The sequence below is a fragment of the Taudactylus pleione genome, unplaced genomic scaffold (genome assembly GCF_031769625.1).
Source record: "Taudactylus pleione unplaced genomic scaffold, aTauple2 ptg000093l, whole genome shotgun sequence".
Taxonomy (NCBI): Eukaryota; Metazoa; Chordata; class Amphibia; order Anura; family Myobatrachidae; genus Taudactylus; species Taudactylus pleione.
In genome coordinates this window covers 37,039,122-37,275,239 of record NW_028284495.1, presented here as the reverse complement: position 1 = coordinate 37,275,239, position 236,118 = coordinate 37,039,122, and the positions used below count along the sequence as shown (strand labels likewise).

Genomic DNA, 236,118 nt, shown 5'->3' with positions numbered 1-236,118 from the left:
TACAAATCCGATTCGGGACCACAGTGCGGAGTTTGGTGCGTCACTGAGGCAAGTGCCAGGGCCAGTAGGAAATGTAAATCCAGGCCTTGCACACGCTTCTTCCTGTGTCCTGTGTCCGGCACACTACTCTACATCATCATTAAAGGACTCAGCCAGCACAACAGTATTATATCACCTTATAAAATGTCGCAGCCACATATAGCATCTTTGTTTGTCACAGGACTTGCACATTACAACACAGAGCTGCTCAGAGCACCAAGCATTAATCATTGACTCACTACATTTTATATTTCCATTCCATAATATGAGTAATAACATCCCAATGGAAACCGCTTACTACACAAAGAGTTGTATTAGCAGAGTAGATCTGAGTATATCTCTACTGACTATAACAAAATATTTAGTTACAGTCAGTAATCGATACCACTTGTCCTCATATCAACTAAAAAAATGTACCTTCAACTTCACAATGACCTTGACCATTTATAGATGTCTTGCGTCCTCCTGTTAAGTGTAAAAGGCCCTGAGTTGCTCCTAAGCAGCATAAGATTTCCCAGGAATCACAACATTTGGAAAGGTTTTGCTTAATCTTTTGTGGTACAGACGTTATAGGATACGTTATAGGATACTTTGGAACATGTTCTGGCTTATAACATAGGAGCAGTCACTGCTTGGCAGCTGTAAAAGCGACACTAACACTCTCCTGCATCACAGCTGCTGAATTTGGAATGTACAAATGAAATCGCCACCAATGTTCTGATACAATTAAGTGCTTATAAGCTCATTTTACTCTCATCATTGGGACACATAATGGTCTTTGAGGAGAAGTGCATAGCGTCTATCAAGGTCCTTTCATATGGGATACAGTGAGTGTGATTACCAACACAGGAACAACTAGCAATCAATTTGTATTTGTTACTCTAAAGACCAATCAAAGCTTCATTCTAACTGGTTGCTACAGGTTACTGCACATACACTTTTTGGGGCTGATTCTGAGTCACAGGCATAGTGGCTGTTGTTGCAGACAGCTACTGGAGCCTGATTTAATACCTTATGCTAATGTGAGAATCTGTAGTACTAATCCTGTGTTCCTGCGTCTGCTAGTGGAAACCTGCACTGTCCACTGGTTTTACGCCAGGTACTGCAACTGTCATCATTAGTATTGGCACACACTAGCCCCATGCTAGGTGCAAGAGATCCATCAGAAACAGGCTTCCCTTCTCCATATGCACGACTCATATGGAGCTCCCATGAAACTCCCACAATTCAGTGTGGTTCCGTGTGCTCCCATTGTCAGTCCAAAACACCCAAATTCACAGAGACAGATCTTTAGGTGTCAAAGAGACCAGCCTCGGCTAAACATCTAAGGAGGGACCCAGAGACACCACGTAGTGGAAGGTCCCGCTTTGGTCCAGATCTATCAAGATCTGGGGCTAGTGTTTTATTAAAGCCTCCCACCCCTCAATAGTAAAAGAGTCCATCGATTGTTTCTCTATTCCCTATTTTGTAGATCCTAATTCTTGTCCCAAAGAAGTTCAAGTTCCCTATACATATAATCCATGTCCTGTGTAATTTCCCATAGTCGTCTAGAGATTACAATAGGGATACCACAGCAGTAGTACGCTGAGAGATTGTAGCGATATTCGTCTAGAAGTCATTGGACACTTGCTAAAAATCAGCACTGAGTGACTGCCGCAATTTCCCACGGCTTACATGTCATTTTTGCTTGCAATAGAATCCCCAGATGGAAAAAGATTTAGCTCCAGGGGGAGGCTGGAGGAGGTGCTGACACAGGGCCGGTATCAGAATCGGAGAGATGTTGCAAAATTCTTTTTGAGTTTCTTTTTTTACCTTTAGAAGAGTTCTTGTGCATAAAAGGTGTACAAAAACTGTAAAGTACAGGCAGGAGAAAACAAAAACTGGCTCGGTGGAGCTGTAGTGAATTTGGAGGAGATATATCAAACCTTTGAGAGAGATAAAACACCAACCAATCAGCTTCCGTTATTTTTTAAACACAGCCTTTAAAATGGCAGATAGAAACTGATTGGTTGGTACTTTATCTCATTCCAAGGTTTAATACATCTCCCCCTTTATTCCATGATACGCAGTGCAAGGGTAACTGAGAGATATAGTACAGAGACAGTGGTGTGACCCCTGATCTATTGGTAGAGCAGCACAAAATCAACCTTTGGCAAATGACTGTAGCAGGAGATAGAAAGATGGTATTTCAAATGGCCACTGGGAGGCCACAGAGTGCAGTTAGTGAATGTTAGTGTATGTACATTATATATATGTTCCATAGACAAAAAACCTTACGGTTTCACATGTCCCATTAAGGCTTCTTAGACATGATCTGAAATGTCACAAAACCTATTGATTGCTGCCACTCAAACTTCAAAAAGCATTGAAATTACGATCACTAAGGCTAACACCTTAATGGACGTGTTCCTTGCATAATACAAATATGGTATGCCCTGACACCATGTGGTTAACTGCAGATTCAGCACTCTCACAGAGTGAGATTGCTGTCACTCACAAAATGGTGGAGCTGCTAATTCACAGAATTGTGTGCTCATTGGAATACACACATGCAGTCTATGCAACTGAGGTCTGAGCAGTTATGTGGCACACACATCTCATTCAGTGCCCAAAATCTTCCCATTCAGTCACCACAATAATCCCACTGGGTTCCAACATCCTTCTCACTCAATGCATCCATCTCATTATACACATTCAGCTCCCTAATTGCTAAAACTATCATACTCTGTCTATGCATGTACACTATCTTCTCCTCCATGCTGCTATAACTTCCCCAATCCCTATAGCTGTGTGTTCTCCCAACTGTGCTAGTCTGCATGTCCTCATCCACATCCACAATGTATGTTTCCACGGTATGCAGTCAGGAAGCCGACGATTGAAATGCTGACCGCCGGCTTCCCAACTGTGCAATCCCGACAGGGGACTAATGATAGGTGTCAAAATCCTGATGCCTATAATTATCCCTACACCGGGAGCGAAACGCCTGGCATGCTGAACGAAGGTAAGCCGGACGGCGGTCGCGGATAGAGGGGGTGGTTAGTTTAGGGGCTCCCAGGGGGGACTTAGGGTTAGGCTAGGGGTAGTTCTACTGCAAAAGACAATATTATATTTTTTCACACCACGTTACACTATCAACCCGGCACCCACCGCCCCAGGGGTGCCGCAGATAGCCCCGGGCTATCAACCTAGGCCTGGAGTGCACTGGAGAGGGGGATCCCTTTATTGGGGGGGTCCCCAACTCCCCAGCCTGGGCTGATTAGTGGTCAGAGTTGATGCTTCAGCTACAAAAAGTCCAGTGCTGGTTCTGGAAAATACAGAGGAACATTTTCTCCCCAGTATTTCCAGGACCGGCTCAGAGCCCAGTGCTGGTTGCGCTGAATACGGGGGACCCCTACGTCGTTTGTCCCCCGTATTCTGGCAACCAGGACTGGTTCTGATTACCCTGGTGCTGGTTGTGCTTAATACGGGGGACCCCTACATCTTTTGTCCACCGTAATTTGCACAACCAGCAGAGGTCACTAAAAGCCCTGTGCTGGTTTATTTTCTTTTGGGGTGGAGGGGGGCATGCTGTTTTTATTTGTTTTGTTTTGTACACGTAAAATTTTTTTTGCACACTGATGCAGGCTTCATGAGCCTGCATCTGCCGCTGATGCCGGCTACCTCCCTCCCCCGGGTCCTATTGCCCGCCGCACGCCCCGCCTAGGTCGCTAACGGCCGTACCGCCGCCTGCTTTCTCCCCCGTGTCTCAGCTGCCACTAATGACCGCTACCTCCCCCCAAGCCCGGCAACAGCAAATGCCGGCTTCCTTCCCCCCGGTCCCGGCCTGCAGAGGACAGTCATCTTGCTGAACCCAAGTGAAGCCACAGTGAATACACCTGCTGAAGGCACCTACTTAGGCTGCGCAAGGAATTGAATCTTCCTATCTCTATAATAGCGCAATTGTGAGGTTATAGTTTAAAGACTGTAACTTTCTGAATTACCTGAACCCCAAAAGACCCTACCCTGGAACAATAGCTACATAATAAAACAAACCCCAAATCTGAATTTGCACCCTACCCTGAGTTATGCCTTCCCAAAAATCCCCAATAGAGAACAGCAGAAAAGTAGTCCTAACTGAAATTTGGCACGCAGTACAGAACGACAGTTCTACCCGCCCATGCCAAATTCCAGCTTGGTACCTCCTATAGCTTTTGAGGTGTAGCCTCTTAAACACCATGCATCCCCCTCCAGAATTCTATATGGAGATTTCCGTTTTTTTCGATTCAGCCTATATAAATTAAAAAAATAATAATATATATATACATATATATATCTTATATATAAAATACTTTGGTTTGTTTGCTTGTTTCTGTCTGTCCAGTTATGCATTCGGACATCCCTGCACTGATTGAGATGAAACCAATGCGAGGTGGTCCAGTAGGATCCTAGCCAGGTTTTAGGGGGGTAAGGGTCCCGGCCTGGTGTACGCTGGGCAGAACTTTGACCCGGGGAGCCTGTTCTGGGTCTTCCACTGGATGGATTTGGATGACATCACATAATTTGGATTAAAACTTCAAAAAGTAGTAACATTGGATCCCAGAAGACATAGGGGGTTGAGATCCCAATGGAACCTCCCGTTGGTGTATGCTGGGCAAACATATGGGGTTGAGGACCCGATGGATCCTCCCGTTGGTGTATGCTGGGCAGAACTTTTATCCGGGGAGCTTGTTATGGGTCTTCCGCTGGATGGATTTGGACGACATCATATAATTTGGACAAAAACTGCACACAGTAGTAACATTGGATCCCAGAAGATATACTAGGGGTTTGAGGTCCTTGTCGGAACTTCTGTTGGGTTACGCTGGACAGAACTTTGACCTGGGGACGCTGGGCAGAACTTTGACCCGGGGAGCCTGTTCTGGGCCGTCCACTGGATGGATTTGGATGAAAACTACACAGAGGTGTGGTAATATGGGCAGGACACAATGTGGACAACAAATAGATAATACATGGTGGATGAGAGAACCAATTATGTGCAGAGACACAACCCAAATATGCAGCATATGCTACATACACTAAAATGACGTAAGAGTCAAATCATAAGAAAATAAAAAATAAAGAGTGAACAATTCAACACAGAAACATGAGCTGTGAAAAGGCAGGATAGGAAGCAAATGTCCCCATGTATACAATACATGAAAAAGCCGATGGATGGTAAGTGATGCTCATAAAATCATGCTGCCAACCACACATATGTGTGTGTACATGGTTAAATATGTGGGACACATCAATGTTAGATGTATAAATATATACACGCACATCAGTATACATGCTAAACAACAGGCAGCAATAGAGACATCAGGAAACCTTATTAGACAAAACTAAAGTTCAATGTAACTACTGCTGGAAACCAACATCTGTGCAATACGAAAATACAAAGCTATTAAAGATAACTTATCAAAAAATAAATGGAAAGTAAGACAAACATGGGAAAATGTGGGGAAACAGCGGAATGGAAATATGGATGTATTTTCTCAAAATATAACCATGGATGTTGCCATCTTACAGTACCAGGTATTCCGAGGAGGTCTCCCATCCAAGTACTAACCTGGCCTACACTGCTTAGCTTCAAAGATCAGACGGTATAAGGCGTGTCCAGTGTAGAATGACTGTAATCCAGGCATGTATTATCCAGAATATAGGTAAAGCCCTTAGGGCCTGATGAGACAAAGAACATCCACCAGGAATGGGAACGGAAGGGTGGAATAACAAAGGGAAAATGAAGAAACAATATGGGAAAGAAAAAAACAAGAGCATAACACATAGGATAATAATATGATATCCTGTGAAGCGATAGAAGGGTAAAATATACCCAGTGTGTGTTATTGATGTCCAGCTGTTCCAACAAGAAACAACTCGCACTTTAGTAAAAACATGAGAAAGACAGTTGCTCATTGAGTCCAAATGGGGAAACAGTAGTCATCTTGTGGATCCAAAAAGTTTCCAATTGGAGAAGTCTCTTCTCTCTATCCCCCCCTCTCTTGTTTGGAGGGTTATGGTCAATAATTTTATAGACCAAGGTAGATAAAGAGTGGCGTAGGGTCTTGAAATGACGTGCCACAGGTTGGTCCACATCCTTTGCTTCCAACGATTGTCTTATTGCAGTACGGTGTTGGGCCATTCGAATGCGTGCTGTGCAAGTGGTTTTGCCTATGTAGACAAGTCCACAGGGGCAACGAATCATGTAGATGATGTATTTTGTGGTACAGGACAGGACATGTTTGATTGGTATCCGTTTGAGGTCCCACAACTAACATCGTTGTGGACCAACCAGTCCTTTAAATTTCTTCCACGCTTGTAGCCAATCATAATTTTGGAGTTAATTAAGGGTTTTATAGTATTGTCCGACTGAAACGTTGGACGCTGATCCTTTGGAGTCGTGAGTCTCATTTATTTCAAGTCCTGTGAGTGCCACTGTTCTTCTTTGTATATTTGGTTCATGTACCATTAAAGGGCACCCAGGCAGGTACTGATTATACCGTGGAGTGCCGGCGTTATCTCTATATATTTCCTCCCTAAATGGTATGGTTATCCATTCCTGTGGATTGCAAGGCACCCCGTATTTTAGATTCTTCTGTGATACCCATCAGAACATCTCTATTATTTTTTTATTTTTTCTTCATTTTTTTCTCTGTTTCACCCTATTGGTGCGGACATTTCACTGACTATTTGGTGTTTATTTTTCTTTTTGTTGTTTATTTGTTTTTTTACATCAGCTGTTTAAAGATTCAGGAGGTTGCATCTCTTTCCAATTTTGTCACATTTTTTATTTCTCTTTTTTTCCCCCTCCTTTTTCTTTTTTCGCCACATTTGATTAGTTTACCATCATTATTATTTAACAATATTTTCTCCAACTTTGGGAGATTATTTGTTTACAACACATACTTCCATCCACATTCCAGTTCCTGGCTATGTCTCAAAACAGTAAGGGTAATGCCAGTACCCCATCAGATGGTAGTGGTTTTTTACATCTACAGCTACCTATAGGTGATATATTAAGCTTCAGTGAATCAGAAGCAGAAAGCCGCTACTTTAAAGAAACATTCCTTGAAACAGTTGGGACATCTTCCTCGGATGAATTATTCATCCAATTACTTAGACTTAAGAAAAAAGAGATTGATTATCACCTACATGGTGTGACACTCTCTGATTATCACACAGAAAGAAAAATTCCTAGAGGCTTTAGGATTAGGAACATTCCCACCATCGGCAGAAACAGTGTTGATTTCTGCCGAAGGTGGGTAGCTGTTCTCAACAAATGCTCCCTGGACCTTATTTTGTTAGTTATAGAGGAATCTGCTAGAGAACTTAACAACATTCGAGAAAAAATTAAAACATTTGAAACTACACACAAAAACAGTCTTTCCAAAGAAAACGCAGACAATTGGGTGGACAAACTCAACACCCAGATAGAGGAGTACAAGAGGGATCTCATACATTACAAAAAAGAAAAATTGGCCAAGGTAAACACTGATTACCAGGAACAGAGGGTTTACTCGTGGGCTACAGGGAGAACACTTAATCCCAGATTTCAAAGAAACCGCTACAGAAGTTCGAGACATTCATTAGACACAGACGGTTCCAGTGGTGCCAATTCATCACAAAGTGATCAGGATTTTCAGTCCACTTCACAACCCATTACACAACGTCCCCCTTTAGGGGTAGCCACTAGCCACACGAGCCCGCAAAGGAAGCGGCCTCACACTAGGCGCGGAAAACAGTACATGCGGGAAAAGAGTGTACAAAAAGAAGACGTAGTAGTGAATTTATCATCTAAAACACTCAGCATGGCTGAATCTAAATTACTGCAGAGGGGTCTTTCATTTACCCCCACTTGTACCTTTAATAGCTTCCAATGGAAGAGAGATCTGTGGAGATTCAATAGGAGTCTTAAATTGAAGGAATATTTCAGTAATTCGTCTGATATATCTCCCAATATACCCCCAGTCCCATTTAAAAAGGCCTCCACTTTTGAACCACCTTCCAACAATGCATCCATCAAAAGTTTCATTAGAATCTTAGACCCAGAGGTGACTACACACTTTAAAAGACCTAGGCCCTCATTCAGAGCCGTACGCTCTGAGCAGAGCGCACGCTCTGAATGAGGGCCGCCCTCCATGAAAATGGAGCGTCCTCCTGGACGCTCGTATAGCTGTGGGTCACCACCCACAGGCTATACGAGCGTGCAGTTTGATGGCCGCGATGGTCGTGACCATCGCGACCATCGAAACTGCGAGCCGGAGCCTGCGGTTGAGGTTTTCAACCGCAAGCTCCGGAGTGATTTTGGCTCTATCAGAGCCAAAATCACTCCCACTGACATCACTAGTGATGTCAGTGGGCCGGCTTCTGACGGGAGGCGTTCCCGTGGGAACGCCCCCGTCAGGGAGGCACGCCCCCGGCACGCCTACCAAAGGGGGCGTGCTGTCAATCAACATCGACAGCACGCCTCCTTTGATCAGACACAACGAGCGAAGGACTTTCCTTCGCTTGTCGCGTCTGGCGCATGCGCACGACAGAGCTCCCTCCGTCGTGCGCATGCTCAGTGCAGAACATCGACCCACTTGCGAGCGGACAGCCGCTCGCGAGTGGGTCTGAATCAGGCCCCTAGTCCATTAAATCACAATATTTCAAAGGACGAATTTACAGCTTTGAAAGCCCTCAGCAATGACTCAATTGTTATTCGCCCAGCAGACAAAGGTGGTTCAATAGTCATTCAGGACACAGAACAATACATGAATGAAATTTTTTGACAACTCAGTGATACCAACACATATTCCTTTCTTAGTCAGGACCTGGTTTCTACATTTAAGAAAGAATTGGACGATAGCTTGTCTGAAGCCTTGCACCATGGCTACATTACTTCTAACACCTTGCAATACCTGACAGTTGACAAACCCATGGCCCCACTACTTTACACAGTACCCAAAATACATAAATCTCTAACTGCACCCCCGGGACGTCCTATCATTTCCGCCAGGGAAGGGCTGTACAGTAGAACCTCCAAATTTCTTGATTTTTACATACAACCATTGATTTCACAAGAACCCACCTTTTTGCTACATTCCAATTCCCTATTAGTTAAATTACATTCTTTACGCAACCTCCCACCAAATCTGATTATGTGTACGATTGACATTAATTCATTGTACATCAGCATACCTCATAAAGAAGGTTGTGAATACATGGAATCTTTTTTGAAATCACGACCGGACTACCAGGGACCAAATGTGGATTTCTATATATGCCTTTTGCAACAAACTTCACGGAATAACTATTTTTTATTCGACAACAAGTTCTTTCTTCAAAAGAAAGGATGCGCGATGGGATCTCATGTTGCACCATCTTTCGCGAATGTTTACATGTTCTCGGTAGAAAAGGAACTCTTTTTGAACAATCCGGAATTTAATCAACATCTTATATTTTTCATTCGTTACATTGACAACATTTTGGTACTTTGGTCGGGGACAGAGGAGGAATTTATCAATGCAATGTTGAGAATCAACTCCATGCATAATTACATCACCTTTACTCATGAACAAAGTTCAAATCAAGTACACTATTTGGACATAAATATTCATTGGTCTGGTACGAAGTTCAGCACCACAGTATATCACAAACCAACTGACAGCAATACTCTACTGCACGCACAGAGCCACCATCCTGTTTCATTAAAAAGGAGCCTGCCGTACTCCCAGTTCTTACGAGCCATTAGGATTACCAGTGACCCTGATCTGGCAATAATTGAAATTGACAATATGATTGGCAAATTTTTACAACGAGGATACAGACAAAGGGATCTTCTTCGGGCAAAACAGAGAGCATTAGCATCTACTCAACAAGTCACTAGTCCAACTGACAACACATCCAGGAACACCAATACTATGGTATTTGTTAATCAACACAACGTGGCCAGTAAATTCATTAACAGTACCTCTAAACGCTTATGGCCAATTGTCAATACGGACAATACTATAAAACCCTTAATTAACTCCAAAATTATGATTGGCTACAAGCGTGGAAGAAATTTAAAGGACTGGTTGGTCCACAACGATGTTAGTTGTGGGACCTCAAACACTGAACATTTCTTAACCAAAAACAGGATGTTACCGTTGTACTGGCTGTACCACTTGTGACTACTTGGAAACAGGTCCGGATGTTGTGCATCCACACTCTGGAAAACGGATACCAATCAAACATGTCCTGTCCTGTACCACAAAATACATCATCTACATGATTCGTTCCCCCTGTGGACTTGTCTACATAGGCAAAACCACCTGCACAGCATGCATTCGAATGGCCCAGCACCGTACTGCGATAAGACAATCGTTGGAAGGAAAGGATGTGGACCAACCTGTGGCACGTCATTTCAAGACCCTACGCCACTCTTTATCTACCTTGGTCTATAAAATTATTGACCATATCCCTCCAAACAAGAGAGAGGGGATAGAGAGAAGAGACTTCTCCAATTGGAAACTTTTTGGATCCACAAGATGAATACTGTTTCCCCATTTGGACTCAATGAGCAACTGTCTTTCTCATGTTTTTACTAAAGTGCGAGTTATTTCTTGTTGGAACAGCTGGACATCAATAACACACACTGGGTATATTTTACCCTTCTATCGCTTCACAGGATATCATATTATTATCCTATGTGTTATGCTCTTGTTTTTTTCTTTCCCATATTGTTTCTTCATTTTCCCTTTGTTATTCCACCCTTCCGTTCCCATTCCTGGTGGATGTTCTTTGTCTCATCAGGCCCTAAGGGCTTTACCTATATTCTGGATAATACATGCCTGGATTACAGTCATTCTACACTGGACACGCCTTATACCGTCTGATCTTTGAAGCTAAGCAGTGTAGGCCAGGTTAGTACTTGGATGGGAGACCTCCTCGGAATACCTGGTACTGTAAGATGGCAACATCCATGGTTATATTTTGAGAAAATACATCCATATTTCCATTCCGCTGTTTCCCCACATTTTCCCATGTTTGTCTTACTTTCCATTTATTTTTTGATAAGTTACCTTTAATAGCTTTGTATTTTCGTATTGCACAGATGTTGGTTTCCAGCAGTAGTTACATTGACCTTTAGTTTGGTCTAATAAGGTTTCCTGATGTCTCTATTGCTGCCTCTTGTTTAGCATGTATACTGATGTGCGTGTATATATTTATACATCTAACATTGATGTGTCCCACATATTTAACCATGTACACACACATATGTGTGGTTGGCAGCATGATTTTATGAGCATCACTTACCATCCATCGGCTTTTTCATGTATTGTATACATGGGGAAATTTGCTTCCTATCCTGCCTTTTCACAGCTCATGTTTCTGTATTGAATTGTTCACTCTTTATTTTTTATTTTCTTATGATTTGACTCTTACGTCATTTTAGTGTATGTAGCATATGCTGCATATTTGGGTTGTGTCTCTGCACATAATTGGTTCTCTCATCCACCATGTATTATCTATTTGTTGTCCACATTGTGTCCTGCCCATATTCCCTGCACGGCACCTCCGTGTATTTCGTAATATTTATTTTATAGCATCTGTTAGTACCAGTCTTTACTTTCATTATTAATATTTATACGCAGCATGACTATTATTATATTGCATTTATCTACTGCTTGGACATATATTTTCTTTGTCCCACACAGCGCTCGGATGTTACTGGGTTGCCATGGCAATCCACAGAGACATCCAACGCTTGTGTGAGCCGCGTCATGACACGTGACCACCCATTAGAGCCGGGTTGCCTCAGCAACCAGCATGCGGCACCTGGAGCTCCAGACAGCCGCGCCATCACGGCGGCGCCGGTCCCGCCTCTATGACGTTGGTCAACAGGCAGGCGGCAGGGTAATCAGGCATGGACATTATGGGATGTCACTGGGTATTTAGGTAAGATGTGTTGTTGTTCACTGTTGTTCTTGATAAAAGTCACACCGACTGAAACGTTGGACGCTGATCCTTTGAAGTCGTGAGTCTCATTTATTTCAAGTCCTGTGAGTGCCGCTGTTCTTCTTTGTATATTTGGTTCATTTACCATTAGAGGGCACCCAGGCAGGTACTGATTATACCGTGGAGTGCCGGCGTTATCTCTCTCTCTCTCTCTATATATAATACTAGCGACCCACCCTGGATTTGCACAGGAGCAATTTTTAATTTACAGCGATAGTCTTTTTGAAGCGTGGTCTTATAAGATTGCTTTGTAGTGTTTCCTCCTGACATCACCACGCAAAGATTTACTTTTGATGTGACACGCAAAAGGGCGACGTAAAGTTGTCCAAGAGAAAAACAGTCTACACTTAGGTTAACTTATGTTAAGTGTCTGTCCCTGTGCTTTACTTATTGTCATGCCAAAGCAGACTCTTACCGGGAATCGGACTCGATTGAAATGAAAGAATCGTTTGTCACATAAATGATATACTAAAGGTAAGAAAAAGGAAAAACTTACATTTTGTATCAGTAAACAGAGCTTACATCAGTTTTTGTGGAGTAACCGGATAATACGTATCAATCTCTACATGGTATAAAATAAAGTCCATCGTTTTAGGCAGCGTAAGTCAAGAAAGCGCTCGGACGTCTGTTTTTTCATGGACTAGCTTCACTAAAATCATCACTACTCTTCTCCCTTTTGTAATACATTAAGGTTTCATACACCTAAACCTTCCTCGACAAATGATCTATAGATTAGTGAAAACTGCACCAAAATCCATCTAGTGGTTCTCGAGATTAGCCCGATCAAAAAATACAGAACAAGTAAAAGCATGTGCTCTCCACAATTTTCATTTATTTCTGTTAAATTCAATAAAACGTTTTGTGTGAGCTCAATTCAAGGTACTTTCATGTATTCATCCTGCACTTAGCCAGAAACACCTGACCCTCCTAGTCCCTCCCAGCAGAGGATGCTAATTTATGCCCCGTCTCTAATCCCCTGCAGACACCTCCTCGACAAATTAGCACAGGTGCAAACATATGAGCAGGAAGTCAGGAAGGGAGGAATTCAATTCAACGTGATGTTGAATAGCCATGGGAGGGAGCTCCAGCAGCTATTCAATACACCTTGCTGTTTGGGCGCGCCAATGATTTCTTCTTGCACCCTCCTGGGAATGCTAGGAGAAATTCGACCGAAGTGCTGGGCGCGCAGTTTTTCTGCTTAGCACGGCGCTAACAGCTGTGTGCCAGGCACTTTGGTCGGAGAATGCTGGTTAACGCGCCTTAACACCCTTGTTAAGGCGCGATAACCAGCATTCTCCGACCACACAGCGCACTGATTTGAATAGCTCCGGGGAGCTCGCTCCTGGCGCTATTCAATTTGTGTTGAATTGAATCGCCCCCAGAATGACAAACGACACACTGCTGATTGTCTGTACAGGGGCATATATTTTATACCCAAAACTTGGTAAATATCATAATTTTATTCTAAATTAGAAATGTAGGTACAACAGGAGGATACACATACTACAGGGTGGGTGCCATATCTCTTTAAGATGCAGTATTCAGAAGACAACGATTCAATACAGGACACAAATGGATGTTTAAAAAAATTCAGGCTTTTAGAAGATGTTAGCAGGATTTGCATACATTAAATCTGCGACAAACTGCATTTAATCGGATGAGACACAGAAAATAAGATTTCAGAATCCGCAAACAATGGAAAGTGTTTTATGTAAATGAATTGAAGTAATGCCATTATACTAACAGGCTTATTCGTGTTAGTGATCCGACAAAGATCTGACTGCACTCAGAAACAGTGTAACAGACGAATATGAAAATATTCATTATTCTAAAAATGTCACCTACAAGGACAAAGTGATTAAGTGAATTTCTACATGCAAATTAATAACTTTTTACTCTAATTCCATAAAAAAAGACATAAGGCTATAGCAGTTACATTATAAAGTCATACAGTGTGCATCCTCAGCATATTACATAAGGTTACTTCCCTTATTTCATTAGCCCAGCCTGAATGTGGGAAACACATCACAGGTACCAAGTCCGCGGTAACTCTCCTTACAGAAGAAAAAAAAAATTAAATTTTTGTACGATTTGTGATGCATGAAATGAATGTCGTCCCTATGTGCCCTTATATAAACTCATGACTTAATTGGGTGTACAAAATGTCGACATTCAGAATGTTAACATGGTCTGAACTTGCACATAGACATGTTGACATGTGAAGTGTTGACTTTCACAATGTCGACACTGACACAATGTCAACATTGTGAATGGCAACAACCGTCATACCATATTTCATGCATTTAACCCTACCCTAACCGCATCTCCAGGGTAGGGTTAAATGCATGAAATATGGTATGACAACAACCGTCATACCATATTTCATGCATTTAACCCTACCCTGGAGCTGCCCTCCATTGGATATCTCCAGCTGAGGACAATAAGAAACATCAAGCTGGATAGGTCATTCATCAAATAACCTGAAAGCTAAATATATACTGTGTTAGGAGCAGCCAGTTACCTTAGTCTAAGTGCTGTTTAAAGGACATACTATTTGCCATCCTGATTGAGGATTAAAGTTTAGGCTGGAAGTTCCTACATTTTGAATTAAACACCCCTGAAGAAGTAATTGTTGACAAAACACGTTGGCTGACTTGTTTCTGTTACCAAAAAGAGGGCTCAACGAGCTGTCAATGAGCTCACCCCATTAAGGGGTGAAAGCGCGTTAGTAACAACATCTAACCCACAATGGCCACGATATATGTGTGATGTAAGGTTTTTATTCAGTTTTACATTTATTTGTTTTAAATAAAACCAAATGTTAACAAAACAGACAGAAACTGATTGATTGTCATTGGGTGTACTCTGGTTGAGGGTTTCATTGAAAAAACTGAAAGTGGATCCCTTCTTCATCTTCATCCCTTTAAAAGGACATTAAAACAGAAAATATCAAGGGAAAATTTGAACCTGCATAATTGGAGTTTGGCGCTCGCCAAGATCACCATTCTGTAAAACCCTTCTGGTCCATAGTGGCAAGAGACCACACTTGGGGAAGCAGCCTCTACTAAAAAGAATTATTAACGGATCGTACTGTATGTTTTTTATATTTGCATTTTAAGATAAATTGGTTGATGTAGCGCAATATAGGTATTGTATATATAAATATATATATATATATATAAAATCGTCAAAAAAATCCCCTTTTTTCTCAGATCGTGGCTAATTGGATACCCCTCATGGTTCCCTAACAGTCCAGGTTTTAAGGATATCCATGCTTGAGCACAGGTAACTTAATTAGTGCCTCATTTACTTTGATATAACTATCTGTGCTCAGCCATTGATATCCTTAAAACCTGAACTGTTAGGTTGCCTTGAGGATCGTGTTTGGGAACCTTTGCCATATGCCAATTGGCTGGGATAGTGTCTAAAAGTAAAAGGGAAGGAGTGGATGTATTAGAGAGAGGGATTAGAAAGGGTAGACCAGACCAGGTAGCGATCTTAGAAGGCCAACAGATCATTAGGCACAGTTCTAAATTGTCTGAGCAAATGACATAATATATTGTCAATGTGGCTATGACCAAGGAGGGCGAAAATAAACATGCACTGAATCATGTGTTCCTATTTCCTAAAGGACACCCATTGTTGTAAACATAATTTAAGTAAAGTACCTAAGCTTTCTTTCCCCAGCCACAACTGGCATATCTCTATCTGGGAACCCTGCAGTTTCAGAGATACTCATTTATTTATTTATTTATTACCAGTTATTTATATAGCGCACACATATTCTGCAGCGCTTTACAAAGAATATTTGGCCACTCACATCAGTCCCTGCCCTAGCAGAACTTACAATCTATATTCCCTATCACATGCGCACACACATACACACTAGGGTTAATTTTTGTTGGTGGGCCAATTAACTTACCAGTATATTTTTGGGAGAGTGGGAGGAAACCGGAGTACCGGGAGGAAACCCACGCAAGCACAGGGAGAATATACAAACTTCACACAGTTAGGGCCGTGGTGGGAATTGAATCCACAAACTCAGGGTCTCATTCAGACCCGCTCGCAAGCGCAGGACGCTCGCAAGCGGGTCGATGGTATCCAAATGCGCATGCGCACGACGGAGGCTGCTCTGTCGTGCGCATGAGCGAGACCCGCCGAGTGACGGGGAAGCCGTCGCTCGGGGTCTCGCACCAAAGGGGGCGTGCTGTCGATGGTGAGTGACAGCACGCCCAGTTTGGTGGGCGTGCCGAGGCGTGGCTGCCCAGACGGAGGCGTTCCCATGGGAACGCCTACCGTCTGGGTCCGGCCCCACTGACATCACTAGTGATGTCAGTGGAAGTGATTTTGGCTCTGATAGAGCCAAAATCACTCCAGGGCTTGCGGCAGCGAGACCCTACCGCAGGGTCTCGTCGCAAGCCCGATAGTCGTGATGGTCTTGACCATCGCGACCATCATCATGGACGCTCGCATAAGGAGGACGCACCAAAAAAAACGCCCTGATTCAGAGCGGGCGCTCGTTCAGAGCGTCTGGCTCTGAATCAGGCCCTCAGTGCTGTGAGGCAGTAATACTAACCATTATACCTTCTGTGCTGCTATTCCTCCCATCGTATGTCGGAACGGGTCATTTCCCTACAGACTGACCCATCGTATGTCGGAACGGGTCATTTCCATACAGGCTGACCCATCATATTTCGGGACGGGTCATTTCCCTACAGGCTGACCCATCATATGTCGAAACGGGTCATTTCCCTACAGGCTGACCCATCATATGTCGAAACGGGTCATTTCCCTAAAGGCTAACACTTATAAATGGATCCGCTGCTCACTGCAAATGCAGCAACAATGCTGCGTGGAGTCCTTTGGGGAAGGGGGTTAATTTCGAATCTAAAGTTCAAATGGAGGTATTCTTTAATAAATGGTACCTGTAATAAAATCTGCACGATGTAGCGGCCTGCAAGTTCTACCTATGTATGTACAGAAAATGTAAAATAATGAGACTGGAAACCACAAATTACATTTAGTTTAAGTGCTTGTACAGCTGACAAAAACATTTGTTGCCTAAACAGTAATCATGACTGCAGCTTGCTAGCCCAGCTATTAAGGTCCGGAGAAAAGATATTACACTGTGGATTATCAGGGTGACCCCATGTGTACATCTAATAATGAGCTCCCATAGTATCATCGTTCTTTCTCTCTGCCACTTGGCTGGTGACCCGCGCTATGAGAGCAGCTGCACTGCCAATTCTAGAAGCAGCCTCACATGCTGACATCACCTCGGTTATTCGGATCGCAGACAGTGAAGCCAATAATAGTCTCATTTACTGGTATTAGATGATTCTTGACCAGGGCAGTAATGTCAAGTAGCATTGTAACATTGACTCAAATTAACCATTTAAAAGTCAGTTAGCAAAGTTCAACTCTAAGGACGCTGCTGATCAGTTATCATTGGCATATATGTTACATTATTTACAGTTCTGTCAAAACAATGAGCTTTATTTTACCAATGTTATCAAACTACAAATATTTATAGCAATAACCAGGCTAAACAACCAGTAAATAGTAACTCTGCTGATTGAGTCTTGAACTTCATTATTTATAGATGCTTATTAACTTGATTATTTATGAATCCAAAAACATACTGGTAGGTTAATTGGCTTCTGACAAAAGTGTGTGTTATTGAATGTAGACTGTAAGCTCCAATGGTGCAGGGTCTGAAATGACCAATTCAATATTCTCTGTATGATCATTCCTACATAAATAAGCAAATAATAATATTTAGTTTGTAATCTTATTCTGTTAACTAAAAATGGTAAATGTACCCAAACTGTGAATGTTAAGGCTTCAAACCAAGCGTTCATTTCAGGATAAGTATTATGCCACAAGGCAGAGTGATTTCATATAGGCCAGAGAAGTCAAGTGGGGTGGTCTAGGACTCTTGAAATTTGGGAGTCTATTCCAGGAGAGTAGTAAGTATGGTCTAATAGTTTATAGTTGTGGTTACATTACCACATATCATGCAGAAGTTTGACAAAATTGGTCATTTTTGAACCCCTGCTGAGGACAGTTGTTACCATCCCCTTCTGCACCTGGGAGCAAAGCATTTGCTGAGTTACAATAGGACAGTCGTGATAACAGGGTACATTTTAAAGCAATGATAATAAAGTGTCCTCTCTGCATTTTAATGCTCAAGCACAGGGTCTGATTTAGAGGTGGACACAGTCCAGGTTGGTGCTGCGTCTATGGCTGCTGTGGATCTGAGAACATATACAAATGCTGCAGGTGCCGTCTTCTGTAATGAGATGCCCAATGCCAACTTCTAAGATCTGCTGCATGTGTCCAAAGACGCATCGATTGTACTAGCGGCAATCCGAGCCCTATGGTTCCTCAGAATGCCAAAGACAAGACAAGCTGCCCAGAGCAGGGGCTCTGCGTCTAAAGATGCCGTCGCTGGCTTCGGCAACCCCGACAAAACGCCGGCGACATGACTGTATTTTATATGCACCTCCATGTCACCTCTCCCAAAAATCTGTCAATCAAACTGCGTCTGAAGCCACCAGTGTCTTAAAACCATGGCGACACATGACCAGTGTGACTCTGTCGCATGCACAGACCACAAATCATCAGCCAGTTGTGACCGAATCTAAACTGCATCCACCTCTGAATCAGGCCCAGAGTCTGTAAGGATGGCTAAAGACTGCATACTGCATACCCTGGACGAGTCTGAGGTGCGATGCCCTCTTCACTCATTACATGTACCGGCTGGGTCAGGCTTTAGGCAGACAGCACCTCTCATAAAAGTACTTTATGGACAGTTCAGCTGTCTGCAAATTTGTTGATACATAATAACCATGGAGGTTAGGGAGAAGGAAACCAACAAGCACTCTGCTGTAAATAAATGGTAGCAAAAGTCTTCTTATGCATATACACATCTGCTAGAAAATAGCATTGCCACACACACCATACATCAGTGGTCCCTATATAAGAGAATCGGTATGAAATACTGATGGACGGGATGCTGGCTGTCAGTACACTGACAGGGGCATCCCGATGGTTCAAATCCTGACAGGGGAACGGTGATTACTGTTCCCCTGTCCTATTTACCTCCTAACCCTAACCATCCTTTCCTGCACCCTTATACTAACCCTCCCTACCCCGCACCCTAACCCTCCACCCTTAGTGCCTAACCCTAACCTCCCCCCAGTGGTGTCTGAACCTAACCCTGCCCTGTCTAGAGCCTAACACTAACCTTCCCCCTCCCGCAGCCTAACCCTAAGTCCCCCTGGGGCACCTAAACCTATCCCCTTTGTTGATACTTACCTTTCTCCATATGCTGGGATCCCGGTTTCAGCATCCCCAGTCAAGTCGGGATTCCATTGCGGTGTTCTTTCGGCAATCGGTATTTCGGTATTCCAGCACCGGGGTTCCGGCAGACGGCATCCCGGTTGTCAGGATCCTAACCGCATCCCTAAGTAAGTATTATGAGCAGAAGCATGTAGATAATTTCTTATATGTCCCTGTAGGGAAACCATCCATTCAGAACAGCTGGTTTCTAGCACATACAGTATATAACCAAATAACAGCCATATACCCAGAGTGAATATATCTGATTCAACTTAGTAGTTCTAATCAGGGCCAAATATGTAACAATTGCTTCTACAGTGTAATGGACCCACAAAGAGAATATTTTTCGGCTGGCTGAAAACCAGCAGTGCAGACACTGGAAAAGCAATAGACACAGAGGATGAAGGACACAGTTCTCCGGCAGCCAATGCTTGTGGTGATCTGGCAGTGGAACATCTTGTAAATACAGTAGAGGGCCTTCTACAGATCAGGATGGGGCAGGTTTGTTTTAGTGGGGTGAAAATTATTTCTTGCCCTGAATTCTATTTCTTAGAGCTTAGGGCCTGATTCAGATCTGTTTGATAAGAAGCGTTCACACGCAGACTGCCGATGTATGCATCGTGCGAGCGTATGATTCGAGCGAGTGGGTCTGAATCAGGTCCTTAGTGTGCAATTATAGCGTACAAAACTGAACTAGGACTTATATCTAATAATAAGAATCCATAAACCGTGACTAACCAAACAGACAGAAAGTCACATCCAGATAACACCATTAAGATGTGATCGCTGAGGCCAGTGATGTTTAACTTGGCAAAAGAGACACTTGCATCATCAAATAAACGCACACTGTACATCTGCTGTATGCGCTGTCACATCCAGTTATGCAGTTAAGATCTATTGGTATGTTTTTATCTGCCTAAGATACTAGATTTGAGGAAGGCACCTATTTATTTGTGTGCACGGTCCAGGAGATAGAATTGAACAAAACAAGCGTAAATATTTCTTTAAACTTTAAATATTTTAATTTTCATGTCAGCACAGCCTGGTACACACCTCTGAACATACTCCATTACATTTCATTATGCCTTGGCTTTTCTATGAAACTTCACAGAGATTCGTACATACATAGCTGGTGGACAGTCATTTAAAAATTAATTTTCTGTGTCATCAGTGCAAGAAAAACTAAACAGTAAAATTACAGTACATAAATTCACAACAATATTACAGTCAAGTTCGGATTCATTCTTGTAGAGGATGGTACGTTACAGTACAGTGTAGAAATTATGTACATGCACTAAAGTGCCAATATCATCTACTGATATGTCTTTATTTGCATACAGTCACCGTGATAAGACATTTTTTTACAGTATTTCCTCACGTTAATAAAATACATTTCAATTCAGCTAACTGAATGGATTTTTTCTTTCACTACAGCTTCAGATAATATGAAGCATTTATCATCCTATGCATGTTGTAGCACTGATTGTACAAAAAATAACAGAAGACTAAACAGATGGGTATTGCAAAAAAACAAAAAAACTAAAGATACAAGTAAAACAAAAGTATACAAAAAACTGGAAAGACAGTCAGTACTGAGAGTAAGAGCATTCATTTTCTTACGTTGTGGTTTTGTCATGACATTTTTGTTCTCAGCAAATAAGCAAGGATGATGGAACGTAGACATCATCATCTCATACAGGCACATTAGATGTCCCATAATAGAAACACAACAACATGTTTCACAGATCAAACATTCAGAAATTGCACATCCCTCCTGACAGAGACTGAGAGCTATGGACCTGGAATTACACACACTGTATGATTGGTAATTCATGCAAGATGGCATCAGTCTTCCCTTCCCTCTGCTCATGTGTCCTAGTTTTCCTGCTCCTCATTCAGATTACCAATAGATGGGGCCTGGGAGACAGTTGGGGAATGTGTAGCCCATCTGGAAGGCAATCGTCGATTCGCTGGTCTCTCTGGTCTGGAGAAGCTAGACTCTAAGGACGGAGCTAGCGTGGAACAAGGCAGTTCCTTTACAACAAAAGAGAGAATAGAGGAAGATATCATTTTAGAGTGATACATCCCTGGTATGCATTTCCACATACAGTAACCTTAATATTGGTGCAAGCTAGATACAAAAATAGTAAAAGAAAAATATAAAACTACAGCACGACAAATAGTTTATTACACTAATAAAGTCAAATTTGCAAAGTTCTTTCTGGAATAAAATAAAATGTTTACAAATTCAACGAAAACGACAGCAAATTCTAGTGCTGCTATTAAAGGGCCGTTAATGCAGTGTGGAATCTCTATCGTGCATGAGGGCTATTCAATTAATTACATGGGTTATTAGGGGGAAAATATCCATGTATTAATTGTGACTGCTATTAATCCATTTTAACAACACCTAGGGCCAAATGTAATAGGGTGACAGTTTAGAAAATTTGAGAGTTTAGCAGACTAGACGATCTTTACTGAGATTTGACATAATAAATATAATTATTATAATAACTAACTCAATTTCAATTACTGTGATTTTGGTAACCACAAGATGTCAGAAGTGCTCGGAATGTGGGCATCACCATTATTGCTGATATTTTATGAAATCATAACATGTCACAAACTAACAAACAACTACAGCATAACTCCTACTATCTAATTAGGTCACTCTAGGAGAATTATGTACCAAGCTAACAATACATTTTGAGACATTGCAGCATTTGATTCATCCTATAGCTAAAAAAAAAGTGTCAGTAAGAGACAGTTTAGATTCCCCCCCCAAAAAATAAGAAAGAATAAGAGAGATTGATGGATAACCTACATTGATGACAAGATTCAAGAACAAAACAGTAACAAGAGGTAACAGACAGACAGACAGAGCACAACAAACACACACATATTTGGATTTATGCAGTAAGAGGAGGGTGAAGACAAACATTGTTATGATGTTAGTTTTACAGAATACAAAGACCGTAAGAAGACGGGAGTCTAGCACAGCTGCGCGAGTTGTTTGACTGAAATATGTTATTGAAAATAATCCTTATCAGTAATGAAAGAACATGTAACATGATGTTATTGTGATCAGAAATAGATGATTGCTAATTAACTACTAAATACAAACATTTTAAACAAGATGCCTGTAAAGTAAACATATGACAGCAACAGCTTATATACTATATTCGTCAATAGCGTTCAATATAACATGACCGATGTCAGTGAATCCATACGTTACATATGTTGTGCTGCCACATGCACGTAGTACAAGCAAAAATGCAAAGAACATTAATGATATCCTAGTAATGTAACTATGGTTGTTCAATATGCGTCTGCTTGCAATATGTTCATTTTCTCTCAAATGGAAATGCGTGCATATCCCAACCGTAAAGCATATGCTACTAGCTCCTATACCACATAATTAGTACTGGGGTTATATGCTATACATTAATATGCACTCAAAGCGGTTTATTTACTAGTGTAACATGGCTAGTAAAAGTATTGCCCTTTTAAATTTAGGGCGTAAACACGAATGGAAGTGCTGAGTCTTAGAAATTGACCCTTAGTAAATAAATCTCAAAGCAGGGATTAATCTACCATAAAGATCTATGATGAATGTTATGACTTACTATATATTATGCAGTAAACCCACAAATGTTCTAGTGTCATATTTCTTATGAGCTACATAGAGCTCAACTGTAATCACTCAGATCTAGATGTTACCGATTTAAAATTATTATAAAAACACATAATTTACAGTAATTTGTATAACCTATGTTTTAAAAAGTTATATTTCAGTTGTGTAGGCTTATGCTTTAATCTGCTAGTATCGCTGTTAATATCACTTGAACATGCAAACATTGAGTATAAATAGAAAACACTCTATACTCTATAACAGAAAAAATAGCAAAACTTGTAGATTAATTAAAAAAAAAGAAAAAAGATGAGATATAGCTTTCAAGTGGATTTGACTTGACAACTTCTCACTGGAAAACAAAATATGCATCAGAATCTATTTAGTAGGATGTCGATTTCATGCCATTTTCATTTATGTGAGGGTTAGAGCCATTAAAAATTTTAAAAATGATCCTTGAGTATCTTTTCTAGGAATTCATAATGGTAAAGTCAGAATAATCTTGAAGAGTTTATTTACCTCAAAATCATGTTTAACATGCCCGTCCTACCCTGACTAGTTCTCTCTCCACCTTGGTTGTTATGAAGATATAACTGCCTGCATTCTGTACAGTAGAGAATAGCTGTGGGTATAACGGCACCATCTAGTCTGGATCTCACGCTTGCACTCAAACTGCTCCTAACTAACCTGACCTACAGCCACTTTAGACTAATAATGGTTTCTCAGTAATGGTGTCGGACCCGCCCCACAGTACTGGTCAGTAGGAGTGGGATGCAGACGCTTACCTTACTGGCGCCAGAATACTGACGCTGGTCAGAATCCCGGCGCCAGCATCCGACTGCTGGGATGCCGAAGGAAAGTAGCGAGGTGGGGGGGAGGGTTAGGCACAAAGGGGGAGGGTTAGGTTTAGGGTGCAGGGAGGGGGAGGTTAGGTTTAGGCACTAGGTGGTGAGGTTAGGTACAGGCACCAGGGAGGGTGGGTTAGGGTAGGGAGAGGGTTAGAATACCGACCACCAAGTGTCGTTATGTTAACCCTGTCGGGATCCAGGCGTCGGGATTCTGACCGCCTGGATCCCGTCTGTTGGTATTACATACTGATTCCGTGGGTAGCATATAGCGACTTAAGCTGTCCATACACTGCATGATAGTGCAGGGAACAGGGCAGGAACGACTACTCAATAGACATAGCGCATGTTTACACTACACCATGGGTGGCCAACCTGCGGCTCTCGAGCAGCATGCAGCTCTTTTGTTTCTAAGATGCGGCTCCCCCCACTGGAACTGGGTACGCTGGTCTCTGAATCGATCAGAGACTAAAGAAGCCTCTGATCGCTTCAGAGGCCAGCATTCCCAGTGATGCATTGCACGGGTGACGTCATAACGTGAGGAGCCTGCCCTGCGCGCCTGCTGGATCTAGTTAGCCCCAGGCAGAGGCAGCGACTGTGTCAGCGGGAGACAGAGCCAGCATGGTCAGGTAAGTACTGGACTGGGGGCACTGCTTAAGCGGCACTACATTAGGGTGCCCAAATACAGGGGGCACTACTTTAGGGGACACAAATACAGGGGGCACTAATTTAGGGGGCACAAATACAGGAGGCACTGCATAAGGGCCAAATTTACAGGGGGCACAAATACAGGGGACACTGCAAAAGGGGCAAAACTACAGGGGGCACTACATAATGGGCACAAATACAGGGGGCACTGCATAAGGGGCACAAATACAGGAGGCACTGCATAAGGGGCACAAATACAGGGGGCACTGCATAAGGGGCACAAATACAGGGGGCACTGCATAAGGGGTGCAAATAGAGGGCGCGCTGCATAAGGGGCACAAATACAGGCGGCACTGCATAAGGGGCACAAATACAGGGGGCACTGCATAAGGGGCACAAATAGATCATGCTTCTGCAAATGACATACCAAAGGCGGGTGCACAAAAATGGGGCGTGGCCTTGTGACAGCTAGGCCATGCCCCATATTTTGCACGTGCTGTCGGCGCACGCTTCCTGTAGGGTCTTTAACTTAGCTACAGGTATTTTTTGGCTCTTTGCCTCTGACTGGTTGGCCACCCCTGCACTACACAATGTATAGAGGTGATCTCCATTTACGGCCTGAAGTTGGCTTAAAGATGGTGTAAGCGTGTAAGGGGTGTGGCATGTACAGGTGCTAGACAAGGGATGTGTAACTCCGCCCAGGGACATAAAATACTACCCCCAATAGCCCTGCCAGGACATCAACCACTGCCGCTACCACCTGTATATAGAACACCAGCAAAACTGTGAGTTTAGCTTAATCCTACCTTTGTTGGGAACTTGGGACACAGAGGAATATTTTAGGCATATTCTACAGGGCTCCATATCCTAGAACTGTATGTTGCTATTTTTATGCCACTTCCATCTCTCATATGTAGCAAGTGAGTGTGGCTTAGCCAGACCTACAAGCAGTTTTTATAGGCTATACTGTACGTAGTGTATATTTTTTATGTATTTGTTTCAGGCTGAAATTTTCTCTGTTGCTGTTGATGTTAGGAAATTACAATGACAGTGGTCTTTTTTCCTATGAAATCCCTACAAAGAAAAAGATTAGATAAAATAAAACATCTTTTAGAAGTAATTAAAAAAAGCTCTATGTATTTAGTGTGTTTCATATAAAGTGCATGTCATTAAGACCAATAGGTTCCATCCACATACCTGTTTGCATGTTTTTAATAGCCTTCGCTCTTATGCTGGGTACGCATTAGGCGATATATAGTTCGTACAGCCGGTGAGCTATATATCGTTTAGTCCATCTGGCAGTGTGTACACACAATATACCTGTGAAAGACATCTTTCATAGATATACAGAATTAGCTTTGCTGCACAGCAGATGCGATATATTTAAAATATATATGTGTCACATCTGCTCATGTGTACACTTGACTAACAACCCATATGCTGGCCACAGGAACCAGTGATAACGACATCACATCGAGCGGCCGATTATTAGGTGTGTATATTGGTCGGCGGGATGGCTGATCTAGCGATTTGTCGTTCAATTGTGTATTCCACATTTGTCTGTTACTGAGATTAACTCAATTCTTCTCCTCGCATTATAACACTGCCCTAATCACATACAACCCTTGCCTAAATTACCCAATCACAAGACTAGACTGCCTTCCACAGGATCAGCGTAACGTTCCAATTGTCTAATTGGTTACAGATAATTTTCACTTTGCCTACAGGATATAATGATAAGAAAAAGTGCTCAGAATTAATGAGATGTGGAGATAAATAGTATAGCAGTTCTAGTAAACACATTCGGAAAATAATTCCAAATTTCTCCACTTTTATAGAATCCCAACTTATTGGACCCGCCGTTTGTGGAGTTGAGGTGTCACGCCTCTCGTTCCCTACATTTACCCCAACTGAATATTGCCGTGGTCCCCATCTCTATGTCCTGATATCACAATGAGGATGTTGGGAAGTGTGTAATTTTTCACACAAATGCACTTTCTGTATATGACACTAGTTTATGTACCCCACCTTTTTCTATGTATTCTTCTTCCAGTTTATCTCTGAAGTAAAACAACAACAATTAGGGGCCTATTTATCATCAATATTTGCGGAATATACCGCCGAAAACAACCGTTTTGGGGAATGCCCATATATATTATGTATCACCCCAGGGCCGGCTCCAGGGATCTGAGCACCCTGTGCCGGCCCGGTACATAGCATCCTGTAATCGCGCAGGGGCATGGCCTCATTTCCATAGGCCACGCCCCCTGCGTGACGTTATTTGGAGGCGTGCCCACACGTCTCCAAATAACGTCAGGCTGGGGGTAAAGCCCAGCCCCCTGCCGTCAGTGAATAGATGCCACACTCCGGGGGTCCGGCACCGCCGCACAGCTGCGGTGGTGGGGTCTCCAACCTCCCAATTTGACCACCCATGGGCCACTTCGGCCCACGGGTGGAACAGCGGAACAGTACTGTCCGCTGAAATTGGGATGTTGGGGGGGTGCGCCCTCTATGGGTGGCACCCCTGTGCGACCACACTGGTCAAACACCCCTAGAGCTGGCCCTGTATCACCCATATGTATGAAAAAGAGATATCTGCTGTTGTCCCTCTATTTCCGACAGCAGCCGGAGCCCCCGGGGGGCTGCAAAGCTGTCATATTTACCAAGTTTGCCCTAACCTCTCATCTCGCTGCCTAACCCTAATATCAACATTTCTGGGGATGTCGACATGTTGCCTGTTGATATTGTGGTGTCAATATTATGATTATCGACATAGTAAAATGTCGACCTTATCACTGCATTCCAGAATAAATAGATCCCTGATGGAAAAATTCAGAACTCTGACAAACTAGTTACAGTCTGTCACTCATTAATACTGAAGTGCTAATTGGAATCATTTTGAGCACTTATGCCAATGATAACTCCAAATTTGTTTGAAAAGTGAAATCAGCATAGTAGCCACAGATAATGAAATTACAATTGTGATATATGTATTATGGTCCTGGATGCAAGCGAGATGCTTTAACCATGATTTTTGGAGCCAAACAAATGAAAGGAATGGAAAGAGAGAAGAAAACAGGAGGTATAAAACAAATGAATGATAATAAATTATACAAAGCCCAGCAGTAAGCAAAAAGTAAACAGATAAACACAAATCCATGTATTAGAAAATCAGAATACTGCACACCAGAATCATGAACGCAATGAACTGATTCTAAGGAATTGTGGCTAGAAATAATTGCACAGATGTTCCTACAACATCTACAAATGACGTCACACTTGTAAATATAAGTGGGGTTTTTGTTTGTAATACTGTAAAACAGTGGTCAGGGAACAGGGGTAAATTACCCCACATGGGGTAAAAATTAAACTCCTGAGGGTAATGGACGAACAGCCGGGCATGCATATGAATCATTCTGTAATATAGAATGATTCATATCCATGCCTGGCTGTGCCGCGGGGAGGCTCTAAGAAGGACGCCCGCTGAGATGTTATTACCAGCGGGCGGGCGGCTCCTTCACTGCAGCGCCGCATTAGCCGGAGGCAGGAGTTCTCTTCTGAACTCCAGCTTCCGCCTCTCTCCATGCCCACTATGGGAGAGACGTCATGACATCTCTCCCATAGTTCCGAGGAGGAGCCGGGCGGACAGGACGGCGACGGATGCAGGAGCGGGGATTAAGGTAAGTGTTTTTTTTGTACAAGTGGCACTACAGGGGCATTATATGGGGGTACTACTACAGGAGCATTATATGGGGGCACTACTATATGATTTCCTTCCTTTCAAATCAAGGGGGTAACATTGGCGTATCTAAATCTATTTTGGGGTAAAAGGTAAAAAAGTTCCCTGACTCCTGCTGTAAAACTTTTCAGGCTGTCCTGCATCTATTCTACTAAAGACCATGAAAGTTTCCCTGCACTTGTAAGATGTCCCTAGAAATATCAGTTGGCCAGTTTGTATCTATATTTAAACTGTAGTGACTTATAAAGTAATAGCTTGGTGTACACGGAGAACGCCAAACTCAGTCAGGGATTACTTTGTTCAATGGCTACATATCAATCTGTATCCACATCCATTTATCTTTTGGCTCTCTTTCAAAACTGTAATCAAAAGTTCTGCAGTAAGACAAAAGTGGAAACAAAGAGTAAAAGGAAACTTACAGCTGTGTAGCAGGCATAGTTACAGTCCCCAGGGGGCAGTTAGTAAGACAGTTTGGTTCTAGACAGAATAGACAGAAAAAAAGCAAATAGATTGAAAAAGAAATCAAAGCAATAATCAGCATTAGTTGTTTTTCCAAGAGATGGACATTTCCATGTTTCTAGAATAACGGTTTGCAAGCAGAAGTTACCAAGAATAGAAATATAAAGTGTTAGTACATGACATACAGTACACAGGGAGCCAATCATACATTGTGGGAAACCGGCGGTCAAGTTTGCTTTATGTTTTATACATGAGTCTTCTAGAGGGATTAACAAAATAAACCCACCAGTAATTCAGCTCTTACCGACTCATCACTTATATCTAGGGGATTGTCTTTAAGAGACCACCTAATCTAAAATGTTATGCTTTTGCACAATGTGTGCTGCTGTCTTGCTAGATAAACTGCTAGATGTAAACTGTTCTCCTTCACTACAAGAAGTGTAAGCACTGTAACTAAAGGGGATGGATGGTCTATAATGTTACAAGCTCAGCCATCAGAAACATGACAAAAGGAGCAGAGGTCAAACAGTTTTATGTACAATAAGTAACTAGTACAGCAGTTATGATTGCTTGCTTCCTATCCAGCACGAAAGATAATCAAAACTTGCTCACTTGTGGAATGCATCATTCTTTAAGTCACGGTTATTTCTACAGTATTACTATAATTATTAGTAACAATTGGAGGTGTTTATTAATGTATTTTTAATTTCTTTGAGAACAATATCCATTTCAAATACATTTTTACTGATATACACACCATAATGAAGACAACCATGAGGTAGGCTCTCATGCTTTGGACCCCAATCCCTGTGGCACCTACACAGAACTTATTCTTTTTCTATAAGCTTAACATTATGTAGAATTCTGAATTTTGGAGAGACACATCATTGCAGCTGATTGGGCGCCATGGTTTGTTCAATCAGTTACATAACACATTCTGGGCGGGATGTACTAATAGGAAAATGCGTCCAAAAATCCCAAAACGTCAATTTTGCAGCATTTTCCATATGTACCAAGCTCCAGAATGTAATACTGTACATTCCAGAGCTTCGTCCCGGTGGGCATCACCATCTTTAGATTAGGTTTGTGTTCCTGTACTCTTTAACCCAATAGTTTGACAGGCAATATCTCTGGACTGAGATTCTGCTGAATTAGTTCGAATGGCATTCCTAACAGAGTTAGCAACTTCTTTCATGTCGTCACTCATGTTTCTTGACAACGCTATATTAGGTTAAATGACCTCTAGTATGTAATCAGGATATAACATTTGTCATAATTAAAAAAAACTTCAACTCCAGCATACTCAAAGATGGATTCATAAAAACTTGTTGTAGTACAAAAGATAAATGTATGGGAATGTCCTTACCTCAATAGATCCTTGTTCAATTTTTAACAGTTCCGAAGCAGTGTGGTCTCTATAATCTCTAGTTGGACTGTTTGGCATTTGACTTTGTTCTTCTAAGAATTTCTTGCTGTGAATTCTGGCAGTAGTTTCTGTCAGTGAATAACTTGGTGGAGTAGAGAGGTCTTGCCTGCTGGAGCTAATATCAGCATACTGATCCCTTTGAAGCTCTATAATTATGCGAACAGGACTTGGAGATCTTCCCCTATCATCCATGTAGAGCTCCGGCATTGTCCCAAATTCTGGCCGGGGTTCTGCTGACCGAGATCTACTACTTGGTCTTGACATTTTTTGCAAATGGTCACAATTTACTGGACTATGATCAATAATATTAAATAGACTTGAAAGACCATCATTGATTGTAGTGTGAACAGGGCTCTCTCTAGTTGTTGTTGATCGAGCCCATGCAGACTCATTAAATCCTTTCTGGGGAGTACCTGATGTGACTCGATTAGTTGACTGATCTGCCTTAGGAAGAATCTTCTTCTGCAGTTTTGGAGAACCATATTTAGGAGAACAACAACTACGCTCAAACTTTGCTTGTACCTTTTCAATAGCTGGAGCTACCTGCCTGTTCCTCAGACTGCGTGAAGGTGATGATATAGGCGTAGAACCTCCCTTTGGAGTCAGACACTTGTGTGGACTGCTGGTGATGCTTCGTAAAGCCTCAGTTTGCAAGCCAATACTAATGGTTTGAGTGGTTTGTGTTCCTGTACTCTTTAACCCATTAGTTTGACAGGCAATATCTCTGGACTGAGATTCTGCTGAATTTGTTCGAATGGCATTCCTAACAGAGTTAGCAACTTCCTTCATGTCGTCACTCATGTTTCTTGACAACGCTATATTGTGCAGAGAAGAAGCAAAGCTGACGGTAGTGCAAACAGGTCTGTCCATTGGGTGTAGACCACTTTCTAGAAAGTCTTTGTTGTGTTTATTGAGATCACATGGCCATCTCTTAAACACCTCTGTGGCACCATTTTTTGCTTCAGAAATATTTCCTTTGGCTTTGGTCGCAGAAAATAGTAAATCTGGGTCTACATGTTTCTTCTCTTCATTGCTATTAGTGGCAGGCTTATCAATCCTATGGACCACAGGAGGACTTTTGTAGACCATAACCCCCATTCTTTCTGCTACATTGTGACTTTGGGCGGACTGATTTACACAGTGTTCAGGGTTGGTCAGTGTGTTTGTTGTCATAGTAACACTAGTGGTAAGGAACCATGAAGAAGACTGGAATGTTTCAGAGGCTGGTTCCGATTCAACTTTCCCATTTCCTGCTCTTTCCCCACTTATCCTCACAATATTATCACCCTGGACCCCATTACTGTAATCCCAGTTCTTGTTAAACTCTTCAATATACTTCAGATCATCAGGAGACAAGGGGGGAGTTAATTCATCCTTGTCGCCAGAAAGATCTAAATTCTTTTCAGGAAGGAAAGGAGAGCTCTCCATTAATCGATGAAATTCAGACATGGAGGAAACAGACATGACCCTATAAAACAAAGGGCATGTAGTCATTCAGAAATGTGGCTCCACTCCTGAAACAGCTCAGCTATACAGAACAGACAAACATGCGTGACTACTGTGAAAGCATGCACAGCACAAAACAGGAGGGTGCAGGTAATGTAGTCCTGTAGACTTTTATTTTGAAATCACATTTGTTCATTACGAGAAGTTATAGTAGAAATACTTACCTCTGCAATCCTCCTTTTTGTATATCTTCCTGCAATAATAAGCAAGATGGTTATAGCATTATTTAGCATTGATAAAAACAAAAGTTATTACAATTTTTTGTTTATTTTCTGTATCAAGGCAGCAGAGTCCATTGTGGTACACCTTTTGCCAGAAATCCTGTATCATTTCATAAAGATTTTGTATAAAATAGTTATTTGCAATGATGATCCTTGTAAGTCTGTTTTGCAGAAACTGGCTATTTTCCACAGCGCTGTAGGAAACTATGATCACGACGGCTGCTGACATAAACAGTTGGTTGGTTATACACAGACAGACAAATGGAGTTTGCTAGTACAAGGGCTGGATTTACCATTGGTCACAGAATGCTTACCCTGAACTACATGTTTGTCAAACTTTTTCTTTTATCATTAAAGACAAATGAACTGAGGGAATGAAGAATATCAGCTGAGTTTATAGGAGGGATAGTGGGAATATACTCTTCTCTGTGACAGGACTTCTTCACTATAATGTGTTTAGGACAAACCGGTGTAACAAGTGGATGGTGCGGGGCTTAAGGCCCAATGTCTGTTTGCCTACCGGTTCCTGTGATGTAAATCTGGCCCTGGCAAGTGCAATAGGTAGTTTCTTGCCTTGTAAACAACACATACAAAGGGATAGCACAGCCATGCGTGTAAGTGTTTGTGAGTAACAGTGTATCCCCGGCCACAGGCGGATGAGAATAATGATTTTGGATTGATAGCATGCTGACAATGAAATCGGAGACAAAACACCTGAAGAAATCTGCAACATGATGGTACTATCTAGTTTATTTGAAAACACAGAAAATTACTTTCGATAAGAACAAAATGAAAGAGTATAAAGTACAAAGCTTTATGGAATGTCAACAGAAATGTACACGCAGGAAGGCACCACAGGTCAGGGGTTATTTCACACATAATTAATTTGTCTGAGATGTATCACAGCATCGTGAGGTCCCTGCATGTGTTATGTGCAATCCCTTTTGCTGTATCTTGAGCCTCAGAATTCTACATACTGTGGTCAAAAATACAGCAGCAAGAGAAAAGGCGCATTACCTCAGTAGAGAACTTATCGCGCTCCAGTTGGCGGGGCTGGGGTAACTCAGCCTCATTGGTGGAATCCAGAGAAAGTGCGTCAAGAAAGAGGTTCTCAGAGCCAGAACAGCGGTCAGTCCCCTTCAGCTTAGGCAGTAACTGGTCTTCAAAATGCATTTCATCCGAGTCAGAGAATGACCTGGCTCCATGTGGCTGTGACACATGCACAGGAGTAATGGCTGAATACTGAATGGCACTGCCATCACCTTGGTCAGCAAGGAAGATTTCTGCTCTCCTGGGTGCTTGTTCTCTTTGGAGCTGGAATGGTAAGATACGTATACTCACATGATTGTGTAGATATACATTGTTTTGTGAAATACCTTAACAACAACAGTTACAGATACTAAACAGTGCCAAAATGCAATAATGATGCAAATGAAGCAATTACTACCCTACAGGTAATAATTTAATGGAGCCACTGTGAGGCAAGGAGCTAAATAAAGCACAATGCGAACACACACTAATGTTCTTTTTCTATCTGTCTTTAATTTATCATTTATTACGAGCTATGAACTCACATTCTAATTGAACTCAATTAACGTAAAAATGCAAATTGTGCCCCATAAAATAGACATTTTACATAGTGTACAGAGCAGGTACATGAAGATGTCAGACGATGGGAAAGCGGCACCCTAAGCTGGCCATACACCAGACCAACTTTCCTCCAACCATCCAACTAGTTGGTTGGTTGGAATGAAAATCCGATAATGCATGGGAACAAATGATAATCAGCCATTTGCTCCCAAACCCCGGAAATACGAAAAAGGTTGTATTAAAAATCTGAACAACAGCTTTCGTCTGTTTTCCGGTGTCTGGGAGCAAATTGCTGATTGTCAGTTACTCCCATACATTACCGGATTTTTATTCCAACCAACCAACTATTTGGATGGTTGGAGGAAAGCTGGTCTGGTGTATGGCCAGCTTAATACGTACAAGAGATAGGCAATTCACTGTTATTCACGCCTCAGCTTCTATTGTAGCAAGTCTTTAGCACTCCATAAGGGATTTTGACTTTGAAGGCCAAAAAGGAAACAAAAAGAGGACCTCCCACCTTCCCAGCATTTAGGGCAATTTTTCTTGCAGTTCTCATCCCCCGGGCCTAGAGTTTTCAGCCGTATGCTGCTCAGGATAGGTCTGGTTGACATTATGGCAGCAGGCCAGACTGACAGAGCCTAGCAGTTGCTTCTTAATAGGGACCTTATGTTGTTCCATCTCCCCAATTTTGATGCTTCGAGTCTAGGCTAAGAACGCTATGATGGTAGAACTTTGGTGGGCGGAGGGGGTGAGAAACACATGGATACTGCACCATTTGTAGAGTAGCTGCAGAAGATACGGGTCATGATAGGTGTATCTGGTTCTGTCCTCAGTTCTTTATAGGCAGCAAATTACGCAAAACTACCTTACCATACTTCCCCCATGCTAACCCAACATTTCCTTCTCTTGCACCGCCTCTCTAAGCGCTGACAGTGGGAGATGCACTCATTCTACATAGGCACTTACAGTGTACGTATATCTCAACGGCTTAGACGTCTCTGCACAATGGGAAACCCAGTAACACCATTTGAAAGATTTGCTCCATTTCTGTGGATTAGTTCTTACATTTAAGTCATATCTATATTTGGATTTATATGACTGATCTGATAATGTAGTGGTAAAACATTATAGGGAAATCTAATAAAGGTTTTTAATTCAATAAAAATCAGTAGAAAATCTCCCCCCCCCAAAAAATGTAGGATCATAGTCCCAACTCTGTAGTCTGATTTTTTTTAAATCTTGGAGCTTTTACTATTCACTTTAATTGCCCACTCAACTAAATAGTGTTTCCAGTATGTGCACTACATGTATAAATCCCAATAAAATTAATGGGTCCCTTGAAATTCTAGGAAAAACCTCACAAGGCTGGTGTTATTTAAAATAAATAAATAAATAAATAAATAAAAAAAATGGGCAGCACCCCCTCTCCAAATTCTCAATTTGTCCTAATGTTAGTGTGAGAAGCAATTCGGTGTAAACTTGCACTACAGCAATGTGTCGCTCCTCCACACCAACTGCCTGAATACTAGTTACATTGTCAAGCAGCCGGCAGCTAATTTGAATTAGTGTTCATGTGATTGCTTCTCAGGCATGTGACTGTGGGGGCTTGTCTTCTGTGCAGCACAATCATTTACTGCCATTTCAATGCAGGCAGCTGTATTCCTCACTGCCCATGATAAGTATTAGTTCTGTTTTTCCTGGCTTTTTGACCTTTGCTTGGACTCTGACCAATCCTTACCAGGGCCGGCTCTAGGGGTGTTCAACCAGTGCGGTCGCACAGGGGCGCCACCACTCCCCAGCATCCCGATTTCAGCGGGACAGTACTGTCCCACTGTTCCACCCGCGAGCCGAAGTGGCCCGTGGGTGGTCAAATCGGGAGGCTGGGGACCCCCACTGCCACAACTGTGCGGCGGTGCCGGACCCCCGGAGAGTGAATGGATGCCGCGCGCATCAACCATTCACTGACGGGAGAGGCTGGTGGAAGCCCAGCCAGTGACGGAGTGCTGGGCATTACCCCCAGCCTGACGTTATTTGGAGGCGTGCCATATGGGCACGCCTCTAAATAACGTCACATAGTGGGCGTGGCCTATGGTAACTACCGTAGGCCACACCCCCAAATTCGGTCCCGCGCAGCGATGTTAGGGCGCCATCTCGAGGGCCGGCACAGGGTGCTCCGAACCCTGGAGCCGGCCCTGATCCTTACAAAGCTGCCTTACCAGATCTCTGCTTGTTTGAAGCCTGCCCTAACCTCATCTAGATATGTCCCTTTGTTGTACAGCTTTTTCTGCTGTTGATCACTATGTAGTTAGAAAACATGGTGGTGGGAGTCGTATGAAGAAGACTGCATATGATCTAACTGTCTTCTGAAGAGAGTTCTTTCAGTTCCAAAGAAGGATACATTGTAGTTCATAAAATGAAGTTGAAACAGTGTAATAGACTATTAAGTATATGGCTGTTTAACGCAGTTTACCTGCTCTATTTTTCTCATAAATTCCTTTCTTTGCTTTTCCCATTCACATCTTTCCCCATCAAGCCGATCCAACAGCTCCGCTCTATCCCGCGCCCAGTTCTTGTCGTTCTGCTGTTCCTGTCTACGCAGATCCATCACTAACTTGTGGCTCTCAGCAAGCAGCTTCTTGTGCTCCTCTCGCTCACGATCAAAGGATGACTTCATCTCAATGGGACTCATGTCTCCAGGCACTCTTGGCCGCCTCACTTCATACTGTATGAAGAAAAAGAAAAAGTTGGATTACAAAAGTGCAAGCTCACAATAAACCAGATTCTAAATACCCTCTACACATGTATTGTGCATCAGACTTATGGGAATAAATGTAGTATCCTTCAATTTGCAGGTATCGGCGGGTTCCCGGCGAGTTTGGCCTGTGTTCTAAGGTAGCAATCATTAAAAGGCAAAATGTAATCACCAAACATACAATTTGCAAAAATAAAATAACACTTGACACTTATAAATAAAAGTAGCACTAACATGACATTTCTTACTGACATGGGTGATCCAAGGTGAAATAAGCAGTATTTCCAGAATAAAGGAGAAGCTCAAATGAATGAAGTACTCACTTGGCATTACCTATTTATTGGAATGGTAAATGCAACATGAAGGGATATAGACAGAGGACATTGGACCTGATTCATCACGGATCGCAACTGCAACAGCGTACACAGATCGTTCGATGGTGCATACTGCGCATGTTTATGCACCGCAGTGCACGTACGTGAGTTAGCATTGCGATCGCTCTGCGATCACCTATGCAGATACAAAGCCATCGCAGACCAAGGGACGGGACGTCAATTTGGGGTTGGTGACGTGGGAGTGGTTGCAGAAACACAGACGTGCCTGTCTGTGTGAACGCCAATACATGGGCATGCATAAATTAGCCACTGCGACAGCAAACGCAGCCTGAGTACTCACTGCATACGACGAGGTTAGCAATTTCTGAGTAAGGTCAGACCTGTTATAATTGTGTGTGAGGGGCGGATGTTACTCGATGTACCTGATATATACGTAGGACTGCAAGGTATTACGGATGTACAAAAGCGCTAGTGGGCTTCTCTATGCTAGCTGTGCAACGCTTTGCGATTGCATTCATTAGCATATTTTCACAGCAGTACTCGCAGCTTTGATCTCAATAGCGATCCGTAATGAATCAGGCCCATTAATCTCTATGTGAATCATACTGTCAGTGCACACTAGAGACCCTTTCCAAGATGTAAAACTCCCCCTGGATACAGCAAAATCAGCCTTGGAGAAGAAATGCATCTTAATTTGCACAAGTATTCAGCCACACTATAGCTGCATACACACGTAAAGATTTTCTGTCCAACCATCCAACTAATTGATTGGTTGGAATGAAAATCTTGTAACGTATGGGAGTACCTGATGATCAGCAATTTGCTCCTAAATCCCAGAAAACAGATGAAAATGGTCGTCAGACAAGTTTGTTAAATGTTTGATCTAAACAATTTTTTCTAACAACAGTTTTTGTCCATTTTCCAGCGTTTGGGAACAAATTGCTGATTGTCATTTGCTTTCATACCTTACCAGATTTTCATTCCAACCAATTAACTAGTTGGATGGTTGGACAGAAAATCTTTACGTGTGTATGCAGCTTTAGGCTTGGCACAGGATAGCGGCGTTTGAGTAAGCAGAAGTTTGTACATGTTAATGGGAGGTGTTGGGTGTTATTAGCAAAGTACAGAATATATGCACTAGAGCACTTAGCACAAACCAGATATTCTTTTGTGGAGTTGGATTACTGGAATGAGATAAAGGGGAGAAGATGGATTTTAGGAGTGTTCCTTGCTTTGTGGAGATTCTTGACTTTTAACAGGAACTATTCTGCGGCTCCAAGTTGCATTTTGGTGGAGAAGCGCCTTTGTAGGTTTACTATGTACAATGTAATAATAAGATTAATACACATAAAAGTGCCACGTGACAACAACATTCCCAATGACACCTTACTCTTATGATTAATGCAAGCCAGGGCCGGCTCTAGGGGTGTTCGACCAGTGCGGTCGCACAGGGGTGCCACCCATAGAGGGCGCACCCCTCCCCAACATCCTGATTTCAGCAGGACAGTACTGTCCCGCTGTTCCACCCGTGGACCGAAGTGGCCCGCGGGTGGTCAAATCGGAAGGTTGGGGACAGCCACCGCTGCAGCTGTGCGGCGGTGCCAGACCCCCGGAGTGTGAATGGATGCAGCGCGGGGAAACCCAGCCAGTGATGGAGGGCTGGGCTTTACCCCCAGCCTGACATTATTTGGAGACGAGCCCCCAATTTCCCCAATTTCTTTGCCACTCGCAATTACAGGGCGCATCATGACGGGCCAGCACAAGGTGCTCAGACCCCTGGAGCCGGCCCTGATGTAAACCATACTGTACATGAGGCTAAACCAAGCAATATTTAAAAAAAAAAAATGGAACTGTTCAAATTAATAACAGGGATGGATATAAAATGTTGGAGGACGGAATTTTGATGTGAAATGTACTCTTTTGCACGGGGCACCTCTAAAACTGGTTTACCTACATCTAAACACCTAAGTGCTCTTCCTGGGGCTGACTCTGAATGGAACGCTGCTGCGACTGCTTTAGCTTGTTTTGGTGTAGTGGTATCTGCGACTATATGCAAATACCACTACAAGCCCTTCCCCTGGTGTACAAGTGTACATCTGTCTGTGCAAGGACTGGGACGCCTACTTTGAGCATCTTCACACGCTGTAATAGTGCTTGGTGCATCTTTAGACGTAAACATTGGTCAGATCATTGAAACTTGCACCAGCCCCAGACCAGGTACAGATGGCCTCCAGTGTGAGTGATGAAGCACCTGAAATTGCAACCAGTTCGGCGGCACGCCCGCAACACTCCCATAACTTGGACCATCTTCGTGGGTCTGAATAGCCACCTCCGAGTCACTGCCCAGGAATGCCCAGCACATTTCCATCCTCTGTACTTACTCATCGTGGGACACATGCGCTGTACAAGTATTTAGGGATTTTCACGCATGCGCTGTAGCAAAGAGATCACTCAGCTCTGTGAACATCGGGGAGATCACCTAAACACAATGAAGGCAAAACAAAGGCATTGTGCAGTGTGCAAGCAGGAGGCTTAGTAAGTCAGGCACACTGACACACTGACATTTGGCAAGTGCAGTCTGCACCTGAACACAATTGGGCTGATGCCGAGTTGGCATATGCCAGTTTGCGAAGGGTATCGTGTAGAAATTCACACTACACATGCTCAGAAAAGGAATGCACATAAGTGCAGCCATGCAAGGTGGTATGCAATTTAGGCACATCAACCCTTATGACTGAAAAGGCAAAAACGGGGTGGGAAGTGGCGTTCTCACACAGAGAAAAGTTGAGCGAGAGTATGTTCACACAGCTGTAGTCCCTGCTGACCAGCAAATGAGCCAAAATACTCCTGTCAGAATATATTTTGCATCTAGAAAAGGGCAGGTGCAAGTACATGAGAATGAGTTGTAGTAAATCAGACACTAAGGGGTATACAGGGTCGGCTCCAGGGTTCTGTGCACCCTGCGCCGGCTCTTGAGAGAGCGCCCTAAGCTCGCACGCGACCGTATTTGGGGGCATGGCCTAATTACCATAGGTCACCCCCCCTGTGTGATGTTATTTGGAGGCGTGCCCACACGGCACGCCTCCAAATAACGTCAGGCTGGGGGTAAAGCCCAGCACTCCGTCATTGGCTGGGCTTCCCCCAGCCCTCTCCCATCAGTGAATGGTTACTGCGTGCATGCGCGCAGCATCCATTCACTCTCCGGGGGTCCGGCAAAGCCGCACAGCTGCGGCGGTGGGGGGTCCCCAGCCTCCCGATTTGACCACCCGCGGGCCACTTCGGCCCGTGGATGGAACAGTGGGACAGGACTGTGCCGCTGAAATCGGGATGCTGGGGAGGGGTGCCGCCCTCTACGGCCCTGGGGGTATAGTTACTAAAGTGTGGGTTTTTAGAAATGCAGATGTTACCCATAGCAACCAATCAGATTCTAGCTATTATCTTCTAGAATGTACTAGATAGATAAGTAGAATCTGATTGGTTGCTATGGGCAACATTTCCATTTCTAAAAACCAGCACTTTAGTATATACCCCTAATTTCCGTGCACGTTTCCTTTGAGTAATATACACTAATGTTACTTCCAGCTTTGCATCAGTCCCAGTTTGTGCTGCTTTTGGTGCAGTCACCGCCTAAAAGACCGGTCAGCGTGTGCTGACAGTGTGCTTCCATACAGATCAATAACCTAGAAGTCTCATCCATGCATGCTGGTTCATTATGTGCTGTACGCAGCTGCACACTATCACATGAGAAACAGAAGGTGATTATGTATCTCGGGGGGATAGGGAAAATGTGACATTAGGCAGTATGCTGAAGGGACTTTTTTTTTTACTTTTGCAGATATGTACATATTCAGTCTGAGACCAAACGTTTGAAAATTGTTATATAAGGGGCTGAAAATGTGGGATGTGGGAGTGCTCCAATGTATACACATATATATTCTAAATATGCTGCATCTCCACAAAATTATGAGTCATAAATGAATCCCTATGGTATATGATTGCAAATGCTATTGTAGACTGGCAGTCACCTCTGATATAACCAAGATTATAGCGTGGCAGAAACTTGGACATGAAATATTGATCATCTAATGTTTCCCCACAAACAAATCCTTGGAAGATATTCGTTGGAGAAGACTGCACATTTGTCTTACGGAACTGCAGCTCTCTGAGCCCTGTAGCTGCAGCACTATACTCATAAAACAGGGTAAGCTCACCCTGACAGCATAATGTAACCCTTCAGGAAGTTTTATCCCTCAGATACAGAGCAACATTATGATCTCTGATGTCTGTCAGTACACTGCACAAAGATATGAATGGAATTTGAGATATATCTTATTGTCTGTGGGGATCACGTCTATTCATAAGATGTTTAACTAAGCAGGTAAAAATAGCTTATTTCCACATATATGCAGATCCGTCCATATCTGCATATGCCTGTGCCTATGCATCGAGAGCATATGTGCCTAGTTTACCACAAGTCTACATATCTTTTAATATAAATACATCTATCATTTTTTAAAGCATACAACTTACATTCTTACATTAACCCTGACATAATACTTATAACTACAAGGCATAAAAAACTACTGTTCAGCACAGCCAGATTTTTAAATCATTTTTTAATCTATATATCTCTGGGTAAAAACCATGAGGTACGCGCTCTTTTTTCCTAATGAAGACTTACGCTTTTGAATACAGAACAATAAAGATTTTATAGTATAAATAGAATCTCCCTGAATCAGGGGCCATCCCTGAGAAAGTACCCTGCTGGGTATGAAACGCGTTGGTCAGCTTACTGAGACCAGGAGATCAATGGCAAAAAGTGAGTGACGTCGTCAGCGGCCACCCGCGAGCAGACGCACCACCGCTATAACACAGACATACCATCTTGGAACAGACCACCTCCTAAGAGGAACAAGGTAGAGAAAGCTTTACGGCAAGCCAGCGCGTCCATCTCTAAGCACCTGCTCACATCCGCACAGCACTGCAGAAATCCCGGCTATCTTACAAATACAAAGAACACAGCATAAGAGAAAAAAATCAAAATAAATTAATGCAAAACCACAGAATATGAAGATAAAGGAAAACCATCTAATAGCAGAGTTAAGAACAGAAAATGACTGAAGTGTAACTGTGGGATTAATTTTGGGGGAAAACAAATAAAAAATAGGATAGAGGGGAAAAAGGAAGGGAATGGGGATGACGTGGCTAGAACCATCAAAGAGAAAGAGGGGGAGAGAGAGAGAAGGAGAAAAAGAGAGGGAGAGAGAGAGAAGGAGGGAAAATTTAGTGAATGGGGAACGAGCATTAAATAAAGACAACCAGGGGCCCCAGTCTTGTCAAAATACTTAGCGGAGTGTTTATGAATACTGGTCAGAAATTCCATGCGCTGGACCAGCCAAACCCTATTAATGATTGATTGAAGGGTGGTGGGGGGGGAGCTACTTCCAGTGAGGTGGCCGCTGAAATAATATGTCTGAATAGTTGATGATAGATGACAGTAGGGATGGCCAGGGTTAAGAGAAAAAATGTATGATCCAAAGGGATTGAGAGTTGAAGAATTGAAGAAATCAAATTCCTAATATCTGTTCAGAAACCAGTAAGCTTTGGGCAGCTCCAGCAGATGTGGAGAAACGTGCCCTCCGACGTGCAGCCACGCCAACATCTATCGGATGCGTCGGAGAGCATCCTTTTCAATCAGGACGGGACTAGGTACCATCTATAAAGGATTTGTATACATTCTCTTTTATCCTCACGCAGATTGAGATCTAATCTCAGCCCAGTCATCACGATCAAGAGATTCGCCCAGGTCCTGTTCCCAGGCCAACTCATGCGGGTCACGTGTGAGCATCGAGGCTAAGATCCTATTTTGTTTAAACTTAGGATACAATGGATAATAATCACAGAAGTGAAATTACACAATATTGCAAAATCCAAAGATTCAAATATGAAAAATAAAGTTATAACATGTGATAATTGAAAAACAACATTGGGAAGGGAAAGCAGTGGGAGGAAAAGAGGAAGGGGATCACCACTGACAGTCCAACAGCAGTAGAAGGTGAGGAGGGTGTCAGAGGAGTAGCCACAGTATGTGATATTTTTCCATATGAGTGATAAATTAGACATAAGAAATGAGAGGGGAAACAGGTGTGCCTCTGAATGTTTCCAAAATGTAGCTACTGTATAAGAAATTTGGCCGCAGCTAAGATGTGAGAAGCTTATTTGTCAGAATGATTGTCAACCTCATCAATGGGTTAGCATAGTAGGAAGAACCAAGGGTCTTTGGTGACATGACATGATAGTAGATAACAGGAGATATTGGATACAATCCCAGAAAGGAGGAAACAACTGGACAAGACCACCAGATATGGAGGAATGTACCAAAATTGGCCAAATCCTCAACAACAAGTAGGAGTAGCAGAATTCTACAATTTTGCCAGTTTGCCACTAGTGTAATACCATCTATAGTACACTTTAGAGGCATTTTCCTTGATTATGGTCGATATGTCCTGAATTGTTTCCCAATAGTTCTCCTCCAGGGGTGGTCTGAGATCCCTCTCTCATTCCTCATCATGGCTAGTTGTGGGCCTAGTGCGGAGCATAGGAAAATATCATAGAGGTTGGAGATTATACCCTACCACAAGGGGTAGGAGATTCACAGATTTTCAAATTGAGAGAGTATAATGTGAGAGTCGGGTTTTGAGAGAGACCGGAGGAAATATTGTAACTGTCGGAAATCAAAGTATTTGGGACGAAGAAAAGGGAATCTATGCTTCAGGGCATCAAAGGTCAGCTAGGATCCCCCATCCAAAAGATCCATAAATTGTTTTATGTTGGCTAAAAATCCAAGGGGAAGAGTACTGTATGTAGGCGAAAGACGTGTGGGTGAAAGACGTGGTGGAAAATCGGGATTGCCACATGGTGGATTGAGTGTAGAGGGAAACAAAAGATGGGATTTTCATGTCTCAGATTTTTGCAGAATATTTTAAAGTCAGAAGAGTACTTCTAGGGAGTCCCAAGAAAATAGAGATACAGGAGAGCCTGATACATTAAGGGGTGAATCTACTTAAGTGAGAGTTTTTAGAAGTAGAGATGTTGTCCATAGCAACCAATCAGATTCTAGCTATTATCTTCTAGCAAGTGTTAGTTAAATGTTAAGTAAAATCTGATTGGTTGCAATGGGCAACATCTCCATTTCTAAAAACCTGCACTTTAGTAAATATACCCCTAAGCCTCAATGTCCAGTCACAACAAAGTGTGGGACAGAGCAAAGGAGGCCACAATCTGGCTGATGTGGGCTGCCCAATAATGTGATTTAATGTTAGGGAATCTGCTACCTCCGCCTCTATGAGCTTTTTCAATAGGGATAACCTTATTGGGGGATGTAGATCCTATTTTAATGAACACATTATTTTTGATTATAGCCTTTTTAAAGCTTTCAATTTGTCATCTGAGGTAATGTAAAAAGATGTGTAATATAATGCATAGACTGATCTCTACCATCTCTGGGCACATGTAAAAATCTGGTCACTATGTTGGGGCAGGGAGATGTCTCTGCAGCCAGGAAAACCCTTTAAGTGCTAAATCTCCACCCCCTGAAGCTCAGTTAAATATCATGTTCAAACAGTCCAGCAGCACAAAATATGCTTTTATTATTATTATTATTATTACTATTATTATCCTTTATTTATATGGCGTCACAAGTGCCTTACAAGGTATATAGACAAATAAATGAACAAGCAACAAGTTACTTAAGCTGAGTACACACTAAACGATGTGTGTACCCAGGGATGCGACACACGATCCCCCTGCCGACAGGCCGACATATCAGGCGGTCCGTACACACTGGGCGATCCGGTGCCCGACATGCCGGCAACCGCCGCATAGCGCTGTATGGGATCGTCAGCCACATCGTCTGACTGGACTGCAAGTACAAAAGATCAGGCGATGCAGCTGAGGATCCCACGGGAGCGCGCAATGTACGATATGGTGCATACACACTGCACCATTTCTTCAATGATTTCTCGTTCCGATATGTCGGAATTGGACAAATTGTTAACAAAATCGTCTAGTGTGTAGGGTCCTTAACAATACAATACAATACAGGACAAGTGTTTATATACATTACTGCTTTATTAATCATTAGGGGTAAATTTACTAAAGTGAGTTTTTAGAAGTGAGCTTTATAAGAAACAGGGCGTAAGCAACCAGGTGTTAGGTGCCCGAGTGAGGTGTAGATGACAGTATAAGGAGTAGCACAAGAGAGTAGAGGAACCTGCTCGTGAGAGCTTACATTCTAAAGGGGCAGGGCAGACAAACAAGTGTGACACAGAGGGGTAGAGGGGTTTTGCAGTGAATAGTAAGGCACTTTCCTGCAAGTAACCTGCATTAGCTAGAAATGCTGTAATCCACCACCACTCAGAGATTTCCCTATCCTGACAGTCTCTTACTCATATACAGCTACAAAACAAGGCCATAGTGTGACAGTTTTGTAAATGACCTTTCCTGAAACATAATAACATATGTAAATAATAGCATCCAGAGAACGTTATGTGCCTTATATGTTTGTGACTGGCTATACAAAGAAAGATGGAGCCTATACAGAAAGTCCCAGACCATGGCTATGCAAACGCCAGTACAGTAGGCAGTACTTCACATCACTTTCAGTAATGTGTACAGAAACATACAAGACACTTGCTGTGCTAGGCAAATATATGCATATTGTGAACATGTCCACTGCCAAATGAGAGTATCTCTCAGGTGGTGGTCACACACTTGTTTCTGTTCATATTGTCATTTACATGAACTAATCCTGCCGCTGTTGATCAAGTATGCTGCGTATAAGGATCGACAAGTATCCTTATGTATTCAGTGTGTCCTGACTACAACACATGTAAAGCGCAATTAAAAAAACATAAGCCTCAGAAACTTTTCAATTGCCACAATTTTACTGAAAAGACAGGCAACAGGAGACAGAATCTAGTAGAAGAAAGAAAACAAAATAAAGCCACCCACTAACAGTGCAGGAGGCAACTTTGTGTACAGTACAGGACCAAAAGGCTAAACTCATGTGTACAGTACAGCATCAAAAGGCAGAAAGCACATGTACAGTACAGGATCAGAAAGCGGAAAACACTTGTACTGTACAGAATCTAAATCCTGAAACTACAGGTACATTACAGGAACAAAAGGCAGAAAGCACGTGTACAGTACAGGATCAGTAAGCGGAAAACACTTGTACTGTACAGAATCTAAATACTGAAACTACAGGTACATTACAGGAACAAAAGGCAGAAAGCACATGTACAGTACAGGATCAGAAAGTGGAAAACACTTGTACTGTACAGAATCTAAATCCTGAAACTACAGGTACATTACAGGAACAAAAGGCAGAAAGCACATGTACAGTACAGGATCAGAAAGTGGAAAACACTTGTACTGTACAGAATCTAAATCCTGAAACTACAGGTACATTACAGGAACAAAAGGCAGAAAGCACATGTACAGTACAGGATCAGTAAGCTGAAAACACTTGTACTGTACAGAATCTAAATCCTGAAACTACAGGTACATTACAGGAACAAAAGGCAGAAAGCACGTGTACAGTACAGGATCAGTAAGCGGAAAACACTTGTACTGTACAGAATCTAAATCCTGAAACTACAGGTACATTACAGGAACAAAAGGCAGAAAGCACATGTACATTACAGGATCAGAAAGCGGAAAACACTTGTACTGTACAGAATCTAAATCCTGAAACTACAGGTACATTACAGGAACATAAGGCAGAAATCATGTGCACAGTACTGGACCAAAAAGCTGAAACCAGAGGTACAGTATCAAAAGGCTAAAAAACGCTAAGCTGGCAGCCACACAACACAATAACAAATCCAGTAAGGATTGACAGCTTCTGAACTAATAAACAGGTAAAAATAGAAGGCTGAAAATCAAAGCCAAGGTTGTACTTATAAAGACCGGTCACTGTGAGTAGTACGTTATCAATGAGACGTATCAGAGTCTTATTGAGGTCATAGAAGAGCAATGTAATCTAACAGGTTAAAGCTACTGCTGATATATTAAGGTGGCAGTGTAGCATGTAAGTGTATGTTTCACCCTTACATAGAAACTTGTAGGCTTATCAATCACACGGCTCAGAAATGTTATAAGTACAGGGTGAGAAAATACTATAAGCATGAATGTATTGTAGGCTTAAGGCTAAACTCATGTGTACAGTACAGCACCAAAAGCACATGTACAGTACAGGATCAGAAAGCTGAAAGCACTTGTACTGTACAGAATCTAAATCCTGAAACTAAGGTTACATTACGGGAACAAAAGGCAGAAATCACATCTACAGTACAGGATCAGAAAGCTGAAAGCACTTGTACTGTACAGAATCTAAATCCTGAAACTACAGGTACATTACAGGAATAAAAGGCAGAAAGCACATGTACAGTACAGGGCCAGAAAGCTGAAAGCACTTGTACTGTACAGAATCTAAATCCTGAAACTACATGTACATTACAGGAACAAAAGGCAGAAAGCACGTGTACTGTACAGGATCAGAAAGCTGAAAGCACTTGTACTGTACAGAATCTAAATCCTGAAACTACAGGTACATTACAGGAACAAAAGGCAGAAATCACATCTACAGTACAGGATCAGAAAGCTGAAAGCACTTGTACTGTACAGAATCTAAATCCTGAAACTACAGGTACATTACAGGAACAAAAGGCAGAAAGCACATGTACAGTACAGGACCAGAAAGCTGAAAGCACTTGTACTGTACAGAATCTAAATCCTGAAACTACAGGTACATTACAGGAACAAAAGGCAGAAAGCACATGTGCACAGTACTGGACCAAAAAGCTGAAAGCAGAGGTACAGTATCAAAAGGCTAAAAAACGCTAAGCTGACAGCCACACAACACAATAACAAATCCAGTAAGGATTGACAGCTTCTGAACTAATAAACAGGTAAAAATAGAAGGCTGAAAATCAAAGCCAAGGGTGTACTTATAAAGACCGGTCACTGTGAGTAGTATGTTATCAATGAGCCGTATCAGAGTCTTATTGAGGTCATAGAAGAGCAATGTAATCTAACAGGTTAAAGCTACTGCTGGTCTATTAAGGTGGCAGTGTAGCATGTAAGTGTATGTTTCACCCTTACATAGAAACTTGTAGGCTTATCAATCACACGGCTCAGAAATGTTATACGTACAGGGTGAGAAAATACTATAAGCATGAATGCATTGTAGGCTTAAGTCGATGTTTAATAAGTACACAATTTGATAAAAATAAATTTACCTAATGATCTACCGACATGATATGGAAGAAAACTTGTGAAAATTGTTGAAAAATACCAACCGCCTCAATTAGGGACTGGCAGAATGGCGGCGTAACAGGAGAAAGGTATGAATAGAGACTTCACCTAAAGTCTGCTAATACTTTGCACTTATAACCATGCTGATTCCTATTGGTGGGGCTGCAGACAGATTTAGGGCCTGATTCAGAGCCGTTCGCTATTTGCGGTCGTTCGTTCAAAAACAAGGGGTGGCTATTCAAATGATCCGTTCGCAAATTGCAGTCTGTTCACACCTCTAAGTCTGAACGAGCGAGCAAAACATACGCTTGTTTATTTGTTAAAAACGCCCCCTGGCCGCTCGCACCATACGTCATGTCCGCTATTTATTAGATTAATCGAGTACATCGACCAGCGTATGAACTGCTCGCTATTCTTGTGGTTGGTTTTTGCTACCACAATTATGCGAACAGTTCTGGCTTAAAAAAAACCCAGTGACGTTGTCAATGACGCTGCTGTTTTAAATATGCACACCCATAAAACGCCCGTTTTGACCTTTAAGCACGCCTGCGTTCTGATTTCCACTCCCCGTTTTCAAGCACCTTCCCCTGTTACCACCCACATACACCTCATCCTGTCACTCAAATTATCAGGCATTCGCTATTTTGCGAGCACATGAATTTCGGCCGCACTGACTGGTTCGCGCATGCGTATAACGATCCGTACGCATGCGCAGATGTGCGAACATCGCTCGGAACGAGCGTACTGCCGCTAGCGAGTGGCTCTGAATGAGGGCCTTATTCTTTAATAACTAAATTGTTTCCAATTAGGAACACTTTAAACAGATCTAGAAATATGACACTAATCTTCATGACACATATATCCTCTTAAACTGAAGACATTGAACACTGCTTATGGTAAATGCAGGAACATGATCTCACACTACAACCAAACGCAATGTCTGTCTCTGGGAACACCCAGTTTTAGGTAGGATAGAAATTGATTTATAATCCTCACACCTCATAAGCGCCCAGCATCTGTGGGTCTGCATGAAATGATCTTGTTCCAGATATTACAGTCATACAGTTAATCTTTTTTCCAAATAAATGTCTAAAGCTGAGAAAATTAAGTGATCGCTAGACGGAATAACCACACTACTTGTAAAGAACTCTGACTAATAAAAACCACCTGCTACAGAGAAACCAGTCAGGACTTTCTGGACATTGGCATAATGAAATACCATGGCACAGTGGTTAGCATTGCTGCCTGACAGCACCGGAACCAAGTGTTTCATTACAAGAGATGTAGTTATTAGACCGGCGGTTGCGATGCCGCTGGTCTCAATCCAGACGCTGAAAGTCTGACACGGGACTTAAGATAGGCGTCGAAGTACCGATGCCTATCTTAATCCCGACGCCGGAACACAGAAGGACGCCAGTCCGAACGAGATAAGTCCGGGGCGGCCTTAGTGTTAGCCCGGGGGGGGGGGGGTGTTAGGTTTAGATAGCATAGCGGGGTTAGCGTTATTTTTTTTTTTGGGGGGGGGCTAGGCACCCCTAGGGGGGAGGGTTAGGCACCACTGAGGGGGGTTAGGTTTAGGCACTAACGGGCAGGGTTAGGGTGTGGGGAGGATTAGGGTTAGGCTACCAGAAGGGTGGGTTATGTTTAGGGAAGAAGGGGGGAGGGTAAGTATACTTACCGACCCCTGTCTGTGAGGTTCTGAATTTGTTGTGGACCCGGGGTGGTGATAGGAGCAGACACAGAAGCAGACTTAAATGAAAAAGTGGAGTTTTAAGTAAGTGACTTAGAAGACATGGGAATGGCAAATAAAAAGTCCAGGTATAGCATTAAAGTGCACTTGATAACTGTAGTGGGGTTAATGGGAAATGTCCAGATAGTGACAGGCAGGAACAGTCCAGTAAACAAATATGGTGAGCTGTAACAGAGTGCAGATATGTGTTGTAACAAATGCAGGAATGATGAGCTGTAACAAATGCAGGCTGTGGTAATGAAGTCCAGCTGGGAGTGAAGGGAGGCAAGGTGCAGGGAACGGCAGGTTCAAGTACTCAGGCAGGTAAAGGTATGTGGAGGGTGCAGGGTAAATTCAGCAGGTTGGAGCAGGCAAGGTTCTGGCTTAGTAGCGTAACAGACAGGCATGCAGGTAAGGCACAGGTACTCTCTCTCAGCCGCAGCTGAGATACATGTTGCACTGGCAAAGGAAGGAAGGCTCTGGACCTTCCTAAATACTCAATGCCGCGCTGTGACTGGCTGGAATGAGCACATGACCTACCAGAATTGGACAGCCGGAATCACATGGCCGCAGGCAAGTTGGCCGCGCTCATGCCAACGGAACGGAAACACCGCCAGACCTCACCAGGCCTAGTGACAATGTGCCCGCACAGAACCACGCGTAGCCAATGCCTCTCGCCAAACACAGCACCGCTGCCAGAGACCTCCCCACCATAACGACCTCACAGGTAATACCCGGTGACTACCATGCCGAGAAACCCTGGCCGTGACACTGTTGGGATACCAACCATTGGGATGTAGCTGTCGGTATTTTCGCAGGAGGCATCCTGACATTCGGCTTTACATACCGATTCCCATTACAACCAGACCCTATCTTTGTGGCGTTTGGGTGGTTTTTGTCTGGTTGTTCTGGGTTTCCTTCCACAGTCCAAAAACATTCTGGCAGATTAATTGGCTGCTAACATAAGTGTACAATATTGTGTGTCTGCGTGATAGGGAAATTAAACTTTACATTCATTGGGGCATGAAGTAATTTGAATTGAATATATTCTATGTACAGTGCTTCATAATATGTGGCTCTATAGAAATAATGTAACAGCCCCCAGGGCTCCATCTAGAATGGCACATGTAGAATGTACTGATGTACTATGGAACCAGGCATTATTACCTCATTATGGTAGCTCTTCATAAAAGTTACCCACCAAAGGCAGAACACACACTCAACAAGCCCCACAGTCAAATAGTCCACCCCTCTGGAGGCTCTACTGTGCTTTTCTGTGCATGTGTAATGAGGAATCGGTATGATTTACTGCCGGACCCCTGGCCGGCGGTTCAAATCCCGACAGCGGCTGCCCGAACAGGATAAAAATCCTGATCGTCCCCAGGTAAGAATTCACTAACCTATTCCCCCACCCTAACCCTAACCCTCCTTTAGGGTGCCTAACCCTAACCGTCCCCCCCAGTGCCTAACCCTAATCCCCACTCTAAGTGCCTAAACCTAACCCCCCCTTCCCTGCCGCAAAAACCTAAGTACTCCAGGGGGGTGCCTAACCCTAAATCCCCCACGGGAGCCCTATACCTAACCCTCCCCCCCAAGCAGCTGTCCGCAGCGGCGCCAGGCATCACTTCGATCGGGGCGCCGGTCTCCCGGCGTCGGTAAAATGACAGGTGTCTAGATGTAGACGCCGGTCATTTAACCCTCACCGGGATTAAGCAGTCGGGAAGCCGTCTGTCGGGATTAGGTCCGCCGGCTTCCCGACTGCATACCTATAATGAAGTTATGTGCTTCACTGTACATGCCCCAGCGCCCACACCTGCTCTGGAGAGCAGAGTGTGGGCTCCGTTAGGGTGACAAAGCCTCCGTCACCTCTGGGCCCTGTACCTGCTGCATACCCTGCAATAGCAGTACTTAACCAATATACAATGGTTCTTTGAATCAAAAGATAATCTCAATAAACAAATGAATACTCAAATCAAACAATGTAAACCAGCAAAATTTCATATGTAAAGTATGCACAGAAAAGAGATTGCTCACTTAGGATTGTTTAATCTGCCCACACATTTACCAGTACAATTGCATTAAAGACTTTACAGTACTGGGCGATCAAAAGTTTCACACTAGAATTAATGAAATAATTAAAACTTTATATTTCTGAACAATCTTTCAAATAAGGATTTTTGACTAAAATTATGGGTCAGATTTATCAACAAGTGATATTCTTGTTATAACTCGTTACTATCTTAAAAGGTGCTTTAACCAATAAGCTCCTAACTGTCATGTGTTTGAAAAATGACAATTAGGTGCTATTGATTGGAGCACTATTTAAGATTACTAACAAGTGAATATCACTTGTTAATAAATCTGGGTCTATGTACCCTGCATATAGCAATTAGGAGTAAGATTGCATGAAATACAGTATGGCACTGTTGTGTGTGTAGACAACTTTAAATGATAATCTTAATACTAAAAGGGCCAGCTCCTTAACTGTGTGATGTGATACAGTAACATGGCTTTTTTGGGGGGCATCCATCACCTGGTAAAATTAGCATTTAACACAGAGGAATACGTGTTCCTTTGAGGGCCAGTGACTGATAGTAGGTAGGCAGACGTGACTGGAAAGTTGAGTGTCAGCTATGAGGAGGACATGCTCTAGGTGTGAGGGATCACAGAGACTGTTCGCATGTTGGAAAGTCAGAATTGAATTAGTCATTTAACAATTAATTTAGTGAATCTTTCCCTTTAAAATGCAAAATATTGGGCTAATTCTCTTAAATCTATAACACTTGTCATAAAAGTGGAAATGAAGACACTACAGCCTGGTATACCAATGGCTCTCACCTCAGAATCCCCATAATCACAGGCTTCAGATTAGATTGTACCAGCTTTTTGAAAGGATTTATTTCCTAGTATGGTGCACGTTGGTTTGAAGCAGAGAAATGAGGTTAATCTCTACTGTAATCTCTATTTAATCTTTCCCTGTCTCAGTAATCTCTTCCCCGTGGGCACATTTGTGTGGGCACACACAGCCTTGTTCTTTAAATGCGTGTTTTATACTTCAAGTACTAACATGTCCTCATTCATAAATGTTTAAAATGTAGATGTTATACTTCATATGTAGCTTCCCATGACAAATATTTGTCAGTTTATCTAGTAGAAAGATTGATCTTGGTTATTATTAGCATGTATTTATATAGCTGCAACATACTCAGTAGCGTTTTATACAGGGAATAAACTGCAGACATTTTATTCTTTATTATTTCAAAGCATAATTTTCACTATTTAGTAGTTATTCCTTTCATTTTAAGACCACTAAACCTAAAATACATGTTGCCTTATAGAAATATTCAGAAAGTTATGTGTAAAAGTTCCCATTGTGTGACCTAACTAGACATGTTTCATAATGTAGGGCTAATGCAAAGGGAGACCTATGACAGTATACATTGTGCAATTCACCTAAAATATTCTGCACATGCCCAGAAAAGAATCTGACCATGTTATACCGGTTTTATACCTAAATTCCGGGTCCATCCCGGAGGTTGGAACAGGGTTCCAAACCAGTTCAGACCCGGAATTTAGCCGGCACAGACCCGTGATGTTCCCGAGTCGGTGCCGTTCACGCCGGAGCTGGGTCTGCATCTGGCGTGGAAGTGGACGCTTGGAGATGACGTCATCTCCAAGTGCCACTGAAGCTGGTATGCAGCGCGCTCCATGTCACTTGACCCAGGAATCCAACCCTGTCACCTTTTACATCAAGGAGCTACCCGGGCTAACCCTGCAATAACCCGGGTTTCAGCTCTGGTGTAAAAGGGGTATTAGTAAGTAGTAATAATGAGATTGTATATACTTTAATTATGGACAAGACCTTCAAACAGGTATTCAGGGTAGAGCACAGGTTCTCAAACTCGGTCCTCAAAACCCCAAACAGTGCATGTTTTCCATGAATATGTACCATGCATATGATTGGATGCCAGCTATGGTATGTATGTGAATAGTACACAGTGATAAATACATCTAACCCAGTTAATTTAGGCCAGATGTACAATAGTATTCCTTGGATAAACTGGAAAAAACCTTTGCAAGTGGTTAATTAATGAGAGCAGCTATTAAATTGTCATTTGTAGTTTTATTGTTGCTTGATATTTCATCATTTGTCACCTCTGTTGTTCATTATTTACATATGGATCAAGACACTAAAAGCAACAGGGATAGAAACATCTGCCACTCTCTTCCATAAAAAGGGGCTGAATTTTGGAGCCATTTTTTTCAGGTCTCCTCACAGAATCGTAAGTGAAATAATTAGCTCCACCTCTGAATCTTTTAAAATGTGTCAGTGAGTAATGAATACACCTGTGCACCTGCTGGGTAACCTGAAAATGTGACTTGTTTGGGGTCCTGAGGACAGATTTTGTGAACCACTGTCCTAGATTCATTATCTATCTTATAAACTAAGCACTTTACAGACTGTAAATACATTTTATGTGTACTTTATGTATCAGAAATGAGCAATTTTATTAAGTATTTATACACAGCTCCTATCACAGTATAGTCTATTATTGTTAATAATTATGTGATTGTTACTAGTAGCTAACAAATTTGTTTGTATTTTACACTTAATTTGCGCCTTATTACATTATTAGGAATAATAAAGGTAAGTAAAAGGTAATGCATCGGAGGCCCTTAGTTCCATGTGGCATAATATGAACTGGAGGTGCTTAGTCCTGTGTGCTACAATATGAATTGTGGGTATTACACTGATGTTTGATGCTGACTTTGATGTTACTTTAAAAAAAAAAGATTTATATTCTATTCTATAGTGTGGTTTCTCTGTAGTTTCAAACCCACTGCTTAGTAAATTTACCCCCAAATGTCTACTTTTGCCTATGATCATGAAGCTAACATTTTACACATTTTTGCCAAGGAGGGCCTGAGGCTTGTAATTCCATAGCAGCTATAGGTTTCCTAAGCCTGGTCTACAGTATACAGAGAAAAGACATTTGCAGGAGCAGTCACAGTGGACTGCTGAGTCTGGATTTTGTGAAGTACAAAACATGCAAGTTTAATACATTCAAGGTTTGTAAAGGCAAAATGCATGTGTGTTACTTCACACAAAATAAAGGAAGGTACAGATGCAACTATCTTTTATAGAAGAAGTATACACCAATAATCTGCATTTTGTCTGGTTCTCTAAGAGGGGGATAATGAACCAGCTGTAGACAGAAGTGAGCATGCAATGCATTTGTCTAGTAAAGGATGAAATGAAAAGTGATTTCAAGTTAGTTTAAGGTGACTAGGTCACTTCAAATTGCAGCCCACATTCTCCCCTGAGCACTAATGACTTAAATACCTGCTCTAGGCGGCATCTTAGTTCTGTTTCTTCCACCTCCCAAGCAGCTTTGTCATTTGCAAAACGCTGCTGGATCTCATGCCTGTCTGTGGATTCATCCCGCAGCTCTGATCGGAAGTCATCCAGTAAGCCGTAAAACGCAGCAAGGAGACGACGATTTTCACTTGCCTAAAAGAAGCATAAAACATGCTATCACTATACATCATAGAGTATTAACATAGTTATCAATCAGTACAGTAATAGTGCCGGATTTAAAATAAAACAGATTGTACAAGTGGATAAAGCTTTATATATTTTTTATATTACAAATCTAAATATAACCTAACAATGTATAGCAAAATATATATAGTATAGTGCATTGCTCCCGCCACCCAGACGCCGCTATTTGTCCTGACTTAGGCCCATATTCAATTTGAGGTCGAAAAGCCGTTTTTGCGTGTTTTTGGCGGTAACTTTTCGCCAATGACGTCATTTTCGCCTGTTTTGATTGTACTCCGTATTCAATTTGGAAGACTTTTCGCCTAGGCGGAAAGTCAATGCAATGTAATAGGCGGAAAAGTTTTGCCTATGAATAGCAGGCGGAAAAAAGTGCAGAATTGGGGTTTTGGGGTGCAACGTTGCGGGAACCCCCCTGCAGCCTTCAGACAGTCCCCGAAAGGTAAACTGTGTCAAAAATGTTTTTAAGAAGACTTAAGAACACCCAAAAAAATCACTTTGAATTTGGGGGTGAAAAAAAAAATGTTGGGGGACAAAGTTAAAAACTAGCAAACTTGACTCTGGCGGGGTCCCCAAGTATGCCCCAGGTATGTATTGCATTACAGGGGCTTGCGGAAGGTGGATTTTTCACAATTTTTTCAAGTTAACTTTAGCAACTTTAAAATATGCTGGCCCCCATTTTCAAGTACCCAAATTTGCTGGGATAAGTTATTATCAGCAAAAAAACCTCCTGAATACTATTCTGCACCACTTCTACAAAAACGCTATTTAGCAGCTACTGAGCCCGTTTAAAAACACCAAATACCTTCAGCAAGCCAAATCGGGGGGCACCATAGCTAACCCCCATGTCAGAGCATCTTTGGGGGGTGTTAGGCTGATTTCCCCAAATCTGACAGTACTTTCCGTTTGTTTAAGTTTCGCCGGGTCCCGTTTTCGCCTACTTTCAAATTGAATACGGCGATATGCGGGCATGCGCACGTTACTTTTCTGCATGCAAAACAGGCAAAGTAGGCGAAAAGTCCTGGGAGGCGAAAAAGTATTGCGGGTCGCTCAAATTGAATACGGCTCTTAATCACTAATACAGTGTAGGATACAAGATGCTGCAGATCAGTGAGGCACTCAGAAGAAATGCTGGAATCCTAACATGGCTACGCATTGGGTATCACATTATTGATAACAACAACTACAAATGACATCAGCACGTGACGGTTATACAACAGCAACTTAAATGGACAGTTTCCATTGATGTGTGTTATACTGAAATTACAGTAGTAGCCAAAATTGTGGAAACCTTTTGGAAAATGTGTGCTTTTAGGGTTTAATTGCGTATAACTGCATTATTTTTAAAGAAAATCATATGAAGGTGTATATCATTGGAAAGATAATTTTATACACAATATAATGCAGTTCACCGCAACAAATTATCTTTATTGCATAAACAGTTATAGCTATATAAAGATAGGGAGCTCATTTGTTGCTACTAGAATTGATAGTAAAACATCTTATTTATTTGTTTGATTATCTCTAAATTGGTCGCTGTTATTTATCCTTTTTTTACTTTAATTTCTTGAAGTAAGCTGTGTAATTTATTTAAATGACAAGCAAAGTAAAAAGAGTTGACTATTTTACGTGAAGAAGGTAAGCAAAGGAGGTATTTCGAGACTGTGGAATAAGTATCAACAGACTCGGTCGATTAAAACCAAACTGGTAAAGGTAGGAAAAGATCCACAACACCGTGCTGTGATAGAAGAATGAAAAAACTGCGCTTGAGTGACAGAAGAAAATCACCTTAGGCAATTCAAAATGATTTACGTGAATGTGGTGTAAACATCAGTGCCAGGACTGTTCCACGCAGACTTCAATAATTTAGATTAAACGCCAGAATTCCACGGAAAAAGACGTTTTTTCCTAGAATTTTTTCCTAGAATATCAATGTGCGGGTGGTTTCATTTGAGTTGTCTGTTAGGTATTTTTCAACCAAACCAAGGAATTAATTAACATGTTTAATCAACTTCAGTTTCAAACATGTCGCTCTGGCACAATGAATGGTTTCCTCAGATGACAAGGTATGATTGCACTCAATTTCAGCAATTATTAGTGGTGTAGCTAATTTATTTGAGAAATTATACGATCAGTTCACAATGGAATTAAGAGCAGCTTGCAACACAATGAAGTATAAGGAGATGTAAAATCCTAGGCACTGATGAAGAGTGAGCACTGCGTCCGAGTTGCTTTTGCTATATTAAAAATGGTTTTAAGCTTCATTGATCCCTAGTAACGAAAACATATTTTGGGATGTGTATGGGTCAGTATATGGGTGGAAATATGCTGTTCTTGAATTTGTTTTTATAAGTGCAAATTATGCTCCCAACTCTGCATTAGCACTTAGTTGACTCTTCTAGGAGCCTCTGTTACACGACTGTTACATAGTCTTTGCAACTCTGAAAATGCAGTGGCCATCATCCTCAAGGTAAGCCGTTCTGTATTACATATGCATTGAAGAAAAATAGATTTCCATTATCAGGACAATATTTAAGCAGACTTACAATTTGCTGTAGGACATACAGAAATAGTAGGCTTGATTACACTGCCAACCCAAGTTAATGACTTGAGTGAGCATGACTTTCTCAGATATATGCTAGCATGCATTGATCAGGGTGGTAGAATTAATTATTTTCCTAATGCACAACATGTGGTCAGTGGTCAAGCAGAGTCCTAGGGGCCATTCAATTAGCTGGTAAAAGTTCTGTTGGAACCACTCCGGCTAATACATTGTGGAGTATCCAGCTTGGAAAAGTTTGCTTGTTTTAACTCACACCCCATAAGGTATAAGTAAAAACCACAGAGATTTCTGTAACTGTACAGTAACATAAATAAATTGTTTGATTTCTTTTTATCTTGTTTCTATTTACAAATTTTGATACATCTTGAACCATAATGTATAACATTCCTGTATCATTGAAGTGGTTACTAATAACACAGATGAACTGTAAGTACTTATTACATACAGAGGGAGAGGTTCTCTGTATAAATGAAATGTGTTGAAGTGAATCAGTAAGCCATTTCCTTTTGAATCATCTGAACTTATTGACTTTCTACACTAAAATGCATCTGATTCAACATGATTTCCTAAATACTATTGTTGGGATTATCTGATTAGAGTATGACACAACCGGAATACACACTGTTTGAACAAGCCAACACAAACACATACTTTCCCATTATCATTCCTTATTTAATGATAAGCTGATGGTGACTATCATTAAAATGACAAGGGAGTTTTTATGTTAAATCCATTGTTATGGATAAACAGACAAATTATTTCAGAGCAATGCAAAACAAAATCTTATATAGCCCAGTTTAAATGAAATAATTTAAGAATAGATGCAATGACCTCATCAAAGTCTAAGGGAGTGTGGCAGAAGACTAATGCTGGGCACACAATGGCCAATATATATCGGTCGTTCAAATGAATGGCCAAAATATTTTGTGCCCGTCGGTCAGTGTGTACAGATGATATGTCTGAACGACCCCGTTCGCATGACATAACGCGTTGGCTGTGCAGCACAGCCGATGGAAGATATATCTGCAGATATATCTGCTCATCGTGCTGGGTGTATGGGCGGTCAACTGACTGCCCGTACACTTGCTGCAGAGGCCGGTGGAGTGGGGGTTGTGGCGTGACCCCCGCCCACTGGGACCCACGGCCAGTGATGATTGTTCAGTGTGTATGAACAACCATCATCTGCAGATATATCTTTCCAGTGGGTACACAGCCTTCCTAGCACAGTATACAATGCATTACGGTTAGACAGAATCAATCATTGCCATATAAAAGGTGAAAGAGATGTCAGAACGTTTTCCAGAAAAAATGTAGACTTGTTAAAAAAAATTTGGGACCAGAATGACCTAACTTGCTACAAGCTTGCTTTATTCTGCTCCATGCCACTTCATATCCATTGACATCATCTAAACCTGTCATTTTGGAAAAACACCCATGTATGAGAGCCTCCTTTAAAGGGCAGACTAGATAGGACAAGTGGCTCTTATCTGCTGTCAAATACTATGTTTCTATTTAAGTTATCATGCAAGTGTGTCTTTGTCTTTTAGAACACTATTAATTAAAATTTGTGGTGTAGCGTCTGAAAGTTAACTATCCTAATCGCTGTATATCGTGGCAATAAACAATGTTTTTTTAAGGGCTATTTACCAATGTGTGATTGAAAATGAGCACTGATAAAAGCCCATCCCAGCGATGAGTATTAGTTCACTTCCTGGTTCAGACCCCACCGCGCAACTGTTCATGTGCTCAGCAGTAAGGTTGCTATACAGGTTGTGGTCTGCTGCATCCCACTGGACAGGGATGGCAAACTCCCTCTCCGACTGGGCTGCTCCATTAAGGTAAGTGGACTAATGCCACCTGAAGCTGGTGTTAGCTAATGGAGGCAAGCTCAGAAATGCTAAGCTATTCAGAACTTGTAAAATAGCCTCGTAACGATTTCCTAATAGAAAACTCTGGGGACGGCTACAGCAAACCAGGAAAATAGAAAATATTTTGTGTGCCGCATATTTTAAAGAAAGGATTTGTTTGATGTATAGACACCTAAATGTTTCACTAATAACTATGGAAGCTATATATTTAATTTTGTTACTGTGTTAGTGTGCTATTAGTGCATACTTATCCCAACAACATCGCTTCAATGCAGTCTAGGAATTACATACATTTTGCAAATAGTATTTACATAAAACCCCTTCCCAAAACCAGAGTAGGACAATCCCATAGCATACGCACGTATAAGTGTACCCATATTTTTTTACATTTAGCACAATGGTGTGACTTTCAAGGACCAGTTCTATTGTGTCTGCTGGAGGTATAATTTGTTCAGTTCACCATATATATCTTGATTAGCTAAAGTTACAGTAGAGACAAGACTACCATCTTTAGTCATCAATTAGCAACAGCAGATAAAGCTCAGAGATGAGCATCTTTTTAGAAGTCTGCCAAATCCTAAGTACCATGATTATAGAGGTACGATGTGTTCATAAACTGGCTCTTCCTCCCATTATTCTATCAGTCTGGAGAGCACTGTGCAGTGTAAAATAAGTTTAAAAGTCCACAGCAAAAGCTGCTGTAATTGGCGAAACACGAAGTATAAGGCCCCTGGAGTGCTGAAAGAGTGTTGGGCTTTATTATATCTGAGAGGAGTGCATATATTTTAGTTTGGTGAAAAGCACGAAGGGAAAAATCATATAGAAAAGTAGATACTACAAGCAGGACTTTGCTTAAGAAAACCTCCAGACACTGAGGCAATTTACAAATCGGCTGAGCTATATACTCCAACTAACCCAAATGGTTTGCAAATAATGCGCACATGTAGAGTTGAACAAATGTCTGTATTTATTTGTATAAAAGAGAGAAAGAAATAAGGGCGCTTAATGGCATAACAATATAAAACTGATCAAATTCAGGTCTATATGACCAATGGCATTTGTGTACCTTATGTGCTTTGGCACCAATCTATACTAGCCAACAGAACTTTTCTCTCACACACAGTGGCGGGCTGGGCCGGGGGGTAGGGTGCCATGTGCCCCCCGGGCCGCAGCGTCATACGGGCCGCGGGCCGTCTGTGTCACTGTGACCAAGACTGCACCGTCCGGTCAGCGCTAAACAAGTGACAAACACACAGCCGCCGGCTCCGGCAGCTGTGTGTTTGTTGTGATCAGCAGCCAATGAGAGTCTGACAGACTCTCATCGGCTGCTGCTCCCACTGCCAGAGCCGGACATCTTCCGGCTCCCGCAGTGGGTAATGGGAGTGACTGACGCGTCACTCCCATAATGCAAAGAGGCGGACGGAGGAGTTGATCTCGGCGGCAGGACCAGGAGCATGAGCGGGTGTCAGGTAAGTGTTTTTTTTAAATATTATGTGTGTCTACTGCGTGGGGTCTGGCACTATAAGGAGGAGACCACTACTGGGGGCACTACAAAGGGGGGGATTACTACTACTGGAGGCACTACAAGGGGGGGACTACTACTGGGGGCACTACAAGGGGGGTACTACTACTGGGGGGGACTACTACTAGGGGCACTACAAGGGGACTACTACTAGGGGCATTGCATAGGGGGGAGGGGACTACTACTAGGGGCACTACATAGGGGGGAGGGGATTACCACTGGGGGCACTGCATCAAGGGACCAAAGCTGGGGGCTCTATATAAAGGGCAATAGTGGGGGTACTGCATAGGGGGAAGACTACAACTGGGGCCACTATTTAAGGGGCACTGCATAAGGGTTACCACTACTGGGGGCACTATATAACGGGCTTACTACTGGGGGCACAAGGGGCACTGCATAGGGGGGATCACTACTGGGGGCACTACTCGAGGCCTGCATAAGGGTGTCCTCTCCTGAGGGGGGGGGGGCGCCGTAGCACGCACGTTCTTTCGGGCACCCTGGCTACACGCTACTCCTCTGCCAGGGTCGCCTGCATGCATTTGCCCCCCAGGCTAAAAGTTGCCAGCCAGCCCCTGCCCACACATATCAGACGCTTAAATGCTGAAACCCTGACACATAAGCACTGCTTCACTCTGTGATCGCTACTAACAACATTAACAGAGCAAACTAGTGTATAAACATGTCTGCTGCAGTGCGTGGGGAGATGAAGAGGAAATGGGGCCCCTTCAAAATGGTGCTCTTTTATTCCTGGTTATGCCCCTGATCAATACAATGCGTTATATGTTACTATATTTTTGCATATTTTATATTTAAAAAGTTTATGCACAATGTTACATAGGTGCACTATATTTGACGCGGGGTGAACAACAGCTAATATACAGTACATACTCTGGGCAGATATGAATAACCAAATCTTATATAGTTTAATTTATGTTGCAGGCTGTTCCCCGTTCATTCAGAAGTGCAAATACTGGTGTGTTTATCATATACTGATACATTTATTAATACAGTACCTGCTTCTGATGCTGGAGTAACTCTGCTGTCTGTAGCTGGGGACTGAGGTCTCTGCTGTGCTCTGTGGTGGAATGTTGGGGATAATCTGTTAAGGCAAACACTCCATCATCGTCCTCCTCCCCGTCATCTGAGTCAGGATCACTTTCTCTGAAGTCAGGGTAAGCGGCAAAATCCGGAAGCACATTTAGTTGATCAATCTGCAAAAAGTTAATGTTATCTTTTAAAATGTCATATTATAAATTAAAACGCTACTCTCAGCAATTAGCATGAATCCACCAATAGTGTGTTTATTGGTGGATTCATATATACGGGTGAGGACTAGTGATGTTCTAGCACCTGTATAACATTCTAACATTCTATATAGGCCTATACATATTGGAATTATTATCTGTAATTCAGGATTTTGGTGTTTTTTGAATGAGAACTTTTTTGAGTACCATATTTAAAATCAGTTTAAGCACATTTTTAAATAAATTCCCCTACTCAGTAACTGTAGGAAGAAACAGTACTGATAGCTGAGGTTGCAGTTATTGTTATGGGGGGTGATAGGGCATGTAGTGCCCTCCCCCCATATATGGAAAAAGTGAGATTTTCCTAGCAAGTGATCACTTAAACTCTCCCCGCACCATTTTCATTCTTTTTTTTCACCACTGCACTTTTTCATTTTCACTTCACGATTGGACCCGGCAGCTTCCAGGGGTCCCCAACGGTTGTTAGGATCGTGGGGCACAAGTAAGTTAGTTTTTATTTTTCTATTGCCCCTCATTGTGAAGGATGAATGTAGCTCGCCCTCCCCAGTCATGTTATATCTCCGGAGGACGAGCCCCACACTTTGCAGCAAAGGGGTTAAATACAAATAGTAATGTTGTTAATAAAGTTAAGTGTCCAGCGACTCAACATAAATAATGATATTCAAGAGAAAGACTACCTGCAGTAGCTCATCGCCAACGTCTTCCTCCTCCACCCTCTTACACTGTCGCCAGTGTGCTAGTAGCCACTTTAACTTGACATAGAGCACAAAGACATTCTGCTTGAAGTTCCTCAGCTCCTGCTGTAGGAGGCACTTTTCCTGACCCCAGGTCTTCTCCTCCAATTTATTTTGTAAAGTGAGGCTCTGAACCTCCAAGTCCTTCCTCCGGATGTTTTTCAAATGTTCCTGTTCCAGCTGAGCGATATAAAACAAATGTCTCTATCAGTGAATCGCCAATACATTCAGCACATTTTCTTCAGTCTAACCCACATGAACAAACAAAAACATATAACAACTGTATATAATTGTATTTTACATGATAAACTCAGTATTAATATTTATTAACAGACTGTTTTACATAAATAACACTTCATTAAAATACTATACTGTGCATGAATTATGTACCATTATTTTATGTATTTACTACTAACATCGTCATGGCACATCTCCTGTTGTAAGCCCGGCGCAAATACTACTACTTTCTCCTAGCATCAACCTGGCACATTTACCAATGCTCTCTCCTGGCATCAACTTGGCACATATACTATGGTTCTTTCCTGGCATCAACTTGGCAATATAACATTGTACTCTTCTTGCATCAGCCTAGTGCATATACAGTACTACTGTTCTCTCCTGGCATCACCCTGGCGCATACACCACTATTCTCTCCTAGTATTAACCTGGTGCATATACAACTGTCCTCTATTGGCATCAACCTGGAGCATATACCACTGTCGTCTGTTGTAGTTTTTTTTGGCATAAACCTGGTGCATACACTACTTATCTCCTGGCATCAACTTAACACATATGACATTGTATTCTATTAGCATCAACCTAGTGCATACAACAGGGCTCTCATTTGATATCAACCTGGCACATACACCAATTGTTCTCTCCTAGTATTAACCTGGAGTATACACCAATTGTTCTCTGCTAGTATTAACCTGGAGCATAAACCACTGTTCTCTTCTATTATTAACCTGATGAATATACACTGTTCTCTCCTGGCACCAACCTGGAGCATATAGCATGGCTCTGTTCTGGCACCAATCTGGCGTATATACCACTCTACTGGCATAAAACTGGTGCAAAACTCTGCAACATGCATCCTTTTTTTCAGGCACATAATGTGTCCAACTGCACATAAGCCACTTTAGGGGCAATTCAATTCAGAGTGATGCAGAATAGCCCTGGGAAGGAGTTCCCGAAGCTATTCAATTGACCTCACTGTTAAGTCCGACTAGAACCACTTAAGTCAGAGAATGTTGGTTACCGCGCCTTAAGCTGGGAGTTTAGTCGCGGTAACCGACATTCTCCGACCAAAGTGCCGGCCGCGAGGCTGCTAGAGATGCGCTAAGCTGGAAAACAGCATCGCCGCCGGCACTTCCTGAGGTGAAAGCAGAAATCGGACTGAACAATGCGGTCAATTGAATAGCTCCGTGGACTCCTTTCTGGGCTATTCAACATTGCGCAGAACTGAATCGCCCCATTTGACTCTATGCATCAAGTTATTACATAACATTTGCTGCAACTAATTCCCTTCCATTTGTTGAAAATGTCTTTAGAAATTGAATTCAAGATTATTTCCCGTACTAGTTTAGGGGCACATTTAGAGCATTATTATAGGCAGAGTATTTCATGTGCCTAACAATAGCTGTTTTTCCTCATGTGAAACTTGTCAGAACAAGTGCAAGGAAAAATATTTATAATGGGATTGTGTGCAAGAAATATCAGAAGTCTAATAAACCGTTATACTGTCATGATATCTCAAACAGCAGAAAATTGTAGTGAAATATCTCTTACTGGTACAGTAAGGCTACATGACGTCTGGCATGAATATTGCCTAATGAACATGTATTACTAATGCAAACTAGGCACACGTAAATGCATGCATCCAACCAAATTGTTTATGCTTCTTGTTCCTTCAGAACATTTAACATGCATCAACCCAGCTGAAAACTTGCATTTATTTCAATGGGACTAGATTGTATACACTATCATTTACAAATCCATTGCCACTTGTGGTTTAGCTTATTGTTTGTTACGGTGCAGGTTTAAAAACCACAAAGTAAAAACATAATGATACATATTAAACAAACAGGTGCCCACAGCGGAGAAGAATACAGGGTATAATTTGTTCAACTAGGGCCATATTTATTAATTATTAGGTTCAACACCAGATATCACTGCTTATTGTGACAATGTGTTTCTTCTCTGCTTGAATGTGCATGCTCTCTTTGTTTCTTGCGCCTGCGCATTAAAAGATATTACAGGGTAAAAATGCGATATCAAGAGGAAGTAGTGATCACATCTCGATGTGCATGATACGGGGACCCAGCAGTGAGTGCCTGGCAGGCTTCGGTGAAGCCGGAAAGGCAGCGCTGGGGCCCCACTGACATCAATGTTAATTGACATCAATGGGGACCGCATCGTTCTCGCCATCTAAAAGATGGCGAGAGCGATGCTTTGATAAACAGCGGTAACCTTAAATTACCGTTGTTTGTTAAATCCAGAAAGGGTGGCATAGGCCCGTACTCAATTTGAGCCGAGCCGCGTTAACTTAATGCGGCCCGACTTAACGCTGGCTTCGCCTGTTTTTCAGGTGTTAAAGTATCGCGCGCTTGCCCGCGTATCCCCGTATTCAATTTGAAAGTAGGCGAAAACGGGACCTGGCGATACTTGGATCGGCGAAAACAAATGGGACTTTTTGGGAAATAATTGTAGGACCCCCCTAAAGATGTCCAGACCTCGGGGATCAATATGGGTACCCCCGTTTTTGCCTGCAGAAGAAAGTCAGGGTTTTTAAATATCCGCGGCTGGTATTTTTTTCCCCGACATTGAAGAAGTGATGCAGAAGAGCATTTAGCTTTTTTTTTTCGTTTTTAAAAGTGGTCCCATCAAATTTGGGGTACATGAAAATGGGAACTAGCATATTTTTAAGTCCCTAAAGGTAATTTTAAATATTCTGCAAAAATACACCTGTCGCTACTCTGCGCAACAAAAAAAAAACACCTGCCACATACTTGGGGACCCCACCAGTATTAATTTCGTTAGTTTGGCTTTTTGTTTGACATTTTTTTTTGTCACCCCCAAATTTATTTATTTTTTTTGGGGGTGTCCCGATTTTTTTTTTTTTAAATTTACATTTTTTTTGCAACATTTCTTTTTAAGGGGGCATTCCCAAAAGTACAGGCTAATTTTTATAAGCCTGCACCCCTAAACCCCAAACCTAAAATTTGCTTCACTTGCTATAGTTAATTAAAAAATTATCCCTGTTTTTTAGAAATGAACCTTGACCCCATTTACGAAAAAAAAACGGGAATTTTCGGGAAATATGCCTGGGACCCCCCCTAAAGATGTCCAGACATGGGGGATCACTATGGGTACCCCTGTTTTTGCCTGCAAAAGAAAGTCGGGTTTTTAAATAGCTTAGCCAGGTCTTTTTCCCTGCCGCGGCTATTAGAAAACCCGACTTCCTTCAGTAGTTAAAAATTGGGGTACCCATAGTGATCCCCCATGTCTACACATCTTTAGGGGGGTCCCTAGAATATTTCCCGAAAATTCCCGTTTTTTTTAACCTGTAAAAAAAATTAGTAAAAATTTGCAAAAAAAATGACATAAGGTCCCCCCCCAAAAGCCAAACCAGCCCCAGGCTTGCCAGCCAGTAGTGGTTTCTAAAAATACGGGGAACAAAATGTGTAGGGTTCCACCGTATTTTAGAAACCAACACCAGGCTGCAGGGACTAGTGCTGGTTTTAAATATAGGTGGCAAAAAAGACGTGGGGTACCCCCTATATTTAAGACCAGCACCAGACCCAACCGACTGGGGTGTAATGCCACAGCCCGGAGACCCAATCACCGGGGCTCCAGGTCCAAAGCCTTACACCCCAAGCCGGTGATCTCGAGGGAGTCGGGGACACCCCAAAAAAGGGTCCCCCTCTCCCGAGCACCGCAGGCTTACGCTGAAGCCTGGGGCTCATCCCCATACCCCTGGAGCGGTGGGTATGGGGATAATAGGGGGGGGCAAATAATGTAACACTATTGTACTTTACAGTGGAACTACAAGTGCCAGCATGCCTGCCATTTTGCACTTGTGGAACTACAAGTGCCAGCAGACATGCGGCACCTGTAATTTCACTGTAAAATAAATAGTTAAAAAAAGACAAAACACACACACCGTGACAGTATAACTTTATTACACACACCTACCCATTCACACATACTTACCTATACCAGATGAATCTGTCCCCTTCTCCACGTAGAATATCCCAAAAACATGGCCCTGCAAATAAAAAATCACACTCACCTATATCCTGGCGCTGGTCTCCGCAGTAATCCACGTACTTGGCAAAAAAGAAAAACGACTACACGATCCACGCAACAGCTATGAGTATGTGTGTTGCCACACATACTCATAGCTCCCGAATGCCAGCTGACGGCACATCCACGGAGCTGGCAGTCCCGAGAGCCAATCAGTGGCCGCGCTGACTGTAGAGCGGCCGCTGAATGGCTCCGGCTACCGACAGTTCCCACGTGGTGTGACTCGCCCACTTGACCCGGCGATCCAATACTCTCCCCTTTTACACCAAGGAGCTACCCGTGTTAACCCTGCAATAGCCCGGGTTTTAGCTCCGGTGTAAAAGGGGTATAACTGTGCTTGCTGTAGGTACAATTACCTTCCTAAAATAACTGAATTGTTATTCTATCTATAACGGATTGAATCTATATAAGTTCAATCTATTAAGTATGGATATATAATATCAATTATCACAGTATCATGATGTTATAGATAGTTGGAATTTCCAGAGCACGGAGAATTTATCAAATGTTAAATGGATCTATTTCCAATTAAATGAATCCTATTTAAACAAAATATCTCCTCTCATGAGATAATTGTTTTATTGATTCCAATAATATTTTTTCTTTTTAAAGGCTCTATTGGCCCAGACATTTAGTAACGGTATATTGGAAATACTATTCATATATCAGAGCCTCTTTCACAAGACTGGTCTCTGATCATCTGCATTAGATACATTATTTTAGGACAGGAGTCAGCATTGATATGACATTGTCCCTGTCTGACTATACAGCACTATAATGCCGCTAAACATTTAATGTGTTATACACACACATATATATTCGTACATTTATGACTGTCCACAGTAGATTACTGAGATCCGGACTCACTGTAATCAATCACAGTGTTATCCCCGTTTTACTGTTCAACGCTGTAGGTACACTAAGCAGCCACACATTCCCTGTGCTTAATACACAGCATGAAATAAATAGTATAAGGACAAGGGTCAGTACTGATATAACGCTGTCCCTGTCTCGCAATGCAGCGCTATGAATACGTTATGCCGCTGCACATTCTATGTATTGAGTATATATCACTATATTCATACATTTTCTGTCATCCGCAGTGCGTTACTGAAATCCGGATTCACAAAAATTAACACAATATATATTTGTGTATAGTCTTGAAACATCTTGTTTCTTTAAATATTTTGCTGTTCATTTCTGTGTATTATATGTTTATTGAATATGAATTCAAAGTTATGTTTTAACTTAATTTCGTGCGCCTGGTATAAGACAACCTCCTTTTCTCTATTTATTTTGAAGTACGTACTGTTGTTATCAGGCTGTACCCCCAACACGAATATAATATTATTATTTGGATATATTGTTAAATAATAGCATATGGGGTTCTTTATAAAATGTATGTATTTAAACCACAAACTAGTTCAGTAACCTTCCTTTTATTTTTTGTAAGTTTTCTTCACCACCCCAAGTTCTGTTCTGCACCATCTGCGACTTTTTATGGGGCGTAAAGCAAATTCCTGTGACATTAAAGTCTATCGTCTCTTGTACACTGTAAGTGGCTTTTTGCTGTATCTGCGATGCGTCTTAGATGAAAAATGGAAACAAAAATACGGCACACTACTGATCTCAGAGCGAGTTAGTCACGTCGGGTATCTCACCCCGTATAATGTATGCACAAACAGCAAGTGATGACACATCTGTCATTTGTTTGTACTATGATCCCCCAAAGTGCAGCTCTGAGTAATACATTGTTGCTGCATAAATGAAAGCTAATTATAATAATAATAATAATGTAAATTAATATGCAATATTCAATGTTAGCATTTGTATACCAGAAAACCAACAGTAATCTGATACTGCAAATTTCTTAAGGTAAGAGTAGCCAGTATGAACTTCAGCCACTGCCACGGTAAATACATAACTACAGATACGTACAGAAAGGTAAGCAGTCGTGTGTTTGTATCCAAAGAAGGGTAATATTAATAATGGGACACGTCAGTGATATTCCAATTTGCACAGCCTGTTCCACAGCCTGTGGAAGGGAGATTTTTATCTACTTCAAGTTTGCATCAGATATTAATGCTGAACTACCACCTAAAATATATTACTAAGGTGGGGGTTGCCCTCCCATTAGGTACCCAGCAGGGATGCTACATGCTGCAGTTCATCTCAGGACTCTACTGATTCTCTAGAACAAAATAGGCAAATCAATTAAACTAACCAAATTTAAACAGAGGCAAATGGGTGTGCAAGTAAGAGGACCAATCACAAACAGCAGTCTCCTGATTACAGATTGGGATTGGTCCTCCCACTCACATTAGGAGCACATTAGTAAAATATTATTACTAGATGGTTGTGCAGCTTTAACATATTTAATACAGGTCTTTTCAGGCAGGATTTTGTTCTAGTTTCTATCACTCTGACACTATGAATACAAAATGAAATGCCTGAGCATAGCTATACTAATACTGGACATTTGCAGCACTTTAAACATATACAATAATTTCCTATAAATAAAAAATGTATTTAAAAATAAATGGGTACTGTGTTTCAGACATAGTGGAAGGGACTGCTTCACTATCTACCTAATAAAACATGAACAGGAAAGTGGGCAGGGACTGCATTGGTCTTCTGGCATTATAACTGAACAGTTGGGGCTGTTACAGGTTTTTCTGTGTTCGTTAAGCTCTTGTTAAGCTGTTAAATAACATATGTACAGTATTATCAAGTGTCTAACTGGTCCCAAGTATATACAAGACATAAGGGAGCAATCCTGATGCACTGCAATTTAGTTTTATTATTATGACAGATTTACGTATCTATATATATCTAGAGTATGTGTTAAAAGATACATTTATAATTAGAGTCATTGTACATACAGCTTTGTAACATGTTTTGATTTTCCTATAAATTAAACATGAAACGACAGTAGATAAAAAGACAGAAGAAAGGGTGTAGTGACAGCCTGCAGCAGCTGATAAATATTTGATGACGAGCACAGATTTACTGTATCACAGCACAAAACTGGAGCTCAGCACAGACCTCCCAAATCTATCATGTGCTGTTGATCTGTGGCCATTTGCATAGGAATTAGCTTATCTCCAGATATATTAGTGCAGAACGTAACTATATAATTACTACTAATCTGCATTGCTACTGAAAGGTTCTCAATATCTGGTCTCCCTACTAAGCCATTTTCTATTCTGCTGCAGTGAAAGGCTTCAATTTTAATTGATAACTGTACACACAAAGGACCAGGGACAGTGCGGAGATTACAGATCCCGTCATTTTTACAGATAGGCGGTGTGTTGTATCCAGTGTAGTAGCGGCAATGTACATAAGACTTGATACAATAAGCACTGGACCACAGGTAATTTTTTGAGACCAGGTTTGCTGAGCACATTCCACCCAAAAGTTTCACTCTTCTCTAGAATTATCCTTTAAGAATACATTTAAATATATATTTGCTGCTGCACTAAGGTTTGATGGCTTAAGAATCCCACCGTGTACCATTGTGGCACCTTTATAGTAGTAAATAGCCCTTACTGAGAAAATTGTGAAGGCTAGCAAGGAAAACACTATGGGCCATATTCAATTTGGAGCGAAATGTCGGAATCAGCGATAATTTATCGTGGATGACGTCATTTTCTCCTATTTCAATTATCCCCGTATTCAATTTCAAAGACTTTTCGCAGGTTTGAAAACTCTTTAAAAAAAACGGGGATAACTTTTCACAACTGAAATAGGTGGCGAAAAAAAGTGCAGAATTGGGGTTTAGGGGAGCAGGCTTAAAAAAAAATAGCCTGCACCCCAAGGAATGTAATTTACCACTGAAATAGGTGTAAAAAAAAAGTTCTAAGTGCTATTCTTCACCCCTTCTTCATGGCCGCAAATATGCACCTGCAGCGGCTATTAGAAACCTCTAATTCCTACAGCAGGTAAAAATGGGGGTACCCATAGTGATCCCCCATGTCTAGACATCTTCAGGGGGGTTCCTGGAATATTTCCCGAAAATTCCTGTTTTTTGGCGATACTTACCTTTCCGCTGGCTCCCGTTTTCATTGATTTCTAATTGAATACAGGGATAAAGCGGGCACGTGCCCGATACTTTATCCCCGGAAAACCTGCTATGTGGAGCAAAAAATCCCAAATTGAATATGGCCCTATGTGATAAAGTAAGAAAATTTTATATAAGATACCACTACTGTAAGGCTATTTGATGAGTCTATGATAGAATGCTTTATTCAGCGTGAATCTAGTAGTGCAGCCAGTCAACCCGTCTTCAAGCTTCACACTTTGCTCAGGATTTATGTGAACAAAAAGGTTTGTTGGTGTTAAAAAACATTTGTCCAATGTCTAACACACCCGGCTTCCTCCTTTATCTTTAGCATTGCTATTGATGGCATGGGAGTCATTGTCCGCATACACATGCTGAATATTTATTACTGATCCACCATGGCAGCACTACAAGACAGCCACATTAAGAACTGATGCTTCCATGTGTTTCTTTGCTCTGTGGTAATATAATAAATTTCATACCTACAGTAATAACATAGAAGCAAACATGATCACATCCATTATGTAACCTAGGTTACCGCTTAGAGTACTTTGGGACTGATTCAGAGATGGACGCTAATGCGATTGCAGCTGCAATTACATACGCAATGCAGCAGAGAAAATATGCTAATGTTAGCAAAGATCACCTGAGCATAAAGACGCCACTGCTGCCTTTTTACCTGTGTGTGAGGACGCATACCTGCGCAAATATCGGTAACACTGAAGCACATTGGCGGCCAACTTATCTTTGCAGGAGGGCTGACGTGCTGCAGCCTTGGGTGCTTTTCTGACACGCAGAGCTGCGTATGCACTAGCAGTGGCTAATTTATGAACGCCCATGTAACGGCGTTAAACGGACAGGCACACCTGCATTTTTCTGACCACTTCCCGTTACCACACCCAAACACTGACAACCTGTCAGTCATTTTGTAATGGGATCCACTGTGTGTTCGCAATCGCAATGCGATCACTGCGCACATGCAGTGCAGCTTATACGCATGTGCAATGGCAAACAATCGCTCGTTCTGCCTGAAAATTGCATTAGTGTCCGTCTCTGAATTGGGCCCTGAGAGCACTGAGGGGGCTGCTTGTTTTTTTTGTTATTTTTTTTACTGAGGGGCTTGGAGTTGGCTAATCATATTATATGAGGAATTTCTATGACTACTGTAGGGATGGGGGAGAGGATTGTTGGTGAGAGTACCCGAACCAGTATCTTGCTAATGGTTCCACAGGGTCTTAATTAGGCACTGCTGAGTGCCTCCGCCTCCAGTCACTGTGAGGAGCTCAGCTATACCAGGTGTGTAATGCGGTGGCAGGGTGGGAAAAAACAGTGCTAACTGTGTCCCATGTATTTTGCATAATATATCCCTATGCTTGAAGGCTAAATTTAAAAAAATTATGTCATCCAATATAAGCCATGGAGTACTTAAAGTTTATACATCGCTTAAACTCAGTTGAGGCAGCAATTTGTGGACTGATACTGAAGTCTATGTATGGTATGCAGTCGGGAAGCCAGCGGACCTAATCCCGAGAGCCGGCTTCCCGACTGTCATATCCCGGCAAGGGTCTAAAGACAGGCGTCGATATGCTGATGCCTGTCATTAGACATACGCCGGGAGCCCGACGCACGGCATCCCGATCGAAGGGACGCTGGGTGCGGAAGCGTGGATAGCCGCGGGGGGGGGAGGTTTAGGGTTCCCGGGGGTGACTTAGGGTTAGGCACCCCCATGGAGGTTAGGTTTAGGCTAGGGGAAGGGGGTGGGTTAACGTTAGGCACCCCCGGGGGGGACTTATAGGCATCCCCCGGAGGACTTAGGTTTAGGCGGCGGGGAAGGGGGGGTTAGGTTTCGGCACTTAGAGGAGGGATTAGGGTTAGGCACCCCCCGGGAGGTTAGGTTTAGGCTAGGGGAAGGGGGTGGATTAGCGTTAGGCACACCCGGGGGGGACTTATAGGCACCCCCCGGGGGACTTAGGTTTAGGCGGCGGGGAAGGGGGGGTTAGGTTTAGGCACTTAAGAGGGAGGGATTAGGGTTAGGCACTGCGGGGGAAGGTTAGGGTTAGGCACTCCTAAGGGAGGGTTAGGTGGTAGAAATAGGTTAGTATATACTTACCTGGGGACGATCGGGATTTCCTCCTCTGCCGGGATGCCGCTGTCGGGATTCCAACCGACAGGCATGGGTCCGGCGGTAAATCATACCGATTCCCTATGTATTAACCATAAACTAGTGACATGACGTACACTGTAACTATTCACTTATATTATTGGTTACAGTACATGTAAAGTACAAGCTCTTACACTGTAAAGGTGCAACTGCTAAATGCCAGGATAAACAAAGGGTCATTTTCTGCTTATGTTTATGAGCATTACGTTTCTCTAGTGAGTACAATGCGGTTGGCAGGGACTAGAGAGGGACTAGAGAAGTACAATACCTGAATGAGTCTGTCTGTCACTTTGTCATGCTCTTCTTGGTGAAGTCTCCTTTCTTGTTCAAGAATAGCCTGTAGTTCACGTAAAGTTGAATTCTTTTCAGGTGACACATTACTGCTGAGCTGCTTAGTGGGAAAGAATAACACAATGTTACACATATTTTACCTTTACATGCAGGGAAAGGTCACAAAAAGTGTTTCTAGGTATATAACATGCAGAGCAAACATCCCACAGATCTCACATTATCGTAATGACAATTAGTTACTTATTGCATTTTATATCAAAATAATATATTTATAGTGCAGAAACATTGTATTATTACAATGTAAATAAAATAAATTAATTCCTAGACATCATATAATAACCAGTTAGTAGTTTTCATCTCTAACTATGCTTCTCTATGGGAGGGACATATTTCTGACACAGAGACCTGAAAACATAAGATTCCCGAATGTCGGATGCTGATGCTTCCTCTAATAAAGGATTGTTACAGTAAAGTTATAATGATATGAGGAAATTTAGATTATTAGCATGTTACTATAATGACTGATTGAAGATATTGCAAATGATATTGAAAATGTTCAAGTTTTAAGGTGATTATGGGAACCCAGTTATAATCTAAAGGAGAAATCAAGGTAACATTTTGTTTTTAAGCATAATAAGCTGGACACAAACTGTGTTAATTCAAAAGTCAGTTTGGAGATTTTATCCAGTTGACTGACCCTTTTACATTATGTGATGTACATATCCTAACAATCATTATTCAAATAAAAAGAAAATGTATAAAATCAGAAGCTGGACCTTTCAGATTGGACTGAGTGCTGTTAATGGGAAATCAGGTTGGACAATGCTTCACACTGACACATACAAAGTTTAGAGACCCAGATCAGGCAGTTAGTGAAAGGTCATAGGGGTATATTTATTAAAGTGAGAGTTTTTAGATGTGGAGATGTTGCCCACAGCAACCAATCAGATTCTAGTTAATATTTAAGTAACACCTTCTAGAAGATAATAGCTAAAATCTGATTGGTTGCTATGGGCAACATATCCACTTTTTTTTTTTATTATTCTTTATTTTGAACAGTCAGTCAAAAAAACCCCCCAGAAGGCTAAACATTAAAGCCGTGTCACAGACAGCAGAACAACAAATAAAACAGATAATTGTAAAACAAATTAGACACAAAAAATAATGATAACAAATAAATGGTAGCATCAGACACAAATAGGTGACTAAATTATTAATGCGAATAACATCTCCACTTCTAAAAACTCTCACTTAAGTAAATTTACCCCATATTGTTAAATGAACTACATAGGTTTTCAGTTTGCAAAACTAACTGTGAACCTTTAAGGCAAACTCTGAGCACTATTTACCTGTATTGTAAGAAGGATGGAAGAATGGATTAAAGGTATACAGAACAAGTTTTTTTTTTTTTTAATGAGGAGCTATGATCAATTACATTCTGCAAATTGTCCAGAGCTTCTCCAACCCTTGGCAGGAAATCCTAATGTGTGCACTCATACTTTTATTATTAAAAGCACTAAAATATCTCAGGTGTCAGATTGTGCAGCTCCTAAGGAATAGGAAACATCCCCCAGCATAAATGCATATTCTCTATATGTCAGGGAAGGAGGGTGATTCCCCAATCTACCACATTACTTTGTTTCAGCCCATCTTACTCAAAGAGTGTTATCGTATTAAAACATTCTCTCTAGAATATGGGTCAAAATGTACTTGGATTTGATACAAGAGATTTCTATCACCGCTCTTTTATGGATCCCTTGATCTCGTAGAAATCTAGATTTGCAGCTCAGCTAATAAATCTCGATTCTTTCAGCAGTACTCAACATCTTTATATTTACGTTGACTTTGCTTCCCTGCTAGGGAGCTACTGTGCAGCATTTATCGCTTACTGTAGCTTTAACGATGGTTCTGGGTTCTGTAGCCCTACACAAAATATTCCCTTCACCTTGCTATCTCTGCTGGAGATACTGTGGTCATGAAGGTCATGCCCCAAAATAGCCCCCATATGGTGATGGGTATATCACCTTAAATATCTCATTACTAATTCCCATACCTCAATGTAACATATTCACTACTCCCCAGACCAATACCATATCCTACCCTAAATCTACTAATGCTGGGCATACACTATACAATCATCAGCCTGATCCGTCCGATATCGGCAGACCGCCCCGCTAAGTGTACTGTGTGTGCAGCCGACCGAAGCTAAAATATTGATGGGTCGGGCATGCCATAGTGTCTTGCATGTCCTTCCAATGCAATATTTTCTATGTTAAAAGTCTGCTGCATCAGGCAGTGTATGCCCAGCCGCGGCCGACTGACAGACATTTCCCCTATTTCTTCAAAGGGAAGGAACAAGGAAATGTCTCCTCCCTAAAAAAGAAGGTAGCAGATATCGAGGCCAACACACTGAGATATCTCACAGTGTATGCCCGCAATATCTGCAGGTTGTCAGATAAAATGTTTGTCGGTCTGGCAGGCATTTTATCTGGTAGTGTATGCCCAGCAGAAATTAATACGGCACACCTGCCCTACCACCCATGTCTATGCATAAAGAAACTATCTGGCTTTTGTATAAAATGAATCACATTTAGAGTTTTGTTCACAACAACACTGATCCCCTCTTGACCATCTGGTCACCATAGTTGGCTCATCATGGAGCATGTCCTCCCATGACCCCTCGGTCTGTGAACTCACAGATTGCGTATCCCATGGGACTAGGTGGCGCACCTGTTCCTTTTATATTATTATCCAGAACATACCAAGCCATGTTACCATAGACCCTTATACCTCAGTTATATACCTTCTTCTGACGGATTGCTATGTATTTCCCCATTCCATCCCCTATTGTCTTTATGTGCCCTTTATCCCTTTTGATAAATATCTTTAATAAAAAGAAAGTAAAATATTTCACTGCTCATTGTATCCATATGAAGATCTCCCCATCCCCAGCATTGTAGACACACTTGCACTGGATATTATAAGTTTTCCAGATTGCTGATTCCTGGAGAATTGACCAATGAGCAGGTCTCTGACATGGGAACCCTGCAGGTATGTGACCAGTGGGGTAGGGGGTGTTTTATTAAACATAAACAAGTGAAGTTCTTTAACATACATCAATTCATTTGCCAGAAAAATGGTTGCTGCTAGATGCAATAAAGGGTAGGTAAGAGAGACACGATTCCACTACACTTAATGCTCTATCTGCATCAGGCAGCAATGGGGTAACTAGGCTATTTGGCGCCCCAGGGCAAGATGAAAAATGGCGCCTCCCCCACCCACTGTGAGCGCACACCACCATTTCTCATCACTCTGGGAACATTCCTTTCCATTCCAAATGCACCTTAATGCTCCCAGTAGTAGTGAGCTCCAGGCTGGCGCCGGCCCGGGATGCAGCATCCATTAAGAGTCTATCTGATTCTTATTGGCTGCTAAAACAAGCACATCGCCGCCGCGGACCTCACTGACCTGGACGCGCCCCCCTACACCACCTCCCCCGTCCTTGTCATTACACTGTATGGCCAGGTTTCAGCTCTTTGGCAAGAGAGATGTAGTTGCCACATCACTAGGAACTTATTCTACAGAATGGCACCTTTTTATTATTTTCTTTAGAATAGGAGTTGGAGAGGCAATTGGTATTAATAAAAGTGAATACACTTTATTTAAAAAAGCTTAATATGAGTTCAAAGGGACTTTTAACTATCAACTGAGACACATGCTGATAAAGAAATCCCTTTAACAACACAGATTTTACAAGGTCAATGTTAAAGGCTGCAGGTATGAGGACTTCAATTCCTGCACATAGAAAGCTTTCAGTGGCACTATTACTATTACTACTATTATTATTATTATTAAAGCTATGCATTGATTTCCAATTAAATAAACTACAATCTACTTGGCCCTGTAATCCAATCTACCTTGAGGGTAGCCCCATAGTCCTGTGTTTAATCAAATACACCAGTGGTTGATATGGTGTGAACATAACATGAATGTTCCGGTTGACATCCAGTATGTAGAGGAATTTAAATTACCCAATGATATCCAGGGAATTCCATGCAGATCTTAATTTAACAAGGCGTCCTCACAAAACATCTGTGAGAAACAGCAGGTAATGTTGTTGGGTACCTCTACTATTGTCACTGGTCCGGAAGAAATACAGACAGGACAGTCCAGCATGCAGAAATACAGCTCAATGCGTTTCTGTGTGGAATAGACCCACAACTTCTTCGATCCACGCCTTTTACTTATCAACTAAGCCGCTTACAGGATTTTAATTGGGGCTAACCCACTAGCTCTGTTCTTTCTTTATTATTATTTAATTTTTCTTATTGGGGATATTAACACCCTCCTCCCAACCGCTGCGGACTGACAATCGCCACTCATTTTATTTAATAATCAAATCCTATATTTGTATAGTACACTGTGTATATTCTCCTAAAGGGGGGTATCCACTAGACGATAAAGTTGAACGATTGAACGATAATGACAAAATCGTTCGATAATCGTTCAAACATCGTTTGAACATCGTTTGCAAATCGTGCAGTAATTGTTTCTAACGATGTACGATACGCGCTCCCGCTGGTCGTTTGATCGTCTCCTCCATCGACTGAACATGCAGGTCAATTTCACTTGATTGCTTACAAATCGTTTACACATCGTTTACACATCGTTCATGCTGAACGATCAAACGATGAACCACTGTCTGCCCACTATAGCTGAAAGCTCTCAATTACAGATTAAAACAACATAGTTTATTGTTAGATCTTTTGCAAATCGTTTGCAGATCTTTTGCAAATCGTTTGCAAATCTTTTGCAAATCCTTTGCAAATCCTTTGCAAATCCTTTGCAAATCTTTTGCAAATCTTTTGCAAATCCTTTGCAAATTGTTCAGAGTGGAAGATCATATTTCAAGGGAAACTTCAAGGGAAAATCGTTAAGAGGTTGGACAGGGATAAAATCGTCTAGTGGATGCCCCCCATAATAAGTTTAAGTAAACAAAATAATTGAGACATTCACAATATTATCACTGTTTAAATGATACCATACATTACACACATATAATGTGTATTACAATGGAAAATTAACTTTATAGAAGACAAGGGAACCAGGTTTAAAGGAATATGGAAAAACAGTTTAAAAATGCATTGGTGCTTTATAAATGTTTTTGAAGACCTGTTTCCTAACTCTTTTTTAATGGGTCAAAAATACGCTGTGAATGGGCAGTTCATAAATGGAAGCACACAGACAAAATATAATTACACTAAAAGCTGATCGATCCTCTGCTAAAATTCACCTTGAAAATTTACTCAAGCTGCTAAACCTAAATACAAGAAACTGTCTGCGTAATTCTAGTTATAATGGGTTATGTAACATTGCTGACCTCTAGACTGAAACCGCCCTGGTCTCCTGGGTTGTAGTGTTTACTGTCCCCATCTGCTGTGCGATGTGACTCATGATTTACAAGCAGGTGATGGGCATCTTCTTCATGCTCATGATGGAGCTGCCATTCCATTTGTTCTCTCAGCTTGGACTGCTAGGTGCATGGGCAGTATATAAACACAAATAAAAAAAGACAAAGGATGGGAGGATAAAGAAAAAAAACAACCAAACAAACACACACACACACACACACACACACACAAAAAAACGGGTAAGGTAGAAGACTTAAAAAACTACAAGACAAAGAATAGCGTGAACAGAAAAATTAACTTAAATATGGTGGCATAAGAGAGTGATGAAAACAAAACCAAAAAGAGAATGAGCAAAATGATGGGTTGAAATATCTGAAAAGCAAAAGAGAAAAAACAGGGGTGGGGAAAAGAATGCAAACACTGGTTATGAGACGCGCATGCAATGAGAGATGCATGTGTCATACCAACAGCAAGCGTGCAGGTCATGAAAGCATCAGCATACCAAGTTTCTTCCCCATTGTAACTCCAAATGGCTAAGCCACATCTGCTGTGCAATTCAGTGATGCACTAAGAGTGACAACTAGAGTGACTTTACTGGCTGACCATAATGCTGGTAATTAGAACTGCAAATAATGGTTGATAATAAACGGAGCCAACACTTGCCTAGGCAGGAAGTCACTATATCAGGGCTTATGTTAGTTAAAACAATTACCAGGTTTTCATAAACTTAAGTTAGCTTTTTTGTTGTAAAATTCTGCAATTTAGCAACATTATAATTTAGCTGGGGAAAAAAAACAGTGCCTGTTTGTTAATGGCAAAAAATAACACAAGAAAATAATAACAATTAGACAACATTTATTTACCTGAAAATCAGTTATTAGTTCCTTTCCAAGATTTTCAATAGCAGAATCCCGAGATGTTGAAGTCAAGTTGGATAAGAAACTAGAAGATTCAGTGAGCTGTGGCATTGGGGACAGGTCTTCTACATGCTCTTTTAGATCATCACTTGTTTGCTCAATTCTTTCTAGAAAGCTATGCAAATCTTTTCTGAACACTTTCATGTTACTATTGATGCTGTTTAAAATCTCAGCTCCAGTGGCATCTTCTCTCTCTGGACAACTGTTAAGCACCTCCTCCACAGGGCCGCTCATCATCTGCAACTTGGCATCATAGATTAAGCTGTCTGTGTCAGTAATAAGGTGGTCTACAGTTTTCCCTAGACGTTCAGCCTCCCGTTTTATATTGATAAGACAGTGTGTATCCTCCCTCTTTTGGTACGGTTCCGTAGAGTACATGTCATTAGCTTCTGATGGTTTTATACTCTCAAAGCCTGAGGTCTTCTCACATGCATCTTCTGAGTCACTCTCCCCACCAATAGGGCCTTCTCTCTTTGGTTGAGTGGGGCGTCCATCTTCACTGTCACTTTCTTTCCTCCCTGCATCACTTTCTGCGTCACTGTCTCGTGGGCTTGCTGTCCGCATTCCCAGATGTGATTCAAGATCATATCGTTGTACATTTGACAGTAAAACCCGATTTTCATATTGAAGCTTCATTATCTTAGCATTGAGATCACTTATCTGGATTCTAGCTGACTTCAGTTCCTCCTGTATTGAGCCATTGCATTTGGAAGGGTTGTCGTCAATCCAGACAAGGTCCTGCACTGGTCCAAACTTAAATCTATTTAGCTCTGTTGTAAGTTGTTTATTGTGATCCTCTATCTCAGAAATGGATCTCCTCAGCAGCTCTGCTTCCTCTTCCACAAATTGGAGGTGGCGCCGTAGCTCTGTGGCAGATTCCATGGAATCACCATATGGTGAGGTAGGAATGCTTGAAACATACTCCCTGCTTAGAAAATCTTTTTCATATTGACACCTGAGGTCTTCCATTTCTGCTTTAATGCCCCTGTTTTCCACCTCCAGCTCTACTATTTTTCTTCCCAGGATATTAGCTTCCTCTTCAACCAACTTAAGACGTAGTTTTAACTCAGCTTCTCTAGTGCTGGGTGGGCCGCCAGTCTCCCCTGTTGGGAGAGGAGTTTCCACATCTCCATAAATTGACTTGTATTTCTCCAGCTCCTGTTCTACATCATCTTTCTCTTTTCCTAGTTTGGCCATTTTCTTCCGCATTAGTACAGCTTCCTCCTTTGCAAACTGGAGCTGGCACTTTAAATCGGCACTGTCCTCCTGTACACCAGGAAATATACAAGAAGGATAATTCATTGTTATAAATGCTACACATTTAATGCCAAAATGAATTTATGCGGAGGTAACAATTTTTCGCACTGTTGCTATAGAATATTGGTAATTGTGTTACTGCAGCTAATAACATAATCATTGGTTACTGGTTACTGGTGTAATCATCCCATAAATGTAGTTGATTTCAAGTTTGCAAATGGATCTAACCATTACCAGACAAATGGAACCTAAGATTCTCCTGGTATAATATTCTGTTGTCATCACTAGGTTTGTAAGCCCCAGTGCAGAAAACAACTTTTTTTCTTAGACATTCAAACTTGGTAAAGACAGAGCCAACATGCAGCATAGTGACCAGTGTCAGTAGGGGTGAGTCTGTGCGGGTGAGTGAGTGAATGTGTAATAAAATAATAAAACATTTGGTGTATGTGTAGTGTCATTATTTTAATATTTCCTTTACAGGGGAACTATAAGTACCAGCAGGCCCTTAATGCCTGGGCTTGTTTGCACTTGTAGTTTTCCAAGTGACTGCAAATGAAGCAGGCTTGCTGGGACCTGTACTCCTACTGTTAATATTAGTTTAAATTTATTTTTACACCCCACACCCACAGCCCAGTAGTGCGGGGGATAGCCCTGGGCTTCAGTCCAGGTCTGGGATATACTCAGGAGGGGGGACCTCTTTCTTGGGGGGATCCACACTTCCCGAGGAAACCCCTGCCTGGGTTGACTAGCTGGGGTGTGTTAATGCTTTGGCCAAGGTGACCAAGTTAAGTGTGTCCCCTGGCTGTGGCATTACCCCCCTGCTAGTTGAGCCTTGTGCTGGTTCTTAAAATACAGGGGACCCCTACACAAATGTTTCCCCGTATTTCTAGGACCAGGGCGGCTGAAATAGCCTGGTGCTGGTGCTTAAAATACAGGGAAGGCTTACGCAAATTTAACTCCATATTTTTAGGACCAGGGCCAGCTCATAGAGCCCAGTTCTGGTTATGCTTTTGGGGGAAGACCCCACGTAATTTTATTTTACATTTAACCAGTGGCGTAACTAGGGTCTTTGGCGCCCAGGGCAAGATGATAATTGGTGCCCTCCCAAATTATGTGCGCGTGCCAAAAAATTGGATATGGCCAAATGCCGCAAAGGGTGTGGCCACTGAAAAGGGGGCGTGTCAACAAGATACGCCACCGTTTCTTGTCACTCTGGGAACATTCCTTTCCATTCCATGTGCACCTTAAAGCCTCCATCAGCCGCTGCAGAGAAGGAGCTGCCAGGCGCCTGCTGGTAACAAAATCTCAGCGGTCGCCCGGCAAATGGAGTAGGCAACGGTAACGCCTCTCCGGTCCGGCGCCGGCCCTGAGTGCAACAGCCAATAAGAATCTGCCTGACTTTTATTGGCTGCTGCTGGCTACTCCCGGACGTCCACCGCGTTCGACTGGTTGCGTGTCTTACTCCATCTCGATGGACATTTTGTACACTACATTGGACTGCACTGACCAGGATGACCCCCCCCCCCCCTAAGGAGGTAGTCTATTTTAAACCGAATTTGCACTATTTACGGTCGTGTTGTATTCCTGTCTATGAAAAGTACTTGCGAGTTTGGCCGATGGTGTATTGATTTATATTTGTGCTTTCATCCGTGTCTTCCAGAGAGATTCATGTTTTGTCATCCGTGTCTTCCAGAGAGATTCATGTTTTGTGATCCGTGTCTTCCAGAGAGATTTGTGTTTTGTCACCCATGTCTTCCAGAGAGATTTGTGTTTTGTCACTCGTGTTTGCCTTTAGCAAATCGACCACACACGATTCTTAGCAAATTTACCCCTTTGGAGTATATATACTAAAGTGAGAGTTTTGAGAAGTGGAGTTGTTGCCCTGAGCAACCAATAATATTTTAGCTATTATCTTCTAGAAGGTGCTAGATAAATGTTAAGTAGAATATGATTGGTTGCTATGGGCAACATCTCCACTTCTAAAAATTCTCACTTTAGTATATATACCCCTGTGTCTTCCTAATTTGTGAACAATTTTTTGGAAACAAATGGCTGGGCAATTATCTATCTGGGTACAACAGAAATGTCATGATCATTAATAGCTTATGAGAAACATATAATGTCAGAATACAAATACCTGACTTGAAGCCTTTTTCTCTTTGTGCATCTCTCGGCTTCCTCTTCGTTTTAGTGAGCTCTAAAAAAATAAACTCACGATTATTCAGGAAAATGAAACAATAAAGCACTTTGGGCCTGATTCAGACCCGGACGCTATTTGCGGACGGTCGTTCCAAAAAAGGGTCCGGCTATTTAAACTGAGCGCTCGCTCTTTGCGGTTTGTTGATGCCTCTATGTCTGAGCGAGCGAACGAAAAATACGCTCGCTATTTTGTAAAGATGCCCCTTTGCTGTTCGCATCACACGTCATCTCCGGTATTTATTAGATTAATCGGGAACATAGAAAGGCATCTGAACTGTTCGCAGTGCTTGTGGTAGGTTTTTCCTACCGCTATCACTACGAGCAGTTCAGGCTAAAAGACAACCAAGTGACATGGTCGATGACGCTACTTTACTAATTATGCACTCCCATTAAACGCCGTTTTCACCGTTAGGCACACCTGCGTTCGGATCTCCACTCCCCCGTTTTCAAGCACCTTCCCCTGTTACCACCCACAAACGGTACATTCTGTCAATCAAATTAGCAGCCCCTCGCTGTTTTGCGAGCGCACGAATTTCGATCGCAATGACTTGTTTGCGCATGCGCATTACGACCCATATGCATGCGCAGTTGTGCGAACATCACTCAGAGCGAACGAGCGGCCGCTTACGAGCAGCTCTGAATCAGGCCCTTTGTTATTAGTCTACCAACTACGAAACTCTTAGTAAATATTATTTAAATTGACATTTTACAACTGAAGAGTAAATACAACTTGAGTGACATCTGTACACCCTCCTATCTCTCTCCTCTCATTCCACTGTTATCTCTCTGCAATCAGGCTATCTCCCCCAACATTAGACTGAAGCTGGGTACACACCTTACAGATATATTTACAGAGGATGGTTGTTCATACACATTGAACAACCATCATCTGCCGTCTGGCCACAGGTCTTGCTGCCCACGGGTTGCATCGCACCCCCTTCCCTGTGGGCTCTGCTGCAAGTGTACAAGTGGATCGGCTGAACGCCCATACACACAGCATGATGCCCCAATATAGCTGCAGATATATCTGCCATCAGCTGTGCAGCGATATGTCTGTGAACAACATCGCTCACAGACATATCACTGGTACACACTGGCCGACGCACACAAGATATATTGGCCGAACAATTGATTGGCCAATATATATGCCAGTGTGTACCCGGCATTAGACTGCCCTCATGGAAGTGAGTAATGATTTATGAACAGCAAAGTATAAGGGTCATTTCTATATGTTAATCCTCCTGGATGACTCTGCTGCATTTGACGCTGTTGATCATCCTCTTTTCCTGCACACCACTCTCTAATAAGTGACACAGTCCTTTCCCACCTATCAAACGACTCCTTTAGGGAACTATTTACCATCAATCCAGCAATTGGTCCTTAGAATTATAATTTATCATTACCTCTTATTGCGGCAATAAGAAATTAGGTGTCATCAGAATGCACCAAAATACACATTCGGGGACAGGGGCTCCAACAGAAGCCCGTTCTTGCAATATATAAAAGGTAAAGTGATCACTAATGTCGGGTACGGACCATGAACACGCAACTGCGCATGTGCAGCCATCAACCTATGGGAGCTGTTTTTGTGAATTAAAATGGGGGGAGAGGGGGGCACCAAAGCAATTATCTCAGATATTGGCTGTGTTCCCCCTTCTTAAATCCTGTAGATACTTACTTTTTTGTCGGTATCCCCGAAAACGGCTTTATTTGGGGGAAGTTCCTGCCAATTCCTTTAAATATGCCCCTCACTGTTTCTGCCTGTGGCACATCCTCCTCTGCACTCCCACAGCACAGTGCACTCCCACAGCACATTGCACTCCCACAACACAGTGCACTCCCACAGCACAGTGCACTCCCCCAAGGATCTTTTCTCATCCCTCTGTGTTTCTCACTTATGGTGCATACACACGGTCAGATTTTTCTTCAGATCTGAACGATAACGACTTAAAAAATCATTCAATCGTTCATTACTGAAGGAAAATCTGACATATCTGACATGCCTGAACAATGCGCGTTCCCGATGGTCAGATAACGATATCTGACATCTGATGTGTTTGCAGTCAGACTTGGACGATTCCATTCATTTTAATGCAGTAAAAAATCATTCAAATCGTTCAAATCTTTGGTAAAATCGTTCAATCGTTCATCTGACAGATCTGTCAAATCTGACCGTGTGTATGCTCCATTACACACCTTCTCGCCTTTGGTAACCCGTCCCTCTTTCCCAGCTACAAGATCTTTCCTGTACTGCTACCCACTTATGGAATTCCCCATCACACCTGATCAGTCCCTCAGAGTTTAAATTATTAAACGATCTCTGAAAATCAATCTCTTTATTAGCGCTTACCCTGCTTCCACCTATACTACTAATGCGCCCTCACAGCTGTCATAATCTCCACTTTGAGTCACCCTCGCTCCTCTTTTTTTTAATGAAATTTGCCCTCATCCAATTAGAATATAAGTTCTCATGATCAGTGTCTTCACTACCCTTTGTTGTATGTCCGCATTTATTCCATATACTATATACATATTTGCCTACTTTGAAAAAGAATTTCAGGGAGCATGGCGGTAAAGGGGACACCTATGAGCGTGGCGGTACAGTGGGCGTGTACTGCTACATCTGAGAGGTGTGCCATAATACTGATTTACATCCAAATGTAAATGAGCCCCAAAGCAATTAGTAATATCTACTTGTACATGTAGCCATAGGGATCATTGTGCCGTATAACCAATGCAGGGAAATTATACTAATAATCCCATTTGAATGTTTATATCTCTGTTTCTTTATATAACAGCTTCATATTGGGGTAAGGTGCAATCAGGGAGATTGCTATACTCATTAGGGAGTCAGGAATATTGCCATTATTTCAGGGAGTCCCCCTGACAATTATGGAGAGTTGGCAAGTATGCATATACAGTATACCTTATCCCCCCACTGTCTGTAGCTGTGGATCATGGTGGGATCCTATAATTAGTATAATTAGAGATGTTTACGCCAGGGTTGCCGACTTTCTGGCTGCCCCCAGTAGGGGACAGCCAGATCGGCAAATCAAGGGGGCGTGGTCGGTATTTGTGGACGGAACGGGGGCGTGGCATATATTTGCCCCGCTACACAATGGCGAGATTACCAGCATTGTGAAGCAGGGGGCATGGGCCAAAATGATGCGGTTCAGGGAGAATCACATCACCGGTTCGGCTTGCCTGCCTTTCCGGGGGGCCGGGAGCAGCACACGATTTTCGGGAGGCTCCCGGCCAAATCGGGAGGGTAGGCAAGTATGGTTTACGCTTTTTACTGATGATCAACAGCTTTTAATTTCATGTAACAATTTGTACTTAAATAGGAGCAATTTATAACAATATAGTACAGGAATGATAGCTGTGCAATATTTTACTTCTGTATAAAAAATCTGAACTTTTTGATTGGCTATCAGTAAATTTACATGATTGGCAACCTTGGTTCACCCTTAAGTTTCCTGCCCTCTCCTGTTATTTTGCCAGTCACTGTACTCCTGAAACACTGACTGCAGGAGAATGTACAGTGTGATACCTTTCATTGATACGCACTTATATAGAGAACTATATAGACAGCTCAGTGACTGACCACATTAGTAGAGTTACCAGTGAGGCAAAAGAGTACTACACTCATGTGATTTTGGGGCACAGATTTAGCAGACATTTAACCACTGAACCTTAGTTATGTTTTTAACAAACAATGAAATAGAGTATAAGCCTCCTTGCATGTACAGTATTGTGGTTGACTGAGAGGTGAATATATAAAATGTGAACAGAAAATTGAATAGTGCAATGACTCTTCTCAGTCTACATTCAAAGAAGTTTCTTTTTGTCATTTTGGAGGCGTCTTGCACATTACTGAAGACATTTCCAAAAATACTTTGAAACTGTGTGTATTATATTTATGTCAAATTCCTTTCCAAAACACCACATTTCAGTGCGTAAAATGACGTCCACTGCATTTTCCACACTCCTACGTATTCTTACAGTGGTAAACAGAACTTTCACACTTGGTTAGATGCTTTACATTTCTGTTTTAAAAAAGAAACATGGGTGGGAAGAAAACTGACCATGTAAGCCTACAGTAAGGTGGGACTGGGAAGATGTGTTATGTGCATTCCCAGATTCTTTGCAGGCAGTAGTACTGCTAATTTTGTCAGGTATAAAAGTCAATTTAATAGAAACTGTAATGGAACACACTTGTGAAGGGAACTATGTATTCATGCATCTGCCACTAACACTGTAGTGTAGCTGAATTTATTTACTGACATAGAAAAAATCCTGGACTGAAAGCAGGGAGTGCCAAGGCTGTCCTGTGGGAATCAGTTTGATTTACTGCCAGCCGCATGGCCGTCGGTTCAAATCCCGACAGCGGAAGCCCGGCAGTGAAGATCCCGACAGGTGAGTATTTTTTCTATTTACTAACTTAACCTCCCCCCCTAACCCTCCCTTAGGGGTGCCTAACCTCCCCCCCAAGTGCCTAACGGTAACCCCCCTCTAAGTGCCTAAACCTAACCCCCCCTTCCCCGCAGCCTAACCCTAAGTCTCCCCGGGGGGTGCCTAACCCTAAATTCCCCCCGGGGGTGCCTAACCATAAACCCCTCTTCCCCTATCCTAACCCTAACCTCCCGGGGGGTGCCTAACCCTAAGTCCCCCGCGGGAGCCCCTAACCTAAAAGCAGTTGTCCGCGCCCGGCACCAGGTTTACCTTCAATCAATAAGCCAGGTGTCGGACTCCCGGCGTAGGATTAATGACAGGTGTCGGGATTTCGACGCCGGTCATTAGACACTTGCCGGGATTAGACAGTCGGGATGCCGACGGTCGGCATTTAGACCGTCGGCATCCCGACAGCATCCCGTCCTGTGCAGTGAGACTAGGAACTTCCTTTTCCTATTACCGATGCAGTGCCTCCACCTGAGTCTTCACACACAATCTGCGGAGGATGCGGTCGGAAAGGGGACGAATCAGCAAACCCCCTGAAGCTACACAGAATACCACAATAACAACATCAGATGTATTTGAAAACGACTTCAATATATTTTATAACAGACAGAAACCCAGTAAAAGCTGCTGTGAGTATCAATAAATATATTTTCAGTCATAAGTAAATATAAATAAAAGCTAAATAGTAGAATGACAACAGATGAAATAATATAAAAGACAACTGAATATGAGTGGAATATACATTACAGACAATGGTACCATTTCATATCACAGATTGTAAAATCTATAGATATGCCAATAGAAAGCCAGTATCCTACAAGCGCCATGACACTGCATCATACACCTAATCTCATGACACACCTTTGTGGCTCACTAAACTATATAACACACACATTTCAAGTCACATATTTATGTGGTGCAAATGGACTTACATCCAACTCTCAATCAAACCTTTAAACCACTTTTTTTCCCCAAAGAACACTCAGAAATTCTGAAATGTATTTAAATATTTTATTGAAAAACAAATATATGCCTAATAGGTGTCTCCTAGGGATGTAGCCGACATCCCGGCGTTCGGGATGCCGACAGTCTGAATACCAGCTACGAAATCCCAACAGGTCAGGATCCCGGCACCAGTATCCCGACTGCCGGCATTCTGAAGGTATCGGGGTGTTAGGGTTAGGTAGTGGGGTTAGGGTAAGGCATTAGGAGGAGGGTTAGGCACCAGGTAGGGAGTGTTAGGATTAGGGTGTGGGGAGGAGGAGGTTAGGTTTAGGCACCGGGGAGGGGGTGTTAGGTTTAGGGTGCGGGAAGGAGGAGATTAGGTTTAGGCACTAGGGGGGGAGGTCAGGGTTAAGGTAGGGGTTAGGGTAGGGGTTAGAAAAATACTTACCATGACTTCCTATGGGTGTTGGGATTCTGGCTGTTGGGATGCCGCTGACGGTATTCTGACCAGCGGCATCCCAACAGCTGGGATTTCGTACACAACCGGTCTCCCCACCCTAGTCCATTGTCATAACAGTACCTCTCACCATACTTACCTACTCTCCCGGAAGGTGAGGGAGACTCAAAATATTCCCCAGACCACTGCAAGTGGGTGGATCTCCCACATCCTGCCCACTTACTAGTGAAGTGGGCAGGATAGGGAAAATAATACCACGAAAAGCGGGTCCGTAGGGAGGGGATGGGGCCAATATGAAGAGATTTGCGTAATTTTGGCCCTGCCCCCTCATCCCAGACCCACAATTAGCCTATTGACTTGAAGAGCCAACCCCGCCTCCAGAGTGGTCATCTGCATATTTTACTACTGCTGGTGAAGAGTGGTGCAGTGCTAAATGGCTATCTTCATTGAAAAAGAAGCTGACCACCTACTTTGGCAATTGGCCCCATAGCACATCACGTGTGGCCCTTTGAAGGCTGATATCTGATCATGATCCAAAGAAAAACAGATATTGTACATGTTAATAGATGCTATTGCTCTCTATCTGTTCAGTTATGTTTAAACCACACTGACAGGTACCATTGACAACAACAGTTAATTTTCATTTTGATTTGGTGTGGTCACATAAGCATATAGGCAGCATAAGAATCATTTCTGAAAAATAATTTCCTACCTAGATACAATCTCTAATAGGCTGTGTCTAAAGGCCCTGTCACCGATCAATGATATATGGAACCAAGACTAATGTGCAGAGCCATGTTTGGTGCCAGGCTAATGTGCACAGTGATATCTGATACCAAGACTAATGTGCAGAGCCATATTTGGTGCCAGGCTAATGTGCACAGTGATATCTGATACCAAGACTAATGTGCAGAGCCATATTTGGTGCCAGGCTAATGTACACACTAATATCTGGTGCCAAGGCTAATATGCCGCAATTCCCGGCAACTATCTCCCCATCCTGCCCACTTCACTAGTTAGCGGGCGGGATATGGGAGATCCGGATACTCTTCCTGGGGTGCGGGGGGCTCCCCGGAAGGCAGCTAAAGAGACGCACAGCGATGTAGCATCTTATGGGAATCTCCAGGGTGCGTTTCTGGCATGTCACTGAAAGAGGTTGTGTACAAAGACACTGAACTATTCACATGGGAAGCCATACTCAGACGGAGAAACTGCACCAGCCATTGTGCATCTAAGGACGCACCATTTAGTATTACTGTGTGTACGGAAGCTGACAGTGGGCAACTCAGTCCTTGCATATTCGGACACGGATCTACATACGGGAAGGATTATGTAGCAGCAGCATTAGCATAAATAGACGTGATGCAGCTGTGCCTGCCTCTGCATCCACCTCTGAGTCAGCCCCATAGGCTACACTATATAAAGTGTGAATGTGAAACACAGACAGCTCTGAGGAAGCATTATAGCATAGAGTCTGTCTGTAATTGCTGAGCAGTCAAACAGTGAGATACTAACAGGTAACGCAGTACATTCATTGCCAATGGCCCTGCATTGTCCTATCTTGCTGTGTGATCATGCTGGGTAGAACACAGCTCATATGAAAGCTGCTACTTTGCTCTGTGGAGGAAAAAACATAAGTATATCTGTCTAGCAGTACGGGGCTGGACATGCTTTGTTAACACAAGAAATACACATTAAACACACACAGACATAAATGTTCTGCAATTTAAACGGAATCTTTATGTAATGTAATGTAAAGTTTTATACAGCTTTATAATTAGTTGATTGATTATAAACATTAAGGGCTTCTTTCAGAGTTAGGAGCAAATCTAAAAAGGAGCAAAAAAAAAAAAAGAAGCAATTTGCACCTTGGTAAAACCATGTTAAACTACAGATGAGCAGATATGAAAGCAGTCAGTATTTTCCCTGGATGCCAAAAAATGAAATCCCTTTGCACCCCTTGCATTGCAACACAATTTGCTTCCTAACACATTATTTGATTGTCACACTGGTGTCCGCTAATATTTTGGGTTAGATGCGTAATGTGCCCCATGCACAGATGTATGGGTTGGCTAGGTGAGCACATACACACATATTAAAGCTACTACTTAGAAGACGACACGATTTTATGTTGCCCCCCCCCCCCAACATAAATTAATTCAACGCCCCTGGCTATAACATTTAAATTATTACAATAGTGAATTACTACTAATAGTAGTGTTTTCTATATGTCCCGCTATAAGCCAATGGTCAGGCAAGCCTTGATTTTACTTTTTTCTTCTATCAGGGAGGGTCCTTTGTTGCTCTCCTTCCCCATCACCACAAAGCTTTGCAGCCCCAATGTGTACCAGATTCTATATACTGCATATAACAGAAGGAAGTAAATTCTACCACCGACTCAAATATATTATTCTATACTGACAGACAGAAACTACAAAAAATACATTTATTGGCACCGAATGTGACTCTGCTAGTCTTGTTTCCATATATGCAGAGGCGCTGAGCGGGTTGCATGGGTAAAAACTAATAAAAAAGATTTGTGTGTTGACAATTTATGTGTCGACCTTTTGACCACACCCTTACCCTAAAAATAATAATAAATACATCATGTTTTTTTGTGTCGACCATTTTTGTGTCAACATTTTGACCAAACCATAACTGTAAAAAATACTAAAAAATAAAATATAAATACCATGTGTCAACCATTTATTTGTCGACCTTTTGACCAAACCCTAAAAATAATAACAAAACCACGTCGACCATTTTGTGTCAACCATTTTTGTGTTGACCTTTGACCATGTCGGCCATTTGTACCCATCGATCCGTACTGTAGAAGTGGATGGATATCCCTGACAAGCGGCCTCATCTTGTTCGGGACACTTTTGCAGTGTATTTGCAGGTCACATGTTAGCACAACCAATCTTTAATAATATTGCAGAAACTCCTTGAACGGGACACAAATCAGCACACATACAGTACTGTACAGTAATGCAATTGCCATGGTGTTATGACAATATAACCGATACATTAGCAGCTAATTTACAGACGTATACGTACAGTATACTGTAGTACTGTAACCTGCTTTAAAGGGGATGCAAATATTTTTTTTTTTTTAAATACAATTTATAATAGGCTACGTAACTTGCAACTTCAGGGCTGGCTATGCACTTCCCCCACCACACCACACAATAAAATTCATGATTATATTGTGCATAACTGTGTTTACCTTCCCCCATCCTCTGTAGGTATTTAGGCACCCAGCGCCAACCCGTGCTCCCCCTCGGCCCTCCCCACGCTGCGCCCTCCACCTAAGCTTAAAAAAATATTGGCAGCGGGTGGGTGGAGTGCATAAGGATTCAGTAGATGGATGTGAAAGCCTTCTTCGCCTAGTGGTAGAGCGGTGGTTTTACATTGCCATGGTCCCGGGTTCAATTCCCACCACAGCCCAATATTATTTCATAATCATGATTACTTTAGATTCATTAATCTATATATATAATTTTTATAAAGTACAGTGATGGGTCCATCCGCACTAATCGAGTTTCAGACGCACCCACAGGTGTTGGGGTTCAGGGACTCAAATGCAACCTCAGTTTTATATAAGACCACATGATTTCCTGTTCAATAATGTTACAGTAGTATATTGAAGGCACTACATTGCTCCACAACTCCCCTGCACCCTGCAATGACACACTCATACAATTATGGGGTGCAGGGGCTCGAGTGTCTGGTTTCAGATGCACTCTCAGCGTCAAGGGCTTAGACGGGTCACTCCGGCTGTGGAGAATGAACAGGGAGGGTGGGTAGTGTAGGGCTGGGAGAGGTAGTACTTACCTGTGCTGGTGTTGTGCTGTCTGCTGTGTCCTGGGCTGATGCACTGCTGATCCATCTGGTTCTGTCACTGCGGTGTTGTCTGCTGTGTCCATCTGGGCTGGTGCTGTTGCTGCTCCATCTGGGCTGGTGCTGTGCTGTCTGCTGCGTCCATCTGGGCTGGTGCTGTGCTGTCTACTGCGTCCATCTGGGCCCAAGTTCTGGACCCGGAAAAAAAAAAATATTGTCTTTTTATTTTTTTTCTGTGTGTGCATGTTAGGCTTACCCGCACAAGAACAAGATACAGCCAGCAAAGCAAGTTGCAACCTAGTGCTGCCCGACTCCAGTCGTCATTAATCTGTGCTCTGGGTCCAAGTTCTGGACCTGAAAAAAAAAAAATAGTGTCTTTTGTCTATTTTTTTTCTGTGTGCGCACGACTGCACGTGTGTGAATTTTGTAAACACACCTTGGCTACACTATTGGTGCTTGTGACCAGGGCCGGATTTACAGTTATGTCACCTAGGCGCCCGCCTAGGGCCAGTCTTGTTCCAAGGGGCCCGTGGCCGGGCCCCCCACTCCTCTAAATCCTGACCTGCAAAGTCAGTGTGAGCTGCTGCATTCACACTATGTAGCCAGTCTCCTCTGCGGCCCTCACTTCACAGTATAGCGCAGCCAGTGCCCCCTCTCAGCAGCATCTAGCCAGCGGTGCCTCTCCCAGCCAATCCACAAGCAGCCAGCAGGGCCCCGCCCGCAATAATCCCTCTCCATTACAGCCCCGCGACCGACTCCAATCACCTACCTCCGGCCGTGTAGCAAACAGCCTCCTCTATCCTGCTACGATCACCTCTCCCCCCCAAGTGCGGAAAGCTGCATACTCCGGTCCAACCCCCGTCCCCACTGCACAGTATAGCCAGGCACGGCAACAGGGGGGTACAAAGGGTACCCCTGTCCCGGGCCCCAAGGTCCAGAGGGGCCCCAAGGTTCAGGGGCACAAAACTGGGCTGCTGTACTTGTAATTATTTCTAAAATGACTGCTGCCACCTGTCCGGCGCGGCGAAAGTAGGGGGAAAAAATAATTAAGCCCCATCACCCCCGGTTACCCCTGCCACTTGGTCCGGTCCGTGCTGCTTATGCTATGAAAGACCTCCCGACGTCATTTGCGCTGCACCAGCCTCTCCGTGTTCCCTCCCTGCCACCGCGGCTCAGAAAACCTAAGAGGAGGGGTCGGAGAGCAGCAGAGCAGGAACAGCAGCGCTGCCAGTCAACTTCGTGATGCCGGCCAGCAACACCACCACTGTCCCTAAAGACACACATCCATCACTGGCAGGAAGTCCCACCCACGAAGCAGAGTGACATGGACAGTGCAGCAGCTGAGCCTGCACCAGCAAAGACTGCAGTAAGTCAATTTAAGTGACATTACTGACAGCATATTTTTACTTTATTTTTGCATTGGATATTTGTATATGCGAAAATATGGAGTATATTATTCCAAATAAACATGCTGTGTTGCTACTTCCTGTACATTATAATATATATATATATATATATATATATATATATATATTTATTTATATATTTTTTTTATAGGCAGTAGCAACACAGCATGTTTATTTGGAATAATTTACACTCACATCACACTGTATGAATGTATAAAACCCTTGTTATGCACATGTCTTTGTCAATTACAAAGCTGGTTGTTTATATAAGGTGCATTTGGGTTGGGTACGGGATCCCGGTGGTCAGAATCCCGACGCCAGCATCCCGACAGGGTTAGGAGAATACTGACACCTGTCGGTCAGTATCCTAACCCTACCCTTCTCCCTACCCTTAGCCCTAGCCCTCCCTTCCTGGTGCCTAAACCTAACCTCCACGCACCCTAAACCTCCCTCCTTAGTGCCTAACCTTAACACTCCCCCTAGTGCCTAACCTCTAACCCTTCCCCTAATCCAAATACTTACTGTAGGGATGCCCGCGCCGGGATTCTGACAGGCGTCGGGGTTGCAGCACCAGAATCCCTGCGGTTGGTAATATGATCGCATCCCATGCATTCTACATTAATACTATCAGTACCTCTGAAAATAAAATAAAATATAAGAAATTGTATTTTGATGTATGGGTGCGGGGATTGAGGGTAGTGATGGGGCGGCCCAAGAGACATCAGTGTACTGGGCCCCAAGATTTCTGTTGCCGGCCCTGAGTATAGCAACCAGCCTCCTTCATCCTGCTCTGACCACCTCACCTCCAACAGCACCCCCAACCGCAATCCTCCCTTTCCATTACAGCTCCTTCCCTCTGGCTCCGACCACCTACCTCCGGCAGTGTAGAGAGCAGCATACTCCGGCTCTAGCCCCCCCCCTCTACCGCACAGTGTAGAATACCGCTTCCTCCATCACCTCTCTCCCCCCCTAAGTGCGGTAAGCAGCATCCTCCGGCTCTGACCACCTGCCCCTCCCCCCACAATGTAGCAAACAACCTCCAACTCTACCTCCCCATGGTTGTGGGAACCGCGGAAACTTCCATTCCCCCGATACAAAGAGGGCACTTTGGTAAGTTTAACTGAAAAACCTTATAACTCTCCCTACTTGTCTTTTTATATATATATATATATATATATATATATATATATATGTGATGTGTGTGTGTATATATACTGTATGTGTGTATATATATATATATATATATATACATACGCTGAGTTCTTAGTTTTTCCTCCTTTCCTTCCGTCTCACCATGATCTTCTTCCCCTTTTCCTCCCTTCCCTCTTTTCCTCCCATCTCCCTCTGTTTGTCCCCCATTCCTCCTGTCTCTCACTGTTTGTCCCCCTCTCCTCCCATCTCCCTCTTTTTGTCCCCTCTCCTCCCGTCTCTCTCTATTTGTCCCCTCTCCTCCCATCTCTCTCTATTTGTCCCCTTTCCTCCTGTCTCTTTGTCCCCTCTCATCCTGTCTCCCTTTGTCTGTCCAACAGACCACCGCGTTCCTGCAACCCGGCATCTCAATATCAGGGAAATCCAACATGTTGCATTTCACTGATTTGCCGATCACGATCAAAATATGATCATGATTTGCAAATAGGTGAAATTTAACATGTATAATGTTTCCAATTCCATCGCAGGATCTGGCAATCTGTCGGTTGGTGTATGGGGGCCTTTATGCGCATGTTTTCTAAATTAGTGCTTCCACTAATTAGTGTGTGCTTGATTACACCTAGTATAATAACTTCATATATTACAGTAGTGTCATTGATTAGAGCACGTTAAACACATCATAATATATATAATTATATAACTATGATGTGTGAATATAATTTGATGTGTGTATCTTGCTCCTACGACACCTACTGTAATATATGCTCAGGTTTGTTTGAGGGTGGGGGCCCCATACCGGTATCTTGCCTAGGGCCCCGTGACGTCTAAATCTGGCTCTGCTTGTGACACTGCTTCAAGACCGCAGAAAATATGGAGGGCTGTCATATGACAGGAGGCCGAGAATCACAGAGCTGCTCTGCTATTTTGGTGTCACCCCCTCGGATGGTGTCACCGAGCAGCCGCACTCGTGAGGCAGGGGAGAGGCTGTTTCCTGTCCAGCCGCTGTAGCTGCACTGAGCCGGGCTTGCTCAGCAGAGCAGCACAGCAACCCTAGCCGCTCCCCTGCTCATTGACTGCAGAGGACGGGGGTGTGACGCATCCACAAGTTTGTAAAGCATAAGTGGGCGTGGCTTCGTGGGATGAAGTCACGCCCCTTTTGCCCGCATGCGTGCGCCTCTGGCATGCGAGAATATGGCCCCAGACTGAGCACCGCACCAGGTGCAATAAAAGTAAGTGACGCCACTGGGACAATGCCACCAATATTGTAAGAGCATTACATGTGGGCGAATTCCAACACGTCCCATGTTTTGCTCACACAATTAATTTGGTGGAGCAACATTGTTTTAAAAATGACGGGCGTGCAGGAGATGCTGTCGGTGGCCTGCAAAATATCCGGACATTTTAGACATTCGGCAACCGCTTGTCGAAGATTGCATGACCAGCAGGTACTGTTACATTTCCCCTGCCATCAGCTGAAGCAAGAGGTAGTAACTTGGTGGAATTCTACACTCTATATGCTTCAGCGGATAGAGGAACAGCAAAAGTCCATCCAGGGCTATACAACGGCCTATGACATAGGCCGTGGAGGGGGAATGCACCTTACTCAAACGCAATGGAGAATAATTTCCGTGTTGTGCAAGGTTCTCAAACCCTTTGAACTTGCCACAGGTGAAGTTAGTTCAGACACTGCCAGCTTGAGTCAGGTCATTCCCCTCATCAGACTTTTGCAAAAAACAGCTGAAGAAACTGAAGGAGGAGCTGAAATGGAGCGATTGTGCAAGGTATGTCGGACTGGTGGATCAAGCCCTTGATTCACTTCACCAGGATCCAAGAGTCGTCAATCTATTGAAATCTGAAAAATATATTTTGGCGACCATTCTGGATCCTAGGTTTAAGTCCCACCTTATGAGCTTTTTCCAACAGACCGAAATCTAAAACTATGCAAAGAGCTGTTGGTAAAAAATGTGTCAGCTTCAGCCGCATGTGAAACGCAATTTCTGCAGCTGCCAGGAAAAAACGAAATTTTCCTTACAGAATGCCTGCTGGTCATGCAGATCGTTCGCCAAAAAATTAAATTTGGTCGGGCCTGAGAGAACTGCCTACTAGTGACATGTCTACTGTGACTATGTGTAATACAGTCTCCATTCACAGAATGGTGGAGGACTATTTCAGAGATAACATCCTAATAGGCATGTCAGACAGTCCCTTTCAGTACTGGCAGGAAAAAGAGGCAATTTGGAGTCCCATACACAAACTGGCTTTGCATTATTTAAGTTGCCCACCCTCCAGTGTGTACTCCGAAAGAGTTTGCAGTGCAGCTGGCAACCTTGTCAGTGATCGGCGTAGGAGGTTGCTTCCTCAAAATGTGGAAAAGATGATGTTCATTAAAATGAATGACAAATTCCACGAAGAAGACCTCTACCAACAATTACATAAGAAAATTACAGAGGTGCCTATGGTGGATTCCAACAGGGACGAATTAATATTGTGTGAAGAAGAGGATGTACACACTGATGGGGATGACGAGGAAGAGGACTACGACAACTTGTAATGTAAAGCTAGTTTGTGTATGGGATCATTTTAATTTCCATGTCCAATGCACATTGGCAGCCTGTTTTATGGGGGTCCAAACAAACCAATCATTTCAGCCACAATTGGCAGTTCTTATCTCTGAAATGATTGGTTTGTTAAACTGTGAATGTCCTGTTTCATATACAACATAACGGTGGGTGGGAGGGCCCAAGGACTATTCCATCTTGCACCTTTTTCCTTTCCATTATGTGCTGGTTGGGGCATTGCTGCCTGACATTATAAATTAATGTTATGCTTGGTTTAGGAACCAATGATTTGTTTTTAAATTAATTTATCAATTTTACAGCCAGGGGCTACACCAATGAATTTCTTTTCATTAATTATTCAGCCAGGGGCTGCACCCAATGAAGAGTTTTTTACTTTTTTTATTAAATTATGATTAATTATTCAGCCCGGTGCTGCACCAATGAATTTTTAAAATTAATTTATCATCAATTTTAATCCTCAAGGGTATCGAAACCATCATCTTTGCACAGTCCTCAACTCTATTAATAATTACATCAATCAGTTTTGAGCCAGCAAGCTGGATGCAACCTTTTGGCCCTTTAACTAGATGAAAAAATCAATATTGTGAACTGTGAGGTGGTCAAAATTGACTGGAAACGAGTTTTAAATAAATATTATTGAGGTTATTAATACTGTAGGAACAAAAAAAGGCCCATTTTATGTGATTTTAGTTGTTTTTTTTATTTTTTAAGAAAAAATCCAGATCCAAAACCAAAACCCAAAAACAAAATACGGAGGCGAGTTTTTGGCAAAACCAATCCAGATCCAAAACCAGGGGAGATCCAAAACACGGTGGTCGACGCACATCCCTAATCTCTACTCTAAACATGTCTATTGCTAAGCAGGGCCATATTTAGGGTAGTGCGACCTGTGCCATGGCACAGGGCACCGCAGGGCTGGTGGCGCTGACTGGGCCTGTCAATTTTCCTGTTTATTATCATTCTCACTTGGAGCTTCCTCTTCTTTTATCCCCAGCATCTCTTGGCCTCTCCTATCTGTTCCCTGGCCCTTCCTCATGAGGCCATGGCCCTTTTTCAAGTATGTCCCTATTTAAAAAATTGGAGGGGCACCAATGCTCTCTCTGGCACAGGGCACCAAAAAGTCTAGTTATGGCTCTGCTGCTAAGTCCCAAGCTGGGTCCAAACGTTCCCTCAACTGTGATGATTGAAGTCACAGACAACAACGTTAGAGGCCACTGCATTTTGTTTCTCATAACTTCATCACACATACGTGTATGTATCCTGCAGTTAGTTAAATGACCACTGAAGAGTTGATTGGGTCTAGGACCATCTACCTAATGTAACACGGGGTGTAGAAATGAGGACATAAGACAGGCAGGTACTCGGTAAAGTAGTGTCTTTAATAGCAGCAGACACTGCACTTCCGCATACTTGAGCATAGGCCTGGACACACAGGCACATAACAGAAAATAAGCAACTGAACATAAAAGGTTCCAGCAGTCCTCATGCTTAGCAGTCAGCAGTGGATTGCAGTCACAACTGGCCATGCTCTCCCAGCATAGCCCTTGGTCCCTCCCTGGCACTACAATACCAGGCCTACTAAACTGGCCGCTATTCAGCATCAGTGCAAAGAGCAGTGGGTGTATGAGGTTTTTAAACTCTTCCTGTTCCTGAGCGATGAACTGCAGCTGGGTCTGTGTAACTGCGAATACCTGGAATCCCACACTACCACTGCTACTGCAGAATGCGCAGGCTTTCCTCTAGACTCCCTTGGAGGGAGCTGATCCCACAGGGCACTTCAGATGAGAGACAGCCCCTCTCACCACACTGTGTATGTGCAGGCTACAAGCACGACAAAAACGATGGTGTAAAGGCTTCTGAAGTAATCAACTCAGGCTTACACTCACCTATCTACAGACCACAGATTAACTGATTTCCTCATGAGGCGCAGGCTCTGACATCCTTACACCTTTGCTGTCCCAACTCATTGTTACCCATGTCATGGAGGATCTAACTTACAAATGCAGTAGTAAAGAGTAGTAAAAATGCTAACAATATGCACTATCACTGAAAGAGGTAGCATTACTAAAGCTTCTACAACAGAGAAGTGCAGGTGCAGATTCTCTGTCTGAATTGAATATGGCCTCCTATGTTAATGTCCCTCTACACAACCACTATCAGCAAACACGCCTGTGACACCGCCATAAGACAGACCATCTCAATGTATCCGCTCAGCCACCTACCTGTATATGCCCAGAAACGCCAAATACATTTTACAAACATTTCTGAGATTGTGCGTCTCCTGTGCGCTGCAATCGCGGCACTGTGTGCATACGGAATATGATTGCATGCGTAGTGCGAATTAGACATCCCTAAACACACACTCTGCTCGGCATAGCCGCCCATCCCTCTAATCTGGCCAGGTCCACCCTATCTTCTTTGGAGTGGGACAGTCCCACTGCGCATACATTTTGGAAATGGGACAATTATAAGACAATTAAGAAAACTACTTCACAGGGAAGGAGCTCTCTAACTGCTAGCAACCATTCAGACCTGGTTCTTATTTATTGAACTGCCAAGAACGTTCATGATTGCTTGCTGTGGGTTACCCACTCTGCTACTGTTACATGCCATGAGTCTTTATTACTGCAAGTGAAGCACTTGTGATCAGGTTACTCTTAGACATGAAAAGGCATTACCAGTCTACAGTACAGTGTGCCAAGAGGAAAGGGCATGAATTACAGTATATTATATAACAGCATGGACTTGGAAAAGCAGAATGATTGTGGAATATATATATCTTTGGTAAGAAAAACACAAGACTAAGGTGTGTAATCATAGTAGTCAAAGATCTCTTAGAAGTATTCTTATTAAAATAGCTATGAAGTCACTTGTTTATACTTGTAATTATTATTACCTTTCCTCCTATTGAGGTTTGATATCAAGGAAATCTGAGACACCCATATGAGCTGCAATTATCCATTAAGTCCACATAAAACATATCATATTTTCTTAAAGTGTCAAACTCTGTTAAAAAGTTACACAAATAGAATTAAATTCCCTCGGTACAAATAAGTGTAATGCCATTTGAGTGTAAGCACAAGAATGCGATGGTGTTTGTGGTGCATGAGACACACTAAAAAGCGGGTTATAAATGTTTGTGAGAAATGGATTATTTAAAAAGTTCAACTTGGACATCCCATGGAGGTCAAGATTCAGGTTAAGCACTTAGGGTATCAAGCTGGTCTAAGTTCCCAATTATATGTTTATATTTTTGGTGAAAAGTAACAAGTTTAAGCCTTATACCCCCTTGACTCTAACCTGTTTGAGTGATGCTTAGTGAATTCAACTGAGATAAGTACTTCGGTGTTTGCTACTAATGCTCGACTGAATCTGTGTTTCAAGAGGGAGGGTCTGGAATGCAAACCCATTCTGTATCCTGCCAACATCCTATTCAAATGCTGCGATACTGTGCAAAACAGATCATTATAAGCCTCGTCCCATGTGCGTCTATACACAATTTGCCACCACCCTTCAGTTGCTACCGGCATTTTCCCTCCATGATCTCTCCTAGAATGGAAAGAAGAAAAACACGCAAGTACTGTATGAGTCAACATCTTTTATTAGCTGGTTATATTACACTGAAGTGCCAAAAGTCATGGGATAGCAGTTATGTAAAGGTAATGGTAGCTGGCGTCACCGTACTGTGATGTCTTGTAAATGCCCAGACTTGCATCAGTTGTAATCTGACATCTCGTGAGTCAGTTTGAACACTGGCTAGACTGCTCATGGTAAGGCGACGTGAATTATCGGAGTTCAAACAGGGCATGAGTGTGTGTGTCTGACAGATAGGACATTCTATTTCCGAAGTTGTGCGGACATTCAACATTCTTTAATCTACAGTGTCACGTGTACCAGGAGTACCTCCTGGAAGGCATTGCCACCCACCGTGAACAGTGCAGTGGCCGACCACGGTGCTTAATGATCGTGCTTAATGATCGTGACCAGCGGCATCTGGACAGAATTGTCTGTGTTTAAAGACAAGCGACACTGGCTCAAATCTCATCCACATTCAATGTAGGAGGTACCAGATGCATATCCGGAAGGTCAGTGCAGTGTTCTTTAGCTTCCATGGGATATGGGAGCAGAAGACCCTCGAGAGTGCCCCTGTTAACTCAACAACACAAGACACAGCGCCTCACCTGGGCTTGTGACATCAATTGGACCCTGTAGGACTGGCAACATGTGGTGTGGTCCGATGAGTTATGGTTTCAGTTGTTTTGAGCTAATGGTAGGGTTCGGGTGTGGTGCAGACCCCATGAGGCCATGTTCCCCAGTTGTCAACAAGGCACCGTGCAGGCTGGTGGTGGTTTCATAGTGGGGTGGGGTGTGTTCACATGGCATGGGTTTTGTCTGCTGGTTGGCTTGAACACATCTTTGACTAGTAACCGCTGAGTTGCATTGCTTGATGACTATTTGCAGTCCTTCATGTGCCCCCCACAACAATTGAATATTTCAGCAGGATAATGCCCCATGTCATCGGTCCCAAGTTGTCTAGAATTGGTTTGAAGGGCATTCTGAGAGTAACGACGAATGGTAAGGCCACCATGTTCGCCCGACATGAACCCAATCGGAAATTTATGTGACGTAGAAGAGAGGACGATTCGCAACTAAGAAACTACACCTAGAAATATCAGCGAGCTATGGGAAGCTATCCAGACAGCATGGGTCAACATCTTTCCAGAGGTCTTCCAGCCACTTGTAGAATCGATGCCACGTTGAGTTGCTACACTTTACCGGGCTAGAAGGGGTCCTACATAATACTAGGTATCTATCCCATGCCTTTTGGCACTTCAGTGTACTTTCACGTTTGTTTTGTTAAAGACAAAGGGCCTGATTTAGAGATGGATGCAGTTCCAATCACAGCTGCTAGTTAGTAAGCTACGGAGGTGCGACTCTGTGAAAAAATGCACCCACCTCTAAAGAGCATAGAGACGCTCACCGCAGCCATCACAACCTGGAACTCAGCTGCGCACTCTGCCACAGCCCATACTCCGGTCAAATGATGTTAGCAGTCCCAAGATGCCTCCTGGTCATGCAATAGGGCCAGCTGGGGCACACACACTGGGGTGTGATTTTTGTGTACAGGCGCCTGCTGGTACCCACCCCTAATATGGCTCCACCATGCCTGCAATTATCCGACCACTCCCCTGTCACGTTCCTCAAATGCTACATTTCCTCCCCCTAAAGCTGCCTTCCTGTCAATCTCTCTGCGATCACATGGGAGCTACATGCGGGATCGCAGGGAGATCGTCGCACATGTGCATTGAGAGGCATGTGCACTCTTCCGATAATCGCTCAAGAGCGTAAATATTGGAACTGCGTCCATCTTTGAATCAGGCCCAAAAACTAATAGTGCTCATCGGTCTGGTCCTTCTGTTTTGTCTATATGCACTTAGTGTTCACGCCAGACTGGGGGCAGGTCAGGGCGCTGCGGTAAAGACACAGGGCCAGCGGGTGGGGACAGCACAGGGTAGGCTGCTTTAGTGGGGTGTATTTTGCCACGTTAAAATCGGGAAGGGTGTGGTGCACCGCTAAAACAGCCTAGTGGGAACACTGTACGCTCAAAACTTTTAGTCCCACCTAATCAACTCAAATCACACCACTCAAACCAAAAATAGCAGAATCACATCATGCAAAACACAAACATGTTCATATCCTAACAACATAATACACATTTTAATACAAGCAAAGTTATGCACCTTATTAGATATTTATGTATTATGGCTTATTAGCAGGATTCACCCTCCCAAGGGCAATCATCTCTCGGCTTTATCCAAGTGAAAGTTAAATAAGGGAAATGACAGTAAAACAGCATAATTCATGCACGTGCTTCAAGTTTGCTGCAGGCATCTACTTAATGATAGCTGTCTAGCAGAAGAGAACATGAATAAAATTGAGCAGAAATGGTTCTTTCTCCAATACCCTCCTTTATGCCAAATATATCTAGAAATACAACACTTTATATTTATTTATTTAATTATTTATATTTATGATTATAACTTTACTATAGGACAGGGTTTATAAATGAATAGATAATGATGAAAGCAAAGTGCACACATGAAACACTCAGCTACCCATCTGCAACATACCACGCTCAGTATTGGAAACATGTACAGTTTGTTGTATTGAACTTCTAACCAATGGAACTAGAGGCCAGTTTTGTAGGGCCGTATTCAATTAGTTTTGCATCGGCGAGAAAGTTTTGCCTGTCTGACTTTTCGCCACCTTTGCGGGTTCTGGACTCGAAAACTTTTCGTAAGAGCTCCCGATTTACTCCGTATTCAATTGCCAAACAGACGAAAACGAGACCCGGCGAATGTGAAACAGCCAAAAAGTGCAGGATGAATTGGGGGAAATCACTCTGTACCCCAGAAATAGATGGGCTGACTTTGGAAATCATTATGGTAGTTTAGTATTAGCCCTAATTGAACTAGTTAGGGTACTTAAGTGGTGGTAATTGGTTATTATTAGCTTCTTGGTAAAAGTGGTGAAGAATGGCATAAAGCAGTGTTTTTTGGAGCAAATAAGTAGTCCCATCAAATTTGGGGTGCTTGAAAATGGGTACTAGCATATTGTAATGTCTCTAATTTGTAGTTTTAGAAAAGTGAAATTCCTGCAATTCCAAAATCACTTGGTCCCTTCTTAGAGCACCTCTGAAGCTTATTTCGCTAGTTTTTGAAGTTGTCCCCCCACTTTTTTCATTTTCGCCCCAAATTTCAAAGGTGTTTTTTGGTGTGTTCCTGGAATTTTTTCATTCTTTTTTTGGGTGAATTGTCCATTGGGGGGGGTGTACCAAGGGTTTTGCGTGGTTTCCCACCATCTGCACCCAAAAAAATAGATTTGACACTTTTTTTTCTCCTGCTATTTTGTGGAGAAAAACTATCGCCTATTTCAGTGCCTTGACTTTTAATAAACGAAAACAGAATGGAATTGAATACGGAGAAAAAAAAAACAGGCAACATTTTCGCAAAAAAAACAGATGAAAACGGCTTTTCGCTCCGAATTAAATATGGCCCTAAGGAGAAGATTTATCAAAACTTTCAAAGAGGACAAGTGGAGGTGTTACCCACTGAAACCAATCAGCTTCTACCTATTACTTTCGTAGCACATATGAGATAAATGATAGCTAGAATTTGATTGGTTACTTTGGGCGCCACTTGGTATATGGCATAATGGGCTGGATTCTGAGTCGCACCCAGCAGAATCTATTGACCAGTCTTCGACCCACACACTCCTTCCCTTATGTACATTCGTGCGGCCGAATGTGCAAGGTCTGAGACGCCCACTTTTAGCATCTGTGCACGCTGTATTACGGAATCGGTATGAGATGCCGGAGGAAGGGATCCCAGCTGTTAGAATCCCGACGCCGGCATCTCGAAAGGGTTAACATACCAACACTTGTTGGTCGGTATACTAACCCTTCCCCCCTCCCTACACTAACCATAACCCCCCCTCTTTGGTGCCTAACCGTAACCTATCGCCCCCTGGTACCTGAACCTAACCTCCCCCTCTCCTGTGCCTAACCCTTACCCTCCCCTCTTAGTGCCTAACACTAACCCTCCCCCTAGTGCCTAACCCCGCACCCTAAACCTAATTTTCGGGGAGCACCCCCGCACCACAGGAACAGTATCTGGATCTCCAGCATTCCGTCCACTTCCTAGTGAAGTGGGCAGGATGGTGAGATAAATGCCGGTAATCACGGCTCCGTATGGAGGGGGCGGGGCTAAGTTATGCGGAAACGTGACGTAGGCATTAGGCCATGCCCCCGAACCGGCCACCTGTGTCTGCTCACCGGGCATCTCCCGGTGAGCAGATAATAAAAGTAGGTAAGTATGACCCAAAGTACTTTAGAGCAAAAACGGTGCAAACATTTTCAGTTCCCTTGCCTGGTGATAGAAGGAGCATTCACAGACAGGTCGATTATTAGTCTGATATATGCATAATGAAAGGCAAAAGTTTAATACGCAGTACAGTGTGTTATGTGCTAAATAACTCAATGTATTTCTTTAATATGCAAAGCAAATCTCAAAAGAACATTAAACCCAGAAGATACATATTGCAAATGTTCAGCAAAGTCTGTGTGATATCTTACTGACAAGTCAGGTCAGGGGCTAATAATAAATTAAAGCATACTTGATGACATTTTAGGAGATCCTGGAGGGCAGGTACAGTGGGCATCTGCAGTAGTGGACGTGGCCATTATAATATGATTCACAGAAAATCAAGCCAACCCCCTGTGCATATCATTAGGGAAGTGGGCATGATACAGGATTGTGACCTACTCCACCAGGAGAACTCCCTGTAATCTGTAATCCCCTAACTCTGCCAGAGTGTATCCTGTCTAGTGCCCCTAGCTGACTGGTGCATGTGCAGCCGATGGTGAAAACTTGCACTTCTGTTGGCAATGGGGCTAGCTACTGTGCATTATTACTATCATTTATTATTTCCAAATGCCAACATGCTATGTGGCCCTGTACATTGAGGATCATGATACAATTAAATTATATAGAATGACATTAAACTGTAGGGAGAGACCAAGAGAAGTTACAGTCTAGGAGACAGTTGTAGCAGTGACCGTAACATGGCCTTGAAGAGGGAGATTTTCAGGCGTATGTGTGGTTGGTATATTAGTAATAAAACTTTGTCAGATCATATATAAATGAAGTATATCTATGTAACATGCCATCAGAAAGTTTACGTAAAAGAAACAATATTCTGGTAACCCTATAGTAGCTATGCTGGGCACATTGCCACACGTTATTTCTCATTTTCTTAGCAATAAAAATGCAGCAACTGGTAAAATATTTAGTAATGCCACCTGCTGCCTTGGCAGATTTTACAGACACTTGTTTTGCAATTATGTCTGTGCCTGTCATTGTACTAGCAAAACATCCTTTCCAACAGATTATTACCTTCATTGTACATATACAAATCAGTGTTGTATATTGAATAATATTTCCATTCCTGTAACAAGATCTATTAACTTTTCTTTGTTACAATTATTAGCTCCAGTTTGAGTTGAATGTTTTATTAGCTCTGGTATTATATATTTAAATGTTTTTATTTATTCAACTCTTGAAAAGGTGAACATAGCAATTATCCACTAAATTACATTAAAATCAACTAAAATGGAAGAATAAAGAAGGATGTCAAATTGTGAGATTTTTTTTTAATAAAATAACAATTGTCTGGCGAATGACAAATGTGAGTTATGTTGGCATTATAAGCAACATTTGATAAACGCAAATTCCCTTTGTAATTTTTGCACACAAATAGAAACATCACCATCACTAGACAACCATCCAGTTCTAGCAATCACTGGCATTAAGGAGATGTCAGCAAGTCATCCTCTTTACTTTACTATTGGTAGTCCCAGCAGTTGTCCTTGCAGAAGAGCTCCACCGTGACAGGAACTTAACAATTGTGACTGTGTACAGGATAGCTTTAACTGACAGTGGCTTAATTCGCTGCTGTATCAGTAGAAAATGAATGACAATAGGTCATTGCAGTATTTGCCAATAAAGTCCAATTACAAATTATTTATTTTGCTGATTCAAAGACTAATTAGAAGTTTAAAACAATCGGCTTTGTCTGGTGGAATCAGAGATATCTAGTGGGTCAAAATTTATAATTAAATCTCAGCTCAGTCATTTTGTGGATATAACCTGCAAGTTTTATGTATTTTATGTATTCTGATATCCTTGTTTATATATTGTTCCTCTTTGTGACCTAGCCTATCTGCAATATTCATCTTAGCTGTCCCTGTTGGGGCCATTGTTTCATATTCCTGTCTTTTTTCTAGGAAAATCCCAAAGTAGACGGTCTCAATGGACCATTAGAAAGATTGAGAAAGCTAAGTATCCACTCAAATTTGATAATTTAACCACTTAACTGGCTAATATTGTTTCCCCCCAAACAATGCTAAAAAATGTACAGTTTTTTTGTATGTATGAAGTACTGCCAGGCTGCCTGATCAGCATTGATTGGCATCATGGCAGAGACTGGGGGTAGGTGCTGGGAGGCAGAAGGGCAGGGAGGTCCCTGTGCCATTGGCAGGTGCTGGAAGATTATGTTTCGGCAGCCGTCCAGTGGGCGTTTCTGACTGGTGATATTGTTTGCGACAATGTCAGGGAACGCACAGCCTGGTATGGTCGCAAACGAAGCAACCACGTCAGGCAAATGTTTAAAAAAGTGTGATAACTGAATCCTAAACTATACCAGTTCCAGATTTTTTTAGCTTTAAGAAGATTAACTCAATTGTTATACGGCAAATAACGGGTATGACATGAATATCTTACACTGTATGTTATTGTATATATTAAAATTCCCTAAATGAGAAAGTTCTAATATAGTCTATCTATTATATTCTATGGTACAAAAGTCAACCTTTTCAAATAATTTTTATGCTTCATGTCATAGGTGTCTCTGCCTGGCTGTACCTTATAGTACATGAGGAACAGTGAAGGACGTTGTGTCTCATAGGATATCAGCAAACACTCTATCTAAATCAGAATAAGCTTGATGACCATTTGTGTCCTGCTACGAGGTGTAATTAAGACTCTTCATGGAAATGTCAACCTTGACGTGGCAAGAAGTTACTGTTATGGTATGGTTGGTTTTCATACAGAAAATTAATATATATCTTGTGCAATGATATTATGAATTAATCTATTTTCAATGGACACAATACAGTTGTTAGCACTGGACCAGGGAATTACAGAATGTGTGAAATGTGTGTAGCACTGGAGCTTCCATTATCTAGAGGTGCTTGTTTATTTTAATTCATATGTTGTTTTGTTACATATGTTTCTTTCTTTTGGCTATGTAAAAAAATGATGGGTGTTACAAGGAATACAAATGCCTAATGCTGGGCATACACTGCCAGATAAAATGTCTGTCAGACCGACAGACATTTTATCTGGCTGGCTGCCAGCCGCAGATGTCCGCGGCATACACTGTGAGAGAAATCTCGCAGTGTATAGCCCGACATCCGCGCTCCGCCCCCGGGGGAGGAGACATTTCCCTGTTCCTTCCGTAGGAAGGAACACAGGAAATGTCTGTCTGTCGGCCGCGCTGGGCATACACTGCCCGATGCGGCCGACAGTTTCCCGGGTAAATATCGCATCGGACGGGCATGCTGGACAATCCAGCATGCCCGACCGAGCAATATGTAACCCTCGGTCGCCCGCATACACGCTGCAATTATCGCGGCGATCCGCCGATATCGGGCGGATCGTCCCGATAATTGCAGAGTGTATGGCCAGCATTACGAATGTACAAGTTTTGCAGGTAATAAGAAATTATGAAAAAATAAGAAGTTATTTCCTTTTGACATTTTATTACTTCATTTTCCCCAAATGCCTATTGTAGACCATAAGCCGTATTCAGTTTTGCAAAAGTGGGTAATTGTTGCAAAACCGGTTCCAAGACACTCCAATCTCTATCCGCTGTCCATATCTTGGTCAAGGTCAGCACTCACTTGAGCCTGCATGACGTGGGTGTGACACAGAGTTATTTAATGTAACACGGGGTGTAGAAATGAGGATTCAAACAGACAGGTATTTGGTAAAGCAGTGTCTTTTAATGGCAGCAGACATTGCACTTTAACATACATGAGCTTAGGCCTGGACACACATAGGCATGTAACACAAACATAGTAAATGTCCCAGCACTCCTTGTGCTTAGCAGTCAGCAGTGGCTTGCCGCCACAATTCTCCCTTGGAGAGAGCTGATCCCACAGGAATGTGGGCAATTCAGGTGAGATACAAACCCTCTCACCACATACTGTATGTGCATGTTTTTGTGTTACTCTGACCTGCTCAGGATAAACTCGCTATCCTGAAGTTGGTCTATTGTTTTTGCAATTTCCCAGGCAGTAATACACTACCGTTCAAAAGTTTGGGGTCACTTAGAAATTTCCTTATTTTAGAAAAGCACTGTTTTTTTTCAATGAAGATAACATTAAATTAATCAGAAATACACTCTATACATTGTTAATGTGATAAATGACTATACTAGCTGCAAACGTATGGATTTTAAAGGAATATCTACATAGATGTATAGAGGTCCATTTCCAGCAACCATCACTCCAATGTTCTAATGGTACATTGTGTTTGCTAAGCGCACTAGAAGACTAATGGATGATTAGAAAACCCTTGAAAACCCTTGTGCAATTATGTTAGCACAGCTGAAAACAGGTTTGCACGTTAGAGAAGCTATACAACTGGCCTTCCTTTGAGCTAGTTGAGTAACTGGAGCATCACATTTGTGGGTTCGATTATACTCTCCAAATAGCCAGAAAAAGAGAACTTTCATGTGAAACTCAAGAGTCTATTCTTGTTCTTAGAAATGAAGGCTAGTCCATGCGAGAAATTGCCAAGAAACTGAACATTTCCTACAACGGTGTGTACTACTCCCTTCAGAGAACAGCACAAACAGGCTCTAACCAGAGTAGAAAGAGAAGTGGGAGGCCCCAGTGCACAACTGTGCAAGAAGACAAGTAAATTAGAGTCTACAGTTTGAGAAATAGACGCCTCACAAGTCCTCAACTGGCAGCTTCATTAAATGGTACCCACAAAACGCCAGTGTCAAAGTCTACAGTGAAGAGGTGACTCTGGGATTCTGGCCTTCTAGGCAGAGTGGCAAAGAAAAAGCCATATCTGAGACTGGCCAATAAAAGGAAAATATTAATATGGGCAAAAGAACACAGACATTGGACAGAGGAAGATTGGAAAAAAGAGTTATGGACAGACGAATCAAAGTTTGAGGTGTTTGGATCACACAGAAGAACATTTGCGAGACGCAGAACAAGTGAAAGGTGCTGGAAGAGTGCCTGACAGCATCTGTCAAGCGTGGTGGAGATAATGTGATGGTCTGGGGCTGCTTTGGTGCTGGTAAAGTGGGAGATTTGTACACGGTAAAAGGGATTTTGAATAAGGAAGGCTATCACTCCATTTTGCGATGCCATGCCATACCCTGTGGACAGCGCAATTTCCTCCTCCAACAGGACAATGACCCAAAGCACACCTCCAAATTATGCAAGAACTATTTAGGCAAGAAGCAGGCAGCTGGTATTCTGTCTGTATTGGAGTGGCCAGCGCAGTCAGCAGATCTCAACCTCATTGAGCTGTTGTGGGAGCAGCTTGACCGTATGGTACACAAGAAGGGCCCATCAAGCCAATCCAAATTGTGGTGATTCAGGAAGCGTGGGGTGAAATTTCTTCAGATTACCTCAACAAGTTAACAACTACAATGCCAAAGGTCTGCAATGCTGTAATTGCTGCAAAAGAAGCATTATTTGATGAAAGCAAAGTTTGAAGGACAAAATTATTATTTCAAATAAAAATCATTATTTCTAACCTTGCCAATGCCGTGACTATATGTTCTATTCATTTTGCAACTCATTTGATAAATAAAAGTCAGTTTTCATGTAAACTACGAAATTGTCTGGGTGAGCCAAAACTTTTGAATGGTAGTGTATGTGCGAGTGAAGCACTCGCACTCTATTACATTACAGTTCTATATAGAGAATGGAAAAACATCTGGATGTGAGATGCTTTTTTGCGAGTTATAGTATAATAAAGCCAGAATAATGCGAGTTTACTAGTCGCACCCTATTACATTTGCGAGTGAGTAAAAAATGTGAGGTTAGCGCTAAACTCGCATTTTTCACAAATTTGCAACCTACTACATTTGGCCCTAAGTCTCACTTACAAGAATCTGTAATATCAGATTGGCTCCACAGAATGTGTTTAAAGTTCTGATTGTGGGATATAGTATTTATTCCAAACTGGGTGTCAGGTTTTAGCCTTATCTGGGTGTCAGGATGCATCCCCTCCTTGGCTTTCTGTGTCAATACAAATTAGCCAAGATCCTGCTTGTCAACACAACATTCTTTTGTTGGGGGGTACAGTTCACAGGCCAACCTCAAGTTAATGAGAAGGGCAAGCCTGGAATGTAAAAGACCCCATCATTTTACCATTATCTTTCTGTTGGATCCTTTGCTGGCTGTCCTAATGGGCTATACATTAATCTACCCACTTTCCCCTCACCTGCCATTTTCTCTAATAAATTATCAAATGATTAAACCTGTAGCTGAACATTACACATAAAGGGTCAATCAAAGGTCATCATGCTGGTAATTAAAATAAATAAACATAAAAAACATAATAGGTTACATGTAGTCTAAAATCTTGTGATTCATAAGATAATAATAAGTTGTGCCACATTCTTATTTTATTACTTAAGCAAAACTGGAAATATTGTGGAACAAACCATTTAATCCATATATATCCTGAAATGTTTAAAGAGAACAGTATGCAGAATATGCAGTATGTTAAATGGATAATAAGTGGTTTTCTGACAATGAACGAACTTTCAGTTGTGAATGCATATGTTTGACACCTGGCATTTTATAAAACCAATACAGATAAGGATAACAGAAGGCTGTTTTGAAGCCTAAAGGTGTTAAACCTCAAGGTTGGGACAGTTTGGTGTAGGGGGTTGCTTGCATTATAGGCCAGGTAGCTATAGGTGAAGTCTGCCTATAGTGCAGTGCTCAAAGACCAAGCAGTTGGGTAGGGTAGGGTTTTATTGGCCACCAGTAGTGGCACATGAATCTGAATAGTGTCTTTGTCATTGCTTATATGGTACTGCAGCGGTAGGTGGGGTTGCTTGGCTAATTCTTCAGCATGGCTACATATCAGTTTGGTTGAGTGCATAGGAGCTGTGTTGCTGCCCTCAGTTTAATGTCTGCGGAATCTGGTATGCTTTCCTTTTGGTTTGGCACTGCTACAACTGTTGCTTTAGCAGGTTCTGCGGTGAAGAATATCAAGGTGCTGGGACTCAGGAAGTTGGACTGCTACAAGCGTTGCATTCATTGAGGGAATTAACTTTCTGTATCCCTACTCAATATAACCCGAGGATACAGCTTCTCGCCTGAATCTCGTCCCCCAGTCAATCTCTTTCTCATCTCTGCCCCCCTCCTACCATCTACCTGATTTGTCACCCTATCCCCATATATACATCATCTCTGCCCCCCCTTCCCTTTGCATTTCTGTACTTCCTTTACCGCCTCTAACCATGTCTGTCTCTCTCTTTGCTCTCGGTTCCATTTGTTTCTCTTGCTCATCTGTGTCCACCTCCCATCTCTATCTTTCATCTATGTCACCCCACCTTGCCGCCCCATTTTTCTCTCTATCTCATCTGAACCCCCTCTCTTCTCCCTCTCTTACCCCATCTATTCAGTTTCTTTCTCTAACCTCTGTCCTCCCCCCTGTCTTTCTCATGTCTGTCCCTCCTTTCCCCATTCCCCCATCTGTCTCCTTCTCTCTCTGTCCCCCTCCCCACCTGCCTCTCTCTCTGTCACCCTCCCCATCTGCCTTTCTTTCTGATCTGTCACCCCATCTTCCCCCTCTCTCTCTGTCATCATCTCTGTCCCTTGTCTCCCTCTCCCTGATTTCTCTCCCTCCTTGGGGCATTGGCTCTAGGCGCTGTAAGGATTCAGGGAACAGTCTTGTGCATCCAAACAGTGCTAGGGAGAGAAGAAAGGTTGTGTCTATCGGGCAGCCAGTAAGAGCTATGATGGAGAACGATTGTGCTAGATAGACCCTGTAGCTGATTATATTATATATTCAGTATAAAAAGACTACTTGACTAATTTTACTTTCAAAGCAATGGGTTTATAAACTAACAAATAAATATCAGCATTGACCACCAAGATTAGTTTAACAGCATCTTTCCTTATAACTTTCTATAACTACAGGATGCAGTTAATATACCTACACCTGGCATCCCGGCTAGCAAAGTCTCGGCGCCGAAATGCCACTACCCGGCTAGAAGACTGGCACCGAAATACTGACAGTAGGTGACATGCCAACACCGGAATCCCATCAGCCGGGATGCCGAACATAAGTATAGCGGGCTGGTTAGGACTTAGGCACAGGGGGGGGGGAGGGTTAGGTTTAGCCGCCATGAGGGGGTGGGTTAGGGTTAGGCGAGGGAGAAGTTGGGATTAGGTACCCCCAGGGGTGGGTTAGGCACCGCTGGAGGGTTCTTTAGGCACTAAGGGGGGAGGGTAAGGTTTAGGCACCAAGGGGGGAGGGTTAGGTTTAGGCACTAACGGGGAGGGTTAGGGTTAGGATGGGGTGGGGGGAGGGTTAGTGTCAGGGCCGTAGCTAGGGTAGTGCGGCTGGTGCCATCGCACAGGGCACCACAGGTCAGGGGGCGCTGTTTGGGTCTGTCAAATTTCTGTTTATTATCATTCTTGCTTGTAGCTTCCTCTTATTTCATCCCCAGCATCTCCTAGCTCTTCCCTGGCCCTTCCCCATGAAGCCATAGCCCTTTTTTGGGTGCATTATGTCCCTTTGAAAAATGAGGGGGGCGTCGATGCTCTTTCTGGCACAGGGTACCAAAAAGTCTAGTTACGGCTCTGGTTAGTGTTAAGATGTAGGAACAGAGGGTTATGGGTAGAAGGGGGAGGGTTATTATACTTACCCGACCCTTGCCAGGAGCCTGAGAATCGGGATGCCGCTGTCGGTATATTGACAGCAGACATCCCAACTGCAAGGCATTTCGAACCCATTCCATAACTACTTACTGCATGTCACAAAGCACAGAATAGTTATAAAATACAGTGCATGCAGATATTTGAAAAGTAGAATACAAAAGAGGATACAACAAAGCATGTGATCAATAATGCTATAAATGGTTTACTGGCTCAGCCCTACAGAGGTGGGAAATTGCTTGTGTTTATATTCTGAGATGTCGTTCAATAGGAGAATTGAATTCTAGTGTCTACTGAGTTAATAAGGAAGGAGCGAGGAACCAAGGGCAGTAGTAAGGTGACTTCAGCGACAACGGACAACAGCCTTGTTCACACTTCAATGCAATACAATTAGGTATGCATATATTAGTATCTCAGAGCAATCACTTGTGTCCATTAGCACAACTCCATTACTCTTACCAAGTACATTTGTTTGTCATATGCAAGATGCTAGTCCACGTCGTTATGCCATCATGCAAACTACAGGGTGACAGGGTGTCAGGTTGCGGCCTAGGATTGGCCGTTACTCACCGCGGCGTCGGCTTCACTTCCCCTGATCCCTCGGGTGGTCAGACGCCAGGTGCGGTGGCGTGTGACGAGCTGAGTATTATACCTAGAGCCATGTGACATCCATGTGCTGCGCTGTGCCTTGCTTGCTACGGTAGCTGTCATGGACGCAGCCATGACAGTTCACATCACCTGACTGCCCTTGACCCAATGGTAGCATTGTGTTGGTAAGCTGAAGCTGTCCACCAATAACCTGCTACCTTAGAGTATAAAGCCAGTCTCCGGATGGAAGAAAGCTGCCTGTGCAACGTTGTCGCTACCCTGTGTATTTCTGATACCCCATTCCAGGCTCCCTACGCGATCTCCTCGAGAATCAAGTGCCAACTCCTTGTGCAACAGTGCATCCTAACACCTTGCCTGTGTGCATTGTTCTACCACCTGCTGGCGCAATTGTGCCTTTTTCACCACTCCTCCAGTGTAAGCTGGTAGTGCCATACTGTGACCAGACAGTGCCTCAAGCACTTACTCATTGTGCAATAGAGCGTTCTAACACCTTGCCTGAGTGTGTTGTTCTGCCATCTACTGACGCAATTGTGCGTCTTACTCCACTCCTCCAGTGTAAGCTGCTGGTGCCATACCATGGACCAACAGTGCCTCAAGCACTTACCCCTTACTCATACGAGTACTAGTTCTCTGTACTTCTTGTATACCATCAGGGCCACCGGTTATTTGTCTCTATTCCCACAGTATCAGACACCTGTCCAAAGGGCCGCGACCTGCCAGCTGGGTGCAGCAAAAATACCAATATCCCGCTTGGAGGGGTCACTGGTGAACACCTCCCAGTTGGTTAGACTCCGCGCCTTTGGACAGGTCTCACCAACGTTTGATATTGGTGGATGAGGAGGTCATATATCCAGGCCTCACGCCTACGGTTCCTATCTTATCCAGGGACCTCAGCTTTCATCCCCTCAGTAGGGAATTCCACTCCACCTAATGTGACAAAGGGGAGATTTATCGATCCTTGGAGAGAGAAAAAAGTAGATAAAGTACCAACCAATCAGCTTCTGTCATTTTACAGGCTGTGTTTGATAAATGACAGGTTCTCTCTCCACACTTTGATAAATCTCCCTCTAAGTTACTTGGACATATGTTTCGTATCAATCCCCCTTTAGTTAATTTAAAACACTAAATGCCCACATCTGTCATATTGGTTTTAACACGACCGTGCACACTGCAAAAAGCAAAATCAAACTTGGTGACCATCCCAAAATAAGTAATATGCAATTAATTTCTATAATAGATCATGAAAGTGCCCTTCTGGTACACACAGACAATATGGGTATTTGTGCACAGATGTGTGTGATGCCCTTCACAAATGACCTAAAACATCTGTTTAACAATTCATGTGAGCTTCTCAAAAGTAGCTATCACAGTATCTAAACTCACATCTCGTCTGTCACATTTCTAAATATAGAGGTATCCATATTGTGCCCAAGCAATGTTCACTCAAGGTCACCTGCGGTTGGGTTCAGTGATCAATGTCTTACAAGTGAACATGGAGCTATTACTCCAATAGACAACCAGAGCTGCCCTAGATATTGGCTGCATTACCCGGAAAATATTGCTTACGTATGCACCTAAACTTCAGTCTGATTGTGAAAGCACATACTGTATACACAGAATGGGTCTGACAATTCTCCTGGAATGATTTATGAACAGGAAGCGAAACATGGAAATGGATATACAGTACATGAATAAAAGATTCCCTTGGAGTATAGAAAAGAGCTGTATCGGCAGAGCACTTGAGTAGTGAGTGGTTTGCTATGCTATTATTGGAAGAGATGCCTAATGGCTGCCAGTGTCATGTGCTAGAAGCATTTACAACCATCTCAAAATTCAACTACTCCAGACAGGCTCATAAAAATACTTGCAGACAAAATCAATAAGTGGGAAATAGACACAGTATCACCCATATGGTCGCCAATAAAAGGACACTATTTTACAGTAAAGTGCATGATGTGGATCTAAACATATTACACCCAAAGTTAGCCACTAACCCTTTGTCCCTTTTTCACATAAGAATAATACATTTATATTTTGCTTTAAATAAAGCCTATAAAAATAACCCTTAAAATGCCTAATTGTGACATATATACTAAGTAATTTCACCCTGATGTAGTGTCTGTTCTATGACACAGGCATCATGGGACTCAGGGCACTTTTCTATCGGAGGTCTGATGTTGCTCCATGGAAGTTGGGTTAATGGAAAATAGGGGTCAAATTAGGTGAATATGTGACTGGAGCTTTTGCCAAGACACAGGGCCTGATTCAGAGATGGCGATTGGCTGTGCAATACTGTCAACTAAATGTAAATGCAGCAGGAGGTGTCTGTAGGAAATAGGCACCTCCTGCATGGATCTGTGATCCAAGTGAAGCACCTGTGGACACTGCCTCGGACCACCACTGCAACCATCGCAACTGGTTGCAGCTTTGGTCAGGCTTGCGTAAGCTGAGACTTACTCAGCCTGGCTGACGAACTAGACAGCCAGGTCCAGTAAGTTTGCAGACCTCCAAAATGGGGGCGTGAGGTTGCAGCCCCGGCTCCACTCCCCAAATGCAGCAGCATGCCACTCATCCAGCGGCTAAGGGGGGTCTGCAAGTGAGCATGCAGGATCCGTTTGACACATGTGTCCTGCGCCTGTACAGACCCAGAAACATTGAAGATGTATGCAAACCATCAAGTTGACTTGCATCTCTGAATGAGGTCCACAGATGTATGGAAGCCCAGCAAAGTAACAGCGAGCAACACATATGGCTACACTGTTTTGTTGCACCTACATGCCATCAGATAATCAATAAAAAATTGTATTCCTTTAATCACTTTGTTTTAATTTCCATAAAATTGTATACAGCGATTGCCAGTATAACTTTAGACCATTGCACATAGGGCACAATTCAGAGATGAATGGAATTATAGCCGCCACTGCTAGTTAGCAAGCTGCAGAGGTGCGAATCTGTGTAGAAAAGCACCCAGCTCCAAACAGCATTGAGACGCCCACTGCAGCCATCGCACACAGGAACGCAGCTGCATATACCACCACAGTCACATGCAAGCTCACCGATGTTGCAGTCCTGAGTAGCCCAGGGTCACGCAGAATAGCAGGCTGGAGCGAGGAGCCACAAACAGTGCATATGTGATCGAAGATGTCTCAAGCTACCCGCCCCTAAAACGGCCCAATGACAACCACTCCCCACGTCACCTCCCCTTAACGCTGGCTTCCTGTCAATCACTCTGTGATCCCAGGAGGGCTGCGTACAGGATAGCAGAGGGAACCCTGCGCACACACATCGCGAAGCAAGCGCAGTCTTACGATTATCATTCAACAACGTAAATATCGGAACTGTTTCCACCTCTGAATCAGGCCCTTAGTTGCTAATATACAAATAATTAACATATCATTAACAGACATAGTAATTTGGCCTGGTGTAATGGTTAGGGAACAGGAGGGCAAGAAGGTATGCAAGAACAGGGGTCTGCAGATGAAACCGGGTCCCCTGGTGTTCTAATACTGTACTGAGGGTAGTGCTAGGAACTGAACTGCAAATGACTAGTTCCTATATCAGTTACAAAATAAGACTTGGGAGTCTATTCTGCAAGCAAAATTTTACTTAAATCATGGTTTAAGTATCCCAGCTATGCAGAAACGGGTTAACGAAGAAGATAACACAACGACTCCTACAACATCACACTGTAGAGAGCAAGTCATTGCTCTATGCAGCACTTTTACATTTTCTGTATTCAGGTAGCAGGGAAATGTAATAAAATGAATAAAAACGTACTTTATATAACAGCATCTCAGAATGGCGCTATATGAAGAAAAATCCTTATTTCAGCTGAAAATTACAGGGATAGAGGGATCTCGTCCAACCAGTCCCTGCAGCCCAGTGAAACTCTGCCCACACTCCGCCCCTCACTCGGTAATCAGTTTTTTCCCGCCGTGTAATTACAGAGTTGTGTAACAGTGGGTCTTATTTATCAACAAGTTTTATCACTCAAAACGAGTGATAAAACTCGCTGTGTGTGATAATGGTGCTCCAGCCAATCAGCTCATAACTGCCATCTGTTTGCAAAATGACAGTTAGGAGCTGATTGGCTGGAGCACTATTATCACACATAGTGAGTTTTATCACTCGTTTTGAGTGATAAAACTTGTTGATAAATAAGGCCCAATACGCCATGAAGTGTGATGTGCCTTGTGTGAGTGAGCCGTCGAACTAGCAATAGCACAGGAGGAGGTGGGGTCACTGGCAGGAGATAGTGTAGAGCTGCCCGGGACGATCTGGGTGGCTCTACACACTGAGGGGCTGATTCAGACCCGCTCGCAAGCGGGTCGATGTTTACCCCCTGGGCATGTGCCGCCTCCGCGTGCACATGCGCAAGACCTGGCCAGCGGGTCTCGCACCCAAAACGGAGCGGCTGTCGATTGTGATGATTGACAGCTCGTCCCGTTTTGGAGGCGGCCAGGGGACAAATGGAGGGAATGCCTTGCGTTTGTGGGCGGCGCTACTGACATCACTAGTGATGTCCGTAGGTGGACTTCCTGCTCTATTAGCAGGAAGCACTGGGGCTTGCGATGGACGAGACCCTACCACAAGGGTCTCGTCGCAAGCCCGATGGTCGCGACCATCACCTTGCCGCTCGCAAAAGCTGTGGGTGGTCACCCACAGCTTAGCGAGCGGCCAGGAAGCTGGCACAAAAAAAATATGCCGCCCTGATTCAGAGCTCTGAAAGAGTGTCCGGCTCTGAATCAGGGCCTGAGCCCTGCGCAATGGTATCGCTCGCACTGCCCCCCCTAAGACCCTGAATTGAACTACCCCCTAAAATTTTACTTTCTTCTGCTGACAAATATCTATTAAAATATAATAATATAACTCCAAAATACACATTCAGAAATATATACTTCATGTATAGGTATAATTACACAAAAGAAACATCTGTATTATTTCAAAAGTAATTACTTCTGCAAACCTATAGTAAAAATAACATCTGTACCACAGCCATTTAAGGCAGTATCATTTGAGACATAATGCTCTCATGCAACTAAAGTGTTTTGTGGCAGTTTATTTATAATTATGCTGTAGACATAACACCAAGACTTGAAATTCGCTCCAATAGTAATCATTAAAGTGCCCGCTATAAACTGTGTATTCTCAGTCTGTAGCCATGTTGAAAGCTAAAGGACTTCGGAGTTCTGTCTACATAACATTTTTTTTTTTTTTTAAATAAAGAGTTGTTTCCATTTAAGGAATACAGCAATACTCAGTATACACTTCAGAGGGATTATTTGCCTGTTGCCAGACAGCATGCCTCTTTAATGGTCGATAGACTTTCTTTTGATGGTTTCCTAAAAGAACCCTGTACAGACAATTGTACACAAAAGTATTCAAGCCTCACAGGTCAACAAAGAGGAATAGTCTCATGAACAAAACAGTTCATGTCAGGCTTTTGTTTTTAAGATACTTTATAAATAATTCATATATTTTGCAACTCTGGTACGACAACAAAAACATATGTTCCTAACAATAAGGGTGCCGTTTGCTACAGCTTACATTCTAAAAGGAAAATAAAAAAGGTATTAAACAATGCATGTTATTAACAACAATAAAATGTACAAAACATATAAGCTATTATATATGTAGATTTCTGAGACCTGGTGCCAAGTTGGATGGAAAGTCCAAATGATGTAGACACCCATAAGAAGAGTATGAATCTTCTATCCATAAGCTTTGTTTGCTACTTGTTATCATCATATAATTTGCAAAGTATATAAATGTATTGCAGCTACTATAAAGCAGGAGCTCCTCTGATCCCGGGCCGGCAGTGATATTATGCAGGAAGACTGGGCAGGGAGCCAGCAAGTCAGATCTGTCCAGAAGTTGGGATCCGAAAGGAACCCAAGCACCGAGAACTACATTCACAACAGAGGGCAGCTGTACAAAGACCTAACTCTGCAGAGCCTTCGCCCTCCCCAGGTCACTATGCCCCCTTTTGTTCTACTGATTTCTATCAGTGACCCGAAGACCTTCTACAGGTGCCCCTCACCCGCCATACCATGGCCCAGGAATGGATGACAGAGTGATACAGGAGAATGGATGAAGAGGGGACAGAGATGGGGTGAAGGGGATAGAAATGAGAGACATGGGACAGGGAGGCAGAAGTGAGGGAGAGAGAGAAAATGGGATTTTGGTACCTACCGGTAAATCCTTTTCTCTGATTCCACAGGGGACACTGGAGGTGCTTACGCTGGGGTATAGAGGCGTGGATAGCTGGAGCCGGCACTTTAAATAATTTAGAAGTGTGAAGGTCCTCACCCTCTATGCCCCACCAGCCCTCAGTTTAGAAAATGAAGGCCGAGAGGAGATGGAGAACAAGCGGAGTAAAAAAGGGAGAGAAGAACACACCATAACTGAATCATACAACATACGGAACAAGCAGAACAGGCAGGCTAAGAGCGCAGAGGTGGGCGTTCAGTGTCCCCTGTGGAATCAGAGAAAAGGATTTACCGGTAGGTACCAAAATCCCATTTTCTCTTTCATCCACTAGGGGACACTGGAGGTGCTTACGCTGGGGACGTCCCAAAGTTTTCCCCACGGGCGGGAGCACTATGCGGCACCTGCAGGCGGCCAAAACGGGATGCCGACATAGCAAACGTATCAAATTTGTAAAATCTGACAAACTTGTGAACTGAAGACCAAGTGGCCGCACGGTACAACTGTGACATGGAGGCTCCTCTACCGGCCGCCCATGACGCACCCACAGAACGTGTGGGATGAGCTGAAATAGACGAAGGAGGCCAACGGTCTGCACTAACATAAGCCTGATGAATAGTCAGCCGGATCCAACGTGCTTGGATGCTGGCCAACCCATGCGAACAGCATCATAGAGGAGAAAAAGCGACTTGGACTACGGAGGGACGCTGTCCTGGCAACATAGATCCGGAGAGCCCTAACCACATCCAAGGTAGGACCACCAGAGTCCTCCACCAACGACGGTACCACAATAGGCTGATTAATATGAAAAGCCGACACTACCGTGGGAAGGAAGGCGGCTGCCGTCCAGAGTTCTGCCCTATCGGCATGAAACACAAGGTAAGGTGGCTTATAGGACAGAGCACCCAATTCCGAAACCCTACGAGCCGAAGCGAGAGCCAAGAGGAGGACCGTCTTCCAAGACAGGTACTTAAGATCAACCTTCTCCAAAGGTTCAAACATGGGCGACTGAAGAAACAGAAGCACCAAGTTAAGGTCCCAGGGATCTATTGGAGGTACAAAAGGAGGCTGCATGTGCAAGACCCCTGAAGAAACGTCTGCACCTCAGGAATGAGGGCCAATTTCCTTTGAAAGAAAATGGAGAGGGCAGAAACCTGCACCTTTAAGGTTCCTAGACGAAGGCCAGAATCCAGATCCGTCTGAAGGAAAAGCAAAAAACCGGGACAAACTAAAAGTCCTAGATGAAAGAGCCTGACTGGAACACCATGAGATATAAGCACGCCAGATGCGATGATAATGCGCAGCTGAAACTGGCTTCCTGGCGCGTAGCATGGTGGGAAGAACCGTGTCTGGGATGCCTTTGCGTCTAATGGAGCGTACACACGGTCAGATTTGTCAGACTTGTCAGATTTGTCAGATGAACGACTGAACGATTGAACGATTTGAACGATTTTACCAAAGTTTTGAACGATTTGAACGATTGAACGATTTTTGACTGCATTAAAATGAATGGAATCGTCCAAGTCTGACTGCAAACCCACCAGATGTCAGATATCGTTATCTGACAAACAGGAACGCGCATCGTTGATCGTCCATCGTTCAGGCATGTCAGATATGAACGATTTTCCTTCAGATATGAACGACTGAACGATTTTTAAATCGTTATCGTTCATATCTGAAGGAAAAATCTGATCGTGTGTATGCACCATTAGGATATCGATTTCAAGAGCCACCCCGTTAACCGCAGCTGCGCTAAGTTGTGGCGTATGAAAAGGCCCTGCTGTAGAAGATCCGGGCGCAGAGGAAGGGGCCACTGATCGTCCAACAACTTCTCCGAGGCCAGTTTGGAGCCACGAGAATTACAGATGCTGTCTCTTGTTTTATCCTTTCTAAAAGACGAGGAAGAAGCAGAATCGGAGGAAAAATGTAAACAAAGTCGTAGATCCACGGACTTGTCAGAGCATCTACTGCTTCCGCCTGCGGATCTCGACTTGACATGTATAATGGGAGCTGATGATTCTATCGTGACGCCATGAGGTCCACCTGATGACATCCCCATTGATGTATCAACGCGTTGAACACGTCTGGATGAAGCTGCCATTCTGACTGGTTCTCTGCCCACCGGAGGATCTGAGTTACTTCTCGCATAGCCATGCGACTCCGAGTCCCTCCTTGGCGGTTGATGTAAGTGACGGCCATCGCACTGTCGGACTGAACTCTTACCGGACGAGTCTTTAAAAACTCTGTTGCCTCTATCACAGCATTGTAAATCGCTCTGAGTTCCAATACATTTATGGGCCACTTCTGTTCTAGACGGGACCATCGACCCTGAAAGTAATAATCGAGGACTGTTGCTCCCCATCCTCGAAGGCTGGCATCCGTTGTTACGGTGATCCAGTCCCACACTCCAACTCTTCTGCCTGCTAACAGATTATTGGATTGTGTCCACCAAAGAAGGGCTACTCTGGTAACCGGGCTCAGACGGATCTGTCGATGTAGAAGCAGATGAGACCCTGACTCCTGTGTTAGCAGGTCCAGCTGAAATACCCTGGAGTGGAACCGGCCAATCTGTAGCGCTTCGCAAGCAGCTACCATCTTCCCCAAGAGATGCAGACAAAGAAGCATTGACACCTTCTTTGGTCTGAGGACCAGTTGAACCAATAACCGGATATCCCTGGCCTTGTCTGTTGGAAGAAAAATCCTCCGTGATTTCGTATCCAATATCATGCCCAGAAACAGAAGTTTCTGGGACAGACTGAGATTCGACTTCTTGAAGTTGATTATCCAACAGTGTTGGATTAGAGTGTAATATGTCAGTAAGGTATGATCTGATAGAAGAGACACCGATGGAGCCTTGAGTAACAGGTCGTCCAAATAAGGGATTATGTTCACTCCCGATGACCGAAGGAGAGCGATCATGACTGACAAGAGTTTGTTGAATATGCGGGGAGCCGAGGATAACCCGAACAGCAATGCCCGAAACTGATAATGATCTTTCAATATGGCAAAACACAGAAAGGTCTGGTGTGGTTCCCAGATGGGAACATGGAGATAGGCATCCTTGAAATCCAGGGATAATAGGAACTCCCCTGGTCCCAAGCTCGTTATGACTGACTGCAGAGATTCCATTTTGAAACGATACATCTTCAGATAGAGGTTCAAGGACTTGAGGTTTAAGATGGGCCCTGACCGAGACATCCGGCTTGGGTACTATAAACAGGCTTGAGTAAAATCCCATACCTCTTTGATGTTCCGGAACCGGAACTAGCACAGACTATACCACTAGAGACTGGATAGCCTCCTGTAGAACCCTGGCCTTGTCTACAGGTGTTGGCAGACTTGTAGTGAAGAACCGAGGTGGAGGGGGAGCTTCGAAGTCTATTCGGAACCCCAGGGAATTAGTCTGCGGATCCACGGGTCTGTAGAGGTCTGGTGGTTCCAAACTTGTTGAAAGTTCTGAAGACGGGCTTCCACTGCAGAAGGTACCAGGTGGGACGGAAGACCGTTATTCCACCTGTTTTTTGTTTTTTTTGCTGGTTTAGGCTCTGGTCTACGTGCAACTCTGTGTGGACGACCTCTACCCCTGCTGTCTAGTTTGCGTGGGAGCACCTCTGGCTCTACCACGAAAGGAATGAGGTGCACAAAAGGAATGAAACAAAGGTCCATTGTAAGATCTTCTGGGGGTCGGAGCAGTTGACGGGAGGAAGGAAGACTTACCCCCCGTAGACTGGAATATCCATTTGGCTAATTCTGGGCCAAAGAGCATATCACCAGTGAATGGTAAACCCTCCACCGCACGCTTAGATTCTGCATCCGCATGCGAAGCGCGCAACCAGAGGGCTCTGCGCCCCGAAATAGCAGAAGCGGATATGCGAGCACTAATCTGACTGATATCTTTTGAAGCTCGCCCAAGTAAACTGCAGACTCACATATGTGTTCTGCAAGTAGATGTAACTCTGCTCTAGAGGTACCAGAGTCCAAACCGGTAATCAACTGGTCAGTCCAGCAAAAACCACCGCCTTGTTAACCCAAGCGGTAGCAAGGGTGGGTCTAAGTTGAGCACCCACAGTATAAATAGATCTTAGCGTTGTCTCCAACTTACGATACGAAGGATCTTTTAGTACTGTAGCCCCCCGGTACTGGGAGTGCTGTTTTCTTAGAGCGACGGGAGACAGACGCATCTACCAGAGGAGGCGTTTACCACTTGTCCTTCATGGATGATGGAAAAGGGTAGCTAGATGGAAACCGGCGCAGAATTTGGAACCATTTATCCGGTTGTTTCCAGGCCACTGAGAGCTGCTGTTGAAGTTGCAGTGAGAACGGAAAAACCACCGAGTGTTCATGAAATAATTCACACTCCTGGGATGCAGGAATTACATCCTCAGGTAAATTCAGTGTTTTTCTAACCGCCAAAATTAGAGATTCCACCCCGGGAGAAGTGGACTCCAACTCCTGAGAGGAACCGTCCTGTAACGTGTCCTCCCATTGTCCTCTTCGGTATCCTTCTTAGTGAGGAATTCTTCATCAGACTCCTCTGACTGGAGAACAGTCATCAGAGTACGCTTTTGTTGGAGGGTGCAGATGCCGCTGTACCCATAAGCTGTACCAGGGTGTCTAAAGACTTGGTTAAATCAGCCACCTAGAGAGGCTGAGACTTATGTGCCTCAGCTAACTCTGACGTTAAGTCCGTCATTACTCCTACCATGTCAGTGGCCCATGGAGGAGCAGGTGTGGACGTAATAGCCATAGGTGGATCTATTGCTATACAAGCATCACATAACGTGGACCCAGCAGCATGCGGCCTGGATAGTTTGTCGTTACACTTAGAACAGACAAACATCTTTTTGAGCTGCTTTTGTTGTGTTTGACATAGATACACACAGTCACCCAGAGGTACACCAGAAGTGAATTAGAAATAAACCAGAAGGCTGGTTGGGACAAGGAGGAAGAGTTACTCCCTCCCACAGATTAGATTCCCTGCACTTACACCCCAGTGATTACTCACAGCCTCTTGCCAGGGATGTAGTCAGGAGAATCAGCCTTCTGCATGTGCTGCACCCTACCTATAATGGAGAGATGCAGGCAACAGTGGGTTAAACAAACAGCAGCCACGCTGTTCTCACAGCCGCTGCCGCGTAAATAGGACAGGGAGCCCGCGCTGTTAAGCTCTGCCCCCCTTCCTCAAGCCCACAGGGGCTCTAATATGGCTGCCACACTAATTAATCACCTCCCCCTGTAAGCCCCGCTGTGCTCAGCAGCGGGGAGAGGGGAGATGTAAGTCAATGAGCAGCGCTGTAGCCGCTGCTCAAGCCCCGCTGAACAGGAGCCTCCAGCCGCTCAGCAGTGGGAAGAAGGGCCATAGCGCTCTCTGCATCCCGCATTGGCCTCGAGGCAGGAGACGGGGGATGCGCAGGTGATTTACTCACTGCGCTCCCTGGACGGCTTCCCTCCGAATAGCACTTCCTTCTTGAGGGGAGTCACCTGACCGGCAGCCGCTTCTGAAGACTGCCCGGCAGCCCGGCTTTGTAGAAGTGCTGTGTGTGTGGCGGTAAGGAGCTGTCAGTGCTTTTAGTATAAGCACTGTGCACTCCTTCCTGCCTTCTATTAAGGACAGGACGCCAAGTACCCGGACCCCACCTTTAGAGAGGTGGCGAAGGGTACCTAATATAGTGTAAAAAAAAGATGTTAGAAAATAATAAAGCTAAATAAATAAATGTGTTGCTGGAGCACAGCAGGTTGTGACCAGCTCCGTAGGCACATTTTGTAAACTGAGGGCTGGTGGGGCATAGAGGGGGAGGAGCTTCACACTTCTAAATTATTTAAAGTGCCGGCTCCAGCTACCCACGCCTCTATACCCCAGCGTAAGCACCTCCAGTGTCCCCTAGTGGATGAAAGAGAAATGGGGGATATGGGATAGAGGAGCTCATTCAGACTCGCTCGCTAGATGCGTTTGCTCACACCCATGTAAGTGACCGCATGGCAGGCGATCGCACGGCAAGGCATAAGTACGTCCACTATGTCTTGGCGTGCGATCACTTTGTGTATGTAGACACCGACCAGCCTGTCTTAAGACGCCCACTCTGCATGTGCCAAGGTACCTTTGCGATGTCGCTCGCAGTGAGGATTATTTCACAAAGTGATTGACAGTCAGGTACCATTTGAGGTAACAGGGAGTGTTGGCAGAAACTACAGGTGTCTCCCAGTCGTTTTCAGGACATGTCATAGCCTGCGTCTCCGATGTCGCACGCAGAAAAAGTGGTTCGGACGTCTCAGTTCAGCGGGCCATTCTGCGTGACCATAGGATTACTCCAATGGCCGATTATCGAATGATCTGAGGCGGCGTCTGTGTATTTGTATGAACTAGAATCTGCAAAGCTGCCAGTGGGCGTCACAATTCCATCCAGCTACAGCACCAGCATAATCTTGCACAGCAACTTATGTAATACTGATGTCCCTACAGCAGGGCTTGACAAATTTTTCTAAAACCTAGGAGCCAGGATGAAAGTGTATGAGCCAGACCCCCCCTTCCCCCGGGGCAGCATTACTGAGCACCTATGCCCCAGGCAACCAACCTCCATGGCCACACGACTAAAGGGGTACCCCAGGTAAACCACCCTCACACAGCCACATTACTGAGCAGCTAACCCCTCTCTACAGACAACCAACCCCCCGAAAGACCACCCCTCCGCAGCCAAAAAACCCTGGGCAAGCAAAGCCACCGCCGGCAGTGGCCGAACTACAGAGTGGTGGGCCCAGAGGCAAGAATATGCTTTGGGCACCCCTCTGCAGTGCCCCCAGTAGTGGTCCCCATCTGCAGTGCCCCCGTAGTAGTGCCCCCTCTGCAGTGCCCCCAGTAGTAGTCCCCCCTCTGCAGTGCCCCCAGTGGTAGTCCCCACTATGCATTGCCCTTAGTAGCGCCCCCCTATGCAGTGCCCCAGTAGTGGTCCCCATATACAGTGCCCCCAGCAGTGGTCCCCCTGCGTAGTGTCCCTTTAATCAGTGCCCCCAGAAGTGGTCACCCTTATGCATTGCCCCCAGTAGCTAACCCTCCAGTAGTAGTCCCCCCTATACAGTGCCCCCAGTAGTAGCCCCCCCTATGAAGTGACCCCAGTAGTAGACCGCAGTATTAGTCCCCACTATGCATTACCCCTATTAACGACCCCACCCTGCACAGTGCCCCAGTAGTGGCCTCCCCATACAGTTTCACCAGTAGCGGCACCCCCACCTAATGCAGTGCCCCCACAGTAGCGGCCACCCAAACTATGCAGTGCTCCCACACTGTCCCCAGTAGCGAGCGAGCCCCCCCCAAGCAGTGCCCCTTAAAAAAAAAAAAAACGCAACTTACCTAATCCACGCTCCATGCTGGCGGCTGTGTGTCTGTTACTCTGTAGTGTGGAACGCGCTCGCGGTCTGCACTACAGGGCCCGGGGGTTGCTTAAAATCTGGTCGCCAGGCAGCCAAATCGGGTCTCCATGGCGACCTGGCCCCCGGGTTTTGTCGAGCCCTGCCCTATAGGTATCACAAGGGTATGATCACTGTGCTGACATATATACAGATGTTGTGACCCACATCTCACAAAAGCGACAGCTCACAAAAGCGACAGCATGACCTCCAATGTTAACAAATAATCATTTAAATAATTTAACTGTTATGGTGGACACACATTAGGCGACCCCCCCCCCTACCGCCGATGCGATGCCCGATAGTGCCAATGAGTGGCATATCGGCCGGGCGGTACACACTGCACAATCCGGTGACCGACCGCTCGATATGTCGTCCATCGGCACCATTGAACTTTCTGGCATCGGCAGCTGGGTCTCTCCGTCGTCCATGCATGCATAGTGGGTACACATTAGGCGATGTGCCCAGATCGGACGACATATTGTCTAGTGTGTACCCGGCAATACGTAAAAAATAGCCCATTTCCAAATCGATCAGATTTATTATTCGCTCACAATAGTATTACTTGGCAAAAATTCAAAAGAGAGGAAAAGGGTCTGTACAAGGCACCTTATACAGTTACACACCCTCTATTTTTCATTTTGACTTAGTCTGTGGCAGCGCCCTCTATTCTGTAACAAATATTGTTACAGGAAGGTAAGATAATTAGACGTTTCTTGTGAATTGGATAATAATTATGAACCTCATGTGCAATAGATCCTTCTTCTCTTCTATTTACAAGTAATTCTTGGCAAGACAATTCCTATAATACACTAATGGCGGAATTCACTGGGAAACACTAATGGCGGAATTCAGTTAGGCACTGCGTTTGCACCGCAGGTAATTGAACGCACTGCCCGATTCAGGCTTTGGAAACCCCACACGCTAAGGGTAGACTTTTCCTCGCAGCCTCGGGAGCTGTGAGGAAACATCTGTTAAAATGCAGACTGTGCGTTTTAACGCACAGGGAAACCAATAGATTCCAGCACTTTACATGTTAATCTATGGTTTACCGTGCAGGGAAATCACAGTTGATCGAATAGCGGAGCTAATCCACGTGCGTCAAGCCCTGCACCTAATTAAATTCCTCCTTACCATCTTTTGGGGAATACATTTTGATGTAATGTAAATGACTGAACTCCTTTTTAGCTGTATTATTAATAAAGTATAAAAGTGCATGTTTGTGTTTGCTTTGATTAAATGAGACATTAAAAGTAGGATAATTAATTGAGAATGTAGTATTTTATTTATTTGCTTCAACTGCTCAGTGTCACCTAGTAGGCAGAGGGCCTGATTCAACAAAAAACGCAGTTGCTTATACGTATGCAATCGGTCGACTGTTGCGTACTGCGCATAAGTGTGTGCAAACTAGATACTGCGACCGGGACATCGATCGCAGAGGATACGCACTCCCATGGCAGAGTGATTGACAGGAAGTGTTGTCTGTGAGTGATGACGGAGAGGTGGTCGGGAGAACGCAGGCGTTGCAGTGCGTTTCAACGCCATTGCAGGGGCGTGCATAAATTAGCCACTGTGATACCAGATGCCGCCTGAGGCCTCATAACGTGCACTGAAGTAAGCAATTCCTGAGTAAGGTCATGACTTCATTAACTGTCCGATGTTACTCGATGTTACCGATTATTTCTCAAGGTTGCTGCGATCGCAAGTACACGTATCAAACGTTCCTCCACTAAGGTACAGTCTATAAACTCACTCTTCGTGCACAATAAATAAAATACGAATCAGTTCTTACTGCACAAAGTTCCAAGAATAGTCCTTAATACGGAAAGTAGTCTCCTCCAATGCAAGGTGTCCCTCTTATATTTCCAGGGTATACTTCAACACTCAGAAATAAATTAGTGTCACGGGACCGTAAGAGACCTTTTGAGAAAGGCACAATTAGGGTTGGTCTTGCTACCCCTAGAGCAATATCGCCTTCCTTCTGGTAATATCCCAGCATCCTCTGATCCTGCAGAATACACCAATGTATTTCAACTCTTCAAAGTCTTGATCAAGATCAGCTAAACAGGGCTTCTCACTGCCTTGGTCAATTCATAGAGTCAATTAGAGTGGATTACCGTGGAGACGGTTATTCCTTCTCCGGCAGCACCCCTGCTTCCTGTATTCATTGCATCACCAAACTTTTGCATAGTGAGTGCGATTCATAGAAGAACGGAAGGTTCAGTTTTCTGTTCTTCTGCTGCGTACAGATTCACCATCTCAGGGGATGAAGTGCACATGCCGGCGGACGGGATGCCGGCCGTTGAAATACCGACACCGGAATCCTGCTACCCAGCAAAATGCCGACGCCAATATCACAAATGTGATCAGGATGCCGGCGTCGGAATCCTGAATGAAGGATCCGGGTAAGTATCTGCAGGGGCTCAGGGATGAGGGGATAGCTTTAGCGACCCCTGGGGGGAAATTATGGTTAGGCACTCCCCAGGGAGGGTTAGGCTGCAGGGAGGGGGGTTATGGTTAGGCACCACTGGGGGAGGTTAGGATTAGGCATCACCCTCGGGAGGGTTAGGGTGCAGGAAGGGGGGGTTAGGTACCACAGGGGTTAGGTGGGGTTAGGTACCCCCCGGGGAGGTTAGGGTTAGGCACCACCAAGGGAGAGTTAGGGTTAGGGGGGGAGAGGGGAGGGATAGGGTACTTACCAGCCGGCGTCGGGATTTTCAATAGTCGGGCTTCCGGAGTCGGGATTTGAACTGGCGGCTGTTCAGGGTATTTCATACCCAACCCCATCTCCGGATGGCTTAATCTGTATTGCGAAACGAAAAGAGCAGGGAAGTTGAATATTTCCCTGCTCTTTGCTCACTGCTGGCTCCGCCCCCTGTAGACCAGCATCCTTTGCAGCAGGTCTGACCTGACCTGCTCCTCTAAGACACAGGCGCATGCACAGTGGGAAGAAGATATATTGGACTCCCGATATGTCTGTCTTCGCAATTGCTTCCAGGGTTTGTGGAGGGGCAGTTTACCGGAGGCAGACGCCAGGCAGGTTAAGTGTACATTAATGGCTACAAAACATTACTATATACTGCATCGATGTGATGCGATATATAGTGATATTGTTCGGTAGCCAGTTCATGTTTTACAAGAATAGACTTTAAAGTACCAACCAATCATCTCCTGTCATTTTTCAAACTTTATCAATGGGTTTTATCATACACAAGAAGTTGTAAAACTCATTGTATATGATAAAACTTGTTGATGAGCCTCACAGTCTGTAAAGTGACCAGAGCAGATTGATTGGTACTTTATCTCTCACAATTTCATTTCTGTCCAAGCTTTCATGAATACCCCCCAAAATTTCTGTTTCTGGTTTGAAAGAGTCTGAGCTGCTTTGCTCTCAAAATACTAAGGTAATGTACCACCTAATTTGTACTAAAAACTTTGTGAAATAATAACAATGTACAGTGTTTATACCTCAATGCATATGGGTACAGGCTTTAAAAGGGTTACAATTTGATACTCTAAGGTGAAAAACTATGTGGATAGCCTTGGATAAGTTAAGAGGGGATCAGTTTTTTCAGTAAATGAACAAATTGTTTATTTATTGGGTTTTTCAGATTATTGTTGGTTATTTCTTAAAATCACAGTCAATTTAGGTTAATTTATACCAAATGGAATAAGCATAACTAAATACCAGAGCGTGGAATTGTTTTTGTAGGCCCCAGGGTTTTTCCGCGCTAGACTGGCGCGAATGGTTGATTTCTGCTTATACTCTTCTGAGGTGTCGAGCAGAAATCTGCAAAAAAAGTCCCTCATTTGGGCAGACTAAGCAAGACTTTAGACAGGTTTTGACGCTTTATGCGGCTAAACCCGGTCTATTTGGGTATGGCATGCGTGCAGCACAGAAACAATTGAATATCGCTACATCAGTTTAGACCATGTCAGGACTGACTTCTTGGAAATGGCCTGAGAAAGCGGACCGAATATGATAAGACAGTAACATGGTGAAAGAAAAATTGCTCCAAGTATAACTGTTTCAAGAGGATATGGCGCATACAGTGTTTCCGAAACACTTAAATAAAGACAAAAAGATGCTTTATAGCATTTAAACATCAATTTATAATTTTCTTCAATTATTATAAATATACTTGTAGTTTCTTGTATTTTGCATTAACATACCATCTATCATGGCTTTAGTATTCTGTAGATCCGGCCCGGGACCCTTGGGTATGACGGATGTGCATAGGACACGTGGAGGCTTGATTATACTATGGCTTATGAGTCTATAAAGAAGGGTAGGCACACATAGGACCTCATTCAGAGTCTCTCGTTAGGGCACGCTCGCTTGCTGGGAGCGATAATCTCACATTTGCGCATGCGTATAATTCGCAGTGCGCGTGCGCAAGTCATTCGTTGCGATCTGATTTTGCTAGCTCGCAAGCTAGGTCGCTGCTTTGAGTGACAGATAGTGCCGTTTGTGGGTGGTAACAGGGGAAGGTGCTTGTAAACAGGGGAATGGTTGTGTGAATGCAGGCATGTCTGGCCGCCAAAACGACGTTTAAAGGGCGTGCATAATTAGCAAAATAGTGTCATCGCACACGTGACTTGGTTGTTTTTTAGCCTGAACTGCTCATTGTGCTTGGGGTAGGTTAGGTCAATCCCAAGCGCTGTGAACAGCTCCGATGGCCCTCGATGTTCACGATTAATCAGACTCTTCCCGTAGATGACGTGTGCTGCGAGTGACAGGTGGGAGGTTTTATAGTCCAGCGTACGCTAACTGCCGTTGCTCACTAAGACATAGAGGGCGTCCTTACAGTGCAAAGAGCGATCGCTTGATTTGCATACCCGGCCCCTTTTTGCAAGCAACCGATCGCATCTTGCGAGAGACTCTGAATGAGGGGGATAGTCACATGTTGAAACCACAGACTTGTGTTATACATGGATATGGAACTGAAGCTGGAGTGAACAGACCAGGCCCTCTGGACGACCCCTCATCTAGTGACCTGCGAAGGCCAGCAAGACCAGGGGTATATACAGGCCCGCCAAGAGCTGCGGCGGGCCCGGGTAAAATGGGGGCGTGGCCTAATTGCGGGAGGCGTGGCCACGCCCCCTTCGAGGAAAAAATCTTAAAAAGAAAAGTTTAGCAGCGCCGCACGCTGGGGAGGGGGGTGCTGTGAGCCCCCTCAGCCCGGTGCAAAGCCAGGGGGGGCGCGATCAGTGTGATCGCTCCCCCCCACAGGCATAGAAGACTGCTGTGGCTGCTCGGGCCCAGGTAAATAGTACCCACTCCCCCCTCTCGGCACCCCTGGGTACATACCAGGGACAAAAGTTATCTCCAGGACTCAGAACTCATATCAGGAATTAGAGTCTTATGTAGTCAGAGTACAGCTTGAGGAAGTTAGAACTCTGGTACTGCTCTAATGCAAGACCTGGATAGGTAATACAGCTTACTGGACACCTCAGTGTACAGACCATATACTGCACACTGAACCCTAGCCCTGGAACCAGCACCTTACTCAGAACCAGCCCAAGACAATAGCACACAGCACAGGGAAACCAATACAAGGTCAGCACAATAGTATTGCCGAATAACCTGAAGTGAACAACAGAATGCAGAGTTAAAGGAGTATAGGTAATTTGCATGTACTGTTCCAAAGGTAGCAGCCAGCGGCACTGATGTAGAGTGGACTCCACAGAGGTGATAGACAGCGGCAGGTGAAATGAACCACCGGCTCAGTAAAGGAGCAGGTGGGCAAGCCTGTATGCAGCGTGGAAGCTGCAGCACTGACAGATGACGGTGTAAAACAGCTGCAGATGGAATGCAGGTAACTGCTCACAGAGGCCGGTACTCAGGAGCTGATGATGTAAAACAGCAAGTAGTCCACGATGAATAAATAGAAGTCACAGGAGACACGATACCAGAACACAGGGAATGAATCCTGGAGCCTAGAACTATCCTGGGAAGGAACATATTATTCAGGCCATGGGTTGTATCCAGGGGCTGGCTTAAATAGGGAGTGGTGAATAGCCATTGGCCTGGTGAGCAAGTCATCATCATCAGTATGCACTTGCATAGGGGCTTGTGGGGGCCCTAGGGCAACTAAGTTGTGGAGGCCCCCTCCAATAAATTGTCCCCTTACCTTGTCCATCTACAATATGGCCACAGGTTCGCCCCTGATGACCTCCTCACAGAGCCCTGCTGTCTCTCAGCCCACTGATCCCGAACCCCAGTGTCTCCCCAGCACCCAGACTTACCTTTTCTAGCTGCTCGCCGCGGCTCCTCTGCTGCCTGCTCTGTCTGCCTTTCAGCAGGTGCAACGCTGCGTTACGTCATGACGTCAAGCGCACTGCGCCGATTAAACAAAATAAACATTATTGCACCGGGAGTGGTCAGTGCAATAAAGTTATAGTGGCTCCCTGAACTGTTCCCGTACCGTTACCTGCCTGTGCCCTGCTGATTATGTAATAGTGCAGGCAACGGTACACCTGTGCCCCATGTCCCTCCATCGTCGGGCCTGTATGTGGGGTTGCTTGAAAAAAAAAAAAATATATATATATATATATAAATGTATATATATATATATATATATATATATATATAATTTTTTTTATTATTTTTTTTTTTTTATACAGATGTGGACACATGCATCTTACTTCCTTGCTGGTTAAACAGCCCCTCTATACCATGCCATGACTCGGTAGCGCCGAGCGCCTTTATGTGCGACTTTTTACATTCAAATGTGTCTTATAAGCAAAGTGATGTGCGCTACCGAATCTCGCAACGCTCACACGTCATGTTTAACAGGACTTGCAGCTCACGGAGATAAGATGTATGTGGACATATTTGTATATATATAACAATTGTTAGTTCGACGTTCAGTCCACCAAAGACTTTTATCAAGAATATAAAACTTATCAAGTATATAACAGTTATATACTTTGCTGTTTAGGTATTTTCATACCTCTGATGGCACCAGGGCAAGTTATGTATTTTTCATTGTGGAGTGCCAGCCATGTGTTCTATACACTAGCTGGGATCAGGGGCGTAGGCAGGGTGGTTCCAGTGGAGCGCAAGCTCCAGGCGCCAAACGAGTTCGGAGGCGCCGCTCGCTGTGTACCCGGCAGCTGTCTAAGCTGACAGCCTGCCGGGCATAGGCGGGCTGGGCCGGGGGGCAGGGTGCCATGTGCCCCCCGGGCCGCAGCGCCATGCGGGCCGCGGGCAGTCTGTGTCTCTGTGACACAGATGCACCGCACGTGTAGCGATGACCGGACGCAGTTCGGTCAGCACTACACAGTGACTGACAAACACACAGCCGCCGGCACCAGCAGCTGTGTGTTTGTTTTAATTAGCAGCCAATGAGAGTCTGTCAGACTCTCATTTGACTGCTGCTGCGCCCACTGCCAGAGCCGCTCCATCTTCCAGCTCCTGCAGTGGGTAATGGGAGAGACGTCATGACGTACTGAAGTACACCTGCAGCCTTTATTTTTTTACATTGTATTTGCCTATAACCTCATTCCATTGATCTTAAAAAGGACCCCACTATTTGCTAACATGCATGCTAACAGTGAGTGAGTGCAAGGGGTGCATCTGCTATGTTGCCCGAGCTGCCTCTGTGGCCCACCACTCCCCCTGCACCCAGTCACGCACACAAGGTGGGTCTATCCAGTCAGGGCCGTCGAGGGAGGTTCTAGTTATGCCCAAGAGGGGGGGGGGAGTTAGTACTAATTACCCAGACCCGGGCTTGTTGCAGCAGGAGAAGTCTCCTCTGCCTGTGGGGGGAGCGATCACACTGATCACGCCCCCTGGATTTAAGCCGGGCTGAGGGGCTCACAGCGCTCCCCTTCCCGACACGCAAAAAGTTTACCACATCTCCCGTGATTAGGCCACGCCCCTCTCCCCGGCCGGTTCTCTATGCCCTTGCATGCAAACAAAGAAGCTCTGGATTTAATAGTTTGTTCAGGCTGAAGATAAAAAGATACTTTTGTTGCATTGTCACAGGTTTTTGGCAGACTGCCAATATCCACTGGAGCCAGCCCTGGAACCTGTGTAATTTAAGACTGTCCTACAATTTTAGCAATTGTGTGAGTGTGTGGCCTTGACGAAGTTCAAACCTAGGCAAAAACCTAATACTGGTCAAACTACACCACCATGCCAAATTTGGTGGAGCTAGACAGTGGTGTAACTAGGGGATTTGGAGCCCAGGGCAAGTTAAAAAATGAGTGTGCTCCAGCCTGACTCCGCAGCTGCTGAAACACAAGCACCTGCGCCGGGTAGTACTAGTGTACTACCCGATGCCAGCGGCAGTGTACTACCCAGTGCTGGCGGCGGTGTGTGTGTTACTGTGTAGTGCGGATCAACTTGAAACCAGTGTCCTGGACCGCAGCCGGCGGGACCCTCCCTAAATACGCCACTTGAGCTAGGTCCATAAAGGACAAAAATATAGACAGACAGACACGCTTTCTTGCTTATTATATAGATGTATTTATTCTTATCCTGCAAGATATCATGACTAAAGCTCAGCCACACTCCGTTTTATTCAGTGAGAAATTCTAGTAATCAGAGTTGGGAACTTCCTCAATTCTTGTCCCCCTCACCCCAAAAAAAACAATTATATCTCTGACTATGCTTATTATGTCACTGACATAAGGTGGTTTTCCTGTGCAAAGATGTATTGCCACCAGCTTCAGAATAAAGCAAGACCAGGCTAGTAATTAGAGGAGACCCAGAAGACAGTGTGGCTGGGAGAACAAAATAGGATTGCTGAAGCAGAGGGTACTTTTCTACTTGAGCCAGTGAGAAAAGTGGTTCTAAATCGGAGTTTGATTAACTGGGCTCCTTGGAAACAACTTATTCAAAGTCTTTCATAGCAATGGCTCATCAAAGCGTATTTAGGCAGTTAACTGCATAATTCCATAGACTACTACAATATAAACAAAGATTCAGACCAGGATATCTCTGTTTTTAATTTATACCGCTTTTATACCAAAGTTCCAGGTCTGACCCAGAGGTTTGGAACAGGGTTCCAATCCGGATCAGACCAGGAACTTCCCCGGCGCCGACCCAGGATATTTCTGAGTCAGCGCCGTTCACACCGGAGCTGGGTCTGCAGTGACCTGGTTCTTCTGGCGTTGAAGTGGACTCTTGGAGATTACGTCATCTCCAAGCGCCACTGAAGCCGTCCAATCGCCAGGCATGCGGCACGATCCAGGTCACCGTGACCTGGATCACGCTGTTTCCACTGCAGGGTGGCACGGGAACGACCCTTGGCCAACCCTGCAAAATACCCGAGTTGGATCCATTTACACTGACAAAAACTCCCGGGTTGATGAGCATCAACCCAGGACTTTTAGCTCAGTGTAAAAGGGCTATAATATGGAGAACATCACTGTCGGAACCGCATTCACGCTCAAATCCGATGGTTAGTAGATATATCATTTTTAGACAGCAATCCGACGGTGATGTCCAGTGCTTTTTAATAAATGGCAAAACTGACACCTCAGAGAGGGGTGGAGAGCAAAGACTGGGCCAGATTAATTAACAATGTCCTGACTAATTATACTGCACTCTGAGAGCCACAAGAAGTCGGCAAGACAAACCGTTATTGATACTCTTCCATTAATGCATATCCAAACTGCCATTGTCCGGGGAATATCTAAATAGAATTATTTTCAAGATAGAATTCTAACTAGTAAATCACCTAACCTGATTTTCAGACTGGTTTATTACTCAAATCCTACGAGATAAGCACAAACTCCACTGTGATTCATTATGGTCGCTGTTGGATAAATAATGAAAATCACACTACTTCTCATGTACAGAAAACAGAACCTGAATGTCACTGAATAGTATATAAACCCCTACAAAGACAAATCTGTGTTCCAGACAATTAATCTAATCTACATCACTTACAAAAATAATTACTTTTCATTTTTCCATAATAACAATAATTCAGTTTATTTTATGCAGCCACTATGCAGCACATTACAATGCTGGTATACATATCATAATAAACACAACACAGCAACTTGTTTCTCTTGTCAACATGGCTGCATTTAGCAGTCTGTGAAGATAAATTATTAAAACATTCTTAGTAGCTCAATGAAATCACAGAAACTGTAGGTAAGGTCAACACTGATGAATTTTCTTTATGACAGCAGTGTGGTATCCATCTATTGTGCTGCACACAACTTAACAACAACGATCTTTGGGAATATCCTGCTATGATCATGAACACAGATTCACGATTATCGGGAAGCTGCACGTGCACAGGACCTACTCTGCTCATGTGCAGAACGGGTCCTGCGTGATCGCACGCAGCCCCTGCTATGCCTTTGCCTGATTGATAGGCAGAGGCATTTACAGAGTGGTGCGGGGGCAGCCGGGGTTCCCGGAAACGTGGAAGCATGTTGACCCCATTTTCAGGGAGTCGCAAGGCCAGGATCTGCATCCATGGACCGATTGGTGCATCTTTAGACGCAGCCATCGATCGCACCATTGAAACTTGCACAAGCCCCATGCGAGGTGCAGATTCTCCGTCAGAGTATGGCCTCCAATGTGAGCGATCAATTGTCTTTGTATACAACCTCTTTTGGCAACATTCCTGCCACACGCCTGCGACACTCCCATAAGGTGCAACACCTCTGTCTTTTCAAGATATATCTGAAACTGTGTACCTCAGAAGTACCTAGCCATCAACTCTTTCATTATTTCAAATAGGGCATTTTCTTATCAATATACGTCTCAGCCCAGTACTCATTTACTATTAAAGATAGACTGCAATGGAACAGACCTGTGACGGGGCGGAGCAAAGTCCGATAATCATTGCGCCTCCATAGACTGTATGAGGTGTGGGCACGATCTGCAGTTCACAGCAGTTAAAAGAAAGTCAAGATAAGAGGACATGTTTGATATTCAAATCAAACGATCCTGACAGATTTTCATCCATTTTCATGCTGTGAGCGATTATCGTTTATGCCTATACATTGAACAATAATCGTTCAGAGCAGTCATATAATAGGCTGAACGATTATCATATGGCCCAAAAAGAAAATACAACTAATAAACTTGCTGCAGTTTCCTTCATGAGTTTGACCTGTTTTAGGTCTGGGACTTTCTGAGTAGAGGTTATAGAACCATTGGTTTAAAGCAGCGAACAAAACAAATCTTGTGCAAGAAGTAAATATCTGATGATACACTAAACACAACAAAAACCCAGAAATGCGCAAAGCATGGGAGGTGCAAACCAATGGGCCAATACTTACAAAGCGCACAGATTCCGCTATCATTCCTAATGCAGCCTAAAGCTGGCCACACATCTAAAAGATTATCTGTCCAACCAGTCAACCAGTTGATTGGTTGGAATGAAAATCTGGAAAGGAATTAAATCAGCAATTTCCTCCCAAACGCTGGAAAACTGACCAAAACTGTTGTTTGAACAAATAGTTTAGATCAAACATTTAACAAACTTGCCTGAACAACCATTTTCATCTGTTTTCTGGCATTTAGGAGCAAATTGCTGATCATCAGTTACTCCCATTCGTTACCAGATTTTCATTCCAACCAATCATCAAGTTGGCTGGTTGGATGTAAGCTGGTCTAGTGTGTGGCCAGCTTAAGAGAGTGATCGGGTCCCTGGTGTCCTTAGAAGACACAATTTTGTTTGAAAAAGAGTAGTCTCCTCTTTATAGGAAGTTGTCTGATCAAAACTCAGCATTAGTCTTCATCCTCAGGCTTTATTATTATTATTATTAATATTATCCTTTATTTATATGGTGTGCGGTAGGATCACTGGTAAAGTGGTCTGTGGCAGGTACATTTGTCCCAGATTCCTGTCTTTTGTGTTTTAAACCCCCAGGAGAAAGTCTGCAGTGTAGCAGGCTTGAGTTTCGGCTTTTTGAAAAGCCGGTTTGGGACCTGGGGGTTGTGGGTGAGAGGAGAGGGAGGGCTCCACCCACGGCCACTCCAGGTTTTGGTTCTCGCAGCCTGGTAACAGGCTTGTTAGTTTTCCACCTGAGAGTGGCCAATATAAGCCTAGTTTGTTTAGGGCTGATGGTCTCACCTGGGAGAGCAGACAGGGAGTTTGCTCAGAGACACTGGAAAACCTAACTGTGAGTGTTGTGCTGTGCCTTGTTTGCTGGTGAGGGCATTAGGCCCTGCCAGGTTCTGGTAGTGAGGGAACCACCTGTAAAGTTAGAGCCCGGCCAGGGCTAGGTTTTATGTTTATGGTTTCTTTTGTTGTTTCTGTTTTGCACAATAAAGACTGGCGCCGACCAGCTTGTACTCACTTCCAGACTGGTGTGCTGCTTCCCTGCTGCTGTGTGTGTGTAAGGAAGGAGTCCCCTACCCAGGAGAGGGACCTCCTAATCTGACTGTGTCACAATATGGTGGAGAATGCGGGCATCCACACACACTGAAGTTGCAGCGAGAGGAAAACTTTCCATTTAAAAATTAAAGGGACAGATACCCAATTTGTGAGTGTGGGAAAGCCGTTTTGTTCCAGAGATGAACAACCCCGATCCATTTGAGAAGGTTGTCGATGTAGTGGAGGAGGGAGTTTCTTCTGAGTCAAGAGTTATTCCCTTTTTCTACTATGATTGGCGAACTAGAGAATGCGGAGCGTGACGGTGGCCCGCCAACTGATGTGCCTCCCATTGAGGTGGGAAGTGTTGTTGGGCCAGGTGATCGTCTGCCTGATTTAGAGGTCAGAAGAGAGGTCTTTGCCGTGGAGCAGTTGAATGACCCTACTTTGGTAAAAGCCAGGGAGAATGTAAAAGTAGTTGATGGTAAACCCGTAGACCCTGATAGTCCTTTGTCCTATCCCCACATGGCAATGTGGCAGGATTTGTTATATCAGGTGACCAAGAAGGTCGAAGATGTTGTGGAACAACTAATAGTTCCCAAAGCCTACAGAAGAACAGTGTTGGATCTGGCCCATGGTCATATAACGGCAGGCCATCTAGGGGTAGAGAAAACCACTGAGCGAATAATGCAGAGGTTTTTCTGGCCCGGGCTTCATAAAGAGGTATATGACTTTTGCGCATCCTGCCCTGAGTGTCAGCATCATGCTCCCAGGCCACATTTTAAGGGTCCACTAGTTCCATTGCCTATTATAGAGGTGCCGTTTGAAAAAATAGCGATGGATTTGGTTGGACCCTTAATGAAGTCTGCCAGGGGACACCAGTATATTCTGGTCATAATGGATTACGCTACCAGGTACCCTGAAGCGATCCCGTTGCGCAATACGTCAACCAAGACCATTGCCAGAGAGCTAGTTCATGTCTTTAGCAGGCTGGGTATACCTAAGGAGATACTAACTGACCAGGGTACACCGTTTATGTCCAAAGTCATGAAAGAGTTATGCCGATGGGCTGGTCAAGAGGTTTAACAAGACGTTAAAACACATGCTTAGGAAAGTGGTCGACAAGGATGGTAGGGATTGGGATTACTTATTGCCGTATTTATTGTTGGCCATAAGAGAAGTTGCCCAGTCCTCCACCGGGTTTTCACCCTTCGACTTGTTGTAGGGGAGACACCCAAGGGGGTTACTAGACATTGCCAAAGCGCCATGGGAGGGGCAGTCTAGTCCTTACAAAATGGTGATTGAGTATGTTTCTCAAATGCAGGAGAGAATTGCTGCGGTAGTGCCGATAGTGAGAGAGCACCTGGAACAGGCTCAACAGGCACAGCAGAGGGTATACAACCGCAATGCCCGGTTACGCAGCTTTGCTCCTGGGGACAGAGTGTTAGTGTTGGTTCCCACTGTGGAAAATACATTTTTGGCTAAATGGCAAGGGCCCTTTGAAATCTTAGAAAGAGTGGGGCAGGTCAATTACAAAGTTTACCAGCCGGGGAAAAGAAAGCCGGAACAGATATACCATATAAATCTGTTAAAGCCCTGGAAAGATAGAACGGTACTGTCGGCCGTCCGAGCCCCTCCAGTAAATCCAGGGCCCTTAGTTCCCGAAGTGACAGTGGCAAAAACCCTGTCGGCAATTCAACAACAAGAGGTCAAGGAGTTTCTGATTAGAAATAGGGTGCTGTTCTCTGACGTACCTGGGAAAACCTCGGTCATTAAACATGACATCATCACTGACCCAGGGGTTAAAGTTAATCTAAAGCCCTATAGGTTACCAGAAGCACAAAGAGAATCGGTGTCGAAAGAAATTAAAAATATGCTAGAGTTAGGGGTTATCGAAGAATCACATAGTGAATGGTCAAGTCCCATTGTGTTGATTCCAAAGCCCGACGGGAGTGTGCGTTTCTGCAATGACTTCCGAAAGTTGAACAGTGTTTCAAAATTCGATGCCTACCCGATGCCAAGAGTAGATGAACTGATTGAGAGACTAGGGACGGCAAGGTATTAAACCACTCTTGACCTAACCAAAGGGTATTGGCAAGTACCGTTAACCAAGAGCGCCAAACAAAAGACAGCTTTTTCAGCGCCAGAGGGCTTGTTTCAGTACAAGATGTTGCCCTTCGGGCTACATGGGGCACCTGCTACCTTCCAAAGAATGATGGACAGGATTCTAAGGCCCTATAGACAGTATGCGGCTGCTTATCTGGATGACATGGTCGTTCATAGTCCTGATTGGCAGTCTCACTTACCCAGGGTACAAGCAGTGTTGGACTCCATCTATAAGGCAGGTTTGACAGCCAACCCAAAAAAGTGTTGTCTAGGCATGGAGGAAGTAAAATATCTGGGATACACCATTGGCAGAGGCCTGATAAAGCCTCAGCTCAATAAAGTTGATGCCATACAAAACTGGCCACGGCCTCTGAATAAGAAGCAGGTGAGAGCCTTCTTGGGAATTACGGGGTACTACAGGAGGTTTATACCCAACTTTGCCACCATGGCAGTCCCACTGACTGACCTGACCAAAGGCAAACAAAAAGTCATGGTAGAATGGAGTCCTGAGGCAGAGAAAGCTTTTCAGGAGTTGAAAGTAGCGTTGTGTTCCCAACCAGTCCTGATGACTCCTAATTTTGAAAGGGAATTCATAGTACAAACCGATGCATCAGAAGTAGGTGTAGGAGCAGTCCTGTCCCAGAACAAGGAGGGTGAGGAACACCCTATTTTCTCTCTTGCAGAAAGTTGAATGTACATGAGAGAAACTATGCCACAGTGGAGAAGGAGGCGTTGGCCATAAAGTGGGCGTTAGAGGCTCTCAGGTACTACTTGGTCGGAAGAAAGTTCAAATTGATCACTGACCATGCCCCTCTGAAGTGGATGTCTGAAAATAAGGACAGTAATGCGAGAATTACAAGATGGTACTTGGCGTTACAAACTTTTAAATTTTCAGTGGAACACAGGCCAGGAAGCCAGCTGGCCAATGCTGACGCGTTGTCACGCGTTCATTGTTTGGGGGCTTCAGTTGTTCCGCCCCACAGGTCGAAACAAAGGGGGGGGATATGTGATAGGATCACTGGTAAAGTGGTCTGTGGCAGGTACATTTGTCCCAGATTCCTGTCTTTTGTGTTTTAAACCCCCAGGAGAAAGTCTGCAGTGTAGCAGGCTTGAGTTTCGGCTTTTTGAAAAGCCGGTTTGGGACCTGGGGGTTGTGGGTGAGAGGAGAGGGAGGGCTCCACCCACGGCCACTCCAGGTTTTGGTTCTCGCAGCCTGGTAACAGGCTTGTTAGTTTTCCACCTGAGAGTGGCCAATATAAGCCTAGTTTGTTTAGGGCTGATGGTCTCACCTGGGAGAGCAGACAGGGAGTTTGCTCAGAGACACTGGAAAACCTAACTGTGAGTGTTGTGCTGTGCCTTGTTTGCTGGTGAGGGCATTAGGCCCTGCCAGGTTCTGGTAGTGAGGGAACCACCTGTAAAGTTAGAGCCCGGCCAGGGCTAGGTTTTATGTTTATGGTTTCTTTTGTTATTTCTGTTTTGCACAATAAAGACTGGCGCCGACCAGCTTGTACTCGCTTCCAGACTGGTGTGCTGCTTCCCTGCTGCTGTGTGTGTGTAAGGAAGGAGTCCCCTACCCAGGAGAGGGACCTCCTAATCTGACTGTGTCACAGGTGCCACAAGGGTTTCGCAGCGCCTCACAAAGTACATAAACAAATCAGCAGACAAGAAAATAGCGACTTAAGGGACCCATTAGGCGACCTGAAAAAGTGAATGCCTAGCGTTCAGTCCTTCAGGTCGCCGTGTGCGATGCTGAATGTCTTTCAGTGCAGGATCCTGGCTTCCTATCTCAGAACATTGGGAACCTGACAAGCATCATCAGGTTGACCAGCATGTTCTGTAGATAGTCGGGGTCGGCAAGGACCCAGCGTGCACGCGCATCGCTGGTCCTTGCCGGCTATCCATTACACGACTTTGGTCAGATCGTTCAAAAAGTCGTGTAATGAATAATCCCCTTTACAATACAAAACAATGCAGGACAAGGGCTAAGCCCTCAATCCAATTAGCCGCAAGGGGTGCAAGTTGCCATTGCAATGGCGTTAAAACGCCAGCAACGGACCGGCACCTCGTACCTTTCGCGGCCTGCTCCGAGCCTTAATTTGCGGAATTTCACTGCAAACAAAATTCCGTGAATCCAGGCTGCCGTAAAGTGCGGCCATTGCCGAGATGACTCGCGCCGGCGAGATCTTTGCGGCTAATAGGATCAACCCCCTAGTTTATAAACATTGCTGCAATACCGATCATAACACTCAAAAGCAGCAGGGCTTCAGTTTGGAGTGGATGATCATATGAGAAAGGGAAGGAGAAGCACATGAAGGAAGAGGGCCCTGCTCGTGAGAGCTTACATTCTAAAGGAAAGTGGCAGACAGTCAGGGATTGACACAAAAGGGGAATACAGGGAGGAAGAAGCATGAAGCAGTAGGTTAGGATGAGAGCTGGAAAGCTATGATGAAGCAGTGGGTCTTGAGAGCTCGTTTGAAGATTTGTAGAGAGGTGGAGAGTCTAATAGGGAGAGGAAGAGAGTTCAAGAGGTAGGGAGCAGCATGGGCAAAATCTTGGAGGCAGGAGTGGGAAGAAGTAACCAGTTGGCAGGAGAGGCAGCACGCATTTATGGAGCGAAGTGGGCGGATAGGAGTGTGAAGTGAGATGAGATCAGAGATGTAAATGGGAGAGGGTTGGTTGAGGGCTTTGTAAGTGAGTGTAAGAACCTTGCTTTAAACTATCTAGGGTCTTAATAGTTCCTCATTTTGTTTTACCAAAGGGGGTCCCACTAACTTTAACTTTGCTCTGCAATAAATATGTGTTTCACAAACAGAAAAAAATTACAGGTTGAGTCTCCCATATCCAAAATGCTTGGGACCAGGGGTATTTTGGATATCGGAATATTCCGTATTTTGGAATATTTGCAAACTATAATGAAATATCTTGGGTATGAGACCCAAATTTGAACACAGAATGCATTTATATATTATTTACACCTTATACACAACCTACAGGTCATTTTATACTATATTTTCAATAATTTTGTGGCTCAAACAAAGTTTGTGTACATACAGAAAATTAATTTATGTTTCATATACACCTTATACACAAAGCATGAAGGTAATGTTATCCAATATTTGTAATAATATTGTGCCTTAAACAAAGTTTGTGTATACTGAACCATCAAAATGCAAAGGTTTCACTAACTCAGTCATGCTAAAAAAATTATGTATTTCGCAATATTCTGTATTTTGGAATATTTGGATATGGGAGACTCAGCCTGTACTGTAATTATGTTTTACAATACCTTACCCCAAACAGGACAGCAGTACTATCTTCAGTTCTGCCACCAGTCTTCTTGTTTTTACATGCAATCAGAACTGTGAACTGAAATACATATAATGGAGGCTACACACGGTCATACTACTCGACGGTCAGATAACGATAATGATCGTTATCTGATCGTCCTGCATATGCTGGATCGAACATCCAGCACATGCAGCAACCCCCCAACTACTATAACGACCCGGGATCAACGATCGCGGGTCCCATTAGTTAACAGGCTTAACCTGGTCGATATCGACCAAGTTGGCCTGCATGCACGGGCAATGGTCGATATCGTTATCGACCATTCGTGCCCACGCATCGACCATCGTTTGGTCGTTTGAGGGGGCCATAAACTAAACGATTTTAACAATAACGATATGATCTTTATCATTTAAATCGTCAAGTTTATCTGACCGTGTGTATGCACCATTACGATCACTAATCCCTATATTGAAAGTGAATAGCAAGGGCTCATTACTACAGCTTTAATTATCACAGCCTGCTGCATGTATCAATCATCAATGTAACATAATAATTAGTTATTTCAATAAGCTATAATGCACCAATAAGAACAGATGACCCATGACAGTATAATGTCTTTACCAAAGAAGATTGATATGGCATCTTATTGGTGTAATAAAAGGGGTTTTATGTTGTTGCTTTTAGAGATCACTGTGCCAGGTCAGTTAGCTTATTAGGTGCTCTTCTGCATATAATGGTATCCATATACTTACTGTCAGTGGAGGATGGGCTAACCCTATATATCTATTGATTATTGGTTCATTAGAGGTGACCTTTGATTTGTTGTTAATGATTATCATTAAGAACCAAAAGACAATTAAACAGGCTGTGTAATAGAATAAGAATGTATCTTTCATTTAGCTGGAAGAGAAAATGAAAAACTCGCAATGAATAATGAATAACACAAAGCTAATTACCCCTTCCAGCTCTGCATGACTCCAACTTTACTCATAACACAGAAAAGTGTGCCCAACTGCGAGCACTGTGCCAGCAAGAGAAGGGTAAAGATTATTACAGGGGCCTAATCCAGAAAAAGCAATTTCATCTACTTATGAAGGACAATAGTCACCATTATCTTCAAAATCTGTTGTACATCTACTTTAAGTCATCCAGACATTGTGTAATAAACCCCGTCTGATAGTCAAAACATGTTTACAGCCTCAGATTTGAGTCTTTAGTGGGTGGTACTCCATTTTATGCTGGCCACAGAAACGGCAATATTATAGTCTGTATTGGGCAACTGACCTGATATATCCCAAAAACTGCCTTGGTGTCTGACAATCCCATGCAAACTGATTAAATCAATATTGTTACTAAATGCAGTTGGACAATGACTGCAGATTAGAGATAATAACCTGTGTGTGTCATTTTTGGGCCCCAATAATCCAGAAAGTGATCTGACACCTTGGCCCGAGAGGCTAATTTGTTATGGGCATCATTTGCAGTTAGGAGCAAAGCAAAAAACAATTGCAGATTTGCACCTTGGCAAAACCACGCTGGCCTGCAGGGGGAGCAAATTTAAAATTAGTGTTCAGATTTAAAGTTGGGCATGTCCTAGCTCAATTCTAAATTGTATGTAAAAACAAAGCTGTCCAGTATTTGCATACCACAAACAAAAGCAGCCAGTATTTACCCTCCATACAATATAAAGAAATGCATCTGCACCCCTGCAGTGCTCATGGTTTGTGCAGGAGCACATTTGCTCCTTATTCTTGCTTTGAGCTTAACTCTAAAATAGGTTCTATGTGTGCGGCCAAATTGTCATCTGGCGCTTGTGCCAAGCAAGTGGATTAGCCCATGCTTGGCCAGCTTTATACTGGGACTTTGTATTTGTATAGGTTTTTTCAAGTTTTAATCTCCTACAACTTTTAAAAAGGAGTATGTGCTTTCCTCGGTGCGTCACAAATGTTGTGGATTTTTTTTTATGGAACTGCAAAAATACAAATAATTGCTTTCAATGTCTAATTTATACTAGGTTGATCAAACTTGATAGGTAAGTGCACATTTACTGGTAAATAAATCAGACTTTGGGGAAATTGAGAATGGAGACTTCAAAACATAGGGCTTATTCAACAAGGATCGCTGATGCCATCACATCTGCAATCGCGCACGCAGTTCTGCTGCAAAAGTATGCTAATAATTGCAACCGCAAAGCACTCGCAAGGACAACATGCAGACGCCCACCCTCCGCTCTCAAAAATCCGTAATACCTTGCAATCCATCCAATACATCGGTAACATAGAAGTACATTGGAGCCTCTCGCACAATTATGCCAGGTCAGACCTCACTTATAAATTGCTAACGTACCTGTATGCAGTGAATACACAAGCTACGTATGGCATTGCAATGGCTAATTTATGCACGCCCCTGTAACGGCATTCAAACGCACTGGCATGCCTGCTTTCTCCGACCATCCCCCGTCACCACCCCCAAATGCTCTCCGTCTGTCAATTGCTCTGCGTGATCGCAGTGTGATCGCAATTAAGTATTCGCGCACGTGCACTGCATACGCAAGATGCAATAATCGCCCGTCTGCGTACACGATTGCAATAGCGATCCTTGCTGAATCAGGCCCATAGACAATAGTAAACTTTTCCCTTAGGAACCATTCTATTTCCTCTCCTGCATTAACATAAGTATTCTGCTTCAGTTTCACTGAGTACATCATAATTGTTAGACACAGGTGTCTGTTCTTAGGACACTCAGGCGGTCTATGGTAATTCATTATCTATTACAGTCATGTTATTGTTGGCTGTGCATCGTGGGCGCTCGCGGTCAACAGTTTTTATGCACACTCCGTTCAGCTGGAGGCTAGTCTCATACTGTGTGCTGATTGGTGGTTGTTGCTTTAAATAGCAGGTTAAGTGTGCACAACAATATAATGATGATTAAAACATAGTTATTAGAGAAAGGATGAAATAACTATTAAAAAAGGGTGTAAAACCCACTCCCTTCCTCCAACCAGATGGACAAAATGCATGTGATCCTCCTCTAGAGCCTCAGCCACCAGCAGGCTATGACAGGCTATGCTGGTCCCACTATAATATGGTAACTCACTGCATGCAGTCCCACTGTCATAGAGGAACGCAATCAGAGCTTGTTTAGCGCATGTCTGAACGCCATAGGGGAATCAGAATCACAAAATAGATGTAGGGAAAACAAGCTCCATGATTATAGCACTGATGATCCTCCCAGATCCGCCTTGCGGCATTACAAGTCCCAGCAGATCCTGGCATCCATCAACGGTTTGGCACCTATCCGCAAGAGTTCCATCAGGTCACTTTGTTCTGATTGGACTGGAGCTTGGGAAGCCACTCTCAAAATGGACTTGTGTGCAACTTATGTATGTATTTTATTGGCACTGTATGTATCTGATAATACTTGGTAATATAGGTTTCCTAGCAGTCAGAGCTTTTGTCTATTCCCCACTCCATAGTGCCAACATCAATGTCAGCAGATAACATAGAGCAATTGGAGGAAACCTACAACACTCAGCCCTGATCCCAGGATTAGACAGGGCGTCTCTAGATACTTGTGTCATAATCTGCTCACATACACAAGAGGATTCTCTGCAGCCAGCCCGAACTGACCAGACAATTTTCATCAGTGATCTGACTCCTAGACAAAATGATTTATTACTATGCTCTGTGTACTGTAAAGGGCCCAGGCAGCAGCACAGCTATACTGACAAAACTCTGTGCAAATCTTCTGCTCCAATGTTATGAATAGGAAGAGTGGCAGCATTCATATACTACAGATTAGTATTTGTGCACAAACATTCAATGATCTGTTGAGCAGTTCTATGGATTTCAGTTTCTAGAGAATAGGGTCTTCTCACTTTGGTTATTGTATTTCCAGTCCCCCTTACTGTACAGTGATGCAGAATATGGTGGTGCTATATAATGCACAAATATCTATAAGCTCCTGCCGATTTCCTAGGGATACAGGAGGGTGTTCTGCTATCCTGGGAGTCCAGGGGTAATTTCCAAACGTTGTAGACATTCTGGGAGAATATGCAAGTGTGGTCTCTGGGCCTGATTCAAAGATGTACGCTATGCCCATATTTACACAGTTGAGCGATTATATGTCGACTGTGCATGCGTCACAGTCGCACTGTGCACAAGCCAAGGTACCTTCGCTATGCCGCTCACAGTGAAGATTTCTTTGCAAAGTGATTGACAGTCAGGAACAGTTTGGGGGAGGTAATGGGGAGGGGCCACAAAAAACGCAAGTGTGTCACGGACGTTTTTGGAGCATGTCATAGCCTGCATCTGCGATCCCGTACCCTGACAAAGTGGTTCCTGCGTCTCAGTTCAGGCAGCTATTCTGCGTGACCATAGGGTTACTCAGGTGACCTATTATCTGTGTATTTGTATGCACTTGCTTGGATCTGCATAGCCGTCGGTGGGCGCTTCAATACATTCCCAGCCGGCTGCAGCATTAGCCTATAATTTCGCACAGCAATTTTCAGAAATTTGACTTTTGGGGTATTAGTAATAAAATAAACACATAAAGCAGGAAAACATTCTAAGTCAGTCAACAAGTGTATAACTTATAGGTAAAATGCACTGGATACATCAACATATGTGTTTATCTGTGTAAAGATGTGTCCACATACATCTAGCTTCCTTACGCGTTAAACAAAGTGGTGTGAATAGGACAGACAAGCAGTTTATGCTGAGTAAAATGATATGCAGCATGCCTATATTCTGTGTGTGACTGCAGGTTTATCTGCATGCGAAACGCTACGGTGCAGTGTCACAGTCCCTGAAACTGTAACGCAGCATTTTGCATGATGATAAAACCGCAGTCACACACAGAATATAGCCATGCCGTATATCATTTTAATCAGCATATGCCTACTATTTGCATCACTTTGCAAATAAGACGCATTTTCAGGGAAAAAGTTGAATGAAAAGACGCTTGGCGCTACTAAGTCACACGGCGTTCACGCATTATGTGTACTGCAACTTGTAGAGCACAGATGATAGATGTATGTGGACACATCTGTACAATCTGTATGCATGTAAGCAGAGAACATCTGTTTACGTTTATTTTTCACAGAAATAAGTTGATACATAACTTTTCCTCTACAGAAGAAAAAAACAATTTTAGAAGTTTGTTGAAAATATGATGTTTAATAAAGTGAATGTACTAATATGTATTAATACTGACTTATTGCTGACTGTGTACTGATGATGGTTGAGTGCTCTCACATTATTTCTGCAGCCAGTGTAGACGCCACAATCTGCTCTTGCCAAGAAACCATCAGTGGAATTCTACTGTACGTCCTACTCAGCCCATTCCCTGGCACATTACATTAGATGCTGATAATGTGAAATGACAAGACCTTCTAGTTTTATACTGCATGTGAAAAACACAAACGGATACAAGTAACAGCCTGTCGCATTGTGGTCATAAATATCGTATCCACTTTATACAGCATAACAACAAGGCCAAACTAAAAACAAAGTGATACTTTTGTAACATCTATTGAACAAAATAAGGCAAACATACAAACAAAATAAACCCAGAAAATAAATAAACCCAGAAAATGTAAATGATGTAGAGCTGGCATATATTACTGTGTGTTTTCTATTCTTTTCCCCAGTGGGTTCATCAAATATTTCTCCCTATTAAACCCCCTTGTCATAGCATACTGTAATAGACGACACTAGCCATACTGGTAAATTTTGTACAGTATAATCTTGGCTGTGTGTTGGATAGCAATGTTCTGGTTTCCCAGCATTTCACTGTCACTGTAACTGGTTATAATATGCTGCACTGTGATGGTACAGTATAGTATGAGCTCTCCTAATACTGTATATAGCAGATGAAAATGAGCACCAGGTGGCAAGGGAGTGCAGGGAAACTGAAACCTGAGAACCCAGTCAAGTGATGTATGTATGACAGCTTACAGTCAGGAGGAGAGCACTGATATCTGTCAGCGCTGGAGCTCACTTATTAGTGGGTAGTATCTCTATTAACATGTAAGACTTTGAGAGGGTGGGGAAAATGGAGAACCCTATTAAGATGGTCTGATAATAATCTGATTAATAGACCTTAGGCCTAATTCTGAGTTAGGAGTGAAGCGAGAAAATGAGCAAGTAACTTTGCATCTGGACAAACCATATTACAATGCAAGGGGTGCAAATACATTCATGTTTTTTTCCTGCAGGGTAAATACTGGTTGCTTGTGCATTTAACCAACAAATGCTGCTCACCCATCATTGCAACATGGTTTGCTAAGGTACGAAGTTACTTCATTTCTTTGTTTTGCTCAACTCAGAAACAGCAATTTTGTGGGGGGGGTTTTGCATGTTTTTGTTTTGTTTATACATTCTGGTTTAAACATAGTGTACATGAACTCCAGGGCACTAGTGTATCAGTGCAGCAACCAGTGTCTTTCCTTGCATGGCCCCAGGATTAATATTTGGCATCAGCTCAGAGCTGGCAGAGATCAGGTCTCAGCTTATACAAGACTCTGGCCGGGTTTGCACCAGCATGTTGCATTTTGGCAGAAAAGTGTATTTCCAGGTGTGCTCCAAATATAAATAATCACTTCACACACAGATTAGCCACCTATAATATGTCCAAATGAAAATCCTTTAAAATGGCAAATAAGATACATTCTGCAAACACGAAGTTTGTAGGTTTCTAATGGCTCGTGTCACATCGTAGACCACTTGACATTTCCTGACGCCCTGGAGACATACTGTCAATTCTCTAAATTGCATGTAATACAGAACTATTGAAGTCATAAAGGAGGTGACATTTAAACCAAAACCCCAAAGGATGTTACTGTAACACAGGTATAACAATACATAGAGGAACCCTCTGCTGTTTTTCTTCTCCCAGGTGTTTTGTGAGCAGAAAGATCCTTCTGAAAATAGACATTTGTGTGAAGTTTGTAGGTAGTTGTGGACTGGATTAAAGTGTTAGACATGGAAATCTCATCACATGTCAAATCACTGGAGCGGTCTGTTATCATTACTAATAAGGAGTGTCTGTCAGCTGTGAGTGCGGCTTCAGCATAGACGAGACCCCAACCCCCTCTCGCCTTTTCTCTTCCAGGCAGCTTTGCTCCATTCACTCTTTTAACAAAACCATTTAAACTATTCATAACAAATCCCTGTGCAGCTGCTACCCTGCATTTAATCCTCCCTGTGCTTTGTGGTATTCAGCAGGGCTGCCCCCAATGGCATCTGAAGCCCAACAAGGCAACTGTCTGGAGGTTTTCCTGGCAGTATCAACAGCATGAGTCCAAAACAAAAGAAGACACCAAATAAGTTCTAACAGCTGCGTAGCAGGGAAAGATAATTCTACATTTCTTGTTAGGCTGGGTTATAGCTGCTGTCCCCTCTGCTTCCTCATGATAACCAGACTGATGTTACGCTAGTGTGCTATATGGTGACTATGCTTTTTAGAACTTGTGTATATACATTTAATGATAAATACCCCTGGGTCACAGTTTCTATGTATTAACATGTAATACAGCATAAAGGAGAAATATTGTAACACTTTGGAAATTCATGTAACTGAAAATAAAACCACTGTTGTGAAGCTTTCATGCATCACTGTTTACTTTTATTTTATGTATGTTGCTCCTTTGCACATAGTGTGTAAGTATATCTCCATGGTGAAGGGATCGCCAGCTGCTAGTGACGTGATAGGTCAGTTGAGGATAAGACTGATCTGACTAAATGAAAGTGCGGACTACTCGTGGCATACAGTTATTATTATCATTACAGTCCTGTGTGCATAATGACTTATTGCTGTTGTAAGTATATTAGAATGTTTATTTTCCAACAACCCTTAGCAGAATATTACAAAATTCACAAAACAGTAATAATAATAATAATAATAATAATAATAATAATAATAATAATAATAACAAATGAAGTAATGGGAATGCTCTCCAACATCTATTATGATCAATATTTATTTCCTTTTGTTAATCCTAATATATTTTACAGAGACTATATAATAACCCCTTGGTGACACTGAGCCAAATTTTGACATGTTCATGGTTGCCTGGTATTAATGATGTCTCAGGCTTTGGAGACAAGATTAAAAAAAAAAAAACACCAGACAAGATGAGACTGAATTCATTACCCACTGTCTGCAGATTCCTGGTAGGGGGCACTTCAGGAAAAATGTAAAACAAAATAAAAAAAAAAGAAAATGAAAATGATATAGACATAACATAGATGGTAGACGTAAGCAAGCTAATCATTAAATAAAAATAAAGATTTTTATCAGACATACTAGGGGCGATTCAATAGTTTTCCCCAACGGCTCTGACTAATTTAATTGTTGCTCCATTAAGGCGCAAATAGCCACCGGCAACAGACTTGGTGCCGTTGGCTATTTGCTTAAGATGGCTTTAGCAGCGCAAAGTGGTGCTTCTGGGTGCACACACGTAGCACTCACGCCCTATGGGTGGCACAACTGAATTGCTCAGACGGGCACTCATTATGTTTGGGTGCCCACAAAACAAGTGAATTCCCCCCTTTGAACTGAAACAAGTGTCTACAGTTTCTACAGGGGCAGTTATAGAGTTAATCAGGGCTAATTACCAACAAATATCTTATCACACAGCTGTAAAGTGTCCTTAGAGAAATAATGTATTACAAAAAAATGCCTTATGTAACAAAGCAGAACAATGTAAAACGGACACACTGAGGTCAGTTAATGTTTCCATTAGGTCCTATGTCCTTAATAGGCTTGAATAATTTCCACCTATTGTGCTTTCTAAGAGACATTTCATGGTCTGTTCACATCACTTTCACAGGGGTGCTTACTACAGTGGCAGCTGCAAGATACAACCCTTGATAGCCCATTGTTGCCTACATTGTGTGGCTGCAATCTGGCTATGGTATATACTGGTCCCTGTGCTGCCAGATGACAGAAGCGCCCAAATTCAGAACACGTACAGAGACTATTCCCATTTACTCTACTTATGTTGATCTAACAGTACAGATATTAGGCAGTATAAAGATACAAAAACAGTATAAACTGTATAAAACATGTTATATAGAATAGTTTACTGTATCTTCCAAGCTACAGTCAAGTTTTATCATACTACTTTATGCAGAACATCTATAAAATAAATACATTATTTAATTAGTTAAAACTCAGGGAGAGATGTATCAAGGCTCGGAGAGAGAACTGGCCTAAGCAACCAATCAGCTTCTAACTGTCATTTATCTAGCAGTCTATGAAATGAAAGTTAGAAGCTGATTGGTTGTTTTGGACAACTTCTCCACTTTATCGCTATTAAAGGCTTGATATATCTCTCCTTGATACATCTCCCCTTCAATCTTTTAATACTGTTACTAAATAAATATATACACGGATGTTGTTCCCACATACGAGGTGCTGCAGAGTATTAACTACTAATAAGTAGACATAGGAAGGGATGCAAAAAATAAGTGAAAACATGTGAAAATATGCAAACTGTACTATTATTGTATCAGTTTGATTCAGCATGTTTCCGCCCGAAATAGACTGTTTCTCAAATATGACCTTCCTAAATAAAACATATACAGGTTGAGTCTCCCATATCCAAATATTCCAAAATATGGATTTTTTTAGCATGACTGAGATAGTGACACCTTTTGCTTTTTGATGGTTCAGTGTACACACACTTTGGCACAAAATAATTAAAAATATTGTATAAAATTACATTCAGGCTCTGTGTATAAGGTGTATATGAAACATAAATGAATTTCATGTACAGTATGTACACAAACTTTGTTTATGGCACAACATTATTGAAAATATTGTATAAAATTACCTGCAGTCTGTGTGTATAATGTGTATATAGAACATAACTGCATTATGTGTTTAGTTTTACATCCCATTCCCAAGATATCTCATTATGGTATGCACAAATTCAAAAATACGGAATATTCCGTTATCCAAAATAAACCTGGTCCCAAGCATTTTGAAAATGGGAAACTCAACCCGTATTGGCATAAACTTCCTATGCCTGTTAATAAGTAAAAGTTGATTCAATTTCCACCAGGCACAAACAAGTTGGATATAAAGAACTTCTTTTCATATGGTGGGGGCACTATAGTCTTGCTGTATCAGGAGACTACCCTGCTGTTACGTATCCTGCTCCTCCCACTATCTAGCTCTCAGTCTGTGGTCTCCACTCCCCTCACATTATGACATTGGACAAGTGGTATGTCATATAAGATCAACACACTCAATGATAGATATATCCAAAATATGCAGAAATGAGGAGTGAATACAATAAGATCATATCCAAATTAAAAGTACCATAAAAACCTAATTTTCCTATTGAGCACTCCCCACACTGATGGAAATACTGTAGTTAGTGCATACTTGCCAACTCTCCCTGATTGTCAGGGAAACTCTCTGAAATAGTAGCAATCTCCCTGACTCCCTGAAATAGTAGCAATCTCCCTGACTCCCTGAAATAGTAGCAATCTCCCTGACTCCCTGAAATAGTGGCACTCTCCCTGACTCCCTGAAATAGTAGCAATCTCCCTGATTGTGCCTTACCCCCATTATGAAGCAGTTATATATATAAAAAAATAAAATTAAACAGAGATATATACATTCAAATGGGATCATTAGTATCATTGCCCTGCATTGGTTATAAGACACAATGATCCCTATGGCTACATGCATTTTCTAAAAAGTATCAGTGTGTTTTCATCAACAAGTAGATCTTACTAACGGCTTTGGGGCTCATTTACATTTGGATGTAAGTCAGTATTATGAGCCACCTCTCAGATGTAGCAGTACACGCCCACTTTAATGCCACGCTCATAGGTGCTGCTTTCACAATCTCCCTGAAATGCTTTTTCAAAAGTAGGCAAATATGAGTTAGTGTCTCTACAACCTTCACAACTGCAGCCCAAACATACAGTTGTTATATGACCCTTATGTTGGCCTTATGCTGCCATATTGGGACAACTGCCCAATATCAGTTGCAATACTGCAGCGTGTGTAGTCTGCAAATGACCATTATGCTGATAATAATCCAATCAAAATCGGTCAGATCGCTATTTGTCATGTTGATAAACACGATTGGAATTTAACTGCATGTATACAATCTCCAACTTCAGCTATATAACTCTCAAAGCGTTCTGCAGGCACCTAGCTATCCCCTTTCTTCTGCCACATAGTACAGTATCTCATTGCAGCACTGACTTTGTTACCTCTTTAGTCCTGTCCAGCTCGTTGTGCAATGCCTGATTGGACACTTCCACTTCAATGATTTGCTGACGCAACATTTCATTCTCATCCTCTGCTTTGATTCGCTTTTCTTCCACACTTTCCAGCTCATGGTGTAATCTCACAGATACATCTTTGGCTACCTGTTAACATATATACACACAGACATTGAGCAGCGAATAAAAGTCCTCAACCATATTCAGCAGGTGTTAACAAAATGACAATGACCTTAAGGAGGATTTCTTTTTAGCCGACATAAAATGATATTTGATGTGGTTGCACTTATTTGCTGTTAACATGAACATTTTAAACAAGAAAGTGGGATTAACTTACAGGTTGTCTCACAGTTTAGGGCATGTCAGGCCAATGAACTATTATTACATACAGAAATAATTCAAGTTGTAGCTTAATAAACACATATCTGACACTTGAATGAAGCCCCCTGCTTTCTTCCCTTACTTCCACCAGCTAATTAGTATTATACTAAGGGTGAGAGGTAATGGCCATTAGTGAAGGAGTGGACATAACATGTAAGCAGCATTTAGACATGACTTCTCAAGACAGTGTAGTAATGTAATAACCCTGCAGCTCCCACTGGGTACATTGCTGGTTTGTGTAGCAGTGGTCACATTACAGTGCACAGATAAACATGGGTCTTCATTCTGCACTACACACTGTTATAGATAAAGGATGAAGATAAGCTGGGTCTGGAATTCTGCAACCATTGCATAATAAGACTTTGTTACTGCTAAACAAAGTTAGACGTTAGACTAATAGCATATGCCTTAAAGATTAGAAATATACTACACCGCCCCTCCTCCCTGATAAAATAATATGAAGAACGCCATACTGGTACGTGATGGAAAAACATCCCTTGTTTACTCTCTCACCAAATTCTCATAAAGCTTGGGATTAATAAATTAAACCCTACATTCATTTATGAGAAATTACCTTGTATATATCTATAAATGTGAAGGTGTAACGCCATACATAAGTAATAAATTGTATGTGCCCTCCATCTGCTTTTTGTATCCCACACTATATATCGCATTTCCATAAAAGCTGGTGAGAACAAAAGAAGTTTTCTGGTGGGATAAGAAAAAGAGAACATATCAGTTTATGGGGTCAATCCTATTAGGTGCAAATTGCAAGGTGCGAGTTGCTATTTTCACATAGCGAATTCATTTTTCAATCCAATTAGCAACTCGCACTGAATCAGTCAGACTGAATTTGCATCTTTCCATTCACACCTCCCTGAGGGTGAGAGATGGAAAGAAAATCTCTATTTTAAGGTTAAAATGTCGGGACACTGTGCTGATCCTCTTGGACACTCCCACTAATGCCCTAATTAGGCATTTGGAAGTTTCCAATTAGCTTAATTAGTACAATAATTACATGCCATTTTTTAGGGTAAAAAAAAAATTTCCTCAAATTACCCCAAAATCAACTCTTCCGTTTAGGCACCCCATATTTAATTACAATAATTTTTAAATTGAAAAATAATTGTTTTTATAAAAAAAATGTAAATTTTTGAAGGTTCCCTCAAAGTACCCCAAAATCACCCTTTTTCCTACTTTATTTAGTATTTTTCATTTAATTTGTTTGATATTAAATTAAAAAAGTTTGTTTCTTATCATTTTCTTGCATTTAAAAAAAAACCACACAAATCAGCCATTTGACACCATTTAAAAACCTACAGTACCTTCCTAATGCCCACAAACAGCCTTCTATACGGTCCTGCTAACAAAATTATCCATTTTGGGGGGTCCAGTATGGTCACCTCACTTTTTCATGCACTTCTCTCAAATCTCATTTGGCAGTCAATTTGAACCCCTCCGCTGTGAGTAGTACGAATAGGCATTTTTAATTGGACTGGAGAATTCTCGGGAGCGCGCTTCGCTGCGAAGTGCGCAAGTTACAAGAAACAAACTCGCTACTCGCCATTCGCACCTAATTGGATTGGGCCCTATGTGTGGTAATGGCTCTGGAACCACTGTGTTACTGTAATGTCTGAGAGTGTATCCTATAGGTCAGCAGCAGCACTCAGGCTAGACCTGGTTTTCACCTCTAGCAGCCATCTTTCCCATAGAACTCAATGGGCCTCATTCAGATTTGGCTGCAAATCCAGCTTAAGGGGGTAAATTTGAGCTCAGACACACCATGTAGCGAAGAAATGGTACATGTGAAATTTCTCTTTTTCATTCAAGGCAAACACTGCAAGCATGTAGTATCAAAATACTGGGCAGCGTTATTACTACACTGCAATTCACAGTTGAGATAGGACCTGAAAAATCTATGTAAAATAATTTCATCCCCTTAGAAGCAGCATGGTTTAATCAAAATTCATAATTTCACCTTTGAGCTGGATTTACTTCTAACTCTAAAGCTGCATACACACACAACGATTTTACCAACGATTTTCTGAACGATTTTCTGAACGATTATCTGTCAGATTTTTTAAAGTGTAATGAACGATTTTTTTGAACTACAAAAGATTTTTGCATATTCCCTTAATGAAAATCGTTGAGTTGGTCAGTCTGACTGAACTACAAACTACAAACATGAACGCGCATGAACGATAATCGTTCATCGTTTTCATTCAGAAAGTGAACAATTTTTCCAACGATTGAACGATAAACGATATCGTTAACGATAATCGTTCAAAAAATCGTTGTGTGTGTATGCACCTTTATTTCTACTTGTCTGGTTCCAGGCTTTCAGTATGAAAGTATAATTGCTGGCCGGTATATGTAGCTATCAGACAAGACTGGCGAGGCTCAGAATAACAGGCCCAATCAAATCTGTCAATGCAGTAGAAATCGTCAGGTAAAGGCTGAGGGGGTCATTCAGACCCGCTCGCGAGCACAGGACGCTCGCAAGCGGGTTGATGGTGCCCTACTGCGCATGCGCACGACGGAGGGAGCTCCGTCGTGCGCATGCGCGAGACCCGGCTAGCGACAGGATAGCCATTGCTCCGGGTCTCGCACCAAAGGGGGCGTGCTGTCGATGTTGATTGACAGCACGCCCCCTTTGGTGGGCGTATTGGGGGCGTGGCTGCCAGACGGAGGTGTTCCCATGGGAACGCCTACCATCTGAAGCCGGCCCCACTAACATCAGTAGTGATGTCAATGGGAGTGATTTTGGCTCTGATAGAGCCAAAATCACTCCATGGCTTGCGGAAGCGAGACCCTACCGCAGGGTCTCCGTCGCAAGCCCGATGGTCATCATGGACGCTCGCTATAGCTGTGGGTGGTCACCTACAGCTATGCGAGCGGCCAAGAGGCCGCTCCATTTTCATGTAGAAGGGCCCTGATTCAGAGCGAGCGCTCTGGTCAGAGCGTCCGGCTCTGAATCAGGCCTTGAGTCAGAAACAGACAGGCTGCAATAGTTCTACAGTCAAAACATAGTAATAGTGAGTATAACAGAACAGCTACGTACCCAAGTCAGGAATACAAAACCTACAACAGGCCCCTAAATTATGTAAGAGCCAATCGTGGCACATTTCACACGAGAATAGTATAGTCACCCAGTCTCTCCCCCCACATACACATATGAGAGGCATCTGTGGGTATACTCAACTCAAATAAAGAGCAGATATTCAGTCACCAAGATATGCCCCATTTGGTAATTTATTTATTTATTTAAATTAACAATTTCTAGGAGGCCCTTTTGCAGCTCACAGGGAGCTCCTGATAAAATAATGATGCATCTAGTACATGACCCAAACATGCTCCAGGCTGGAACCAAACTGAAGAATTTGTGTATCTGTGAGAATTATTCAATAGACATTTTTAATTAATGGAAGCGTAAGCCGTGGATATAACAAGAGAAAGCAGGAGAGACTTCCCCTGATGGGCCCCTTTTATATTCTTCCTGATATGAGCCTGGTACAAACATTCCAATTACATAAAGAGAGGCCTTTTACTTCCGCTCCAACTATACAAGTTTCACTGAAAATAACTTCATTTTTTTGTCATAACAATTTCAACAAGACAGATCAGTATGGCATTGGCAATGTCAGACATTGTTACTTCTTTACATGTAATATTCATACAAAAAGGTAAAATTAAGGGGCCCAAACACCTGAGATGCATTTCCCGGATTTCCCGATCTGTTCTGCCGATCGCAAGCTGCTGATCAGTGGCCATCGATGATCGGTGATCCGTCTGGGAATTGGGGAAATTCTTCCTGTAAAAAATTCCTGGTTGGGATTGTGGAATCGAGATCTTTCAACATGTTGAATATTCCAGATTCTCCAACCACGCCGTCGGCAGAATGGGGAATTGCCCTAGTCCGTCTTAGATTTATGGGGGCCATTGCTAAGAATTGGGTTTGGCGGCAGTTTAAAACTGCTGCACATCGCTGTTGGTTTAATGGTCTAAAATGCTACATTTACTGTAAGGTGGTTTGAGGCTGAAATTTTAAAACATCAAGAGATGATTAATAGTTTACAAAGGGCAAAACTGTTGGTTCAATAAAAAACACTGTAAAATCTACACTTATTATTTCATGGCACTATAAATGGTATCCAGATCATGAAATAATACATGTTGCCCCCATCACAAATTATTATTGACCCTAGACTATAATTATTAAATAATATTGCTCTCTTAATATAATTATTAATGAATTTTCCCCCATAAACAAAGTTAAAGAAATGTTTAAAATATTCCTTATTTTTGACCTCTTAATCAAGATGTAATGACTGCCCACATAATGAATAAGTGTATTGTGCCCTCTCATATGTTCTCTATGGCCAGATTGCTCAAATAGCATGTGATCTGAGGACTCTCACCTCACACAACCACCTCTCTGCTCTAGTTCTTGTTTTCTGGCGGTTTTTCTGGGATTTGATCAAAATCATTGTTTGTATTTTGACCATGTAAAAGTTGGCACAACAATTTGTAATATGAGGCTTTGTAAATTTTAGAGTGGTTTGGCCTTTAGTAAATCTGGCGGTTTGAAAACAGCCTAAAAAACTTCAAAAAACATCCGTGTGTTTCGTGGAAAAAGTCGGAATTACTAGTTTCTTCTTTATCGGTAGTTCTAACACTGATGAAAGTGACGGCTCAGTGCAAAGGTCTAGACCTGAGCATCAGATTCATGCCAATGTAAATGTGCTATAGATTGTGGACTCCTTTAATTATCATTTAATGCTGCATTTTTTATAAATAAAATATATGTAATGCAATAAGACCAAATGAGCCAGTTGCAGGTGTTGCCAATAAAAATGTTGATAATGATTTATAACATTACTTTACCTTTAAGTCTTGTTCTAGACTCCTGATAAGCTCTCCATCCACCTGGCCAGTCTGTGCAACTTTTAAGCTTTTTTGCTCTGCTTTCCTGAGGCGGTACTGCAAAATACGGCAGTTCTTATTGGCTCGGTCAAGCTCCCGGCGGAGCTCCTGCAACTGGTAAACATCTTCCTCCAGATAGCTGTCACGCATCTCCTCCATTTCAGCACGTAACTCATCAAGTTCATCCTGTTGAAAAACAAATTAAAAGTAAAGATAAAGGAATCACTCTGTATATCAGTAGATTAGCAAGCTTAGCACTCTATTCTTTTATCAGACCTGAATATCAAGTCTGGAAAAGGCAAGATAACATACAAGATCTACAATGACAAACACAGATTATTAGCATTTCATATTGCCCATTAAAGTGAAAGTGAAACTGGAGAAACAATTCAACAAAAGTACTGCTCCAAACGTAATTATTTATCAATGAATATATGCAGGATATCCCATGAAAACACCAGTTTTCGGGGAGTACTCACAAATATTAAGTATCTTCTGAACGTATCTACGGAGACCACAGCAGATATAGGGGATATCTTGAATATGGATCTTGCAGAATTTAGCAAGCTCTGGAATGCCATGCACGGTAGTTTGTTATCCATTGCAGCCTATATACTACAGATTACAAAAAGTGCTGGGAGAGGGAGGTAGGGATCAGTAGACCGCACATGCGCAGTAGTGCGGCGGCTGCCTGTCCGGGAGGAAAGGGAAGGGATTTTGTCACCAGAATAATTGTCCTTTCTATCCTAAACTATTAACATATTCTATCCGATGGTGTTGAAATTAGACTTGTTATGAGCAGAGCATTTACATGGCTGCAGAAATCAAACTCATTCTATACCACTACTCATTGGTTTCCAAACTTTTTTGAATCACAGCACCCTAGTGTATCAGAATTGTTTTCACGGCACCCCTAAGCCAAAAGTTTGTTATAGAGAAATTCAGTAAAAATTTTGTAAAGTGAAGTAAATTGTCCTTACCTGTCATCCTTAGGGTCAGTTATGTGGTGGTGGATAGGTTTGGGCTTCTTTCTGTCCACATATTTACATTACATTGACCATAAATAATTTTATTTGATGTTGGGCAACCAACCTGAGGCACCCCTGCAAGTGTCCTGGGGCACCCCAGGGTGCCATGGCGCACAGTTTGGTAACCACTGCCATAACTATTGCTTTTCATTACGAGCTGCATTACTGTGCAGTTTTTGAACACTTCTTCCCTTTAAGAGCATTCAAAATGTCAAATTTATCTCAATAGGAAGTGGAACACATGTGAACATCCCATTTTGTGACTAACAAGAGTAAAAATATATATATAATACATGCATTTAGGTTTGAAAATGCCAACGTCTTCAGAGAGCAATCTTATGCGCAAAAGGAGGTTGTGACTGGCAGTGCAGATCTAGAAGACACCTCCTATCCATTTCCAATACAACTGGACTAAAAGCCATATTCATGTATAATATAAGTCATGGCAGTAAGGGAGATGTGAGTGACTGTATTTCACGTGACACATTTGTATGTTGCAATGTTTGCATGACTTTCTGTATAAAGTGCGCATAGGGGGCATGATTCAGAGGTGCACACAGTATTGACTCGATGCTGCCTGCTAGTGGCCGATGTTTTCAGTCGGTGCATGCATCCCGTTGGCTACTGCCGAGGGCCGCAGAATGAAATTAGATGCAGAGAGAGGCAATTTAGATGGGCGTTTCTGTGTGGTTAGCTAGATATGGACATCTCATGGTCAGCGACTGTCTTTTGCTGCTGTTGCTCTGATTCTGGCGGCCACATTGCGACAGAGATTCTGCATCTCTATAGGGCTGGTGCAATGTTAATCAGCCGCACAGATGTCTGCCGATAGTGCATCTTAATACGTACAGCGTCGAATTAGCACCCAATTGTCTAAAGTAGAGTCCCTTTGACTATAAAGCCAGGCAAGCTGTAAGTAACAGTATTGCAAATAAAAGATTTAGCCAAATGTACACAAAGACAAATAATCACTGTTCTAGTAGAAGGAGGCACTTCTAATAAGAGCCAAGACAATTGCTTTATAATGTCCTTTACAGTTATGTAGATGGATACTAAATGACAGTATAAAGTTTCATATGGTTCTCCTAAGATAGAACTCTCCGTCTCACAGATTCACTCCTTCCATTACCAGCCTGCTGCCCTTGGGACATGACACACTATTATTAGGTTTGCACTCAATTTAGGGCAGGAAGGAAGTACAGTATGCCAAGGCAAATCTGGAAAAGAAATACTTTTCCAATACAGCCAATCACATCAGTATTAACATAGACACTGTAACCCATTATCCAAACAAATCCAGAAACAGACCAATAATAAACCCTGTAGATCAACGATGAATCATTCAGTCTAAGAGGAAACCAGCTATTTCTGCCTGATTTAATATGATACGCACTAGGCTCATCAGATTTGTAATTCCATTACCTTATAGTGAAAGCACCTATAATACGTACATGGAAATAAGAGGAGGCTGGACCAAATATATTCTCATCTGGTACTAGTATGGTATTAACAGGAATCAATTTGAAACAGTCAGTAAGGAGTGCATGAACAGTGTTTCAGTACATAACGTCCCACTAAGGGCCTGATTTGGAGTTGTACGCAAACCCGATGGCTTGCGTACAAATCCGATGTTAGAAAATGTGGATCAGTACTGCACATTTGCAGATCTTCTGGAAGCTCTCTCGCAGTGCCCAGATGCCGCAGCCTGACTGACAGAATGTGGCTGCTTGGGAGATGAGCAGGGGCCCAGAAAACGGGGGCATCGGACCCTCTTTCAGGGCGTGCTGAAGCCAGTAGCTGAAAGTTACTGTGCAGTAGCATACAACTCTGAAACAGGCCCTAAGACACATCTCATTTATTTATTTATTTATTATTTATTTATTACCAGTTATTTATATAGTGCAAACATATTCCGCAGCGCTTTACAGAGAATATTTGCTCATTCACATCAGTCCCTGCCCCAGTGGAGCTTATACTCTATATTCCGTACCACATGTTCACACACATACACACTAGGGTTAATTTTGTGTTGGGAGCCAATTAGCCTATCAGTATATTTTTGGTGTGGGGGAGGAAACGGAGTACCCGGAGGAAACCCACGCAAGCACAGGGAGAATATACAAACTCCGCACAGTTAGGGCCGTGGTGGGAATCGAACCCATAACCTCAGTGCTGTGAGACAGTAATGCTAACCATTACACCGCCTGTGCTGCCCCTCATGAGGCTCCTGCAGGACCTCGCACTTATTTGAATCTCCCCCTAACAGTAAATTAATTTCAATGGAGTGAAATCCACACAAACACAGCAAGAACACACAAACTCTGCACAGATAGGACCCTGGTTGGAATCAAACCCATGATCCCAGCAGAAGCAGAAATAATAAGAGCTAAAACTGCAATGTAGGGTTCTCCTATCATAATGGGAAACAAACTCAGGCTGGTCCGCATGGAAATCCTCTGTAGGGCAAAAGCTGGCATTAACCTCCACGTCGGAGCCCCGGTGGCCACCCAATAGTACATATGGAAAACCCCCAAACGGGGCTTTTATCGCATTTTCCATTTAGTACACCCCGGCCAGTGTTTCAAAAATGACAGTTAGGAGCTGATTGGATGGAGCACCATTGGAGATAAGTACGAGTGATAATGAGCATATTACTCATTACAAAATGGAGCCCTAAGTTAAAAGCCTTGTCGCATCCCAACTCAGCCCTGCCCATTTGCATCTGCATTAGTGGATATTCCACCCCCTCACTTGTGCTACAATGGGAGAAAATACAGTTTGATATAAAGAAAAACAAAACATACTTTACATTACAATGATGGAGGGTAGCAGACAGTTCCCTGGGTCCCAAAGAGCCCTAGGTTGCTGCTTGTACCACCTTGCCCGTTATCTGGCCTTGACTCTCAAGTTAGGTGTCAGTAGTCAACTGCACAGAGATTGCATTGTACAGCTATAGGAAAATAGCAGTCCAAAAGCTGCTGACACTAACAAAAATTACTCCTAGGGGGAAAAGGGTTTAGAATAACAATAGGCCCTTAGACAAACTGACTGTCTCTTTCCATAGACAAGAACAGCAGTGATGTATTTCAGGAGGGCATAGTTTATATTTGCACCTTAAGAGTTGCTATACAGAAGCGCTGTACTAGTGTGATAAATCCTGACACACAAAAGGGTGTGAAATACAGAAAATAGTAAACAGACATTGTTAAGAATATCTGTGTGGTTTAGAATCTAAAAAAAAAATAAGGTCATAGTTGCGCTATACACCTGCCTAGAAAGCTCACCTTGCATAAACATCAAGTAACATATGTATTATATGTACTACTTTCTGGCACTGGCAGAGCTGGATGCTTCGGGAAAATTTAATAAAGCAAAATTTTTGCCACAAATTGCTGCAGAATTTGACCTCCAAATCACCGGATACCCTAAATCGCCAATAGTGTAGCCCAACTTGCCCAAGCCACTGAATTCTAGAGGGGTGGCCTTTATAATAATTCAAATTAATCATTTGCCCCATATAAAACTTTTACATTTGTCTACAACAAATGACATTAATAATAGTGGCCCCTTATTTTTAATTATTGATAGATTAGTTCACATATTGTGTAATTTATTGGGTTTATTAAGAATAAGTATTATGAGCCCCAAACATTTAAGCGGTTACACCTGAAATAAAAAAGATGTACAAATCACATTGAATTGTGTCATTAAGGCTCATTTAAAAAAACACAAAAAAATTCAGTCCTGTTATAGGTTTAGGATGAATGTGGGACCCATTCAAATAATTCCATCACTTAAAATAAAATCTTGGTTCTTCCACTTATGTGTAAAACTAGGTGTATTTGTGCACCATGGGCCTGATTCAGAGGTGAACGCAGGCACAGGCTCGTCTATTGCCGGGGCTGCGTCTTTATGTTAATGCTGCGACCAATTGTGAGCATACCGAGATGCCCACTTGCAGCGGCGCAAATCCGTCTCAGTGCGTTTTTAGACACACCATCGGTCGCACCATCGAAGCTTGCACCAGCCCTATGGCAGGTGTAATTTCTCCATCTGACAATAGCACCCTGTGCATGCGCTACCGCACCTATGGACGCAGTCGCAGTCAGCACCCGCGTCACGCCCTCGTATGGCTAGCCATTCCGATGTTACCTCGCAGGAAAGCCCATTGAAAACCACAGCTCTTGTGTCCAAATTCATTGCGTCTCTGTGCTGTAACCATCGGGTGCATGAGCAGTGCCACTCGGATACATGTGAAGTACTTACAACATCGGCCAACTGCGTGCATATGGGCATTGCGTTCAGTTAGCGTGCTTCTCTGATTCAGACCCCTAATCGTAGTGAAATGTTCCAGACCTGACTTACTCCGTCCATCACTGTGCACCACCATATGTGCTGCCATCTTGGCTCACAGAGCCATGTTCTTACCCCTTAGGAGAGGTACTTAACTCGTTTTCTGCTTCATTTCATATAAATTTCAGCAGAAGTAAGCTGTCAGCAAAACACACTACTGCACATAGCAAATAAAGTATATTGTCTATATGCATAGCTACATTTATTTTTATATGAGTCTATATAATAATAATAATGATAATAATAATAATTATTATTATTATTAATAATAATAATAATAATAATAATAATAATAATAATAATAACAGCTACATAGTGTCCGCATATTCCACTTTACAACTGGGAACAAAACAGTAATAGACTGGGTAATAACAGACAGACAAGAGGTAAGAGGGCCCTGCTCACAAGTTTACAATCTATAGCCAAATAATCACTGCAGACTTTTCTAAAACAAATTAACACAAAACCACAAGTTAGCAAAAACACTGAAAATGATCAAGTGTTTTCAGCGTGATACCTGCTATTATATTTGTTTATACACAGAGATTCATCCTTAATATTTAAAAAAATAATTTAAACAAAAATTTTAATTTGGAAGAAAAGCGGGATGGGAGTTTAGGTGCAGAAGCAGAACCATCCATACAACAGAGACACAGTTGGAAACTGTAATTAGAAAACAATGACCTGTTATATCTTTTGTTACACCATCTGGTAGGACTGGGTGATGACAGAACATTTATTAAGATGTAATGGGCATCTGCAATAATTGCCATTCAGGGCATAAAAACCCCCATGTGTGTATGTAATAACCACTTTGGACATAACCTATTTTTCTTTTAATAAAGGGTCCACATAATTTAACAATATAGCAAATTGCATCTAGTTAAAGCAAAGGATTGTAAACATATAATTTAATAATTTTAGATCACAAAGTGCAGATGTGCTATCTCTGTCTTCAGTTCTCAAAGATGACAAATAAATTTTTCTTAGAAATATTTCTTATGAATCATTTTTGTAAATACAGTTTACAGCACCATATGCATATTTAGTACATTCCACAAGTGTCAGCAGTGTAAAAACAGGGTGTGTCATAGACATTTATACAAACTGTGGGAAAAAGCAGCAACCAATGGATTATTTTATTTATAGCACACATAGTACACAGCTCTTTATAGAGAATATTTACTCATTCACATCACATGCCACATTGGAACTTACAAGCTCTACATCCACATAGACATACACATTTTTTATCAGAAGTCAATTAAGCTTTACGTAAATTGGTATTAACCTCTAGAATTTATTGGGCAGGGTGCTGATCACTGAGGGCACATTTTATTTTTAAAGGCATAATTTTGGATGCGACGTGTCGCTACAGCTTTGTATTTCATATATACTATTTATATTCACTCTTTACTATTCAACACCCCACATGCCATCGGACCACCCGACATGCCCCTTTCAATGCCCCTCAGGCTACCTCACACGCCTTCAGACTACCCCACATGCACCTTCAATGCTCATCAGACCACCCCACGGGTCCCTTAAATGACCCCCAGACTACCTTACATGCCCCTTCAATGCCCAATAGACTACCTCACATGCTAAAGATAAAAAGTTCCACTCGCTAGTCGCTACATAACCAAATTCCTCAGTGATGTATAGTCCTAAATTGAGCGGACTTAACACAAACGCAGCAACATATGCACTGGATATAAATTTAAATCAATAATATCAATAATTAAATAGTTGTAAATTTATTTATAGAAATTATTGTTTCCAGTGTAATAGAAGATTTTCCATTAAATTAAAAGTAGATTTTTCCTTTGGATTAAAAATATGGAGATATAGCGATGTGTCTCACAGGTTTGGCATTGTATATAAACCTGACAAAGGGAGAAATGGTTTTCTCCCACTATTTATGCATCATTTATGCATCATTGTTACATGGGGCCCCCAGTATGGGGCCCCCATACTGGGGGCCCCATTTAACAATGATGCATAACCCCTTTGGCACTCGCTAAAGGGGTTATGTAATCCTTTCTGTGTTTAACAAATGTAAGTAATATACGATTAGATCTTTAGATGGTGAGAGCGATGCGATCCCCATTGCTGGCATTGAGGACACGGCAGCAGCCTGTGCGGCTTCAGCGAAGCCTTCCAGACATTGCCGGGTCCCCGCCATGTGAAACAGTTATGCGCATGCACAGACTGACCGCTGTGCATGCGCATGACAGAGTAGCCCGTCGCTGGCAGCAATAGGCTGCCGGCAGATGAGTGGAGGACCCCACAGACACGGGGACGTCGCTGGACCTCGCCGGCAAGATAAGTAATGATGGATACCAGTGGCATATTCATTTGTATCACTGTGATACTAAACAAAATATGCCGCTGGTATTTAGGTTCGTTGTTAAATGGGACCCTGGCTTTCCAGTGACAACAACCCTGATACATAATCAAAAGAGTATTAGAACCTGTCGTACACAGTGGGGGTGAATGAATTTAGCACAATGTGAATTGCGTCTGGAAGGAGTTCCTGGAGCTATTCAACTGTCATAGCATTCCTGCTAGGCTGTTTAAGCGGGTCGCCGCACTCTGCCCAATTTCAAAAGGGCAGGATGCGCATTACCCTTTTGGTGGCGCCCCGCTAAAACATCATGCCGGGTGCCGTCCCCACTCGTGAGCCACAGTGTCCTGCAGGTGGTAAAAATTGCGGTGCTGCCATTATCGCCGGTATCAATTCACAAAGATGGGAAAGCGTGAGGGCAGCCCGGCATGTTCGTAAGTGCTGGGCAGGCCCCCAAGAGTGATGAAAAGGGGGCGCGTATTAAAGACATGCCAACTTTTCTGGTGGACACCCCCCCTGTTCGAGTGCTGGAGTGCCCTTTCTAAGGACCTAGAATGAACACTATGCCCCCATTGCACCCTGCACTTAGTCGAGAGATGCCGGTTACTGCGCCTTAAGCCGGGTGTTAAGTTGTACTGTCCGGTATTTTCTGACTTGAGTGCTGGTCGCAATGCTTTTAGTGCCACGCTAAGCAGGAAAACAGCATTGCAGCTGGCAATTAAGTGAATTTCTGCTCACACATCAGGAGGGTGCAAGCAGAAATCCTCTAGTCTGACTTAACAGCGTGGTCGATTGAATATCTCTGGCAGCTCCTTAGTCCTTCCCGGGGCTATTCACAGTGCGATGAATTTAATCTCTCCCCCCCCAGTGTTAGATGTTAAGACATATTTATTTTTTAAGATATGTGTTTCTGAAATATTGACTTCACAAAGATTATGCTCCCAGTCAAGGTCAAGTGTTAAATGATTTCCAATATTTTCAAATTTACAAATTTTGTTGCTTATTTTACCATTCATCTTCTCATGGGCACTATACATGGTCATTCAGGAATATAAATTGCTAGCCTTACAAAATTTAAAAATCTTTATAACCAGTGTATATTTTGTAATCACTAATGGTCAGATTAGTGACTCAGGCCCTCATTCAGAGCCACTCGTAAGCAGCAGCTTGTTCGCTCCGAGCGATGTTTGCCAAACTGCGCATGCCTACGGATCGTTATACGCATGCGCGAACCATTCAGTGCGGCCGAAATTCATGTGCTCGCAAAATAGCGAATGCCTGCTAATTTGAGTGACAGGATGAGGCGTATGTGGGTGGTAACAGGGGAAGGTGCTTGAAAACGGGGAGTGGAAATCAGAACACAGGTGTGCTTAAAGGTCAAAACGGGCGTTTTATGGGTGTGCATATTTAAAACAGCAGCGTCATTGACCATGTCACTGGGTTTTTTTTAGCCAGAACTGCTCGCAAAATTGTGGTAGCAAAAACCAACCACAAGAATAGCGAGCAGTTCATACCCTGTTCGATGTACTCGATTAATCTAATAAATAGCGGACATGACGTCGGATGCGAGCGGCCAGGGGGCGTAGTTTCCTAAAAAACGACCGCAAGTTTTGTTCGCTCGTTCAGACCTAGAGGCGTGAACAGACCGCAAACAGCGAACGGTTCATTTGAATAGCCACTCCTATTTTCTGGACGAGCGCAAATAGCGACCGGCTCTGAATCAGGGCCTCAGTTTTTATTCCCCGGTCCATAATTTATATAGGCTAAACTACTTGGGGGCATATTTATGAAATTAGTTTTGCAGGAAATCCCCAACAGTTTTCATTGGATACCTACAAAATTTAGGCATCTCCAGGATGTATGAAGGGGATTCCCCGAATGCAATAGCAGCCCCCATAGGTTTCTATGGGGGCTGCTATACTGTGAGATTTACCAACTGGTATTGGACTACCTACCGCCATCTTTAGATGGCATTTGCCATTGTAGCCTGTGCTCTTCATAACATGCAGTTTACTGGGAGAAGGATTCGTAGGACCTACTGACCAAACGTGCAGTAGTGTGTCCAGCCCCAAAATGAAAAAGTAAGGTGATATTATCATTCACTTTACTTTTACATATCGCAGGGACCTGAAGCAGTAAGATTTCCCATTAGGACCAGCAGAAATGTACACTGTTCTGGCTGACAAAGCAGAGCTTTCTAACGTACACACCCATGTGGTACCAGCCCTTAACTAGTAAGCAGACATTACTTTTAGTGAGCTCAAAACTGTAGAACGAAACAGATTTGATTGACTGATTGATTGATTACCAGTTATTTATATAGCGCACACATATTCTGCAGCGCTTTCTAGAGAATATTTGTCCATTCACCTCAGTCCCTCCCCCAGTGGTGTTTATAATCTATATTCCCTACCACATTCTCACTCACATACACACTAGGGTTAGTTTTATTTGGGAGAAAATTAATCTACCAGTATATTTTGTATGAGAGGAAACCGGAGTACCCGGAGGAAACCCATGCAGCACAGGGAGAATATACAAACTCCCCAATTAGGGCTGTATTGGGAACTGAACCCACAACCTCAGTCCTGTGAGGCAGTACTGCTAACCATTACACTGTCTGTGCTGCCCGATAAACTGGACCACAGGTTTTGAGTCTCTAAAACAGTGTTTCCCAACTCCAGTCCTCAGGGACCCCTAACAGTGCATGTTTTACAGATCTCCTCATAATCACAACTTTATATCAACCTGTGGATTTTTTTACAATGTGTCCGTCAATAATTAATATACCTGTGCATTAACTAGGACATTGGTAAAACATGCACTGTTAGGGGTCCCTGAGGACTGGAGTTGGGAAACACTGCTCTAAAACTTAAGTGCAATAATCTAATAATTAACAATGGGTTGTCTGACTCTTCCATGAACAGGGCTGGACTGCCACCTGGCACTTCTGGCAAATGCCAGAAGGGCCGATGGCCAGATGGGCCAGTCCGTCATCGAACCCTGGCCGGGCAGCTCTTGCCTCCCAGTGCTCTGCTCGGCTGGGATAGTGAAAAACGGGGGCGTGCCGTGAGGCCAGGCCCCCTTGACTTGCGGCACGCCCCCGTGAGGCGAGACCATGACAGCCTAGGTAAGAGATTGTGCAGTTTTTACCAGCAGCATTTGACATCTCCTTGAAGTTAAACTTGTTGACTTAATGTAACAGGCATTTTCAAATGAACAAAGTTGGCCAAGGACAGGAATGAATACTGTCTTCATTGTTAACACAAACACTGAGATGATGGACAGAATAGTTCAATGTGACATTCAAAATGTGTAGAAAATGCTGGCTCATAGCATACTGGGTGTCTGAATACCACACAGATAAGAAGTTAAACAACTGACAGTGTGGAAATTAATCTTGCATAACACATGAAGTACAATTAAAATGACTTCTATTACATGAGAAAGCATTATCCGTTCCAATGCCTGAAGCACAACTTAATACTGTTCAACACCCTGCTATAATGCGCACTAAACTCAAAGAACATCATCTGCGAAATCCCTCCCTGCCCATACATGTGTTCGCAAAAGCTAGTGGAAATTAATGTGTTACAGAGCATAAAAAGCATTGTTTATCTGTCTAATATAATTACATCACAATTACTCCAAAATAAATATTGTTCAAAATAATATAAAAAATAAAAAATTATGAGCTCTGCCCCTGCAACTCCGCAGTCTGAAGGGGATGCGGGCATCACGTCGACATTTACAATGTCGACAATCATAATGTCTACACCACAATGTCGACAGTCTGCAAAATGTAGACATCTGTAAAATGTCTACATGTTCACAATCTCAACATTTGAAATGAGAAGAACGCAGACAGTTTGGGTTAGACTGTGGGCGGTGAGGTTAGGCAGCGGGGGGAGGGTTAGGATTAGGGTTAGTCACCGCCGGAACCACCGCAGGATGAGCTGGAACTCACCATCAGCTGCCCACTGGATGCAGAATACACCACTGGAGCCACCAAACCACGTGAACAAGGTAAGTTATCGCTGGATCACCGGGATGTTTTGTCAACATTCTAATCATGAATGCAAATAACCAAACAAGACTGCGCTAATTAAAAACACACTAGACTGTAAGATGGCAGAAATATATAACAACAGTCAGGGCTTCTTATATGCAAAAAATAATAATTTTATCACATTTGATATATTTGACCACACATCACATTCATTTAAAAACAACAATATAACTGATAATATCCACGGTTATATAGATATCTCTGGAATAGATACATATATGACTCTAATAGGCTGGTGTTTGATCCATAAAGAAATGAGTCCAAAGGTAAATGGAAATCCGTGTGGAATGGAATATAAATGAAGCATACAGTTCCTTTTAAGACAGAATTAACGAGCTGATATAAAAAGTCTTATCCCAAATCCTGTATAATTACCACGTATGTGTCCGTATAGGTTATCCAGAGTTAAGTGAGTGGCGTTCTGGGCCAGGATACGCTGCATCAGCAGTCTCTCTGGCTGAGAAAGCCATGTGTGTATCCAGAATAAAATAACAGCCCAGTGGGATTGGAGTAACTTGGGATACTTGCTGTATCTTTTCCAGAAAATATTCCAGTACTCCATCTTTGAAAAAGCCTCTATGTGAAGGGGTGAAACATGTCAGAGGACCCCTGAATAGCAGCACCACCAAGTGTGTCAAGTGCACTGGAGTACTGGAATATTTTCTGGACTTAGACAGAAAAGATACAGCAAGTCGTTACTCCAATCCCACTGGGCTGTAATTTTATTCCGGATACACACACGTGGCTTTATCAGCTGTTTAAGAACGGGAGACAGAGAGACTGCTGGTGCAGCAAGAGAAGACACAGTGATGCAGGCAGGAGAATCAATGGACACTGAAGCTCAATGTAGTGAGGGGAGAGTTACAGTGAGTAGGGTGTGAGACCCTTCTCCATGTCTGCTTCCTCAGCCATTGACCTGCACGTCAATGGTGTGTACCCAGCTTAATACACACTCAGATACCATTTAGTCCGTACCTGTTCCATACAGTAGAAGAATAAAAGAAAAGTTTATCATATCAGCTAATTTCTATTGTCAGTCTAGCTGTGTTTTACTGAAGAGCCTTCCTGCAGCTGCTAAATTAGTTTTTCTAAAGCTTTCCTCATCTACTCTCAAGAGACTTTTGAAAACAGCCTTATTACTATAAACCTGTCTTCTCTCCATTAAGGAACAAATACTATACCACAGAAAAATCCTTATTGCTTTATCTTAGATGCTCACGTCTCGCGTCATTTAAACACGGGAACGACTCGTGGCCAACCCTGCAAGCTACCCGAGTTGGATCCCTGGGTCCCTGGACTGGGGTGGATCCACTGACAAAAATCCTGGGTTGATGCACGTTCATATATTATTAATATAATATTATATTACGTTATACAAATGATGGCCTGTTTCAGGGATAGACGCTATAGCACAGCTGTTGTGTCTTTGAAGCAGCGGCTGTGCTAAAATATGTAAAAGCCGCAGGAGTCGCCGTAAATAAAAAGACGCCCACTGCCAGCTTCTCTAATCTGCTACTGTCTGATGACACAGCACTGGATCAACTGCAGGACCATCGGACATCTGAGTTACCCTCAGGTTACACATGTTATCTGGCAAAATCATGCTGCAAGGGCCAGAGAAGCTGCACTGGCTTCAGCATGCCCAGAAGACGGTGGCCGTCACGCCTACGATTTCTGGAACGCACCCTGATGCGGCCCCCAAACATTAGCAGCATGTCGGTCATGCTGCGGGTTTGAGGCACTGTGATCTATGTCGCAGAGACAGATCTGACCATGCGCAGTGCAGCTCCTGAGTATATCTGCACACTTATTATATATTATTATTATTACTACCAGCTTTTATGTAAGAAGCATCAACATTTTACCCAGAGACTGCACAGATTGTTTCTAATGTTTCTAATCAGAAAATAAAAGTGACCTCGGTACCAACAATCTTACAAAGTAAGAGAAACGATGCCCACAAACAATGCAGCCAATTCAGCCAAACTGATAAGGTGGATGCAGACTAAGACGGGTCTTCTGCAGTAGCTGCATCTGCTAATGCAACAACTGATTCTGGGCCTAATTCAAAAAGGTACACTAACCCAATAGTTAGCGCATATCTACTATGGTGGGAGGACTGCGCATGGATGTGTACTGTGCATGTGCAGCCATCCGTCTGCGAGTCTGTTCGCAGCGCCTCCCAGCCGCAGCCTGATTGGAAAGCGGAGCATTCCCAGAAATGGGGGCACATCGCCCCCGTTTTTACCGGGAGGGACAAGGCCATGGTCTGCAGATACCAGGACCGAGGCAGGCTGCCGTAAGCTTCAGCTACCACAGTCTGGCCAAAGGTTGCCATAATGATCGCAGGCTGCAACCTTGGTCACAGCGCTGGGATCGCAGATGCAGCAAGGAGGTGTCCGTTTCCTACAGACACTTCCTGCTGCATTTGAATTTTAATAATAAAATTTTTATTTACATAGCGCTTTTCTCCTAAAGGACTCAAATTGCTTTACATTTGCCTTTACAGTACCAAATACAAAATAAGCTTAAACAAGGGACATTAGTGAAATGCTTGGGTGAAGAGATAAGTCTTGAGTCTATTTTTGAAGGATCTAGAGTGGAGGCCTCTCGAACTATGCGGGGAAGTGAGTTCCATAAGGTCGGAGCCCCAAAACTGAAAGCTCAACCCCCAGACGAATTCCGAGAGATTCTAGGTACTGTTAATAGACCTTCGTCAACGGATCACAGTACTCGTGTGGGATGGTAAGGAATCAGAAGCTGCTTTAGGTACCTTGGGCCATGGTCATGTAGGGCTTTGTAAGTTAGTAATCCAATCTTGAAAACAATTCGCCATCTGACAGGCAGCCAGTGAAGGGAGTAGAGAGTGGGTGTTATGTGGCTGGAACGGGGCTGGTTGGTTAATAGCCTGGCAGCTGCGTTTTGTACCATCTGCAAGCGGTGCAATTCTTTTGCTGGGAGTCCAAGGTAGAGAGCGTTGCAGTAGTCTAGGCGTGATGATATAAATGCATGTATGACTTTAGGCAGATCTTCTGAGGGAATTAAGTGCTTGATTCTGGCAATGTTCCTCAGATGAAAGAATGAGGATTTGATTGTGGCTGATACCTGATGTTATAGTGTCAAGCCACTATCCAGGACAACACCAAGATTCTGCACATGTTCAGTGTTTTGTAATTCTGATCCCCCCAAGCGTAAGTCCTGTTGGTTGGCTATGCTGTAGCCCTGACTTGTGACCTATCATAAGGACCTCTGTTTTATCAGGGTTCAGTCGCAGCCAACTGGCACTCATTTTAGGTGGACGGAATTGCACAGCCGCTTGTGTGCAGCTCTGCAATTCCATCCATCTCTGAATCAGGCCCCCGGATCACACGGAGAAGCACACTTGCAGCAGCACTAATCTATCCCGTGCGTCTTTAGATGTACCATGAGTCACACAGTCGAAACGTGCACCAGCTCTATGCAGGTGCAATTTCTCCATCTAAAAATAGAGTCCGGTGCCATCGCTACTGCATGCCCGTGTCTGCCTAACCACTCCCTGTACCTCCCAATATCGCCCACCAAAATCCAATTTAGTTATGCGTCTCCAGGGGGTAACCATTGGGACGCATGCACAGTGTGATTCAGACACATGCACACACTTAAATAATCGTCCAACTGCGTGCAACATCGACACTGCATCCAACCCTGACTCAGGCCCCTAGTGAGGCCAGCATAAGAGACAAGCCTACAAATCAGTACACCCGTTTACAGTAAAAGATACAGTATATGGATGATAATGAATATGCAAAACTCTCTCATATACCCTTTTGTCACATTATCATATTCATCTGACCAAATAGCTCTTTAGCCACTTAACTGGCGTGGTTGTATGTGATGCGACTGGAGCCAGAAGTGCTTCGTCTGGCAAAGTCACATCACATGCGACCACGGCAGCCTGCTCTGTCCCCCGGCTTTAGTAGCGGAGATCTGACTTCCTGAGCCCCCCTACATTGATGTGGCGGTCATAGTTCCCCTCCGAGCACAAATATGCTAGGATCATCAGTACCCCCGGCTGCAGCAGGGGGTACTGATGATCAGTCTCCCCTGTCCCATGCTCCGCTGTGCTCTGCAATTAAGTGAGGAGGCAGGGCTAGGCCACAGAGAGGGGGGCATCTTTTGGCACTGGGGGGGAGGGAGGACTAAACTGGGGACCTATTGTCGCTGGGGGTGAGGATGGGGGCTCTGCCATGAGTATCTGTTACCACTAGGGTGAGGATGGGGGTTGATCTTGCTGGGGATCTTTTGGCACAGAAGGAGGGGGGTGGTGGCAATTTTTGATGGGGGTGGGAAGTGAAATTACAATGGGAGTCTATAGACACGGGGATATAGGTATACTTTTGAAAAATATATTTAAATATATTTTTTTAAATACTTTTTAAACTTAAAAAAAAATCTGTGTAGTTTTGGTAAAAGACATTTGTCAGTTAAGTGTTTTTAAGAGTAACTGACCCTTCACCCCAACATCGCTCCTACCAACGAAAATATAAAAAGAACATATACGTTCTATAGGAGGATGAACTATAGTCTTTTCCTTTCTTGAATAGCATATCAGGTCTGTTTATTTAGATTTATTTGATGCATGCTGATGTTAAGTAATTTTTTTCCCTTTTTACTTTAATAGTTTACATACCATAGGCCAATTTTAATAGGGTGAGAGCAGGGGCGTATCTATAATGGGTGGAGGGTGTGCGGGGCTCAATGGGCCCCTGGGTCCAGGGGGCCCCCGCATCGCACACCCTGCACCCATAGCATACGTACCTCTCCGGAGTCCCATGTCAGAGTGGGGGTCTGGCGCTCTAAAAACGACTGGTAAATGGCCGCCGCAGCCATTTTCCCGGTGACCTGTGCATATATTATAGACTCTGGACGCACTCTAGTTCCCAGAGTCTATAACTCCGGCGCTGGCCGCGCACAGCTCAGTGCGCTGCTGGCTGCCGGACAGAGAGAAGGGGCCCATGTCGGAGACTGCACAAGGGCCCCCTCCTCTCTAGAAACGCACCTGGGTGAGAGTTTAGAAAATGTGAGAGTTTAGCAGTAAACTCTCACACTATTACATAGTTGAGTTTTATCTTCAAAGTGGGAAAAAATCTGGATGAGAGATTAAATCATGAGAGTTTTAGGAGTCTAAAAACAGGCGAGTTTGCATGTTCTCGGACTCTATTACATTCAAGTTTAAAAAGTGCTAAACTCTCACCCTATTACTTTTGGCCCCATATGTTTTGAAAATAAAACAATCATTTAAATTACCGCTTGCACATGTGGCCGGATGAGTTACGGCTGCAGAAAGGTTAGATTTTAATTTTAGTTGCGGAACTTTCATTTAGTAAGTAAGGAAAACCCAGGAAAACCAGCAACATGTTTTTTTTCTCTGTTTATTAACAAAGTATTTCAATAGGCTGGGTTTCTGGATATCCAAACAGGTGGGGTGTCAGACCTCCCAACTACCCCAATATTGGTAGAACAATCCCAAATAGAGGGGACAGTCCCGCCAGTCTACCAGCTGTCTTATGGAAAGTTGGGAGAAATGTCCCAACTCATAGGTTTATCACTACTTTAAGGAATGGGAAGGAAGTTGGCAGCAGACTGGCGCTGAGAATGCCTCTGCGGGATTTGGCATAACTACAACACTTTCTCAGTTTGTACTAGACATGCGCAGATCGGTTCTACTCAGTTACATTCGGATCTGAAAAACGGCGTCTTATTGGCTATCCGACTCTCACGTGTTTTGGACAGCCAATAAGATAAATCCGAACATGTGCTAATTTGGCGAAAAGAACCAAAGTAGAACCGAACCGCTCATCTCTACTTTGTACTCTAGAAAGCTTGTTGCAAAGGCAGTAAGCATGTGCCAGGATAAAAACAAAGCCTGACTGCTTTAATGTCAAAATAGGAACAAAGGCCCTCATTCAGAGCCGTACGCTCTGAGCAGAGCGCACGCTCTGAATGAGGGCCGCCCTGCATAATTATGGAGCGTCCTCCTGGACGCTCGTATAGCTGTGGCTCACCACCCACAGCCTATACGAGCGTGCAGTTTGATGGCCGCGATGGTCTTGACCATCGCGACCATCGCCACTGCGAGCCGGAGCCTGCGGTTGAGTTTTTCAACCGCAAGGCCCGGAGTGATTTTGGCTCTATCAGAGCCAAAATCACTCCCACTGACATCACTAGTGATGTCAGTGGGCCGGCTTCTGACGGTAGGCGTTCCCTTGGGAACGCCCCCGTCAGGGAGGCATGCCCCCAGCACGCCCACCAAAGGGGGCGTGCTGTCAATCAACATCGACAGCACGCCCCCTTTGATCAGACACAACGAGCGAAGGAAAGTCCTTTGCTCGTCGCGTCTGGCGCATGCGTACGACGGAGCTCCCGCTGTCGTGCGCATGCGCAGTGCACAACATCGACCCACTTGCGAGCGGACAGCCGCTTGCGAGTGGGTCTGAATCAGGCCCAAAGAGTGATAGATAACCCCAGCTTTAAAACACACTTTCTACTTATTTCTTTGGGTTTTAACAAACATCACAGAGAATTTGGCTAACTTTTAAGACATTGAAAATGATGTATTCTGTAGAAAATAACTGGCAAACGATAAGACTTTCTTCTAAACGCTAAATCCAGCATATGCAAATTGTATAAAGGGCAAGAAACAGGTTCACTGTCATTGTCATGGATACAACAAATGTATCTTCTATTAAAACATCTTGCCGCAAATTGATATATTTAAGAACTAGGATTTTTATTTAGTTTTTTAAGATCTCCACTCCATGTTTGTAAGAACTATATTCCCCAAATGATTAAATGTAAACATTCTGTATTAATTTTTCATTTGTCTTGTAGTGGCAAACAGTTAAACGTAAGCTGCATACATACGGTACAATATCTATGAACGATAACGATATTGTACAACGATATATCATTCATATCGTTCATTTTTATGCAGTGAACGACCAACGATGCACATTCTTGCATAAACGATTATGATATCTATGATCGTCCGTACATGCAGGCCATCTTGCACAATATTGTCAACTGTGCCTGTGCAGAGATGTGGCAGGATGACTTCACTGAAAGATATCTTTCAAGTTGTTGGTGGTACAGATCGTACCGTGTGAATGCAGCTTTAGCAGCCTTATTGTACCACCAGAAGTAACTGGTTTTCCAAGACCTGCATCATTATTAGAACAAATAAAAGAAAATCCTATTTACCTAGCTCCGTTCCAGCGAAGGAGGATGTGAGAGCCCCAACTAAAGCTGGGTACACACTAGACGATGTGTGTACCCAGCAACGGCAGATGCGATGGCACAATATATCAGGCGGTCCATATACGCTGCACGATCTGGTGTACGACTGTCCGATATATCATTCCCCCGCCACATCCAGAAGCATGGCGTCGTTCCTCGAATCCTCAGATAAGCCTGCACTGCAGGCCGACCTGAAGATGTGACGAACGACGCGTGGGAGCTTGCAATAGTGCACTGGACAATTTGTCATTCAGATTCATCGGAAATTGGCAAATCGTCCAATACATTGTCTAATGTGTACCCAGTTTAAGGTTCTCAAACTAAATTGAAATATACCAGTTACAATCTCCAGCAATTATATATTTAATAACATTGGGGAAGATTTGCTAAAATGTCTAAAAATGAAAAGTGGAGGCTTCCCTGAAGGTTACATGGAACCTTGGGCCTGATTCAGCTTTGGACATAGAGTGAGATTTAGCACTTAACCGATCATCTTGGTGAAACCATGCAGCACTGCAGGTGGGGTAGATTCAAAATGTGCAGAGAGATTTAGATTTGGGAGGAGTGTGTCCAAACTGACATCTAAATTATAGAGCAATAATAAAGCTGTGCAGTATTTGTGGGCTACATGCAAAAGTAGCCAGTATTTACACTACATGCAAAAAAATTTATGTATTTACATCCCTTCCATTGCAACATGGTTTGTTCAGGTTCACAGTTACGTGCTAATTTTCACTCTACTCCCAAAGCTGAATCAGGCCCCTTGTGTGATGTCATACAGCATGATAATAGGATAGGAGAACCTTGCTGATTTTTGTCAGTGTCCCATAGAAGTGAAAAAAAAAATAAGCAAGGCTTTACCAACCATTATACTGCATAATGTTAGCAGGTGCTCAGCTCGAGGGGTTGCAATGGATCTTCTCAGCTAATTGGATCTTCCTGTATGTGTCCAAGGGCCTCCATATATATAATAGCTGTTACATTTCCTTGGAGAAAATGGTAATTGCACAGGATTTCAATGGAGCATGAATTTAATCCCTACTCGCCAACCACTGAATCTATCAATCTTTCAGGATAGCACCTTATTTATTTTATTGCACTGAAATAAATTCACAATCATGCAAGAGCGTACTTTAACAATGTGATCATCTAAAGAAGAAATCAATTGCATGTATTGTGTATTTCTCATTCATTTCCTTTTTCTGGCTGCTGGAAATATTGATTCCAATTTCCTAGACAAACTTCTAAGTGTCTACCTTTGTAGATTAATAAACTCATATAGATGCAAGCTGGGTATGTTTTCCTTCCTAAAGTATTAGTTGCTTTTATTTTACCATTCGCTGTGTACTTATCTGTTGCTGCTCCTAACTACACATCTAAACATACTAGATGGCATTTCAACCAGTATCCATGGACTGTATTTCAGTTTGCCTAAAGTTCGATCAAGCATTGGCAGTAATGTATATATCATTCATATACGGCCAACACACCAGACACTGTTAGTTTCTTTAACACTATTCATCTAGTTAGTAATTGTAATCCAGGAAATTATTTATGCCATTCATAGCAAATGTTTTTCATTTGTAATCTAAGGGATGTACTAATCCACAGGAAAATCTTCTTTAATCATCACACTTGTCACATTGTAGCCACCTAAGCAGTGTGATGAGTATACATATAACTGCTAACTTAACTATTTTCAGTGATGATCGAAGCATAGACATTAGTGTAGGGACTTTCAAAAAATGTTGTTGTGAGTTTAATTATTTTAATATATGCATTAATGAATCATATTTGTAATGCGCTAGATAAATACAGATTTGCACTGGCAAGGATAAACTATAACAACTATTCATTTAGTTTGCATAATCTTATTCTTTTTTTTATTATTACATTTTGTGACCTTAGGAATTTATAACTATGTAAACAAACTGACTGAAATGACAGTATCACTATTCTGCTACTCCAGCATTCCTATCTGTGCAATACATATTGGCCAGTCACCAAGAATGTCTCTAAGCAGTCTCTGATAAGTCAAGACACCTGTGTAGCTTTGGTGTCCGGTTTTCAGAATAGCCAGCAAATGACTATACTCTTCAGCTTCTCTCTCTCTCTCTCTCTCTCTCTCTCTCTCTCTCTCTCTCTCTCTCTCTCCCTCTCTCTCTCTCTCTCTCTCTCTCATCAAAACTATCTGCTAACAAATATAAAAATGATACAGGTACCATAACTGTTCAATAATTAGATCGGCATGTATGGTCAAACTGTATTATTTATCATACTGCATGGTGGAGGGCTAGAATCTTCCTCTACTACCTTCACAATGCAAATCCTCCCCATTACTTTATGCCCCTCATGCATCCATGATCCCACATAGCCCTTCACCTAGGACAGAATTAATGGAGTTGTAGACTCTCCAATCTCTTACTAATCTTTCTGCATAACAATAATAAAACTATTGTAGATTTGTTGGTAACCCTTAGAAAAGATAATAAATAACTGGATTATAGTGATATTTCAAACTGATTGCTTTCTTGAATTAGCATCACATATGTCTTCAATCTTCTAATCAGTCATTCAGCCCAATATAAAAGTAGTCACTCTGCTTTTTGGTATCATCGTGTGCACCACACTGAACACGGACTATAGAAAGTAAAGGAGAGAGTTGTCTGAGGAGAGCAGAAAGAAAATTGTAGATAAGCAGATTAAAGGTAAATGCAATAAGACCATCTACAAGGAGCTTGATGTTCCTGTGACTACAATTGCAAATATTATGAAGAAACTAAAGTCCATGGGACTATACTGTTACCTACCTGGATGCGGCCGCACAAGGAAAATCGACCAGATTAAACAAAGATTGGTGCTGCTTTGCTGCATCTGTCATGGGGTACCTTCAATCTGTGCAGGGCACAATCAAATCTCAAGACTATCAAAGCATTCTGGAGCTAAAGATACTGACCAGTGTTAGAAAGCTCTGTCTCAGTTGCAGGTCCGGGGTCCTCCAACAGGATGATGACCCAAAACGCACAACTAAAAGCCCCCAAGAATGGATAAGAACAAAACATAGGACAATTTTAAGGTGGCCTTTTTTGAGACCTCCTATTGAACATCTATGTAAATAGCTGAAACACACAGTTTAGTGAAGGCACCCATCAAACCTGAGACAGCTGGAGCAGTTGGCTCAGGAAGAGTGGCCCAAACTACCTGTTGACAGGTGCAGAAGTCTCATTGAGAACTTCAGAAATCGCTTGATTGCAGAGATTTCTTGTGAAGGTTGGGCAACAAAATATTAAGTTAAGGGTCCCATAATTTTTGTCCATGCCATTCTCATTTGTTTTATTATTTAAAATATTCTGTTGAATCAAAAATGAAATGCAAGAAGTCTGACGATTTCTATTATATGTGGCATAAACAATGATGGATGCCAATTAATTTTGTCACTTTCAAGTTATTTATTTGTTCGTCGAAGGCCACCAACTTATTTGTTCCAGTCTGTAGTTAGGCATTTTTGGACAAGTTCTAACCAAAAAAAAGGACAAACATAAAAATAATGTTTTTTTTGTTAATTTTGTAATGTTAAAATAAACTTAAATGGCCACATGTAAGTACAGCTGCCAAAGGATTAAAAAAAGGCAGCTATATGTGTGCTATTAGTATGATTGTGCTAATTCATGTACATAATTGCTTGATTTATTATTTATATGTACTTCTAACTTTTACAAGTGATTAGCTGAAGTACACCACCGGGAGGGACCCTAAACCCCCTAGAACCTGACCAGGATCCAAATGGACTACTTCGCGTTGGTTTCATCCTAAGCAGTGCAGGGGTATCCGAATGCATAATCGGACAGACAAACAAACAGACCACTTAATTATATAAATTTATTGTGGTGAGAGGGATTGTCTCTCACCTGAATTGCCCACATTCTGGTGGAATCAGCTCCCTCCAAGGGAGGCTAGAGTGAAACCTGTGTGTTCTGCATTAGCAGTGGAGGTGTGGAATTCCAGGGTTTCACATTTACACAGACCCAGCTGGAATAATCACTGGAGCGCAGGAAGGGTTTAAAACTCTCACACATGGGACAGCACAGACGGTGTAATGGTTAGCATTACTGCCTCTCAGCACTGAGGTTGTGGGTTCAATCCCACCTCTGCCCTAACTGTGTGGAGTTTGTATATTCTCCCTGTGCTTGCGTGGGTTTCCTCCAGGTACTCCGGTTTCCTCCCACACTCCAAAAATATACTGGCAGGCTAACTGGTTCCCAACAAAATTAACCCTAGTGTGTGTGAGCATGTGGTAGGGAATATAGATTGTAAGCTCCACTGGGGCAGGGACTAATGTGAATGGCCAAAATATTCTCTGTGTGCGCTATATAAATAACTGATAATAATAATAATACCTGATGCTCGTGGTCCTGGTGCTGAGTAGCAGCCAGGAACTTGGGACAAAGTGTTGTAGTGCCAGGGTCCAAAGGCTGTGCTGGGAGAGTATCCCCAAATTGTGGCTGCAAGCCACTGCTGATTGATTAGTACAAGGAGTGCTGAGACTTTTATGTTTGTTTATATTATGTTATGTGCCTGTATGTGTGCAGGCCTAAACTCACGTATGCTAAAGTGCAGTGGGCCTGATTCAGAGCCGGACGCTATTTGCGAACGGTCGTTCAGAAAAAGGGGCCGGCTATTTAAATTGAGCGCTCGCTCTTTGCGGTCTGTTGACGCCTCTATGTCTGAGCGAGCGAACGAAACATGTGCTCGCTATTTTGTAAAGAAGCCCCCTGGCCGTTCGCATCATACGTCATCTCCGCTATTTATTAGATTAATCGAGTACATCGAAAGGCGTCTGAACTGCTCGCAGTGCTTGTGGTTGGATTTTCCTACCACAATCATGCGAACAGTTCAGGCTAAGAGACAACCAAGTGACGTGGCCGATGACGATGCTTTGTTAATTATGCACACCCTTAAAACGCCCGATTTAACAGTTTGGCACGCCTGCGTTCGGATCTCCACTCCCCGTTTTCAAGCACCTTCCCCTGTTACCACCCACAAATGCCTCATCCTGTCACTCAAATTAGCAGGCACTCGCTATTTTGCGAGCGACAATTTCCGACCGCAATGACAGGTTGGCGCATGCGCATTACGACCCATACGCATGCGCGAACATCGCTTGGAGCGAACGAGCAGCCGCTTACGAGCGGCTCTGAATCAGGCCCAGTGTTTGCTGCTATTAAAAAGCCACTGCTTTACCAAAAGCACCTGCCTGTCTGGAGTACCCATTTTACTATATATAAATATATATATATATATATATATATAATTTATAACCATCTGTAGAACCATATATTATATGGTGATTTTTGGAATGGCAGACTGAGCACCTAATTTTTGCAGCCAAATATTATACACAAGACATGTATATCTTACCTCACTGCCCTTATTACATACAGTATATTATACCCCTTTCAGACATAAGACCCGAGAAATAAATGGCTACGACCCGGGTCAATCAATCCAGCTTCAACCTGGGTCTCTGCCCCTCATTCACACTACACCAATACCTGGGAAATTCCCTGGTCGGATGCGTTCACACTGAACTCGGGTCTGCCCTGAAGTTTGGTGCTCCCTGTAATGTGGTCCGTGCGCCTGCAGCTGAAGTCATCTGCAGGCACACCAAACAGCCAGCAGAGATTTTTCTGAGCAACTCGGGTCTAAAAGCCCGGTTTGCATCCACTCACACTACAGGCGACCTGGGACGATCTCTGGAAAAACCCTGGTCCTAAACAGAACTTAGACCCGGGTAGTTTACGTTCACACATAGCCAAGACCCGAATCGATGCGCATGCAGAGGTAAAAAAATTGAGATTTGGCATACGTATGAAAGGTGTATTGATACATGTGCCCTCTTCTGTAAGATATGTGGCAATCAGAGCTGGCTCTAGCATAGGCAAACTAAGCAAATGCCTAGGGCATTTGGAATGCCTAGGGGTATCCAAGCCCGCCTGAGGCCGGATGAGGTTTGGGGCAGGCACTGAGGCATGGGGCACCTACTGCCGGCTGGGGCAGCTGCTGCGCAGCGTCCACTGTTTGCTGATACCATGCCTGATAGGAGCCGTCAGCTGAGCCCCGATCAGGCTCGACAGCAGCAAACGGTGAGCGGGCAGGCAGCAACGAACAGCCACCAATAGTTGTGGGGGCAGGGCACCTGGACAGTTGGGTTCTGTTAGTAGTTAGGCGGCCATGATCAGAGCTCTCAGCTCCGATTGGGCAGCAGCTGCAGTAGGCAGCTCACAGCCAGCAACAGCGGCCTGCCGCTGCGGAAGCAAGCAGGACCAAAGAGGCTGAAGCAGAGTAGCCGCCTCTCTTCCCATGGGCCTGCAGGTTAAGCCTGGACTGACTCCCTGAAGCCTGTCAGCGCAACCACCACAAAGCGCAGAGAGGAGGATTCAGCAGGAGCTGCAAAACAGCAGGGGCGGACGCACAGGCAGCCAACCAGTCATTTTTAAAGAGTGACTGTTATAAAAATATTTTGATTAAAGTCAGCTCAGCATGTAGTGAGGGGTGCTGAATTGGTTGCTGTGAGGGGTGCTGGTGCTGTGTGCTGGCCGGGTCAGGTGTGATTGGTGATGGGTGTTGAGTGTGGCTGTGATCTGTGCTGCTTATAAGGGGTGCTTTGCTGGGAGAGGACAGAGGGGTTCTGTATGGGGGGGGTGCTGTGCTGGATAGAGATTGCTGTGTGGGAAAGGGGTGATGGGTGTTGTTGGCTGCCTCTATGATCTGGCTGCTGGTTGTTGGGTGCTGTGAGATAGGCAGAGGGGTGCTGGGTCAGAGGCGGAACTAGCAGCACTGCGGCTGGTACATTGCACTGACCTGGGCCCGCCGCAATGAAGGGGCCCGCAGCAGGCAATAGTATAATGAGTCTGACAGACCATTCACCTCTGTGCTGCAGGCTGTAACAAAGTAGGATGCCTGGATAGTTGTATATATTGTGCGTTTAGCACGTGTTTTTTTTTTTTTTATGAAAAAAAGCCATAAACCAGTGTGTTATTTTTATTTATTTATTTATTATTATTACTACGTTATTTATATAGCGCACATATGTTCCGCAGCGCTTTACAGAGAATATTATTTTTGGTGTCTGTGTATAGATTCTAAGCTTGGTGGTAGGATTATCTGCTAGGGGGCACCAACAAAAATCTTGCCTAGGGCATCAAATTGCTTAGGGCCGCCCTGGTGGCAATACATGTGGAGGTTCAAGCAGCACAGTTCCCACTGGATTGCAATAGTCGGTTGCAATTGGATTGCATTACAAACTGCTTGTGTTATCTCATAAAGAAAGGTTTAGGACATAAACATGTGTAAGTATGGGCCACACACTTCACAATTGTTGGTTGTATTGACCAAATGGGCAAACCAAAACCAAAAGAATGGAAAGGGATTGGTAAATATCCTAGTAAATACTATAAATACTGTACAGATGAAAGCAAGGTACTGTGAGTTGTTTGTGTTTTCTTTCATTGTTACATTTTAAAATGAGCAGACTTCCTAACAGTTCCTTATCTTCCTGTTACAGATACTTGTGCTGAATTAATACATGAGAATTTTTTAAACATTTAAAGTAATGCAGGTAATTGCAATTGGAAAACAGGTGCAAGATTTGTCAAAGCTCTATGTACCAGAAGAAATTGGGGCAGGGGTGAAGCACGATCATCGATTTTGCAGAGGCTTTTTAATACTGCTCTGTATTTATCTAAAACCTGAAATAGGTCTGTAGTACCAGCAAGATGAGTCTCAGTACTGCATGGATATGTAACAATATAATAGAGTCTGCAGGAAGCCAACAGTGTACATCCATTAGCATAAATGTATCTATGTGAGAAACATAAGGAGGTAAAACAATGACTGTGCTGACTAAATACAGATATCTTATCCACAAAACAAATTGTCTAGTTTAATAGGTGACCCAGTTTTAGTTTTCTATTAGAATGGAGACCACACTGATGTGTGTGGCTATACCATAAAAGCAGGAGGCACCTATCATAATCATTCATCTGTTTTCGGCTGCTTCTAAATCTACTTTAACCATAAGTTGCTCTGTACAACTTTGTACCGAGGCTGAATTACCATTTCCCTGTCAGTGACCCACTAGTGTTGTAAAATGTGTCTTCGGTGTTCTCCACAAGTGATTTACTTTTCTTTATAAAAAAAATAACATGAAGTAGGTGACCTAGTAACCAATGCCGACCCTCCCCCTATATCCCCAGTGTCCCTACAGAGTGCCTGATGAGAAATGGATATGCTCAATGAAGGAGCCTTCACTGTGGGAATTTATCCTACCATTAGTCAATTTATCTCTGACACTATGCCCATTATACTCCAAGTATACTCCAGCTAATGGAGAATTCAACGCAGCCCCCTGCAATGGAGTAACCGCAAAAGCATGCTCAACAGGAAAGAAAAGATGCTTTCAAGTGGAATAGTTTCACCATCTAGGGAGCTAAAAAAGAATCTGGAAACATTAGGATTACAATTAACACTTTCAAAGCCACGTGGCACAATGCAGCAGATTGCAAGACATGACGATGCTGCCTCAGGTTATCCCAACATTCTCATTTGTAAATCTAGGGCAGTCCCTGTTTCTTGCCGACAGCTGGAATTATTATAATTTGTTCTATGCTTTTGTGCTTACAAAATAACACTAAATATCACCTCTTACTGCATAGTTGTTAGCAAATCATTTCTAGGGAGACTTCTTGCAGATGAGGTGCACGAGGGTATGCTATGCGCAGCCTTGGAGCACCACAACCTTCAGCATGTTAGCCAGTGAGCACAGTTTTTGTTTTTCTGTTTTTATTTTAAATGCAGTTTATCCAGATCATTAAAAACAGACTATGCAAATTGCTCTATCTTTGCCCAATAATGAAAGATTGGAAAAAATCTATTACAGGACTATTCCAGGATTTTAATAACAGTTGGCAACTATGGATTGTAAATACTAAGAGGTTACATTGTGATAGTCAATCTGACCATTACATCCAAGAAAGAATTGTCAGTTTCTGACCTAGGCCAGAGGTTCAAAACTCCACCATTACTGTCTAGGTTTTACGTATATCCATGCTTGAGTTCTGATGGTTAAATCAAATTGACTGATGTACTAATTAAGTCACCTGTGCTCAAGCATGGATATCCCTAAAATGTGGACTGTAAAGGCGTTTGGAGTTTGGGAACCTCTGACCTAGGCAATGATTTATGACTGCATTATCCTGAGCTAAACTAACTGATTGAGTCCAGGTTGATTCCATCAGTGCTAAGTTCAGGATCAGGCTAGGAAAAGAGTCAGATTGACAGGTCTGCATCCTGGATTTGTTTAGAGCTTGAAACTGAGAACATAATACTAAATCTTTTCTAAGGGGAAATGTATCAAACCTTCGAGAGCGATATAGCGGAGAGGTGACGAATAGCAGCCAATCAGTTTCTAGCTATCAGTTAGCTAGCATAATCTATAGACAATTAAAAAAAGTCTAGTATGTATACGAAACGCGTTGATGATTTAATGCTCCATTTTACTCTATCCGCTGCTACCTGTTGACTCCTGCAACACACTGACTAAATCCAGAACTGACTAGTCCATTTGGGGTCCGGACCCCAGCGTGTCACAGAGTGAATGCAGCTGATCTCACTAAGGCCAGACCCAGCGCCGGCACCATTGATATGTATCTTACCTTCCATTTGAGGGAGTGAGCAGCACAGTGGCACGCTCAGGATTAGTGAGACACACTGGCCGCATGTTTATTGTGTCACAGCCGGACTAAAGACTGGTATTATGTGACTAATACTTACTGGGTTTCTGCCGATCCCTGAATACTGATCAGAGCTATCCTCTAGCATTTATTATGAGGTTGCAGGCTGCTATATTTAGTTTATATTTTGTGTACATGCACAACAATATTTGTAGAGAGTGGTTACTTTTTCATCTGCATATTTAGTGTTTCAATAAATTTTTTTATTGCATATTTATATTATTTCACTTGTGGTCATAATTGTATCCTTTTCTGGGCCACCCAATCTAATAATATAGTGGTCGGCCGTACTGTTAATTGACAGCCACACGGCTCACAGTAAGCGGCCTCTGATTGGCTGGCGGCCCGGCAACTGACATAACTCACAAGGTCTCTGTTGTTTGCCGGTGAAGAGATGTATAGTGCATCCGGAAAGTATTCACAGCGCTCACTTTTTCCACATTTTGTTATGTTACAGCCTTATTTCAACATGGAATAAATTCATTTTTGTCCTCAAAATTCTACACACAATACCCCATAATGACAATTCGTAAAAGGTTTTTTTGAGATTTTTGCAAATTTAATAAAAAAAACCACTAAGAAATCACATGTACATAAGTATTCACGGCCTTTGCCATGAAGCTCAAAATTTAGCTCAGGTGCATCCTGTTTCCACTGATGATCCTTGAGATGTTCCTACCGCTAAATTGGAGACCACCTGTGGTAAATTCAGTTGATTGGACATGATTTTGAAAGGCATACACCTATCTATATAAGGTCCCACACTTTACAGTGCATGTCAGAGCACAAACCAAGCATGAAGTCCAAGGAATGGTCTGTAGACCTCCGAGACAGAATTGTCTCAAAGGCACAAATCTGGGGAAGGGTACATAAAAATATCTCCTGCTTTGAAGGCCCCAATGACCATAGTGGCCTCCATCATCCGTAAATGAAAGAAATTCGGAACCGCCAGAACTCTTTCTAGAGTTGGCTGTCCGTCTAAACTGAGCGATCGGGGGAGAAGGGCGCTAGTCAGGGAGGTGACCAAGAACCCGATGGTCACTCTGTCAGAGCTACAGCATTCCTCTGTGTAGAGACGAGAACCTTCCAGAAGGACAACCATCTCTGCAGAAATCCACCAATCAGGCCTGTATGGTAGACTGGCCAGACGGAAGCCACTCCTTAGTAAAAAGCACATGGCAGCCCGCAGTTTGCCAAAATGCACCTGAAGGACTCTCAGACCATGAGAGACAAAGATTGAACTCTTTGGCATGAATGCCAGGAGTTCCGTTTGGAGGAAATCAGGCAACACTCATCACCAGGCCAATACCATCCCTACAGCGAAACATGGTGGTGGCAGCATCATGCTGTGGGGATGTTTTTCAGTGGCAGGAACTGGGAGACTAGTCAGGATAGAGGGAAAGATAAATGCAGCAATGTACAGAGACATACTGGATGAAAACCTGCGACAGAGCGCTCTTGACCTCAGACTGGGGCGACGGTTCATCTTTCAGCAGGACAACGACCCTAAGCCCACAGCCAAGATATCAAAGGAGTGGCTTCAGGACAACTCTGTGAATGTCCTTGAGTGGCCCAGCCAGAGCCCAGACTTGAATCAGACTGAACATCTCTGGATAGATCTGAAAATGGCTGTGCATCGACGCTTCCCAACCAACCTGATGGAGCTTGAGAGGTGCTGCAAAGAGGAATGGGCAAAAGTGCCCAAAGATAGGTGTGCCAAGCTTGTGGAATCGTATTCAAAAAGACTTGAGGCTGTAATTTCTGCCAAAAGTGCATTAACAAAGTATTGAGAAAAGGCTGTGAATACTTATGTACATGTGATTTCTTAGGATTTTTTTTTATTAAATTTGCAAAATTCTCAAAAAAAGTTTTTACACTTTGTCATTATGGGGTATTGTGTGTAGAATTTTGAGGAGAAAAATGAATTTATTCCATTTTGGAATAAGGCTGTAACATAACAAAATGTGGAAAAAGTGACGCGCTGTGAATACTTTCCGGATGCTCTGTTTTGCGGAAACACATACATCTCTTCAAAGTCCGTGGGTCGCGTTACTAATTTTTTTGTTTTGTGGGCTGGGTCTGTGGATTTCTACTGGAGAAGGTGAGTATGTATGTGTTTTGTATGTAATAAACTAATTCTTTCTACGGTGTGTGTACTGTCATTATTTTACTATTTTTTTTTACAGTGGGGGTACCAGTGCCGGCTGCCTACTGGCACTTCTAGTTCCACAAGTGCCGAAGGGCAGGCATGCTGGCACCTGTAGTTCCACTGTAAAAAACTTAAGTAGCCAATTATTATTAACACTATTACCCCTGCACCCACAGCAAAGGGGTGCAGAGAAGAGCCCTGGGCTTCAGTCCAGGCCTGTGGTGCTTAGGAGAGGTGGGACCCCTTTATTGGGGGGTCCCCACCTCCCCTAGGATCCCTGGCCTGGGCTGACTAGTTTGGGGTGTTAATGCTTTGGCCAGGGGACCCGGAGAAAAGGTTCCCTGGCTGTGGCATTACACTCTGGCTAGTTTGAGTTCGGTGCTGGTATTAAAAATAGGGGAACCCCATGCAGGGGCGTAGGGAGGGCGGTTCCGATGGAGCACGAGCTCCAGGCGCCGAAGGTGTCTAGAGGCGCCGCGCGCTGTGCCTGTGGCTGGCTGAAGTCTCTAAGCAGCTGACATCATCACGCTGGTGCTGCGCCGCGGCCACATGCACTTGAAAGAATAGGGAGGGGCACATGGGGCGAGTAACCCCAGGGCCCACTCTCACTGGAGCTGCAGTGCGGGAATATTTTTGCTCATCTCCAGGCTCCGCCGCCCTGCGCTGCTGCCGGCGGTGGAGGCTGGAGAGTGACTGTCAGAATTGGTCCCCTCCCCGTCCCCGGCCAGTGCAGTGGCTGACATCTGACCTTACTTTGCTCCTTGCTTCCTCCTCCGGCGGTCGGGTGAGGTGACGAACTGCGTCTGCACTACAGAAACTTAGGGGCAGGACATCATGACGTCACATGCCCGAGACAACAAGGAGCGAGACTCTCATTTTGGCAGACAGCTACAGTAGGAGGATAGAACTGAGCTGAAGGCAGCCCACCCCAGGCAGCAAAGGTAATTGAGAAAAGGGGCATAATTAAATATATTTTATAATGGCTGGGGGTGAGGGGGGATAATTAATTATATAATGGCTGGAGGGTGAGGGGGGATCATTAATTATATAATGGCTGGGGGTGAGGGGATCATTAATTATATAATGACTGGGGGGTGAGGGGATCATTAATTATATAATGACTGGGGGGTGAGGGGTATCATTAATTATATACTGGCTGGGGGGTGAGGGGGGATCATTAATTATATAATGGCTGGAGGGTGAGGGGGGATCATTAAAGATATAATGGCTGGGGGTTGAGGGGAATCATTAATTATTTAATGGTTGGAGATGTGGAGTATCATTAATTATATAATGGTTGTGGGTGAGGGGGGATCATTAATTCTATAATGGCTGGGGAGTGAGTGGGGGATCACTAATTCTATAATGGCTGGGGAGTGAGGGCAGATCACTACTTATATAATGGCTGGGGGTGAGGGGGGATCATTAATTCTATAATGGCTGGGGAGTGAGGGGGGATCATTAATTCTATAATGGCTGGGGAGTGAGGGGGGATCACTAATTCTATAATGGCTGGGGAGTGAGGGGGGGATCACTAATTCTATAATGGCTGGGGAGTGAGGGCAGATCACTACTTATATAATGGCTAGGGGTGAGGGGGGATCATTAATTATATAATGGCTGGGGGTGAGGGGGGATTATTAATTATATAATGACTGGAGGGTGAGGGGGGATCATTAATTATATAATGGCTGGGGGTGAGGGGATCATTAATTATATAATGGCTGGGGGTGAGAGGTATCATTAATTATATAATGGCTGGGGGGGTGAGGGGGGATCATTAATTATATAATGGCTGGAGGGTGAGGGGAGATCATTAATTATATAATGGCTGGGGGTGAGGGGGATCATTAATTATATAATGGCTGGGGGTTGAGGGGTATCATTCATTATTTAATGGTTGGGGTGAGGGGTATCATTAATTATATAATGGTTGGGGGTGAGGGGGGATAATTATATATATATGGGCTAGAGGTGAGGGGTTCATTAATTATATAATGGTTGTGGGTGAGGGGGGATCATTAATTCTATAATGGCTGTGGGTGAGGGGGGATCATTAATTCTATAATGGCTGGGGAGTGAGGGGGGATCACTAATTATATAATGGCTGCGGGTGAGGGGGGATCATTAATTATATAATGGCTGGGGGTGAGGGGGGATTATTAATTATATAATGGCTGGAGGGTGAGGGGATCATTATATATAATAGCTGGGGATGAGGGGGGATCATTAAATATGTAAGGGCTGGGGGTTAGGGGATGGATCATTAATTATATCAAGGCTGGGGGTGAGTGGGGAACATAAAATGTATAATATCTGGTGGGTGAGGGGGACCATTAAATAGGTAAGGGCTGGGGGTGAGGAGATGGATAATTTCATATAAGACATTGGAGTGAGAAGACCATTAAATATACAAGAGGTGAGGAGGATCCATAAATATATTTTATAGGAGTGATGAGTTGTTGGGTGGGAAGTGGAAAGAGACCAAATCATACTATATATATATATATATATATATATATATATATATATATATATATATGGATGAAGTAAGGCGGGAACATTTACTACACATTAGAAAGGTTTATGTGTGGGTGTATATATTTATATATATATATGTATATATATATATATAAAGATCCATAAACGGAGGCACTCGTGAGACTGAGTAATATAGGGTAAAAACGTCCTTTAATCCTACGTTTCGGGAACAACTCCCGTCGTCAGGGACATACAGCAACATTAGAATCACCAAAACATACATACATATACCCCCAGAGCTGCCCCAAACAACATTAAAACAAGACACACCTGTTGCAGAGCGGGCCAGAGAAGTCCCCTCCAGCACGGCCAGACAGTCCAACGCCGGATGATGACGTCATCCACCCGCACCCGCCCCACGTGGTCACCGTCTCAGGTTGCTAAGCAACCCAATAACAAAACATAAAAAATTAACCTGTGCAGCAAAAAGCATGCCGCACGCATTTACAGCAATAAAATAATGTTATTGTACGTAGGATTAAAGGACGTTTTTACCCTATATTACTCAGTCTCACGAGTGCCTCCGTTTATGGATCTTTATTCATCGGCCTGTTTCTCGACCGTGGAGGGCACCGGAGCATTTCCTACCATTGGAGTGTTGGACAGACTTGGAACTGTATCGTGGAGTTACAACACTGCACTAGTGTGAGTACTTCGGTCATGGCACCCTCAGAATCTTATTGATTACTGTTTACCAGCATTACTGTCGCATATACCAGCACAGGGGACTTTCTCTCTCAATCAACACTGAGCTCAGTGTGGTTTTTTAACATTTGGTGTGATCTTCATTTTTCATTGACCTTATCTTTCTGAAGGCTGTTACTATTAATAGTATAAATTATGGATGGGGCAACAGACTTTGCGCAGATCAATCCTAAATTGCAGCACAGCTATTCAGATATTGAAGCTGAGGGGATTTTGAACTCACAGCTAGAGGATGATGCCCCGGCTCCATCAGCTGATACATTATACAGCCAATGGTTAAAAATGCGGCAAAGGGAATGTGATTTCCTGTATCACGGTATTAGTTTATCAGACTACTATAAGAACAAACAACTACCGCGAGGATTTAGAATAAAAAATATGCCCACCATTGGACGTTTTAATGTTGCTTTCTGTCAAAAATGGATCGGTATTTTGAACAAGTGTTCAATGGATCTCCTCCTGTTAGTAATAGAGGAATCCACGAAGGAACTAAATTTGATTAAAGAGAAATTAGTAACTTTTGAACAGGTTCATAAACCGACGTTGCTACTGGACTCTAAAAATAATTGGTGTGATAAATTAAATAGTCAAATGGAGACATATAAAAGGGAGTTAATAGCATTTAAGAAAAATAAGCTAGAGAAGGTACAGCTGGATTATGAGCAAAGAAGGGTTTATCCCTGGCTGAGCAGTGCTCAAACCTTTAATGATCGGCACACTACCCGGCGACCTCGCTATAATAGACACTACTCCAGAACAACGGAGTCATTACCGTCAACTTCCACTGATAATGCTCTCCCTTTAGGGTTAAAAACCCGATCCACTATTTACAGCCCTGTTGTCGGCCAACGAGGAGGGCGCGGCAAAACCAAAGGCAATGTCAGCAGCAGAAAACCACCCCGCAAATAGAGGACTCTGTGATCAATATTTACTCATATCCTCTGTCTAATGTGGAGGAACGTGTTCTATCAAAGGGCCTGACCTTTGTACCGACTGAAAAATTAGATCCTTTCCAATGGAAAATAGACACTTACCGTTTTAACCGCACGTTACGTCTAAAAGAGCATTTCGGTAAAATCTTGGATAAAACTGATGTCATATCAGATATTCCCCCGCAATTGAGGAAGCTACAACCCCATTCCAATTTCGACCCTGTAACAAAAAGTGCTGCCATTAAAACCTACACTCGTCTATTGGAGGATGAGGGTGCCCAACAGATGTATATGGAATCTAATAAAATAAATAATTTGACCAAGGAAGAGAGTGGCCTTGAGTGATCTAGCTCAGAGAAAGGATATCATTATCCGCTCAGCGGACAAAGGTGGTGCTGTGGTGGTGCAAAATCTCACGGATTATAGGAGCGAATGCTTACGTCAATTGCAGGACATTAGGGTATACTTGCCATTATCCAAAGATCCGACTTTGGAATATAAGCGTGAACTGGACCTTATTTTATAGGAAGCAGTTCAGAAAGAGGATATAACTAATGACTTGCGGTCCGCATTGACTGTGGTTCATCCGAGGGTACCGCTGTACTATACCCTGCCAAAAATACATAAACGTTTGAAGGATCCGCCGGGGAGGCCGATCATTTCGGCCCGTGGCTCTTTATATCAGCCAATTTCGGTGTATTTGGACACTATCTTAAACCCGTGCGTTCAAAAAATACCATCTTATTTAAAGGACACCACAACATTACTAATGTCCCTGAAATCCTTGGGGTCTGTACCAGTGGGTTCTATTTTGTGCAGTGCGGATGTGACTAGCCTCTACACCTGCATTCCTCATGATGCAGGTGTGGAGGCAGTCAGACTGCTAATTACTGATAATGTCAACTATGTGGGTCCCCCAGTGGAGTTGTTCCTAACATTGCTACGTCTTACCTTGGAGAGGAATTATTTCTTTTTCGATGGTCAGTACTATGTACAACGGGCGGGTTGTGCGATGGGGTCCAATGTGGCCCCATCGTATGCTAATGCCTTTATGTACAGCATAGAACAAAATCTCTTGTTTCGGGAGGGTCGTCTATTAAATGATGTAATTCTTTACTACGGATATATAGACGACTTGCTCATCATGTGGCGTGGCACTGAGGTGAATTTACGTACACTGCTTGATCAACATAATGATTCGGGTAGTGTGGTACAGCTCACTTATAATATTAGTAATGCCAATATCCAGTTTCTTGATGTAAATATATCCCTGCAGAATCTGGACATAGTAACCACTTTATTTTCCAAGAGTACAGATAGGAATACTCTTCTCAAATATGATAGTTTTCATCCTGCAGCTTTACGCAGGGGGCTCCCCTTCTCTCAGTTCTTGAGAGTGCGGAGGATAGTGTCTGATCCTGCACAAGTAGAGATAGTGATGCAAGAGATGTTGGAGAAGTTTGTAGCTCGAGGTTACAAAAGAAAAGATCTAGAAAGTACCAAAGCTAGGGTGTTAAATATACCTAGAGAACAAACTCTTGTACCAAAGGAAGCAGCAGTCAGTAATACACGACAAGTGATTCCTTGGGTTAATAAATATACCACGGATAGTCGTAGGATTAACAGTAAAGCTAAGGCGTGGTGGCCAATTATCAGTTCAGAAAAGGAACTTCCAGCGCTGTATGGATCAAGGCTGATGCCTTGCCATACAAGGGGTCGGAATTTGAAGGAGAGGCTTGTAAAAGTTGACATAACGGATATGGACAAAGTCGTTCCTAGTCACTTTTTAAGTAAAAAGCCGGGCTGCGTCCGGTGTTTGGGTTGTGTGACCTGCAGATCACTTTCTGTGGGTGACACATTCTCTCATCCCCATACTGGGAAAAAATACTCTATTAGATTTACCCTAACATGTACCACAACCCATGTAATTTACCTTCTGTCTTGCCCATGTGGGTTAAACTATGTGGGCAAGACAGAAAGGATGTTTAAAGAAAGAATGGCGCTACATAGGAGTGCCATTAGACAGGCACTAGACACGGGACATAGCGACCAGCCTGTAGCAAGGCACTTTTTGCAGGCTAAACATGGGGTGGCGAATCTGCGCGTTATTATTATTGACCATGAGCCACTCTCTAAGCGAGGGGGCGATCGAGGTAGGAGGCTACTGCAGAAGGAGTCGAGGTGGATACATAAATTGGGTACGCTGGCCCCCAGAGGCCTTAACGAAACTTTGGGATTAAAGTGCTTCATTTGATGTGAGATACCCCCATGGGTTCTTGATGACCTATGAGTATGGTACTAGTTGGTAACTTACTTGTGGTTTTAAATGTTTGCATGCTTTCCTGTACTTGTTGAATACTGCTGTGCAGGTTTTGGTGTCACTGAGGATTTTTCTATATACTGGAATATTGTTTGATCAGCTCTCTAATTGTTGCGTCATAATGTGTATAATACTTTCTGCTTCTAAAAATTGTTGTCCTTGCAGATAATTTAAGGAACACAATATCAATGGAGTCACGCTTTGTGTGTTAGTGAATGTTTTTAAATGTATAATGTTATTGCTGTAAATGCGTGCGGCATGCTTTTTGCTGCACAGGTTCATTTTTTATGTGTTTTGTTATTGGGTTGCTTAGCAACCTGAGACGGTGACCACGTGGGGCGGGTGCGGGTGGAAGACGTCATCATCCGGCGTTGGACTGTCTGGCCGCGCTGGAGGGGACTTCTCTGGCCCGCTCTGCAACAGGTGTGTCTTGTTTTAATGTTGATTGGGGCAGCTCTGGGGGTATATGTATGTATGTTTTGGTGATTTTAGTGTTGCTGTATGTCCCTGACGATGGGAGTTGTTCCCGAAACGTAGGATTAAAGGACGTTTTTACCCTATATTACTCAGTCTCACGAGTGCCTCCGTTTATGGATCTTTATTTATCGGCCTGTTTCTCGACCGTGGAGGGCACCGGAGCATTTCCTACCATTGGAGTGACGGACAGACTTGGAACTGTAAATATATATATATATATATATAATTAGTTAAGAGCCTCAGAGAGTTGTGGGGGGAGGAGGTGTACACACAGTGGGCACAGACAGGTAGAGGTGGTGCTGACAAGAGGGAGATGATCCCCCTGTCTTAAGTGCCCTGGGTCCCCGAAGGCTTAATCCGGCCCTGTTAGGTGGGCAGGGTTTTTAGGAATCTAGACTATGTATATGGGAGCCAGCTTCAAGGGCGCTTCCGTCAGAGGAGCCGGAACATGCCCCCCCAAAAAAATAAAAAGAGCAAGGTGCATTCTGGCAGCGTGGCGCCTGTCTGTTGCACAGTGTTGCCCTTTATATTTACAAATATAATTTTTAGGGCCCTGCGTGAGGGGGAATCGGTATGAAATACCGGGTGCCACATGGCTGGGAGTTCAATTCCCGGCAGCGGCAGCCCGACAAATCAGCAGAGCTCGGCAGCGGAAGACCGAGAGCGCTGGAAATCCCGATCGTCCTAAAGGTATGTTCTATACTAAACTAACCCCCTAACCCTAACCCTCCTTTAGGGTGCCTAACCCTAACCTCCCCCCCAAGTGCCTAAACCTAATCCCCCCTCTAAGTGCCTAACCCTAACCCCCCCCTTCCCCGCTCCCTAAACCTAAGTCCCAGGGGGGGTGTCTAACCCTAAGTCCCCCCCGGGGGTGCCTAACCCTAACCCTCCCTCCCCCTAGCCTAACTCTAACCCTCCCGGGGGGGTGCCTAACCCTAAGTCCCCCCTAAGAGCCCTAAACCTAACCCTCCCCCCCCCCGCGGCTTTCCGCTCGCGGCGCCCGGCATCCACTCGATCGGGATGCCGGTCATTTATCCCACCCCGGGATAAAGTAGTCGGGAAGCCGGCTGTCGGGATTCCGGCAGCCGGCTTCCCGACTGCATACCGCGTGAGGGTGAGGGAGGAGAAGTCAGTGGCTGAGGAGTTTTATAGTGCATGGTGCTGGCCTGCTTGCAATCAGAAGGCTGTAGGGGACACGGGACATGAATCAAGGGTCTGGTTGAACCTTTGTTGTATGATTAGGACATTAATTATATTCCTACACAAACAGGCATCTTCCGGACCGTGTGATCTCCTACATGCATGAATAGTGGATACAGACTGAAGATTGTCTGCCCAAGGAGAATCAATTTCTTTAGAGGTTTCCAATTGCAGAGACACTGCCATATACTGTAAGGTAAGGTGTATTTTTATTGAGTACACACAAAACTGGATTTTATTAGTGAAATTATTTTAGTGGGTATTTGAGCCCTCCATGCCCCAGTTTGATACTGCCCCTAATGCTTACTTTTACTTCCCTTTACTTTAACCCCATTTGGACCTGCCTCCTTCCTAGAACACTTGCGGGGGCGCCATTGCACGCACGTGCACCGGGCGCTCTGGCTACACGCTACACCTCTGACCCCATGCCATTTTTCCTCATATTTTTAAAACCAGGACTGGATCACAGAGCCCAGTGCTGGTTAATAAAATACAGAGGACCCCCACACATTTTGTCACCCATATTTTTAGAACCAGGACTGGCTCCTGGAGCCCGAGGCTGGTTATGCATTTGAGGCGGAACCCCACATAATTTTATTTTTAACATTTAACGGTTTGATTATTTACAGACAGAAACATACACGGATCACACTGATCTGTATATGTTTCTGCAAATCACACAGCTCAGGAGGTAATCTATTTAAAACTTCTATTTAGAACCGAGTTTGCCAAAATTACACCCGTGCTTATAATCACAATTATTGGTAAATTCCCGAGTTGTATTCCTGTCTATGGAAAGTACCTGTGAGTTTGGCTGATGGTGTATTTATTTCTATTTGTGTTTTCACCCGTGTTTTACTGAGTTTCATTATTTCTCACCCGAGTTTGCCTTTAGTAAATTTGCGAGTGGTAAAAAATGGCCAAACACACCCGTGATGGACATCTCCACCAAACTCGATTCTAAGTAAACTTACCCCTTGGTAGATAACAAAACATTTTTAGCTTTGAAAGTAGTTCACCGAGTCCAAAAGTCTGACCAACCCTGCTCTAGCCAGTCTGGTGCATGAATATAAGCAGACCTGGGTGAAGCTCTCTACAAAAGCTTGGTTCTATTTAATAGAACAACTATAAATATATGTAAAAGAGAGATGAACTTGTCATACTGTATTAAAAAGACATGCTTAAGTACAGTAGATTAGTATTTTTATTTTAATACAAGTGTTCTGTAGCAAAGAGTTATTACGCTGTTTGGCATAGTTACAGGTAAACTGATTTTCACAAGTGTACACGATTATCTTTATATTTAATATATGTACCTAGATGTTCAGTATACAATAACCTTTTCTTTTAGTTAAATGTTCCTTGGGTTATACAATTCACATGTTGAGTAACCTTTTTGTAGCCCATACAAACAGCAATTCCTACTGGTAAAACATACTGATGAAATATACAGACTGCAATCTGATTAATACAACGATTTTGATGTCATCATGGAAATATCTGTTTTTTCTTTTGCAGCGTTTCTGACTTTATCTTGTTTGATCAAGGCAAATAAGTGAGTCATTGACACTTACATATAGCAATGATGTCATCACTACAGCTGATGTGAATTATCCATCTGAAGCTACAAACCACAAGGGATTGCACATCATACTCCAATATTCTTCAGTCATGTCTGCACACATCCATCCACACGCTGAAGAGCATAAATGGAATTTCCACAGAAGAAAAGCGCCATAGCCTAATAGTGTTGGAGGAGCACATGCTACCTAGCAAACCCATAGCTGTCACCCTGGCTGTTCTATGCCTTCAAGCTGCCACAGATGCTGTACGTCTGGCCGATACAACCTTATAATGCTGGGAAAAAGGACAAATGCCTGTTCACATTACACTCAGTAGCCACTGTGTACTTGCAGGTGCGCTACAAAACAACATACTATTTATTTGTCATTTAAGACAATTAATATAACCGTTCAATAAATATATGATAACACATCTGTTTAATCTCCCAAGGCAGATACCAGACATAAAATACATGTCAGGAGGGCAGTTATACTGTATATTCGAACAACAGAAATGCCACCTGTAACATACTGTACATGAATTAAATGTGGCACAGTACATACAAAACAACCCATAACTAGTTACTGTGATTCAAGCAAAGCCAATTTAGAAGGCATAGTGCATTTATATTCCTGAATAATACAAGGTTGAATACTTCCTCCTGCAAACAAAAATGCCATTTACAAGGTTAACAATGATCATGGATGTGGGCCTGGACTAATTGAATTATACCTAGAAAATGCTCATATAATGCACTTTCTTGTACATGCACAAATAAGCAAGAAAAACAGTATCACACTCATTTGAAATGTTGGCAGGAAAAGGGAGAAAACTAGGATGAGGAGAATATATATATATATATATATATATATAATGTGAAAACTAGCACCATTTATTTCCATGCACTCACTGACAACCACGTGACCGCTACCTGTCTATGCAGAGTGAAAAGCTGTAAAGTCCAAGCGTGTGGAGAACCGGGTCAGAAGGGGGAAACACTGTGGGGCCCATTTATCAATAATCACATTCTCGATGCGATCTGAGTATTAGAGCCTAAAATGGCATTGCAGTATGTGATAATTACGCTAGAATGTATCAACTACCAAATGTAGAGACAGGGGCTCTGAAAGGAGACCATCCATTCCATGTGTTTGGAGTGAAGTGGCTACATCAGCGGTCTCTTCGCTCCTATATCGGGACTCCTGGCAATCCATGGTCTACTGATCACAAATGTGCGGTGTTCATTGCCAGAGAGGGTTCCGGAAATTTTGCGAACTGTTGCCTATAGGCTACATCGGCTAACGTCATCTTCAGGCTGTGACTGCCAAACTTGGTAAATCTGACTTTGCAATCCCCACAGAAACCTATGGGGTTATGGCTGCTGTCCAAAATACTGTGGTCCCTCCTTCATACATTGGATTGATACTTAATATTTGAGGGTATCATCCGAAAACGGGTGTCTTGGGGGAATATGCTGTAAATATTTAATGAAACATAGGCCCCTGAGAGAGATATCAGGATAAATTGAGTAGACAGATATGCAGGTGCCACATGATCGAAATAGCTGACAAGGGAGATTCTGTTGATCCCAAAAGTGTGGAGAGAGGGACACAGAGATTGGCAGATAAGCCATGAACTGTGTCCGGGCTCCACACTGTATTTTGGTTGCTGCCTCTGAAAGTATTTCTGCCTCTCCTCCATTCCCAACCCACATTCGTGGTGCACTGGCCCCAGAACTTCATTTTACTTTCAGTAATAGACCCCACAAAAATAGTTATTATTGTTCTTGACCTTTGACAACAGAGCAATGGACGCCAGTGTATGTTGCCCCTGGATCTGCCACTCTTTGACCACCAGTTACGATTACTAGGCTGACTATAAATTACATGGTGCCAATAGTCTGATTGTGGGTTTTCCCACCTATTTTCCAGTTACAGTTACCAGTGATGAGCAGTAACTATTATCATTTAAAGCAATTGTTATTGAAAAATGGGAAACTATATGTGCAGTGTTGCAGTTAAAAGCAGACACTTCAAATGCCTTTTGCCTCTTTATCAGAGCCACTAGCTGGTGAGGGCTATCACATAGGCTTCAACAGGGCATTCCCCGAAGCTTCCCTGAACATGACAGCGGCACAATATTCTGTATCGCTGTGGTAAGCAGCGACACAGAACGTTACAGATGTGTTGCTCGGTAGCGCCAAGCGTGTTTTCGTGCAACTTTTTCCCTTAAAATGCATCTTATTTAAAGCGAATGAGACGCAAAATCAGCTTCTGCTGATTAAAATGATATTCGGTATGCCTATATTTTGTGACTGTGGCTATGGGGGGTATTCAATTTGGAGCGAAAAGTCCGTGCTGGACTTTTCGCTCCAATCGGAGGTTTGACAGGGATAAAGTATCGGGCGCGTGCCCGCTTTATCCCTGTATTCAATTAGGATCCAGTGAAAACGGGAGCCGGTTGAAAGGTAAGTATCAGGAATTTTCAGAAAATGTGCCTGGGACCCCCCTAAAGATGTCCAGACATTGGGGATCACTATGGGTACCCCCATTTTTGCCTGCTGGAAGAAGTCGGGGTTTGTAATACCCGCGGCAGGTGCATATTTGCGGCTATGAAAAACTGGTGAAGAATAGCACTTAGAAATTTTTTTTGTAAAAATAACTATTCCTATCAAATTTGGGGTACATGAAAATGGGGGTAAGCATATTTCTAAGTCCCTAAAGTTATTTTTCAAAATTCTGCAAATATGCACTTGCCACTACTACCCACACTGAAGAAAACACCTGCCACATACTTGGGGACTCCACCTGAATTCATTTAGCTAGTTTGGCACTTTGTTACCCTATTATTTTTTTACCCCCAAAATTAAAATACATTTTTGGTGGGCTCCTGAAGATTTTTTTATATTTTTTGACACAGGTTATTTTTATAGGACACTCCCAGGGGTGCAGGAAATTTTTTTAAGCCTGCACCCCTAAACTCCAATTCTGCATATTTTTTCGCCATGTAAAACATGGTGAAAACGTATCCGCGTTTTTTCACAAAGACTTTTCACACCAGCGAAAAGTCTTTGTAATTGAATACGGGGATAATTGAAACATGCGAAAATGACGTCATCGGCGATAAATTATCGCCAATAACGTCTTTTCGCAGCCAAATTGAATACTGCCCTATATCTGCTTGTGAAATGCTACATTACAGTGTCACAGTCGCTGACATCTAGCACAGCATATCACATACAGATATAACCGTCTAAGCCTCAGCATCATGCTCCAAACTTTTGGGGGCGGGGAGGCAGCGCCAAAGGGCTGTGTTCTTGAAAACGGGGGCATGACAGCGGCGTGCCGAGGCCAGGGTCTGCGCCTTCCGACACATATTTCCTGGCCTCTGCATAGTTATTATACCGTACATCCTGAGTAACCTAAGGGTTACTCAGATGTCCGATGGTCACGCAAGTGATCCGATGTTGCGTCTCTGGGCGCAGCAGCAGATCACAGAAGCCGGCAGGAGGCATCTAATTACACAAGACGCCTCCTGTGTCTTTAGCATATTGTAACATAGCATTCAAAGAGGCAGCAGCTGTGCTACTGTGTACAATTCTGAAACAGGTCCATAGGTCTATGATAAATAGACTTCACTGTGTAATAAAGAATTGGTGCTGGATGTTTGAAACCTTAGTGGTGTCTGAACGAAGTGGCTGGAGGAGACATACATATGCGTCACTGCACATTGGTTTCCTATTTAAAAAAAATTATTAAAAAAACGTATAAACTAAGAGGAAAGAGGAACAGCAAGATACAGGTAAGAGCGTATATAACAAACAACTTACTACCTAGGAAAGATATTTTAGTAACTTTCCCCTAATGGTGCATACACACGGTCAGATATGTCAGATAAACGATGAACGATAGAACGATTTTCCAACGATTTGAACGATTTTAGTCTGTATAAAAATGAATGGAATCGTCCAAATTTTACTGCAAACACATCAGATGTCAGATATCATTATCTGACAAACGGGAGCGCGCATCGTTCATCGTTGCAGGGACACGTCAGATTTTCTTTCAGATATGACCGATTTTTAAAATCGTTATTGTACAAATCTGAAGGAAAATCTGACCGTGTGCATGCACCAATAGCCCCGCAAGCTACGCAATTCATCGTTTTCCCCAGACTCCTCACAGGGTACGTTGTATCAAACCTAAAAATGTGGTAAAACGGATATGGAACAGACATCTTCTACAGACTACGTTACAGCGAGCCTCATAAACGTTTACGGGGCTGCGATGTGCCATATGCTTAAAGCTATTGCAAGGGTATCCATCTTGTACTTGTATTCATGGATACCGTGTTAAAAAAACTAAGGAATGTTTGCAATTAGGGCAGAGATGTATTGTTATCAAATGTACAATTAATATATCTCATATATAATTATTATTATTATTATTATTATTAATTATTATAATTGAGCATCTTTTATCAATAATTATATATAGCTAAATAATTGTTTAAACATTTTCAGACAAACTGAAGTGTATATCAAATAATGATTTGATAATACATGGATTAGTTATAATAATAATAGGTGTTTGAAAGCAGACTTCCCTCATTAACATAAAGCCTTTCAGACTGTAAGTTGTATCTATATTGTGTCCTCTGCAAATTGTATACTCTTTGCAAAGATAATCATCAGACAGCATTGGCATATGGTACGGTCAATCTAATGACATTCTATTAACCACTTAACTGACGATTTGCCGGGTCCTCAAGAGAGTCCGGGGAGTCAGGGGACATCAGTTCTGCACATGTGTAGAACGGATTTCCTCTTCAAAAACAGAGCGGGGTGGTGCGTTCACACCTTGTCAGCAGAAGCAGAGTTAGCAGCGTTCGCATCCCATGTGACCACGTTAGACGTAAAGATGATTGCTGGTGCTGCAATCATCTTTACCATAAAAAAACAAGTGAAAATAACCATGATTATGACACAGAGGGTATTAATTAGAGGTGCACACTAAGTGCACGCAATGCTGATGCTCACATAGTTGAGCGATTATTTGCTACTTGAGAATACACAAAATATTCTGAAAACCCCTACGGTGCATGCGTTACCCTGAGCGTGTGCACAAACGTGCTGCTGCGTGCCGGTCCGCTGGTATTAGAACCGGCGAAGGAAAACCATGGCCTGAAGAAAACGCAAAAAGAAAATCTGTTGCGTGGGCGTGTTATGGGCATGCAAGCTGCTGCGTCCTCATACACAAAGCCACGACCGCAGAGGCCATGTTCAGACAGAGACTACACCTGCAATAGGGCTGGTGCAAGTGTTGATGGTGCGCTGATAGTGGATTATCCAGACCCACCGGCGATGTTACAGTGTGCACGGCCACTGAAAGTGGGTGTCTCAGAGCTGCACATTCCAGCGCACAAGGGGAAGACTAAAACTAGCGGTTGCATATTAATCGCTGTCCTGGCTCCTCAAAATTACGGAGACTGTGTGCACCTCTGATTCAGGCCGGGAATGTTCATATTGTCTGAGTTATTGACATTTTTCAGCTTCACAAAGTAAAGTTTTCCGACTCCTGCTGACCAACACCTGACTTCATCATAGCACAGATCACAATTGTATAATGATCTAGCATATTAGCTGATAAAAACCTTAAACATATATGGCCAGTGCCATACTGCATTAGAGGTAGTCTCCTGGCACAGCTGGTGTACCCTGCAGCTAGTTTACAGTGTGCAATACCCCTACAGAGAGTGTACTCATGCCACTACAGCACAGCTAGTGTACTCATACTCCTATGGCTAGTGTATTCATACCACTATATAGAATGTAAACATAACTCTACCAATAGTGTACTCATTCCCTTACAACTAATGTACTTATGTACCTACAGCTAGTGTTTTCATACTCCTACAAGATAATGTACCTCTACAGCAGGGGTGGGGAACCTTTTTCTGCCAAGGGCCATTTTGATAAATGTAACATTATTTGCGGGCCCGATGCAGGCCACGTCCCCACCTTGTGACATCACACGGAGCAGGACCACAAAAGCCCGTAATTACAGAAATGCCCGGAGCAACCTGAGGATACTCCGGGGAGCTGTAAGAGCAGCGGTGTGACCGTCTGATGCATCCTAAGGACGCCCCAGGTGGCACTGCTGCATAGATTCCGGCTGCATGTAGCCATTCTAGGCACCCTGCTAGCCAGATAAGGCTAGCAGAAAAAATCTCAGAGGCCCAAACCAAATGATTCCGCGGGCCTTACACGGCCCCCGGGCATGAGGTTCCCCATCCCTGCCCGACAGCATAGTATTCATACCCTTACAACTAGTGTTCTCATGCCCAATAGCTAGTGTACTCAGGGCCTGATACAGCAAGGATCGCAGATGTGATTGCGTACGCAGTTGGCAGATTGTTACGCACTGCGTATGCGTCAAAGCTGCAGTGAACGTGCTTGAACACTCCACTGCGATCGGGACTGCGATGTGTTTTCGCAGACTTGCAAAAGGTATTGCGGATGTAAGTAATGGGAAATGGACGGCTTTATACAGTGGTGGGTGTCGTGGTATAGTGCTGCGATCGCATTAATTTGCACAATTTTGCAGCGGCCGAGTGCGTACGTGTACAATCTTGTGATCCTTGCTGAAATCAGGCCCTCAGACCCATAAAGCTCTTTTACTCCTACCCTTACACGTAATGTACTCAGTACTCATACCCCAACAGCTAGTGTGATTATGCCCCTATGACAGACCCCAGTTGAATAGACCATACCAGTGGTCCATGTGCATTTTAGTGCATCCCAGCACCTGTTTAGCGCCAGTTTACCTTGAGATAGTCGTTCTCTGAGCGCAGCTCGTCCACCTCCCTGAGCAGGTCCTCCTCCTGTCCGCGGCTAGGTGTTGCATAACTGCTGCTTGGGGTCCCCCCTGCATCCCGCGGATCACCGTTCCTAGGCGCAGTGTGCGGCTTCTCCGCTCCCGCTGCTAGCACTATCCCTGGTACTGATGCCGCCACCTGCTCGCTAGAGCCGGACTCGTTGTCACTGCTGTGCGCGGCCAGGGGACGGTGGTCATCGGACAGGGGCTCAGAAGGGCAGTCGGACAGGTCAGAGCTGCTGTCTGTGTGGCTGACCCGGAGCAAGGTGCTGCACCCCCCGGGCGCCGGGCTCTCCAGTCTCTGCCCCCTCCTGTGGCCGGCAGCCCCTGCAACCAAGGGAGAGGAGGGGGCGGGCAGCGGCTCCCTCCTGGTGCCCCCTTTGCAGCTCGCATCCCCGGGGTCCTGCGCCGGCCTGGATGCCCTCTTGTTAGACAGCGAAGCCTTGGCGCTGGGCGCTTTTGCTGGGATCGGTTTGTCTTTGGCTGGGATGCTGCGCCGTGATAAGCGGCTTTGGGCGACCAGGAGCCCCGTGGACTGGTGCCTGACCCTGCTGCTGGGGGATTTGGGTGGCAGCACCGAAGGCTTAGCAGGGGGTGCCCTGGTGTGGGAGTCCTTCTGGAAGGGTCTGGCAGGTGAAGGTGCCCGGTGCAGCCGCTTCTTCTCAGCATGAGGATGGCTCTGCAGCCTGGGCTCAGCACTTACAGTCTCCATGTGATGCGGCAGCAGCGGGGACAGGAGGACCCCCTCCAGCCCAGAGGCTACCCAGGCTGTGCCGCAACAGCGACCCTACAGCATCCGGGCAGAGTCCCAGCGCAGCTTCTCATCACTTCTCTGCCTGCAGCTCACAGCCACTCACACTCATTATAGTGCATGCACCACCGGCTCTTCGGGCTGCTAGTCCTCCCCAATCTGCTGCTTATTCCGCCACCAAATCGCTGACTTCTCCGTTCTGATTCACCTCTATGTACATAGATCTCCGCGCCGCATTCCTTCCAGTCAGTGCATCTCACTCACGTACCAATGTCCACCACACACGACATGCTCGGTATCCATCTCCTGTCACTTCCCGGCTTCTTTCCTCCTCGCCCTACTGCTCTCTGCCTCCTGCAATCTGCAAACGCTGCTGCCCGTCCCCGGCCTGACGTCTGCCAGCTGCCGCACATGCGCCCCTGTGTGTTTGTGGCCGTCAGTGCACCTCTGTATGTATGTGTGCCTGCATGCATAGCACATATGCCAGCTGCATACATTGTCACCATCTACACTGTATGGTAGGGGAGTTTGACAGTTATATAGTTACAAAAATAATAATAAAACCACGGGACTTACTGTACAAATGTGAACTTAGATACTGTTTTTAAATAAGAAAATGAAATGTATTGCGCCCTATTTATCACAATTCGCTTTTTTAAAGATGGTGTGATAATTTTAATTTTTTACCGAAATTCGCATTTTGATAATTAATATTTTTACGAGATTTTAGCAATCTTCTTTTGCATTGAGACTGGCTGTCCTGGTGAAAAGATGGAAGCAGAGTGATGCCGTAGCTCACGATATCACTCTGATTTAGGGATGGCTATCGACCAAAGCATCGATGGTGACTGGCCGATGTTAACTAGTTTTGCCATCAATGGCAGAGAACCACATTGGTTCTCTGCTATCGATGGATTACTGGGAGCCAATTTTTTCTCTCCCTCTTTACAGGAAGGAGCTTAGCCGTGCCCCGATGGTCAATAAGTCCCGACCCATTTTTTTATAGGTCCGCGGCCCAGCATCCCCCAGCAGCGGTGGCCATCGAGGGGGTGCAAACCATAGATGGTTCACTTGCCATTGATGGTAACCACTGATTGATTTCCATCGATGGACACCCACCGATGGCCATCATTACTCTGATTCCTGCTTCGGACCCACCCGCGGCCAATGCACATGTGCAGCTATCAATCTGTACATGCGTCAGTGGGGGCCAAGGGAGAGGGATCCAGATGAGCCCTCTCCAGTAAAATTTACGATATAGTAACCCATAGGCTACAATAGGTTAAAACACCTTCTGCAGATGGTGTTAGTGGCTGGGGCCAAGCTCCGGAATACTTAACATTCCGGAGGTAGGTAATTCTGACTGCATAGCAGCCCCAACAGACACCTAAGGGGCTGCATTTGCAGCCAGAAATGGAGGAGCTGCGGCAGATATCGGAGATAATTCCTCCATTGTACATCCTGGGGATCCTTAATATTAGCGGATACCCCCAAAAATGCTGTTTTCAGCAGATATCCCTAAAATATTGATTAATGAATATGCCCCAAAGGTGGTCTATTTTTTATCAATAGTTTATTTAAAAGTAGGTGAAAATTAACATTTTCATCTACTTTTTTAGAAAGTATTGGGACCATTCATTACAAAGGTAATACTGCTATCACGGATATCTTTAGCTTACCTTTCAGTCTCGATCAGGCTCCTCGGTCCCAAATTCGTTAAGTTCTGAAAATACAAACGTTTCTGAACTTGACAGCGGGAACCTACAAAGATGGCATTGTTTCCCGGACCCCCGCTCCTTCCTATTGGTAGGAGGTCTGGGTTGTGAAAATCCCTCTGCCCCTGTTTGGATCTCTCTGCAGGCTCAGCAGTGCTAACTTTCACTGCTACCAAAGTAACAGGTGTTAGAGATCACAGGGTCAGCTGATTTTCGGATCAGCTGTCTCCATACTGGAGCAATGTTGAATTGTTCCAGTGTTTTGTAATCCAGTGTTGCTACTCGCAGCGAGTGTGATACTAAGGGCCTGGTTCAGAGATGTAAGCAATGGCGATTTTTACACAGAACAAGCAATTTTTTGATACTGCACATACGTCAAATACGCACACGCGGTGATGGTCTTGCGATTTCGCACACACACCATTCATAAATTGAGTGACATGTAGTCAGCATTTGGGGGAGGGAACGGGTGGTGGTTAGAAAGACGCAGGTGTGTTTTACCGTTTAAACGCTGTTACACGTGCGTGCATTAATTAGCCATTGCAATCACATATGCAGCATGAGAGCTCTCTGCATGTCAGGAGAGCCGAAGTATTTGAGACAGGTCAGATCTGCCGCAAGGGCTGCATAGCTGGTCAATGTGTGTGAATGTTACCGATATTTAGGCTTATATGCAACGTCGGATCCCAATGAGAAGGCAGTAGTGGTTGTCCCTATGCTCAGGTAAGCTTTGAAACTATTAGCATATTTTTGCAGCTGCGGTCCATGCGAAATCACAGCTGCGATCGTATTAGCGTCCATATTTCAATCAAGCCCTATGTTAGCACTGTCGAGCGGCAGCACTTAATGAATATAGCCCTAAATCTTATACCATTAATGAAGACATTATTTGACATATTTTACATTGTTAGAAATAAAGAACCAAATGGGCAAATGACACTTTGTCTTTGAGTTAACTATTCATTTAACAGGTTTCACCCTCTTTACAGCTGCTGAATAAAAGTTAGGGCCTGATATAGCATGGATTGCTATTCTGCTTATACGCATGCAACTGCGTTGCTAATATAAGCAAAGATATTTAAATGTTTGCATTCATATTGCAAACGCAGCCAGACATAAGGACACCCACTTCCCCTTACTCACATCCGTATACTAGGGCAACATAGCAAAACAATCAGGAACATTGAGTAACATCGGACCCAGACGCAGTTAAGGAAGCCCTGACCTCACTCAGGAATTGCTAACGTCTGCAAACGCAGGAGGAGAAGACCTCAGGAGGCATCTGGTATTGCAGTGGATAATTTATGTACGCCCATGCAATGGCGTTGAAACCCACTGGCACACCTGCATTTGCCCGACCATCCCCCATTACCACCCAATCACTCAGCTCTGGGTCTGCGTAGCCTCTGCAAACGCAGTTCCCATCGCAATTCCTAGTTCACGCACTGCAATGCATATGCATGCGCAGTGCAAATTAATTGAGCGATTGCGCGAGTATTAGCAACTGTGTCCCTTGCTGAATCAGGCCCTTAAACTGCAATACCCTGGTGTGATAAGGGTGCAAATGATGTGGTGTAGGTACAGGTCGGAGTTACTTTGGTAGGGTATTCTTCCTTTGAGAGTAGCTTTTCCCTATACCCTACCCTGGCAGAGAGGCAAGGTTTCCCCAGACAGACACAAAGAAAGGTAGACAGGTCTTTGCATAAACCTAGAATAGTAATGAATTATGGTAAGGAAGAGAGAGAATGGATTCATTTAATTTAAACACACAATTTAATTAAAAACAATTTTTAATGTTCTGCGCTCAATGTGAATAGCAGCTCAATAAAAGTAAAGATGGTTAGTATGTGCAAAATGAGCGTTTAAAACATAATAATCATACAAACAGTAAAAATAGTAAATTCAATGTTTATAGTCTTTTTAAGACTAATTGGAAGTGGTGGCCGCAGTAATCAGTCCCAAAATATGACCACAGGTTTCAATGGTCCGTGGTGCGGATCTCTGCCTAAACTATCCCTACCTTACCACCGGTGTTATTACCTTCTCCAGATGATCGCTTGTGTTTTCAGCATGTCCCAGCAGATCCAATAGCCGCAGCACCGGGGGGATAACGTCAGACGCCAGACACCTCACGGACCTAGCGGTGGGTATACCACTCGGTCTGATCCTGTAGCTGTCCACTCTCTTTCCCTTCTCCAACACATTTTGGACAGGTTCTGGACCTTTTTCAAGGATGGGGGTGGTACTTCCAATGTGTATATTTATACTAAACTTTATTAGGATTAAAACCGGAAGTCCATTACCAGAAGTCAGGATTTTTGGCACCAAGCACATGTTCCCGAATTAATGATTATTTAAAATTAGTTTGATGATTAATATGTAAAGAATGGTTAGTATGTAATATAAATATATATAAAATGTGTATAAATAAGTGTAAAAATAAGGTTATGAAACTATTAAAGTTATAAAAATGTATTATAAAAAGGCATTTAATTCTGTCAATATTGAGCCCACGTGGCTCTAAGGTTTTAAGGAGGAAAATCCACTTTGTTTCGTTTTTTTTTCAATAAATTAATTTTAACCTCTCCTCTCGAACTTGGGCTGATTTTTTGAATTCCTAAAAATTTGAGACCTTTTGGATTATTATCATGATGTGTTAAAAAATGGGTGGATAAGCTATGAGTGGTAAGTCCTTTTTTAATATTATACTGATGTTCCGATATTCTCAGTTTAATTTTTCTTTTCGTCTGCCCAACATATTGTGTGCCACATGGGCACTCTAGCAGGTAAATCGCTCCTTGTGTCTCACATGACAAAAAGTCCTTTATTTGATATTTCTTTCTCATTTGTTGTGATGTAAACTCTTGTGTCATTTTGGTGTCTGCTATTTGGTTTTTACAACCCATACAGTTCTTACAGAAGTGGAATCCTTTTGTTTCCAGATTTGTTCTATTGCTGGTCATTTCTGTCGGTAAATAGCTTTTAGTCAATTGTTATTTTAGGTTACTCGATTTTTTATATATTATTTGTTTTTTTCAGTAGCACCTTCTTTGCTTCTTCATCCAATAGTAATATATTCTAATGCTGGTTCAAGATGTTCTCAACTGTTTGTGATTGCCACTGAATTGGGTTATGAACGCCATTGGTCCAAAATCTTCTATTTTTTTGTTTTATATTTAATCAGTTATTTTCTTTCTACCTTTGAGATTTGTTCAATTTCTTTTTGTAAAAGTTCCTAATTATATCCTTTTTCCTTAAATTTCTCTTTCATTTATTTGGCCTGATCTTTAAATGTTGAGACCTCGGAACAGTTTCTCCTTATCCGGCGGAATTGTCCGCCTGGGATATTCTTAATCCATTGCCTGTGGTGGTTACTATGGGTGGGTAGAATGTTGTTTCCACTAACTTCTTTTATGTGATTACGTTTATGAAGATGATTATCTTTTATAAAAATCTCTAAGTCCAAGAAGACAACCATTTCCTTACTGTGGGAATTCTAAATTGAAGGTGTTATTATTCATGTATTTCAGGAATTCTTTTAGTTCATCGTTTGTGCCACTCCAAATGAAAAAGATGATCTATATATCTCCGCCAAATAATTATTTTATCTAAGAATGGGATATTTAGCCATATCTGATTATCCTCCCACCATGCCACAAATAGGTTGGCATAGCAGGGGGCAAAGGATGTGCCCATTGCAGTGGAGAGGTAATGACGGGTGGCATCACATCCATCCTTGTGTTTCATCACTGTGTAGAGGGATTTTATATCGCTTGTACACAATGTGTATGTATCCTTCCACTCAACTGTTTCTAAAGTCTGTAAAATATGCATTTTGTCCTTCAAAAAACTCTTCTGTTCGGATACTAGCGTTTGTAGAAAAAAAATCTACATATTTGGATAGATTTGACGTGAGCGACCCTATCACCAACACAATAGGTCTTCCCGGTGGGTTTTGTAATTGCTTGTGGATTTTTGGCAAGTGATAAAGTGTTGGAATTTGTGGGTGTTCTATATTTATGAAATTGTATTCTTTCCTCATTAGCATTTCTAATTCTAGGCCTTCATCCAATTGATCTAATAGTAATTTTTTTAATTCATTTGTTCAATTTGACATATGTTTGAGTATTAGAAAGTAAGTTGGTTCGTCGTGCACATGCGCTCTGGGCACATGCGCTCTGGGCCACCATCGACCCGGTTGTGAGCGCTCAGCGCTTGCGACTGGGTCTGAATCAGGCCCTCTTTTCCCAACAATAGAAGCTCAAATTGTCAGCAACATTTCGGGCTTTATTGGCCTGTTGTCAGGCTACATATAGCACCGAGGCATATAGCATCGGAGGTAGGAGAGTGCTGGGCCATTTGGAATTTTATATATATATATATATTGTGACACAGTCAGATTAGGGGTTCCCTCTCCTGGGTAGAAGGACTCCTTTCTTACACACACCCACAGCAGCAGGGAAGCAGCACACCAGTCTGGATGCAAGTACAAGCTGGTCGGCGCCAGCCTTTATTGTACAATGTCAGAAATAACATAAAGAAAACATAAACATAAATCCTAGCCCTGTCGGGGCACTAACTTCACAGGTAGTTCCCTCACTACCAGAACCTGGCAGGGCCTAATGCCCTCACCAGCAACCAAGGCACAGCACAACACTTACAGATAGGTTTTCAAGTGTCTCTGAGCAAACTCCCTGCCTGCTCTCCCAGGTGAGACAATCAGCCCTCAACACACTAGGCTTATATTGGCCACTCTCAGGTGGAAACCCTAACAACCTATTACCAGGCTGCGAGAACCAAAACCTGGAGTGGCTGTGGGTGGAGCCCTCCCTCTCCTCTCACCCACAACCCCCAGGTCCCAAACCGGCTTTTCAAAAAGCCGAGACTCAAGCCTGCTACACTGCAGACTTTCTCCTGGAGGTTTAAAACACATAAGACAGGAATCTGGGATAAATGTCCCTGTCACAGGCCACTTTACCAGTGATCCTATCACATATCCCCCCCCTTTGTTTTGACCTATGGGGCGGAACAACTGAAGCCCCCAAACAATGAACGCGTGACAACGCGTCTGCATTAAACAACAGGCCCCCTGGCCTGTGTTCCACTGAAAATTTAGAAGTTTGTAACGCCAAGAACCATCTCGTAATTCTCGCACTACTGTCCTTATTTTCGGACATCTACTTCAAAGGCATGGTCAGTGATCAATTTGAACTTTCTTCCAACCAAGTAGTACCTGAGAGCCTCTAACGCCCACTTTATGGCCAACGCCTCCTTCTCCACTGTGGCACCGGGTAGGCATCGAATTTTGAAACACTGTTTAACTTTCGGAAGTCATTGCAGAAACGCACACTCCCGTCGGGCTTTGGAATCAACACAATGGGACTTGACCATTCACTATGTGATACTTCAATAACCCCTAACTCTAGCATATTTTTAATTTCCTTCGACACCGATGCTCTTGGTGCTTCTGGTAACTTATAGGGCTTTAGATTAACTTTAACCCCTGGGTCAGTGATGATGTCATGTTTAACGACCGAGGTTTTCCCAGGTACGTCAGAGAACAGCACCCTATTTCTGACCAGAAACTCCTTGACCTCTCGTTGTTGAATTGCCGACAGGGTTTTTGCCACTGTCACTTCGGGAACTAAGGGCCCTGGACTTACTGGAGGGGCTCGGACGGCCGACAGTACCGTTCTATCTTTCCAGGGCTTTAACAGATTTATATGGTATATTTGTTCCGGCTCTCTTTTCCCCGGCTGGTAAACTTTGTAATTGACCTGTCCCACTCTTTCTAAGATTTCAAAGGGCCCTTGCCATTTAGCCAAAAGTTTATTTTTCCCCGTGGGAACCAATACTAACACTCTGTCCCCAGGAGCAAAGCTGCGTAACCGAGCATTGCGGTTGTATATCCTCTGCTGTGCCTGTTGAGCCTGTTTCAGGTGCTCTCTCACTATCGGCACCTCTATGATAGGCAATGGAACTAGTGGACCCTTAAAACGTGGTCTGGGAGCATGATACTGACACTCAGGGCAGGATGCGCAAAAGTCAGATACCTCTTTATGAAGCCCGGGCCAGAAAAACCTCTGCATTATTCGCTCAGTGGTTTTCTCTACCCCTAGATGGCCTGCCGTTATATGACCATGGGCCAGATCCAACACTGTTCTTCTGTAGGCTTTGGGAACTATTAGTTGTTCCACAATATCTTCCCCCTTCTTAGTCACCTGATATAACAAATCCTGACACATTGCCATGTGGGGATAGGACAAAGGACTATCAGGGTCTACGGGTTTACCATCAACTACTTTTACATTCTCCCTGGCTTTTACCAAAGTAGGGTCATTCAACTGCTCCACGGCAAAGACCTCTCTTCTGACCTCTAAATCAGGCAGACGATCACCTGGCCCAACAACACGTCCCACCTCAATGGGAGGCACATCAGTTGGCGGGCCACCGTCACACTCCGCATTCTCTAGTTCGCCAATCATAGTAGAAAAAGGGAGTACCTCTGACTCAGAAGAAACTCCCTCCTCCACTACATCGACAACCTTCTCAAATGGATCGTGGTTGTTCACTTCTGGAACAAAACGGCTTTCCCACAACTTCCAGAAGTGAGCAAAGTCTCTCCCCAATATTGCATCGTACACCAGACCATGCACCAAACCCACAGAAACTATAGCAGAGCCACATGGTGTCTCGATGTTCACCTCGGCCGTAACATAATATCGAGTATCCCCATGTATGCAGGTCACACCAACAGTTTTCCCCTTACGCCTCAAGGGGTTCACCAGCTCAGCTTTTATAAGTGTCACCAAGCTACCAGAGTCTAACAGTGCCTCCACTCTGTTGCCATCTACAGTGAGTACACACATGTGCTTATCAGTCTCAGCCTGCCGGTCAGCCGTACAGGCTGTCTGTGCAAAGAAAGACCCCCTGCGGTAGACATGAGCAGTATCACATTGCATAGGTTCAGTTGTAAGTGAACAATTAGCGGATATATGGCCGAAGTCACCACACTGGAAACACTGAATCATATTAATGTCTAGTCGTTTACGGGGCAATAACCTTCCTGGCCTGGCAGGCCTGTCTCCAGGTTCTACACCCTAAGTCTTAGGTACATTCCACTGCCCAGCACCCTTCTCCCCTGGAACAGTCTTACCAGTGTCTGTGGGAGTTCGCCGGTGCGCCATCGGGGCTCGGTGGGGCATACTCCTCAGCTCCTCAGCCGCCATGTACCTCTCCACCAGCTCGACCAACTGGAACGCGGACTTAGGGTCTGCATGGCTCACCCACTTGCGCAGAGTCGCAGGTAACGATCGCAGGTACCGGTCCATCACGACCCTTTCCACGATCTGTGGTCCCGTCAGCGTCTCGGGCTGTAGCCATTTTGAGGACAGATGGACGAGGTCATGCATCTGTGAACGTGGAGGCTTGTCCATATGGAACTCCCAGCTGTGGACCCGTTGGGCACGAACAAAGGAGGTGACTCCCAAGCGAGTTAGGATCTCCTGTTTTAGTTTTTTATAGTCCTTGGCATCAGCCAGGCATAAGTCGAAATAGGCCTTTTGTGGCTCCCCAGACAAAAAAGGTGCCACCAGACTTGCCCACTGCTCCTTGGGCCAACTCTCCCTTTCGGCCGTTCTTTCAAATGCGGCGAGATAGGCCTCCACATCATCGCCCGAAGTCATCTTTTGGAGGAAGTGAATGGCTCGTACGGAGTGATTGGTGGTGGGAGGACCAGTAGTAACATCTCTGGGCAGGGCGACCAGGTGCTGTACCACCTCTCTTATGGCCTGGCTGTTTTCCGCTAAGGCCTGGCAGGTTTCCTCGATGGCGACCTGTTGTTGCCTCTGGGCTGTCTCCAAGGCCAACAGTTGCACCCTGGTGGATTCCTGCTGAGCCCTGGTAGATTCCTGCTGAGCTGCTGTAGCTTCCTGCTGAGCCCTGGTAGATTCCTGCTGAAGTTGGTTCGTCTCCTGCTGAAGTTTGTTCGTCTCCTGCTGAGCTCCTGTAGCTTGGAGCAAGGCCTTAATAATTTCCTCCATTTTGTTCTGGGGTGTAGGTTGGAAGCTGAACCTTGCCTCTCTGAGCATTGGCTGACGCCTCCTCTATGGGACTTCAAGGACACAGTGTTATTTCCACACTCACAAATTGGGTGTCTGTCCCTTTAACTTTTAAACGGAAAGTTTTCCTCTTGCTGCAACTTCAGTGTGTGTGGGTGCCCGCATTCTCCACCATATTGTGACACAGTCAGATTAGGGGTTCCCTCTATTGGGTAGAAGGACTCCTTTCTTACACACACCCACAGCAGCAGGGAAGCAGCACACCAGTCTGGATGCAAGTACAAGCTGGTCGGCGCCAGCCTTTATTGTACAATGTCAGAAATAACATAAAGAAAACATAAACATAAATCCTAGCCCTGTCGGGGCACTAACTTCACAGGTAGTTCCCTCACTACCAGAACCTGGCAGGGCCTAATGCCCTCACAAGCAACCAAGGCACAGCACAACACTTACAGATAGGTTTTCAAGTGTCTCTGAGCAAACTCCCTGCCTGCTCTCCCAGGTGAGACAATCAGCCCTCAACACACTAGGCTTATATTGGCCACTCTCAGGTGGAAACCCTAACAACCTGTTACCAGGCTGCGAGAACCAAAGCCTGGAGTGGCCGTGGGTGGAGCCCTCCCTCTCCTCTCACCCACAACCCCCAGGTCCCAAACCGGCTTTTCAAAAAGCCGAGACTCAAGCCTGCTACACTGCAGACTTTCTCCTGGAGGTTTAAAACACATAAGACAGGAATCTGGGATAAATGTCCCTGTCACAGACCACTTTACCAGTGAACCTATCACAATATATATATATATATATATATATATATATATATATATATATGTAGTGTGAATGGTCTCAGCGCCTGGTTTTAACAAGCCTCCCTGTATTTCTTCAAAGATCAGTGTGTTGCACTTTCTTTTTTAGTATAAGTGTCTGCTTTATAAACAATACATTGGTAATGGCTAATTACCACATTAATAGACATAAAACAAATGAAGTTGAGCAATGAGCGACAACAGTGCCTATACACTTTATATACATATGTATGTATATATACATTTATGCCAAACTTTTTTTGACGTGTAAATCTTAGTATAGTGCAAAACAATCAATATAAAGTGTAACTCACTACACTGTATAGTAATACATTTTGCTGTAGAATTTTTAAAATGTAAAACATTTGTAACTGGAAATGTTACATATGCACCAGACACCAGACAAGTTCATATATGCACCAGACACTTTATATTGATTGCTTTGCACTATACTAAGATTTACATGTGAAAAAAAGTTTGGCATAAATATATATATATATATAGCCATCACTCCGGCACTCACGGGTTCCACAGGTAACTGAGCCGGGTGCCCTCCACAGTCGGCCTCTAACAGCAGGGCAATCTGAACATATTGAACGCAGGGCGGCACTCCGTAATAAATATGTAAAAAAGACTTTTGGACATATTTATTACGGAGTGCCGCCCTGCGTTCAATATATATATATATATATATATATATATATATATATATATAGTGTATAGGCACTGTTGTCGCTCATTTGTTTTATATAATCCAGAGTTTTGCAAAAAATGGGTAGGAACTCTGAATAAATGTAGCATGGATCTCATGCTACTTGTAATAGAAGAAGTAGGACATGAATTGATAACAACCTGTGAGAGAATCAAGAAATTTGAATCAGAGTTTATGCCCACGTTGCAACAGGATGTCTCACAAGATTGGCTATTAAAAATTCAAACAGAGTAACATGTATAGAAGAGATCTTGTCAAATTCAAGCGTAATAAACACTCCCTAGTCAGAGAAGATTACAACACCAACAAAGTATACAGATGGCTTATGGGGGGTGAGCAGGGACAACAGAGGCCATACAACTATAGATCTAAATTCAGTTGGCGCAAAAGGAGAGAGACGGCATCTCGCGACATGGTATCATCCAATAGTGACAGCGAATTCGCCCACCTGGATTCAGGGGGCTCTCAAGAAACAACATCGACCCCTTTAGGGCAGGTTCCAGCACCCCAAAAGATACCAGAGGCAGGGGCCACCCACCGCAGGAAGGGCCAGATCAAGAGGATCCAATTATCAAATAAAGAAGAAAACATAGTATACAATCTCTCCTCGAGACATCTCAACGCCATTGCATTGAGAGTATTGAACAAAGTGCTTTCGTTTGTACCCACCAATAAATTTGACAATCTCACAGATTTGCACAAATTTGCATGCAAATTACGATTACAGGAATTCTTCCAGGATAAACCATCAGAACGGACTATTGATGTACATCAGGAGTTCCTTAATCTTAGATCTAAATCTAATTTTGACCCACAATCTTCTAACCCCGCTATAAAGTCATTCAACCGACTTCTGGATGACTCAGCCGCACCAAACATTCACTACAACCTTACAAGGTCAGAATGGATGGCATTGAAGGATTTAGAATCTTATAAAGATATCATCCGCCCCGCTGACAAAGGGGGCGGAATAGTTATTCTTGATCTAGCCACCTACAGATCCGACATTTTGGAACATCTGTCAGATAGTAATATTTACAGCCAACATCAGTCCAACCCCACTGAGAACTTTAAGAAAGAATTGGACACAGTGTTGCTCAAAGCGCACTCAGATGCCCTCATTTCTAAAGCCTTACAGATGGCACTTACACAAGAATTCCCGGTAGTTCCAGTTTTCTTCACTGTCCCCAAAATTCACAAGGACCCGTAAAGACCCCCTGGGAGACCCATAATCTCCGCAAGGGTCTCACTACATCAACCCATTTCACAATTTTTGGGCAGTATTCTACAACCCCTAGTGATGAAACAACCATCGTTCATCAAGGAAACCACAGATTTTTTTAAACGATTAAAGGAAGTGTCGACTATTCCTCTCAATACCTATGTTTGTGTAATGGATGTTTGTAGTTTGTACACCAACATACCTCATGGTGAAGGGTTGAAAGCTATGAAGAATTTTCTGGAACAGGAAAAAATGGACACAATTGAAGTCAATCTATTTCTTAAACTCCTTGAACTGACGCTTACAAGTGATTTTTTCTTATTTGATGGTAAATTTTACTTACAACTGAACGGCTGTGCCATGGGGAGCAACGTGGCACCGTCTTATGCGAACATCTTCATGTTCGAGGAGGAGAAAAGGATGTTACTCAGTGATCCAGACATTGGTAACAACATCCTACTATTCACCCGTTTTATAGATGACTTGTTCATGCTATGGACAGGGGAGGAATCAGAGTTTATTCGACTCATGGAGAATATCAATGCTGGGGAGTTTTCCATCAAATGAACATACCAGATGAGTAAGGAGTCCTTGAATTATTTGGATGCACAGGTCACCATCCAAGATGGGACCATCTGCACAGGGCCGTACAGTAAACCTACTGACAAAAATACCCTATTACGGGCGAATAGCCATCATCCTTTGGCACTTAAAAATGGGTTACCAAAATCCCAGATGATCCGGATTTCACGAATCATCAGCAACCGGAAAATAATAGAGGGAGAATTAGATAAGGTTGTTCAAAAATTTAAGTCCAGAGGTTAGATTAAACTTCTACCGAAACAGAAACAGGAAGTTTTAGCCATTCCGAGGTCCCAACTTCTAGTAACTAAAGATAAACAAATGGATTCCATCATTCCATGGACAAGTAGATTTAATTCATCCAGTCCTGTCCTGCCGAGAGCTACTAAAGCACTCTGGCCTATACTTTCTTCAGACAAGGAGCTCAAATGCTTTAGGAATAAATGCCCCATGACAGGCTATACTAAGGGCAAAAACATCAGGGATTATGTGGTACATTCCGATATCACCAACTTTACATATCTAACGAGTACCAACTTTCTATCTAAGGCTCCAGGATGTTATAAATGCTTACGGTGCACGACATGCCGAAATATGACAATTGGATCAACTTTCAAACACCCACATACAGAACGAATATTTAAGATCAGACATGTTCTTACTTGCACATCATATTTTATAATATACGTTATTACGTGCCCGTGTGGACTCCGTTATGTGGGGAAGACCACGAGACCGATGAGGGAGAGGATGGCACTCCATCGCTCTGCCATTAAGGCAGCATTAACCAGGAAAATGTCAGACCAACCGGTGGCACAACATTTTTTGGAAATGAACCACACCCTGGAGAGTTTGAGACATCAAGTTATTGACCATGGCCCTGATTCAGAGCCGGACGCTCTGACAGAGCGCTTGCTCTGAATCAGGGCCGTCCTTCTGAATTTTTGAGTATAGCTCTTAGAATTTTTCGTATAGCTGTGGATGACCACCCACAGCTATAGTGAGCGGCCAGGAAGATGGTCGCGATGGTCAAGACCATCGCGACCATCAGGCTTGCAACGAGACCCTTGTGGTAGGGTCTCGTTGCCACAAACCCTGGGGTGCTTTTGGCTCTATCAGAGCCGAAAGCACTCCCACTGACATCACTTGTGATGTCAGTGGGGCCGGCCTCAGACGGTAGGCGTTCCCATGGGAACGCCTCCGTCTGGCCAGCCACATCCCCAGCACATCCACCAAAGGGGGCGTGCTGTCACTCACCATCGACAGCACGCCCCCTTTGTAGCGAGACCCATAGCGACGGCTTGCCCGTCTCTATCCGGGTCTTGCGCATGCGCACGACGGAGCCGCCTCCGTCGTGCAAATGCGCACTGGGCCAACATCGACCCACTTGCGAGCGCTCAGCACTCGCGAGCGGGTCTGAATTAGGCCACATGTACCCTATTCCATTCGTGGAGGGGATAGAGCGAAAAAAACGAGTGCCGCTGCTTGTTTGAATGGAGGAGGTGTATATATATATATATATATATGATGATTTTGAAATACATCATTGCAATTTTTTCACAGCTTGACTAAGGATCTCAGAGTGCCGCCGCATTGTGTTTCTATATATATATATATATATATATATATATATATATATATAGCACGAACGATGCAGGCGGCACTCAGAGACTCCCAAAGTAGTAGAAAAAAAAGTTTAATATGATGTCAACGTTTCGGAAGACGAGCCTCCTTTCTCAAGACAATACAATACAACAATGAACAAACAAACATATAAATACCTTCCACCATGACTCCTCCCCGCCCGATCAGCACGCGCACCTGGCTTCCGGCATGTCATGGTGGAAGGTATTTATATGAGAAAGGAGGCTCGTCTTCCGAAACGTTGACATCATATTAAACTTTTTCTTCTACTACTTTGGGAGTCTCTGAGTGCCGCCTGCATCGTTTGTGCTATTGGAGGGTATTGCGTGTTCTACCCACAGGAGGGCACCGGAGCAAGTACTGCCTACGGAGCACTGTACTTGCTGGAGCACTGCCTACGGAGTGCCGGTCCATTGGATTATATATATATATATATATATTAGACAGCACAGGCCCGGCACTCTCCCTCTATAGACCAGCATAGTGGGTGCCCTCCACAGTAGATAAATACAATAAGTACAAGTGGCGGCTGCACTCCAAATAAGCAATACACAATATTAGGGTACAAAGACCACTATTTGCTTCCACGCTTCAGTCCCAATGGACTTTCGTCAGGAAGAAAAGTACATAAAACATACACTTCCCTATATACATATATGGGACTGAAACGTTGAAGCAAACAGAAGGTCTTTGTACCCTAATATTGTGTATTGCTTATTGGGAGTGCCCCCATCACCTGTACTTATTATATATATGTATATATACAGTATATATAGATTTAATTAGAATGTAAATTAAATTAAGTAATTAATTAAAGTAACACTTACCATACACACGTCTCTGCTAGTTCTTCATGCTGATTGACAGTGCTCCTGCGGCTGCCTTAGGGATGAAGAGGGTGTTAGCAGTCAGTGGAACGGATTGGACAGTGGTGGTGCCGCTGCTGAACTTGCAGCTTGTTTTTTAGACTTGCAGCCAGTTCAGGCCGCAAGTTTGCTCTCATTTCGCCTCCTTCTTCTTTACTCTGGCCACAGCAGGGAGACAGGGAAGGGAACAGAAGAGCCACTGCTGGCACAGTGTCTAACGTAATGACGCTACCACCGCGGCATCAGTAATTACGCTAGTGGGTAGAAGGGGAGGAGCTGAGGGGGTTGTCGGGGGGGAAGGGGTCTTTGGTTAGTATCATGGCAGCGGCTGGCGAGGTCAGAATGTAAAACATTTATGCGCCACTGCCCTGTTCTGTGTCCTTCTGACCCTCGGGACCCCTCTCAACCTTAGGGCCCAGGACCCTTTGTACCCCCCTGTCGCCGGGTCTGCTTGCACCGCCACGTAAATGCCTCTGCCTGTCAATGCTGAATCAGAGTGTACTTCAGAGTCTGCTGACTCAGCATTGGTGAGTTCGACACTGGAAGATTGATGAAAATAAAATTATTTATTAAGATATTGTTTTATGAAACACATATTATGCCATGCTATACAGAGATTATTTAGTCATTCACATCAATCCCTGCCCTTGGCGAATTTACAATCTATGGGCCTGATTCAGAGATGGACGCAGTGTTCATATTTGAACTGTTGAGCAATTATTTACTACTGCACATGCATGAGAAGTCAGAGAAACACCTAGGTATGCTTACCACTGAATGTATGCAGAGATCGCTTTTAGGTACGCCATCACATTCATTTGAGATGGCGGTGGAAAGACATGGGCGATCCTGGGAGGTGGCCTGAAGTGAACGCAAAAAAAGGCTGACTCAGGAGCATGTAATAGATGAGTTGCAGGCGTGTCAGTGAACGCAGCTGTGTTCTCACACACGCAGGTCATGTTGATAGAAAGTTTAGAAGAACACCATAGGGTGTCATAAGTATTCATGGTCATCGCGATGGTGCTGCACTGCTACAAGAAACAACACAATATCGGGAGCTAGGTCAGTTATGAGATTTATTTCGCAGCATCAAGATTAAAATTACGGTACTAAAATTACATAAAATAACATATTCAAAAGTCAATAGAAATGAATATAGGAATGGAGACTTTACCACAAGTTAGTGCTTTAGACGCATGTAGATGTCACCTCAATGGATCCAGGTTTCCGGAGCACCACAGACCCAGCATCTAATTCAACGACCTCTCTCCACACAGTGTGACTTCTCTCCACTGCCAATGCTTTTTCGAGTGACAGGCTCTTCCTCAGTTGCCTTGTGGATCCTACTCCACATACGTCTAGAATTCTAATTTTTAGGTTTTTTGGGTAAAACTAATGTTATAGGACTAGGCTGCTTAGCACTTGAGCGCTATTTAGTGTATCCGCAATAATTTTTGGAATATCCTTATAACTGGACTGTAATAAAGGAGTTTGGGAAACTCTGCTAAAAGTATATTTTTCGGATTGTCGGTGGAAACCTGAAGACAACAACATAAATATGGGGAGGACATACAGTACAAACAGCTGTGCGTTGAGTTTTCCAATCCCAGCAGGCATTTAGATGAAGGCCACAGTGTTTAATAGTTTTCATTGCACTGTTGATTATGTGATGGACAAGAGCAGTAATTCCTCTAATATTACACTACTACAGTGAAAAGTGAAAATATCACTTTTCAGGTTTGGTTGTAATTCTACAAAGCAGTAATTCTATCACCTGCTGACCCAGCTTCCATCACCATTAAATACTCATTAAGTGACAGGGGCACAAATATAACAATTTAAGCTATTAACCTGTTCAGTGCTTACAGTGTTTACACGTGTGCCTGCACATGTGCAGAACGGCTCCTGCGATCTCGCTCGCAGACCCCCCCAGCCGCAGCATGATTAGCATGCTGCAGCATTTGGAGTGCAGAGCGGGGGCGTGCCGGTCACCGTTCCCAGAAATGGGGGCATGTCGTGTGATACCCAGGTAAACTGTGTCAGAGTCATTTCAAACAGTAATGTTCTCACTTTACCTGGTGCTTGAATTTCTCCACCCAGCACATGTTCTAAGGTGCGGTTCAGAGAGGTAAGGAAGGTGGGACTACACGAAAGGTATTTTTAACAGATGCCTTCATTGAAACCTGGTTTATTTGAAGAAGATGTTTGTAAGAATCAGCAACTGTATACTCTAATTTGTTAATATGCAGATTTCAACATTATTCAATTACACTCTGTTAGTTTCGGAACAAAACATATACATACATCCTTGCTTCAAAGATCACTAGTGCAAATCATATTCAGGGGTAAACAAATATCTTCTCATTCAACAATAAGGTACAGTAAATCACAGTAGCAATCACTTTTCAGACATTAGAAAATGTACATAAAAGAGCTCAACAATACTTAATATGTGAAGCAAATAACCTCAGTTAAATATTTCCTACAAACATCACAACACATTAAATGATTTTTAGTATACCTTATAGAATAAGTGCATTTATAACCAACTTTGCATATCTCAAAGAAACGTTTATCAAGAAGCTGAATGTTCCCATAAATTGAGTCCAGCAGTAATAAAATGTCTCTTGTCTCTTCACTGATCATACAGAAACAAAGGAAGTTGAGGATCCATTAATAAGCGTTTATAATGAAAGTGAATTGCACTTTCAGAACACTATGGATTCCAATATATATATATATATATATATATATATATATATATATATATATATATATATATATATATTAGGGATGAGCGGGTTCGGATCTACTCGGTTTTCATCGCCACTTTACCGTAACTTCAGATTAGTTTGGATTTATTTTATTGGCTATCCAAAATACGTAATAGCCGATAGCCAATAAAATGCCATTTTGAGAACAGAGTAGATCCGAGTAAATCCGAACCCGCTCATCCCTAATATATATATATATAGAATGCAAAATCAAACGGCACTCCTGGTACAAACGATAACTGATAGGCAGCATGTGAAAATGTTTCAAAGCCTTTATTGTGGCTTTTTTATCAGGACTAGTGCCAGACTTTGGTTGTTTGCTATATATCTATATATATATACACATACACATTGTTCTTGTATTTGGTCAGTCACTACTGTATTATTACAAAAATAACTAGATACCTTGCTGTAATATTTAATCAGAGTCACTACTGCAGTAATGGAATACTAGCCTTTAATCCTGTGGAAAGGTTGCTTGGTAATTATCAGGCTGTAATGTAAGGTCACTGCTGCTTCCCTTGGCAACAGGGATGATCACAAGCAGAGGGGTGATTGTCTTACCCGAGTCCACAGACAGTTGCTGTATGGCTCCTGTTTGCAGCTTCATGGGACGGGCGGATGCCCACTGCTACCCAGCGGGTCTAAGGGCTGCTTCGGCCACTTCCGCAGGTCTCCCGCCGCAGGGATAGTGCTGCTGTGCTGTTGTTCCGGGTGCAAGCGACAGAAGCTCTATCTCCCGAGTCCTTGGTTCAGCTGCGTACACTTCACTCACTGCTGATGTGGAAAGTACAGGATTCACGCTGAGCTGCTGTCTTGGCTGTACACACTGGCCAATGCTTCACACAAACTCTCCTTCCCAGCACTCCTTGCTGATACACTCCATGCTGGATCTGCTTACAACTCAGCCTATGCAGCAGCTGTATATATCCCTTTTGCAGATCCAGGGTAACATTCTTAATCTGGGCTTCCTGCCCCTTAGAGCACCCAATCAGCTGCAGGCAACATGCAAGGCAACTGGCAACATTGTATTGCCTGGAAGCCACATTAACCCTTGGTATTTATGAGAGAGTAAAAAAAAACTGTGTTATCCCCTTTTCAGTTTTGGGATTATTCCTGGGGGGTTACACAAGGCCATTATCTGCGTTGACGGATGCAGATTCCTGGCCTCTTACGTGACCAGCACCTGGTCATGCTGCAGGAGGCTTCAACTCCCACAGCCTGACCAAAAGAGCAACCAGTCACAATGGATGTGATGGTGATTCCAGCCTGCATTGTCTTTCACAGTGCTGGGATTGCAAATGCAGCAAAGAGGTGTCTGACACCTCTTTCTACATTTGCTTCGGAGATGGACTGATTAGCACCGGTTCTACATATCCGTCCATCTCTTAATCAGTCCCTTTGTGTGGTGGCAGTTACAAGTTTAAGTTCAATAACTATAATCCTGTCTTGGTCTAAATCAATCATGAATCAGTCTAAAGAAGAACAGGAGCAACCCAATACTAGTGCTGGCTGTCATAGTACTTCTTCAACATCTACTTTAAAAGAAAGGCAAAGGGTAAGAAAAAGGTGTGAGAAAGGGCACTCCAAATCTAAGCAATGCTTGACAATCTATAAGAAAATATCATGTCGGCCTGGGGCATGAAGGATCCACCAGAGAATTGCAGTGGTAGGGACACACTGAAGAGGCATGACCAGCTATATTGTTGGTGTTGTCATCAACTGGATGGGCATAACCATAAAAATGAAACAAACACGATGTGCTTTAGCTGCAGACTTTCAGATTTAATTTGAGAGTAACTATATCCAAATCAGGTGAACGGTGTAGGAATTGCAACGGTTTCTATATCTGCCTCCCACTTTTTAAGGGGCCAAAAGTAATGGGACAAACTAAACAATCCTAAATCTAACTTTCACTTTTTAATACTTTGTTGCAAATCCTTTGCAGGCAATTACAGCCTGAAGTCTGGAACGCATAGACATCACCAGACGATGGGTTTCATCCATGGTGATGCTCTGCCAGGCCTCTACTGCAAATGTCTTCAGTTCCTGCTTGTTCTTGGAGCATTTTCCCTTCAGTTTTGTCTTCATCAAGTGAAATGCATGCTCAATTGGATTCAGGTCAGGGGATTGACTTGGCCATTGCATAACATTCCACTTTTTAGCTTAAAAAACTCTTTGGTTGCTTTTGCAGTATGCTTTGGGTCATTGTTCATCTGCACTGTGAAGCGCCGTCCAATGAGTTCTGAAGCATTTGACTGAATATGAGCATATAATATTGCCCGAAATACTTCAGAATTCATTCTGCTGCTTTTGTCAGCAGTCACATCATCAATAAATACAAGGGAACCAGTTCCATTGGCAGCCATACATGCCCACGCCATGACACTACCACCACCATGCTTCACTGATGAGGTGGTATGTTTTGGATCATGAGCAGTTCCTTTCCTTCTCCATACTCTTCTCTTCCCATCACTCTGGTACAAGTTGATCTTTGTCTCATCTGTCCATAGGATGTTGTTCCAGAACTGTTATGGCTTTTGTAGATGTTGTTTGGCAAACTCTAATCTGGTCTTCCTGCTTTTGAGGCTCACCAATGGTTTACATCTTGTGGTGCACCCTCTATATTCACTCTTGTGAAATCTTCTATTGATTGTTGACTTTGACACATATACACCTACCTTCTGGAGAGTGTTCTTGATTTGGCCAACTGTTGTGAAGGGCTTTTTCTTCACCAGGGAAATAATTCTTCTGTCATCCACCACAGTTGTTTTCCGTGGTCTTCTGGGTCTTTTGGTGTTGCTGAGCTCTCCGGTGCGTTCTTTCTTTTTAAGAATGTTCCAAACAGTTGATTTGGCCACACCTAATGTTTTTGCTATCTCTCTGATGGGTTTGTTTTAATTTTTCAGCCTAATGATGGCTTGCTTCACTGATAGTGACAGCTCTTTGGATCTCATATTGAGAGTCGACAGCAACTGATTCCAAATGCAAATGTCATACCTAGAATCAACTCCAGACCTTTTACCTGCTTAATTGATAATGAAATAATGAGGGAATAGCCCACACCTGTCCATTAAATAGCTTTTGAGTTGATAGTCCCATTACTTTTGGCCCCTTAAAAAGTGGGAGGCACATATAGAAACCGTTGTAATTCCTACACCGTTCACCTGATTTGGATGTAGTCACCCTCAAATTAAATCTGAAAGTCTGCAGCTAAAGCACACCGTGTTTGTTTCATTTCAAAGCCATTGTGATGGTGACTAGAGGCCAAAATATGAAAATTCTGTCAATGTCCCAATATTTATGCACCTGACTGTATATATATATATATATATATATATATATACATACACATACACATACAGGTTGAGTCTCCCATATCCAAATATTCCGAAATACGGAATATTCCAAAATACGGAATATTTTCAGCATGACCGAGATAATGAAACCTTTGATTTTTGATGGTTTAATGTACATAAACTTTGTCTAAGGCACAAATTATTAAAAAGATTGTATAAAATAACCTTCAGGCTGTGTGTATAAGGTGTATATGAAACATAAATGAATTTCATGTACGTACACAAACTTTTTTTGATGCACAAAATTATAAAAAATATTGTCTAAAATGACCTGCAGGCTGTGTGTATAAGGTGTATATAACACATAAATGCATTCTGTGTGTATATTTGGGTCCCATTTCCAAGACATTTCATTATAATATGCAATTATTCCAAAATACGGAATATTCAGATATCCAAAATACCCCTGGTCCCAAGCATTTTGGATATGGGAGACTCAACCTGTATATATATATATATATATATAGTGCACCACTGCTGCCATCTTAGAATGAAAACTCAGAGGTAGGATTTATCAGCATTTCAGTTCTTTCAACTGTCGTCAGGATATACATGATGTGATGTATGTGCCAGTACTGTAGGCTGGTTACTGACACACATGTACCTCTCACACAGTGATGTGGAAAATTACGTTGTATTGCAGCACACAAGGAGTATCTGCTGTAAACTCAGAGATTTTTCAGCACCTCGTGCTGGTGGTGTCACAGCTGCTGGCGCCTTGTGGTCTCTGTAGGAAGAAAATAGCTATGAGACTGGGCACCGTGATATCCCTGCCAACCTGCTCGACACCTTCCCAAATGCACAACCAACTAGCATTGTCTACCATAGTCTGGGATACAGACAGAACACCATGCATTGCGGAATCTGCCGCCTGCTCACCTTAACAAGCATTTACACAGGGGCATGATCACAACACAGTTGGGCCCACCGGGGAATTACCCGAAACTCCAGCAGCCCAATCCAAGCCTTATTGCGAACATACCATACACCACATGCAGCGGCAAGGAAAGGCTTAGACCATGACCTTTCTTTGCAAGTAGTGATCCTGCTATTGCTCTTTCATGCACTAGAATGCCTATAATGAAAGTCAGGGCCAAACACAGTCAGACATTGTCTGTAACCATGAATGCACCACCTTCTTTGAAGTTTTAGATAATGAAAAAAAGAAAAAAAAATGTTATACAATGGCTTAAAAGTAATAAGACAGCAGCCAAATCTTGTCTTGTGGAGAGGAAAGTTACAAAAGGGACGTGGACGGAGAGAAAGAAGGAGTACCGGGCCCCACAATTGCCAAAGGTAGCCCAGCCTCTAGGATCTATCTGACTGGAGATTCAATAACAAATGACCCACATGTCCTGCAGTAGGAATAAAACAATTATCTGATAAACAGAAACTGGAATGTCCCATGACTGTAATGTGCTTTATGGGAGTTGTAGCAAAGTTGAAATTGCATTACTGCAGGAGATAACATTTGTTCTCCTACTAAAACCCTGCGAGTAATCCTGTTCTTGGCAGCATCAAACACATCAGGGTGACTGACAATGCAACAGCTGCTGTAAACCCCTGGGTCAAGTTTACGAGCGCATGTATGGATCTGCCTTTATTTCCAGTCATCCTGGCTCACAGCCACACAATAGATAAATGAGGCTACTTCGGCAACTTGACAGAATAATGAAGTTTTTAAAATGCAGGCAATTGCATACAGCATTCTTGAAAAAATGTGACATCACTATGGGCTTGATTCAGGGAAGCATGCAGATCATGCGAGGCTGCGATTTCTCACTGATTTGCAAGTGCGAAAAATATGCAAATGCCAGTTTAAGCATTTGTCTTGTGTACTTCATTGTGGCAGACTGAGCAAACCCTGCGACCCCCACTTTGTATATCTGAGCAAAGTGTGTTGGTGGATCCGATTTCTCTACCATCGATGCACCATCGTCGTAACATCAGCTCCTTCAGCAGCCTCTGCCAGGTCTTCCTTTCAACTTTCTCCAACATGGCCACTTTGGCTGCGGTGCTGAGAAAGAGAATGCAGCCGCTGCCGAATCACGCCCATAGCACTCCCATAACAGGCCCATAACACCTCCTCTTTTGGCGATGATTTTAAATCACCTCTCATTCTCCACCCTGAAACGCCCATAGATCGAAGATGCTGTCCCAAATAAGAGCAATGTCGTATGCATGTACAGTGAGGGTGTTTAGACTTTTCACGCATGCGCAGTAGTAAAAAATCCCTCAACTGAGAAAACATCGTACTTCTTATACTGTGTATATGTTACTTACAGAAAGCTTCTTTGATCAAATTAAATGAAACAGCTCAGTTACTTCATACTTGCCAACTGTCCGCCATTGTCAGATAGACACCCTGAAGTAGTAGCAATCTCCCTGACACCCTGTAGAGTCTAGTGGGTAAATTTACTAAAGTGGAGATGTTGCCCATAGCTACCAATCAGATTCTAGTTAGCGTTTAAC

The 236,118-nt window shown here is 43.3% G+C and overlaps 1 protein-coding gene and 2 pseudogenes across 5 annotated transcripts; 1 reads left to right on the top strand and 2 right to left on the bottom strand.

Moving 5' to 3' along the window:
* Positions 1-5,577: 5,577 nt before the first annotated feature.
* LOC148526949 (5S ribosomal RNA) lies at positions 5,578-5,695 on the bottom strand (annotated as a pseudogene).
* Positions 5,696-10,874: 5,179 nt separating this feature from the next.
* On the top strand, positions 10,875-10,992 carry LOC148526948 (5S ribosomal RNA; annotated as a pseudogene).
* Positions 10,993-20,420: 9,428 nt separating this feature from the next.
* On the bottom strand, positions 20,421-213,710 carry MTCL1 (microtubule crosslinking factor 1). 5 transcript variants are annotated; one of them, XM_088469683.1, is made up of 16 exons: positions 211,109-212,287; positions 163,495-163,719; positions 158,218-158,376; positions 83,635-83,694; positions 80,187-81,506; positions 79,293-79,445; positions 73,890-74,012; positions 63,039-63,275; positions 62,110-62,307; positions 54,928-55,095; positions 35,919-36,170; positions 32,876-33,172; positions 31,802-31,830; positions 30,072-31,599; positions 28,666-28,723; positions 21,329-21,417 (listed from the first exon to the last, which is right to left on the bottom strand). In XM_088469683.1, the coding sequence occupies exons 1-15, from the start codon at positions 211,868-211,870 to the stop codon at positions 28,685-28,687; spliced, it is 5,550 nt and encodes a 1,849-aa protein (XP_088325809.1). In that variant the 5' UTR covers positions 211,871-212,287; the 3' UTR covers positions 21,329-21,417; positions 28,666-28,684. The 5 variants fall into 5 exon arrangements, with proteins under 5 accessions (XP_088325811.1, XP_088325805.1, XP_088325806.1 ...); XM_088469685.1 differs by lacking the exons at positions 28,666-28,723; positions 211,109-212,287 and adding an exon at positions 213,589-213,710 and having other exon boundaries at positions 20,421-21,417; XM_088469679.1 differs by lacking the exon at positions 28,666-28,723 and having other exon boundaries at positions 20,421-21,417.
* Between the last annotated feature and the right edge of the window lie 22,408 nt (positions 213,711-236,118).

Bases quoted from the DNA above. Each gene is read 5' to 3' on its own strand.
- MTCL1 (XM_088469679.1), bottom strand. From the start codon at position 211,870: ATGGAGACTGTAAGTGCTGAGCCCAGGCTGCAGAGCCATCCTCATGCT. The intron at 163,720-211,108 runs GTAAACTGGCGC...GTTTTTCAACAG, and splicing joins CAGAGAACGACTATCTCAAG to GATGAACTTGATGAGTTACG. The intron at 63,276-73,889 runs GTATTGTACTTC...TATATCGCTCAG, and splicing joins TGACAGACAGACTCATTCAG to CTGGAACAGGAACATTTGAA.